The 243,763-nt window shown below is 43.0% G+C and overlaps 1 protein-coding gene across 1 annotated transcript; it reads left to right on the top strand.

Annotated features, from left to right (window-relative positions):
• Positions 1 to 16,436: 16,436 nt before the first annotated feature.
• Positions 16,437 to 227,760, top strand: dvl1a (dishevelled segment polarity protein 1a). Its single transcript, XM_060938375.1, has 15 exons — positions 16,437 to 16,976; positions 90,708 to 90,777; positions 120,665 to 120,786; positions 166,856 to 166,971; positions 196,454 to 196,592; positions 203,259 to 203,352; positions 203,479 to 203,548; positions 203,672 to 203,811; positions 214,802 to 214,878; positions 218,410 to 218,477; positions 218,684 to 218,761; positions 218,862 to 218,996; positions 220,530 to 220,697; positions 220,822 to 221,040; positions 225,988 to 227,760. The coding sequence occupies exons 1-15, from the start codon at positions 16,807 to 16,809 to the stop codon at positions 226,512 to 226,514; spliced, it is 2,193 nt and encodes a 730-aa protein (XP_060794358.1). The 5' UTR covers positions 16,437 to 16,806; the 3' UTR covers positions 226,515 to 227,760.
• Positions 227,761 to 243,763: the final 16,003 nt, after the last annotated feature.

Here is a 243,763-nt window from a genome sequence, read left to right as displayed (position 1 = left end):
ATAGGCTAATTAGTTGAATAGAGTTCACAAATTAGTTTTAAAAATGGCAAGAAGATGGCACAACCACAACTCTGCCTAGAGGAGGCCATCAACCAAAAGTCAGTGACCGGATTAGGAAGGCGTTAATCAGGGAAACAACTATGTTATACACTACCGTTCAAAAGTTTGGGGTCACCCAGACAATTTTGTGTTTTCCATGAAAAGTCACACTTTTATTCACCACCATAAGTTGTAAAACGAATAGAAAATATAGTCAAGACATTTTTCTGGCCATTTTGAGCATTTAATCGACCCCACAAATGTGATGCTCCAGAAACTCAATCTGCTCAAAGGAAGGTCAGTTTTATAGCTTCTCTAAAGAGCTCAACTGTTTTCAGCTGTGCTAACATGATTGTACAAGGGTTTTCTAATCATCCATTAGCCTTCTGAGGCAATGAGCAAACACATTGTACCATTAGAACACTGGAGTGATAGTTGCTGGAAATGGGCCTCTATACACCTATGGAGATATTGCACCAAAAACCAGACATTTGCAGCTAGAATAGTCATTTACCACATTAGCAATGTATAGAGTGGATTTCTGATTAGTTTAAAGTGATCTTCATTGAAAAGAACAGTGCTTTTCTTTCAAAAATAAGGACATTTCAAAGTGACCCCAAACTTTTGAACAGTAGTGTAAACTCATTAATGCGGCTTTCACGGTTCTGCCATCATTCGTCAGTACAGCGCAGAGGTGAACAAAGTACCCAACTTCATTATTTAAGTCAAAGTACAGATCCCGCTGGTCAAATGTTACTCCGATACAAGTGAAAGTTGTCCAGTCAAATTTTTACTTAAGTCAAAGTACTAAAGTACTTGCTTTTAAAAGTACGTTTTCTGTCAACGCATTGTTGTATTATTGCCACAACGCTGACAAAACCTAATGCCGCTACCAAAGACAGAAATGTGAATTCACAAACTGAACACATGCTGTGCCATCATGGTGGTTTAGCATTAAGCTAGCTAGTCAGTGATGCGCCACCTGACATGCTAGCAAACTTTTTTTTTCAAACTCAAAATCATATTGGGTAGCTAACGCTACTAGAAAAGAAAGATTTCTACATTCTGTTTATTTGGCAAGATTATGCTAAAACATATTTCTGAAAGCACTTCAGATAAGTTAACGTTATTCATGTTAGCGTAACTCCGTTTTTACATGCTAACTAAGAGTGTCCAAGTTAACTAGCTATGTGTAAACGTTAGCCATGGACAAAGCGATGGCAACTTGGTGGGCAAATCCATAGAAAGTCATGTGATTAACCAGACTGCATAGCTACGTTTGCAATGTTATTGCTAGCTCTAAAAGCACAGACAGCTTCATTACAAGCTTTCTCTTGGAATAAAACATTTACATCCCTCAATATTCTTCCGCAGGTCGGACGGCGAGTTTTTGTAGGCCGTGATGTGGTTCGTTTTCGGCAAACAAAGCGAACATTTAAAACAAAACGAGTCTTTAATCTTTTCAGAAAACTGAAACATGGGTTCATGGGCCATCAGTGTGTGCATTCCGCAGAAGAACCGCCTCCTTCCATTCTTCCTTCAACTGGTTGTGTTCAAATAACGTTGCTGAGAAATCATTGAACTTGATTTTATACAGTCTATGGACGTGACGTGACCCTAGTGATTACTGATAGACTGTCTCAGTGTCACCTGGGAAAAAACCAATCACGTTTTAGAAAAGAAAACAAAAAACATCCACTTTCAAAGCTGTTTCATAGTAACGAGTAACGAGGACCTTGATAGAAATGTAGTGGAGTGAAAAGTACGATATTTGTCTTTCAAATGTAGTGAAGTTAAAGTCAGAAGTTTCCAAAAAAATAATACTCAAGTAAAGTACAGATACTCAAAAAGTGTACTTAAGTACAGTACTCAAGTAAATGTACTTCGTTACTGTCCACCTCTGGTACAGTGAGACAGCAATTTATCCTTCATGTCTCTCTAAATATTATTCCTACATTCATATAAGTTGTTTATACAGTACTGTGTGAAAGTCTTTGGCCCCCTATTTTTCCCCCATACAAACTTTGTTATAGATTTCTATTTTATTTCTATTTCTACATTATCGAGTCAACAACACAAAAACATTTTAGAGTTCCAAACATTCGCATTTTTTCCAGCACAAAATTAAATGTTACAGAAAATTTTTTTGTATCTGAGCAGCATATTACATAAGGGAGCACTTTTCAGATTAAAAAAGAAAAAAAAACATAATGAAGGCTGCTGGGTTTTGGTGCAAAATGAAGAAGCGAGTGTGACCGTCAAAGTGTCCAGAAGAACTGTGGCTGGTTCTGTAAGACGCTCAGTAAAACCTACAGCTCATTTCTGCATAAAACTGCACTCATTGTACCTGAGACTACTATTTATTTCTCATCTCATTATCTCTAGCCGCTTTATCCTGGTCTGCAGGGTCGCAGGAGCCTATCCCAGCTGACTACGGGCGAAAGGCGGGGTACACCCTGGACAAGTTGCCAGGTCATCACAGAGCTGACACATAGGCCAAGTTTACATTAGACCGTATCTGTCTCGTTTTCTTCGCGGATGCACTGTCCGTTTACATTAAAACGCCTGGAAACACCGGGAAACGGGAATCCGCCAGGGTCCACGTATTCAATCCAGATCGTGTCTGGTCCGGTGCTGTGTAAACATTGAGAATACGCGGATATGCTGTGCTGAGCTCTAGCTGGCGTCGTCATTGGACAACGTCACTGTGACATCCACCTTCCTGATTCGCTGGCGTTGGTCATGTGACGCGACTGCTGAAAAACGGCGCGGACTTCCGCCTTGTATCACCTTTCATTAAAGAGTATAAAAGTATGAAAATACTGCAAATACTGATGCAAATACTGCCCATTGTGTAGTTATGATTGTCTTTAGGCTTGCCATCCTTCCACTTGCAAGTGGTAAGTGACGCGCATGCCCGATATGCACTGAGATCACACACACAGCGGCTCAGTCCCAAATCACTGCTTGTGGGCTATACTCGCGTGCTCTGTGAGCTGCGCAGGGCCGGAGTGCGCACCCTCCAGAGGGCACTCGCTGTTCAGGGCGGAGTGATTTGGAGCGCAGGATGCCTGCGGAGCCGAGCGTATCCGTGTATTGGCGTTGCTATGTGCACGCGAATCGTGTACTGGCGTTGCTGTGTGCACACTAATCGTTTTAAAAACGTTAATCTGATGATACGGTCTAATGTAAACCCCACCATAGACACAGACAACCATTCACACTCACATTCACACCTACGGTCAATTTAGAGTCACCAGTTAACCTAACCTGCATGTCTTTGGACTGTGGGGGAAACCGGAGCACCCGGAGGAAACCCACGCGGACACAGGGAGAACATGCAAACTCCGCACAGAAAGGCCCTCGCCGGCCACGGGGCTCGAACCCGGACCTTCTTGCTGTGAGGCAACAGCGCTAACCACTACACCACCGTGCCACCCTACTATTTATTTTTAAAATTTTTTAAGGAAAGGGTCGTCTCACACCAAATATTGACTTTGTTTCATTTATTATGGCTTACTGATTATTGTTTATAGTATTTTTTAATGTTGAACATTTCATTTCATTATTTTTTGTCATTTTTTTGTCTACAGCGTTTCTTTACATACGTGCTGAAGACTTTTGCACAGTACTGTGTACAGTGGCATGCAAAAGTTTGGGCACCCTTGCTGAAAATGTCTGTTACTGTGAATAGTTAAGTGAGCAGAAGATGAACTGATCACCAAAAAGGCATAAAGGTAAAGACGGCACATTTCTTTTCAGCGTTTTCTGCGAGATTTGTGTATTATTTTTGTTCTGTACAATTAGAGAGTGAAAAAAGAAAAGGAACACCATGTGAAAGTTTGGGCACCCCAATACATTTGAGTTCTCAGGTAACTTTTACCAAGGTTCCAGACCTTAATTAGCTTGTTGAGCTGTGGCTTGTTCAAATTCTTCGCTAGGAAAGGTCAGATGATGCAGATTTCAAAGCTGTATAAATTCTCTGACTCCTCAAACTTGTCCCTAAAATCAACAGCCATGGGCTCCTCTAAGCAACTCCCTCACATCCTGAATAATAAAATAATTGATGCTCACAAAGCAGGAGAAGGCTACAAGAACGTAGCAAAGTGTTTTCAGGTAGCTGTTTCCTCAGATTGTAATGTTATTAAGAAATGGCAGTTAACAGAAACAGTGGAGATCAAGGTGAGGTCTGGAAGATGAAGAAAACTTTCGAGAAGACCTGCTCGTTGGATTGCTAGAAAGGCAAATAAAACCCGCTGTTTGACTGCAAAAGACGTCCAGAAAGATTTAGCAGACCCTGGAGTGGTGGTGCACTGTTCTACTATGCAGCGACACCTGAACAAATATGACCTTCATGGGAGAGTCATCAGAAGAAAACCTTTCCTGCGTCCTAGCCACAAAATTCAGCTTCTGAAGTTTGCAAATGAACATCTAAATAAGCCTGATGCATTTTGGAAACAAGTCCTGTGGACTGATGAAATCAAAATAGAACTTTTTGGCCACAATGTGCAAAGGTATGTTTGGAGAAAAAAGGGTGCCAAATTCCAGGAAAAGAACACCTCTCCAACTCTGAAGCATGGGTGTGGATCGATCATGCTTTGGGGTTGTGTTGCAGCCAGTGGCACAGGGCACATTTCATTGGTTGAGGGACGCATGGATTCAAATAAATACCAGCAAACTCTGGAAGCAAACATCACACCATCTGTAAAAAAGTTGAAGTTAAAAAGAGAATGGGTCCTACAATAAGACGATGATCCAAAACACACCTCAAAATCTACAATGGAATACCTCAAGAGGCACAAGCTGAAGGTTTTGCCCTGGCCCTCACAGTCCGCTGACCTAAACATCATTGAAAATCCGTGGATAGATCTCAAAAGAGCAGTGCATGCAAGACAGCCCAAGAAACTTGTAGAACTGGAAGCCTTTTGCAAGCACGAATGTGTGAAAATCCCCCAGGTAAGAACCGAAAGATTATTAGCTGGCTACAAAAAGTGTTTACAAGCTGTGATACTTGCCAAAGGGGGTGTTACTAAGTACTGACCATGTCAGGTGCCCAAACTTTTGCTTCAGGTCCTTTTCATTTTTTGGTATTTTATGCCTGTAAATGATGGAAATAAAAATGTAATCTTGCGGAAGATATTAAAGAAATGTGCCGTCTTTACCTTTATGCCTTTTGGTGATCAGTTCATCTTCTGCTCACTTAACTATTCACAGTAACAGACATTTTCAGCAAGGGTGCCCAAACTTTTGCATGCCACTGTATGCGTATATCATATATGAAGGTCACTGACATTCATCTTTTGGAGTTCTTTCAGGGACCGAATGTAAAATACTGCCACTGCGAGTGTAGTGAAAGTACCGGAAATGCAGGAAGAGTATTAATAACAACATGGAAGTGTTTGTGTATTGAGCCCATTAAATCCATCTCAGTTCCAGTTTGTAACTACAAACTGTGGAAACTTTCAATAATGTGTATATTCATAAGACACCATAGACATGCAACAAGAATTGTCCTGTGATGACTATTAACTAGATTTTTAAATGAAGTGCCAGAAAAAAAATCTCTATTTTGTTTGCAATCAGGTCTCACCTGTCAACCTGCAACAGATAATATTACACATGGCTGAGTGTGTAGAACTGACAATTAAGAGATCATCTTGAGAGACTGACTAACACACATCCTGGTTACAATGAAATATCCTCCTAGAGGATTTAAAAAAAAAAAAATAAATCAGTTGGTCAGTCAGGTTCAATGCCCAAACTGATAATCACATCATCAGTTTTTCATTGGCTAATCAGACACAAGGTAAGCCACTCTTGCCAGAGCAGTTGGGTGCCTTGCTTAAGGGCACTTAAGCCAGTCTTGCTGGTCCAGGGAATCAAACCAGCAACCTTTGGGTCCCAAAGCTGTTTCTCTAACCATTAGGCCATGGCTTCCCCTTTTTAACCCTTTGATGCAAAACATGGGTCAAAAGTGACCCGGCTGAGTTTTTATCTTCTATCTTTGCAATAAATTAATTCCATCATTCAGTATTCAAGGTATTCCTCAATTAACTTGGTTTTGATCATCATACATCCTTATTTTATTTTTTCCTTTCTTACTTGTTGAATAAAAACCCTTTTTGTATCACTACCCTTCTAATGCACAACATGGGTCAAAAACGACCTGCGTTCATTTTCCAGGTTATTTCATGTATGGCTGAGTGTTTCTATGCTATACTTTTGAAATAAATTCATTTTGTCATTTACTTTTCCAAATATGCAGTCAATATCTTGTTTTTGTTTAGCACAAATCATCATTTTTATTTTTCCTTTCTTAAGTTATGAACAAGCACAGCTTTTGTAATTCTACATCAAGTTTACACACATGGGTCAGAACCGACCCGCATGCATTTACTCCAGCGTTTGGTGGGAACTGTGAATTGTGCTTGTGTCAGACATTTCACAGCTCAGCACAGCGCCCTTTGCCCATCTAATACATGGAAGTAATGTTTTTGAATTGTTCTAACATTACCTTAGAAAAAAATTGATTATGTTTAGGTTACCTTGAGAGTGAGTAGATTACTTGTCAGAAAGTTACAAGTAATTACTATTAGCTACCGAGCTGTTGACATATTCTACTTTAGTTAGCTAATTTTATTGTAGTTGGCTTAGCTAACTACATAGTTAATAAATAAATAAATAAATAAATAACTGGCCCCATTCACTGCTAAAGTAATTACTTGAAACAAATTATTATTATAGTATTAAGACATTTAATTTTAAATCACACTTGGATGACCCATGTGTAGTAATATAAAAAGTATTTTTGTTCATAAAGTAGGAAAGAAAAAATTAAATTAATGATTTGTGGTAATTAAAAACAAGATATTTAAAGAATACTTGGAATATTCAATCATAACATAAATTGATTTCAAAAGATAGAGCAAAGAAAAACTCAGTCAGCATGAAATAACCTGGAAAATGAATGCGGTCATTTTTGACCCATGTTGTGCATTAGAAGGGGTGTGCATATGTTTTGCATCAAAGGGTTAAAAAAACATTTTAATAAAATAACATATACTCAGTAAGACTTCACTCAAACAAAAAATTTTTAAGGACGATGTCGTAATGTAAATTCATGAATAAACAGTGAAACCCTCAAATGGCTTTGTCTGTTAAACAAAGCCCTGTGCTCTGTGCTACCTACTTTAAAATAGAAGTAAAATTGCATTTTAAACTGTATCTGTTACCACCACATTCTGTTTGGGAAGCTGTCATGGAATAAGCTAATTTTACACTTGGAATGGAAAATAATCTAAAAGGAATGTCGCTTAGAGAATCACTCATGACATCCATGAGGTTATTTAATGTTGTGATGTTAAACACAAAATACCATTAAATATCATTACAAAATATAGTAACCCTTAATGGTTACCATGATTTTTTTTTAACCTCCTAAGGCCCAAGCTGTTTTTTTACATGCATTTTTTATTTCTCTTTGCTATTTGGGCTTATTAGAACCTGATTAGAATAAAAACTAAGCATCATCTTTTGATAAGATGTACTCATCTCATCTCATTATCTCTAGCCGCTTTATCCTTCTACAGGGTCGCAGGCAAGCTGGAGCCTATCCCAGCTGACTACGGGTGAAAGGCGGGGTACACCCTGGACAAGTCGCCAGGTTATCACAGGGCTGACACATAGACACAGACAACCATTCATACTCACATTCACACCTATGGTCAATTTAGAGTCACCAGTTAACCTAACCTGCATGTCTTTGGACTGTGGGGGAAACCGGAGCACCCGGAGGAAACCCACGCGGACACGGGGAGAACATGCAAACTCCACACAGAAAGGCCCTCGCCGGCCCCGGGGCTCGAACCCAGGACCTTCTTGCTGTGAGGCGACAGCGCTAACCACTACACCACCGTGCCGCCCCTGATAAGATGTACTTTTAGAGAAAAAGTATATCCACATATGTGGATTCTTGTTCCGAATTTCTAAAAAGTGCTGTCCACGCATGTGACCGCTAAGCCCTAGGAGGTTAAACTTACTTACTTATTTAGAAGGCTGGGTAATAATCAAAATACTGTACATTTCTGCCTGAGGTCAGATTGGGGTCGATGATTTTTTTTCTTCCACAGCCCACTATTATATTTATTATTAAGTTATCATTCTGTTTGACTGGTCACCTAAAACACACACACACACACACACTGACATCCAAAGAGCTAGAATATTATTACGCACATAACAAAAATAACCTTAATGGTTAAATATTAAAATAAAATAAATAATTACTGATGAATTCCATGAAATTTATTTTAATCAAATGGATCCCTGGCTGCAACATGTCTGAGAACACCAGAATTAGACAGTAAAATCTAAAACCTGTTCAACAACAACAATACTCTGACTAGATTTACTAGAATAATTCTCTATTCACAGAACAGTAATATTCAATATTCTGTGATTCAGGGTGCTGTGATGGCATTTTACGTCATTTCCTGAGAACGTCAGTTTGAACGTGTCCAAAGTGTAATGTGGGTCGGTGCTGCTCTCTGCTGTTTAAACATAGTTGCAGACATTAAACCCCTCCTGTTTCACACAGGTCCTATTTCACTAAAGTTTTACCCATAAATTTGCATCGCCAGTAATAGAAATGCAGTTAAACATCCATCCATCCATCATCTGTAGCCGCTTATCCTGTTCTACAGGGTCACGGGGAAGCTGGAGCCTATCCCAGCTGACTATGGGCGAGAGGCGGGGTACACCCTGGACAAGTCGTCAGGTTATCACAGGGCTCACACATAGACAAACAACCATTCACACTCATATTCACAACTACGGTCAATTTAGAGCCACCAATTAACCTAACCTGCATGTCTTTGGACTGTGGGGGAAACCAGAGCACCTGGAGGAAACCCACACAGACACGGGGAGAACATGCAAAGTCCACACAGAAAGGCCCTCACCAGCCACTGGGTTTGAACCCAGGACCTTCACCACCATGCCGCCCTATGCAGTTAAACATACAAGGACATATCAAACCGTTGAGGTGTATACATGCATAGGGCTTGTTTCATACACATACACTCACCAACCACTGAAACAGGCACCTGGAGAACTTATTCATGCCATTATCCAATCAGCCGATCATGCAGCAGCAGTGCAGTGCATAAACTCATGTAGATACAGGTCAACAGCTTCAGTTCATGTTCACATCAAACATCACAATGATGGAGAATGTGATGTTTGTGATTTTTTACTTTGGCATGGTTGTTGGTGCCAGACTATAACCACTGTAGCTTCAGATTCTTTAGATGCTTTTCTGATGCCCGTAGTTTTAAAAAGAGGTTATTTGTGTTACTGTGGCCTGTCTTACCTGTCTGACCTCTCTCATCAACAAAACATTCCTAAGCATTTTGGCCGAGATTTTCTTACCCAAGAGTTCCTGAAACTATATATTCATTTCAAAGTTCACCACACGTTCTCTATTGGGGACAGAAGGGACAGGCATCCTGTTCTTCGACAGCCATGCCTTTGTAATGTGTGCAGAATGTGGTTTTGTACTGTCTTGTTGAAATATCCCTGGAAAAGATGTCATCTTGGAGGCAGCATGTTGCTCCAAAATCAGCACTGTATATACAGTTAGCACTGTCGCCTCACAGCAAGAAGGTTCTGGGTTTGAGCCCAGTGGCTGATGGGGACCGTTCTGTGTGGAGTTTGCATGTTCTCCCTGTGTCTGTGTGGGTTTCCTCTGGGTGCTCTGGTTTCCCCCAAAGACATGCAGGTTAGGCTAATTGGTGGCTCTAAATTGACCGTAGGCGTGAATGTTTGTTTGTTTCTCTGGGTCAACCCTATGATGATTTGGCAACTTGTCCAGGGTGTACCCCTCCTCTTGCTCATAGTCAGCTGGGATAGGCTCCATCTTGCCCGTGACCCTGCACAGGATAAGTGGTAACAGATAATGGATGGATATATAAAGTGTGTGTGTGTACAATTAAAAAAAAAAAAGGCAGAATTTTTCTAACCCTTTTTACTAATCTTTACAAGGGGCGCCGATAATTGTAGAGGGCACTAATATATAAATATAATGTGTGTGTAATAGACACACAGAACCCCAATTCAGAAAAACTTGGGTCATTATGTTCATCTCATCTCATTATCTCTAGCTGCTTTATCCTGTTCTACAGGGTCGCAGGCAAGCTGGAGCCTATCCCAGCTGACTACGGGCGAAAGGCGGGGTACACCCTGGACAAGTCGCCAGGTCATCACAGGGCTGACACATAGACACAGACAACCATTCACACTCACATTCACACCTACGGTCAATTTAGAGTCACCAGTTAACCTAACCTGCATGTCTTTGGACTGTGGGGGAAACCGGAGCACCCGGAGGAAACCCACGCGGACACAGGGAGAACATGCAAACTCCACACAGAAAGGCCCTCGCCGGCCACGGGGCTCGAACCTGGACCTTCTTGCTGTGAGGTGACAGCGCTAACCACTACACCACCGTGCCGCCCCTGTCATTATGTTGAAATTGAAATTAAAGCTGAAAAAACAATGATTTATAAATAATCACTGACCTGTATTGCACTCAAAACAATACAACAGCACATTATTTGATGTTTTACTTCATGATTTTTTTTCAAAATAAACACATTTCAATTCCGATTCTTGTAATGCATTTCAAAAAGAGTTGGGACGGTAAAGCTTTTACCATTTTATAATGTTCCCATTCCTTCTCACAACACTTAAAAGATGTTTAGGGACTGAAGACACCAAGTGATGAAGCGTTTCAGATGTTATTTTGTCCCAATGTTCCTGCAAACAGATCTTAACATGTGCAACGGTACGGGGTTGTTGTCGTCATATTTTTCATTTCAAAGCTCGCCATGGGCGGCACGGTGGTGTAGTGGTTAGCGCTGTCGCCTCACAGCAAGAAGGTCCGGGTTTGAGCCCCGTGGCCGGCGAGGGCCTTTCTGTGTGGAGTTTGCATGTTGTCCGCGTGGGTTTCCTCCGGGTGCTCCGGTTTCCCCCAAAGACATGTAGGTTAGGTTAACTGGTGACTCTAAATTGACTGTAGGTGTGAATGGTTGTCTATGTGTCAGCCCTGTGATGACCTGGTGACTTGTCCAGGGTGTACCCTGCCTTTTGCCCGTAGTCAGCTGGGATGTCGTCTTGAAGGCAGCATGTTGCTCCAAAATCTCAGTGTACACACACACACATCAGTCGTCTGGTTGGGGAGACAGCTCCAGTTCTTCACTCTCTCCCTCCTTATATAGGGCGCGGTCACTGGGGAAGACACACAAACACAGGTTAATTGACATCAGGTGCAGTGATTCTGCCACTTACCTTCCCTGACTCCGCCCTCCAGTCCCAGACCGACGCTTGACCACGCCCCCGCTGCCACAGTAAGTTACCTTTGCCAAGGGCACTGACACAATCCCATACCATGACAGACCCTGGCTTTTGGACTTGTCACTAGTAACAGTCTGTATGGTCTTTTTTTCATCTTTGGTCCTGAGCACACGGTATCCATTTCTTAAAAAAAATAAAATAAAATAAAAAAAGACCTGGAATACTGATTTGTCTGACCATAGTACGTTTCCACTGCATGATGGTCCATCCCAGATGCCTTCGAGCCCAGAGAAGTCGACAGTGCTTCTGTGTACCGTTAATATAAGGCTTCCTTTTTGCACAATAAAATTTCAACTGAGATCACGGGTGTTCAGCTTAGGCTTGTGCCCTTGCCCTTTACACACCAAAATTCCTCCAAATTCCTTGAATCGTTGAATGATATTATGCACCATAGAGGGTGAAATATCCAAACCCTTTAGTCTTCTTCTTTGAGGAACATTGTTTTTATACATTTCGATAATTTTCTCACGCATTTGTTGACAAACTGGAGATCCTTGGCCCATCTTTGCTCCTCAAATTTGAGGCCTTTCCTGGATGTTGATTTTGTACCAGATCATGATTACAATCACTTGTTGACATCACCTGTTTCAAATCACGTAATTATTTAATTGTTTACCTCATTACTAGCCTTAATTTGCCCCGTCCCAACTTTTTTGGAAGGTATTCTTCTTTCTTTTATCTTCTGCTGGTAGTTTGAGGTGTCGTAGGGAGTTGGAGACACCGGTCAAGGGCTTGGTGGGCAGCTTCTGTGGCAGACAGGTTGTAGGTTCTGAAGGTTTCCCTAACACCTCAATCCAGCATGGACCGATTTTGTGCCCACTATTCTCCTTATTTCTTCCTTTCTTATTCTATCACACCTGGTCTTGTTAGCTGCTTTTCTTAGACATCTCATTTCACAGGTTGTTATTGTTCTTTCTAAGGTTTTGGTCAGAGCCCATGTTCGGCACTGATATGTCAGGGTTGGCACAAATATGGTATTGTGGAGTTGTGCCTTGATGTTCATGGGAATGTGAGGGTGTTTCAACAGGGGTACCAGTTGGTAACTAACATTGTTGGCTTTTTGCATTCGTACTTCAATCTCCCTGTCCATTTTTCCATTTTCAGTAAATATGCTGCCCAGATATTTAAATTCTGGGACTTGTTTCAGGGGCGTATCATTGACGGTTATAAGCAAAGGTGATGGTGACCTGCTTACTGACATGACTTCTGATTTGTCGGTTGAAATTTTCATATCATGGTCTTCACATGCATCATTTAAATTTGTCGTATGGGTCTGTCGCTCTTGTGGACACTCATTTACTAAACCCTGATCATCAGCAAAGAGGAGCTCATTTAAGCTCTCCAGGTTGGGGTTTGCTTGTTTGGTGATCACATCCATGTATACTATTCTTGGGTTTCACATGACATCGCATCCGCCTCATTAGTTATTCAAAACTTTAGCTGGTGGTCTACCAAAGCTCAGTTGACAAAGAGTTTGTACGGAGAAGGTGCATTGCTCGCATGAAAAATGCCTTACGCTTGCGTTGTTTTAGGTTGTTCTAATCAATCAAACTGTGAAACTGATAAAAGTTTCTTCAGGGTTCGCCGTGAACTAATAAAAAAGGGTGAACAAACACAGGATTTCACAAAAAGACGTCGAGAAAGGTGGCTTTTGAACCTCTTACTGAAATCGAAGGGAGCCGAGTCGAAGTATGCTCGAGTTTGCAGTGATCACTTCGTGAAAGGTTTGTATCTCCCTCTCAGCTATGGCCTTAGTGTTTTCCAAGTACTTTTCTTGGTACGTGTCATTATTTTACGGTACTTTTTTAGTCATGAAGTGCTAAAGTCCCCAACTATTTCTTTGTTTACTCCTCACTCGATGGCCGCCATATTGAAAACAATGCATGTCTCGCTTTCTTTAACAGGGTGTCCGAGTGGTCTTTTCAATGAGTCTTTCAGCAAGTGCATGCGATCAAAACAACCACGAATAATAAAGTGCATGAAGGTCGTGACAAAATTCTTACCCAGCCGTACAGTTACAATATGCCGTGATCACTTTTCTGTCTTGTTTAACTAAGATCCAGGTCTTTAAAGGGGTTTCTGATGATCTTTGTGAATGATTTAGCTGAGAGATAAGAGCCAACACAAGTGAGAATCAAGCCAACTGTTGTTTGTTTACACTTCAACTTGCAGCGCTTCATTGGAAAGGCACAAACGAAAAGCTTAAAAAAAACTTGCACGGGCAAAAACAATACAGGATTCATTCGGTAGCGACTTGATACCGAGGTCCTTTACCCAGCCACATACAAAAAAGTTGTAAGCCTCCATACTCTTCCACACTTTCATCTGTTTTGCGGTGTAGAAGGACGTCTGCAACACCAGATAGTTCGAGATGTCGGGGAACTCGACTGAAGGGTAGTTTTCGAGATCGTATGGCAAATCCTTCTTTCCCAGACTGTAGGGGTCGATTCCATTGCACATAGCAATCTTCTGAATATATCTAAAGCGAGCAGTGGCTTCTAGGTGACGAGCGTACTCTGATAAGTTATCGCTAGTTGTTTGCACTATGGCGGCTGTTTTGGTTTGCTAGACCACCAGCAGTTTTACCAGAAATGAAATCGCTAAGAAAAATCATGTGACTGAAACCCCAAAATAAATAATAACGGGGACAGCGTACAACCTTGCCTAACCCCTGATTTTACTGAGAACCACTCAGTCAGCCCACTGGAGGTTCTAACTGCGCTCGTACCATTAGCATACTCTGCTCTGGTGTTGTTGAGCAGTTGACCTGGCTTTAACCCCATACCTTTCTAGAATTTTCCATCTCGACTGACTGTCAAAGGTCTTTTCCTGGTCAATAAAGACGATGTTGTATTCAATGGCCTTCTGAATGTGTTTTGCCAGCCTGAAATGCAGGAATGGATGTATATTAACAAATAAAATGAAGGCTGTATATGTACCCCAATGGCCTGGATACTGTGTCGTCTCCCGCTTTTTGTAACTGTAAACAACATTACAGACACTTTTCATGGAAATGTCACAGAGTTTAGAAGCACGTTTCTGTTAGTTTTATCTGTAACTGCTTATCCCGTGCGGGGTCGCGGGGGGCAAGCTGGAGCCTATCCCAGCTGACCATGGGCGAGAGGCAGGGTACACCCTGGACAAGTCGCCAGTTCATCACAGGGCTGACACACAAACAACCATTCACACTCACGATCAATTTAGAGCCACCAATTAACCTAACCTGCATGTCTTTGGACTGTGGGAGGAAACATGCAAACTCAACACAGAAAGGCCTCGTCAGCTGCCAGGTTCGAACCCAGAACCTTTAGAAGCGTGTCCATCCATCCATCGTCTGTAGCCGCTTTATCCTGTCCTACAGGGTTGCAGACAAGCTGGAGCCCATCCCAGCTAACTATTGGTGAGAGGTGGGGTACACCCTGGACAAGTCACCAAGTTATCACAAGGCTGACACAGAGCCAAACAACCATTCACACCTACAGACACGGTCAGAACATGCAAACTCAACACAGAAAGGCCTCGTCGGCTGTCGGGTTCGAACCCAGAACCTTTAGAATCACGTCCATCCATCCAGCCATTATCTCTAGCCATTTTATCCTGTCCTACAGGGTCGCAGACAAGCTGGATCCTATCCCAGCTAACTATTGGTGAGAGGCGGGGTACACCCTGGACAAGTCACCAGGTTATCACAAGGCTGACACAGACAGAGCCAAACAACCATTCACACGCAGACACGGTCAGAACATGCAAACTCAACACAGAAAGGCCTCGTCAGCCGCCAGGTTCGAACCCAGAACCTTTAGAAGCACGTTCATCCATCCATCATCTCTAGCCACTTTATCCTGTCCTACAGGGTCGCAGGCAAGCTGGATCCTAGCCCAGCTAACTATTGGTGAGAGGCAGGGTACACCCTGGACAAGTCACCCGGTTATTGCAAGGCTGACACAGACAGAGCCAAACAACCATTCACGGTCAGAACATGCAAACTCAACACAGAAAGGCCTTGTCGGTCACCAGGTTCGAACCCAGAACCTTTAGAAGCACATCCATCCATTATCTCTAGCCATTTTATCCTGTCCTACAAGGTCACAGGCAAGCTGGATCCTCATCTCATCTCATTATCTGTAGCCGCTTTATCCTGTTCTACAGGGTCGCAGGCAAGCTGGATCCTACCCAGCTGACTACGGGCGAAAGGCGGGGTACACCCTGGACAAGTCGCCAGGTCATCACAGGGCTGACACATAGACACAGACAACCATTCACACTCACATTCACACCTACGGTCAATTTAGAGTCACCAGTTAACCTAACCTGCATGTCTTTGGACTGTGGGGGAAACCGGAGCACCCGGAGGAAACCCACGCGGACACGGAGAGAACATGCAAACTCCGCACAGAAAGGCCCTCGCCGGCCATGGGGCTCGAACCCGGACCTTCTTGCTGTGAGGCGACAGCGCTAACCACTACACCACCGTGCCACCCCGCAAGCTCAAGTCGCCAAGTTATCGCAAGGCTGACACAGACAGAGCCAAACAACCATTCACGGTCAGAACATACAAACTCAACACAGAAAGGCCGCCGGGTTCGAACCTTTCGAAGCACGTACTTTCCATAAATCAAAAACAATCATAATGCCTAAATTCACTGTGTGGAAAGTGTGTGGTTATGGGGATTTTTTCCTAGTTCAGACACAGGGGAAAAAAAAAAAGAAAGACCTTTCAGGATTGCTGTTGTGGAAAATCCCCTGATTGTGGTTTGAATTCTGCAGACCAAACCAGATGCGATGCACGTCACAAACTCAACCACTAGAGGGCAACACGTCCTTTCTGTTTCTTCATAATGCGGCTGCGTCCAAAACCGCACAGTGCACTACTAAATAGTATGTCAAAAAAGAAAAAAGGGGGTAACTATGGTAACCCGTGGTGGCGTTGCGTGCTGAGGTTGTAGGGTAGGGGTGGGTGCGGATTGGGACGCGGCCGCGGTGTGAAGCAGGCAGCGGCCCTTCCTGTTTGACGGCGCTCGCGCTGCCGGATACACACTGACGACGACGACGACGCTGCCGCCGCCGCACGCGCAGCGCTCGCGCTATGTCTGCGCCTGTCCGACTCGCTCGCGACCTTATTTACTTTCCTACATGATCCCGACACGTGTCGCCATTATTATTATTATTATTGTTATTATTATTATAGTGCCGGATTGTTTGTTGTTATGTTTTCTTTAAAATGAATTATTAGTCGTAGCCGTCGTAGTCGTAGTCGTCGTCGAGTCGTAACGCTCTTTTTCCGTCTCGGTGTGTTTTTTTTTTCTTTCGCAGTCGCGAGCCTGTCAATGGTTAGTGTCGCAGGCGCGCGCGCTCATGGCGGAGACTAAAATCATCTATCACATCGATGAGGAGGAAACTCCTTATTTAGTCAAACTCGCCGTTTCTCCGGACAAAGTCACGCTGTCCGACTTCAAAAATGTGCTCAGCAACCGGCCCGTCAATAGCTACAAATTCTTCTTCAAGTCCATGGACCAGGATTTCGGGTGAGTGAGTGAGTGATGCATGCATGCATGCATTTGTTCAGCTTGTGAGTAGTTTTTTCTTGCACAACAAAACAATCACACCCATTTCACCATCTTCAAAATCCCTGCAAACATGGACTCTGGCACTCACCGACAGCTGTTTTGAAACCTGTAAAGCCTATATTTGCGGTTGGGTTTTGTTGGGTTGGCCACATGGACCACACCACTCATTTTGACATTCCAGTCACACTACAAGTTGACACAAATATGGTGGCTGTGTCCTAATTATTAAACCTTTTCTGGGGCGGCACGGAGCAAGAAGGTCCTGGGTTCGAGCCACACTTCTGTATGGAGTTCTCGCCGTGTCTGCGTGGGTTTCCTCCAGGTGCTCCGGTTTCCCTGACGGTCCAGAGACATACGGTACAGGTTCGGCTAATCGGTGGCTCTAAATAAATTGACCGTAGGTGTGAATGTGAAGGTGTGTCTCTATCACCACTTTTCCACCAAATCAGTTCCAGGGCTGGTTCGGCACTGGTGCTGGTGCTGGTTCACAATTCGTTCAACTTGCGAGCCAGCTGAGAAGCAGTTTGCTTTTCCATAGCTCAGGGTGCTAAGGGGAGCCATGTCATTATGTCACTGTATACGTCAGTTACGTCGCTGCGTTTGCAACAACAACAACTGCATCCATGATATCTCGTCGCTTATTTAAAAATGGCGATCTTTCGCGGTCTTGCTATTGTTGTTGGTCTTAACAACTCCGCCCCCCCTCCCCACTGACATAAGTAGTGCTTTCCAGAGCTGGTGCTAGCCTGGAACCGGTTTTTCTGGCCCCAGAGCCAGTTCTTTGTCAGTGGAAACAGAAAACCTGGTTCCAAACTAAGCACTGGCCCCGAACCAGCCCTGGAACTGATTTGGTGGAAAAGGGGTATATGTGTCAGCCCTGTGATGACCTGGCGACTTGTCCATGGTGTACCCCGGCTCTCGCCCGTAGTCAGCTGGGATAGGCTCAGGCTTGCCTGCGATCCTGATAAACGTGTAGTGGTTAGCGCTGTCGCCTCACAGCAAGAAGGTCCTGGGTTTGAGCCCAGTGGCCGACGGGGGCCTTTCTGCGTGGAGTTAGTTTGCATGTTCTTGCCGTGTCTGCATGGGTTTCCTCTACAGTCATGAAGGTTAGGCTAATTGGTGGCTCTAAATTGACCGTAGGTGCAAATGTGAAGGTGTGTGAATGGTTGTCTGTGACTTGTCCAGGGTGTACCCCGCCTCTCACCCATAGTCAGCTGGGGTAGGATAAATGGCTAAAGATAATGGATGGATGGATGGATGGATGGATGGATGGATAAACCTTCTCTGGGGCGGCACGGTGGTGTAGTGGTTAGCGCTGTAGCCTCACAGCAAGAAGGTCCCGGGTTTGAGCCCAGTGGCTGACGGGAGCCTTTCTGTGTGGAGTTAGTTTGCATGTTCTTGCCGTGTCTGTATGGGTTTCCTCTACAGTCATGAAGGTTAGGCTAATTGGTGGCTCTAAATTGACCGTAGGTGCAAATGTGAAGGTGTGTGAATGGTTGTCTGTGATTTGTCCAGGGTGTACCCCGCCTCTCACCCATAGTCAGCTGGGGTAGGATAAGTGGCTAAAGATAATGGATGGATGGATGGATGGATAAACCTTCTCTGGGGCGGCACGGTGGTGTAGTGGTTAGCACTGTCACCTCACAGCAAGAAGGTCCTGGGTTCGAGCCCAGCGACCGACAAAGGGCTTTCTATGTGAAGGTAGTTTCCATGTTCTTGCCGTGGGTGTGTTCCGGTTTCCCCCACAGTCCAAAGACATGCAGGTTAGGTTAACTGGTGACTCTAAATTGAGCGTAGGTGTGAATGTGAGTGTGAATGGTTGTCTGTGTCTATGTGTCAGCCCTGTGATGACCTGGCGACTTGTCCAGGGTGTACCCCGCCTTTCGCCCGTAGTCAGCTGGGATAGGCTTCAGCTTTCCTGCGACCCTGTAGAACAGGATAAAGCGGCTGTGGATAATGGATGGATGGATGGATAAACCTTCTCTCTCTCAATCACCTCTTTCTTTTATGCTTCCTAAACCCTAATTAGATCTAACACACTTCTCCTACCTGATTCATTTTTACCCTCAAACCTTTCTATATGGGTTCATATATATATATATATATATATATATATATATATATATATATATATATATTTTTTTTTATCACAATGGTAGATACCGTCACGTGATCCTTCTTCACCTCAGGTGGCTTTATCCAAACCCTAAGCCTGGATTTCACACCTCAAGCTCAGTTCCTCTGTTTTTATTTTTGTTTTTTGTGGTCCCTCTCCCCCACCATGATCTAACTTGCTTTATTACAATATTACACACTAACCTACAGTTTATTCAACGTAACACACACTATTCTAACCTTCACCCAGGCGTTAATTAGCTCAAGTTCATGAAAATGTCACATTGATGAAATCGAATGCAAGCTGAAGACCTGAAATGGCTTTGTTCCAAACCGCCCTATTAATGTAGCACACTTGCAGCGAGCTGTAGGGAGCCTGTTAAGAGGGACTCGTGCTAGCTGCCGTGTCCTCCGCCATCCTGTTAGACAAATTAGACTGGTGTTCAATTCCATGAAAGCAAACGAAAACCCACCAACCCCAAATGTTAAATAAACACCTGCAGGGAAAGCTATAATCAGGTTATCGTATCTTTTTTATGACGCGTAACGTGTTTTGGCATTTTGGTTTGCTTATAATAGATTGTAGTAGCACCACGTCTCGTCTCGTCTCGTCTCGTCTTCATCCGCTTATCCGGGGCTGGGTCGCGGAGGCAGCAGTCTGAGCATGGAAGCCCAAACTTCCCTCTCACCAGACACCTCAGCCAGCTCCTCGGGAAGAACACCGAGGCGTTCCAAAATAGTAATTTTGCGTCATTTTAAATGTAAAGAAGAATGAAACATCTGGACAAAAATACATTTTACAACCCAGTCCATGACTGTGATGATTGAGACATTTGCTAATTTTTAGCGGCAGCCTCATACTTAAGATAAACGCATCGACCTGATTTTTGATGGCTTTGACCGTACGACATCCACTACAGAGAACCTGATCGTAAGTTCATGGCAACGTATCTCATAAACGCTTGACCACCGGAGAACAAACTTTGTCTCTTCATTTACATAAGATAGATGGGTTTTTATCCAGCGCTTATTTTTAATTTGCTTAAAAAAAATAACGTCGGATTATTTACGAACATATTTTACGGAAAATATTCATGACGGTTTCATTATAAAACTAGTTAAAACGGTTTTATTAGTCCGCTAGCTTGTTGGACAGTTGACAGTTTCTGTCATGTAAGGCCGATAGACGGATGTAATCGCAGGAAGAGTTTTATTGAAAGCACGCTAGCAAGCAGATCCAAAATGGCGACAAAGGCAGAGTTGAAAAATAGGCAGTGAGGCACAGACAGGATATACAATACTCAAAGTACAAAAACACAAACAGGGGCAAAACCAGAAAAGCGATACAAAATAAAAGGCTTTTACAAAGTCTTTGTGTTACTGAGATTCCAGATATATGGCGGCACGGTGGTGTAGTGGTTAGCGCTGTCGCCTCACAGCAAGAAGGTCCGGGTTCGAGCCCCGTGGCCGGCGAGGGCCTTTCTGTGCGGAGTTTGCATGTTGTGTCCGCGTGGGTTTCCTCTGGGTGCTCCGGTTTCCCCCACAGTCCAAAGACATGCAGGTTAGGTTAACTGGTGACTCTAAATTGACCGTAGGTGTGAATGTGGGTGTGAATGGTTGTCTGTGTCTATGTGTCAGCCCTGTGATGACCTGGCGACTTGTCCAGGGTGTACCCCGCCTTTCGCCCGTAGTCAGCTGGGATAGGCTCCAGCTTGCCTGCGACCCTGTAGAACAGGATAAAGCGGCTAGAGATAATGAGATGATATATATGCGCTGTGATTGAGCTCTGATCAGGAACAGGTGCATGGTAATTAGTCCTAATGGTGTGTGTGTGGTTTACAGTCTGCAACTGCACACACCAAGCTCCAACGCATGTGGATGTGAGAGATGTAACCAGACAACTGTTTGACATATCAAGTATGATATTCGGTCGTATAGTAATGATGTAACGTGAAAATGCTGGTTCGCTGCTGAACACCAGCCACCCAGCAGAGTCACACCATGGTGTTGTTTCTGGTGCGTGGCATGCGGTGTCAAAGAAAGGAACAAATGTATCGTAACTGCGATGCGTATCTCATTATTTGTGTCACAGTAATGTCACAAGACAATACAGCAGTTTATCAACGAGAACTACACGACACTGCACACTTCAATGGTGTATATCTTATGCTCTAATATTATTATTCTCTTCAGGTTGGTTTTGTGCCCTTGCAAATATTTTGCTCAAACACTCATCAGGAGCTCCGCTTTCAGGCACTGACTAAACATACAGTATATTATGTCGTTATTACATGGCTTTGCTGAATCCTCGATTCTGATTGGGCAGTATAACAGACCGTTGCTATGGATCCTGCATCACCCAGTCGAGGTTTACTTCATAAGAATGACCAGCTCGCTGTACGTTATCCTTTTACCTGTTACCGTATATTGTCGTATCAGCCAGCTCTAGTCTTCAGTGCTGAATTAATGCACGATGAATTGAATTGCTCACAGAGTACGGCTTTAAAGGAACAGTCCACCGTACTTCCATAATGAAATATGCTCTTATCTGGATTGAGACGAGCTGCTCCGTACCTCTCCGAGCTTTGCGCGACCTCCCAGTCAGTCAGACGCGCTGTCACTCCTGTTAGCAATGTAGCTAGGCTCAGCATGGCCAATGGTATTTTTTGGGGCTGTAGTTAGATGCGACCAAACTCTTCCGCGTTTTTCCTGTTTACATAGGTTTATATGACCAGTGATATGAAACAAGTTCAGTTACACAAATTGAAACGTAGCGATTTTCTATGCTATGGAAAGTCCGCACTATAATGACAGGCGTACTAACACCTTCTGCGCGCTTCGGCAGCGCATTGATACGGAGCTCAGATATCAATGCGCTGCCGAAGCGCGCAGAAGGTGTTAGTACGCCTGTCATTATAGTGCGGACTTTCCATAGCATAGAAAATCGCCACGTTTCAATTTGTGTAACTGAACTTGTTTCATATCACTGGTCATATAAACCTATGTAAACAGGAAAAACGTGGAAGAGTTTGGTCGCATCTAACTACAGCCCCAAAAAATACCATTGGCCATGCTGAGCCTAGCTACATTGCTAACAGGAGTGACAGCGCGTCTGACTGACTGGGAGGTCGCGCAAAGCTCGGAGAGGTACGGAGCAGCTCGTCTCAATTCAGATAAGAGCATATTTCATTATGGAAGTATGGTGGACTGTTCCTTTAAAGCCTTGTTTTTTCCACACTCGTGACTTCCTTTTTGTTTTCTAGCAATGTGTACAATTCAAATAATTCACTTCCAGGATACATTTTGAATCGATTTCTTTTTTACGCTCCATCAGATGGATTTAAAGCTTGGTTGGACGGTTAGAGAGGCTGTTTTTTTAACCTTGAAATTAAAAAAAAAGATCCAGCCGCACCTGTAGGCACGTATCCTTCAACGAGATGCACAGTACACATGCAAATTTCACGACAGAGAGCTGAGCAACCGGCTCGCTTCACACGCTATCGACTAGTGATGAGTCATTCAGGAGCGAGTCGACTCTTTGAGCCGGTTCTCTCAGGTGAAAGCCTAAAGCTGATTTGTAATGCCATCACGCTTGAAGCGTAAATCACTCAAAACGCTTCCCTGTAAACCTCGTTTCATCGTCTGAGCTGGTAGACGGTGAGACGGAGATTGACTCTCGGTTGCGTGTATGAAGCAGCATGACAGGAAGGAGTCACTGCGCTGCTGCTTGTTGAGGCTGTGGGTTACTGGACGTGATCGAGCGTATTAAGGGAGATGATTGGTTATGCGGAAAAGTGGAAATAAGTCTCGTTGATGAGACACAGCAGACAGAATAACAGACGCTTTCTGCTTTGTTTACTGATTAGTCAGGGCGCATACTGTATGTAGTGCAAATGCAACATGATCTTATTTTGTTAATTAGAATATGGATCACGATTTCATGAAATAGTTTAAGTCACAGGGCTCGACGTTAACTTTTTAATCCACTGTCCAGTCGGACAAGCAGCAAGACTTTTCGCTTGTCCTGACCATAATCTTTTTGTGGCTACTGCCTCAGAGAGATTATAGCCACTACGTCAACATGTTATAAGAATGAGTGTAACAATCGCGCACTACGCATACGCGTACAGGTGTTCCTGTTAAAATGGCCGGCGAGTGTATACAATTCGGTTCACCATTCGAAATAAACGGACTAGACTAAAGAAATCGTTTTCAGACGTGTTTATGCTTATTACTGAGGGAAAGCGCGTTCCTATTTTAAAATATACTCCAGGTCGTCCTCCTTTCCTCGCCTTCTTCGGCCAGTGGTCCCATGTGTGATGTCGATGTGACGCACTTTCGAGTTGTTACGGGAAGTTGTCGACAAGAGTATGGAGACCACTGAGCTCTAGCGCCGGGCCATTTCCGGGAAATAAGAGTTTGGGTCATGGCGACAGCGCGTGTATGTCAGCCTCGGTTCGGAGGTTTCAGTTTCGAAAACTGTAAAAGGTAAGAGTAGAATAATATAAAGTACAGACACTTGGTATATTTTACTTCTGTGATTTTTAAATTGTTCATTTTTGGATTACGCTTCATTTTTGTGGCTGCCGCGTCATTTAGGAAATCTGTCTGTCTAGTCCCATCCTCATTGTTGAGGGTCGGGGACCATGGACACAGCATGCACCACCGCTCTCCGTCGTACATTCCCCCACTGGTCTTCCCGTCCAGTCTCTAATATTGGTGCCGTGAATCCATAGTACTCTTCGGGTTGTCGTGGGTGGGTCCCGAATCCTCTACCGACCAAGGGCAGTTTGTTGGGACAGGACCTGTCCCTTCACTGGCTAGGAAATCTGACCGGCTAGCCTCATCTGGTTTGGCCCCCTGACCGAGAGGGTGTACCGGGGTGTGGCCGCTGGAGCCCATCCCAGCTACTTGGAGCCACAGGTGAGAGCTGGGTGCCAGTGTGAGGACCAAAGCTTTCCGGCAGTCCCCCGAAGGAAACTCAGTCGTCGTTCCGCAAAGGCGCTACCCCCATTGAAACACCCCAAACACCCCATTGAGGAAATATATATGCTATATTTACTGTATGTACATGGTGTCAGAAGACAATTATCTATAAGCAGCAGTCGCATGTACCCATAGAGTACCTATTTTTATTACTATGTATTTACTAGTTAATTGAAAGGAAAGTGGTTAACAAAGTTTACCAAAAAACAGGTATAGGTATCATAATCATTATGTTCTAATGATATAATTTTTCAGTAAAACTCGAACAATAAACAGAAACTGTCCAATACCCCTTTATGGTTGTTATAAACTGGCATAACGGTGGTGTAGTGGTTAGCACTGTCGCCTCACAGCAAGAAGGTTCTGGGTTTGAGCCCAGCGACCGACGAGGACCTTTCTGTGTGGAGTTTGCATGTTCTCCCCATGTCTGCGTGGGTTTCCTCCGGGTGCTCCGGTTTCCCCCACAGTCCAAAGACATGCAGGTTAGGTTAACTGGTGACTCTAAATTGACCGTAGGTGTGAAGGTGAATGGTTGTTTGTGTCTATGTGTCAGCCCTGTGATGACCTGGCGACTTGTCCAGGGTGTACCCCGCCTTTCGCCCGTAGTCAGCCGGGATAGGCTCCAGCGACCCCGCACTGGATAAGCGGTTACGGATAATGGATGGATGGATGTTGTTATAACCCATTACCTGATCTGCAGTTTTAAGAGTTAGACTCACCCAACTTCAAAGCTTCTGGAGGAAGTAAAGTTAAATCTTGATTAATCCAGTAAAACCTGAAGTATAAATTAATCTAATGAAATGAAACCGAAAGAAAACGAGTTGGACATGATAAGCGTGACAGAATCACATTGTGCATGAAAGCAAACCATAAGTGAGTTTGGCCCTGTCGTAAAATTCATGCAAAATGTTTTATGACATTTATAATGGTTAACGTGTACCATACAAAAGAAAAATACAGTCTGAACAAAATGAAGATTCACCACGGATGTATATGGTACTGTGCAGAAGTCTTAGGCACATGTAAAGAAATGCTGTAGACCGAAAATGGCTTAAAAATAATGAAATGAAATGTTTCAAGATTAAATACTATAAACAGGAAGCGGTACGCCATAATAAATCAGCATAAAGTCAGTATTTGGTGTGAGACGACCTTTTGCTTTAAGAAAAAAAAATAGTCTCTGGTCCAATGAGTGCAGTTTTATGCGGAAACGAGCTGTAGGTTTTACTGAGCGTCTTACAGAACCAGCCACAGTTCTTCTGGACACTTTGATTGTCACACTCGCGTCTTCATTTTGCTCCAAAACCCAGCAGCCTTCATTATGTTTTCTTTTTTAATCTGAAAAGTGCTCTCTTATGTAATATGCTGCTCAGATACCAAAATTTTTTTTTCTGTAACATTTAATTTTGTGCTGGAAAAAATACAAATGTTTGGAACTCGAAAATGTTTTTGTACCGACTCGATAATGTAGAAGTCATAAAATAGAAATCAGTAATAAAGTTTGTATGGAAAAAAAAAGTAGGGGGTCTAAGACTTTTGCACAGTACTGTAGTTTATTGAGGTATTTGATCACCATTTGTCCAATTTAGATGAATTCAAAGTCTAATAATCTGTAATTAGTTATTACAATGTGGTTATTTTCCTTCCTTCCTTCCTTCCTTCCTTCCTTCCTTCCTTCCTTCCTTCCTTCCTTCCTTCCTTCCTTCCTTCCAATAAATATAAATAGAAACTTGTCCTACTGGACAGGCAGATGCGGATTTGATTGTCTGGACCAAACATTTAACTACCGTTAATGTCAAGCCCTGGGTTATATCATATTAGAAAAAAAGAAAGGTTTGGAGCTGAGAGTAAGCACTTACTGAGCCAACTACAACCCCAATTCCAAAAAAGTTGGGACAAAGTACAAACTGTAAATAAAAATGGAATGCAATGATGTGGAAGTTTCAAAATTCCATATTTTATTCAGAATAGAACATAGATGACATATCAAATGTTTAAACTGAGAAAATGTATCATTTAAAGAGAAAAATTAGGTGATTTTTAAATTTCATGACGAAAACAACACATCTCAAAAAAGTTGGGACAAGGCCATGTTTCCCACTGTGAGACATCCCCTTTTCTCTTTACAACAGTCTGTAAACGTCTGGGGACTGAGGAGACAAGTTGCTCAAGTTTAGGGATAGGAATGTTAACCCATTCTTGTCTAATGTAGGATTTTAGTTGCTCAACTGTCTTAGGTCTTTTTTGTCGTATCTTCCGTTTTATGATGCGCCAAATGTTTTCTATGGGTGAAAGATCTGGACTGCAGGCTGGCCAATTCAGTACCCGGACCCTTCTTCTACGCAGCCATGATGCTGTAATTGATGCAGTATGTGGTTTGGCATTGTCATGTTGGAAAATGCAAGGTCTTCCCTGAAAGAGACGTCGTCTGGATGGGAGCATATGTTGCTCTAGAACCTGGATATACCTTTCAGCATTGATGGTGTCTTTCCAGATGTGTAAGCTGCCCATGCCACACGCACTAATGCAACCCCATACCATCAGAGATGCAGGCTTCTGAACTGAGCGCTGATAACAACTTGGGTTGTCCTTCTCCTCTTTAGTCCGAATGACACGGCGTCCCTGATTTCCATAAAGAACTTCACATTTTGATTCGTCTGACCACAGAACAGTTTTCCACTTTGCCACAGTCCATTTTAAATGAGCTTTGGCCCAGAGAAGACGTCTGCGCTTCTGGATCATGTTTAGATACGGCTTCTTCTTTGAACTATAGAGTTTTAGCTGGCAACAGCGGCTGGCATGGTGAATTGTGTTCACAGATAATGTTCTCTGGAAATATTCCTGAGCCCATTTTGTGATTTCCAATACAGAAGCGTGCCTGTATGTGATGCAGTGCCGTCTAAGGGCCCGAAGATCACGGGCACCCAGTATGGTTTTCCGGCCTTGACCCTTACGCACAGAGATTCTTTCAGATTCTCTGAATCTTTTGATGATATTATGCACTGTAGATGATGATATGTTCAAACTCTTTGCAATTTTACACTGTCGAACTCCTTTCTGATATTGCTCCACTATTTGTCGGTGCAGAATTAGGGGGATTGGTGATCCTCTTCCCATCTTTACTTCTGAGAGCCGCTGCCACTCCAAGATGCTCTTTTTATACCCAGTCATGTTAATGACCTATTGCCAATTGACCTAATGAGTTGCAATTTGGTCCTCCAGCTGTTCCTTTTTTGTACCTTTAACTTTTCCAGCCTCTTATTGCCCCTGTCCCAACTTTTTTGAGATGTGTTGCTGTCATGAAATTTCAAATGAGCCAATATTTGGCATGAAATTTCAAAACGTCTCACTTTCGACATTTGATATGTTGTCTATGTTCTATTGTGAATACAATATCAGTTTTTGAGATTTGTAAATTATTACATTCCGTTTTTATTTACAATTTGTACTTTGTCCCAACTTTTTTGGAATCGGGGTTGTAATTTGACTCACTGAAAAGAGTCAGTCTCAATCGTTCACGCGCCAGCTACATTTCAAATGTTTTCAGATCTGCAGCCAGTGGGCAAACAATAGGCCTCTCTTTGTACCTTCTTTCCAGTCTTTTTGTTTCAGCAATATAAGTGTAACTCTACATGGCTCAGGGCATCTGTTGTTGCTTAGCAGTTGTTTTTCTGTATACTGTCAAGGTTCTAATGGAACGGTGGTTTAGAAACGTGCTTAAGAAGTCACAGTTGGGGATTAAATTTGGGCTGGAGCTGTGGGCTGGCACGTTTGCATTACATAAATGGCAACTCAAATACTATCATTTGACACGTGAGTGGGTGGACTGGCGATTCTAAAATTGTCCTTAGGTGTGAAAGAGGACAATTGTGACTGTGTGTGCATATGTTCTCGAAATCCAGTCAAAGTGGTTACTTAAGATGAATGAATTAATGTACTGTATTTGTAATCCATGCATGCCCCAAACATGCCACGCCTCACCCCCAGAAAGTGTGAACACTTTCTTGATAAGGATATTAAAGCTAGACGGCCTTTCGATTTCATAAAATCGGTGAAATTTAGTTTCCTCTGAAATTTGGTCATTGTGATATATGTTTATTTCTGTAATATCTCAAAAAACCCAGGCCATTCTGTGGCTGGGAAGTTATTTAATTTGAGGGAATTAAAGCAAATAATGTGCATGAAATCGCTCGCTTTGCGCAGTCAAGCAGACAGAGGAAGTCCGTGTGCGCATGCGCAGGTTTACTTTCTTCTTCTTTTGGGTTTTTTAAAAGATTTTTTTTGTGGCTTTTTTCACCTTTATTGGATAGGACAGTGTAGAGACAGGAAATGAGCGGGGAGGGATCGGGAAATGACCTCGGGCCAGAATCGAACCCGGGTCCCCGGATTTATGGTATGGCGCCTTGTCCACCTGAGCCACAACGCCCCCTTCTTTTGGGTTTTACAGCAGCTGGCATCCACAGTGTCGCATTACTGCCATCTACAGGTTTACCTTTGAGCGTGCACTGACAGTTCCATCATTCTGTCTCTAAACAAACAGCTGATCACACCGAGGTGCTCGCTGACCGCCTATATTTATTAGTTTGGTCCTGCGTTTCCTTTCCTTCGTATATAACATAACGTCTTTTCTTCTCGCTTTTTTCCGTTACTGTAGTCGGTCTTTCACGTTTCATTCACACGCTCACGTCCTCCCTTTTTCTCTCCTGTTTCAAATTTGTATCCCACAATGCCTTGCGCGAACAGAGAAAGCGCACCCACCACGTCATGCATGACGTCGTATCTTGAATTGGGTCATGGCGAAGCAGGAAAAAATGGCGGAGAATTTAGGGCCACGTGGCTCTAAATTCATTAATTGTTCTATTTAAATAAATAAATAAATAAAATTGGAAGTCTGTGATTTGAATTCAGTAGCTTTCGGTCCATTAAACAAAAATAATTGGGTGTCGGGGAAAATAATTTTTATGACCTACGCTTGAAAAATCTGAAAGGCAGTCCACCTTTAAAGTTTGTGATTTAGTACTAGTCCTGGTTTACTGACCCCCTTTTCAACCAACAGGGAATTGTCAGCGGGTGCAGGCATTTACAGACGTAACTGCAGGGAGAACAAGTGCGTCGCTAACTAGCAGCCAAATCCAAAACGTGAAACAGGAAGCAGAGTCAGGGACAGGCAGAGGGTCGATCGATCAGCAAACAGAATGTCAGAGGCGAATAACTAACTCAGAGTCTGAGTATAAACAAAAGCAGGGTCAATATCACGGAAGTCAGAACGGCTTGTTATGGTCAGGTACAGAGACACGGAATGATACTTCACACTGAGGGCGAGTGGTTGTGGTCCTTAAATAGCGTGACCGCTTAAACGTGATGAGGAACAGATGTGGCGATAATCAAAACTCAGGAGAGGCAGGGCGCTGTGGCGCTTGGGAATTGTAGTCCGTGGTGGCCATGTTTGAAGGCTACCACGAACTAGCGCTATTCGTGACAGGAATGGGTTCTGTTCTGGTTCGTGCACCAAATTTTGAACTGTTCAGCGCTGAGTTTCCCAAAAGCATCGCAGCACAAATATCATCCTTAAACGATAGAGTGAACAGCACGATAAACGCTGTCTCTCTTAGTTAAGACGTTCTTAGTGTTAAGAGGCTTTGGGGGAACTCGGCACCGAGCATTTCGATCAAGAATAAATTGGTTCAGAACATGAAAAGTTGGTTCCCAGAGGGGACCAAAACATAGCTGGTTTTTCCAGCACGAACCGTGGCGACATCAGTGGGCGTGTCATTAGTTTTGGGAGGAAGCAGAGCACAGCGATGGAGAAAAGCAATGGGAAAGGATACAACTTCAGAAAAGATGGAATGAAAACAAGTATCTGCAAAAACAGGAAAAAAGTTCGGAGGTGCCCTGTGCCATCTTGCTACGACTGTTTACTCCCATTGTGCGATGCCATCCATTCATGCCACATCGTTGATTACAACGGTTCTGCTCAAAACTGGTGAAAAGGTTCAACGAATCCTGAACAGAACCAGTTCAAGAACCCGTTCCCTGTTGGTTGAAAAGGAGTAGGATTGGATGATTGTGAGTTCATCTCCGAGCACTTCCCTTAACCCTCTCTGCTCCAGGAGTGCTATATCATGACACACCCCATCTAACTAGCTCTTTCTAATCTAGGATACCCATCCATCCATCCATCCATCCATCCATCCATCCATCCATCCATCCATCCATCCATCCATCCATCCATCCATCCATTATCCGTAACTGCTTATTCTGTACAGGGTCACAGGAAAGCTGGAGTCCCAGCTGACTATGGGGTCATCCTTAAAAAAAAATCCATTTCCTGTCCACCGGGTGAGCAAAAAAATTTTCAGTCGGGAGGGAGGGATTTTTTTTTTTTTTATATATATGGGTTTGCTTTTTCTTTCAGTACTTTTTTTATTACAAAAGCAGACACATTTAATAAAATGACAGTTTAATCAACTGAAACTTGTACAAAAACTTTAAGTTAGCATTTTAAATGCTGACTGCAACATTTGCAAAACTTTTACAAAGGTACTTAAAATGTCCGGCACACGGACTTTTTGTAGTTCTAAATCGAGCGTTAGGCCTAGTTCGGATGAAATTACACTATTAAAATGATCACTGAATGATTTGTTTTTCTGAATCTTTACTATTTTGTTGTTCGCTAGAATACCATTTTGCGATTTCACACTTAAGCAAAATTTAAAACTCCGGATTTCCTTCCTTCCTTCATTTTGTCTCCGGTAAACCAGTCTTCTCTCGTTCAATTACGTGCTGGCATTAGCCTAGTAAACTAGACCCACCTGCCTAGCGGCCAAAAATATTTTTTGCCTAGCGAATGGGTCTAGCCTCGCACTATATAAACAAAAACACCCCGGGCATCAAATCGTGCCCGCCAATCACAACGCAAGGTTTTTGTTTGGATTCTTTGGGCGGGCTTTTGCAGGAGTGACGACAAGGCTGCGCGACGCTGGAGAAAGCACAGCAGGAAAGATGGCTACCGCTAGTGAACAGCGCGCGTTCGACTCCGCTTTGGAATCAGTTTTAGAAGAATTAGACTTGGAGTTTTCGTTGAAACATGAGCAGGAAGAGGCTCTCCGCTCATTCCTTTTCAAGAAGGACGTTTTCGCTGTTTTGCCGACCGGCTATGGCAAAAGTCTGATCTACCAGCTGGCTCCGCTCGTAGCCAAAAGGATGGGGCTAGTTTGTGCAGTACGAAGAATTAATAAACAGCTTTGAACCATTACTTTTTGATTGTTTCTTATTTTCCCGTTATTTTAAATTTAAGGGAAATTATTTCACCAAACACCACTAAATAAAAACTCTCAAAAATAGTTTAAGCAAACCCTTGAAAAACACTTGGAAAAAAATGTGTATGTGGTACAGACTCCAAACTTGTGGTCATTATCTCCAAACTTCTTAATATCTAGAACCTGTTTATTAATTAATACGCATTTTGAAAAATTATTTATTTCAAGGCGTCCCCCACTGCTTTCTGTCGCTCTGACTACGTCACAGTCACTGTTGCGCTGATTGGTCAGAGCGTTGGCCTATACGCACAGAGACAGTTTGAAAGACAGCGGTTTGTTCCTCCTACCCGCTTCGGAAATGTCTACGGATCGAGGCCAGACTAAATATTCACATTTAGTCTGGCTTGCCAGGCTATGCTGGCATCAAAAGACACCGTTGGTTGTAAATGAAACCAAACTGAGTGGTTGGAGTGTATTTTCATACACAAATGGAGAAATGTTCGCTGAGTGTTTAATTGTGTAGCCCCACTGCAGACCGTTGTCGTTGTTAATTCATAGCATGCTCAGCTGCGTGAATGTATCATGCACCAAAAATAAGAGATTTACAAGCCAGGAACGCCTCATGATGCAATACGCAAGAAAAGAAAGAAGATTTACTGCCATTTTACTTTGCATTTGAGTAAAGTGAATAAATAAATGGTCTGTGGAAAATACATTTAATCCTGGGAACTGCGTGCACAGGAGTTTATTTTGTGTTTACTCCCCCCCGGCTGGCTACTTATTTGTCATGACTGGCTAGTATGAGCCTTAAGGCCAATTTATGCTGACAACGCAGTCCTCGCAGATGGCGTCTGCATAGCCCCCCCCTTCGCAGACGCTCTGCGTGCACCTCCCAAAAATTGTGACCACCGCAGAAGCCTCGCAGACAGCGTCGCAGACAAGAGGGCTCTGATTGGTCCACTCTACATCCGCTGTACACGCACTTCCGCTTCCCTACTTTCCCGGTTTGGTTTGTTTTCACTACTGCCATTTTTAAAAACACGAGCGAAGATGGAGCAGCACGAAGAGCGGTTGATCGAGGAAGTGAGGAAGTACGTACATCTATACGATTCCAGTTCTAGTCATTATAAGTAACTGGAGGATAAACACTCCACTAACCACACCCACCAACTACTCCTAGCGACTTCGCGCCCCCTTGCGTTGTGGCGGTGAATAACATCGCGCACGCCTATTACTCCCCGCTCAACGATAAATTACAACTGTCTGCGAAAAGCTATCTGCGAAAGCCTTGTCGCAAGAGCATGCAGAGGCCCTTAGTGGAAAGCCCTGGGAATGCGTAAATGTCAAGTTTGATTTTAGATTTACGAACCCGGAAAAAAATGTCGAAAAACCGGCGTTAAAAAAAAATTTCAACCGCACTCACCCGGCCGGTGGACCGGAAACAGAACATTTTTTAATAATGGCCCGGGCGAGAGGTGGGGTACACCCTGGACAAGTCACCAGATCATTGCAGGGCTGATACGCTACATAGAGACAAACAACCATTCGCACTTGCGGTCAATTTCGAGCCACCAATTAGCCTAATCTGCATGTCTTTGGACTGTGGGGGAAACCGGAGGAAACCCATTCAGACACGGGAAGAACATGCAAACTCTGTCAGCCACTGGGCTCCAACCCAGAACCTTCTTGCTGTGAGGTGACCGTGCTACCCACTACACCACCGTGCCCCCTGACCTAGGATATGCTATGAAAGTAATTGTATTGTACTCTACACATTTCTATACTTTATGTGACAGTTGAGGGGTCCAACTGCAGGTTCCAGGGTTGGGATTTGAACTGACAACCTTGTGATTGAAAGCAGTGAGCTTCATTTGTAGTACCAGCCATTCGTTTGTAGCCTCATAACTGCTTGGTGAAGTTGAGTTATGGCCTTGTTGGGTTTTAGCACGCAGTGTTTGAGTCTTTAATGAAATCGAAACGTCCCTAACATCATACCGGTAAAGCAGCCTTGGATTAAATCTAACCACGCGAAACCCAGCTCTCGAATGTAAATTCTTCACGTCCCAGGATTTTGTGAAAGTATTTCGACTAGGAATGTTCTAAATTTCTTAGAGGAGCTCTTAAACAGGAGTGTTTCCAGTCAGTGCATGTCCATTCAACCTGTACAGGAAATAGTCTTCATAGCGCCAAGCCTCGTGCATCGTCCCTCAAGTTTCCATTATAGCTCCTTCTGTTTTTCATAGAAATGTCTCGCACTTTTTTTTTTTTTCTGGTTCAGTAAGTGGAAACCTGGTCTTGTATCAGTGTCAGCTTCTTTAACGGTTTTGTACTTGGAGCAGATTTTTCCTAAAAATCCCCAAATGAATTAAAGAGAGTAAAAAGGAAACATGAACTGTTGTATTTCTGTCTGCTTGTCTCACATGTATTAAACTCTCACCCGTATCGGTGTGTAGCTGTTTCAGCCTTTTTTTGAGCGTCGGATATGGAGAGGGTGTTAAACTCACGCTGCGCTTCATGAGAGAGAATGTACATGGCAGTATAATCAGTAGCAGGTTTCTCACGTTATATGTAAAGGGGAACTGAAGTCATTTTTAACTCGGTTCATTTCTTAATTAACGTGTTATTCACTGAAAAAAGTAACCTATAGAATTTACCCAATAAATCTGAGGTAACAATTTGCATTGCCTTGTTTGGGGTAGATTTAATTCCATATATTGAGCATAAAATAACTGAAATAAAAAGCTATGAAATACTTAAATAAATTGGGTAAAATTTACCTCACATTTATGTATCTATTCAACAGCTACTTTCTCATTGAAATTGGGTAAAATTATCTCTTGTTTGCTAGTAGGTAATACCTGATAATTACTAATCAAAGGTAATTAATATCACTTAGTAACCATTACTTATTCGGAGAAGGTAAGATGTACCCCCCCCCCAAAAAAAAAAAGACTTTCACGCTACGTTCACACTGCAAGGCTTAATGCTCAATTCCGATTTTTTTGTGAAATCCGATTTTTTTGTGAGGTCGTTCACATTAACAAATATATGCGACTTGTATGTGATCCTCAGTATGAACGAAAAGCGACCTAAAAGTGTTCCGCATGCGCATTGCAGGATACGACGACGTCACACGCAGTGAGCATGGCCAGTGTTTACGGAAGTAAAACCGCCCGGTTGCGGTATGACTCATCCAATCTAGCTTGAATAGCTGCATCCCCCCAAATGGAAATCAGCTCCCTAACCTCTGCGTCCTTCCATTGAGAAGATTCAGAACCTTCACAGCCCGAAGCGTCCCTCGCATTGATGTCATGCGCAGGGGCGCAGATACGTTTTTTGAACTGGGGGGGGACAAAAAACTGGGGGGGGGGACAAAACTGCCAGCAAACCAACCCCAACCCCGATATGCCTGTCAAACTTGTGGGTTACTATAGCAACCAAGCTCGAGCTCGCAACCTGTGCAGTCTGCGCAGCTCAACCAACCGAATATCAGTCTTTGTTTTGTTTTATGTGAATTGTTGCAACTATGTATACACTGCTGTGCACCTCAATAAACCGAATGGTAATTAGTCTTTTGATTTTTCCGTGAGGTTTGCCTTATGCAAAGTGGGGGGGACCGAACGAAGTGAATTTAAATCTGGGTGGGACGAATCCCACCCGTCCCACCCTCTATCTGCGCCCGTGATTATGCGCCATGTTGTTGTAACTTTTTTTGAGAGACCCGCCGCCTACTTCAGCGCAGAATAGTGACGTTTGTGGCTTGTTGATGACGTATAAGTCGGATGAATGCGACCTGGCGGTTCAGACTGAAGTTGCATATGAAAAGAGCGGATAGGAATCGGAATTAGCACCACATATCCAAACGGCCTGGGTCGGATTTGAAAAAATCGGATCTGTGTCGTTCATATTGTCAATAAAAGATCGGATACAGGTCACATATGGGCGAAAAGATCGGATTTGAGTCACTTCAGCCTGCAGTGTGAACGTAGCCTCAGATGGTTCATCATCTCAATGTTTTTAATCCATAAAATCATTTAAAAAAAACCACAGAATAAAGTGCAGTACAACAGCTTCACACAACATTTCAAGTAATGAACCTGTTTCATAACTCACTAACAGCTTCAAATGTTGTTTCTGGACTGACCAAATCTGCAGTCCAGGTGCATTTATACAACAAATAACTGAACCGCCTTGTTTACATGCAGCAATGATGCACCAAATGATCAAAAAACACAAAATAAAGTGCAGTACAACAGCGTCACACAACATTTCAAGTAATGAACCTGTTTTATAACTCACTAACTAACAGCCGGAGAGAGGAAGATGGCAGTCCGAGAGTTCCCTGTCCCGTTCACTCAAACGCACGGTCGGACTCATGCGCAATTTGGAGCACAGGACTCACGGCTTTGGGGTATATTTTACCGTATTTTTCCATGTAACGGTTGTTACTGTTAACGACTAGGTAGCATAGGTATAATTTACCCATTCCTTTATAATTCCTTGGCTGACTGCAATAATCGAGTAAATTTTATCTGGTTTGCATAGATCATATTTACCACTCTCCAAAATCACTTTTTACAGTGTTCAATTACGTTTTCGGTTTTAGTAACCTTATATCGTGACTCGTATTGGCAACTAATTGCAATTAAATATTATACTTATCGGCCTATTCGGTTTTTAGCCGTGTTGAATTTAGTTCGTTTGGTCCACGGGAGGCGTCGCTTATCCGTGTGATCTTCATGAGACTTATACGAGACTTCGAAATGTGAAGCGTCAGCCAGGTGTCAGTGCCGCCATTTTGAGAACTCTTTTCCAACCGAAGTATTGCACAAAAACGAGTTTAAATGACGATTACCGCCTACATTTTTCAAACTTTCCTGATTGCTATCAAAACAAACAAAACTTCCGTTTTGATTACGTCAGCATTCGAAAGAGAGCGCGCGTCTTTTGACAACACTGGTACTGTAGATGTCGGTCACTTTGATTTCCGCTGTACGTTTTACTTGCGTCCTACGATGTCTCGCACAGGTCTCGACGAATCTCGTTTACGGCCATCGCTTTGACATACGGACTGATATATTACAGAGCATATTTCAGACACTCATAACTTGTTATAGCAGCGACAAAATAGCGATCAAAAATGTGTTCCTATATTTAATAAAATGAGAAATAGAATTTTGATAATAAATTTGCCTTCAGTTCTCCTTTAACTCTGATTGCACTAATAAATAAATAAGTAATAATTCTAAATAATAAAAAATGTTAGCATGAATGAAGGGCAGTACGGTGGTGTAATGGTTAGCGCTGTCGCCTCACAGCAAGAAGGTCCGGGTTCGAGCCCCGTGGCCGGCGAGGGCCTTTCTGTGCGGAGTTTGCATGTTCTCCCCGTGTCCGCGTGGGTTTCCTCCGGGTGCTCCGGTTTCCCCCACAGTCCAAAGACATGCAGGTTAGGTTAACTGGTGACTCTAAATTGACCGTAGGTGTGAATGTGAGTGTGAATGGTTGTCTGTGTCTATGTGTCAGCCCTGTGATGACCTGGCGACTTGTCCAGGGTGTACCCCGCCTTTCGCCCGTAGTCAGCTGGGATAGGCTCCGGCTTGCCTGCGACCCTGTAGAACAGGATGAAGCGGCTACAGATGATGAGATGAGACAATAAATTCCTCTAAAATGTATTAAGATATCATTATTACACATGTTTTGCTGTTGTGTTGATGCCATATTAGTCATTAGATGTTCATTATATTGCAGACTTATTAACTCATCTGGTCATAAGGCTGATGAGCTGTTGCCATGGCGTGGCGTCCGTCGTCCGTCCGTCGTCCACAGTTCAGTGCAACCATATCTCCTCCGTCAGTTCTCCAAGGATTTCCATTCCAATTGTTTTGTTTGAAAGAAATCATTACTCCGCTCAAAACTTGGTCATTGTTTTGTCAAATTTTTGGATAAGTTAGTAATTCGGCCAAATTAATGAATTTTCCAGGCCTCTCACTAGAATCGTATCTCTTCTCGGATTTCTCATTCGATTCCAGTTCTGATTGATGTTTTGGGTCGACCTTTTCTTGAGGAACAAAACTTGTTTGTTTGTTTGATTTTCCTGTTTACAACTTTGTTTATTTTCAGTTAAATCGTATCTCCTCCTTCGCTCAGTTCTCAGTGGATTTCACTTCTGATTGTTTCATTTGAAAGAACTAGTCATCTGGACAACACTTGATCGTTGTATTGTCAACTTTTGCTAACAAACTGCTAATTAAGTCAGCTTAACGAGTTGTTGGACTTCTTATTAGAATTGTATCTCCTCTCGCAGTTCTCACCCGATTCCGGTTGGGATCAATCGAGCTTCACTCAGGGGAACAAAACTTGGTCATTCGTTTGTTGCTTTTCTTGTAAACAATTTGTTTACAACTTTGTTTATTTTCAGTTAAATCATGTCTCCTCCCTCGCTCAGTTCTCAGTGGACTTCAGTTCTGATTGTTTTATTTGAAAGAACTAGAACTTGTGCACAAAACTTGGTCGTCGTATTGTTAATTTTTGCTAAGAAATGAGTAATTAGGCCAACTTAACACATTTTCTTCTAACTAGAATTGTATCCGCTCTCATTTACCATGCGAATTCCGTTCTGATTGATGTTTTGGCTCGAGCTTCCCTTCCTTGGGGAGCAAAATTCAGTCCTTTGTTGATTTTCCTGTTGTGGACAATTTGTCGTGGAGGTCGGTCCTCTCTCACATCGTCACATTTCAGTTTTGTTTGATGTTCTTGTCGTGGTGGTGGTTTTGATGGCCGGCCACATGAGCGACTACGCCCTTGACGTTCTGGTTTATATCACAGTGCTGCTGAGTTCTCAAGGTCAGAATGCGTTGATTAGTTTTCTGTAAGAGCAGCTCTGTCAGCTACAAGACAAATCACAGATTCACATCAACGTGACATGAATCATATTTATAATAATTCTCGTTTCTGTATTAACAAATTACACAGGGGTTTGTACAGTGAGTGCTGCACGTACACTGATTAAAAAAGGTGTGCAGTTTTGCTATGGCAGCGCTTTCTGTGAGGAGCTGTTTGTTTGTTTGTTTGTTTGTTTGTTTGTTTGTTTGTTTGTTTGTTTGTTTGTTTGGCATTACTGGAAGGAGTCTCTAGTGTCAGCGCTTTAACAGTCAGAAAAAAAGTTGTAATTTTATTTTCCGATACGGATGAAAATCTGCTAATGGGTAATAATATGTAACAAATCATGTCAAAATTCATATTCTTTTATTGAAAAATTAAACTACATCATATTAAACTTTTATTATTTTTTTAAACATATTAACAATTGAAAAGATAGTAATCACACTGGATTTTCAAAAAAATCATCTGCGAAGTTATCAAATCTACGCTTATGCATGTTATTTTTTGACGGAAAAAAATGAAGTATTTTTAGTTTTTTTTCTCCTTATTTTACAAAACTCCATGCATATAAGAATGAAATAATCAGGTTTTTACAATACTTAATGGAAAATATCAAAGATCTTTCCAGAAAATGAGAATATAATTATTCAAGAAACAGGTGAAAAGATTCACGACCAAGAGCCAAGGTGATAACTTTTCTGTTATCACTTATGAACCGACATAACACAAGAATTCATTGTGAAGAAATCCTCATAACATAACAGTAGTAACTTGCTATTAACATTAAGGATTGGAAACAGGACTCTGTGGAACAATACAATATTAAGACACATGTGGGTTAGTATACTTATGCATGTTACTTTTGACGGACATAAATTACTAAAGATGAATTCATTGAAATGTACTCTAACACTACGTTCACACTGCAGGCTGAAGTGACTCAAATCCGATCTTTTCGCCCATATGTGACCTGTATCCGATCTTTTATTGACAATATGAACGACACAGATCCGATTTTTTCAAATCCGACCCAGGCCGTTTGGATATGTGGTCCTAATTCCGATCCCTATCCGCTCTTTTCATATGCGACTTCAGTCTGAACCGCCAGGTCACATTCATCCGACTTACACGTCATCAACAAGCCACAAACGTCACTATTCTGCGCTGAAGTAGGCGGCGGGTCTCTCAAAAAAAGTTACAACAACATGGCGCATAATCACGGGCGCAGATAGGGGGTGGGACTCGTCCCACCCAGATTTAAATTCACCTCGCTCGGTCCCCCCCACTTATAGGGAGGAAAAAATGTCTATGCTGTCTTTCTTTGCATAAGGCAAACCTCACGGAAAAATCAAAAGACTAATTACCATTCGGTTTATTGAGGTGCACAGCAGTGTATACATAGTTGCAACAACTCACATAAAACAAAGACTGATATTCGGTTGGTTGAGCTGCGCAGACTGCACAGGTTGCGAGCTCGAGCTTGGTTGCTATGGTTACTAACAACAAGTCTGACAGGCATATCGGGGTTGGGGTTGGTTTGCTGGCAGCTTTGTCCCCCCCAGTTCAAAAAACGTATCTGCGCCCCTGCGCATGACATCAATGCGAGGGACGCTTCGGGCTGTGAAGGTTCTGAATCTTCTCAATGGAAGGACGCAGAGGTTAGGGAGCTGATTTCCATTTGGGGGGATGCAGCTATTCAAGCTAGATTGGATGAGTCATACCGCAACCGGGCGGTTTTACTTCCGTAAACACTGGCCATGCTCACTGCGTGTGACATCGTCGTATCCTGCAATGCGCATGCGGAACACTTTTAGGTCGCTTTTCGTTCATACTGAGGATCACATACAAGTCGCATATATTTGTTAATGTGAACGACCTCACAAAAAAATCGGATTTCACAAAAAAATCGGAATTGAGCATTAAGCCTTGCAGTGTGAACGTAGCGTAATTGCACTATAAGATCTGACTAGGGAAAGGGGAATATGAATATTTAAGTAACAGGAGAAATCTAAGACTAAAATTATATAGTAAAATTCATAAATGAAAACTTCAACATGAGTATTGCACACAGCCGGAACTGTCTGATAGTAATATGCATGCACCATAAAGTAATAAATGAGACTTAAAATTTGGATTACAGCCATGGAAACACATTTCTGGGCCATCAATCTCTTCCTTTTTCCAACAAGTCCACTTAAAGCTCTCTGACTCCAGAAGGAGACCTGTCTGACATGGTGACAAGTACACCCAAAACAAATTTTATTTATCTTCAATTGGGGGACGTCAAAATATAACGTGCATAAGAAATGTCCGTCAGATTGTGCGACTTCCTGCTTCCATCAGGGACCAACACATTCCACACGATCATTCACCCTCCCGACAAATTCTTTCAGTTGCACTGGCGTCAATTTTTGTTTACATCCATTATGAAGTATTTCAGCCAGTTCCCCGATCGCTACGGTTCATTTTTAGTGAGTGAAGAACAAATCTATACTTACGTGCGTTACGTATTATGCACGTTAGCTTTCTTGGCGGACTGCAAACACGCTGCTCAGGCGGCCAGTTTCTCCATCTACTCGGAAAGCGATGATGTCATCAAAACTTGTGGTAGTGTGGATTTCCTGGAGGTTTGTGTATCATGCGGTGCTATGCCGGTCGGAGATATACGATACAGTCTTGCGTACGTTATTTTCTGACAGACAGCGATCCTTTGATTTTACCATCGATGTATTTTGAAAACAGGCAGATTCCAAGGCGAGAATTAATTATAAATCAATTGGTGCTTTTATATAAAAGTGATTGATTACATATATTAATGTTTTTAGTTGGAATATTCTTATTCACAAGTTGATGTTGACTTCTGACGGACACAGTAACGTGCATAAGGGTCTTTTTTTTAAAATGATTTTTTCGTGTTTAGAAAATGTGCAGGCCCATTGTATGTGGTTTTTTAAACACTTCAGTAAACCTGTTTTATGGAGTGTAGTTGATTTAATTCCGACAATAAGTTGTATAGCAATCAAACCTTGTCGAAGTTGGTTAGTCAGAACTGTTACGGTCAGGTGTCTAAAATTCACCAACTTCAAAAAATTAATTCATGATTTTATTGGGAAAATATAGCTTGTGATATCTGAAGTTGTCAACATTATTTCTTAGAGCAATATTATTTTATTTAAACCAAAAAATATCCAATTTATGTTTAAAATAGTGGATGGAGATGATTTTTTTATACGTGTCTCACCATTATTACCCATTAGCAAATTTTGACTCATACTGGATGAGGGCTTTGTGGTTTCTGGTCTCTCTGTAACATGCCCAACTGCATTTTTTTTAAAAAGAGAGAACTGGTGAGGGAACAGCTTTATAGGTACTGTCATATAAAAGATCATTATATTAATGGCATCTAGCAGACGCTTTTATCCAGAACTAGGGATGTCCCGATCAGGTTTTTTTGCCCTCCGATCCGATACCGATCATTTGATTTTGAGTATCTGCCGATACCGAGTCCCGATCCGATACTCCTTATAATCCATAAAAAATAAAGACGAGGAAAGAAACGGATCCAGGATGTTCCTCGTTTTTTATTTAACACCTTATTTTAACATCCAACAACTCCGTTAGCAAACAGAGCACTTACGTGAGGCAGTTTGAACAATAAATAACAAATAAAAAAAAAAACCTTAAAATACCTGGCAGGAATGTAAACAAATAAAAAAAATAAATAAAGTGCCACAGTGCCGGTAATTTGCTTTTAAGAACGCATCTCACAGTGGTGTATAGTAATTTCAATTAAGGAAATGAACGTTTTTCTTGATGAAAACAAGCATTTCTACCCTTTCAGGTTTGAGCCCGTTTCTTTTGTCATCCAACAAAAAAAAAAAAAAAGATCTCATGCTTTGCTTTCCGCTTCGAACTGCTTCCGTGTTCAACTTTGCCGGCAACAGGCAGCCAATAACCAATAGCGTCTCCGCTACAAAGTGATGTCATGCTGCACGCGTTGATGTTGCTGTGTTGAGACAAGAGGTCTGGTCTCACTCTGTGCCAACGCATAGCTATTGATGTGTTAAAAATGAGAATATATTTTATATATATATATATATATATATATCTCCGATCCCTGATCGGGAGGCAATGCCCGATTCCGATCGAGTCTGAAACCATGTGATCGGGCCCGATTTCCGATCACGTGATCGGATCGGGACATCCCTATCCAGAACGACACACAACATACCTAGAGCAGCCTGGGGAGCAGGTGCCTTGCTCAAGGACACTTCAGCCATGGAGTTTCCTGCCTGTCCAGGTAATCAAACTGGCAACCTTTTGGTCCCAGAGCTGCTTCTCGAACCATTAGGCCATGGCTTCCCATGCAAGCGTAGGAACAGGGATCGAAACGGGAATTTGGGAGCACTGGTCCGTATTTATAATTACAAATTTCAAGCCGATTTTATATATTTATACATATAATACAACCATATTATACACGAGTGATCGATTTCAACTGTCTATAAACTTCGTCCTCAGTCATCTCATTATCATCACAATCTTCGAAACCCTCATCCAGATCATCATCATCATCTATCGGGTCATACACCACATCATGCTGCGCCTCCTCGTCATCTTCATCTTCCACCTCCTCATTCTGTCTCTCCTGGGGCTCGACATCTCCTGCCACATGAGGGGTGTTCACACGGCACGTATTTGCATCGATGCTGCACCGATGTATTTTGTTGCGATATATCTTACACCGGTGTAAATTTTGTGGAGCGTTCACACGTCACAAACCTGCTTACTAGAGAGAAGCGTGTTAGCACCGGTGCAGCCCCACTTGCGTTCACACGGCAGTTTTTGCGAACGTGCTATACGATAGTAATAATGCGGAAATGAAATATGCGCATGCGTGAAAATGTACTTCCTTTTCCCGGTTGTCATGGCATCACCAAGTGCCGGGAAAACAACGTGGATGAAGACACCAGTGTTGCCAGATACTGCTGACGTTTTCCAGCCCAAACTATGTTCAAATCCGCCAAAATGCACTTAAAGCCGCCCAATCTGGCAACACTGGAAGACTGTTGTTGTTGAAGACTGAAGTTCTGTTGTTGTTGATATTCGCCATTTTGGAAGCGCAAAATACCAGGATGCAAATTATGCAATGCCCGTATGTAATCAACTCTCCTCACGCGTAGCGAGTCTACCCGTGTAGCGTTCAGACGTCCCATTTTATATCGGTGCTGCCCCGCAAACTAGCATTTACTCCGGAGTAAATTTCTTAAACCACCACCGGAGCAGGGTTAGATTTGCACCGGTTTAAGCAGCTTTCAGGGGCGACACCGGTATAACTTTGTACCGTGTGAACGCTCTACCGGGGCAGCCCCGGTGCTACACCGGAGTAAAAGTTGCCGTGTGAACACCCCTTCTGTAACATGCCCAACTACATTTTTTTTTTAAAAAGAGAGAACTGGTGAGGGAACAGCTTTATAGGTACTGTCATATAAAAGATCATTATATTAATGGCATCTAGCAGACGCTTTTATCCAGAACGACACACAACATACCTAGAGCAGCCTGGGGAGCAGGTGCCTTGCTCAAGGACACTTCAGCCATGGAGTTTCCTGCCTGTCCAGGGAATCAAACTGGCAACCTTTTGGTCCCAGAGCTGCTTCTCGAACCATTAGGCCATGGCTTCCCATGCAAGCGTAGGAACAGGGATCGAAACGGGAATTTGGGAGCACTGGTCCATTTGGACTCTCAGAGGTACTGGTCCGAATGGAGTAGCACTGGTCCGTATTTATAATTACAAATTTCAAGCCGATTTTATATATTTATTCATATAATACAACCATATTATACATGAGTGATCGATTTCAACTGTCTATAAACTTCTTCTTCAGTCATCTCATTATCATCACAATCTTCGAAACCCTCATCCAGATCATCATCATCATCTATCAGGTCATACACCACATCATGCTGCGCCTCCTCGTCATCTTCATCTTCCACCTCCTCATTCTGTCTCTCCTGGGGCTCGACATCTCCTGCCACATACTCCCTCTCATCACCTGCAGGCACTTGAATAAGGGCCACATACTTGTTGAGCGATATCCGTTTGTTTTGATAGCTGTCAGAAATGTCAAGCCAAGGACTTTTAAACTTCGCGGGGGTCTAATCTATCTGACCAATAGCGGTTCAAGTTACATTTGTCTTCACGGGCAGCAACGAAAATGAACGGGAAGAAACGAAACTTCGCGCAGCCATGCTGCATGTAGCGGTGTATACTGCGTACGTAAACAATATGGCGGCACCCGCGTCTATGCCAACTTGACAAATGTCTTACAAAAATCTATTGAAATTATCATAAAAAACGGTAAAATAGACCAAGTTCTGCTTAAAATGGGCGAGAATCATTGATAGAAACCATCGAGACAGTGAGTAGTTTGATATATATAGCGTGGCGTGCCAGTTGCCCACTCGGTCAAGTACATGTTAGGGGTGTTCACACGGCAACTTTTACTCCGGTGTAGCACCGGGGCTGCCCCGGTAGAGCGTTCACACGGTACAAAGTTATACCGGTGTAGCCCCTGAAAGTTGCTTAAACCGGTGCAAATCTAACCCTGCTCGGGAGGCGGTTTAAGAAATTTACTCCGGAGTAAATGCTAGTTTGTGGGGCAGCACCGATATAAAATGGGACGTCTGAACGCTACAGGGGTAGACTCGCTACGCGTGAGGAAAGTTGATTACATACGGGCATTGCATAATTTGCATCCTGGTATTTTGCGCTTCCAAAATGGCGAATATCAACAACAACAGAACTGCGTGTCTTCCAGTGTTGCCAGATTGGGCGGTTTTAAGTGCATTTTGGCGGATTTGAACATATTTTGGGCTGAAAAACGTCAGCAGTATCTGGCAACACTGGTGTCTTCATCCACGTTGTTTTCCCGGCGCTTGGTGATGCCATGACAACCGGGAAAAGGAAGTACGTTTTCACGCATGCGCATATTTCATTTCCGCATTATTACTATCGTATAGCACGTTCGCAAAAACTGCCGTGTGAACGCAAGTGGGGCTGCACCGGTGCTAACACGCTTCTCTCTAGTAAGCAGGTTTGTGACGTGTGAACGCGCCACAAAATTTACACCGGTGTAAGATATATCGCAACAAAATACATCGGTGCAGCATCGATGCAAATATGTGCCGTGTGAACACCCCTGTTGTCACTAGTCGCCCGTACCCTTTCCAACTCGCATTGGCAAGTGGGCGACCGCCCGTTTCGATCCCTGAGGAACTTAGTTGTTTCACAAGCGTTCCACAACATTAAAAGTAACTATAAATGGATAAAAAATGTCACGTGTTGCACTTTAACAAATAAAAACCGTCAGCGCTGGCGACTTGCTGTAGTATAAGAGGAATGAATTATTTATCCGGCTGTTTGTTTTTGCTTCCTCTTCATGCATGTTGTCAATGCAAATCTGAATATTTATAGACGATATTATGGAAACGATGAGGTCTGTGTGCACGGCGAGGATGCCGAAATGAAACGACATATGGAGCTGTGTGCGTTTATGTGGCCGGAAATGCGTTTAAGTACCAGACGTGATTTTGTGTTTTGACACCTCTTCGTTCCTGCTCATGTTTTATGGTTTTCATTTCACGCCTGTGATCTTAGACTTTCATCAGGGCCTTTTAAACATCAGAGGCATGGCACACACGCACACACGTCACACACTCGCATCCCAGCATGACCTTGCAAGCGGAACTGGCTTGTCCTGGTTACACAACGCAGTTGACTCGCACCGTTTACGACACTGTCCTTCGCAGTCCTGGCTGCACCTTGAGGCCCAGAGAGCGCAAGGCTGATTGCATGAACAAACACTGTATTTGTCCTTCAAAGTCCAACGCTCAGGGTTCACTCAGGTGGTAGATGTTTGGTTTTGCTGAAATGCTTCCTTGGATATTTGTAAAATGGACAAACCGTGCATAAATGAAACGGCTAATTTTAATGAGAGCCATCTTAGAATAATTCCGATATCTTTATTATGACTTTGACAGATTTTGTTGGACGATATATTGTCTCGGAAATGACTGCGATAAACGATATTATCGTTGACGTCTTCAAGACAATTTTACGCCACTAGTAAAGTGATAACGATCGCGCAAATACACCCTTTCAAAGAACAGTAAACTTTAATTAAGTCAACATATTCAATTCGACAGTGGAACGTCAAAAATATATAAATAACTAACCTAAAGAAATAAAACAACAATCAAACAAAACCAGTCGCAATAAATAAAATACAATCTATGGCTCTTAAAAATTGCACTTAAGTAAATATTAACTTGGCACAGGGTAATAAAGACATTCTTTTCTTCACAGGCAACATTCTGCCAATCCAGTTTCTCAAAGATTAGTACCCAGATAAACAAAGTGCAAAGTAAGAACACGCTGCCAGCTGTGATTTGGATAAAAGTAACAACAATTAGAAGGAGATAACGTGTACAACGGAGCAACGTGGTGTTGTCTTTTCCCCATTCTGTGGATACCGTGGCTGGATAACTGTTGCGTGCTGGGAGGCCCCGCCTCTGATAGAGAGCCGCGTGAGACGACAGAAAACAGCGCGGTGTTTTATTCAGTCAGTGGGTCAAGCTAATACTCTGGCGACTTCCCGATGTAGATGTACAGCGCGTAAATGCCAAAATCGCAGTAAAAAAACGACCGAGTTCATTTTCATTTACCGTACGATAAGTCGTATATCGAATATCGCGACAGGCCTAATTACAGATTGCCAATATAACTAGACTGCATTTCCGCAGAGAAAATGCAAAGTGTGCTTGCTGAGCTGTAGCAGAACAGCTATCATGCTAGCATGCTAAAAGCTAGCATGCCAACATGCTAATGCTAACAGCTAGCATACGAACATGCTAACAGCTGGCATTATTATTATTTTTTTTATTGCAATAAAACAACAACAATGACATTGACATGTGACAATAAGGTAAAACAAGAACAAATGACTAAAAAAAACAAGTACATAAAGACTAGTGCTGTCAAGCGATTAAAATATTTAATCGCGATTAATGTTGCGACTGTCATAGTTAACTCGCGATTAATCGCAATTTAATTGCACATTTTTGTCACATGAAAAAACATTGTAATTCTCTTACCAGCATAAAAAAGTGAATGGGCTTGCTTTGTACCAATGTTTTTTATTTATTTTTTTATTGCAGAGCATAACACGTCTTGTCACAGCCACTGACATCCATAACTTCCATATTATGGCCCTTTTCCACTACCCTTTTTCAGCTCACTTCAGCTTCGACTACCTCAGAGCAGCACGACTCAGCTCGCTTCAGCCCTACTCAGCACCCAAAACTCGCACGGTTTTGGAGTGGGGCTGAAGCGAGCCAAACCGAGCTGAGTGAGGCTGGGGGCGTGAGGAGACACTCCCCTGTGCACTGATTGGTGAAGAGGAGTGTCCTCACACGCCCACACACACCCCGCGAGCACGCTGGGATCTGTAAACACCGTAAACCCGGAAGAAGAAGAATTACGAATTACGAGAATTTCTGAAGCCTTATGCGCCTCGCCTCATCTATACGCTCTTGCCAGTATCTGTTGGCGTTGTCGGTGACAACAAGCCACAGCACCAAGACCAGCAACACTAACGACTCCATGTCCTCCATGTTTATTGTTTACTATCCGGGTCGTGAGACTACCGCTTAAAAGGTCACCGATGTCACTGTTTGCGCCGCCTAACGACATCACGTGACGTCCACCCACTTTCGCTAACTCCACCCAATGTGTCCACCCACTTCCAGCCAGCACGGTTCAGCACGGTTGTAGTCGAAATGCAACTCCAACAGCCCCACTCAGCTCGACTCAGCCCGGCACGGCTCAGCCCGACTCAGCCGCGTTGGTAGTGGAAAAGCGGCATTAGATGAGAAAACCAAGGGATGAAAAATAAAGTGCATATCACTGTGAAAATAAAAAAAATGTTGTATTTTACTCTTCATTAGTTTCTTTTGAAGAGAAGTATTTGCCATAAAAGAAGAAAAAAACAGATAACAAAAATAAAAACATTCATCATACGTTCAAAAACGTTCATCATAGTGTGGCACTGTATTATCTAATGCTCACTGCTTATAACGCTACACCTCCCCGGTGGAGATGAGCTGGGAAACTGAAGACTGAAGGAACAGTATTGAAAAGTATTTTTCCAGTCTCACCTGTGAAAGGTAATCCCATGTGATCTCGTTTGGACGGTAAACCTGTTGGTACAGTTAAACGCAGCACATGAATGAGGCATCTTTATTCTCGGCTACCGTCTAGACGCTATACCAGAGACGGTTGAAGAATCTCCACTTTGCCCCATCCAATATGGCGGTGAGGATGTTTATATGTCTATGCCTTTCTCCATCACTCACACGTACTCTTATTGAGGTATTTCACCCACGTGACCAAGTCACGTGACGCAGCCATTTTGGACGGCCCGCTTAAGTCCTTCAGTGCAAGGCGGTATGAGATGGTGGAGACCTTTGCACATTTTAACAAGAAAGTAAGCTGTGATTCGTGTTAAATTGGATCTGTCTTTTATCACAAACACTGTACCCAGCCTTGGTACGGAGCCCTGTTTATTTATTTATTTCTGTGTCCCCTTTCTTTCTAGCCTCTGTTATTGCGTTTTATGTCTGATGTCTGCTACATGCAACCCTAGACAAATTAACACTGCCTTGTTTCACTGCTCAGATGGGTTAACAAACACTGACCCATTTACTTTTTGCTATATTCATTCATTCATTCATTCATTCATTCATTATCTGTAGCCGCTTTATCCTGTTCTACAGGGTCGCAGGCAAGCTGGAGCCTATCCCAGCTGACTACGGGTGAAAGGCGGGGTACACCCTGGACAAGTCGCCAGGTCATCACAGGGCTGACACATAGACACAGACAACCATTCACACTCACATTCACACCTACGGTCAATTTAGAGTCACCAGTTAACCTAACCTGCATGTCTTTGGACTGTGGGGGAAACCGGAGCACCCGGAGGAAACCCACGCGGACACGGGGAGAACATGCAAACTCCGCACAGAAAGGCCCTCGCCGGCCACGGGGCTCGAACCCAGAACCTTCTTGCTGTGAGGCGACAGCGCTAACCACTACACCACCGTGCCGCCCTTTTTGCTATATATTTTATCAAAATTGCGTTAACTGATAAACTAACCTGAAATGAAATGATCACTGCAAAGTCTGGAGTACTCTGTTGGCTCCCAATCCTGTCTTTTCACAGCTGCAATCCATTTGGCCCTCTTGTCTGGGTCAGTAGGAAACCGGTAGTGATGTGTCGGTCGCGAACGATCCGGTTCAAAGAGCCGGCTCTTTGAAGTGAACGACGGGAGCCGAGTTGGGGAGCCGAATTATTTTTTTGTCCTTAGGTGCCTCAGAGAGAGAGAGAGAGACTTTTACAAAAAAAAGTTGCTGTCCGATTGCGTCTTTGTGTTGTCTATTACCATTCAAAGGAAAAAAAGTAGCATGGTGTACGCCTACTTTTTTTGGTTGGGGGGGTTGTCATTCACAGCTTCGAAAATACGAAAATTGGCGTAATGCTTAAAGCTGTGGAGCGCAGGGGAGAGGAGTCTGTGAGGCACCTGAGGAGGGGAAAATCAGCTGCGTATTTTATATTGGTAATATAACACAGTTTTGCATTATGTTTGTGAGAAAATAATTTATTAATTGATAAGTAAGTTTTATTTCTATAGCTAGAACATTGTTACACTGCTATACTTTACAAAGCTTTACAATGGCTACAAAAACTAAAAAATAAAATGGAAAACATCCTGTTGATAAAATATAAATAATAATGTAATTAACTAGTTAATTGCAGCAATTAAATCAAAAATAAAATCTCAGGAGCCGTTTGGGAGCCGAAAGAGCCGGCTCCCGAAAAAGAGCCGAAATTCCCATCACTAGAAACCGGTAAAAGGAGCGTCCTGCACGCTGTCCCTGTCTGTTGTGGCAGCCCACAGCACAACAAGCAAACACCATGGTTATTTATAGAGTGCTTACTGACAAAGTAATCTATTCTAGGTGTCTGTAACACGTTTTTTTTCAAGCCGGTTCTCCCTCTCTGTCTGCAGCGTTAGTATGTAGCTTGACGTTCAAAATGGCGGACACCGGGGCGTCACGTGACCCTGTGACGTCAGGTGAAATACCTCAATAGAAGCAGCGCGCGACAAGCCTCAACAGGAACTACGGGTGACTCGCAGGGCCAAATTAGAATTTGCGTTAACGGCACTATTTTTTTTTTAATCGCGTTAAATTGAGATCGCGTTAACGTGTTATTATTGCGTTAACTTTGACAGCACTAATAAAGACATAAAGTAAATTACATTAATCAACTAAAAGGAAAAAAAGAGGAATATGTATTAGAGAACGTTCAGAAGTCTTGTATTTTTCTTATTACGTACAAACTTAAGAGAGTTGAGAAGAGAGGTCATTTCTAGAATAAAAATATTAAAGAGAGGCTGATTCTTTTGCCATTTCTGTTAATGACATAAACAGTTCAGTAATAGTTAACCATAACACTACCCAAAGATTTAATGTTGAGCGTGGAATAAGGCAAGGGTGTCCTCTTTCTCCCTTTTTATTTCTTCTAGTGACAGAGCTTCTTGCTTTAAATATAGTTAAGGCCAAGAAAAAATAATTGTTTGTTTCCGGTTACCCGACCGACCGTTTAGAAAATGCCCCGACCCTAGACTTTTTTGTTAAATGTTTAAAAAAAAAATTTATTTTCGCCGACCAACAATAAATTTTGAAAAAAAAAAAATCTGCATTACAATTTGCATAATATTGTTGATCTGACAAGTGACTAATTCTAAAACGCATATATCGGACAAGAAACACTCATTGATTTCTCACGGCCTCAATCTGACGTCATGACCTCTTTCCGGGAAACTCCGGCTTGTGTTGTACACAACGCTAGGCATCATGGCGGCCAACGAAGTGTTCTCGATTACCGTGATCGGTTGCGACCACACGGAAGATTGTAAGACAGTAAGTTCATTTTATAAGTTTTCAACTGTAAAAGAACTCTACGAACATTATCATCCTCCGCTGGACGAGTCATGCAAACAGTATACACACAGCGCCCAGGCTAACAGCGGTATCGATATCACGATGGAAGTCACGTTGGAAAGCCTGCTCAGCGATTTTGGCTTGCGGGCGGGCACTGACATTTGAATGTAAACGGAAGCCGGAGTTTCAAAAAATGTTAGCTATCAAAACAAAAATACTAAAAGTACACGAGGACGCAAAAGTAGAGGCAACAAAGGTGACAAATAATGCCACACCTAAAATTTATTTCAAAAAAAAAAAACCCTACCTACCCGGTATTTTGTGTGATTAAAAAAAATAAAATAAAAAGACCTACCTACCTACCCTATTTTTTTTCAAGATGTAATAGGAAACAAACAATTATTTTTTCTTGGCCTAATGACCCTGATTTAAAGGGTCTATCTATTTTTCAGAGGGTAATCAAAATATCGCAACTGGCAGATGACACGATTTTATTTTTGCAAGATGAAGAACAACTTCCCCATGCGCTGGCTCTCATCTCATCTCATTATCTCAAGCCGCTTTATCCTTCTACAGGGTCACAGGCAAGCTGGAGCCTATCCCAGCTGACTACGGGCAAAAGGCGGGGTACACCCTGGACAAGTCGCCAGGTCATCACAGGGCTGACACATAGACACAGACAACCATTCACACTCACACCTACGGTCAATTTAGAGTCACCAGTTAACCTAACCTGCATGTCTTTGGACTGTGGGGGAAACCGGAGCACCCGGAGGAAACCCACGCGGACACGGGGAGAACATGCAAACTCCGCACAGAAAGGCCCTCGCCAGCCACGGGGCTCGAACCCAGGACCTTCTTGCTGTGAGGCGACAGCGCTAACCACTACACCACCGTGCCGCCCCTGCGCTGGCTCTTGTAGAGCAATTTTCTAATGCATCAGGTCTCAAGTTGAATATTTCAAAATGTGAAATATTACCCCTACATGACTGCAACGACACCATAATGAATAACATCCCAGTAAAGCAAACAGACAGTTAAATATTTAGGAATACAAATAACTAAGGACCCTAAGAATAGAGAGGAGTTGAATTTTGCAGGAAAAATAATTAAAGCCAAGAACATCTTTAACTCCTGGTTACAACGAGATCTAACAGCTGGCATACTAGAGTGGAGGAGCTCCTTATGACATCATCACTCCAAAGTTCTACCCATTCATTTCAATAGCACGGAATTTTGCCGAAAAACGGGAATACCGAACGAACGACAAGGGGTAGTGCAACCATTTTAACAAGCACACCATTCCAGATCGGGCCCTACGTTTCAGCATTGGAACGGTGTCTCTATCTCGAAAGCCCAAGGAGGAGAAGTGGATCCAAAAAACGGGTGAAATGGAATAATAATAATAAAAATAAAACTTAAGAAGAACAATAGTGTGCTTTTGCAAGCACACTAATAATAAATACAGCATTTTTTTTGTCTGATAGAGCTGCATGGTTTTACAGTATCATCTCCAATCCAAGCTGATTATTGTCCGTAGAGTTTTACTGATGTCTTTATAATTCTTAAATAAGATTGTGTTCATATTCATTAATAGTTAAAAGCAGGGCTTTGAACCGGTTCAAGGAACGAAAACGAACACCGGGAACTTTTTCTATTTCACATGGAACAGAAACGAAACCAGAAACTTTATTATTTTTTATGTTCCGGAACAGAAACGCTTATTAAAAATAATGGTAACCGGTTAATACCGGTTTTTATTTCGTTCCTCAAAGTTTCCGTAGTCTACAAATAAAGTCATTCTTCTCCTGTGCAAGTTTCTATGACCCGCTGGGGTTCACTTCCTGTGTGACGTTCGCTGACTGAATGGAGAGAGCGGGAGGGTGGACTACTATCACGTCTCCACATCTTAAATAAGAGGTAAATATTGCAGTCTATCGTTATTCAAAAACGTCAATTTCAAACACAATATCAATATATTTGTCCACGTTAATGAGAGGCTCGCGAACATTAAATGACGTTAACCTCTGTTAGCCTATCAATGCATAGGGCCTGACTAGCCTTTGGTAACACACTAAACGAATTATCTTTCATTTTTGGCACTTTCTGTTTGTGTAGATGGGAAGACATACTGAGAATCCAAATCGCCAACATTTGAAATAATAATTGTTTTGAATTATTTCTTGTCTTATTTAATGAAGGTTGTAATAGAATTAGCCTACATTTGGCTTAAGCTGGATGAGACAGAGACAGGGTGGCACGGTGGTGTAGTGGTTAGCGCTGTCGCCTCACAGCAAGAAGGTCCAGGTTTGAGCCCCGTGGCCGGCGAGGGCCTTTCTGTGCGGAGTTTGCATGTTCTCCCCGTGTCCGCGTGGGTTTCCTCCGGGTGCTCCGGTTTCCCCCACAGTCCAAAGACATGCAGGTTAGGTTAACTGGTGACTCTAAATTGACCGTAGGTGTGAATGTGAGTGTGAATGGTTGTCTGTGTCTATGTGTCAGCCCTGTGATGACCTGGCGACTTGTCCAGGGTGTACCCCGCCTTTCGCCCGTAGTCAGCTGGGATAGGCTCCGGCTTGCCTGCGACCCTGTAGAAGGATAAAGCGGCTAGAGATAATGAGATGAGATGAGATGAGACAGAGACATAATTTTATAGCTATTTGTTAAACAGCTGACAGGGAACGTAATTAACCGTTCCGGGAACGAAATTTTTTTGTTCTAACCGGTTCGGGAACGTCTATTTAATGGTGGAACCCAAAACCGGAAACATTAAAATTCCGTTTCTGTTCGGAACGAACCAATAGGAAAAAAATTCTGGTTCAAAGCCCTGGTTAAAAGGGATTCTTTTTTTTTTTGTTCCAGTTTGCTAAACTCAGTAGGTACACAGTGTTCTGTGTGTTTGTCATCAGGTGTTTGGTGATAAGGTGTGACACCAGTCTACAGTGTTAGAGTTTACATGTAGGAATGAATCAAACATGTGTCTTCTCCAACATTAAAAAAAAAAACGTGTTCAAGTAAGTATCAGATAAAAATTTTAATGTGATTTAGTCAGAGTGTGCACAATCAGTGTAGTATCTGTGGGATGCACATACTGTATTTTTAGCTCATCTGGCCATAAGGCCGAAAAGCTGTTGCCATGGCGTGGCGTCCGGCATCCATCCGTCATCCACAACTCAGTGAAATTGTATCTCGTCCGTCAGTTCTCCACGGATTTCCATTCCGATTGTTTTGTTTGAAAGAACTCATCACTCCACAAAACTTGGTCGTTGTTTTTGTTTTGTCAATTTTTTTGCTGAGTTAATAATTAGGCCAAATTAACAAATTTTCCAGGCCTCTCACTAGAATGACCCTAATCCATAACTGCGTCATGGCTTGTTTAGCGCAATGCGTTATGGGCGATCCCTGAGGTCAGCACCGCCGTATTGTTTACTTTCGCCTTTGTTAAACACTGCATTGTTCTGTCTAACCGGTTTAAACCATGCCGCCTAAAGTGCATTGCTGTGTGCCTTACTGTGTCTCCACAACAAAGAAGAACATCTAGTTTGAGCTTTTATCAGCTGCCAGTCGAGAAGAAGAGAAGAAAGAAATGGATAAGTTTAATCTGCAACGAAACCCTTCGAACTGAATCGAAATGGACGAGTGATTGTAGCTTACATTTCTACTTAAACTGTGACCCAGCGATATTTCCACGGTCTGCGGAACGGCCTTCGGTTATAGAAGATTATAACAATCGGCACTGTTCATCGTCTGAAACTAGCAATATTCCAAAGCCTGTAAAACAAATGCCGCTTTTCCACTACAAACGCGGCTGAGTCGGGCTGAGCCGTGCCGTGCTGAGTCGAGCTGAGTGGGGCTGTTGGAGTTGCATTTCGACTACAACCGCGCTGAACCGTGCTGGCTGGAAGTGGGTGGACACATTGGGTGGAGTTAGCGAAAGTGGGTGGACGTCATGTGATGTCGTTAAGCAGCGCAAACAGTGACATCAGTGAGCTTTTAAGCGGTAGTCTCACGACCCGAATAGTAAACAATAAACATGGAGGACATGGAGTCGTTAGTGTTGCTGGTCTTGGTTCTGTGGCTTGTTGTCACCGACAACGCCAACAGATACTGGCAAGAGCGTATAGATGAGGCGAGGCGCATAAGGCTTCAGAAATTCTCGTAATTCGTAATTCTTCTCCTTCTGGGTTTGCGGTGTTGACAGATCCCAGCGTGCTCGCGGGGCGTGTGTGGGCATGTGAGGACACTCCTCCTCACCAATCAGTGCACAGGGGAGTGTCTCCTCACGCCCCTAGCCCCGCTCGGCTCGCTTCGGCTCGCTTCAGCCCCACTCCAAAACGGTGTGAGTTTTAGGGGCTAAGCAGGGCTGAAGCAAGCTGAGTCGTGCTGTTTTTTGGTAGTCGAAACGCGAGCCGTGTCGGGCTGAAGTGAGCTGAAGCGAGCTGAAGTGAGCTGAAAAAGGGTAGTGGAAAAGGGCCATATGAAGCGTTCTTCGGCCTTTGCTTCTCAACGTACCGAAGCACTCGGCAGCCGCACGAGCCTGTCGGACCGATAAAACTCCCAAACCACGAAGGGTTCTCTTTCGGGTGTGGATAACATTCAGTGTACCTCACTAGCAGCATTTATTGAAGGAAATACATTTATACTGAACATGACATGGCAGATCAGTGGGTTTCCAAAGATTTTTTTTTTTTGTAATGTTTTATTTAATGAATCACTCATTATTTATAAATGTTTTGGTGCTGTTCATCTGGGCCTGAGATCACGAAGCAATCTTAGACTTAAGTCAACAGTTGATTTTTCATAATAGTTTCCCTTACCGCATCTGTAACTTTCATTGTGCTGGATCAAGATTAAGTACAAGGCGAAGATTTCGTTACCGCGAGTTGGCCTAGTGGCTAGCGTGTCCGCCGGGAGATCGTGAGGTCTATTCACGGCCGGGTCATACCAAAGACCATCATAAAAATGGTACCTACTGCCTTCTGGCAAGGCACGCTGCAATACAGACGCAAGTGGGGAGTCAAACTCTCGCGGTTACCAGAGGACTAGTCCCCCCCCGTAACCCTAGCTATGTAATCATCGAGAGGCCGAGGGCTACGGAAACAGAGATCGGCGCCGCCCTGTGCACCAAATGGCGTGGGAAGGGACTTTGACTTTTGAAGATTTCATTAGAACAGAGCTTCTTAGAAAATGGTAAGGAATAACTGAAGATTAAAAGAAACAAATTCAGACTTACACTACCGTTCAAAAGTTTGGGGTCACTTTGAAATGTCCTTATTTTTGAAAGAAAAGCACTGTTCTTTTCAATGAAGATCACTTTAAACTAATCAGAAATCCACTCTATACATTGCTAATGTGGTAAATGACTATTCTAGCTGCAAATGTCTGGTTTTTGGTGCAATATCTCCATAGGTGTATAGAGGCCCATTTCCAGCAACTCTCACTCCAGTGTTCTAATGGTACAATGTGTTTGCTCATTGCCTCAGAAGGCTAATGGATGATTAGAAAACCCTTGTACAATCATGTTAGCACAGCTGAAAACAGTTGAGCTCTTTAGAGAAGCTATAAAACTGACCTTCCTTTGAGCAGATTGAGTTTCTGGAGCATCACATTTGTGGGGTCGATTAAATGCTCAAAATGGCCAGAAAAATGTCTTGACTATATTTTCTATTCATTTTACAACTTATGGTGGTAAATAAAAGTGTGACTTTTCATGGAAAACACAAAATTGTCTGGGTGACCCCAGACTTTTGAACGGTAGTGTAAGGGCCTCTGCATGCTCTTGCGACAAGGCTTTCGCAGATAGCTTTTCGCAGACAGTTGTAATTTATCGTTGAGCGGGGAGTAATAGGCGTGCGCGATGTTATTCACCGCTACAACGCAAGGGGGCGCGAAGTCGCGAAATCGCTAGGAGTAGTTGGTGGGTGTGGTTAGTGTAGTGTTTATCCTCCGGTTACTTATAATGACTAGAACTGGAGTCGTATAGGTGTATGTACTTCCTCACTTCCTCGATCAACCGCTCTTCGTGCTGCTCCATCTTCGCTCGTGTTTTTAAAAATGGCGGTCGTGAAAACAAAACAAACCGGGAAAGTAGGGAAACGGAAGTGCGTGTACAGCGGATGTAGAGTGGACCAATCAGAGCCCTCTTGTCTGCGACGCTGTCTGCGAGGCTTCTGCGGTGGTCACAATTTTTGGGAAGTGCGCGCAGAGCGTCTGCGAAGTTGGGGGGCTACGCAGACGCTATCTGCGACACTATCTGCGAGGACTGGGTTGTCAGCATAAATTGGCCTTAAGTCTAAGATTGCTTCGTGATCCAATATACGTACTCAGAAATAAGATATTCTGAGATTTGATGATGATGTTGTTGTTGTACAGTGTGGTAGACTCGGTCTAGACTCGTACCGTCTTGATTTGGATTCAGATTTTCCTCCTGTAAACCTTTGACACGTTATCCACCTCTTTAAATCACCAATTTCATTGTCTTCCATGACCGAGCACGGCAAAATCGCTCCTCTCACATCACCCTGGCGTAAAATTAATCTGATATCTGTCATATCGCTCGACTACTGACCCCGGCTATCCCCCACAATGCATTGCGGTAAACAAGTGACGACGTAGTTATGCTTGGGGGCTGTTTGTATCTCCTCTCTCATTTCTCATCCGATTTCAGTTCTGATTTGATGTTTTGGGTAGATCTTCACATGAGGAACGAAACTTGCTCGTTTGTTTGTTGATTCTCAGTTAAATCGTGTCTCCTCCCTCCGTCAGTTCTCAATGGATTTCAGTTCTGTTTGTTTTATTTGCAAGAACTCGACCTTCTGCACAAAACTTGGTTATTTTATTGTCATATTTTTTGCTGGCAAAGTAGTAATTAGGTCAAATTAACACATTGACTTCTGACTAGAATTGTATCTTCTCTCTGATTATCATGCGAACTCAGTTCTGATCGACATTTTGGGTCGCTCTTTCTTCGGGGAACAAAATTTAACCATTTATTGCTTTTCCTGTTGTAAAGAATTTGTCGTGGAGGTTGGTCCACTCTCACATTGTCATATTTCAGTTCTGTTTGATGTTTTGGTCGTCATGGCTGTTTTGATGGTGGGCCAGATGAGCGACTACGTCCTTGACATTCTGGTCAGGGCTTTGAAACGGAATTTTTTTCCTATTGGTTCGTTCCGAACAGAAACGGAATTTTAACGTTTCCGGTTTTGGGTTCCACCATTAAATAGATGTTCCCGAACCAGTTAGAACAAAAAAATTTAGTTCCCGGAACGGTTAATTACGTTCCCTGTCAGCTGTTTAACAATGGCTATAAAATTATGTCTCTGTCTCATCCAGCTTAAGCCAAATGTAGGCTAATTCTATTACAACCTTCATTAAATAAGACAAGAAATAATTCAAAACAATTATTATTTCAAATGTTGGCGATTTGGATTCTCAGTATGTCTTCCCATCTACACAAACAGAAAAAGTGCCAAAAATGAAAGATAATTCGTTTAGTGTGTTACCAAAGGCTAGTCAGGCCCTATGCATTGATAGGCTAACAGAGGTTAACGTCATTTAATGTTCGCGAGCCTCTCATTAACGTGGACAAATATATTGATATCGTGTTTGAAATTGACGTTTTTGAATAACGATAGACTGCAATATTTACCTCTTATTTAAGATGTGGAGACGTGATAGTAGTCCACCCTCCCGCTCTCTCCATTCAGTCAGCGAACGTCACACAGGAAGTGAACCCCAGCGGGTCATAGAAACTTGCGCAGGAGAAGAATGACTTTATTTGTAGGCTACGGAAACTTTGAGGAACGAAATAAAAACCGGTATTAACCGGTTACCATTATTTTTAATAAGCGTTTCTGTTCCGGAACATAAAAAATAATAAAGTTTCTGGTTTCGTTTCTGTTCCACGTGAAATAGAAAAAGTTCCCGGTTTTCGTTTTTGTTCCTTGAACCGGTTCAAAGCCCTGATTCTGGTCTCCTTTAACAAATACACTAATGTAGATCTGTCCGACTATATCAAGCTGGATTTTGTAGTCCTGTATAAAGAAACATATTGCTATAAGTTTCAGCTTTGCTTGAATAAACCACCGTCTCTTATGCATCTGTAATTTTTCACTGAACTGCATTAATCCCCTTTATGTAATAAATTAATCTTTATGTATATAGTGTACAGGCAGAGGTCAAACTCAGGAAGGACACGGATCTAGGACATGAGTAACCAAGGCTCGGATGTAATGAAATAAAGTACGATAAGATTTCGCAAAGTTTCACAAACAAAATCTAATCAAGACGGAGTACGAAACAGGTGCACGCAGTCAGGTACGATGCCAGTGACGAGACAAGGGTAGAGACGGGATCTAAACAGACACGAACACAAATATGAGCACCATGACGCGAAGGAGGAATCCGTGACAAATGGCTGAGGGATCAGCAAGATTATCAGTAGGTCTGTATCAGTCTCTGGGATCAGATTTCTCACAATGATGAAGTAATGCAGTAGGAGTGTCATGATAATGTGAGTCGCAGTTCACTTCAGTGCACGATACAGCCTTCACGATTCGATTCGATTCTCAGAATATTTTGACCAAAATCTTAATGGCGAAAAATGATAAAAGACTCCGTTTGTATTTTTGAAGTGATTTGGAGGAAGCCATGGCCTAATGGTTAGAGAAGCAGCTATGGGACCAAAAGGTTGCCAGTTTGAGTCCCTGAACCAGCAGGAATGGCTAAAGTGCCCTTGAGCAAGGCATGTAAAGGGCATATTCTGGACCAATTTCGTTTTTTTTAATATGAAAGTATGTCCCTTTACACACTCATCCAGAAGGGTAATTTTGCACAAGGCCATCTGTCTCCAGCAGAAAAAAATAAAATAACAAAACGCGTCTGGAAAAATCCCGAGGGAGTCTGGAGCCAGATTCGTGACGTCACGTGCGGAAGCGCCAGCAGACTGCGCGAGCTCTGCACGGTTTCAGTGCACAGCCTGTGTAGACCAAGCGCTCCCATTTCTCTCTCATTGTCCGGTCTTTTGGGAAACGATGAGTACTAATCCCATCAAGATTGGTGTTGCTACACCCTCCTACGCTACATCTGTTAACCATTTTAATAATTACGTGATAACGTTGAAGAAATTTGCAGAAAACCACCAGGTCGTTTTCTCATAAACAAACCAGCGCTGATGTAGGATTCGGAGGGAGGCGTCCCACACGCGACGTCACGAAAATCAGTGTTTGCCGGGAAATCCAAATGCCAAGTTTTTTCAGAGGCGGACCAATTCGCCTCAAATGGCTCGATTTCAACTGAATTTTTCTGGTATTGCGCAAGGTAAAAAAAATTGCACAAAATGCAAAATGTGACAGATATTTGACCAAAGTTTAATATAAAATAGGAGAATTACATTGATCTCGCTCCTGAATTTACCCGTGATATGCACTTTAAGAGTGTGTGTTAAATGCCTGTAATGTATTTCTGAATTATAGCCAATGTGGATTTTTGTCTGTATACAACTAAATTTAAGCTAGTTTGTATATGTGTGCATATTTAACAGTTATTCCACGAACTCGAGTCATACATGAGCTGATAGCCAATGAGGCACATTGTGCCGTGTTGACTATAAGCCATGTACGACAAGATTGAGTGGAATAACTGTTTTATTCTATCCACATTCACTGGATTTTGAGAAACAGAGCATTTTTATTTTTTGCAAATTTGATAAATAAAAACTTTATACAAAATCTCCAACTAAAATAATTTCCACTTAGAATGTCAACAAAATGGCGAAAATGCGATAATAATTCTTGAAAAAAAAAGATACGTTCTTACCATCAAAGACTTATTCCATATTTTTTTTTTTTTGGTATTTTTGGGGTTTTTGTTTTCGAGTAGTTTTTAGTTCATCCTCGGTTGGTTCATTAACATGTTCCACCATTTTCTTCTTCTCGAGGGTTTTTTGGCAGTTGGCAAACCAACTTAAAGGTGCATTACCGCCACCGGCTGGGCTGGAGTGTGGAACAGGAGATACTGGGGGGGAAATACTATATTCTTTTAGCTATTTCTGTTTCTTTGAAATACTTGATAGTGATATATCTGACTTGATGCGCTCCGCCATTTTGTTTTTCTCTACTTATGGTATATGAGCTGATATCCTAGTAGTAGAGTAGCCAATTAGAGAACGCGATTGCTCTTATCCAGTGCATGCGGATAGAATAAATAGAGATTACACGGTGGCACAAAGATATGAAGTTTTTATTTTTTTCGTGGTCCGGCTTCCATCAAATCATGCGCTCTGATTGGCTCGTGAGCGGTCCGGAATCCTACGATCCGGACCCCGGTTACGGACCTTTTGGCGACTCGCTCGTTCACAACAACAACAAACGTAGTAGCAACGTTTTGTCAACATTCATTTTCACATTTCTCAGTATAATAGCATTAATTTTACAGCATGGATAGCGATAACGACAGTGTTCACAGCGAAAGCGAGTTTTATTTTTGGAAAATTCCAAGCTGATGTAGCTTGTCAAACAGGTTTTTGACGAGCTTGTAGCAGGTTTGTTCTAAATATGGTTTCCTTTTCGGGCGCTCTCATTTTCTGTTAGAATTTGGTTAAGAAAAAAATTACCATTAATTAAGGTCGGTCCGTATCATGAAATACCGTGACCTCGGCCTTGAAAATACTGACCGAGGCCCAGAGGCCTCGGTCAGTATTTTCAAGACCTTGGTCACGTTATTTCACGATACGGACCTCCCAGCTGATAAATAACATATATTTATTTTTTTCGCGGTCCGGTTTCCATCAAATCCTGCGCTCTGATTGGCTGGCAAGCGGGTCCGTATCCTACAATACAGACCCCGGTTATGGACCTCTGGTGACTCGCTCGTTCACAACAAAAACAAACATGGTAGCATTTTTTGTCAACATTGATCTTTTTTTATAAGATTTATTTATAAGATTATCAAAAATCTTATAAATTTTTGCCAGCATTTCTCAGGAGAATAGCATTAATTTTACAGCATGGATAGCGATAACGACAGTGTTCACAGCGAAAGCGAGTTTTACTACCCTGAGGAAGAAGAAATAAAAGAAAACATTTCAGGAGAAAGCTAAAAACCTCTAACTGTTGCTAACGCCGAGCAAAAACATGGCTGAATCCTGAATGACTCAATTTTGTATAAATAGGGGACTACATAGGCGGCAAAATGTAGTTTTTATTTCCTGCCATGGAAGTGCACTTGTATACCGAGGAGGAAGCCATTTGCATTACAGCCGTGAATGAGGATTCAAAATGGCGGCTCGGCTCGGTTTTCCCTTTCGGGCGCTCTCGTTTTCTGTTAGAATTTGGTAAAGAAAAAAATAAATATATTATTTACCAGCTTAAGGTCGGTCCGTATGGTGAAATACCATGACCTCGGCCTTGAATACTGACCTCGGCCCAGAGGACCTCGGTCAGTACTTTCAAGACCTCGGTCACGGTATTTCACGATACGGACCTCCCAGCTGGTAAATAACATATATATCTTCGAGTAGTGAATGTATATTTCACAAGTGAGCGAAGCAAACAAAATTCATATTTTCAAGCCAACGTGTAATAATCTTTTTATTATATAGCTACATCCACAAAAAATACACAACACGCATCTAGTCAGCGGGAAAACACTGCGAGTGACATCATCGATCTCCTCGACCAAACCTACAATATCATATTGTAATCATTTGTCCTTGGCAATGGTTTTAATCTCTAAGCTATTTATAACTAGGTTGTGTTCTGCAACACAGTAATATTTAATGGTGTTGTAACGACGATCACAAAACCATGTTGTACGGTAGATAACAAGCTGGCTTTCTTTTGCCATCGCCTTTGCTGTAGTACGTATGCTTTGTCTTGCAATTTATTTTCACAATTAACCAGAAATTGAATTTATTTAACCTCCTAGGGCTTAGCGGTCACATGCGTGGACAGCACTTTTTAGAAATTCGAAACAAGAATCCACATATGTGGACATAGTTTTTCTCTAAAAGTACATCTTATCAAAAGATGATGCTTAGTTTTTATTCTAATCAGGTTCTAATAAGCCCAAATAGCAAAGAGAAATAAAAAATGCATGTAAAAAAACCCAGCTTGGGCCTTAGGAGGTTAATGTTTAGTGTTGATGGATACCGTTTCTACATAAAATATATGCATGTTATATCCCATAGTTGCAATTAATCATCAGCCAAAATTGTGACATGCCACGTGATATTGACACGACGTGACTTTCTCAGGATGTTACTTCAGAAGCTCAGCGATATCTGCCTGAGCGAAAGCTTTTAGATCTTTCAACATCATGTGCAAGACTTCAAAGTTAATACAGAGCTTAATAGGCATTAATGATAATTGGAATAATTAGGCAGTGATTTTTCTGGTAAGGACACGATTACAGCGCTCGAAACTAACGGAAGCTTAATTAAAACGAAAAGAAAAAAAACAAACCTGCAGCATTTGTGCAGATTATAAATAGTCCTGAGCACAAGACATGGGTGTTTAATCTGTCTCACTGTCCTCACAGAAAAACCGAACCCTGTAAAGTCACAGATTCGTTCATTTATTTACCTTGAAGATGTACTGCTTTATTAAATAACTACAGTGAAACTAAAAGGTAGCAATGAGAGAGAGAGAGGAGAATACGCCTGCCAAGGGGTCCTTGAAGTTTCGGAAGTTAAAATATGTCTAATATTTAACTGAGTGGAGGAGAAAGTATGTGACCATTAAAGGAGAACTGAAGTCATTTTTAAACTTGCTTTATTTCTTAATTAACGTGTTATTCAATTACTTTTTAGTAACCTTATATCGTGACTCGTATTGGCATATTATATTACACTTATCGGCCTTTTCGGTTTTTAGCCATGCTGAATGTAGTCCGTTTGGTCCACGGCAGGCGTCACTTATCCGCGCGATCTTCACGAGACTTGTGCGAGACTTCAAACGTAAAGTATCAGCACCGCCATTTTGAAAACTGTTTACACAGTGGCCAGATCGTCATATCGTTCCAATTTAGATTAATTTCAAGATTTGCCAGCTTCATCAGTGATGGAGATTATTCCATACGACTTCGAACCAACGTGGAGTAGAGAAGAGTTGGAAAGACGACAGGATAAGGACTCGTCCGTCACGCTGGTATTTACGCCATTACTGTTGCACAATTAAAATGTGCCAGATTAGGTGGCTGGTGGGTTTTCAAAATAATAAATACATGCATGTATTTTTGTGATAGACATTATATATGTTATTTACCAGCTGGGAGGTCCGTATCGTGAAATACCGTGACCGAGGTCTTGAAAGTACTGAGCGAGGCCCTCTGGGCTGAGGTCAGCATTCAAGGCCGAGGTCACGGTATTTCACCATACGGACCGACCTTAAGCTGGTAATTAATATATTTATTTTTTTCTTTACCAAATTCTAACAGAAAATGAGAGCGCCCGAAAGGGAAAACCGAGCCGAGCCGCCATTTTGAATCCTCATTCACGGCTGTAATGCAAATGGCTTCCTCCTCGGTATACAAGTGCACTTCCATGGCAGGAAAAAAACTACATTTTGCCGCCTATGTAGTCCCCTATTTATACAAAATTGAGTCATTCAGGATTCAGCCATGTTTTTGCTCGGCGTTAGCAACAGTTAGAGGTTTTTAGCTTTCTCCTGAAATGTTTTCTTTTATTTCTTCTTCCTCAGGGTAGTAAAACTCGCTTTTGCTGTGAACACTGTCATTATCACTATCCATGATGTAAAATTAATACTGTTATACTGAGAAATGCGAAAATAAATGTTGACAAAACTACTACTACTACGTTTGTTGTTGTTGTGAACGAGCAAGTCGTCAAAGGTCCGTAACCGGGGTCTGTATCGTAGGATTCCGGACCGCTCGCAAGCCAATCAGAGCGTATGATTTGATGGAAACCGGACCACGAAAAAAACAAACTGAGCGTATTTCCAACATAATCCTCACTGAGGTTTCGGACAGCACTACAAAATGGCGTCTCCACTATATAGTGAGTACGGAGCGATTTCGGACACAGGAAAAACTTCCGGCTTGATTACATCAGCATTCGAAAGAGGGCGTGTGTGTCTTTTGACAACGTTGGCAGATGTCGGTCACTTTGAATTCCGCTGTATGTTTTACTTCCGTCCTACGATGTCTCGCACAGGTCTCAACGAATCTCGTTTACGGCCTTTGCTCTGGCATATGGACTGATATACACTACCGTTCAAAAGTTTGGGGTCACCCAGACAATTTTGTGTTTTCCATGAAAAGTCACACTTTTTACCACCATAAGTTGTAAAATAAATAGAAAATATAGTCAAGACATTTTTCTGGCCATTTTGAGCATTTAATCGACCCCACAAATGTGATGCTCCAGAAACTCAATCTGCTCAAAGGAAGGTCAGTTTTATAGCTTCTCTAAAGAGCTCAACTGTTTTCAGCTGTGCTAACATGATTGTACAAGGGTTTTCTAATCATCCATTAGCCTTCTGAGGCAATGAGCAAACACATTGTACCATTAGAACACTGGAGTGAGAGTTGCTGGAAATGGGCCTCTATACACCTATGGAGATATTGCACCAAAAACCAGACATTTGCAGCTAGAATAGTCATTTACCACATTAGCAATGTATAGAGTGGATTTCTGATTAGTTTAAAGTGATCTTCATTGAAAAGAACAGTGCTTTTCTTTCAAAAATAAGGACATTTCAAAGTGACCCCAAACTTTTGAACGGTAGTGTATTACATAGCATATTTCAAACACTGGCGGCACGGTGGTGTAGTGGTTAGCGCTGTTGCCTCACAGCAAGAAGGTCCGGGTTCGAGCCCCGTGGCCAGCAAGGGCCTTTCTGTGTGGAGTTTGCATGTTCTCCCCGTGTCCGTGTGGGTTTCCTCCGGGTGCTCCGGTTTCCCCCACAGTCCAAAGACATGCAGGTTAGGTTAACTGGTGACTCTAAATTGACCGTAGGTGTGAATGTGAGTGTGAATGGTTGTCTGTGTCTATGGCCAAGTTTACATTAGACCATATCTGTCTCGTTTTCTTCGCGGATGCACTGTCCGTTTACATTAAAACGCCAGGAAACGCCGGGAAACGGGAATCCGCCAGGGTCCACGTATTCAATCCAGATCGTGTCTGGTCCGGTGCTGTGTAAACATTGAGAATACGTGGATACGCTGTGCTGAGCTCTAGCTGGCGTCGTCATTGGACAACGTCACTGTGACATCCACCTTCCTGATTCGCTGGCGTTAGTCATGTGACGCGACTGCTGAAAAACGGCGCGGACTTCCGCCTTGTATCACCTTTCATTAAAGAGTATAAAAGTATGAAAATACTGCAAATACTGATGCAAATACTGCCCATTGTGTAGTTATGATTGTCTTTAGGCTTGCCATCCTTCCACTTGCAAGTGGTAAGTGACGCGCATGCCCGATATGCACTGAGATCACACACACAGCGGCTCAGTCCCGAATCACTGCTCGTGCGCTTCACTCGCGCGCTCTGTGAGCTGCGCAGGGCCGGAGTGCGCACCCTCCAGAGGGCACTCGCTGTTCAGGGCGGAGTGATTTGGAGCGCAGGATGCCTGCGGAGCCGAGCGTATCCGTGTATTGGCGTTGCTGTGTGCACGCTAATCATTTTAAAAACGTTAATCTGATGATCCGCTGATACGGTCTAATGTAAACCCCACCTTAGTGTCAGCCCTGTGATGACCTGGCGACTTGTCCAGGGTGTACCCCGCCTTTCGCCCGTAGTCAGCTGGGATAGGCTCCAGCTTGCCTGCGACCCTGTAGAACAGGATAAAGCGGCTAGAGATAATGAGATGAGATTTCAAACACTCATAACTTGCTATAGCAGTGACAAAATAGCGATCAAAAATGCATTCCTATGTTTAATAAAATGAGATAAATAGAATTTTGATAATTAAAAATTTGCCTTCGGTTCTCCTTTAAGGACAGATGAGGAAGTGTTTCCTTCTCTCGGCTCAGGGACAGATTGAGTCAGTAAGATGTGAGTTAAGCTGCAGTTGTGCGCAGTGTGAAGAGGAGGCAGAAAGCTGCTCTCCATCACTGCGCTATTCATCTGGCCTGGTGTGTTGTGTGATTGTTTTGATTGCTGACAGGATTTCACGTGGGTTGTTTAGCATCTGGGTTAGTTCTGACTTGCAGCTGGAGCATTCCATATCACAGGAAATCTCTGAAACAGATAAGCAGAAACATTCAGCAGGGCAGCCGTGTCAACGTGGAGTAGCAACGCCTCTGATTAACACCTCGGTGTGCTTCCAAGGTGCATGCGATTATTTGCGAAAATACATGCTGCATATTTGTCAGTGTTGATTTCTCAGGGTATATAAGTGTGTACTGCAGAGATGTTCACACGCGCCAGCGACCGGCAGTTTTCTCCGCCTACACAGACGGACTGCGCCGGCTACTCGATCCCAGAAAAAAATAAAAACTTGTCTTTCAATGTTCAAGCGATTTTATATAATCTCCGCTGCCTGTAATTTGCTGCAAATCCCATTATTTAATTTATTTTTAAAGATATTTTTTGGGGGCTTTTTTTCACCTTTATTGGATAGGACGGTGTAGAGACAGGACAGGAAATGAGCGGGAGAGAGAGACGGGGAGGGATCGGGAAATGACCTCGGGTCGGAATCGAACCCGGGTCCCCGGATTTATGGTATGGCGCCTTAGCCACCTGAGCCATGATGCCCCCACAAATCCCGTTATTAATTACCTCGCCCGGGATGGAGTCCACCATGGTGCGAGGTATTGTTTTCAGTGGGGTTTCTTTGTTTTTTTTTTTTTTTTTTGTTAGCAACATTACGGGAAAACAGCTGGACCAATCTTCATGAAACTTTCAGGATAGATGGGCACTGGTCTCAAATAGAACCTCCAACATTTTGAGGGTCATCCAGTCAAGGTCACCAAAACGTCAAAATTGTTTGGGTTTTTTTTCGCGATATCTTCCTTCATATTCACCATATTTACTTCAAACCAGTTCCAAAATGTTCATCTTTTAATTCTGCTTCCATTGATATGCTACACGATGGGGTCTCTCTCATAAAGGGTGTTCACACGGCACATATTTGCATCGATGCTGCACCGATGTATTTTGTTGCGATATATCTTACACCGGTGTAAATTTTGTGGAGCGTTCACACGTCACAAACCTGCTTACTAGAGAGAAGCGTGTTAGCACCGGTGCAGCCCCACTTGCGTTCACACGGCAGTTTTTGCGACCGTGCTATACGATAGTAATAATGTGGAAATGAAATATGCGCATGCGTGAAAATGTACTTCCTTTTCCCGGTTGTCATGGCATGGCATCACCAAGCGCCGGTAAAACAACGTGGATGAAGACACCAGTGTTGCCAGATACTGCTGACATTTTCCAGCCCAAAATATGTTCAAATCCGCCAAAATGCACTTAAAACGACCCAATCTGGCAACACTGGAAGACACGCAGTTCTGTTGTTGTTGATATTCGCCATTTTGGAAGCGCAAAATACCAGGATGCAAATTATGCAATGCCCGTATGTAATCAACTCTCCTCACGCGTAGCGAGTCTACCCGTGTAGCGTTCAGACGTCCCATTTTATATCGGTGCTGCCCCGCAAACTAGCATTTACTCCGGAGTAAATTTCTTAAACCGCCTCCCGAGCAGGGTTAGATTTGCACCGGTTTAAGCAGCTTTCAGGGGCTACACCGGTATAACTTTGTACCGTGTGAACGCTCTACCGGGGCAGCCCCGGTGCTACACCGGAGTAAAAGTTGCCGTGTGAACACCTCTATAGTTTTCTTTCAAACTTTTGTTTGTTTGTGTGTCTGTCTGTTAACAATCTAGCGTCTAGACGGTTGCACCGATCAACTTCAAATTTCAGAGTAGGTGGGCAATGGTCCGTAGATTACCTGATTACATTTTGGGAGTAATCAGGTCAAGGTGAAGGTCAAGGTCACCAGAAAGGTCAACCTTTTGATCAAAATAACATCTCATCTCATCATCTCTAGCCGCTTTATCCTTCTACAGGGTCGCAGGCGAGCTGGAGCCTATCCCAGCTGACTACGGGCGAAAGGCGGGGTACACCCTGGACAAGTCGCCAGGTCATCACAGGGCTGACACATAGACACAGACAACCATTCACACCTACGGTCAATTTAGAGTCACCAGTTAACCTAACCTGCATGTCTTTGGCCTGTGGGGGAAACCGGAGCACCCGGAGGAAACCCACGCGGACACGGGGAGAACATGCAAACTCCACACAGAAAGGCCCTCGCCGGCCACGGGGCTCGAACCCAGGACCTTCTTGCTGTGAGGTGACAGCGCTAACCACTACACCACCGTGCCGCCCCTCAAAATAACATGTTTTTATATTTACAGTATAACTCAAAAATGGTTGACGATGGACAAATGTTTACTATTATGTGCATATAGGAACTCCCATATGGCCTTTCATTTGGCACCATGATCTTTGACCTTGAGTGCCCTTGAAAGGTCAAACTCAAGACGGATTTTCAGAAGGCTGTAACTTGAAAACGGTTGATAATAGAGAGATATTGCTGGGTTTCCCGTGACGTCACATCTGCCTAATTAGTTATTCAAAACTTTAGCTGGTGGTCTACCAAAGCTCAGTTGACAAAGCGTTTGTATGGAGAAGGTGCATTGCTCGCATGAAAAATGCCTTACGCTTGCGTTGTTTTAGGTTGTTCGAATCGATCAAACCGTGAAACTGATAAAAGTTTCTTCAGGGTTCCCTGTGAACTAATAAAAAAGGGTGATCGAACACAGGATTTCACAAAAAGACGTCGAGAAAGGTGGCTTTTGAACCTCTCACTGAAATCGAAGGGAGCCGAGTCGAAGCATGCTCGAGTTTGCAGTGATCACTTGGTGAAAGGTTTGTATTTCCCTCTCAGCTATGGCCTTAGTGTTTTCCAAGTACTTTTCTTGCTATGTGTCGTTATTTTATGGTACTTTTTTAGTCACGAAGCGCTAAAGTCCCCAGCTGTTTCTTTGTTTACTCCTCACAAAGTCCATATGCATGAAGGTCGCGACAAAATTCTTCCCCAGCCGTACAGTTACAATGCGCCGTGATCACTTCTCCGTCTTGTTTAACTAAGATCCAGGTCTTTAAAGAGGTTTCTGATGATCTTTGTGAATGATTTAGCTGAGAGATAAGCGCCAACACAAGTGAGAATCAAGCCAACTGTTGTTTGTTTACACTTCAACTTGCAGCGCTTCGTTGTAAAGACGCGAACGAAAAGCTTAAAAAAGAACATACTTACACGAAAACAATCCAGGATTCATTGGGCAGCGACTTGATAGCGAGGTCCTTTACCCAGCCACATACAGAAAAGTTGTAAGCCTCCGTACTCTTCCATGGTTTCATCGGTTTTGCGGTGTAGAAGGACGTCTGCAACACCAGATAGTTCGAGATGTCGGGGAACTCGACTGAAGGGTCGTTTTCGAGATCGTATGACAAATCCTTCTTTCCCAGACTGTAGGGGTCGATTCCATTGCACATAGCAATCTTCTGAATATATCTAGAGCCAGCAGCGGCTTCTAGATCACGAGCATACTCTGATAAGTTAGACCACCAGCTATTTCACTTCCGGTAAAACCGCTAAGAAAAGTCACGTGACTGAAACCCAGCAATTTACCATTATCAACTCATAGGAAGTGCCATATGGGCTTTCATTTGGCACTATGACCTTTGACCTTGAATGACTTTAAAATGCCAAACTCAAGGTCATGGATTTTCGTAGGATGATAACCTGACAGCTGATGATTTGAGAAATATTACCATTGTCAACATATAGGTATAAAATAAGTGCTGCCGGGCGAGGTTTGCTTTGCCTGGCAACGCTTGTTTCACCATGAAATTGTCTTCGATTCCTGGAAGCGACGCCATATTTGTTGATCAATTCTCGCGCTCTGATTGGCTGAGCTGGACCACGTGATCATGCCGTAGCGTATGTAGTTATGTTACAGAGCCAGGCAGCGTACTACAGAGGGTAACTCAGAAAACCAAGCACACACACATCTGGAGGGAAATTTCATACGTATTTTGCAAGTATTTTACAGGGAAATGGTTAGTAATTTATTAGCAGAGAAGCCACCAGAAGACATGTAAATTTCAAAATTTTCTGGGGGGGCATACCCCCAGACCCCTTTAACATTAGCGTGGTGGCTACTACCTTTTTTTTTTTTTTTAGCTGGCTACTTCAGATTTTCTGGAGAACCCTGGTACTGTAAAAATAAATCAAAAAGAGTTATTTTATGTAACGTGTGTGTCAAACACAAAGCTCGCAGATCAAATCTGGTTTAACTAAAACGGCAACTGTTTCTACTTTTTAAAATATCTGAAGGGTAGTTACTGAAAACTGACGTTTTATATAATACGTGTACTCTGGTTTCTACTGCTCCCGGCTTGACCTGAAGTGGCCCGGGCAGAATTTGAGTTTGACGCTCCTGTTTTATACCGCGAGCTAGCCTAGTGGTTAGCGTGACCGGGAGATCGCGAGTTCTGCTCACGGTCAGGTCATACTAAAGACCATTGTAGAAATGGTACCTACTGCCATCTGGTAAGTCAGGGGTGGGCAATTATTTTTTCCATGGGGCCACATGAGAAACAGAAAATTTTGTGGAGGGCCGGACCAAAAGGCTGAACTAAATTCTGCATAATATTAATTGTATTTCTTTATATAAAGCAAAAACTAACATTATTTTTTACAAGCTGCTAAGACTGGTAAGAGTATGGAAAAAACGAGGTTGCCTTACAAAAAATGTCATTTATTCAATCAAATTTCCCAAAACAATGGTTAACAAAATGTGAACGTTTGTACCATTTTTTTTTTTTTTTTTTTTTTTTTTTCGGTCACATTCACCCCAAAACACAATAAAGACATCACAATATTGTCTTTCTACTCCAAATATCAAGCAAGATACATCATATTATAATAATGATGCCCACATTTGTAGTTTAATCACCTCATTTGGTGTTTTTCAGTTTTTCGGATCTGCTCTCCGCAAACTAAACACACGGCTTTATCTCTGACTTCAGTAAATACATATTTAGCAGTCCATGTTTTGTTGAAAGCCCTGCATTCGGCATCTACCTTTCTTCTTTTTGCGGACATTTTGGGGGCTAAAGTCTTCTTGTGACCTGCTCGCAACAACGTCGATTCGGTGTAGGTATCAGATCAACAGATCGGCTCGGGCGCCTGCTGGTGACGTCACACTATGTGATTGGCTGGACTGTTTGAAGGATGACGTACAAGTTTGTGGTTGGTCTGGACAAATTACGGAAGTAGTTATCGTAGGGTTGGGCGGTATCCAAATTTTGATACCTTTAAACCGTCTCTGTGTTTTCCCGGGGTATACGGTATTACCGAGAAAAAAATATTTTGTTTCGGCCTACTGTGTAACGTGCGCCTATGCCTCAAATGTACTATTTAAAAGCAGCATAGCGAATTGTGTGCATTGTGGTATGGATTAAGCAGCAAAGCGAATTTTGTGCATTGAGGAATGGATTAAGAGATATTTCAAAGCATCATGCAACTCTTCCTTCATCTTGAAAATAGCATTCAACTGTCGTTTACACATGTCTGCGTTGAAATGCATTTGCAGCACTATTTCACCTACTCCATCAAAAAAAAGTACACGATGAGCAGGATCATACCCTTTCAAGCATGGGAAATAAAAAAAAGAAAAAGAATCAACCAATACCCAAGTCCGTTTAGACTGCGCGATAAACCATATTCTTCAGCGCAAATGAGGCGAACCTAATTCAAATGCGTGATAGCTGCACAAGGCAAAATCATATGGGCCCACGTCATGCCATGGCGGGGAAATTAATAATCAAATGGCCTTACCTTGCTTAAAACGTTGTCTTGATCACATAACTCCTTACAATTATTCCACTTAAATCCATACGGTTTAACACACCCAACAAAGATAGTAAGCGCATTGCTAATTCCCACCAGAAACCTAACAGTTTACGCTACGATGTTTTCTTCCGTTTCTTCAGTAGATGACATTTCAAACGTTTATTACCCACATCCCAAATGTCATACGTTATATTATTTTACCTTGTTGTTACTCATGTAACCTACTCAAAACACAACTCATTGGAGAGATCTCGTGGAAGTGGAGTACCCCAGGCTATGGTGTGCCTTAGGGGACATATTAGATTTTTCGTTTGGTTTGAAACCAAAATACTGCCACACTGCCGATGTTGTATTTTTTTTTTGCCACTAACTCGTTATCTTGACTTGCCATCTTTCAACCGCGGTCTCAGTCTCTTTTTTTTTTTTTAGATAGGACAGTATAGAGAGACAGGAAATGAGCGGGGGAGAGAGAGACGGGAAATGACCTCGGGTCGGAATCGAACCCGGGTCCCCGGATTTATGGTACGGTGCCTTAGCCATCTGAGCCATGACACTCCCGGGCTCGGTCTCTTGCGAAGCTTTCTGTCAGACTCCAAAATGTCACGCAGGGTTGCCATGGTAACGACATAAACAACCCTGCACGCGATGAAAACTTCTTTAGGAAATTGATAGAATTAGTGAAAATACGATCACACAGTTATTCGGAATGATCTTCAATTTATTATTTTATATTATGACCTCATGTACTCCATATTTATTTAGATATTATATATTTTTTTAAAATGACGGTAATGAGACCGATACCGTTGGTACTTTTGGATACCTCGGGATACCTTCTTACCGTAATACCGCCCAACCCTAAGTTATCGCGGGATTAGGTTTCGTGGGATTTCATGTCATGTTCATGTCGCGCGCATTGCGTTTTTGTTGAACACAACTTCAAAATAAAAGCAATGCACATTCAGTCCATGCATGAGGTAAAATTAGAAAATACGTTTATTATGTAATTTCTAATTAACCTTACGCGGGCCGGTCAGAATGAACCAAAGGGCCGGATGCGGCCCGCGGGCCGTAAAATGCCCAGGTCTGTGGTAAGGCATGCTGCAATACAGATGCAAGTAGGGAGTCACCCTCTCGCGGTTACCAGAGGACCAGCCCCCCACTGTAACCCTAGCTATGTTTAGGCGAGAGGCAGAGGGCTACGGAAACGGAGATCAGTGCTGCACCCATGCGCCTCAAAGAGCTGGGACGGGAGACTGCCTGGGAAGACCAGGTCCTGGCATGGGAGGGACTTTGATGTGTTTTTTTTTTTTTTTGACCCCTGTTTGGTACTTTTAAGCCATTCCCATAAAGGTCAAGGCTACGTCCACACTAACATGTCTTAGTTTTGAAACGCATCACTTTTGCGATGTTTACGCCTGGCGTCCACACTGCTCCAGAATTTTTGAGCCCCAAAAACGGAGACTTTTGTCCGCATGTATTCGCGCACGTGTCTAACTTTCACTCGCACATGTTTGGAGCAGCGCTAAATACTCACACTTGTCCCAGATTAAAGCGCAATCAGCACGTGCTTAAAAGGACACTGAGAACTCGCGCATGGTGCGAAGTATTGCATTGACTGTCACCATTACCGAGCCGTGTTACTGAGCCGCATCGTCTTCCTGGTTTTCGTCTCGCGTTTCATATTTCTGGTTTCTGCTTTGTCTCTTGCCTAGCATACGCTGTGTCTCACTCGAGCCTTTGCCTGGTTACCGTTGATGATTTCTGCCTGCCGTATTGGACTGTATGCCTGATTGCGTTTTTCTTAAATAAACATACTTTTCCGCCCTTCCATCCGTCTCTCCACTCCAGCGTTTACTGAGAGAAACGCTGCGGGCCCCATTTTAATTTGAAAACTCCAGGGTAGCGTTTTAATGTAGACTGGGGGAAAAACGGAGACGTTTGGAAAGGATGACGTAGACACCCACGTTCACTTCCTGATCTGGTCTTTTCAGTCACAACATATCCTTCCTTGATTCATCACACCCCTATCACATGAGCCCGAAGAAAACAATCAGAATCAGCTGTCCATACCAGCACGCACATGCCGAGTGTACATAAATTATCATGTGAAATGCATTTTCAGTTGTGTTAATGTGGATGGAGATTATTTGTGATACGGAGCTAAAATGTTCATCTGGACGAAAATCATTTCCGTTTTAAAAATAAAACGTATTAATGTGGACGTAGCTGAAATCACAGAAAACCTTTCCAGATGTTGTATGATTCTTTAAAAAAAAATGTACAAGATTACTACTTAAAAGAAAAAAAATCTGAATAATTTCTGTACTTATATACATTGTTTTGATAAACTACGGAAGGCACGGTGTGGTCATGTTAACCGGTCTGATTTACAGCGTATTCGAGGAGGTTCGGTGAGTTCTCTGTCTCTGATGCTAAATTGCGACGAGAAAGGAGGACTGTTGAAGTGTCAGTTCGAAACACGCCGTGTTAGCCTGCAGCACAATATGTCACCTGCTGTCTTCGTTCTTGCAAACGATACACAACATCAGAGCGAAGCCTGTAATTCCATTGAAAGACACAATAAGCGAATGAATTGGTGCGGTTTAATTGCACATGCACACCTCGCACCATCGCACCTTTGTTCAGCGTTCTTCCTGCAGTCTGAAAAACATTCTCCACTTTTTTCCTTGAAAAATCAAGTCAAAGAAGTATTTTTCACTTTTTCTTATTTTTTTTTTCCTTCACTTAGTCTGTTTTTTTTTTTTTTTTTCTTCACGACCGACTTATCAAAGTGGACTTATTACAGGTTTATACCAACCAGACTGGCACAATTCAAGTATTTGTACAGATACAGCTCGGCCTCTCCATTACATATAAAATTTGGGCTCCGCTCCAGCCTCTAATCAGAAAGACCTGATTTTGGGCGCCGTGCGCACCATCAAGCTCGAATAAACCTCTTTAGTTTGAGCTTACTGAAGGTTATTTTAGCATGGAATTATTCAAACAAGGTATTAGGACTCCCTTTAGCATTTAAATTCAACACAAAACTTGATTTACAATTGAACAGAGTCAGGAAGAATCTTGGACCAACCAACAGTGAAGGAATCTGAATTTCCTGCTGATTTACAAACCGAAGACAGAATGACACATCTTGCTTTAGCCACAGGGACTCAACACGCCACGCTGCCCAAAACAGAGCTCCCTTCAGTCGCTTGCTGGCTGACAGCACTTTAACTTTAGTGTTTTTAATTGACCCCTGTGTTACGGACACTATCCGATGTGCTCGGAGACGGTCGGGCTCTGAGTTTTTTTTTACCGACCCCTGTGTTACTGACACTATCCGATGTGCTCGGAGACGGTAGGGGCTCTGAGTGTTTTTTACCGACCCCTGTGTTACTGACACTATCCGATGTGCTCAGAGACGGTCGGGGCTCCGAGTGTTTTTTACCGACCCCTGTGTTACTGACACTATCCGATGTGCTCGGAGACGGTAGGGGCTCCGAGTGTTTTTACTGACCCCTGTATTACTGACACTATCCGATGTGCTCGGAGTGTTTTTTACTGACCCCTGTATTACTGACACTATCCGATGTGCTCGGAGACGGTAGGGGCTCTGAGTGTTTTTTACTGACCCCTGTATTACTGACACTATCCGATGTGCTCGGGGACGGTAGGGGCTCCGAGTGTTTTTTACTGACCCCTGTATTACTGACACTGTCCGATGTGCTCGGGGACGGTAGGGGCTCGGAGTGTTTTTTACTGACCCCTGTATTACTGACACTGTCCGATGTGCTCGGAGACAGTAGGGGCTCGGAGTGTTTTTTACTGACCCCTGTATTACTGACACTATCCGATGTGCTCGGAGACGGTAGGGGCTCCGAGTGTTTTTTACTGACCCCTGTATTACTGACACTATCCGATGTGCTCGGGGACGGTAGGGGCTCCGAGTGTTTTTTACTGACCCCTGTATTACTGACACTGTCCGATGTGCTCGGAGACGGTCGGGGCTCGGAGTGTTTTTTATCGACTCCTGTTTTACTGACACTATCCGATGTGCTCAGAGACGGTCGGGGCTCCGAGTGTTTTTTACCGACCCCTGTATTACTGACACTATCCGATGTGCTCGGAGATGGTAGGGGCTCCGAGTGTTTTTTACTGACCCCTGTGTTACTGACACTATCCGATGTGCTCGGAGACGGTAGGGGCTCCAGTGTTTTTTACTGACCCCTGTATTACTGACACTATCCGATGTGCTCGGGGACGGTAGGGGCTCCGAGTGTTTTTTACTGACCCCTGTATTACTGACACTGTCCGATGTGCTCGGGGACGGTAGGGGCTCGGAGTGTTTTTTACTGACCCCTGTATTACTGACACTGTCCGATGTGCTCGGAGACAGTAGGGGCTCCGAGTGTTTTTTACTGACCCCCGTATTACTGACACTATCCGATGTGCTCGGAGACGGTAGGGGCTCCGAGTGTTTTTTACTGACCCCTGTATTACTGACTATCCGATGTGCTCGGGGACGGTAGGGGCTCCGAGTGTTTTTTACTGACCCCTGTATTACTGACACTGTCCGATGTGCTCGGAGACAGTAGGGGCTCCGAGTGTTTTTTACTGACCCCTGTATTACTGACACTATCCGATGTGCTCGGAGACGGTAGGGGCTCCGAGTGTTTTTTACTGACCCCTGTATTACTGACACTGTCCGATGTGCTCGGAGATGGTCGGGGCTCGGAGTGTTTTTTATCGACTCCTGTGTTACTGACACTATCCGATGTGCTCAGAGACGGTCGGGGCTCCGAGTGTTTTTTACCGACCCCTGTATTACTGACACTATCCGATGTGCTCGGAGATGGTAGGGGCTCCGAGTGTTTTTTACTGACCCCTGTGTTACTGACACTATCCGATGTGCTCGGAGACGGTAGGGGCTCCAGTGTTTTTTACTGACCCCTGTGTTACTGACACTATCCGATGTGCTCGGAGACGGTAGGGGCTCCGAGTGTTTTTACTGACCCCTGTATTACTGACACTATCCGATGTGCTCGGAGTGTTTTTTACCGACCCCTGTGTTACTGACACTATCCGATGTGCTCAGAGACGGTCGGGGCTCCGAGTGTTTTTTACCGACCCCTGTGTTACTGACACTATCCGATGTGCTCGGAGACGGTAGGGGCTCCGAGTGTTTTTACTGACCCCTGTATTACTGACACTATCCGATGTGCTCGGAGTGTTTTTTACTGACCCCTGTATTACTGACACTATCCGATGTGCTCGGAGACGGTAGGGGCTCAGAGTGTTTTTTACTGACCCCTGTATTACTGACACTATCCGATGTGCTCGGGGACGGTAGGGGCTCCGAGTGTTTTTTACTGACCCCTGTATTACTGACACTGTCCGATGTGCTCGGGGACGGTAGGGGCTCGGAGTGTTTTTTACTGACCCCTGTATTACTGACACTGTCCGATGTGCTCGGAGACAGTAGGGGCTCGGAGTGTTTTTTACTGACCCCTGTATTACTGACACTATCCGATGTGCTCAGAGACGGTAGGGGCTCCGAGTGTTTTTTACTGACCCCTGTATTACTGACACTATCCGATGTGCTCGGGGACGGTAGGGGCTCCGAGTGTTTTTTACTGACCCCTGTATTACTGACACTGTCCGATGTGCTCGGAGACGGTCGGGGCTCGGAGTGTTTTTTATCGACTCCTGTGTTACTGACACTATCCGATGTGCTCAGAGACGGTCGGGGCTCCGAGTGTTTTTTACCGACCCCTGTATTACTGACACTATCCGATGTGCTCGGAGATGGTAGGGGCTCCGAGTGTTTTTTACTGACCCCTGTGTTACTGACACTATCCGATGTGCTCGGAGACGGTAGGGGCTCCGAGTGTTTTTTACCGACCCCTGTATTACTGACACTATCCGATGTGCTCGGAGATGGTAGGGGCTCCGAGTGTTTTTTACTGACCCCTGTGTTACTGACACTATCCGATGTGCTCGGAGACGGTAGGGGCTCCAGTGTTTTTTACTGACCCCTGTATTACTGACACTATCCGATGTGCTCGGGGACGGTAGGGGCTCCGAGTGTTTTTTACTGACCCCTGTATTACTGACACTGTCCGATGTGCTCGGGGACGGTAGGGGCTCGGAGTGTTTTTTACTGACCCCTGTATTACTGACACTGTCCGATGTGCTCGGAGACAGTAGGGGCTCCGAGTGTTTTTTACTGACCCCCGTATTACTGACACTATCCGATGTGCTCGGAGACGGTAGGGGCTCCGAGTGTTTTTTACTGACCCCTGTATTACTGACTATCCGATGTGCTCGGGGACGGTAGGGGCTCCGAGTGTTTTTTACTGACCCCTGTATTACTGACACTGTCCGATGTGCTCGGAGACAGTAGGGGCTCCGAGTGTTTTTTACTGACCCCTGTATTACTGACACTATCCGATGTGCTCGGAGACGGTAGGGGCTCCGAGTGTTTTTTACTGACCCCTGTATTACTGACACTGTCCGATGTGCTCGGAGATGGTCGGGGCTCGGAGTGTTTTTTATCGACTCCTGTGTTACTGACACTATCCGATGTGCTCAGAGACGGTCGGGGCTCCGAGTGTTTTTTACCGACCCCTGTATTACTGACACTATCCGATGTGCTCGGAGATGGTAGGGGCTCCGAGTGTTTTTTACTGACCCCTGTGTTACTGACACTATCCGATGTGCTCGGAGACGGTAGGGGCTCCAGTGTTTTTTACTGACCCCTGTGTTACTGACACTATCCGATGTGCTCGGAGACGGTAGGGGCTCCGAGTGTTTTTACTGACCCCTGTATTACTGACACTATCCGATGTGCTCGGAGTGTTTTTTACCGACCCCTGTGTTACTGACACTATCCGATGTGCTCAGAGACGGTCGGGGCTCCGAGTGTTTTTTACCGACCCCTGTGTTACTGACACTATCCGATGTGCTCGGAGACGGTAGGGGCTCCGAGTGTTTTTACTGACCCCTGTATTACTGACACTATCCGATGTGCTCGGAGTGTTTTTTACTGACCCCTGTATTACTGACACTATCCGATGTGCTCGGAGACGGTAGGGGCTCAGAGTGTTTTTTACTGACCCCTGTATTACTGACACTATCCGATGTGCTCGGGGACGGTAGGGGCTCCGAGTGTTTTTTACTGACCCCTGTATTACTGACACTGTCCGATGTGCTCGGGGACGGTAGGGGCTCGGAGTGTTTTTTACTGACCCCTGTATTACTGACACTGTCCGATGTGCTCGGAGACAGTAGGGGCTCGGAGTGTTTTTTACTGACCCCTGTATTACTGACACTATCCGATGTGCTCAGAGACGGTAGGGGCTCCGAGTGTTTTTTACTGACCCCTGTATTACTGACACTATCCGATGTGCTCGGGGACGGTAGGGGCTCCGAGTGTTTTTTACTGACCCCTGTATTACTGACACTGTCCGATGTGCTCGGAGACGGTCGGGGCTCGGAGTGTTTTTTATCGACTCCTGTGTTACTGACACTATCCGATGTGCTCAGAGACGGTCGGGGCTCCGAGTGTTTTTTACCGACCCCTGTATTACTGACACTATCCGATGTGCTCGGAGATGGTAGGGGCTCCGAGTGTTTTTTACTGACCCCTGTGTTACTGACACTATCCGATGTGCTCGGAGACGGTAGGGGCTCCAGTGTTTTTTACTGACCCCTGTGTTACTGACACTATCCGATGTGCTCGGAGACGGTAGGGGCTCCGAGTGTTTTTACTGACCCCTGTATTACTGACACTATCCGATGTGCTCGGAGTGTTTTTTACTGACCCCTGTATTACTGACACTATCCGATGTGCTCGGAGACGGTAGGGGCTCTGAGTGTTTTTTACTGACCCCTGTATTACTGACACTGTCCGATGTGCTCGGGGACGGTAGGGGCTCGAAGTGTTTTTTACTGACCCCTGTATTACTGACACTGTCCGATGTGCTCGGAGACGGTAGGGGCTCTGAGTGTTTTCTACTGACCCCTGTATTACTGACACTATCCGATGTGCTCGGGGACAGTAGGGGCTCCGAGTGTTTTTTACTGACCCCTGTATTACTGACACTGTCCGATGTGCTCGGGGACGGTAGGGGCTCGGAGTGTTTTTTACTGACCCCTGTATTACTGACACTATCCGATGTGCTCGGGGACGGTAGGGGCTCGGAGTGTTTTTTACTGACCCCTGTATTACTGACACTGTCCGATGTGCTCGGAGACGGTAGGGGCTCTGAGTGTTTTTTACTGACCCCTGTATTACTGACAGTATCCGATGTGCTCGGGGACGGTAGGGGCTCCGAGTGTTTTTTACTGACCCCTGTATTACTGACACTATCCGATGTGCTCGGAGACGGTAGGGGCTCTGAGTGTTTTTTACTGACCCCTGTATTACTGACACTATCCGATGTGCTCGGGGACGGTAGGGGCTCCGAGTGTTTTTTACTGACCCCTGTATTACTGACACTCTCCGATGTGCTCGGGGACGGTAGGGGCTCGGAGTGTTTTTTACTGACCCCTGTATTACTGACACTGTCCGATGTGCTCGGAGACAGTAGGGGCTCGGAGTGTTTTTTACTGACCCCTGTATTACTGACACTATCCGATGTGCTCGGAGACGGTAGGGGCTCCGAGTGTTTTTTACTGACCCCTGTATTACTGACACTATCCGATGTGCTCGGGGACGGTAGGGGCTCCGAGTGTTTTTTACTGACCCCTGTATTACTGACACTGTCCGATGTGCTCGGAGACGGTCGGGGCTCGGAGTGTTTTTTATCGACTCCTGTGTTACTGACACTATCCGATGTGCTCAGAGACGGTCAGGGCTCCGAGTGTTTTTTACCGACCCCTGTATTACTGACACTATCCGATGTGCTCGGAGATGGTAGGGGCTCCGAGTGTTTTTTTACTGACCCCTGTGTTACTGACACTATCCGATGTGCTCGGAGACGGTAGGGGCTCCAGTGTTTTTTACTGACCCCTGTGTTACTGACACTATCCGATGTGCTCGGAGACGGTAGGGGCTCCGAGTGTTTTTACTGACCCCTGTATTACTGACACTATCCGATGTGCTCGGAGTGTTTTTTACTGACCCCTGTATTACTGACACTATCCGATGTGCTCGGAGACGGTAGGGGCTCTGATTGTTTTTTACTGACCCCTGTATTACTGACACTGTCCGATGTGCTCGGGGACGGTAGGGGCTCGAAGTGTTTTTTACTGACCCCTGTATTACTGACACTGTCCGATGTGCTCGGAGACGGTAGGGGCTCTGAGTGTTTTCTACTGACCCCTGTATTACTGACACTATCCGATGTGCTCGGGGACAGTAGGGGCTCCGAGTGTTTTTTACTGACCCCTGTATTACTGACACTGTCCGATGTGCTCGGGGACGGTAGGGGCTCGGAGTGTTTTTTACTGACCCCTGTATTACTGACACTATCCGATGTGCTCGGGGACGGTAGGGGCTCGGAGTGTTTTTTACTGACCCCTGTATTACTGACACTATCCGATGTGCTCGGAGACGGTAGGGGCTCTGATTGTTTTTTACTGACCCCTGTATTACTGACACTGTCCGATGTGCTCGGGGACGGTAGGGGCTCGAAGTGTTTTTTACTGACCCCTGTATTACTGACACTGTCCGATGTGCTCGGAGACGGTAGGGGCTCTGAGTGTTTTCTACTGACCCCTGTATTACTGACACTATCCGATGTGCTCGGGGACAGTAGGGGCTCCGAGTGTTTTTTACTGACCCCTGTATTACTGACACTGTCCGATGTGCTCGGGGACGGTAGGGGCTCGGAGTGTTTTTTACTGACCCCTGTATTACTGACACTGTCCGATGTGCTCGGAGACGGTAGGGGCTCTGAGTGTTTTTTACTGACCCCTGTATTACTGACACTGTCCGATGTGCTCGGGGACGGTAGGGGGTCCGAGTGTTTTTTACTGACCCCTGTATTACTGACACTGTCCGATGTGCTCGGAGACGGTCGGGGCTCGGAGTGTTTTTTATCGACTCCTGTGTTACTGACACTATCCGATGTGCTCAGAGACGGTCGGGGCTCCGAGTGTTTTTTACCGACCCCTGTATTACTGACACTATCCGATGTGCTCGGAGACGGTAGGGGCTCCGAGTGTTTTTTACTGACCCCTGTGTTACTGACACTCTCCGATGTGCTCGGAGACAGTAGGGGCTCCAGTGTTTTTTACTGACCCCTGTGTTACTGACACTATCCGATGTGCTCGGAGACGGTAGGGGCTCTGAGTGTTTTTTACTGACCCCTGTATTACTGACACTATCCGATGTGCTCGGAGTGTTTTTTACTGACCCCTGTATTACTGACACTGTCCGATGTGCTCGGAGACGGTAGGGGCTCCGAGTGTTTTTTACTGACCCCTGTATTACTGACACTGTCTGATGTGCTCGGAGATGGTAGGGGCTCTGAGTGTTTTTTACTGACCCCTGTATTACTGACACTATCCGATGTGCTCGGAGACGGTCGGGGCTCGGAGTGTTTTTTATCGACTCCTGTGTTACTGACACTGTCCAATGTGCTCAGGGACGGTCGGGGCTCGGAGAGTTTTTTACCAACCCCTGTATTACTGACAATATCTGATGTGCTCGGAGACGGTAGGGGCTCTGAGTGTGTCTCCTTGTGGCTGTTTTGGCCCTTAAATCCTCTTCAGTGCTTGAAGAAGCCCGTGCAAAAAACTTCGTCAGCTTAGACTGCGCCATTGTTTGGTTCACGCAAAGATAATCACACCACCACACCAGACGGATTAAGACGCACCGTGATTGGTCAAAAGCTCGGCGCTCATTTGGTCATTATGTGTAGTCAACTTTTATTGGTCACAAGCATGTGCTCATTGTTGACACTCTGGCTTTTCTAGAAAGGGTTTTCTATAAAAGATGACTTATGATAATAAATACGTTCATCACTGTGACGACTGCTAGTAATTTTCCCTTCATCACTGATGGATTATGTTCATCAGTGATGAGCACCAGCAGGAACCCTGATTACTCACCGCTTGAAGGTCACTCTTTTTAGCCATGCAGTCTTTTTATGGAAATATTTGACATTAATTCCAAGCAGTTTGCCTCCTGACTCCTGATTGTAGTGGCATATCAACCGTGTCTGATTGAACATGTGGTGAAACAGGCACATTTTAAAAGTAAACGGCCTTTCGATTTCATAAAACCGGTGAAATTTAGTTCCCTGTGAAATTTAGTCAGTGTGATATATGTATGTTTCTGTAATATCTCACAAATATCAGGCCATTCTGTGGCTGGGAAGTTATTTAATTTAAGGGGATTAAAGCAAATAACGTGCATGAAATCGCTCGCTTCATGCGGTCAAGCAGACAGAGGAAGTCCGTGTGCGCATGCGCAGGTTCTTCTTCTTTTGGGTTTTACGGCAGCTGGCATCCACAGTGTTGCATTACTGCCATCTACAGGTTTCCCTTTGAGCGTGCACTGACAGTTCCATCATTCTGTCGCTAAACGAACAGCTGATCACACCGAGGTGCTCGCTGAGCGCCGATATTTATTAGTTTGGTCCTGCGTTTCCTTTCCTTCGTATATAACATAACGTCTTTTCTTCTCGCTTTCTTTCCGTTACTGTAGTCGGTCTTTCACGTTTCATTCGCACACTCACGTCCTCCATTTTTCTCTCCTGTTTCAAATTTGTCTCCCACAATGCCTTGTGCGAACAGAGAAAGCCCACCACGTCATGCATGACGTAGTATCTTGAATTGGGTCATGGTGAAGCAGGAAAAAATGGCGGAGAATTTAGGGCCATGTGGCCTTAAATTCATTAATTGTTCTATTAAAAAAAATTGGAAGTCTGTGATTCGAATTCGGTAGCTTTCGGTCCATTTAAACAAAAATAATTGGGTGTCGGGTAAAATTCTTTTTATGGCCTAAACCTGAAAAATCCGAAAGTCAGTCTACCTTTAAAGTGCCATTCCACCATTGGATGTATTCTTTGGCATAAAATACGACAACATATATAAACGGTATCACTAGACAGAGAAATCTTTTCGCTTCAAAATGATATATCAAACATAATTTTTTGACAACGACAAGTATATTAATTTTACGACCAAAGTCACCTACCCTTTTAATTTCCGTGCGGTAGTGAAACGTGATGTCATCGGCAGGTTCCCCTTCTTGTGTACCACGTGTCGGTGTTCTGTAAAGTTATCCCACCTCTTGGATTTGTCCTACCAAGCCTACTGCGCATGCGCGAAGCCTACTGTGCATGCGCAGAACACATGACGCCATTACAATCAGCAAGTTCTCATGCAGACCGTTTCATTATTCACAACAAGTCATTACAAATTATTTGACTCGGCCAAAGACTCGACCAATACGCACAAAACATAAAAATCGGCAAATGCGTGAAATACTCACCGATTTTCTATCAGCCCAGCTGATCGGTAGGACAAAACTACTGAATTTTCCTACCCTCCTGGATTTCGCGCATGCGCAGTAGGCGATTTCGCGCATGCGCAGTAGGCTTGGTAGGATAAATCCAAGAGGTAGGATACGTCACGTGGTACACAAGAAGGGGAACCTGCCGATGACATTACGTTTCACTACCGCGCGGAAATTAAAAGGGTAGGTGACTTTGGTCGCAAAATTAATATACTTGTCGTTGTCAAAAAATTATGTTTGATATATCATTTTGAAGGGCGGCACGGTGGTGTCGCGGTTAGCGCTGTCGCCTCACAGCAAGAAGGTCCGGGTTCGAGCCCCGTGGCCGGCCAGGGCCTTTCTGTGCGGAGTTTGCATGTTCTCCCCGTGTCCGCGTGGGTTTCCTCCGGGTGCTCCGGTTTCCCCCACAGTCCAAAGACATGCAGGTTAGGTTAACTGGTGACTCTAAATTGACCGTAGGTGTGAATGTGAGTGTGAATGGTTGTCTGTGTCTATGTGTCAGCCCTGTGATGACCTGGCGACTTGTCCAGGGTGTACCCCGCCTTTCGCCCGTAGTCAGCTGGGATAGGCTCCAGCTTGCCTGCGACCCTGTAGAACAGAATAAAGCGGCTAGAGATAATGAGATGAGATGAGATATCGTTTTGAAGCTATAAGATTTCTCTATCTAGTGATACCGTTTATATATGTTGTCGTATTTTATGCCAAAGAATACATCCAATGGTGGAATGGCACTTTAAGAGATAACAGATAAAACACCATAAAAGAGATATTTGAGTTTTTCCTTGGAACGTGTTCATTCTGGTGCTTTGACAACCACAAGCGAACCCTATACGGCCTGTCGAGCACCTTTTAATCCGATCACGAATTCCTCCCCGTCTGTGTGTGGCACACTCATCTTTTATTTTGATCTCCTTCAGTGCGCTTCTTTGTTTACACCTACATGTGGGTTTGGCTGTGATTTGAGTCTCGTCATTGGCCGTTCTCCCCATTGTGTCCTGACGTTCCCACCTGCTTCCTGTTTAGTTCCTGAATAGTTTGTCTCCTTACGCCCTCCTGTGTCTTTGTTTCGGTGCAAAGCCTCATCATTGTTATACACGTTTCCGAGCTGTGCTCACGTGTCTTTTCTTGTTCCTTTGCTTTTATAATTCCAGTTCGACTTCCTGGTTTTGACTTGTGCTTGTTGTTTGACTTTATGGTTACGGATTGTCCTTGCGTCACGTTGTCTGCCTGTTCTCTGACCCCTGCCTGGAATACGGACAGGGATTCATTCATTCTCACAAATAAACCGCACACTGATTTTACGCTCTCTTGTGTCCTGCTTCCAGTCCAATACTCGCCTAATGATACAAATATGTATTGGGCGTATGAAGGTTACGGGACGGGTTGCCAAGTTTCTGAAAAATACCCCCATCAAGGACAATTAATAACCTGTCCAGAAAAGCTCGAATCTAGCCGAGAAAGTTGGACAAAGAAGACACCATTTTCTTCCTTTTCTTGGTCTCAGTAACCGTGTGCACACATTTCTGATTTATTTATAGCACCACTGCTCCATATAGCACATGCAGACGGCATGCTGTGCACAGAGACGCATAACTGTGCTGGGGGCGCAAAAAAAGTCATAAAATTTTAAAATATTTACTTGTGCGTGCATTTTTACTTGGAGCGTTAAACAAATACAGCTACAAATAGTGGCAGTATACAAATTACACCCCTACTGCACAACGGACGAAGTGACAGCGCCACTGCGTCTTTAGAGCTCAGAAGTCATCTTTTGTGTCAAAATGTCATTTTCTTCTGTAATATTCTTCCTGTTTAAGCGTGCTGTGTGGTTTTTTTTTTTTTTTTTTTTCAAGCAAGAAAAAGCTTGTTTCTGTTTCATTTTATTTCTTTTTATTGTCAGGGTTCAGTTCATTTTCATTTTACCCCCAAATCCATGATGTGTTTAAAACAAACAACTTTATATGCAAAGTAGTTTGTTTCTCCTTGTATGTTTCTCTGGCTTCCACGCTAACGTGGATATTACAGAGGACACAAACACTTCCTTTGCTTGACTAGTTCCTGCTGAGTTTCCTCTGTTGGCCTTGGAGCTGTAAAGCAAGCAACAGCTTTTTTTTTTTTTTTTAAACCATTAATTATCCCATGGGCAGCACGGTGATGTAGTGGTTAGCACTGTCGCCTCACGGCAAGAAGGTCCTGGGTTCGAGCCCAGCGGGCCTTTCGAGGGCCTTTCTGTGTGGAGTTAGTTTGCATGTTCTCCCCGTGTCTGCGTGGGTTTCCTCTGGGTGCTCCAGTTTGCCCCAAAGACATGCAGGTTAGGTTAATTGGTGGTAGGTGTGAATGGTTGTTTGTCTCTGGTTCCCCTTTTCCACCAAAGCAGTTCCAGGGCTGGTTCGGGGCCAGTGCTTAGTTTGGAACCGGGTTTTCTGTTTCCACTGACAAAGAACTGGCTCTGGGGCCAGAAAAACCGGTCCCAGGCTAGCACCAACTCTTTGCTGGGCCAGAGGAAAGAACCGCTTACGTCGGGGGCGGAGTTGTTAAGACCAACAACAATAGCAAGACCGCAAAAGGCCGCCATTTTTAAGCGACGAGAAGCAGCAGCTGTACAAACGTGAAGTCATCCATTATTGTTGTTGTTGCTGCTTCTTCTTCTCTGTGTTGTTGTTGCTTCGATGTTCGCGCCAAAGTTTATGCAAACGCAGCGACGTAACTGACGTATACAGCGATGTAATGACGTGGCTCCCCTTAGCACCACGAGCTATGGAAAAGCAAACTGGTTCTCAGCTGGCTCGCAAGTTGAACGAGTTGTGAACCAGCACCAGCACTGGCCCCGAACCAGCCCTGGAACTGATTTGGTGGAAAAGGGGTATGTGTCAGCCCTGCGATGATCTGGCGACTTGTCCAGGGTGTACCCCGCCTCTCACCCGTAGTCAGCTGGGATAGGCTGCAGCTTGCCTGCAACCCTGTAGAACAGGATAAGCGGTTACAGATAATGGATGGGTGGATGGAGGGATAGTTACCTCATGTTTACATTTAACAGTTATTCCACGAAATTGAGTCGTACATGATGAGGCACGTAGCACCGAGTTGTCTACAAGCCATGTTCGATGAGATTGAGTGGAATAACTGTTTTGTTCTATCCACGTTCACTGGATTTTGAGAAACAGAGCATTTTTATTTTTATTTTGTGCAAATTCGATAAATAAAATCTTTATACAAAACGTCCGACAAAATCATTTCTACTTAGAATGTAAACAAACCGGCAAAATGACAGAAGCAATTTGTGAAAAATGCTATAATAATAATAATAATAATAATAATAATTCTTGGAAAATAAAAAAGATACGTTCTTACCATCAAATACTTTTATTCCATATTTTGTTGCTTTTTTTGTATTTTTTTTGGGGGGGTTCTTCTTCTTTAGGGTTTTTTGGCGGTTGGCAAACCAACTTAAAAGTGCATTACTGCCACCAACTGGGCTGGAGTGTGGAACAGGCGATACTGGGGGGGAACCAACTATGTTCTTTTAGGTATTTCCATCCATCATCTGTAGCTGCTTATCCTGTCCTACAGGGTCGCAGGAGCCTATCCCAGCTGACTACTGGCGAAAGGCGGGGTACACCCTGGACAAGTCGCCAGGTCATCACAGGGCTGACACATAGACACAGACAACCATTCACACTCACATTCACACCTACGGTCAATTTAGAGTCACCAGTTAACCTAACCTGCATGTCTTTGGACTGTGGGGGAAACCGGAGCACCCGGAGGAAACCCACGCGGACACGGGGAGAACATGCAAACTCCACACAGAAAGGCCCTCGCCAGCCGATGGGCTCGAACCCAGACCTTCTTGCCGTGAGGCGACAGTGCTAACCACTACACCACCGTGCCGCCTTTAGCTATTTCTGTTTCTTTTAAATACTTGATAGCAATTTTCGTGGTTTTGTTTTCGAGTAGAGTTTTTATTTCGTCCTCGGTTGGTTCAGCAACACGCTCCACCATTTTGTTTTTCTATACTCACCATATATGAGCTGATATCCTTGTCGTAGAGTAGCCAATCAGAGTGCGCGATTGCTCATGTCCAGTGAATGTGGATAGAATAAAAACATATGTAACATTTTAATATAAAACTTTATATTATATTAGAAATGTTTAGCATTATTCTATTCTTCTATAACTTTTTTTGTTTTGTTTTGTTTTTAGTTTTATCGATAGTAACATTTGGATGTGTGATTTCATCTTGTGCAATACATACATGTTAACTTTTTCTAGTTCCTACTGTAGGTCACTTGACCTGGAAGTTCTGCATAAGCTCAAAGGAAACGGGGAATTTCTGAGGGGAATTTTTCATGACATGGCATATGGATTGTATTATATACTCTGTGTGTGTGTGTGTGTGTGTGTGTGTGTGTGTGTGTGTGTGTGTGTGTGTGTGTGGATCTGATGTGATGGGAGACCAGCAGGTGTGTGAGCGCTGAACTGTGTCACAGAGGGTTAAAGGCTAACTGCAGGGTATTTCTGTCGTGAATTTACAGCCTGGGAGGAACACCAAAACCAAAAGCTCCCATGCTAACATACTTGATCATCCTATTAATAACCCATGCTGTGCCCTGACACCCTTGCTACACATTCTCTCATACATACACACACACACACACACACACACACACACACACACACGTATTCTGTCTTGCATAATCTCTGCTTGTTTTTTTTTTTTTTGTGGTACAACACTTGTGGCCATCAGCAACTGGAGTTTTATGTAAACTGAAACATGCATTAAACAGTACTGAAGTCTGACTGCAAGATGGAGTAGATTTCAGTGACTCGGTCAACAGGGCCGTCCAGCATTCCCATGATGGGTCGCTAGCAGTTAGGAGCTAAATGGAAAATTCCACTGTTTGAGCATGACTTGGTTTCAGTATGATTCAGATTTTGCAAATAGATGAGAGCATGAGCTCAGAGTTCTCAGAGTTCCTAACTGTGCCGTGTGTGTGTGTGTGTGTGTGTGTTGTTGTCAGGGTGGTCAAAGAGGAGATATCTGACGATAATGCCAAGCTGCCCTGCTTCAATGGACGAGTGGTGTCCTGGGTAAGTTGTAAGTGAGACGGACGTCCTGTGTCCCACCCTCTTTGTGACAGACTTATGAGCTTCATATAGCACAGTGTAATGTTACAGTGTTAATCTGCATCATCATCCCAGTTCACACCCTCACACACCGGCACTTGGCGCATGTAAAAACACTGTGAAGTTTGCTGCAAAGAAGAACACACACTCAGTGCGTTTACATGCACATAGAGAAAATCGAATTCCTGCCGTTGCTCGACTGAAATCGAAGTTCTAAATGCCATGGAACCACCTTAGCTCGGCTGAAATCGAACCGAACTTGATTTCTCGTAATCGAGCTACGCGACCTAGATTATGCGATTTTAGCCGAGCTACTTAGCGCATGTAAACCCTATCGAGCTACGTAGTCAAGCTACTTACTTCAGCACTGCCCCTTCCGGAAGTGACGAGTGACGAGACCACAAGCGGGAAACACAACAGCCTCGATCGGCATGACAACGAATCATGACAATGGCATGAATCTTTTCTTTTTGTGGCATTGTTTGCACTGTTAAAATTTAGCTCACTTACTGTATCACCAAATACATCTGTACAGCTGTTGCATAGCTGTGAATTGTGTACATAAACAAGTCATTGTATTTGTAGGTGTGTGTGTGTGTGTATGTATATATATATATATATATATATATATATATATATATATAGTATGTATATGTGTGTGTGTGTGTCCAACATCTGAAGAATGTCAATAAAAACAAAACAATTGAATTTTTGTGTGTTTATTAAAGGAACAGTCCACCGTATTTCCATAATGAAATATGCTCTTAACTGAATTGAGACGAGCTGCTCCGTACCTGTCTGAGCTTTGCGCGACCTCCCAGTCAGTCAGACGCAGTCAGACGCGCTGTCACTCCTGTTAGCAATGTAGCTAGGCTCAGTATGGCCAATGGTATTTTTTGGGGCTGTAGTTAGATGCGACCAAACTCTTCCGCGTTTTTCCTGTTTACATAGGTTTATATGACCAGTGATACGAAACAAGTTCAGTTACACAAATTGAAACATAGCGATTTTCTATGCTATGGAAAGTCCGCACTATAACGACAGGCGTACTAACACCTTCTGCGCGCTTCGGCAGCGCATTGATACGGAGCTCAGATATCAATGCGCTGCCGAAGCGCGCAGAAGGTGTTAGTACGCCTGTCATTATAGTGCGGACTTTTGAATTCAGCTTTCAAGATTTATCCCGCGCTGCACTGCTTTGCGTCGGGTCCCGCGGGACTCCCGCGGGAGTGCAGAGCTCTAATCTACACCGACATCCTGGGCTCCATGACACATGCCACCTATAAAAATATTTCACAACCCATTCAAAAGACTGACGAAAGACCCAGTATGTACCAGTGACGTGTCCAGGACAGTTTCTACCCAAGCCCCACTGGCATTTTTGTGTCGCATCAAGCAGGCGTAAACTATACTGCTTCTTTCACACCTTTTGTCGTTTATTGTTTTAATGCATCGCTTACTACATCAACATCAATAATCTGGGCAAAACAAGGGTTAATGTATCGCCTGTTCAATTACTTATTAGGTCATAAAATCTATTATGCTGATTCAGCTTCTTAAAGCTAGACTGCCTTTCAGATTTTTCAAGCGTAGGTCATAAAAAGAATTTCCCCTGACACCCAATTATTTTTGTTTAGTGGAACGAAAGCTACTGAATTCGAATCACAGACTTCCAATTTTATTTACTTTTTTAATAGAACAATTAATGAATTTAAGGCCACATGGCCCTAAATTCTCTGCCATTTTTTCCTGCTTCACCATGACCCGATTCAAGATACTACATCGTGCGTCACATGGTGGGCTTTCCCCGTTCACGCAAGGCATTGTGGGAGACAAATTTGAAACAGGAGAGAAGAACGGAGGACGTGAGTGTGCAAATGAAACGTGAAAGACCGACTACAGTAACGGAAAGAAAGCGAGAAGAAAAGACGTTATGTTATATACGAAGGAAAGGAAACGCAGGACCAAACTAATAAATACCGGGGGTCAGCGAGCACCTCGGTGTGATCAGCTGTTCGTTTAGTGACAGAATGATGGAACTGTCAGTGCATGGTCAAAGGTAAACCTGCACGCGCGCACACACACACACACACACACACACACACATGGACTTCCTCTGTCTGCTTGACTATGCGAAGCGAGTGATTTCATGCACGTTATTTGCCTTAATCCCCTCAAATTAAATAACTTCCCAGCCACAGAATGGTCTTTTTTGTGAGATATTACAGCAATAAACATATCACAATGACCAAATTTCAGAGAGAACTAAATTTCACCGATTTTTATGAAATGGAAAGGCCGTCTAGCTTTAAAGCCGTGGCATATTATTCCGATATTCATCCTAAAGCTTATTACTCAGTTGTTACGATGCATTATCTACGATAGTAACTACAGTGAAACTAATCAAAACAGCATGTGGTTTACAATAGTAAGGAATGTAGACCTGGACCTGCTGCTCAGTTCCTTCAAGTTTAAAGCGTTTAAAACATCTTCAAGTTAAAGGAGATACGCAGAGCCTTTATTTTTAAATAAATTTCTGAGTGGATAGTATCTCCACCCTTGACTCTTGTATGCTGCATAAACGGGAATTAAAAACTATATATTTTTGAGAGTTAAAATCGACCGCAAAGTTAGCATTTGAGCTGCCCCACTGAGCCAGCCAGCCCTGAGTGCGTGAGGTCACAGCGGTAACCGGTTTTAATGCCGAGGCCTTTTACAGCTATAGACCAAAGTCATATAAATAAAAATGTATGGTGAAAGTAAGAAATTAGCCTGGGCCCGCCCATCCTAAGTGTGATGCAACACGAGGGCCTGTTGCGAGCTTAGTCTGGCAAGGCAAGCTATCTACAGCTCTTCCAAGCTCCCGAAAAATCGGGAGCCAATCAACTTTGAGCATCTCCAACGGCCCTGGGTAGAGGCGTGTTCAAGGCAGTGACGTAGTAGAACTGTGACCGGAAGCCATAGATTGTTTACAGAATCTATGCCGGAAGCGCTTCATTCACTAGAAACATTACAAACATGGAGCAAGTTCTCATTGAAAACAGAGCAAAGAGCAGCCCTGGAGGTATTTATTGAAAGGAAGGACGTTTTCGCCTTGCTCCCGACCGGCTTCGGTAAGAGTTTAATCTACCAGTTAGCCCCGTCGCGTCACATACGTCAGAGGAAAGAGTGATGTGATTGGTTTAAGCTTCGTCACAGCCTTTTCTGGCTTCGACCAGTAGCAAACTGAGGCATTTCAGGGAGGCGGGTCAACCACGCACTTTGGGGAAACAGTTGGGCTTAATATCTTTGCCAGACCAAATGCTCGCAGAGCTTTGAAGTCGCGTTAGCCAGACTAGTAAGAAATAGCGTTACCGACTTGCTCAACTAAGACTGATTTGACTTCATTGATTGTGGGTTGACTCTCATTAAAACAGGATAGGTGTTATAACTTATGCAACATACATGTACATGCATGCATTTTCACTGATAAAACGTAAAAGGCGAATTAAATAATCAGATGAACTGAGACGATCACATTCTGAAGCAAATTAAATCATCATATACCGCTAACTTAAACACACAATACAAGTTACATGGATTAATCTAAATGCAGGTAAACAATGTGTTGTTTTTGTTGTTTTTTTTTATCCAAATGAGAGTCAGAGCTTACCCGTCTGTGTTCTCGCTTCTTGAAGGCCGATCTTGTGGCTGATTGTTTTGAAACAATCTGACTTTCAGTCGTTCGTTCGATTCTCCGTTCATTCGCTTCTTCCACGTAAGGGTGAGATATTGCTGCTGAGGCGAGCATATCCAGCGGAGAAATCAGACGGCTGGTCCACTCATTCTCCATTTTCTCCATACTGAGTACTCCGCCATTACTGCTCGGCTCAGGCAATTACTAAAACCCGGGATGGAACGGGACGCCACTGGTTTTAGCAACAACCGCGGGGAGGTCACTGCCCGAGCGATATGTCACGTCCTGTTCCGTCCCGGGTTTTACCAACAACTTTCGGCTCACACTCCGGGAGAACTGGTGCAACCGAACTTACTTTCTTTAAAAAAAAAAAATCAAATAAAATAAATGATTTCCTTTTCTTGTAGTTTTATTTAATTGTTGGTACTGCACCCTCTTTCAATACAGGCTTCTAGCCAATGCTCCTCAACAGATCAGAGGTCTCGTACGAGTCTTCAGTAAAATGTGCAGAGCAGAGGAGAGACCACTTCGTAGGCGCCCAATTTGCCCGTGAACTTCTCGCAAAACGCGTCCAAATCTTTGCAGTTTGAACATTCTCGGGCCATGAATGCAACGTAAATCCACCTTCTGTCGTGTTGCTGCACCCGCCAGCAACACATCTACGTGGCATGGTGATAAATTAGCTCAAAATGGAGGATCGGAGTTGCAGTCAGCTCTGTGTTTTAGTATAGCGGAAATGGCGATGAGACCGATAGACTTCCTGCTGTGACGTTACGGACATCAAGGTCATTCACTCAGACCGCTACCTATATGAATCACTTTAATCGTAAAAATTATTCTATTAGATTTATTGTTAACGCTTAAAACTATTCCTGTGCCATTCTTGAGGTCTCAAGGCATTTATAAACGAAAGTGAGGCCATGGCTCTGCGTATATGCTTTAAGATAATGTCAGTAGTGTTCAAAGCGTCATCAAGGTAAACGCTGGCTACTTTGAAGAATCTAAAATATTAAACATTTTGGTTTTTTTTAAATGCTTTTTTGTTTACCACATAATCCCGTATGTTATTTCATAGTATTGCTGTCTTCAGTATTGTTCTACAATGTAGAAAATAATCACAATACAGAAAAAGTTATGAATGAGTAGGGGTGTATAAACTTTTGACTGGTACTGTATACTGGATTTACTGTAGTTAGTAGGTAAATCATAATAAGTTTTAGGGTGAATAACTGAATAACAAGCCAATGTTTATGTGGTTAATTCAGTGTAATGGATTTTAGCACCTAAGCGGTTTCCTGTTAAAGGACACCCTGCTGTGTGCACACACCGTTTTTAATTAGACTTTTTTTTTTTTTACTGCTGTGTCTCATTGCGACTCACTAAATTACTCTGCCTGGCCAAAAAAAAAAAGAAAAAAGTCGCCCACGCTAATATTTCCTTGCACCTCCTTTAGCGTTGATTTTGGTGCACATTCACTGTGGCATTGTTTCAACGACTTTATACAATGTCACAACGTTTATTTCCGTCCAGAGTTTCATAAATATTTCGCAGAGATCTTGTATTGATGACCGGAGAGTCGAACCACTCGGTAAAGTCTTCTCCAGCACATTGGTAGGGTTAAGGTCAGGACCCTGTGGTGGCCAAATCATGTATGAAAGTGATTCTTCATTAGCCTGGGCCCGCCCATCCTAAGTGTGATGCAACACGAGGGCCTGTTGCGAGCTTAGTCTGGCAAGGCAAGCTATCTACAGCTCTTCCAAGCTCCCGAAAAATCGGGAGCCAGTCAACTTTGAGCATCTCCAACGGCCCTGGGTAGAGGCGTGTTCAAGGCAGTGACGTAGTAGAACTGCGACCGGAAGCCATAGATTGTTTACAGAATCTATGCCGGAAGCGCTTCATTCACTAGAAACATTACGAACATGGAGCAAGTTCTCATTGAAAACGGAGCAAAGAGCAGCCCTGGAGGTATTTATTGAAAGGAAGGACGTTTTCGCCTTGCTCCCGACCGGCTTCGGTAAGAGTTTAATCTACCAGTTAGCCCCGTCGCGTCACATACGTCAGAGGAAAGAGTGATGTGATTGGTTTAAGCTTCGTCACAGCCTTTTCTGGCTTCGACCAGTAGCAAACTGAGGCATTTCAGGGAGGCGGGTCAACCACGCACTTTGGGAAACAGTTGGGCTTAATATCTTTGCCAGACCAAATGCTCGCAGAGCTTTGAAGTCGCGTTAGCCAGACTAATTCTTCATGCTTCCTGAAGCACTCTCACAATTTGAGCTCTACTTTTATGCCTGTGACGACAGGGAAGAAAAAATCCATAGATGTGATAACCTGGTCATTCAGTACATTCAGGTCGTCAGCTGACTTCATTTTATCGCCCCGTGACGTTGCTGAGCCTCGAACTGATCAACCGAATCAACTCCAGATCATAACACGGCCTCCAGAGGCTTGTACAGTGCATGATGTGTTCATCGATTTATACGCTTTCCTTCTTACCCTGATGCACCCATCGCTCTGGAATAGAGCAAATCTGGACTCATCAGACCACATGACCCTTTCCGTTCATCATCGTCCTTCGGCCTTGGCCGAGATGTTGCATACAGCAGTTCTCTACACCTCTCGGTCGGCCATTGCGGATGGAAGATCCGGTAAAGGTATTCCCGAGTCCCTTGCGATGGTGGCAGGGAATGTTAGCTTTCGTGACCGCACAGGGAGCCGGCTTGGGCTCCACAGTATCAGGCGGGAGATCGCTTCATCCTTGGCGCGGTAGCAGTGCCCAGCGAACTTCAGCCTCCTTTGCCTAACCCGAGTAGAAATTGGGGACAGGTCTCTGTAAATCTCCTGTAGCATAGCATGCGTTGACCAGTGGATATTCTGAACTCGGCGTAGCAAGTTGGTATAGTTACCGTCCAGTCTCTGCTGTTGTTGTATTGTGAGGGTCCAGGTCTCGGCTCCATAGAGGAGGATGGGCTCCACGACAGATCTCCGTTGCTCTCGAGTCCAGTCTTTATGCTCCCTAGCAAATTGAAGGCTTTTTCTTCCAACTAGTCTAACTAAAGCCTAGGTCACAACCGGACGTACGATTTTTTGCCCGTGCGATTTTTGGCGTTTCCCAAATCGCTGCGGTTTTTTTTTGTTCATGGAGAAAGACGTACGTTGGCCGTAAGTTTGTCTTACAACCTGAAAAAAACGTAAGCGCCCGTAGAGTTTGTTTGACATGACAAAGAACCTCTGCGGCCAGTCTACGGCTCGAAAATCAGCACGTTTCACGCGCGCCCTCCGTGCATTTCTTGCGTTTTTTGCACGTAGACCGGCCGTAGGAGCACGTACGGCTTAACAAGTGGTTTTCTTATGGCCACACAGCTTTAGTTCCAATCCAGTGAGTTCTTGTCGCATTGTGTGTGTAGAAATGCTCTTACTTTCACTGTTAAACATAGCTGTGAGTTCTACTGTCTTTTTTTTTTTTTTATAATTAGACTTCACCAAGCATTTAAGTGATCTCTGATCATGCTCAGTCAAGACTTTTTTTTTCTGACCACATTTCTTCCATGAAGTTGACAGTTCACCGCTATCCGTCCAGGTTTTAATAACACGTTGGACAGTTCTTAACCCAGTTCCAGTAATTTCAGCAATCTCCTCAGTTGTTTTCTTTGCTTGATGCAGGCCAATAATTTGACCCTTCTGAAACACTTCCATGACCATGGGCTACGTCTTCTGTCATGATTGTTTGTTTAAAGGAGAACTGAAGGCAAATTTTTTTTATCAAAATTCTATTTCTCTCATTTTATTAAATACAGGAATGCATTTTTGATCGCTATTTTGTCACTGCTATAGCAAGTTATGAGTGTTTGAAATATGCTCTGTAATATTTCAGTCCATCTGTCAAAGCAATGGCCGTAAACGAGATTCGTTGAGACCTGTGCGAGACATCGTAGGACGGAAGTAAAACGTACAGCGGGAATCAAAGTCACCGACATCTGCCAACGTTGTCAAAAGACGCGCGCGCCCTCTTTCGAATGCTGACGTAATCAAGTCGGAAGTTTCGTTTGTTTTGATAGCAATCAGGAAAGTTTGAAAAAGTAGGCAGTAATCGTCATTTAAACTCGTTTTTGTGCAATATTTCATTTGGAAAACAGTTTTCAAAATGGCGGCACTGACACCTGGCTGACACTTCACGTTTCGAAGTCTCACACAAGTCTCGTGACGATCGCGCGGATAAGCGACGCCTGCCGTGGACCAAACGAACTAAATTCAACACGGCTAAAAACCAAAAAGGCCGATAAGTATCATATTTAATTGCAATTAGTTGCCAGTACGAGTCACGATATAAGGTTACTAAAACCGAAAACGTAATTGAATAACACGTTAATTAAGAAATAAAGCAAGTTTAAAAATCCCTTCAGTTCTCCTTTAAGAAATGAGGAGCTGCTCATGGCATCAGTTGGGGTTAAAATTTTGGAATTGCTTCCAGCTGAAAGACATTAATCACTGCAGCAATCATCCAATCAAACGCTCTTAAGTATTTGTTTATTTAAATCCGAATATCGACTTTTTTTGGCCAGGCAGTACAGTGGTGCTTGAAAGTTTGTGAACCCTTTAGAATTTTCTGTATTTCTGCATAAATATGACCTAAAACATCATCAGATTTTCACACAAGTCCTAAAAGTAGATGAAGAAAACCCAGTTAAACAAATGAGACAAAAATATTCTACTTGGTCATTTATTTGTTGAGGAAAATGATCCAATATTACATATCTGTGAGTGGCAAAAGTATGTGAACCTTTGCTTTCAGTATCTGGTGTGACCCCCTTGTGCAGCAATAACTGCAACTAAACGTTTCCAGTAACTGTTGATCAGTCCTGCACACCGGCTTGGAGGAATTTTAGCCCATTCCTCCATACAGAACAGCTTCAACTCTGGGATGTTGGTGGGTTTCCTCACATAAACTGCTCGCTTCAGGTCCTTCCACAACATTTTGATTGGATTAAGGTCAGGACTTTGACTTGGCCATTCCAAAACATTAACTTTATTCTTCTTTAACCATTCTTTGGTAGAACGACTTGTGTGCTTAGGGTCGTTGTCTTGCTGCATGACCCACCTTCTCTTGAGATTCAGTTCATGGACAGATGTCCTGACATTTTCCTTTAGAATTTGCTGGTATAATTCAGAATTCATTGTTCCATCAATGATGGCAAGCCGTCCTGGCCCAGATGCAGCAAAACAGGCCCAAACCATGATACTACCGCCACCATGTTTCACAGATGGAATAAGGTTCTTATGCTGGAATGCAATGTTTTCCTTTCTCCAAACATAACGCTTCTCATTTAAACCAAAAAGTTCTATTTTGGTCTCATCCATCCACAAACCATTTTTCCAATAGCATTCTGGCTTGTCCATGTGATCTTTAGCAAACTGCAGACAAGCAGCAATGTTCTTTTTGGAGAGCAGTGGCTTTCTCCTTGCAGCCCTGCCATGCACACCATTGTTGTTCAGTGTTCTCCTGATGGTGGACTCATGAACATTAACATTAGCCAATGTGAGAGAGGCCTTCAGTTGCTTAGAAGTTACCCTGGGGTCCTTTGTGGCCTCGCCGACTATTACACGCCTTGCTCTTGGAGTGATCTTTGTTGGTCGACCACTCCTGGGGAGGGTAACAATGGTCTTGAATTTCCTCCATTTGTACACAATCTGTCTGACTGTGGATTGCTGGAGTCCAAACTCTTTAGAGACGGTTTTGTAACCTTTTCCAGCCTGATGAGCATCAACAGCGCTTTTTCTGAGGTCCTCAGAAATCTCCTTTGTTCGTGCCATGATACACTTCCACAAACATGTGTTGTGAAGATCAGACTTTGATGATCCCTGTTCTTTAAATAAAACAGGGTGCCCACTCACACCTGATTGTCATCCCATTGATTGGAAACACCTGACTCTAATTTCACCTTCAAATTAACTGCTAATCCTAGAGGTTCACATACTTTTGCCACTCACAGATATGTAATATTGGATCATTTTCCTCAATAAATAAATGACCAAGTATAATATTTTTGTCTCATTTGTTTAACTGGGTTCTGTTTATCTACTTTTAGGACTTGTGTGAAAATCTGACGATGTTTTAGGTCATATTTATGCAGAAATATAGAAAATTCTAAAGGGTTCACAAACTTTCAAGCACCACTGTATGTGTTCTTTCATGACAGCTTGTGTACAAAGAAATCAGACTGGTGAATCAGTGTAAACAACAAATATGTCCTCACGACTATTAAAATCGTCTTTGCGCTCCATCAGCTCAATTTTCGATATGGATAACAGAGCCCTGGGTGTTTTTACATGATGAGGTGGGTAACAATACTGACGTTAGTCCTGTTCAGATGTGTCAGCTCAGGTATTTTATGGACGATGCATTCCGTCTCTGGAAAGACTACGATATCCTGCTACAAACATCTTTAGAAGTAACCCCAGGTAGTTTGTATACACTTTAAAAAAAAAAAAACTTTTGACTGGTACTCGGGATTCTTTAGAAAATCTGAAGTAGCTACCTAAAAAAAAAAAAAGTAGTAGGCAGCTCTAATGCTAGGGGGGTTGGGGGTATGCCCTCCAGAAAATTTTGAAATTTGCTAATAAATTATTAACCATTTCCCTGTAAAATAGTTGCAAAATATGTATGAAATTTCCCTCCAGATGTGTGTGTGTGTGTGTGTGCTTGGCTTTCTCAGTTCCCCTCTGTAGTACGCTGCCTGGCTCTGTAACATAACTACTGTACATATGCTATGGCCAGAGGTGTCAAAAGTATTACCATTTATTACTCAAGTAGACGTATAGATACTATGGTTTAGAAATGCTTTTCATGAACTAAAAGTATCAACTGAAGCTTTTTACTCAAGTAAAAGTAAAAAGTATACTGATTTCTAAACTACTTTAAAGTACAAAAGTAAAAGTAATGAAAGAGGAAAAAATGCTATTAAAGGGATAGTTTGGGATTTTTGACATGAATCTGTATGGCATCCCCATCAATAGTGTCGTGCAAACACACTGACTTACCCCTGACAGCATCCTGTGAGTCCAGTTCTTGTCCAGTTTTGGTCCAGACGAAAGTAGTCCGGCAAGTTTGTTGGGGTCACGAAAGTAAAACGTTTTTCATCTCAAAACAGTACGTGTTCAAAAGAGTGATATATTTGCATCACAAAACCGTTGCCAAATAAAAAGTCAGACCTCGAAATCGCTTGGCACTATTTTCTCTCCCTTCTTATCACTGCGCGCTGCCGCCAGGTGACAGCCACGGCTGTTTCTTTCATTGTTTACTAGTGATGGGAATTTCGGCTCTTTTGGCTCTTCTTACTATAAGGAGCCGGCTCTTTCGGAAGAGTTTTTATAATTATTTCTCATGACTTGTACATTCACATCGAGTACACATATCAATGCAAATTAACACGAAGGGATTTACTAGACCAATTTATATCTGGAACTATTTTCAGCCACAGCACAGGCAAAGCACCGCTGCAGGCGCAAAGACACCGCGCGGCGCCTGAAAACGGGTGCACAGCGCCTGAAAACCCGTTTTCAGGCGCTGCGCTGTGTCTTTGCGCCTTCCTTTTCCTACCTATTCCTTTAATTGCTGCAGTTAACTAGTTAATTCTGATTCTATTTCTCCTCTGTTATAATCTGTCCTGCTTTTGAAAAGATCCTCTCTGGGGGGACAGATGCTGCCACTATACACATCCTCCGTGCCATCACGTGTGTAAGCCGTGGATAGAGTGCAGCCTTGGTCTCCCACCAGCTTAGTGGGTCTGCGTTTCGCTGTCACCTGGCGGCAGCGCGCAGTGATAAGAAGGGAGAGAAAATAGTGCCAAGCGATTTCGAGGTCTGACTTTTTATTTGGCAACGGTTTTGTGATGCAAATATATCACTCTTTTGAACACATACTGTTTTGAGACGAAAAACGTTTTACTTTCGTGACCCCAACAAACTTGCCGGACTACTTTCGTCTGGACCAAAACTGGACATAGTGTGTTTGCACGACACTATTGATGGGGATGCCATACAGATTCATGTCAAAAATCCCGAACTATCCCTTTAAGGACAAAGGCGCAGCCTAGAAGTCCACATACAGTCCATTCTCCTCCTGACCCATTAAAATGTGTTTCATGGAGCACAAGTAATAATGACTTGTTGTCTGTAAGTGTTGTAATGGTGTAAAACTTCATACCTCAGACGTAAGTTATCAATAAATTTTGATTGAAAATGTATATATTAAAAAAAAACATTGTAATGTCCAAAATATTGTATAACGCAATATTTTTGCAGTATGCTGGCAATCATTTTGTGTCCAAAGTTGCATTGCATTCACTGTCTAAACGGCAGTAATAATACAGTATTTGAATGCTATGAATGAATGAATGAATGAATGAATACTACACTAACACTACTGTAAAATTGCAGTTTTTTTCTTTTTCATATGGGACATGCAGTAGAGGCAGCAGGTTCCAGTTAAAATGCAAGAAAAACACTCTCATCCCTACTAGTTACTGGCTCACCGAGAGAAGTCAACAGAATGTTTGTGTCCCAGCAATGCGAGGCTGAACACAGGCGAGGAGAGAAAGGGCGGCCGCTGGAATGCCGACACACTACAAGCTAATATGACGTTTACTAAGCTAAGACTTGTCACTTTACTCACTAACACCCACCAAGATACCATAACTGCGTTTGTAAACTGAACCTGACTCAGAAAAGAGAATGCCGCATATGGTTCGTGGGGGGGGATTCCACTCCTGACAAACGAACGAGAGCCCGCAATTTACTAATGGTGTCGAAGTCAGAGCTCTGATTGCTGTGTGCTTGGAGCGCCCTGAGCAGTGTTGCCAGATACTGCTGACGTTTTCCAGCCCAAAATATGTTCAAAACCCGTCAAAATGCACTTTAAACCCCACAACTGGGTGGGAAACCGCCCAATCTGGCAACACTGGCCCTGAGTGGCAGTTTGTTAGGTGGACAAAGTAATATAAAGTAATATAAAGAGTGGCGCAATGAAATGCAAGTAACGAGACTATTATAAACGTAATGAAGTAAAAGTAAATGCTTGAAAATGTAACGAGTAGAGATAAAAAGTAGGTTGAAAAATTATTACTCCAGTAAAGTAGAAAGTACCAAAATTTCTACTTAAGTAAAGTAACGAAGTATTTCTACTTCGTTACTTGACACCTCTGGCTATGGCGTGGTCACATGGTCTGGCTCAGCCAATCAGAGCCCAAGAATCGATCAACAGGCATGGCATCGCTTCCAGTCATGCTAGACCTGAATCGAAGACAATTTCATGGTGGAACAATTGGATTTGCAGCAAATTATGGGCAGCGGAGACGATATAAATCACTTGAACACTGAAAGGCGAGGTTTTTTTTTGTTTGTTTGTTTGCTTGTTTTTTCCTGAGATCGAGTAGCCAGCGCAGACCGTCTGTGTAGGCGGAGAAAACCGCCGTTCGCCAGCACTTGTGGACATCTCTGGGTACTGTACGTAGCCATGTTTTCTTATTCATAAAGAAACTGGGCTTGTTATTCATTTGAAATGTGTTAAATTGGAGACGTTTTAAACTCTTTAAACTTGAAGGAACTGAGCAGCAGGTCCAGGTCTACATTCCTTACTCGTAAACTACATGCTGTTTTGATTAGTTTCACCGTAGTTACTAGATAATGCATCGTAACAACTGAGTAATAAGCTTTAGGTTGAACAACGGAATAATGTGCCACGGCTTTAAGTAGTCGAATCAGCCTAATCCATTTTCTCACCGAATAAGTAATTAAATAGGTGATACATTAACCCTTGTTTTGCCCAGATTATTGATGTTTAAGAAGCGATGCATTAAAACAATAAACGACAAAGATGTCAAAGAAGGTGTATAGTTTATGCCTGCTTGACGCCACAGAAAAATGCCAGTGTGGCTTGGGTAGAAACTGTCCTGGACACGTCATTGGTACATATTGCTTTTGAATGGGTTGTGGAATATTTTCTCTAGTGGCATGTGTCATGGAGCCCAGGATGTCAGTGGTTTCCATTGCAGCGATTTTCAGCCTGACCGCACTTTGCACGCTTGAGATTTATTTGACTGGTCAGGATTTTGGCAGCATTTGCTTTGATGGGCATTTGTTCATGGTTCTCATTAAGGGTTAATGTTCCTCTGCTGGCCATGCACATGCAAGCGCATTTTTATTAGAGTAAAGACAGAACACGATAAATGTTACACTTTAAACTGGGAGTCAACATTTATAGTATTCTACAGTACCAGTCAAAGTTTGTACCCCCCTACTCATTCATCGGTTTTTCTGTATTTTGGCCATTTTCTACATTGTAGAACAATACTGAAGACACCAACATCTGGAACATAGAAGGGATTGTGTGTTAAAAAAACAAAACTTCATATTTTAGGTACTTCAAAGTAGCCAGCGTTTACCTTGATGACACTTTGCACACTATTAGCATTATCTTAAAGTGCCATTCCACCATTGGATGTATTCTTTGGCATAAAATACAATATATTTTGACAACATATATAAACGGTATCACTAGACAGAGAAATCTTTTAGCTTCAAAATGATATATCAAACATAATTTTTTGACAAGTATATTAATTTTGTGACCAAAGTCACCTACCCTTTTAATTTCCGCGCGTGATGTCATCGGCAGGTTCCCCTTCTTGTGTACCACGTGACGTGTGACGTGGCACATATTATCAGCAATGGCGGATAGAACGCGATAAAAATAATACCAATAAATCTAGCTAATACCAATAAATCTAGCTAACTGAAAGATTAACTCAAAATTTTTCGCAATTTTTTTTTGGCCCCCATATACGAGGAGAAATGACTCTCTCACTTTGGGGGTTTCCTGGGGAAACCTGGGGAACCTGCCGATGACATCACGTTTCACTACCGCGCGGAAATTAAAAGGGTAGGTGACTTTGGTCGCAAAATTAATATACTTGTCGTTGTCAAAAAATTATGTTTGATATATCATTTTGAAGCTAAAAGATTTCTCTGTCTAGTCTTGTCATAAAATATATTGTATTTTATGCCAAAGAATACATCCACGGCACGGTGGTGTAGTGGTTAGCGCTGTCGCCTCACAGCAAGAAGGTCCGGGTTCGAGCCCCGTGGCCGGCGAGGGCCTTTCTGTGCGGAGTTTGCATGTTCTCCCCGTGTCCGCGTGGGTTTCCTCCGGGTGCTCCGGTTTCCCCCACAGTCCAAAGACATGCAGGTTAGGTTAACTGGTGACTCTAAATTGACCGTAGGTGTGAATGTGAGTGTGAATGGTTGTCTGTGTCTGTGTGTCAGCCCTGTGATGACCTGGCGACTTGTCCAGGGTGTACCCCGCCTCTCGCCCGTAGTCAGCTGGGATAGGCTCCAGCTTGCCTGTGACCCTGTAGAACAGGATAAAGCGGCTAGAGATAATGAGATGAGAATGAGATGAGAATACATCCAATGGTGGAATGGCACTTTAACCAGCTTCATGAGGGAGTCACCTGGAACGCTTTTCAATTAATAGGTGCCTCGTCAAAAGTTAATTAGCGCAATTTCTTGCCGCCTTGATGTGTTTGAGATCAAACAGTAAATAGTAATCAAATATACCCTGCACTGAGAGGCACCGGTTGAAATTATGGATTCTATGAGCCAGTGTTGTAGTCGAGTTACTAAACCTCGAGTCCGAGTCCAGTCTCGAGTCCCCAGTGTTCAAGTCCAAGTCATTAAAAAAAAAAAATCGAGTCGAATTCACGACTGATCCGAGTAGAGTCCGAGAACAAGACTCCAACCGCACCATTTCACGGCGGCTGTTTTAGCGCCGTTAACGTTAGTTTGTTCCTGAACATGACGTATGAACAGGTGAATGTGCTTCTCTCTGTCAGGGAGTGTGAAGTATTCTGTCAGAGACGGTTGGGAGACGGATGTAAGTGTAGAAGGTGTGTTTATTAATCCAAGTGAAGACGGTAAGCAATCCAGAACGGCAGGCAAGATCGTAAAACGGTGAAACCAGCAATAGGTCGAGCGAGGCACAAACAGGCTATCGTAGACTCGGCAGAATCAAAGACGAGAAACAGGAAATCAGGAAACCAAACAAGGAAATACGGCTCGGTAATGTGTCAGCAACGCAACTCAATACTTCGCAAAGTAAGTGTGTTTTCACAGTTTTTATATCGGCGCGCTGATTACGCCTTTATCCTGTGCAGGTGCGAGTCGTTTAAGCCTCGGTCACAACCGGTTGTACGTGCTCCTACGGCCGGTCTACATGCAAAAAACGCAAGAAACGCACGGAGGGCACGCGTGTGACATGCTGATTTTCGAGCCGTAGACTGGCCGCAGACTGGCCGCAGAGGTTCTTTGTCATGTCAAACAAACTCTACGGGCGCTTACGTTTTTCTCAGGTTGCAAGACAAACTTACTTAATGTGCGTCTTTCTCCACGAACAAAAAAACCGCAGCGATTTGGGAAATGCCAAAAATCGCACGGCCAAAAAATCGTACGTCTGGTTGTGACCTAGGCTTTACAGCGCAAGTGCGAGAGAGTCCGCTTGGTGCGCGCGCTGTCCGGAGCACGCTCGAGAGTCTATCTGATGCACATGCCAAGGCGCGCAGGTGTGACAGTCTTGCACGAAATGAGTATTGTTAGGGGTAGTGGTTTCTTCCTCATGTCGTCTGAGGGAGTTTTTCCTTGCCACCGTCGCCACAGGCTTGCTCATTGGGGATAGATTAGGGATAAAATTAGCTCGTGTTTTAAGTCGTTCAAATTCTGTAAAGCTGCTTTGCGACAATGTTTATTGTTAAAAGCGCGATACAAATAAACTTGATTTGATTTGATTTGAATGTGGTGAGATAGGATCCAAAAGCAGAACACGACACCGACAGTAATCAGGGGGTTTAATCCAGGGAAAAAGGGCGTGGCAAAAAGGTAAACAAATAAGATGAAAAAAAAGTAGCAAAATACTCCAGGTGAAAAAGGAAACAAAAACATTGACAAAAAACGAGGCAGACAGGGACAAGAAAAACGCTAGTGCAAAAAACCGTGAACGAGAAAAAATGCTAGAGGGAAAAAACCATGAAAAGCAGAAACGGCTAGAGTAACAAACTAGACGTTCTGGCAAAGTCTGAGAACAGCGTTTAAATAGGCAGAGGTGAAAACCAGGAAGTGAATTCAGGTGAGCGCTCGCTGAACGGGGAAGCAGGCAGGATGGAATTCCCGTCCTGGATCCGGATCGGTGCTGACGTGGGAGATCCGTAATCTCCGGAGTGGATGTCCGGGGCGGAGCATGACAAGTACAAAAATTTATGTAGATATAAATATCTCATCTCATCTCATTATCTGTAGCCGCTTTATCCTTCTACAGGGTCACAGGCAAGCTGGAGCCTATCCCAGCTGACTACGGGCGAAAGGCGGGGTACACCCTGGACAAGTCGCCAGGTCATCACAGGGCTGACACATAGACACAGACAACCATTCACACTCACATTCACACCTACGGTCAATTTAGAGTCACCAGTTAACCTAACCTGCATGTCTTTGGACTGTGGGGAAAACCAGAGCACCCGGAGGAAACCCACGCGGACACGGGGAGAACATGCAAACTCCACACAGAAAGGCCCTCGCCGGCCACGGGGCTCGAACCCAGGACCTTCTTGCTGTGAGGCGACAGCGCTAACCACTACACCACCGTGCCGCCCTAGATATAAATATCTTATGGCAAATTATTATGGCATGTTACAAAAAATAAAGAAAAATCTGAATCCTCGTCTCCAATTTACGAGTCAGAATGCAGTTAATGCACGAGTCTGAGTCATCAGTGCTCAAGTCCACGTCAAGTCACGAGTCCTTAAAATTCGGGCACAAGTCAGACTCAAGTCTAAGTCCTGGACTCGAGTACTATAAGCCTGCTTTGAGGTGACTGGCATAGTACTATTTTGTGAGGGGTGCAGTCCCGTTGAAAGTAGTACTATGCCAGTTACTGAAGAGAATCCATAATTACTGGAGCCTCTCAGTGCATGGTGTATTTGATTTATAGCCCTCATCAAAAATTTCCAAACTAAAAGTGTTAAGATTGAATCTCAGTATAAACTCACTGGAGGCAGCCATGTTTGTTGTTTACGTCAGAGTGACCTGCGACCCGCATATGTGCAATGTACCATGTTATCGCCTGCCTCGCTAGGCATGATCATGATATGTAGATCTACACACACAGAAACGCTCGCGGAGCCACAGCTGTGACTCGAGTCGGCCGTATAGCTTGAAATTGTGATGTCAGTTTATGGTATATCCAGGATATACCATGACTGACTCACACTATAATCAGGGTTTTTTTTTTCTGACATCTGAATGGTGCAACTATTTTATGTCATAATTTTTTGATGAGGGATATCATAAATAATATCCATCCATTATCCGTAACCGCTTACCCTGTGCAGGGTCGCCTGCAAGCTGGAGCCGATCCCAACTGACTATGGGCGAGAGGCGGGGTACACCCTGGACAAATCGCCAGGTCATAATAAATAATAAGAATACAGTAAATAGCCCTATTCCACAACTGTAGTCATCCATATTATGTCAAGAACCGCTCAACAAAGTAACTTTAAGACCTAAAGTAACTTTTAATTAATAAAAATAAAGAAGCACCATTGAATTAGAAGGTGTTTCCAAACTTTTGACTGGTGTTGTACAGTATATTGAACATACAGTATTTTTTAAGAACATCTTGATTTATTTGAAATTTGATTCTTAGTCATGTATCTAAATTGTTTTATTATATGTAAACAAGTCGTTCTTACAATTGAAGTCTTGTCTCATTATCTGTAGCCGCTTTATCCTGTTCTACAGGGTCGCAGGCAAGCTGGAGCCTATCCCAGCTGACTACGGGCGAAAGGCGGGGTACACCCTGGACAAGTCGCCAGGTCATCACAGGGCTGACACATAGACACAGACACCCATTCACACTCACATTCACACCTACGGTCAATTTCGAGTCACCAGTTAACCTAACCTGCATGTCTTTGGACTGTGGGGGAAACCAGAGCACCCGGAGGAAACCCACGCGGAGAACATGCAAACTCCGCACAGAAAGGCCCTCGCCGGCCACGGGGCTCGAACCCAGAACCTTCTTGCTGTGAGGCGACAGCGCTAACCACTACACCACCGTGCTGCCACAATTGAAGTCGCTAACAGTTAAATTGTTTGCTATTTAAAATAGAGCTTTAAAACACATATGTTATTTACCAGCTGGGAGGTCCGTATCGTGAAATACCGTGACCGAGGTCTTGAAAGTACTGAGCGAGGTCCTCTGGGCCGAGGTCAGTATTTAAGGCCGAGGTCACGGTATTTCACCATACGGACCGACCTTAAGCTGGTAAATAATATATTTATTTTTTCCTTTACCAAATTCTAACCGAAAACGAGAGCGCCCGAAAGGGAAAACCGAGCCGAGCCGCCATTTTGAATCCTCATTCACAGCTGTAAAGTAAATGGCTTCCTCCTTGGTATACAAGTGCACTTCCATGGCAGGAAAAAAAACCTACATTTTGCCACCTATGGAGTCCCCTATTTATACAAAATTGAGTCATTCAGGATTCAGCCATGTTTTTGCTTGGCGTTAGCAACAGTTACAGATTTTTAGCTTTCTCCTGAAATGTTTTCTTTTATTTCTTCTTCCTCAGGGTAGTAAAACTCGCTTTCGCTGTGAACACTGCCATTATCGCTATCCATGCTGTAAAATTAATACTATTTTCCTGAGAAATGCTTGCAAAAATGTATAAGATTTTTGATAATCTTATAAATAAATCTTATAAAAAAAGATAAATGTTGACAAAAAATGCTACTATGTTTGCTGTTGTTGTGAACGAGCGAGTCGCCAGAGGTCCGTAACTGGGGTCCCCGCTCGCCAGCCAATCAGAGCGCAGAATTTGGGCCGCAAAAAAAAAAACTAGTTATGATTTGTGTTGCTCTTTTCTTGGTAACTGCATGATTCCATATTAATACATAGTGTTTATGTTTGCATTATTATTCTAAAACAATATAAAATTGTAGAATTGAAGGAAAATCTTCCATGAGATGGTTAACGGGTTGGTAAGGATTTATTCTGTGGGAAAAGCATTTTTGGAGACACTCCAAGAAAGATGTTTTTGTAATATTGTCTCCTGCCTATCCCAAGTACAGGCAAAAGTTTTAAATAATGAGCAACAAAATTGTTAAATGGAAAACCTCAAATGGAGTTTGCACACACGAAGTGCTTCTCGTATAGATATCGCTTGTTGCATACGTGTTACAGGAACGCAGCTGAATAATTATGAAGGCCAGCTTGCGCAGAAATAGTCTCTGCAACAGGCCAAACCGATCAGTTTTCAAGATTACAGAAGTGTGTATTATTCACAGATGCTTTTTGTATGGACGCAGCTGCCTCTGTAATTTATATCCTGCAATTTCTTAACCCATATCAATCTGTTATAACCATTACAGATATCCTCTTCCGTCTCATATCATTTCAGGGAGATTTTGTTCTTTCACTTCTTCAGTATCTGGGTCAAAACTCTGTAAGCTGCAGTTACTAAATTATGTGAAACGTCAGTGGCTAAATATGTGCTTCAGTGTGTGTCCTGTGCAAGATTTGCGTTGTCAGCGATCATGATCACTGCGTATAAAATACACCACTGGATCAGAGAAAAAAAAACAACAACAATAAAAACAACAACCAAACAAGTGTTGCCAGGCAAAACAAACCTCGCCCGGTAGCACTTATGATGAATATTAAGGAAGATATCGCGAAAAAACGATTTTGATCTTTTTGGTGACCTTGACCTTGAGTTTGACCTTGTGTGTGAACATACTTGGCCAATAAACATGGTTCTGATTCTCATTCGCACACCATACTGCTCTCAGCCAATCAGAACGCGCCGTACTGCTCTCAGCCGGTCGGAACGCGCCGTACTGCTCTTAGCCAATCGGAACGCGCCGTACTGCTCTCAGCCGGTCGGAACGCGCCGTACTGCTCTCAGCCGGTCGGAACGCGCCGTACTGCTCTTAGCCGGTCGGAACGCGCCGTACTGCTCTTAGCCAATCGGAACGCGCCGTACTGCTCTCAGCCGGTCGGAACGCGCGGTACTGCTCTCAGCCAATCGGAACGCGCCGTACTGCTCTTAGCCAATCAGAACGCGCCGTACTGCTCTCAGCCGGTCGGAACGCGCCGTACTGCTCTCAGCCAATCAGAACGCGCCGTACTGCTCTCAGCCAATCAGAACGCGCCGTACTGCTCTCAGCCGGTCGGAACGCGCCGTACTGCTCTCAGCCAATCAGAACGCGCCGTACTGCTCTTAGCCAATCAGAACGCGCCGTACTGCTCTCAGCCGGTCGGAACGCGCCGTACTGCTCTCAGCCGGTCGGAACGCGCCGTACTGCTCTCAGCCGGTCGGAACGCGCCGTGCTGCTCTCAGCCGGTCGGAACGCGCCGTGCTGCTCTCAGCCGGTCGGAACGCGCCGTGCTGCTCTCAGCCGGTTGGAACGCGTCTGAATGAATATGAAGGAAGATATTGAAAAAAAAAAAGATTTTGACCTTTTTGGTGACCTTGACTGGATGACCCTCAAAATGTTGGAGGTTCTATTTGAGACCAATGCCCATCTATCCTGAAAGTTTCATGAAGATTGGTCCAGTAACACAGAAACAAACAAACCCCATCGAAAACAATCCCTCGCCCCCTGGTGGACTCCATCCCAGGCGAAGTAAAAAGCATTTCAGAACACTAGCAGCCCCAACAAGTATGCATAGTACCTGATTCATGCATACTTTTGACATACTTGTGAGTAGGAAAATATGAAAATAATTAAGTTATTCCATGAATTCAAGTCGCGCGTGAGCTGATAGCCGAAGGGGCGCGTGGCACCGAGTTGTCTATAAGCCGTGTACGACGAGATTGAGTGGAATAACTGTTTTATTCTATCCACATTCACTGGATTTTGAGAAACAGAGCAGTTTTATTTTTACTTTTTGCAAATTTGATAAATAAAATCTTTATACAAAACATCTGACAAAATCATTTCCTCTTAGAATGTAAACAAACCGGTGAAATGACAGAAGCAATTTGTGAAAAATGCTATAATAATAATTCTTGAAAAAAAAATTTTCTTACTATGAAATAGTTTCATTCCGTATTTTGTTGCCTTTTTTTTGTATTTTTGGGGGTTTTGTGTTCAAGCAGTTTTTATTTCATCCTCTGTGGGTTCAGCAACACGCTCCGCCATTTTTTTTTTCTTTAGGGCTTTTTTGGCGGTTGGCAAACCAACTTAAATGTGCATTACCGCCACCGACTGGGCTGGAGTGTGGAACAGGAGATACTGGGGGGAGCTGTATTCTTTTAGCTATTTCTGTTTCTTTTAAATACTTGACAACAAAGTGATATATCTGACTTGATGCGCGCCGCCATTTTGTTTTTCTCTACTCACGGTATATGAGCTGATATCCTAGTAGTAGAGTAGCCTATCAGAGCACGCCATTGCTCATATCCAGCGAATGTGGATAGAATAAAATGAATTATACATACATCTCTGTAACCAATAGAACTGAAGATGCATTTTAACTCTTTACCCCTTAATGACGACATATGACGACCCCGTGTATATCCCATAATGACGACATATGATGCCTTGTCTAAAACCTTGTCTTTAGACTTTTTTTCTTGTAAATATGTTCTCAGGGTGAACAGTATATACATATACAAGGGTGGCTGTAGCAACTGCTTTAAGGGGTAAAGAGTTAAGATAAGATAAAACTTTATTAATCCTGAGGGAAATTCTTGTGCCAGAAGTCGCTCTGTAAAAATACAGTATAAGTTAAACTATAACAGTACAAGCTGGAGGGGGGGGGATAAACGGGTACGTAATAAGAACTGTGCAAGAAATAAATGCCTAAAAAACAGTGCTTAATAGAACAATAGAAATACTGTAAGTTACATAAGGGGAATAGAAAAAGCAAAAACCAGTGCCTCGATGGTTAGCATTCTAACAGTACGTATCTCCCATAACCCGGTACGGAACAGTACCGTCACGTATTTTAATGTGGTGTCACATGTACAGTATATATATGTGTTTTTTATATATATATATATATATATATATATATATATATATGAGTGATTCCACGCTTATGGGTACTGAAATGGGGACATGAACTTATTCACCTAAAACCATTTCTTTTTTTACCATCAGGTCACAAAACATGTAATCTTTAATGAATGATATGTTAAAAGATAACTTTAATTTTCTGAGATGTAATAAAAACATATTTATATGCCAAAGTCAAGCCTATGAGTTCCAAAATGATGTCTGTTACATTACTTCTGTTACGATTGTCCATCTCGCGTCTGTTACAAATTAATTACAATCTAGCTATATACCATGTTCATCTTATTGAAAGAATGTGTATGTTTATTCTACTACACATGTTTATTAAGGCGGCACGGTGGTGTAGTGGTTAGCGCTGTCGCCTTACAGCAAGAAGGTCCTGGGTTCGAGCCCTGGGGCCGGCGAGGGCCTTTCTGTGCGGAGTTTGCATGTTCTCCCCGTGTCCGCATGGGTTTCCTCCGGGTGCTCCGGTTTCCCCCACAGTCCAAAGACATGCAGGTTAGGTTAACTGGTGACTCTAAATTGACCGTAGGTGTGAATGTGAGTGTGAATGGTTGTCTGTGTCTATGTGTCAGCCCTGTGATGACCTGGCGACTTGTCCAGGGTGTACCCCGCCTTTCGCCCGTAGTCAGCTGGGATAGGCTCCAGCTTGCCTGCGACCCTGTAGAACAGGATAAAGCGGCTAGAGATAATGAGATGAGATGAGACATGTTTATTAATTATATTTGCTAAAACATCACCTTCCTATGTTTCAAAAAGTAATTCTACATTGTTAAAATTGAGAATATATATGTCCACAACACTTCTGTTACGTTCTGACTTTGGCATATAAATATGTTTTTATTACATCTCAGAAAATTAAAGTTATCTTTTAACATATCATTCATTAAAGATTACATGTTTTGTGACCTGATGGTAAAAAAAGAAATGGTTTTAGGTGAATTTTTAAAAATAAGTTCATGTCCCCATTTCAGTACCCATAAGCGTGGAATCACTCATATATATATATATATATATATATATATATATATATATATATATATATATATATATATATATATACACACCAGCTGGGAGGTCCGTATCGTGAAATACCGTGACCGAGGTCTTGAAAGTACTGAGTGAGGCCCTCTGGGCCGAGGTCAGTATTTAAGGCCGAGGTCATGGTATTTCACCATACGGACCGACCTTAAGCTGGTAAATAATATATTTATTTTTTTCTTTACCAAATTCTAACAGAAAACGAGAGCGCCCGAAAGGGAAAACCGAGCCGAGCCGCCATTTTGAATCCTCATTCACGGTTGTAATGCAAATGGCTTCCTCCTCGGTATACAAGTGCACTTCCATGGCAGGGGAAAAAACTACATTTTGCCGCCTATGTAGTCCCCTATTTATACAAATAGGAGTCATTCAGGATTCAGCCATGTTTTTGCTCGGCGTTAGCAACAGTTAGAGGTTTTTAGCTTTCTCCTGAAATGTTTTCTTTTATTTCTTCTTCCTCAGGGTAGTAAAACTCGCTTCCGCTGTGAACACTGTCGTTATCGCTATCCATGCTGTAAAATTAATGCTATTCTCCTGAGAAATGCTGGCAAAAATTTATAAGATTTTTGATAATCTTATAAATAAATCTTATAAAAAAAGATAAATGTTGACAAAAAATGCCACTATGTTTGTTTGTTGTTGTGAACGAGCGAGTTGCCAGAGGTCCATAACCGGGGTCCGTAACTGGGGTCCATACCGTAGGATACGGACCCGCTCGCCAGTCAATCAGAGCGCAGGATTTGATGGAAACCTCACCGCGAAAAAAATTATTTCTTATATTTGCCTTCCGGGGTTTTATATGCTGTTCCGTCCCGTGTATAGCAAGTGTTCCGTCCCGCAATACCATTTTTGTGACATTTATTTACATAATGTATAATATTACCTTTTTTGCTCCAGTTTCTCAGAGACATCCGTCACGTCTACCATTGTATTAATCGGTACTTGCATCAGTCATCTCGCCTTTATAGATGAACCCGTTCCGTCACGTATGATAAAGTTAGAAGAAAAACAAAATATATTGTTTAGTTGTTTTATTGTCAAAACATATAACTTAACTACTATTTATTCATCTATTTTACAATTTCTTGCCTCTTCCCCTACCGCTACCTTTTCGTTTCTTCAGCTGACATTTCAAGTTCTTATCTTTTTTTGATCTGTGCTTCTGTTTTATGACCCACGTTTTCACAATCAGATTTGTTCAGCTTCTTGAGTGCTTATAGGTGTTTCTCTATTTAAAAAAATTGGAGTTTTATGCGCATTTCTGAATGCAAGCATCGCATTCGCCATTGCTGTAAAGTGTATTATGGGATTGATCTACCCATTGTCTGGTTGCTAGGGACCCTTATGCCGCTTTTCCACTACCAACGCGGCTGAGTTGGGCTGAGCCGTGCCGTGCTGAGTCGAGCTGAGTGGGGCTGTTGGAGTTGCATTTCGACTACAACCGCGCTGAACCGTGCTGGCTGGAAGTGGGTGGACACATTGGGTGGAGTTAGCGAAAGTGGGTGGACGTCACGTGATGTCGTTAGGCGGCGCAAACAGTGACATCAGTGACCTTTTAAGCGGTAGTGTCACGACCTGGATAGTAAACAATAAACATGGAGGACATGGAGTCGTTAGTGTTGCTGGTCTTGGTGCTGTGGCTTGTTGTCACCGACAACGCCAACAGATACTGGCAAGAGCGTATAGATGAGGCGAGGCGCATAAGGCTTCAGAAATTCTCGTAATTCGTAATTCTTCTTCTTCTGGGTTTACGGTGTTTACAGATCCCAGCGTGCTCGCGGGGCGTGTGTGGGCATGTGAGGACACTCCTCCTCACCAATCAGTGCACAGGGGAGTGTCTCCTCACGCCCCTAGCCCCACTCGGCTCGGTTTGGCTCGCTTCAGCCCCACTCCAAAACCGTGCGAGTTTTGGGGGCTGAGTAGGGCTGAAGCGAGCTGAGTCGTGCTGCTCTGAGGTAGTCGAAACGCGAGCCGTGTCGGGCTGAAGTGAGCTGAAAAAGGGTAGTGGAAAAGGGCCATTAGTTACCGTCCCGTCACGTGTAATTTACTGTTCCGCCTCGAGATGGCGCTCGTTCTGCCACACGGGATTTCTTTGTGACGTCACGCCGAGGTATATTCCGTAATTGGAGTTCCGGGCTTTTAGATCAATTTCGATTGAAAATATCGTGAATATAACGTTAATACAATGTGACGGGATATAATAATACTGGATAATCAAAGGATACATGACAGTGATGCGTGTGAGTACAAGATGAAACCCCGGAATATTTAGAAAACCTAACGTTATTGTAATGTACCGTCCCATTCCGGTTCATACTTTCCGTACCGGGTTATGGGAGACACCTTACAGTAGAAATAAGGTAAGTTATTTAAGAAATTAACCTAATGGTGAAATTAAATATTGCACATACAGTGGCATGCAAAAGTTTGGGCACCCTTGCTGAAAATGTCTGTTACTGTGAATAGTGAAGTGAGCAGAAGATGAACTGATCAGCAAAAGGCATAAAGGTAAAGACGGCACATTTCTTTAATATTTTCCACAATATTAGATTTTTATTACCGTCATTTACAGGCGTAAAATACCAAAAAATGAAAAGGACCTGAAGCAAAAGTTTGGGCACCTGACATGGTCAGTACTTAGTAACACCCCCTTTGGCAAGTATCACAGCTTGTAAACACTTTTTGTAGCCAGCTAATAATCTTTCGGTTCTTACCTGGGGGATTTTCACACATTCGGGCTTGCAAAAGGCTTCCAGTTCTACAAGTTTCTTGAGCTGTCTTGCATGCACTGCTCTTTTGAGATCTATCCACGGATTTTCAATGATGTTTAGGTCAGGGGACTGTGAGGGCCAGGGCAAAACCTTCAGCTTGGGCCTCTTGAGGTATTCCATTGTAGATTTTGAGGTGTGTTTTGGATCATCGTCTTATTGTAGGACCCATCCTCTTTTTAACTTCAACTTTTTTACAGATGGTGTGATGTTTGCTTCCAGAGTTTGCTGGTATTTATTCGAATCCATGCTTCCCTCGACCAATGAAATGTGCCCTGTGCCACTGGCTGCAACACAACCCCAAAGCATGATCGATCCACACCCATGCTTCAGAGTTGGAGAGGTGTTCTTTTCCTGGAATTTGGCACCCTTTTTTCTCCAAACATACCTTTGCACATTGTGGCCAAAAAGTTCTATTTTGATTTCATCAGTCCACAGGACTTGTTTCCAAATTGCATCAGGCTTATTTAGATGTTCATTTGCAAACTTCAGACGCTGAATTTTGTGGTTAGGATGCAGGAAAGGTTTTCTTCTGATGACTCTCCCATGAAGGTCATATTTGTTCAGGTGTCGCTGCATAGTAGAACAGTGTACCACCACTCCAGGGTCTGCTAAATCTTTCTGAAGGTCTTTTTGCAGTCAAACAGGGGTTTTTATTTGCCTTTCTAGCAATCCAACGAGCAGTTCTTTCAGAAAGTTTTCTTCATCTTCCAGACCTCACCTTGATCTCCACTGTTTCTGTTAACTGCCATTTCTTAATAACATTACAATCTGAGGAAACGGCTACCTGAAAACACTTTGCTACGTTCTTGTAGCCTTCTCCTGCTTTGTTAGCATCAATTATTTTATTATTCAGAATGTGAGGGAGTTGCTTAGAGGAGCCCATGGCTGTTGATTTTAGGGACAAGTTTGAGGAGTCAGAGAATTTATACAGCTTTGAAGTCTGCATCATCTGACCTTTCCTAACAAAGAATTTGAACAAGCCACAGCTCAATAAGCTAATTAAGGTCTGGAACCTTGGTAAAAGTTACCTGAGAACTCAAATGTATTGGGGCGGCCAAACTTTCACATGGTGTTCCTTTTCTTTTTTTGAAAAATAATACACACATCTTGCATAAAACGCTGAAAAGAAATGTTGTCTTTACCTTTATGCCTTTTGGTGATCAGTTCATCTTCTGCTCACTTAACTATTCACAGTAACAGACATTTTCAGCAAGGGTGCCCAAGCTTTTGCATGCCACTGTATATTTGTATGTTTGGGGGGAAAAAAAGATCACACACGGTGTTGTGAAAAACATTATTGAACACGATTGAACACAGAATATTGCACACGATTTCGGTATTATTGTCTCGATTGATCATTTTAGATTTTGGAGTCTTTCGTTATCACGCGTTAATCCTGGTTTAATACACATGGGGCAGATAACGTTATCCAGGGACACATGTCGGCCCAGGGGAATTTTGAGTTATTGACAGATTCAGAAAGTACAGTTTCTAAGCTTTCCAATGATGCCTTCCATGTGGAGATCTGACAATATTTGAAGAATGTGTGGCCTTTTGAAAGTGTATACTTCTTAAAACAGAAAAGGGAGAAAATCGCCCTCAAAGTTTTCCATCTCAGCTACTCTGGGTGTAGGGCGGGCACATAATGGTGCTCATTTGCATGACATTAAGGAAAGCCCTACCCCCTACGAGCTAGCACGATACTACTTTCATGTAAACAAAGATCACCACGTCAATTTTCCTTCCATGCAAAGTATGCCCCAAACAATTATGAAGTACAAAAATAAGTCCTAAAGTATACTTTAACATTTTGTGGTTGAAAAATTACTCACACCGTAAGAAAGAAAGAGAGCACGATGATGACACAACTAACACAACGCTAGTCATGTAAAGCCTCGGTCACAACCGGCCGTACCGTGCTCCTACGGCCGGTCTACATGCAAGAAACGCACGGAGAGCGCGCATGAAACGCACGAGAGCGCGCGTGTGATGTGCTGATTTTCGAGCCGCAGACCGGCCGCAGAGGTTCTTTGTCATGTCAAACAAACTCTACGGGCGCTTACGTTTTTTTCAGGTTGCAAGACAAACTTACGGCCAACGCGCGTCTTTCTCCACGAACAAAAAAAACGCAGTGATTTGGGAAACGCCAAAAATCGCACGGCCAAAAAATCGTACGTCCGGTTGTGACCTAGGCTTAACCAAACCACAACACACTCCGTTACATGCAAAAATAACCACACAGCCTTAGATTAATAAACTCACCCCATCAGAAAGAGAAACGGCGCCTTGCACACACCAATGCCTCCGATGGAATGTAGTCCTAGAACGGTCCGTGTGTCATCCGATCATTCAAGTATTCCATTCAATCTGGAAAACGAGGTTGCGTTTTTTTTGCTAGAAATGGTGATCTCCGATGTAAATACCGTGTGTCTGTTTGCTTCGCGGTGTTTCAGCTCCTCTGTGCTCTGTTTAGTAACTCATTCCATAGTGAAATCACACGCCTGTATGCAGTTAAGTAGCCATGTGCTCAGCCCGTATCATACAGCTGATTCGCGAAAAAAAAAACCAAAAGACTTAAATCATCATGTGAATGGCCCATATGGTAATTTACCCACACCCCCCAGCAGGCTACAGTCCTGACAAAAACGAGACAATTTGCAACAAAAAATGTATGCTTTTCCAACAAAACAATCTATTATCTGAAATACTGATTGCATTCTTCAAGACCTCAACTTGCACATGATGGAAAAAAACAAAAATCACAAATTTCGAAAAAAAAAAAATGCTTCTTTTGCGATTATCTCGGATTCGTTTCGGCCGACATGCGTCCCTGGATTCGGTGAGGGGTCACATATGTAATGCTGGGCTTGAGTTTAACCCCTGTGGTTTAACAACTCGCCACACCATCCTACTGTTGTAAAGTGTTTTTCATGGATTTGGCCGTGTGCATTGGTTTTAGCTGGACATGAGCTGCCCACTTAACTCTGATTATTTAGCTTATGAAAGCGCATAACGGTGCCTGTGTCCGTAGGCCGGTTTGCATAATCCTTTAGGGTCCGTGCTTTTCCCAGCTCACTAAATGCATTCTGTTGTAGTCTCTCTTCCTGCTTTGCTTATTTATGCAAGACCACTAGTCGCTGTGGAGAGGCTCTTCCTGAGATCTTTGTTTTTGTGTGTGTGTGTGTGTGTGTGTGTGTGTGTGTGTGTGTGTGTGTGTGTGTGTGTTTGGCTGTAGTTGGTGCTGACTGAAAGCACACACTCAGATGGCGGATCTCAGTGCCCAGAGAGTCACGCCGAGCTGCCGCCCCCGCTGGAGCGGACAGGAGGAATCGGAGACTCGAGACCCCCCTCTTTTCAGTAAGTATTTGATATAAGCACAGCTAATTAACTTTTATTACAGAGTTAGTCCATGTGTAGTGCAAATATTGTTGCATAGCAATAAACTCGAATGACACTATAAACACAGCAGGAGACTAAGGCTTAATGGAGTTGTAATTAAAACAATAACCTTAGAAAGCCAGACCAGGACCGGGCGTAATGGCTCCATAGTGGTGTTTTTAGGGGTGCTGGGTTGTGACTTTATGGAAATATTCCAGTAATACAGCATAAAATACTGTACACATAACCAACTACAGGCATGGACTCGTACATAGACATCAGACTTCAAGGTTTTTAGAAAGTGTTCCTTACAAGAAATATCTTGCAAATAAGCAAATTGAGCTAAAAGTCAGTCTTTATGTCTGTCCTTCATCAAAAATCTGCGTGTTGAATCTGTTCTTAACGATATAACCACTAAAGATAGGTAGATTCCGTTTCCATTTCCGGTTGAGAGAACGTCGGGCGCATTCTGGCTGCCGCTTCTCACCGGAGCTTTTTATTTTATTTTCTCTCCTTTTTTGTGTGTTTTTGTGTAGTTTGATGTTTTAGAGTGTTTTGCCCGCCGGTTGTGGTGTTTCTCCGGACCCAGTTTTGGGCGTCGGTTCCCTCCAGGCCTTGGTTCGCCGTGGGTGATGCCTGTGCTCCTTGCTATGGACTGCAGTGAACTCGTTGCTCATTTTAACATCGTGGTTGGCCAGCACTCTGTGCAGCAGTGCTTTTAAAGTGCATATCACGGGTAAATTCAGGAGCAAGATCAATGTAATTCTCCTATTTTATATTAAACTTTGGTCAAATATCTGTCACATTTTGCATTTTGTGCAATTTTTTTTTACCTTGCGCAATACCAGAAAAATTCAGTTGAAATCAAGACATTTGAGGCGAATTGGTCCGCCTCTGAAAAAACTTGGCATTTGGATTTCCCGGCAAATGTTGATTTTCGTGACGTCGCGTGCGGGACGCCTCCCTCTGAATCCTACGTCAGTGCTGGTTTATTTATGAGAAAACGACCTGGTGGTTTTCTGCAAATTTCTTCAACGTTATCGCGTAATTATTAAAATGGTTAACAGATGTATCGTAGGAGGGTGTAGCAACACCAATCTTGATGGGATTAGTACTCATCGTTTCCCAAAAAACCGGACAATGAGAGAGAAATGGGAGCGCTTGGTCTACACAGGCTGTGCACTGAAACCGTGCAAAGCTCGCGCAGCCTGCTGGCGCTTCCGCAGGTAACGTCACGAATCTGGCTCCAGACTCCCTTGGGATTTTTCCAGACGTGTTTTGTTATTTTATTTTTTTCTGCTGGAGACAGATGGCCTTGTGCAAAATTACCCTTCTGGATGAGTGTGTAAAGGGACATACTTTCATATAAAAAAACCCCGAAATTGGTCCAGAATATGCACTTTAATGTGACGTTCCGAGCGATGTTGCTCGGTAGCGTCGCAGCAGCTGTGCAGACGGTTTGGAACATACCAACGCTCTGCGTGGCGGTGCGGCTGTGCTCGCTTTGTGAATCCATGGCGTGGTGTTCTGAGTGATGTTGCCCCGCAGCGTTGCGGCGGCTGTGCTGGCGGTGTGGGACTTGTTTTCGTGCACCTTTTGGTGGGACTGTGGCTGCTACGCCATTGGAATGACATCCTGACCTCTGTTTGGTGGCCTTTTTTTCTCTATAATTGTAACGCGACCTTGGGTTTTGAGAAGGGCACTATATAAATTGAACTTATTATTATTAAAGCGATGAAAATAGACGAGGCTGTTTTTTGTCAGGGAGGCCGCCATAACTCCATCGTGCGTGATGTCATTTTCCGCGAGCCTAGCGGAGGTGTACAAAAATATGTGCAACCGTAAACTGGCTGTCCTTGACCCTGCTCCCACCTTACCATGTGATTCTGCTTCTGTTCCATCTGTTTGATGCGTGACACCGGATGCTGTCGTGCTGCCCGTGTCGGTGTTTTGTGGTAAAACAAAGTCTGGATCTCGTCTGGATTCAGTTATCGTTTCTACCTCCTGTCTCGCGTCTTCCCAGTGATTTTTTCATACAAGTCCTCCACAAAACAATCTTCTGTAAAATGCTCACTGCACACTTTTTTTCCAGGAGTAAAGTTTTCTCGCTTTACTTGATGAAGCCACTCAGCCAAACGTCCAGGTTCCTTCAAAGGATAGCCATGCCATGACAGTCCCGGTGTTTTCTTGGGTCCTGAAGCATGGTTTTCACACTTGTAGGCAGTGCATTTACCCGTCTTTGAGAAGATATAGATGAAGACGCTACTCCTTCACAAACTACTAGAATTATACTACTTAAAGGTAGAAGTCTAGGCCATAAAAATAATTTTCCCCGACACCCAATTATTTTTGTTTAGTGGCGTGAAAGCTACTGAATTTGAATCACGGACTTCCAAATTTATTATTTTTTTAAAAATAGAACAATTAACGAATTTAAGGCCACACGGCCCTAAATCGTCCGCCATTTTTTCCTGCTTCACCATGACCCAATTCAAGATACTATGTCATGCATGACGTGGTGGGCTTTCCCCGTTCGCACAAGGCATTGTGGGAGACAAATTTGAAACAGGAGAGAAAAATAGAGGACGCGAGTGTGCGAATGAAACGTGAAAGACCGACTACAGTAACGGAAAGAAAGCGAGAAGAAAAGACGTTATGTTATATACGAAGGAAAGGAAACGCAGGACCAAACTAATAAATATCGGGGGTCAGCGAGCACCTCGGTGTGATCAGCTGTTCGTTTAGCGACAGAATGATGGAACTGTCAGTGCACGCTCAAAGGTAAACCTGTAGATGGCAGTAATGCAACACTGTGGATGCCAGCTGCCGTAAAACCCAAAAGAAGAAGAAGAAGAAGAAGGTAAACCTGCGCATGCGCACACGGACTTCCTCTGTCTGCTTGACTGCGCGAAGCGAGCGATTTCATGCACGTTATTTGCTTTAATCCCTTCAAATTAAATAACTTCCCAGCCACAGAATGGCCTGATATTTGTGAGAGATTACAGAAATAAACATATATCACAATGACCAAATATCACAGGGAACTAAATTTCACCAGTTTTATGAAATTGAAAGGCTGTCTAGCTTTAAAATGTAATGCACAAACAAAATAATGCTTGAAAAAAATGGATGGTGATGATAGTTTTGGCTGCACGCAATGGCGGATCCAGGACGGAATGAAGACGTGCGGAATCCCGCGCCACGCTCGTTTCCGTCTCCTAATACATCCATGTATCTGGCTAATCCAGTATGGCGGCGCCTGGGGAAATGGCCTAACGGACTTTAACACATTTTTTTAAGCTAAAATCCATGCAATTTTTTTTCATCTGGAACATCTTGTATTAATCTACAGGGTGTTTCAAAAAATGCGATATTATTTGAGATGTAAATATTGCAAAAACTACATAGTCTCGGCAAATGAAACTGAACAGGCTCAATGTTGAGCGGTATAAGATTTCTTCCTCAAAATTTGAACGAGAAATTCAAAAGGTATGTGGATTCCATGAACGATTTCACAAATTTTCAATATTCGCGAACCCACTCGCTCGACCGTCCCTTCCGATGCTGATGGTCGTCCAGATCGTTTTGTCCTGCACAGACGGCCTTCCTTCATACATGTCAACCTTTGGTCAATCAAACCTGTATAACCAACCTCCAAAATCCGTATTTCCCTTATAAAATCCGTATAAGATGCAAATTAAAATAATTTACCTAAAATTTGAATGATAATTATCAATGATATATCCCAGTTACTTTTTATTCAATATTAATAACAATAAACCTTCAGAATGAATACAAAGCTCCAGTGTTTGACAAAAACACAAAGTGTTATCAGCGTAGTTACGAAGGAAATACTTCGTTGTTTGGAGACAGGTTTCACCGAGCGGCTATTATGCACGAGACTTCATATTAGCCACAAAGTCAGGAAAATCTGTTCGTAAAATTACGTTATAATGACCAAATACAATGAAAAGTATTTTTCCAGTCTCACCTGTGAAAGGTAATCCCATGTGACCTCGTTTGGACGGTAAACCTGTTGGTACAGTTAAACGCAGCACATGAATGAGGCATCTTTATTCTCGGCTACTGTCTAGACGCTATACCAGAGACGGCTGAAGAATCTCCACTTTGCCACATCCAATATGGCGGCGAGGATGATGTATGATTCTACGCAGAAGGCGGTGTCTATGTTTATATGTCTATGACGTCACGGTTGGCGGGATTCTCACAATGCGGTGTGCGCATAATCAATAGTGGAACGAAGTCTCGCTACCACAAGATAACGCGCGATTTCATAAGACTCTTTACTGGCTGTCTGTGGCGTACAGTACGTTTGTAAATGTTATGCGCTCTTTTATCATCGTGGGAATTGATTATAGCTCTAAATAAATATTGAAGTTTTTTTAAAGAATCCGTATAACTTTATTTATACGCCCGTATACTACGTTTATTGAATCAAATCCGTATAAAATACGGACATTCCGTATAGGTTGACATGTATGTTCCTTTTTGAACTTTTTCCAAATGTCCGTGTCCAAATCTGCATTGCGGTTGGTGCGTTTTTAGAGAATTCTCTCTCTCATAAATGCACGCTGCGCAGTCTTGTTCGACTGTGTTCGAGCGTACTCTGACGCATTTCTTTTCCAGTGAAGTGGCATTTCTATACCTAAAAAGATAAAAACATTACATATCAAATTTTGACCTGTTTCTACACCTGCTGTTAAAATTTCAGGTCAATTGAACGAGAATTGGTAAAGTTATTAGATATCAAATTTTTTTTTGAAACACCCTGTATAATGATGGCTTTTCATAACCCCGTAATCTCATCTCATCTCATCTCATTATCTGTAGCCGCTTTATCCTTCTACAGGGTCGCAGGCAAGCTGGAGCCTATCCCAGCTGACTACGGGCGAAAGGCGGGGTACACCCTGGACAAGTCGCCAGGTCATCACAGGGCTGACACATAGACACAGACAACCATTCACACTCACATTCACACCTACGGTCAATTTAGAGTCACCAGTTAACCTAACCTGCATGTCTTTGGACTGTGGGGGAAACCGGAGCACCCGGAGGAAACCCACGCGGACACGGGGAGAACATGCAAACTCCGCACAGAAAGGCCCTCGCCGGCCCCGGGGCTCGAACCCAGGACCTTCTTGCTGTGAGGCGACAGCACTAACCACTACACCACCGTGCCGCCCCTAACCCCGTAATTTCCTTTAAATATTGGGGAAAATTTTGCACGCTGAGGTCTAAAAGGTGAAAAGTAATCTGGAAAAAAAAAAAAGGAAAGATGACCGCTGACATGTGTCTTCTAGTCTGTCTGTGATTATCAAGAATGTTCCGGACAGATGCCGATAAAAAGACACAATGATTTGCATTCCGGTTTGATGACGTTTCACAGAATCAGTTCAAATTTGCAGCTCATTTGGATAGAAATATATCCGTCACAAAACAGCTGATTCGTCTCGGTCAGTCTGGCGTCCTGACGGCAGCAGCGACTGCAGTAGCAGATGTCTCCTGCCCAGCTGGAGACGAGGTCTGGTTATCATCCAGCCGGGACTCATATTTATGAAACGCTGCTGTCGTTTTAGGGTTAGACACTAGAGTCTGTGTGTGTCTGTTTCTGCTAGCGGTCACGTCCTCATCTGCCCAAACATGACAGTTCACGCATTCATGCAGTCCAAACAGACATTAAGCTTTCTTTGTATATTTAAAAAATAATAATAATAATAAAAAGTCATCTCAGATAAATCCGAATCAGATGTTGGTGTGTATCAGCAGTGTGTTTATTACTCCAGAGGCCACACCGAGTCCATGCAATCTGTTCCATCCTGCTGTCTCTTTATTTTAAATTTAACTTTGTCTCATTTTTGCCCCCTGTGGGCCAGTTAGTGGTTTCACTTCCTCACCCACACACAGAAATGGAGACGGTTCGGTGACCATTTCCTGTGGTTTTGACTGCCATCTAGTGGTGTGACCTCCAGGCCTTGTCCCAGACAGCTCTCCTTCTTTTTTTTTTTTTTTACCCCCCTCCTTTTGTTGCCATGTCACTTGGCTCTCACCACCATCATCATCATCATCATCATCCAACAAGCTCCTGGCCAATTTTCCTGCAGATTAATTCGGCCAATTCCCGCTTGTCTGTTTCTCCGACAGCAAGTCTGATTTATTTCCATTACAAAAGCTGCACTGCAGCATCGGTAAATAACCAAATGTTATCTCCGGTCTGTTCCCTTTGTGCTTTTGTAGCGTGTATTATTCAGCAGTCATGGTGAATACATTTGCAGGGATGAGGAGAGCACATGGTAGCCAGTTCCTGAGTGGCTAAACCGGATTAGCAGACATTAAAAGAGCCTGTCTCCATTACCCCAAGGACGTGGCAGGGTGCTACATCTGCCTTAATCCTCTCAAGGCTTGAGCACCCCCCCTTTACTTTAATGGGGCCCAGCGGCTTTGGAAGCACAATAACATGAACACAAGTCTGTGTATACACTGTATAAGCAAAGAAGGGAGGATTAGGTTGCAGGCTTATGTATGTAAAACTTGGGTTTCTCATTACGCTCTGTTGGATTAAAAAAAAAAAAAAAAACATCTCTGCAGATTTAACGAGATGGGTAGATATCTATGAATAGATTCTAATAACCAAACTATATTATATTATTATTGTATATCTGTGAGGTGAACAAATCAATGTGCAGCCGTTATGCTTGATAATTAACTAGCCTAAAGCCTAAGTCACAACCGGACGTATGATTTTTTTGGCCGTGCGATTTTCCCAAATCGCTGCATTTTTTTTTTTTTTTTGTTCGTGGAGAAAGACGCACGTTGGCCGTAAGTTTGTCTTGCAACCTGAAAAAAACGTAAGCGCCCGTAGAGTTTGTTTGACATGACAAAGAACCTCTGCGGCCAGTCTGCGGCTCGAAAATCAGCACGTCACGCGCGTCCTCCGTGCGTTTCTTGCATTTTTTGCACGTAGACCGGCCGTAGGAGCACGTACGGCCGGTTGTGACCGAGGCTTAAAAAGCAGCAACTAATATAACTCGACTCAACAAGCTGTTTATTTGCTTTAATTAATACAGACTATGGAGAATAAATGAGTACTTGAATCCGTGGTAGTGGTGACTTTATGTAGCCATGGTCGTTATCCTCACTTCATTAGAGCCTCTAATGAGTCTACGGTCATGTCTTTGGCGATGGTGGCTCAGTGGTTAAGGCACTGAGCGATCGAACAGTAGATTGTGAGTCTCAAATCCGCTCTTGCCAATCTAACACTGTGGAGTCCGTGAGAAGGAGATACGCAGAACCCTTATTTTTAAACATATTTCTGAGTGGATAGTATCTCCACCCTTGACTCTTGTATGCTGTATAAACGGGAATTAAAAACTATATATTTTTGAGAGTTAAAATTGACCGCAAAGTTGGCATTTGAGCTGCCCCACTGAGCCAGCCAGCCCTGAGTGCGTGACGTCACTGCGGTAATCGGTTTTAAGGCCGAGGCCTTTGACAGCTATAGACCAAAGTCATGTAAATAAAAATGTATGGTGAAAGTAAGAAATCCCATTACCAACTTGCTCAACTAAGACTGATTTGACTTCATTGATTGTGGGTTGACTCTCATTAAAACAGGATGGGTGTCATAACTTATGCAACATACATGTACATGCATGCATTTTCACTGATAAAACGTAAAAGGCGAATTAAATAATCAGATGAACTGAGACAATCACATTCTGAAGCAAATTAAATAATCTTATACCGGTAACTTAAACACACAATACAAGTTACATGTATTCATCTAAATGCAGGTAAACAATGTGTTGTTTTTGTTGGTTTTGATCCAAATGAGAGTCGGAGCTTACCCGTCTGTGTTCTCGCTTCTTGAAGGCCGATCTTGTGGCCGATTGTTTTGAAACAATTTGACTTTCAGTTGCTCGTTCAGTTCTCCGTTCATTCACGTCTTCCACGTAAGGGCAGCAATATCCAGTTTAGAAATCAGACGGCTGGTCCACTCATTCTCCATTCTCTCCATACTGAGTACTCCGCCATTACTGCTCGGCTCAGGCAATTACTAAAACCCGGGACGGAACGGAACGTCACCGGTTTTAGCAATAACCGTGGGGAGGTCACTGCCCGAGCAATATGTCCCGTCCCATTCCGTCCCGGGTTTTACCAACAACCCTCGGCTCACGCTCCGGGACAACTGGTGCAACTGAACTTATTTTCCTTTAAAAAAAATAAATAAAATAAATGCTTTCCTTTTCTTGTAGTTTTCTTTAATTGTTGGTACTGCACCCTCTTTAAATATGGGCTTCTAGCCAACGCTCCTCAACAGATCAGAGGTCTCGCACGAGTCTTCAGTAAAATGTGCAGAGCAGAGGAGAGACCACTTTGTAGGCGCCCAATGTGCCCATGAACTTCTCGCAAAACACATCCAAATCTTTGCAGTTTGAACATTCTTGGGCCATGAATGCAACGTAAATCCACCTTCTGTCGTACGTGGCATGGCAATAAATTAGCTCAAAATGGAGGATCGGAGTTGTAGTCAGCTCTGTGTTTTAGTATAGCGGAAATGGCGATGAGACCGGTAGACTTCCTGCTGTGACGTTACGGACGTCAAGGTCATTCACTCAGACCGCTACCTATATGAATCACTTTAATCGTAAAGATTACTATATTAGATTTATTGTTAACGCTTAAAACTATTCCTATGCCATTCTTGAGGTCTCAAGGCATTTATAAACGAAAAAATGCCTGGCCATGGTTCTGCGTATATGCTTTAACTCTCTACGGGCTCAGTTAGTGTTCTGTCTAAATCGTAAGTTGCTCTAGATAAAGGTGTCAAATGAGCAAAATGATAGTCTCATCTCATTATCTGTAGCCGCTTTATCCTGTTCTACAGGGTCGCAGGCAAGCTGGAGCCTATCCCAGCTGGCTACGGACGAAAGGCGGGGTACACCCTGGACAAGTCGCCAGGTCATCACAGGGCTGACACATAGACACAGACAACCATTCACACTCACATTCACACCTACGGTCAATTTAGAGTCACCAGTTAACCTAACCTGCATGTCTTTGGACTGTGGGGGAAACCGGAGCACCTGGAGGAAACCCATGCGGACACGGGGAGAACATGCAAACTCCGCACAGAAAGGCCCTCGCCGGCCACGGGGCTCGAACCCGAACCTTCTTGCTGTGAGGCGACAGCGCTAACCACTACACCACCGTGCCGCCCCGATTCTGAAAATATTAAGGAAATAGTATCCAGTGTTGTAGCCGAGTCACTAAACCTCAAGTCCGAGTCCAGTCTCGAGTCCCCAGTGTTCAAGTCCGAGTCATTAAAGAAAATATCGAGTCAAATCCACGACTGATCCGAGTCGAGTCCGACACAAATGACACAGCTGTCACACATACACATGCACGCACTCTCTAAACCACATTGATTGCTTTGAGTAGTGGTAAGATGTATGTCCCATACCATAGCCTACAATAAATTCACACAACAGCACGGTGGTGTAGTGGTTAGCACTGTCGCCTCACAGCAAGAAGGTTCTGGGTTCGAACCTCGCGGCCGACAGGGGCCTTTCTGTGTGGAGTTTGCATGTTGTCCGCGTGGGTTTCCTCCGGGTGCTCCAGTTTTCCCCACAGTTTAAAGACATGCAAATTCGGTACAATGGGGCCACTGTAATTGGCACAAGCTGTTGTGGTTTCCCATGTCATGATGTGTATATATATATATATATATATATATAGATCTTCCTATGGCAAAAGCTAAATAAATAAATTGAAGATGTATGTCCCATACCATAGCCTACAATAAATTCACGCACACAAAACAAAAATGATGTCTTCTATCAGGAATATTTAGGAAAAGGCTGGTGGCACTAATGTTAACATATAAATATCTTATGCCAAATTATTATGGCATGTTGCAAAAAATAAAGAAAAAAATCCGAGTCCTCATCTCCAATTTACGAGTCCGAGTCATCAGTGCTCAAGTCCAAGTCAAGTCACGAGGCCTTAAAATTAGGGCACGAGTCGGACTCGGAGTACTACAAGCCTGATCGTATCTCTACTCCACCGAGCCAATTGGAGTCTGTTATATTCAAACAAACGTGTATTACATTTTTTTTGTTGTTGTTGCTAAAGACAATAGGTAATGGAGTTTCTTCTCTGGTCTTTGGATGAGTGAAGAAATAGATTTGTGAAAAATAAAGCCGAGCCTGCTTGTCCGCTGGGGAACAAAAGAAGAAGAAAAAAAGCCCTGCATGTAATCTGCTGTGCCTGGACTATTGATTTGTCCACCTCCACCCAGTGATTATACAACTGTAGTTTTGTATCTAGAAATGCACAGTTTATATTCAGGTGTATAATGCGTCATATTTTTTATTTAAATGCCTTGTACATAGTTAGGGTTGCCACCCGTCCCGTATAATACCGTATCATCCCGTATTTGAACATTAAAATAGTGTGTCCCGTATTGATTGAACACGGGGCGTAATTTGTCCCGTATTTTCAGACACATCGTTTCATAGCCTATTCTCAGTCTTCAGAGTGCTGAAAACAACATACTATCAAGTAAAATCAGACCTACAGTGGTGCTTGAAAGTTTGTGAACCCTTTAGAATTTTCTATATTTCTGCATAAATATGACCTAAAACATCATCGGATTTTCACACAAGTCCTAAAAGTAGAGAAAGAGAACCCAGTTAAACAAATGAAACAAAAATATTATACTTGGTCATTTATTTATTGAGGAAAATGATCCAATATTACATATCTGTGAGTGGTAAAAGTATGCGAACCTTTGCTTTCAGTATCTGGTGTGACCCCCTTGTGCAGCAATAACTGCAACTAAACGTTTCCGGTAACTGTTGATCAGTCCTGCACACCGGCTTGGAGGAATTTTAGCCCATTCCTCCGTACAGAACAGCTTCAACTCTGGGATGTTGGTGGGTTTCCTCACATGAACTGCTCGCTTCAGGTCCTTCAACAACATTTCGATTGGATTAAGGTCAGGACTTTGACTTGGCCATTCCAAAACATTAACTTTATTCTTCTTTAACCATTCTTTGGTAGAATGACTTGTGTGCTTAGGGTCATTGTCTTGCTGCATGACCCACCTTCTCTTGAGATTCAGTTCATGGACAGATGTCCTGACATTTTCCTTTAGAATTCGCTGGCATAATTCAGAATTCATTGTTCCATCAATGATGGCAAGCCGTCCTGGCCCAGATGCAGCAAAACAGTCCCAAACCATGATACTACCACCACCATGTTTCACAGATGGGATAAGGTTCTTATGCTGCAATGCAGTGTTTTCCTTTCTCCAAACATAACGCTTCTCATTTAAACCAAAAAGTTCTATTTTGGTCTCATCCGTCCACAAAACATTTTTCCAATAGCCTTCTGGCTTGTGCACGTGATCTTTAGCAGACTGTAGACAAGCAGCAATGTTCTTTTTGGAGAGCGGTGGCTTTCTTCTTGCAGCCTTGCCATGCACACCATTGTTGTTCAGTGTTCTTCTGATGGTGGACTCATGAACATTAACATTAACCAATGTGAGAGAGGCCTACAGTTGCTTAGAAGTTACCCTGGGGTCCTTTGTGACCTCGCCGACTATTACATGCCTTGCTCTTGGAGTGATCTTTGTTGGTCGACCACTCCTGGGGAGGGTAATAATGGTCTTGAATTTCCTCCATTTGTACACAATCTGTCTGACTGTTGATTGGTGGAGTCCAAACTCTTTAGCGATGGTTTTGTAACCTTTTCCAGCCTGATGAGCATCAGTAACACTTTTTCTGAGGTCCTCAGAAATTTCCTTTGTTCGTACCATGATACACTTCCACAAACATGTGTTGTGAAGATCAGTCTTTGATAGATCCCTGTTCTTTAAATAAAACAGGGTGCCCATTCACACCTGATTGTCATCCCATTGATTGAAAACACCTGACTCTAATTTCACCTTCAAATTAACTGCTAATCCTAGAGGTTCACATACTTTTGCCACTCACAGATATGTAATATTGGATCATTTTCCTCAATAAATAAATGACCAAGTATAATATTTTTGTGTCATTTGTTTAACTGGGTTCTCTTTCTCTACTTTTAGGACTTGTGTGAAAATCCGATGATGTTTTAGGTCATATTTATGCAAAAATATAGAAAATTCTAAAGGGTTCACAAACTTTCAAGCGCCACTGTACAAGTGAAGTGAAGGTGTTTAATTTCAGTGGTGAGCTCCTGACCGACAAGCTCTGCGTGCTCTGTGAAATTGCACGTCACGTGAGGTCAGCATCAGCGCTTGCCTTGTACAGTTAAACATCGCAGTAGTGCCTCGGTTGCCGTTTTAAATTTATGCCTGCAAGTCCGCCCATGAAACACAAGAGGCTATTAAGCTATCGGGCTGAATGGGAGGCAGAATACCAGTGGGTCAGCTCTGTCCCTGGCGATGAGTGAGAACAAGGCAAACTACAGTTCACCGCTGAGCTTTTTCATTTGCACATGGAGGGGTGTGTGACCTTAATGCCCAGGTCAGATGGCAGGCTGCAACTAGTTTTCAACTACTTGCGTCTACCGTACCTGCGATAACCAAATCGCAGGTAGACGCAAAGCTGGTCTCTTCTCCGTGCTCTCACGGAAGGCGGTCGCATTTCTCTGCTCTCCTCTCCTTTTTTTCCCTGCTTGTGCTCTTTGTTTTGTCTCGTCTGCCTATACTTTTTTTTTGAGAGACTCTCTCCGCATTGAATTTCTAAACTAAAAAAGCATGGATTTGATAAACTGGTCTCCTAACGAAATTGACACAGTTTCTGGGTTCGGGGGAACCCACCTGTCCTGCCGGAACGTCTGTGGAGGACATTGGAGATATCTACCTATTCAGAACCATGATTACCAGACTTTTGCTGATTGGATTTGGCATTGCCCTGGTATATCGAGGAAATCAGACAACGGTGACAGCTGTTCAAAGCCCCACAAAGCTGCCCGATATGATTGGAGTGGTGGGCAAAGCTGTCGGCACTCAGACTGTGGGAGAACTTGAACCACAACATGGTTGTCATCTTGGAGACGCTTTCGGCTTTGCAAGGAATAAGTATTTCGGAGACCAAATGGAATTGAATTGAACAGAAATGGACAGATATGGACGAGTGGTGTGGACGTGTAAAGACTGCGTCTGTTCGAAAGACCAAACAATCTCTATCTTATCAACATTCGGCTCCCTGAACAGCACCGGCCTCGATCAAGGCCGTTGCTGGGGCAACATTTCCCCCAGAAGGTCACTGCTGGGAGACACTCTCGCATTCTTCGCATTCCTTCCCCAATTTTCTGCGGTCGCCGTTTTTCACCCCCAGTGTGACAAGCGGGTGCGTGACCAGCGCCGCTTGCATGGCTGCAGGAGCGGACGGCTGCTTGCTTGCGCTGGGTTACCTCTACCTCCTCCCCTCCCCTCCTATCCCCTTCCCCCTTCCCCCCCACCCCTGATTGCCCCCTCCTTCCCCCCTTCCCCCCCTCAAGTCCCATGTTTTAAAGTGTACTTGTGTTATTGTGTGCTTGTGCGGAGGTTTTTAAATGCTCCCACACTGTACTCCTGATAGGAGCATAGTGGGGGGGGTGTTCTTTTTTTCCCTCATCTTTCCTCATGTTACTACTGTGTTTTCTTTTTCTTTTATCCCTGTCTTCCTGTCCTGTTCCCCCTCTGTAAGGACAGGTTGATGGTCAATTTCACTGGTAACAGTGACAATAAAGGGTTCATTCATTCATAATGGCAGAGTGTTGCAGAGGGTCTTTAGTCGAGGCAGGTTGATGCAAGTGGATCGCAATCTGTTCGCATTTCAGCTGTGATTCACTTCCAGTCGGTGCAAATAGCAGGTTGACGCACGTAGAAGGCAGGTCTTAATCCGGATGGCGGAGGAGAGGAGTGGAGGGGAGGAGCCGATAGGAGAAATACAGGAACGGGTAATTAGGGGAAAAATGGAGATTAGAGATCAACTCCCAAACGAGCGCAAAAGGAAAAAAGCATGATAGAGTCCAGAAACGCAGCCCCGCAACGGGAAAGAGCTCGCAGTTCAAAGAACACAGTTCAGAAGTTCAAAGCGCTTCCGCGTCGGGAAAACGACGCGTTCAGTCCCAATAAAAGATATCCACAGAAGAGTGAAATACTCCACAGCGCACAGCAAAGTAACAAAATTAAAGAATACAAAACCGGGGGGGGGCAAAAAAACCATATCCTGAGGCGAAGACAATCCCGCGGCGAATGAATATCCGAGCGCGGGCAAAAACAGGGAAAGGGGTGAAATATCAGATAAGGATCTAGATGTTCCCGGCTGGCTCATGACAAGATTCAGCTTAAAAACTCTGCGTCTTGGAATACGTCTGACTACAACGAAGGATTTGACGCAAAACGCCTGCGTCCACCTGCGATCAGTCGCCACCTGACCGATCGCAGGTCGCAGCATGCGTCTTTCTGCCATCTGACCTGGGCATAAGCAGCAGGTGCTACTCATGTTTGAGCAGCTAAAGAGCAGACTACACAGAGTGGAATCGCCCAATACCTCACACTTCCCCTGAAATCAACATGGTGTATGTTTCATAAGTATATTGCTAACTGTAGCCTATATTTTTACCTACGTTACTCAGTCTTCTACATTATCCAACAGCTTTGCAATAATCAGCAAATTGCTCACGTCCCCATTCCATGTGTTCTTATAAGGCTAGGGTAGTGATTTTATAATTAATACAGTTGTGGTCAGAAGTTTACATACAGTGACATGAATGTCATGGCAATATTTGGGCTTTCAGTCATTTCTCTGAACTGTTCTTTTTCTGTGGCAGAATGACTGTACAGCATATATCTTTAATTAAAAAAAACACTAGAATTTGGTGCACAAGTTTTAATTTTCTTTGGGTTTTCTGAAATCAACACAGGGTCAAAAATATACATACAGCACATCTAATATTTGGGTAAAATGTCTCTTCGGAAGATTCACCTTGACCAAACATTTTTGTTGACCATGAACAAGCTTCTGGCAGAATTCTGGTTGGATATTTCACAACTCTTCATGGTAGAATTGGTAGAGTTCAATTAAATTTGTTTTTTTCCTTGGCATGAACTCGATTTATAAGCACGGTCCATATATTTTCAATAGAGTTGAAGTCAGGATTTGTTTTAAGCTTAATGTTAGCCTGCTTTATCCTCCACAACCAGCTATGATGTGTGTTTGGGTTCATTGTCCTGTTGTAACTCCCAAGTCATGTTCAAGTTTCTGATGGTTTATGATGAAGAATTCTGAGGTAGTCCTCCTTCTTCATTATTCCATCCACTTTGTGCAATGAACTAGTTCCACTGGCAGTAAAACAGCCCCAGAGCATGATGATCCTTCCACCACCACCAGCTGGTACAGTGTCCCTCTGTACATGGTGGTCATTGTGGCCAAACGACTCCATCTTTGTCTCATCTGACCATACAGCTATCCTCCAGAAGGCTTTTTCTTTGTCCGTGTGGTCAGCTTCAAACTTTAGTTACGCTTGAAGGTGTCAATTTTGGAGCAGGGGGTTATTTCCTGGATAGCAGCCTCTTAGTCCATGGTGATCTGAACTGTAGACAATGATCCATCAGCTTCCAGTTCATGGCAGGGCTGTGCCAGGGTGGTTCCCAGATTGTTCCTGACCATCCAAACCAATTTCCTTTCAGCTGAGGGTGACAGTTTGGGTTTTCTTGAAGCAAAGTGGCTTGGCAAAGTGACTACTCCTCACAGTAACTTGAATACAATTGTTTGAACTAATCTCGGAATTTGCAGTTGTTTAGAAATGGCTCCAAGAGACATTCCGGAGTTGTGTATATCTGTGATCCTCTTTCTCGGATCTGCACTGAGCTCCTTGGACTTTCCTATTTTACTGTGTGTTGGTCAATCCAGTGAGTGCTATAAACAAACCCTTTTTATATGAAGGCACAGAGAAGCTGCCAGCTGTAGTCAATCATGATCACTAACAGGAAGTTAAGAGACCTCGGCCTTGGCAAGATAAGAGACATTTTGGAAGTTTCAGCACCATTGAATTAATCTAAGTGAGCGTATGTAAATTTTTGACCCTGTATATATAATTTTGACCCTGTGTTGATTTTGGAAAACCCAAAGAAAATTAGTTTGTTCACCAAATTCTTGTGTTTTTTTTTTTTTAATTAAAGATGTATGCTGTACAATCATTCTGCCACAGAAAAAGAACAGTTCAAAGAAATGACTGAAAGCCCAAATATTGCCATGACATTCATATCCAAGATGACATTCATGTCACTGTACGTAAACTTCTGACCACAACTGTAAATATATATATGTTATTTACCAGCTGGGAGGTCCGTATCATGAAATACCGTGACCTCGGCCTTGAATACTGACCTTGGCCCAGAGGGCCTCGGCCAGTATTCAAGTCTGAGGTCACGGTATTTCACCATACGGACCGACCTTAAGCTGGTAAATAATATATTTATTTTTTTCTTTACCAAATTCTAACAGAAAACGAGAGCGCCTGAAAGGGAAAACTGAGCCGAGCCGCCATTTTGAATCCTCATTCACGGCTGTAATGCAAATTGCTTCCTCCTCGGTATACGAGTGCACTTCCATGGCAGGAAAAAAACTACATTTTGCTGCCTATGTAGTCCCCTATTTATACAAAATTGAGTCATTCAGGATTCAGCCATGTTTTTGCTCGGCGTTAGCAACAGTTACAGGTTTTGAGTTTTCTCCTGAAATGTTTTCTTTTATTTCTTCTTCCTCAGGGTAGTAAAACTCACTTTTGCTGTGAACACTGTCGTTATCGCTATCCATGCTGTAAAATTAATGCTATTCTTCTGAGAAATGCTGGCAAAAATTTATAAGATTTTTGATAATCTTATAAAAAAAGATAAATGTTGACAAAAAATGCTACTATATTTGTTGCTGTGAACGAGCGAGTTGCCAGAGGTCCGTAACTGGGGTCCGTACCGTAGGATACGGACCCGCTCACCAGCCAATCAGAGCGCAGGATTTGGACCGCGAAAAAAATAAGATACAGTATGTGTCAGTCCGGCGCACTTTGGTGCGCTCACCTGGAGAACTCTCTGGCGCATTCCAGACTGCACACGCGTCGAGCGACCTCTCGCACGCGCGCCGTTAACGACACACACCTGCACCTGATTAAGGAGCAACACGTGCACCTATATAAGGACTGCTTAGACGCACACACCTAGTGCAAAGTATTACAGGATGTCAGTACGTATTACCGAGCCTTAGATTACCCGTGTCTGATTTCCTGGTTTCCTGATTTCTGTGCCTGTCCCTCGTTCCTGTTTTCTTGCCACCTGTGATATCCTGTTTGCGCCTCGCCCGACCTTTTGCTGGTCTTAACGTTTCTGAGTTTGCCTGCCGACTTGGGTTGTTTGCCTGTGCGTGTTTGCCCTTTATTAATAAACATAACCCTGCACTTACATCCGTCGTACCTGACAGTATAACAGTGTACAATTTAAAACATCTAAACCTTCGTCTACTCTGTATCATCCATAATCATGATACACATACATTTTTTTTCTAGCTCAGGAAAAAGGATCAAACTATCTTGTAGTGTGTGTGTATATATATACTGCATATAATAGCGCAATTCATACATATCCATCCATTAGGGCTGTAACGATATGCAAATCGAAATCGCGATACGCAGAGCCACGATCCGTATCGCGATACAAGAAGGCAGAATCGCGGTACACCCTTTCAAACTTCTCCTCAGCCCAAAAACAGAGGCGCTTCCAAACTTCAATTTATGAATACTTTACTTTTTATTTAAATTACATTTTAAACTTACTTAAATTACTTTTATTTTTATATCTATTAGTAAGTCGTTTTTTCGCCGACCTGCGACAATCTTCTGCGAGTCACGCAACGTCCACACTCGCCACTGGCAGAGCATTCATTTCTTTTAAGCGGTCGCCATTCTGGTTGCGACGCGGGGAGCGAATCTGTAAACAAGCAACTCATTGGCTGGCTAGGTGTGCCACAAGCCAATCACAATCACTTGACCGGAAAGGCATGCAGTGTTGCCAGATTGGGCAGGTTTAGGTGCTTTTTGGCTGGTTTTGAACATATTTTGGGGTGGAAAACGTTAGCAATATCTGGCAACACTGAAGGCATGTCTGCTTGGGCGGAAGCCTTCTGCGGCAGTTACATTTTGACACGCGAGCAATGTTTCACCATAAAAATTCCGTAATTTCCATCTGTTTTCCGCGATCACAGAAAATCATTGGCCCTATGAGAGTGACACAGTGAGAGAGCCCCCCCCCCCCCCCCCCCCCCCCAAAAAAAAATCTTAACGGATTTACAAGATTTGGAAAAATGACTTTTTCAGAACCGAAAAAAAAACCAGAGCTTCCGGCTCAACAGTATTATTTTGAGAAATAAAACAATCTTTGGATATACATTTGTTCATTTTTGCATACATATTACTCATTCTCTGCAGTGGTCTGAATTATTTGTTATTAAATAGTTAATGTAAGTAAGTAAATGTTAATAAGTCAAATTTACTACTTTAAAAAAACATTTTTAAAAAAATCGTGGGCGTATCGAATCGTGGGTCAAAAATCGCGATACGAATCGAATCGTGAGTTGGGTGTATCGTTACAGCCCTACCATCCATCCATTATCTGTAGCCGCTTTATCCTGTTCTACAGGGTCACAGGCAAGCTGGAGCCTATCCCAGCTGACTATTGGGGCGAGAGGCGGGGTACACCCTGGACAAGTCGCCAGATCATCACACGCCTTCACATTCACACCTACGGTCAATTTAGAGCTACAGTTAACCTAACCTGCATGTCTTTGGACTGTGGGGGAAACCGGAGCACCCGGAGGAAACCCATGCAGACACGGGGAGAACATGCAAACTCTGCACAGAAAGGCCCTCGCTGGCTGCAGGGCTCGAACCCAGGACCTTCTTGCTGTGAGGTGACAGCGCTAACCACTACACCACCGTGCCGCCCCCGGGCCATACATATTTTTAATCTAATTAATGACTCTTCTTTAGGTAACTGCTGCAGAGTTGACACATGTATACGCCACTGTTAAGCACAACTTGAGTTTTAACAGTGCTGATTGTGCACAGAAGCTGAACCAGAAAATCTTTTAAGCCTCTAAAACTTGCCAAGAAAATTTCTTGTGGGAGAACAAAATCAGAGGCATTAGCAAAATATGTCCTTGCACCAAAGGCAGTGGAGGATGTGGTGAAAATTTTGACATCAGAAAGACCTCCCTTTTTCTTTTTTTTTTCCGAGGGGGGGGTTGTTGCTTTGGGACGTCCCTTATTTCTCCACACAGAAGGAAGCAACCCGATACACTGTACTTGTAAGAACCAGAAAAGTCTGCAGTTGGACTGTAGTTTATCATCCAGCTGGTGAAATGACAGCTTTAATCCACCAGAGAGAGACATCAGCTCAGCTCAGCTCACCTCACTGTAGAGGAGTAAATGAGTCATAGCGAGAAGACCAACATTTACATTTTACTCGGTGTTCATTTTCCCACAGCTGTTTTTTTTTTTTTTTTCAGTTCGCCATATTCATTTCATGGTAATAGGGATTTGCATGCTAGGGATACACTGATCCAAGACTGATGTCAGATATCGGTCTGATGCTGACTAAAATACACTACCATTCAAAAGTTTGGGGTCACTTTGAAATGTCCTTATTTTTGAAAGAAAAGCACTGTTCTTTTCAATGAAGATCACTTTAAACTAATCAGAAATCCACTCTATACATTGCTAATGTGGTAAATGACTATTCTAGCTGCAAATGTCTGGTTTTTGGTGCAATATCTCCATAGGTGTATAGAGGTAGCCTAGTAAACTAGACCCACCCGCCTAGCGGCCAAAAATATTTTTTGCCTAGCGAATGGGTCTAGCCTCGCACCATATAAACAAAAACACCCCGGGCATCAAATCGTGCCCGCCAATCACAACGCAAGGTTTTTGTTTGGATTCTTTGGGCGGGCTTTTGCAGGAGTGACGACAAGGCTGAGCGACGCTGGAGAAAGCGCAACAGGAAAGATGGCTACGGCTAGCGAACAGCGCGCGTTCGACTCCGCTTTGGAATCAGTTTTAGAAGAATTAGACTTGGAGTTTTCGTTGAAACATGAGCAGGAAGAGGCTCTCCGCTCATTCCTTTTCAAGAAGGACGTTTTCGCTGTTTTGCCGACCGGCTATGGCAAAAGTCTGATCTACCAGCTGGCTCCGCTCGTAGCCAAAAGGATGGGGCTAGTTTGTGCAGTACGAAGAATTAATAAACAGCTTTGAAACATTACTTTTTGATTGTTTCTTATTTTCCCGTTATTTTAAATTTAAGGGAAATTATTTCACCAAACACCACTAAATAAAATCTCAAAAACAGTTTAAGCAAACCCTTGAAAAACACTTGGAAAAAATGTGTATGTGGTACAGACTCCAAACTTGTGGTCATTATCTCCAAACTTCTTAATATCTAGAACCTGTTTATTAATTAATATGCATTTTGAAAAATTATTTAATTTCAAGGCCTCCCCCACTGCTTTCTGTCGCTCTGACTACGTCACAGTCACTGTTGCGCTGATTGGTCAGAGCGTTGGCCTACAGTATACACACAGAGACAGTTTGAAAGACAGTGGTTTGTTCCTACCCACACCCTTCGGAAATGTCTACGACCGAGGCCAGACTAAATATTCACATTTAGTCTGGCTTGCCAGGCTAGTATAGAGGCCCATTTCCAGCAACTCTCACTCCAGTGTTCTAATGGTACAATGTGTTTGCTCATTGCCTCAGAAGGCTAATGGATGATTAGAAAACCCTTGTACAATCATGTTAGCACAGCTGAAAACAGTTGAGCTCTTTAGAGAAGCTATAAAACTGACCTTCCTTTGAGCAGATTGAGTTTCTGGAGCATCACATTTGTGGGGTCGATTAAATGCTCAAAATGGCCAGAAAAATGTCTTGACTATATTTTCTATTCATTTTACAACTTATGGTGGGAAATAAAAGTGTGACTTTTCATGGAAAACACAAAATTGTCTGGGTGACCCCAAACTTTTGAACGGTAGTGTATCTAGATCAGGTATTGGAGACAGCGGGGCCGATCTACGGGGCCAATTTATTCAAGTTCAATTCTGTGTCATCTGTGTGCTGGTAGAGCCCATACATTTTGTTAGAAGCAGAGCTAATCGAACATGGAGGGAGTTAACAATAAAAGATCAGCAGTTTGGAAGTACTGTATTTCACACTTGCTACGCCAAGAAGTTCTGCAGCTACTTGGAGCATCTACAAAGCTCTCGTTTCGAAAGGTGGCGGCCCACTTACACAAAGCTTCGTTTTTCTTCATTTGTTTAAGATTCTGTTTTTTCTCATCAACTGCATCCTTTTTTTTCCGTTTCCGGTTGAGAGTACGTCGTACGGTACGCGTTCTGGCTGCCGCTTCTCACCAGAGCTTTTTATTTATTTATTTATTTATTTAGTTAGTTAGTTAGTTTATTTTTATTTATTTTCTTTCTTTCTTTTTTTAATTTTCATTTTATTTATTTATTTATTTAATTTTTTTCTGTGTTTTTGTGTAGTTTGATGTTTGTTTGAGTGTTTTGTCCGCCAGTGGTGGTGTAGCTCCGGACCTAGTTTTGGGCGTCAGTTCCCTCCAGGCCTTGGTTCGCCGTGGGTGATGCCTGTGCTCCCAGCTATGGACTGCAGTGAGCTCATTGCTCATTTTACATCGTGGTTGTCCAGCGCTCTGTGCTTTAATGCTTGGCGTGATGTTCCGAGCGATGTTGCTCGGTGGTGTCGCAGCGGCTGTGTGGGCGGTTTGGGACACACCAGTGCTCTGCATGGCGGTGCTTCTATGCTCGCTTTGTGGATCCATGGCGTGGTGTTCGAGTGATGTTGCTGACGGCGTCACGGTGGCAGTGCTGGAGATGTGGGACTCATTTTCGTGCACCTTTTGGTGGGACTGTGGCTGCTACACCACTGGAATTACATCCTGACCCCTACTTGGTGGACTTTTTACTTTTGATTTTTTTTAAATTTTTTATTTATTAATTTTTTTCCTTGTCTATAATTGTAAAGCGTCCTTGGGTTTCTTGAAAGGCGCTATATAAATTTAACTTATTATTATTATTATTATTATTATTATTATTATCCTTTTACTCTTCTTTTTCTCGTAGCAAGGAAAGCTGTATAAAGCATGTTTAATCATTTCATTCAGTAGAATGAAATGATTGCCTGGCCTACCCACCTACTTGCCTAACTGCACGTACTCTGCCTGTGCACTTATTGCACAAGTCTTCCACAAGGCTAGGCACTTCTACTAACAAGCAGACATAATGTTCAAGCTACTGTAGCGAGTTCGTCACACGAGTGGCAGAGAAAGGGCAGCCGAAATTCCCAGTTCCACCTAATGATTACACTTATAACTGCTTGCACTGCTAAACAAAACAAGAAAAGGAAGACTGAAGTAGAAAAGGGTATGGTGAAAAAGAAGTTGGATAAATGCTGCCTTCACGTCAGAGATGGACAAAGAACCCAATTTCATGACTTAAGTCAAAGTACAGATCCCACCGGTCAAATGAAGTACTTGCTTTTAAAAATACTTCAGTATTAAAAGTACAATTTCTGTCACCGCATTGTTGTATTATTCCCACAACGCTTACAAAACCTAATGCCGCTACCAAAGACAGAAATGTGAATTCACAAAATGAACGCATGCTGTGCCATCATGCTGGTTTAACGTTAAGGTAGCTAGTCAGTGAAACTCCACCTGAAGCTAGCAAACTCTCTTCAAACTCGAAATCATATTGGGTAGCTAACGCTACTAGAAAAGAAAGATTTCTACATTCTGTTTATTTGGTAAGATTGTGCTAAAACATATTTCTGAAAGGCCTTCAGATAAGTTAACGTTATTCATGTTAGCGTAACTGTTTTTACATGCTAACTAACAGTGTCCAAGTTAACTGGCTATGTGTTAACGTTAGCCGTGGACAAGGCAACAGCAACTTTGCGGGCAAATCCATAGAAAGTCATTTGACTAACCAGACTGCATAGCTACGTTTGCAATGTTATCGCTAGCTCTAAAAGCACAGACAACTTCATTACAAGCTTTCTCTTGGAATAAAACGTTTATATACCTCAATATGCTTCTGCAGGTTGGACGGCGAGTTTTTGTAGGCCGTGATGTGGTTCATTTTTGGCAAACGAAGCAAACATTTAAAACGAAACGAATCTTTATTCCTTTCAGAAAACTGAAGCATGGGTTCTAGGTATGGCCGTAGGTGTGTGCATTCTCCAGAAGAACCGCCTCCTTCCATTCTGCCTTCAACTGATCGTGTTCAAATAACGCTGCTGAGAAATCACTGAACTTGATTTTATAGTCGACGCATGTGACGTGACCCGAGTGATTATTGATTGGCTGTCTCAGTGTCACCTGCGAAAAAAAACAATCACGTTTTAGAAAAGAAAAACATCTACTTTCAAAGGCGCTTCATAGTAACGAGGACCTTGATAGAAATGTAGTGGAGTGAAAAGTACGATATTTGTCTTTCAAATGTAGTGAAGTTAAAGTCAGAAGTTTCCAAAAAAAATACTCAAGTAAAGTACAGATACTCAAAAAGTGTACTTAAGTACAGTACTCAAGTAAATGTACTTCGTTACTGTCCACCTCTGCTTCACGTGCTACAGGAATTATGGTAAATATGAGTTGCACATGAACGCCTCCTCAACTCGTAATTTCAAGTGGGAACTTTGGAAATAATTTGATACCGGAGTTCCTGAGTTGGGATGACCTTCATTGACCATCATTTCAACATGGCACAGAAGAGGACAGTTTCAGTCGTCGATAGGACCCAATTGGTTATTTTTTAATCAGTACAACTATCGTTAGTGTGCATAATCTAATCTGTGTACACTTCACTTGCTATGGAGCACTTGCATGTGACGTCACAGCCGATCCAGATTGTGACAGACGCCATCTTGTCGGTCAAACGCCATATTCCGCCTTCTACTTCTGGTTCTACTTCTGCTTTTACTTCTACCTTTTCTTCTGGAAAACCCTACTATATACAATTCTACTACAACGGCTGCGGCTACAAGCTCTCCCTACCTGTACACGTTTTTTATGTTTTTTGTGTGTATTTTTGCGTGTTGTTCGTCTGTACCGGACTTCAATATCCACTACAACCGTATGGACTTACTGGACATTGGTTTCCAGCAGAAAATGACGGTTTGTAGCGATTTCCATCGCATGCACAACATTCTGGACGAGAAAAAAAAAACATTCCGGACGAGATAACGAGACCAGCGAGGTCTCCGTGGATTGTTATCGGAAGCAAAGCGAAGGAGGCGGCGCCGGGAGCCGAAGCAAAAGTGAGGCTGCAGAGCCGGCCTGTTGACTAAGCTCAGAAAACAACCACTCAAATCTCCACTGCCAAGCCTCTACCTCTCCAATGCCAGATCCATGTAAACAAGACGGACGATTTGGAATTACAGCTGGAATTACCTTATTCTATTCTATAATCAGCTGGTCAGTGCTATACTCAATACTTAAGTGACTTACAAAAAAAAAAACTTAAGTGACTTACCCATCCAATGAGGATTCTTGTTTACAAGAAGCCACATCTGAGTCGCTGACACATCCTGAATTTCTGTAAAGATAACTGTCCAGATATTTATAAGCACGCAGTGCTTCACCACTGAACAGCGAGGGAAAGTTAATGAGGTAATTATACACGTCCGGGTATTCCGCTGGCAGTTCAAAAGCCGGTCGTGAAAACTCCGTCCGGTAAGCCATAAGGGTCACAAATCTGTAGCTCGTTTATTTTAGACATATATCTAGTTATCTGTTCATTAGAAAAATGAGCCGTGTAGTCCGTCGGTTGAAATTGATCCATTCTGTACACGAGTGCAGCAGTATTCAGCGGTGTTTTTTACCGACAAGATGGCGGTTGTGTACTTTCCGGTCACGTGACTGCAAGATCTCTATAGAGCAATGCTATCTAACATGTGCATTACGAAATCAAGATAGGATCAGATTTCCCCAAGAAACAAGCGAGAAGGAATCTGGCATTCTCTATTTTTCATTTTTCTCAAACGACTAAGCACTTGAACATGATTTCCTTGTAATCTGAACTTCACAACCCTGCAATTATCTGGTGATTTGTCCAGGGTGTGCCCCGCTTCTCGCCCGTAGTAGTCAGCTGGGATAGGCTCTAGCTTGCCCTGAACAGGATAAGCGGTTATAGTGGATGGATGGATGGATGGATGGATGAACTTCACAAGTGGGAAGGAGGTAGGATTTTACGAATAGCATGTGAAGGCAGCAAAAGCACAAGGTCAAACCAGAGTGAACATCTGCATGGCTTTTCAGCGATGGAGACAACTGAAGGAGTTATCTGGTTGTTTTGTTTTTTGGCGGAAATTTCGTTAGTTGTCGGTTAGTATGACGACGATGTGCTACGCGCCTCTCCCCCAACGCTCTCTCTCAGGGACTCGTTCAGCAGTAATCAGTAAGCGTTCGTGTGTTTTTTTAAGGAGTGGCTTTAGAGGGCACGCTGGGGGGGAAGGACTTTCAAAAATTAATCTTACTCTTGCTGGTTTCTGAAAATCACCTTTAGTTAGTAATTAAACAGTCCTACAAAGATCTCCAGCATTCTCCAGATATTTTTTTGACTCCCAGAATTCTATGAGTTGCACATACAGATGGAGTCCTGGACCTTTTATAGTGTTGCCAGATGTATGATCCATCCATCCATTATCCATAGCCGCTTATCCTGTGCAGGGTCGTGGGCAAGCTGGAGCCTATCCCAGCTGACTACGGGCAAGAGGCGGGGTACACCCTGGACAAGTCGCCAGGTCATCGCAGGGCTGACACATAGACACAGACAACCATTCACACTCACATTCACACCTACGGTCAATTTAGAGTCACCAGTTAACCTAACCTGCATGTCTTTGGACTGTAGAGGAAACCGGAGCACCCGGAGGAAACCCACGCGGACACGGGGAGAACATGCAAACTCCACACAGAAAGGCCCCCGTCAGCCACTGGGCTCGAACCCAGGACCTTCTTGTTGTGAGGCGACAGCGCTAACCACTACACCACCGTGCCGCCCCAGATGTATGATAATTATTGTATTTGTAAAAAGTAGTTTTTCTTATTAAATACATGTTTTCCGAAATTACGCATTTCCATCTGTTTGTTCTATTGGTTATGACTTGTATATGATTAACTCATCCGGTCATGAGGCTGATGAACTGTTGCCATGGCGTGGCGTCCATCGTCCTTCCGTCATCCACAATTCAGTTAAATCGTATCTCCTCTGTCAGTTCTCCACGAATTTCCATTCCAAATGTTTTGTTTGATAGAACTCGTCACTCCGCACAAAACTTGGTCGTTTTGTCCAATTTTTTGCTAACATGTTCCTAATTAGGCCAAATTAACAAATTTTCCAGGCCTCTCACTAGAATTCTATTTCCTCTCTGATTTCTCATCCAGTTCCGGTTCTGGCCTGAGTTTCCCAAACGCATCGTAGCATAAAGATCATTGTTAAATGGTAGAGCAAGCAGCACAATGAACGCTCTCTCTCCTAGTTAAGACGCTCTTTTTTTTTTTTAAAGATTTTTTTTGGGGGCTTTTTTAACATTTTATTGGATAGGACAGTGCAGGAAATGAGTGGGAGAGAGAGACGGGGAGGGATCGGGAAATGACCTCAGGTCGGAATCAAACCCGGGTCCCCGGATCTACGGCACGGCGCCGTAGCCACCTGAGCCACGACGCCTCCAGTTAAGATGCTTATTTTCAGTTAAATCGTATCTCCTCCCTCGCTCAGTTCTCAATGGATTTCAGTTCTGATTGTCTCATCTCATCTCATTATCTGTAGCCGCTTTATCCTTCTACAGGGTCGCAGGCAAGCTGGAGCCTATCCCAGCTGACTACGGGCGAAAGGCGGGGTACACCCTGGACAAGTCGCCAGGTCATCACAGGGCTGACACATAGACACAGACAACCATTCACACTCACATTCACACCTACGGTCAATTTAGAGTCACCAGTTAACCTAACCTGCATGTCTTTGGACTGTGGGGGAAACCGGAGCACCCGGAGGAAACCCACGCGGACACGGGGAGAACATGCAAACTCCGCACAGAAAGGCCCTCGCCGGCCACGGGGCTCGAACCCAGGACCTTCTTGCTGTGAGGCGACAGCGCTAACCACTACACCACCGTGCCGCCAGTTCTGATTGTTTCGTTTGAAAGAACTAGTCATTCTGGACAACACTTGGTCGTTGTATTGTCAATTTTTTGCTAACGAACTGCTAATTAGGTCACCTTAACAAGTTTTGGGACTTCTCATTAGAATTTTGTCTCCGCTCGCAGTTCTCACCCGATTTCAGTTATGATCGATGTTTTGGGTCGAGCTTCACTCAGGGAACAAAACGTGGTCATTTGTTTGTTGATTTTCTTGTTGTAAAGAGTTTGTTTACAACTTTGTTTATTTTCACTTAAATCGTGTCTCCTCCCTCGTTCAGTTCTCAATAGATTTCAGTTCTGATTGTTTTATTTGAAAGAACTCGACCTTCTGCACAAAACCTGGACACTGTATTGTCAATTTTTCACTAAGAAATTAGTAATTAGTTCAATTTAAAACATTTTCTTCTGACTAGAATTGTATCTCCTCTCTCATTATCGTGCGAATTCAGTTCTGATCGATGTTTTGGGTCGATCTTCCCTCGGGGAACAAAATTTAGTCCTTTTGTTGTTTTTCCTGTTGTCAACAATTTGTTGTGGAGGTTGGTCCTGTCTTACATCGTCGCATTTCAGTTCTGTTTGATGTTTTGGTCGTCATGGTTATTTTGATGGCAGGCCAGATGAGCGACTACGCCCTTGACGGTCTGGTCCAGTGTTGCCAGATATATGATAATTATTGAATTTGTAAAAAAGCATGTTTTCCGAAATTACACATTTCACCTATTTATTCTCTTGGTTACAGAGATGCCTACCCCAAATTTTGAATTTCAGTATTCTTGAAAACATTTTTCAGTATTTTGGAATGACTTTCAGTAACATTAATTTATGCGCATTTCCATTATAAAGAGGTGTATATACCAATATGTTTAAGATTTAAATTATTAAAAAGTACTGTTTTGTGTGAATTGAATAAACAAAACACGAGCAGCCATCTCAACTGAATTTCCACTCAACAAATTTCTAGAGCATACAATATATCACATTTTAATAAATACAATAGTGTTCCCTGTTTGCAGACATTACGGTTGACTACCAATCATTGGTATTGAATGTAACTCCTCAAAAGTATTATATTATATTGCCTGGCAAAATGTTCTACCTGTTAACGGATTCTAATAAAATTTAAAAAAAATTTCTTATTTCATGCCAAAGAGAGTCCGACATTATCTTAATGTCCCAATATATAAATACTTCAGCATAATGCTTCAGAAGAGACACTGAATAAAATGACATTTATAATTGTATTTAAAACAGTGGAATGATCAATTTTTTGCCACAATCCCAACAACACATCATAAAATTCTGTTTTTGATCATACTACATGTACATTTGCACTTGCAACACTGAAAAGACTTTGAATTAAAGAAGTCCAGCCAGTGTTTGATATTTCAGTGAATAAAAATCAGACATGTAAAAAGAAACTGAATAAGTTTAACTCACATTTCATGGCACTAATTGGCAAGTTCAACGCCAAGCATAGGTCAACCATCACCGCTTCAGCACGCGTCACGTTCCGTGTCTTTTCATCCACAGATTTCGTAAAAAACTGCTGGATGCCCCCAGATTTACTTTCCGCCTGACTCGCCATTTCAGCATACTCCATATGTTTTTTTTTTTTTTTTTTTTTTGTAGTTGACATGCCGCGTGCAGTCATCGCGACCACCATGAGTGATGTTAATGTCAGTTCTACACAGTTTGCAGTGCGCGTATCCAATGCCCTTTTGACTGGGTGTAATGCACGGCCATTCTACCGTATATCGTGGGAGGAACACCTGAGACCTGTGTTTCACTTGTCCCGATACTGAGCGTTTCATTTCCACCATTGAGAAGCAGCACCATGCGTGTGTGATGCCGAGCGAAAATAGCGTGAACAAATGTGCGGAATCTGCGCATGTCACACACACAGCACGTGCGGTTGTCGTAAAAATAAATAGCCGTGAATCGCGCATGGATTGAAAAAGTCGCTTGGACATTTAAAAACAACTCACTGGAATTTATTAAGACTTTATAATAATTCCGTACAGAATAACACTGTTTGCCGTAACATCGTATTTACGTAACTTTTCCGTACAAAATACGGCCAATCCGTACTAGTAGGCATCTCTGTGGTTATGACTCGTGTACGATAATTTTCCCCCAAATACAATCATTTTAAGCCTCCGATATGATATTTCGCAGACCGTTACTGTGCACCTGAGTAGTTGATCATGCATATCGAATTAAGATTCAGATATAAAGATGTTACGGAAGTGCAGTTTGTTTGCACAGACGTGAACACAGCAATCACACTTGGGCACATGCAAGAATGGGTGCTGGGCTATTTTCACATCCCGTCTTTGTGACACTGTTTCTTTTTCGTTTGCTTCAAAAGATTTCACATTATAATAATTTTGAAATGCACCAATCCGTTTGCACCCTTGAGTGTTAATTGGTTGGTCAGGAATTTGGCAGTGACATTTCTTAGTGGTTCTCATAAAAATTGTTTAACTTTTGTAGGTTAATCAAGGGGGCGGCACGGTGGTGTAGTGGTTAGCGCTGTCGCCTCGCAGCAAGAAAGTCCTGGATTCGAGTCTCGGGGTCGGTGAGGGCCTTTCTGTGTGGAGTTTGCATGTTCTCCCCGTGTCCACGTGGGTTTCCTCCGGGTGCTCCGGTTTCCCCCACAGTCCAAAGACATGCAGGTTAGGTTAACTGGTGACTCTAAATTGACCGTAGGTGTGAATGTGAGTGTGAATGGTTGTCTGTGTCTATGTGTCAGCCCTGTGATGACCTGGCGACTTGTCCAGGGTGTACCCCGCCTTTCGCCCGTAGTCAGCTGGGATAGGCTCCAGCTTGCCTGTGACCCTGTAGAAGGATAAAGCGGCTAGAGATAATGAGATGAGGTTAATCAAGTGCATTTTATTTGAGAAAAGTTGTTTACTACGAGGTACGAGCATTTTATTACAATATTACGCTTTTTTTTTTTTTTAATTCACTAACCATTTCTGTTATTTCTGTTTTCATTATACATTTCTGGTGTTTATTGAGATGGTTAATTTTTTTATTATCTATATCATTTTAATTTCTGTTTCAGCATTAAAAATCCAAACAAATGCGTTTACATTTATTTGCATGTTCTCTAGAAATTAAAACGATTTTTATTATTCAGCTTTAACACAGTCGTATGCTGACCGCAGAGCAGTTTCTGTGCATCCTGTTGCTTTGGAAATGAAACAGCAGTGATCGTTTCCGTTTATACCATAACTGATGCAGACCGTTGTAAAACTGCGCTTCGTGTTACTTCGATAAGGACCGAGACCTCATGTGTAAGGCAGACCAGGGTTCAGTTGTTTGGTTCACACTTGTGTGTGGGTAAAGTGTTTAGATCCGTCAGAGAACGAACATCACTGTTGCACAGTAATCACACCAAGATGTGTGAGATGCTTCGTGTGCTTGCAAGTGAACCTTCGCGCGTTTCAGTAGCATCAGAGGTGGGTAGAGTAAGCAAGAAAGGGTACTCAAGTAAAAGCATTGTTAGTTTATAATAGTATAATAGTGCTTGTCTAATAAATCTGCTCATTCAAAATAATAATAGGAAATAAATTGTATATTTACCAAATAATAAATAAACCTTCCAAACTAGCTTAAAGTGCATATTCTGGACCAGTTTCATTTTTTTTATATATGAAAGTATGTCCCTTTACACACTCATCTATTTTGCACAAGGCCATCTGTCTCCAGCAGAAAAAAATAAAATAACAAAACACGTCTGGAAAAATCCCAAGCAAGTCTGGAGCCAGATTCGTGACGTCACTTGCGGAAGCGCCAGCAGGCTGTGAGAGCTTTGCACGGTTTCAGTGCACAGCCTGTGTAGACCAAGTGCTCCCATTTCTCTCTCATTGTCCGGTCTTTTGGGAAACGATGAGTACTAATCCCATCAAGATTGGTGTTGCTACACCCTCCTACGATCAGCGATGGGAATAACGGCATTAGAAATAAATGGCGTTACTAACAGCGTTACTTTTTTTAGTAACGAGTAATCTAACTAATTACTTTTTACATCGTTATAACGCCGTTCCCGTTACTTACAATAAAATACTATGCGTTACTTTATTAAAGCTGTTCTCATCTGGCACGCTGCTCGTTCAGCCTTTCTTTACTCTGCTTTCGTGTGGGGCGGGGAGACAACGGCACAGTAAGCCAATCAGAGTAGATTTGGACAACATACGTAGGTAGGCCACGCCTACTGCACTACTGAGCACTCTTTCAATCGGAAGACACAGCGATGGCGAGCGGTCAGCCCAGCACTGCGCTTTCAAACTGGAAATACAGCCATTGCTTTTCATTACTTGAAATAAAAGGCAAGAATGTCTACGTGCAATGCACATTATGTCGAGGAACAAAGCGTTTGTCCTCGTCAGTGGCCAGTAATTAGTAACAATTTTAATAACTACAAAAATATATTACATTTGATAGATGTCTTCTCACATTGTCCCACAAAAATATTAATATAGTGTAGATAATGTTACTGATTGGTTCTGTTAAGTGTCCATTTCAGTCATTAAACACATTTAACATTCACTTTTTTTATGATTACACTAATTGAATTTGATTTTTTTTTGGGGGGGGGTAACAAAACGTAACGGAATAATTACTTTCCCTGGTAATTAGTTACTTTAATGACAAAGTAACTCCGTTACTAACTCAGTGTAGAGACAGGACAGGAAATGAGTGGGAGAGAGACAGGGAGGGATCAGGAAATGACCTTGGGTTGGAATCGAACCCAGGTCCCCGGATTTATGGTATGGCACCATTTTTAGGTTGGGCGTGGAGTTCTGGAGCGCTGAAATTTCCACCGTTTTTGCCTGATAAAGCAAACAGCGCATGATGTAATTATCATTCTTAGTCATTTGGAAAGAGAATAACGTCTGAATGCGGGGCGGCACGGTGGTGTAGTGGTTAGCGCTGTCGCCTCACAGCAAGAAGGTCCGGGTTCGAGCCCCGTGGCCGGCGAGGGCCTTTCTGTGCGGAGTTTGCATGTTCTCCCCGTGTCCGCGTGGGTTTCCTCCGGGTGCTCCGGTTTCCCCCACAGTCCAAAGACATGCAGGTTAGGTTAACTGGTGACTCTAAATTGAGCGTAGGTGTGAATGTGAGTGTGAATGGTTGTCTGTGTCTATGTGTCAGCCCTGTGATGACCTGGCGACTTGTCCAGGGTGTACCCCGCCTTTCGCCCGTAGTCAGCTGGGATAGGCTCCAGCTTGCCTGCGACCCTGTAGAACAGGATAAAGCGGCTACAGATAATGAGATGAGATGAGATAACGTCTGAATGCGAGGCCAGGGATGTTGGCTTACTTCAGTGTCTGACTCAGCCATCTTGTCAGGAAGAGTCCTGGAAGGTTGTGGTTTGGGGAAATCAGTGAGCCAGACTTAAGTCATAGTAATGTGTATATGACAAAGCAGTCGACCTCATCGGAGCTGTGCACGCGTGAATAAAAAAATCTAATCACTTAAAATAGTAAGAAGTGTGTAGTCTAATATAATAGATTAAAAGTCATTTTTTAAATCATAAATGTACTTGATTAAGAATGAAAGGTATTGTGTGTTAAAACTACTCTTATAAGTACAGCATATTGGAAAAAGTTACTTAAGTACATTACCAGTCACAAGTTTGAACACATTATGAATGTGTTCAAACTTTTGACTGGAACTGTACATGTAACATTTTTCGACATGTGTACAGAGGTGGACAAAAAACCCAACTTCATTACTTAAGTCAAAGTACGGATCCCACCAGTCAAATGTCCCTCCGATACAAGTGAAAGTTATCTAGTCAAATTTTTTACTCAAGTTAAAGTACTGAAGTACTTGCTTTTAAAAATACTTAAGTATTAAAAGTACAATTTCTGTCACCGCATTGTTGTATTATTGCCACAATGCTTACAAAACCTAATGCCGCGACCAAAGACAGAAATGTGAATTCACAAAATGAACGCATGCCGTGCCATCATGGTGGTTTAACGTTAAGCTAGCTAGTCAGTGACACGCCACCTGACATGCTAGCAAACTCTTTTCAAACTCGAAATCATATTGGGTAGCTAACGCTACTAGAAAAGAGAGATTTCTACATTCTGTTTATTTGGCAAGATTATGCGAAAACATATTTCTGAAAGGACTTCAGATACGTTAACGTTATTCATGTTAGCGTAACTCCGTTTTTACATGCTAACTAAGAGTGTCCAAGTTAACTAGCTATGTGTTAACGTTAGCCGTGGACAAGGCTACGGCAACTTGGCGGGCAAATCCATAGAAAGTCATTTGACTAACCAGACTGTGTCGCTATTGCAACGTTATCGCTAGCTCTAAAAGCACAGACAACTTCATTGCAAGCTTTCTCTTGGAATAAAACGTTTATATACCTCAATATGCTCCTGCAGGTTGGACGGCGAGTTTTTATAGGCCGTGATGTGGTTCGTTTTTGGCAAACAAAGCAAACATTTAAAACGAAACGTATCTTTATTCCTTTCAGAAAACTGAAGCATGAGTTCTAGGTATGGCCGTAGGTGTGTGCATTCCCCAGAAGAATCGCCTCCTTCCATTCTGCCTTCAACTGATCGTGTTCAAATAACGCTGCTGAGAAATCACTGAACTTGATTTTATACAGTCTATAGACGTGACGTGAACCGAGTGATTACTGATCGGCTGTCTCAGTGTCACCTCTGAAAAAGACCCATCAAGTTTTAGAAAAGAAAAGAAAAACATCTACTTTCAAAGCTGCTTCATAGTAACGAGTAACGAGGACCTTGATAGAAATGTAGTGGAGTGAAAAGTACGATATTTGTCTTTCAAATGTAGTGAAGTTAAAGTCAGAAGTTTCCAAAAATAATACTCAAGTAAAGTACAGATACTCAAAGTGTACTTAAGTACAGTACTCAAGTAAATGTACTTCGTTACTGTCCACCTCTGTGTGTGTATATACGGTATATATATATAAAAGTCTAAAGTCCTTCCCACACCATATGGCACATTAGGTGGCGCTGATCTCCGTTCCCGTAGCCCTCAGCCTCTCACCGATTACATAGCTAGGGTTACAGTTGACTCCCCCCTCAGATCTGTATTGCAGCGTGCCTTGCCATATGGCAGTAGGTACCATTTTTATGATGGTCTTTGGTATGACCCAACCACAACTAGAACTTGCGATCTCCTGATCGAGAGGCGGACACGCTAACCACTAGGCCAACTATATATATATTTTTCACATTCACTGGATATGAGCAATCGCACGCTCTGATTGGCTACTCTACTACTAGGCTATCAGCTCATATATCGTGAGTAGAGAAAACAAAATGGCGGAAGGTGTTGCTGAACCGACCGAGGACGAACTAAAAACTCTATTCGAAAACAAAACCCCCAAAAATACAAAAAAAAGCAGCAAAATATAGAAAGTGTTTGATGGTAAGAACGTATCTTTTTTAATTTTTCAAGAATTATTCTTTTAGCATTTTTCACAAATTGCTCCTGTCATTTCGCCGGTTTGTTGACATTCTAAGCGGAAATTATTTTGTCGGACGTTTTGTATAAAGCCTTTATTTATCGAATTTGCAAAAAACAAAAATAAAAATGCTCTGTTTCTCAAAATCCAGTGAATGTGGATAGAATAAAACAGTTATTCCACTCAATCTCGTCGTACAATGCTTATAGACAACTCGGAGCTACGCGCCTCGTCGGCTATCAGCTCATGTACGACTCGATTCCGTGGAATAACTGTTAAATATATAGCGTGTATGTTGGGATGGATGTAGAATTTTTTCTGCGATGTTTCATGCCTGAGGACAGCGCTGATATGCAACAGCATTATTGTATCTGGATATCTGAATGTATACTGTAAATGATAATGACCGGCTCAGTGCACATTATCCTGCTTTATTACATGTCTAAAGAAAGAAAGAAAGAAAGAGAATTTGACACCAATATTGATTTAAAACTGATTTTATTGCTTCTGCTAATGATGTGGTCCATAGCAATGATCTGTTATACAGAAATAACAGACCATCGAATGCTGTAATTGACCAGTCAGAATCAAGTAATCAGCAAAGCCGTGCATTAAGCATTTTTATCATATGGCACGAGCTACTTGCAGTAAAATCGTGCGCTCTGATTGGTTTCTCGGCGGGCAGAATTTAAATGCCCATGCACAATTAGTATAGGTAATCGTATGGGGCCGAGTAAAATTAAGGAGTGATTTCGCAACGAGGGTAATTTCAAAACTTTGAAATCACGAGTGAAATTGATCCTTAATTTTACGAGGAACCGTACGATTACTTGTTTATAATATATAGGGCCAAATTCATACTTCGGAAGCCATTCAAGTTCACAACATTTGTGCCCAAATCCAGAATCCAGGGACACATGTCTGCCCGGGGGCATTTTGAGTTATTGACAGATTCAGAAAGTACAGTTTCTAAGCTTTCCAATGATGCCTTCCATGTGGAGATCTGACAATATTTGAAGAATGTGTGGCCTTTTGAAAGTGTATACCTCTTAAAACAGAAAAGGGAGAAAATCGCCCTCAAAGTTTTCCATCTCAGCTACTCTGGGTGCAGGGCGGGCACATAATGCTGCTCATTTGCATGACATTAAGGAAAGCCCTACCCCCTACTAGCTAGCACGATGCTACTTTCATGTAAACAAAGATCACCACGTCAGTTTTCCTTCCATGCAAAGTATGCCCCAAACAATTATGAAGTACAAAAATAAGTCCTAAAGTATACTTTAACGTTTTGTGGTTGAAAAATTACTCACACTGTAAGAAAGAAAGATAGCACAATGATAACACAACTAACACAACACTAGTTTCATGTAAAGCCTCGGTCACAACCGGCCGTACCGTGCTCCTACAGCCGGTCTACATGCAAAAAACGCAAGAAACGCACGGAGGGCGCGAGTGAAACGCACGAGCGCGCGTGTGTGATGTGCTGATTTTCGAGCCGCAGACCGGCCGCAGAGGTTCTTTGTCATGTCAAACAAACTCTACGGGCGCTTATGTTTTTTTCAGGTTGCAAGACAAACTTACGGCCAACGCGCGTCTTTCTCCGTGAACAAAAAAAAAAACGCAGCGATTTGGGGAAACGCCAAAAATCGCATGGCCAAAAAATTGTACGTCCGGTTGTGACCTAGGCTTAACCAAACCACAACACTCTCCGTTACATGCAAAAATAACCACACAGCCTTAGATTAATAAACTTACCCCATCAGAAAGAGAAACGGCGCCTTGCACACACCAATGCCTCCGATGGACTGTAGTCCTAGCTTCCTTTTGGTTGCATTTTTTTTGTTGCTAGAAATGGTTATCTCTGATGTAACTACCGTGCGTCTGTTTGCTTCGCGGTGTTTCAGCTCCTCTGCGCTCTGTTTAGCTTGCTCATTCCATAGTGAAATTACACGCCTGTATGCAGCTTAAGTAGCCACGAGCTCAGCTCGTATCATACAGCTGATTCGCGGAAAAAAAAAAAAAAGACTTAAATCATCATGTGAATGGCCCATATGGTAATTTACCCACACCCCCCAGCAGGCTACAGTCCTGACAAAAACGAGACAATTTGCAACAAAAAATGTATGCTTTTCCAACAAAACAATCTATTATCTGAAATACTGATTGCATTCTTCAAGATCTCAACTTGCACATGATGGAAAAAAACAAAAATCACAAATTTCGAAAAAAAAATGCTTCTTTTGCGATTATCTCGGATTCGTTTCGGCCGACATGCGTCCCTGGATTCAGTGAGGTGTCACATTTGTCATTCATGTTTTCTGAACCAATCAGGGCGCAAGACTATCTTGCACGTTTGAATCAGTTTCTAAAGCGTCTTTCATCATGACATGGCGACACGACACGAGGACCGCATTTCCACAGAATATCATCATCTTGTTTCGTCAGGCTTTTGGACTTGTTTGGCTTTTTACCCATTCCAACGAACTAGCCAATAGCATTTCAGAAATACAGCCCCGTGTTAAGGAAAAAAGCCCTCCTTGATTGACCAATCAGAATTGAGTAATTTGGCCCTATGTATTATAGCAGACTTTCTTTCCAAGGCGCTGGCTTTCAATGTTGCAAAAAAAAAAAAGATTAATTGGAAATCAAAATGGAATCGAAAACGGCCGAAACACAAAAGACAAACAAGAGTCACTGAGTTATTCAAGAAATGAGCACTGAAGAGCATTCATAAACCACTAACCACTAACAGAAATTCAGTTTTGAAACCGTTTATTCCGTGTGTGACTCAATTATGTTACAAATATGACGTGACTGAAAGCAGCGTCACGCCTCATTATAACGGCCGTCTATTTTAATTGTAGAAATAAAAAAGCCATATAATAAACTACTTATTAAACTCGCTTGCTCGGTCTTTACAGGAAAATATCAGACCGCTGTCTTCGTACGGACCGAGCATCCTTCGGGATGCATAAAGTATCTATCTATCTGTCTGTCTAAACCTTGGTCTGATATCTTCTCGTAAAGATCTCGCGCTCAGTTAATAAGTAGCTAATAATATGCCAGTACTTCAGGTCAGTAGCAATCTCAATAAACTATGTGTCTGCACAGACTTATTGAGCTGTAGGCTCATTGAGATGTTGTACATAGAGATGATTCATTTAAGCCCTGTAAAGGAAGTGAAAACATCCATCCGTTATCCGTAGCCGCTTATCCTGTGCAGAGTCGCAGGCAAGCTGGAGCCTATCCCAGCTGACTACGGGCGAGAGGCGGGGTACACCCTGGACAAGTCGCCAGATCATTGCAGGGCTGACACACAGAGACAAACCATTCACACACCTTCACATTCACACCTACGGTCAATTTAGAGCCACTAATTAGCCGAACCTGCATGTCTTTGGACTGTGGGGGAAACCGGAGCACCCGGAGGAAACCCACGCGGACATGGGGAGAACATGCAAACTCCGCACAGAAAGGTCCGCATTAGCCACTGGGCTCGAACCCAGAACCTTCTTGCTGTGAGGCAACAGCGCTAACCACTACAACACAAATGAGTGTGTTTTGTTCTGCTGTGATAAGGTCTCTCTCTCTCTCTCTCTCTCTCTCTCTCTCTCTCTCTCTCTCTCTCTCTCTCTCTCTCTGTCTCGTGTGTCAGGGGGTGCAGATCAAGTATCCACAGCCTCTACAGTCCTTGCAAAAGTGAACATTTAACTTTACCTTGGCAGTACAAGTGCTTACCGTATTGGCCCGAATATAAGACGACCCTGAATGTAAGACGACCCCCCCTTTTCCAAGTTCATCTTTGGGGAAAAAGTTTTTTGAAGACCAAATGTTCATTCATATAAAGCGTATTTATTTCAAAATTCTGTTTAAAATTAGAGGCTTTTGTTTTTCACATTTAAATAGAGGTCATTTCAGTCTCATTTCCGTGAACACTTTTCATAGAAGTAAAAAAAGAGGCTAAACTGCAGGCTACTAGACAAGCCAAATTAAAACATTTAAATTGCATTAATTCAACAAATTTGTCAGGTTTAGATTGAAAGTTCATAAACTTCAGAATGTCAATGCATTAACTTCCCATAGCCTACGGGTATATGGAATAAATTTGCAGAACAGTGCAAATGCTTTAAACAATGCATTAAACAATACATTAAGGTTTACAATAATAAACAACTGAAACAATGGAAAGGGTAGTTTGCTAAATTACAGCTACTCAGCACAGAGATCCTCAGCCTCACTTTGCTCACTCTCACTGTCCTCACTTTCACTTTCGTTTTTGGCGGCATTTTGTCTAGTCCGCGAATTTAAGATGACCCCCTTTTTAAGAGCTATTTTTTTACAACAAAAACACCGTCTTATATTCGAGCCAATACGGTATTTTCTTTTAGATCATTCAGTGCAGACCTTTATAAAACTGTTTCGAATGCAGATGAAGATCTTCAGGTTTTGGCCGGTTGGGAGTGAGCTGTTTGGTGCAGACCCGAGTACAGGTGTATTCCTCAAACCTGTCTAAACAAGTCAAGTCAACTTTATTGTCAAATATGCTATACATGCTCGACATACAGCACAGATGAAATTACAGTCCTCTCTGACCCACGGTGCAAACAGGCAATGCAATAAATAAAAATAGAATAATTGAAATAAACAATACAAACAATATAAACGCTCTAGATAAGAACTAGACATAGACTAAACACTCATATATACTATATATACACACGCGCGCGCACACACACATTGAAGCAAATAAACATTCAAGGGCACTTGAGGTATAGCAGGTAAACATGAGATAAGCAGAATAAACAAACTGATAGCTATTAAGATGAGGTAGTGCGGAATAGTGCAAATGAGCGAGGTAAAGTGAAATGTGCAGTCCCTGAGTTCAGTGTGTTAATGAACGTTGAGAGTGTGTGTATATATATATATATATATATATATATATATATATATATATATATATATATACACAGTGGTGCTTGAAAGTTTGTGAACCCTTTAGAATTTTCTATATTTCTGCATAAATATGACCTAAAACATCATCAGATTTTCACACAAGTCCTAAAAGTAGATAAAGAGAACCCAGTTAAACAAATGAGACAAAAATATTATACTTGGTCATTTATTTATTGAGGAAAATGATCCAATATTACATATCTGTGAGGGGCAAAAGTATGTGAACCTTTGCTTTCAGTATCTGGTGTGACCCCCTTGTGCAGCAATAACTGCAACTAAACATTTCCGGTAACTGTTGATCAGTCCTGCACACCGGCTTGGAGGAATTTTAGCCCATTCCTCCATAGTACAGAACAGCTTCAACTCTGGGATGTTGGTGGGTTTCCTCACATGAACTGCTCGCTTCAGGTCCTTCCACAACATTTCGATTGGATTAAGGTTAGGACTTTGACTTGGCCATTCCAAAACATTAACTTTATTCTTCTTTAACCATTCTTTGGTAGAACAACTTCTGTGCTTCGGGTCGTTGTCTTGCTGCATGACCCACCTTCTCTTGAGATTCAGTTCATGGACAGATGTCCTGATATTTTCCTTTAGAATTCGCTGGTATAATTCAGAATTCATTGTTCCATCAATGATGGCAAGCCGTCCTGGCCCAGATGCAGCAAAACAGGTCCAAACCATGATACTACCACCAGCATGTTTCACAGACGGGATAAGGTTCTTATGCTGGAATGCAGCGTTTTTCTTTCTCCAAACATAACGCTTCTCATTTAAACCAAAAAGTTCTATTTTGGTCTCATCCGTCCACAAAACATTTTTCCAATAGCCTTCTGGCTTGTCCACGTGATCTTTAGCAAACTGCAGACGAGCAGCAATGTCCTTTTTGGAGAGCAGTGGCTTTCTCCTTGCAACCCTGCCATGCACACCATTATTGTTCAGTGTTCTCCTGATGGTGGACTCATGAACATTAACATTAGCCAATGTGAGAGAGGCCTACAGTTGCTTAAAAGTTACCCTGGGGTCCTTTGTGACCTCGCCGACTATTACACGCCTTGCCCTTGGAGTGATCTTTGTTGGTCGACCACTCCTGGGGAGGGTAACAATGGTCTTGAATTTCCTCCATTTGTACACAATCTGTCTGACTGTGGATTGGTGGAGTCCAAACTCTTTAGAGATGGTTTTGTAACCTTTTCCAGCCTGATAAGCATCAACAACGCTTTTTCTGAGGTCCTCAGAAATCTCCTTTGTTCGTGCCATGATACACTTCCACAAACATGTGTTGTGAAGATCAGACTTTGATAGATCCCTGTTCTTTAAATAAAACAGGGTGCCCACTCACACCTGATTGTCATCCCACTGATTGAAAACACCTGACTCTAATTTCACCTTCAAATTAACTGCTAATCCTAGAGGTTCACATACTTTTGCCGCTCACAGATATGTAATATTGGATCATTTTCCTCAATAAATAAATGACCAAGTATAATATTTTTGTCTCATTTGTTTAACTGGGTTCTCTTTATCTACTTTTAAGACTTGTGTGAAAATCTGATGATGTTTTAGGTCATATTTATGCAGAAATATAGAAAATTCTAAAGGGTTCACAAACTTTCAAGCACCACTGTATATATAGAGGGCGGCACGGTGGTGTAGTGGTTAGCGCTGTCGCCTCACAGCAAGAAGGTCCTGGGTTCGAGCCCCGGGGCCGGCGAGGGCCTTTCTGTGCGGAGTTTGCATGTTCTCCCCGTGTCCGCGTGGGTTTCCTCCGGGTGCTCCGGTTTCCCCCACAGTCCAAAGACATGCAGGTTAGGTTAACTGGTGACTCTAAATTGACCGTAGGTGTGAATGTGAGTGTGACTGGTTGTCTGTGTCTATGTGTCAGCCCTGTGATGACCTGGCGACTTGTCCAGGGTGTACCCCGCCTTTCACCCGTAGTCAGCTGGGATAGGCTCCAGCTCGCCTGCGACCCTGTAGAACAGGATAAAGCGGCTAGAGATAATGAGATGAGATGTGTGTGTGTGTATATATATATATATATATATATATATATATATATATATATATATATGAGTGATTCCACGCTTATGGGTACTGAAATGGGGACATGAACTTATTCACCTAAAACCATTTCTTTTTTTACCATCAGGTCACAAAACATGTAATCTTTAATGAATGATATGTTAAAAGATAACTTTAATTTTCTGAGATGTAATAAAAACATATTTATATGCCAAAGTCAAGCCTATGAGTTCCAAAATGATGTCTGTTACATTACTTCTGTTACGATTGTCCATCTCGCGTCTGTTACAAATTAATTACAATCTAGCTATATACCATGTTCATCTTATTGAAAGAATGTGTATGTTTATTCTACTACACATGTTTATTAATTATATTTGCTAAAACATCACCTTCCTATGTTTCAAAAAGTAATTCTACATTGCTAAAATTGAGAATATATATGTCCACAACACTTCTGTTACGTTCTGACTTTGGCATATAAATATGTTTTTATTACATCTCAGAAAATTAAAGTTATCTTTTAACATATCATTCATTAAAGATTACATGTTTTGTGACCTGATGGTAAAAAAAGAAATGGTTTTAGGTGAATTTTTAAAAATAAGTTCATGTCCCCATTTCAGTACCCATAAGCGTGGAATCACTCTCTCTCTATATATATATATGTGTGTGTGTTGGGGGGGTGGGAACTGTGAGGGTGACATGTCAGATGCTGAAGGGGGGGCAGGGGGGTGTGAGAACAGAATCTGTGGCAGGGGGCAGAGGGGGGCGGAGGGGCAGAACAGGGAGGAGTTGAGCCTCCTGACCGCCTGGTGGAAGAAACTGTCCTTGAGCCTGCTGGTTTTGGCCCGGAGACTCCGCAGTCTCCTCCCTGACGGCAGCAGGCTGAAGAGGCTGTGAGATGGGTGGGTGGGGTCACCTGCAATCCTGATGGCTTTGCGGGTGAGGCGGGAGTTATAGATATCCATTAGAGAAGGGAGAGAGACACCAATGATCCTCTCAGCTGCTCCCACGATGCGCTGCAGAGTCTTGCAGCAGGACACGGTGCAGGCGCCGTACCACACGGTGATGCAGCTGGTCAGGATGTTCTCGATGGTGCCTCTGTAGAATGTGTGCATGATGGGGGTCGGGGCTCTTGTTCTCCTCAGTTTGCAAAGGAAGTACAGACGCTGTTGGGCTTTTTTGGCCAGCGATGCAGTGTTGTTGTTCCAGGACAGGTCTTCAGAGATGTGCACACCCAGAAACTTGGTGCTGCTCACCCTTCCACTGCAGCACCGTCGATAGATGGTGGAGCATGCTGGGTGTGCGCTCTCCTGAAGTCCACAACAATCTCCTTCGTCTTCTCCATGTTCAGGCGGAGATTGTTGTCCTTGTACCACATGGCCAGGCGGCTCACCTCACTCCTGTAGATTGTCTCATCGCCATTGTTGATGAGACGCACTACAGTCGTGTCATCCGCAAACTTGATGAAGAGAGTTGAGCTGGATGTTAGTGTGCAGTCGTGGGTCAGCAGAGTGAAGAGGTGGGGGCCCCCGTGTTCAACGTGATGATGCTGGAGGAGTTGCTGCCGACCCGTACAGCCTGTGGTCTCCCCGTCAGGAAGCCAGTTGTGCAGCCAGTTGCACAGGGAGGTGTTGAGTCCCAGCTGGTCCAGTTTATGAATGAGCTGCTGCGGAATGATTGTGTTGAATGCTGAGCTGAAGTCTATGAACAGCATTCTGACATACGAGTCTTTTTTTTTTTCTCCAGGTGGGTGAGGGCTGAAGAAAAAGAAAATACTCTGCAAAGAAATACTCTGCAACACATGAGGTGCTGCAGGTGTTAAAATGCTGTAATAGTAATAAATAAGGAAGCAGCTTATTTATTTATTTCCTGACTCTTCTTGGGTTTATGTGCAGAGACTCGGACGGAGTTCTCACCAGCCTCAGGTTTCTCTCCAGCCCTGAGCAGCATTCCACAAGCTTTGATAGAATAATCATCCCTGCGGCACATCCTCCCTCTCTCTCCCTCTCTCTCTCCTCTCCCCCTCTCCCTTTCTGTCTCTGTTCTCTCTATCTCTCCTCTCCCCCCTCTCTCTCTGTCCCCCCTCTCTCTCCTCTCCCCCCTTCTCTGTCTCTGTTCTCTCTCTCTCTCCCCATCCTCTCTCTCCTCTCCCCTCTCCCTTTCTGTCTCTGTTCTCTCTCTCCCCATTCTCTCTCTCTCTGTCCCCCCTTTCTCCTCTCCCCCCTTCTCTGTCTCTGTTCTCTCTCTCCCCATCCTCTCTCTCCTCTCCCCTTCTCCCTTTCTGTCTCTGTTCTCTCTCCCCATCTCTCTCTCTCTGTCCCCCCTCTCTCTCCTCTCCCCTTCTCCCTTTCTGTCTCTGTTCTCTCTCTCCCCATTCTCTCTCTCTCTGTCCCCCCTTTCTCCTCTCCCCCCTTCTCTGTCTCTGTTCTCTCTCTCCCCATCTCTCTCTGTCCCCCCTTTCTCCTCTCCCCCCTTCTCTGTCTCTGTTCTCTCTCCCCATCTCTCTCTCTCTCCCCCCTCTCTCTCCTCTCCCCCCTTCTCTGTCTCTGTTCTCTCTCCCCATCCTCTCCCCCCCTCTGTCCCCCCCTCTCTTCTCTCCCCCTTCTCTGTCTCTGTTCTCTCTCTCCCCATTCTCTCTCTCTCTGTCCCCCCTTTCTCCTCTCCCCCCTTCTGTGTCTCTGTTCTCTCTCCCCATTCTCTCCCCATCTCTCTCTCTCTCCCCCCTTCTCTGTCTCTGTTCTCTCTCCCCATTCTCTCCCCCTCTCTCTTCTCTCCCCCTTCTCTGTCTCTGTTCTCTCTCTCTCATACATGTCAACCTTTGGTCAATCAAACCTGTATAGCCAACCTCCAAAATCCGTATTTCCCTTATAAAATCCGTATAAGATGCAAATTAAAATAATTTACCTAAAATTTGAATGATAATTAACAATGATATATCCAAGTTACTTTTTATTCAATATTAATAACAATAAACCTTCAGAATGAATGCAAAGTATTTTTCCAGTCTCACCTGTGAAAGGTAATCCCATGTGATCTCGTTTGGACGGTAAACCTGTTGGTACAGTTAAACGCAGCACATGAATGAGGCATCTTTATTCTCGGCTACTGTCTAGACGCTATACCAGAGACGGTTGAAGAATCTCCACTTTGCCACATCCAATATGGCGGCGAGGATGACGTATGATTCTACGCAGAAGGCGGCGTCTATGTTTATATGTCTATGACTTCCCGGTTGGCGGGATTCTCGCAATGCGGTGTGCGCATGATCAAAAGTGGAACGAAGTCTCGCTACCACAAGATAACGCGCGATTTCATAAGACTCTTTACTGGCTGTCTGTGCTGTACAGTACGTTTATCATCGTGGGAATTGATTATAGCTCTAAATAAATATTGAAGTTTTTTTAAAGAATCTGTATAACTTTATTTATACGCCCGTATACTACGTTTATTGAATCAAACCCATATAAAATACGGACATTCCGTATAGGTTGACATGCATGCTCTCTCCCCATCCTCTGTCCCCCCTCTCTCTTCTCTCCCCCTTCTCTGTCTCTGTTCTCTCTCTCTCCATCGCCTCTCTCTCTTCTCCCCTGCTCTCTCTCCTCCCCCCTTTGTCCCCCTCTGTCTCCTCTCTCTCCTTCCCCTGTCCTCTCTCTCCCCATCTCTGTTTTCTCTCTCTCTCCATCCCCTCTCTCTCTCCTCCCCCCCTTTGTCCCCGTCCCTTCTCTCCTTCCCCGTCCCCTCTCTCTCTCTCTGTCTTCCCCCTCTGTCTCTGTTCTCTCTCTCCTCTCTCTCCATCTCTCTCCTTCCCCCGTCCTCTCTCTCTCCTTCCCCCTGTCCTCTCTCTCTCGCCCCTCTGTCTCTGTTCTCTCTCTCCTCTCTCCCCCATCCCCGTCCCCTCTCTCTCTCCTTCCCCGTCCTCCCTCTCTCCTCCCCCCTCTCTCTGTCTGTCCTCCCCCTCTCTCTCTCCTTCCCCCTGTCCTCTCTTCCCCTCTCTCTGTGTCTGTTCTCTCTCCCTTCCCCTGTCCCTTCTCTCTCTCTCTCTCTCTCTCTCTCTCTCTCTCTCTCTCTCTCTCTCTCTCACACACACACACACACACACACACACACACACACACACACACACACACTGCATTTCTGTACTGTGTTGATTGCTGCACAACCTAAGGCCAAGTTACTTCTCCCCATGAACAGTTATAATCTCAGACTCTCACCTGGACGAGAAATACACAAGACTAACTGTATTCACATGACTTTTAACACTCAGACAATGCACATTGAGAACTATTATCACATTTCTCCTTATGGTTTTTTAGCTTCATTTAAACTTGTGTGTGTGTTTAGTGCCAATGCGGTGAGCAGTCGGGATGGACTGGACACGGAGACGGGCACGGAGTCTCTTGTGAGCCAGCGAAGGGAGAGGGAGCGCGAGAGGAGCCGCAGGGCACGGGACAACAAGCGTAAGTCATTCTGACTGTGAAATATCTGTGAACAATATACTACATATCACATATCATCTCCCAGCAGTCCATACATACCACAGAGTTCATGAACGTGTTGCAGCTAAGGACAGGTATATTTCGAAAAGGACAGTAACCACAGGTGCAGGATTGTGTTTTTCCTTATCACAGTGAATTTGAGAACTTCAGAAGTCAAGGTGAGAACAAAGTTTGCCTTCTTTAGAGCTGGCAGCTGTTAGTCAAAACTGCACTGGGATATGAGACCTCGACGTAAGGCTTCTCTTACAGTATTTCCTGTTTACGACTGTTGATTTCTAAAACCTTGAATTGTGATGGAAAACACTGGACTTTCTTCAAAAGCGTGAGCCAAATGATCTTGTGTTTTGTATTCAGTTTTCAGCAATTTGAGAGGAACTGGACGACTCACAGTGACGACCGTAAAATCATTTGTGTCATTAGTGACACCGGTGTTGGAAGGAGTGATCATTCATATTGTTCCTTTATTAGATCAGCTTGTTTGGTTAACCAGCTCATATCAGCTGCAACCAAATTACCGATGAAAGACTGAACCATGAATCTAGACTCCTGACACGGAGCTAGAAACAACAACTCTGTTCTTTAGTACTGTGTCGGCATGTTTATGGTGTTGTGCATTGTTTAATCCGCATCTAACAGTACTGTTCGCCCCACCCGCTGAGTACCATAAGGTTCTGTTGAAGCTAATCCTGGTAATCTTGATCAGGTGCCAAAAACCATATAGCGAAAAAGCTTAGTGACAAGTGAAAGAAACAGTGCTCCGATTTTCTGGTTCTGAAAAAAAAAGGCCCCTTGAGGGTGGATAAGAGGTGGTGATATGAATAAAAATATAGTATAACGATTCTGAAAGGTGTTTCTATGATACACAGTATACGGTATAAGCTTGCGCACAAACTGCCAGCAAAACAGCAGTATTGTATGAAAAAAAAACCCAGTTCAATTATCTCATCTCATCTCGTTATCTCTAGCTGCTTTATCCTGTTCTGCAGGGTCGCAGGCAAGCTGGAGCCTATCCCAGCTGACTACGGGCGAAAGGCGGGGTACACCCTGGACAAGTCGCCAGGTCATCACAGGGCTGACACATAGACACAGACAACCATTCACACTCACATTCACACCTACGGTCAATTTAGAGTCACCAGTTAACCTAACCTGCATGTCTTTGGACTGTGGGGGAAACCGGAGCACCCGGAGGAAACCCACGCGGACACGGGGAGAACATGCAAACTCCGCACAGAAAGGCCCTCGCCGGCCACGGGGCTCGAACCCGGACCTTCTTGCTGTGAGACGACAGCGCTAACCACCACACCACCGTGCCGCCTTTGCAGAAAATAACCTTTTTATTTTTAAAAAGTAATAAAAAATGAATTCAAAAATTCTGTTTCATGAATTTTAATTTTACATAGAGTGGCACGGTGGTGTAGTGGTTAGCACTGTCGCCTCACAGCAAGAAGGTCCAGGTTCGAGCCCCGTGGCCGGTGAGGGCCTTTCTGTGCGGAGTTTGCATGTTCTCCCCGTGTCCGCGTGGGTTTCCTCCGGGTGCTCCGGTTTCCCCCACAGTCCAAAGACATGCAGGTTAGGTTAACTGGTGACTCTAAATTGAGCGTAGGTGTGAATGTGAGTGTGAATGGTTGTCTGTGTCTATGTGTCAGCCCTGTGATGACCTGGCGACTTGTCCAGGGTATACCCCACCTCGCACCCATAGTCAGCTGGGATAGACTCCAGCTTGCCTGCGACACTGCACAGGATAAGCGGCTACAGATAATGGAGATATAAAACAGAAAAAACATACAGCCTACAGCTGCTGGACACCCCCCTCATCAGCCGCTGACCAGGGATGAATACATAGTTTTGGTGGCTAAGACGGTACTGCCATCCTTGGCGCCACCAGCAGCAAAAAGCCATCAGGGGGTGTCTTATAATTTGACAAGTTATGTGCTTTGAGCCAGATCCACCTTGATGATTTTTCAGCTACTACACAAAGTTGCTTGGAAGCAGATGTTATGGCTCGTGTGCCAAGTCCAAGTTTGGAGAGGAAGGCTGTCATGGAACTCCCCAGGAATCCATGACAGCCAAACTCATTCATCTCATCTCATTATCTCTAGCCGCTTTATCCTGTTCTACAGGGTCGCAGGCAAGCTGGAGCCTATCCCAGCTGACTACGGGCGAAAGGCGGGGTACACCCTGGACAAGTCGCCAGGTCATCACAGGGCTGACACATAGACACAGACAACCATTCACACTCACGTTCACACCTACGGTCAATTTAGAGTCACCAGTTAACCTAACCTGCATGTCTTTGGCCTGTGGGGGAAACCGGAGCACCCGGAGGAAACCCACGCGGACACGGGGAGAACATGCAAACTCCACACAGAAAGGCCCTCGCCAGCCACGGGGCTCGAACCCGGACCTTCTTGCTGTGAGGCGACAGCGCTAACCACTACACTACCGTGCCACCCTTACAGCCAACCTCAACTGGCCATACCGACCACACCCACCCATTGTCCTCACAACTAATACACAACTGCTGATACTGTGTTCTGTTATGTTCAAATGCCTCCTTCATATTGTCCTCCCAAGGGACAGTCAGTTCTGTGAGATGTACACGTCTAATATATATACTGTATATTAGACGTGTACATCTCACAGAACTGACTGTAATGGGTTCCACTCAATTAGATGAGAGTGAGGGCCAACACATGCTTCCTCTGAGACATGTGAAGTGCCCACAATTGGCTAATGTCACTATGATTGCTGGGGAGACCACGGGCAATTTTGATTTCTTGGACTCCTGGCCACGGATTGCTGTGGCATTCATGGGATTTGAACTTAAGATCTTCAGATGGTAAGGTAAAAGCTTTTGTGTTGTGCCACTTGGTGGCCTCACCATTTGGGACCTCAAAAAATTGTAACATCAAATCAGCTGTTTCCCAACAGTTTGTAATTATAGAAACAAAAGTTCAATCAAAAGATATCACAATATCTGAGAAAGGTATATTATGACAACATTCATCATAATATACAGTATATAGAGGATATTACACAGTCGCACGAAGATATTAACTTTATCTTCGAGTGGTGAATGTATATATCACGAGTGAGCGAAGTGAACAAGTGAAATATTTTTCAACACGAGCAGATAAACTTCATATCTTCACGCAACTTTGTAATGCTCTTTATATTATATAGACACACACATAAAACAAGTTAATCAAAAGAATTTTAATTTTGAATCGGTTCACTATTTTGACAACGCACATTTGGTCAGTGAAAAAATACTGGGAGTGACGTCAACAAGTGAAATATCAGGAATTATTCTATCCACATTCACTGGATATGAGCAATCGCACACTCTGATTGGCCACTCTACTACGAGGATATCAGCTCATATACCGTGAGGAGAGAAAAACAAAATGGCGGCGCGTGTTGCTGAAACAACCGAGGATGAAATAAAAACTCTACTCAAAAACAAAACCCCAAAAAATAGAAAAAAAGCAACAAAATATGGAATAAAAGTATGTGCAGTAAGAATTTTTTTTTCAAGAATGATTATTATTACATTTTTCACAAGTTGCTACTGTCATTTTGCTGGTTTGTTAAGCGGAAATGATTTTGTTGAACGCTTTGTATAAAGTTTTTATTTATCGAATTTGCAAAAAATAAAAATGCTCTGTTTCTCAAAATCCAGTGAATGTGGATAGACTAAAACAGTTATTCCACTCAATCTCGTCGTACATGGTTTATAGACAACTCGGAGCTACGCGCCTTGTCGGCTATCAGCTCATGTATGATTCGATTTCGTGGAATAGCTGTTAATTATTTTTTTTGCGGTCCGGTTTCCATCAAATCCTGCGCTCTGATTGGCGACTCGCTCGTTCACTATAACAACAAACATCGTAGCAATTTTTGTCAACATTTATTTTCACATTTCTCAGGAGAATAGCGTTAATTTTACAGCATGGATAGCGATAACGACAGTCTTCACTAAAATAAATAAAATAAAACATTTAAAATAAATGTTTTAAAATAAAACATTTCAGGAGAATAAAATAAAACATTTCAGGAGAAAGCTAAAAACCTGTAACTTGCTAACGCCAAGCAAAAACATGGCTGAATCCTGAATGACTCCTATTTGTATACAACCCCGATTCCAAAAAAGTTGGGACAAAGTACAAATTGTAAATAAAAACGGAATGCAATGATGTGGAAGTTTCAAAATTGCATATTTTATTCAGAATAGAACATAGATGACATATCAAATGTTTAAACTGAGAAAATGTATCATTTAAAAGAGAAAAATTAGGTGATTTTAAATTTCATGACAACAACACATCTCAAAGTTGGGACAAGGCCATGCTTACTACTGTGAGACATCCCCTTTTCTCTTTACAACAGTCTGTAAATGTCTGGGGACTGAGGAGACAAGTTGCTCAAGTTTAGGGATAGGAATGTTAACCCATTCTTGTCTAATGTAGGATTCTAGTTGCTCAACTGTCTTAGGTCTTTTTTGTCGTATCTTCCGTTTTATGATGCGCCAAATGTTTTCTATGGGTGAAAGATCTGGACTGCAGGCTGGCCAGTTCAGTACCCGGACCCTTCTTCTACACAGCCATGATGCTGTAATTGATGCAGTATGTGGTTTGGCATTGTCATGTTGGAAAATGCAAGGTCTTTCCTGAAAGAGGCGTCGTCTGGATGGGAGCATATGTTGCTCTAGAACCTGGATATACCTTTCAGCATTGATGGTGTCTTTCCAGATGTGTAAGCTGCCCATGCCACACGCACTAATGCAACCCCATACCATCAGAGATGCAGGCTTCTGAACTGAGCGCTGATAACAACTTGGGTCGTCCTTCTCCTCTTTAGTCCGAATGACACGGCGTCCCTGATTTCCATAAAGAACTTCAAATTTTGATTCGTCTGACCACAGAACAGTTTTCCACTTTGCCACAGTCCATTTTAAATGAGCCTTGGCCCAGAGAAGACGTCTGCGCTTCTGGATCATGTTTAGATACGGCTCCTTCTTTGAACTATAGAGTTTTAGCTGGCAACGGTGGATGGCACGGTGAATTGTGTTCACAGATAATGTTCTCTGGAAATATTCCTGAGCCCATTTTGTGATTTCCAATACAGAAACATGCCTGTATGTGATGCAGTGCCGCCTAAGGGCCCGAAGATCACGGGCACCCAGTATGGTTTTCCGGCCTTGACCCTTATGCACAGAGATTCTTCCAGATTCTCTGAATCTTTTGATGATATTATGCACTGTAGATGATGATATGTTCAAACTCTTTGCAATTTTACACTGTTGAACTCCTTTCTGATATTGCTCCACTGTTTGTCGGCGCAGAATTAGGGGGATTGGTGATCCTCTTCCCATCTTTACTTCTGAGAGCCGCTGCCACTCCAAGATGCTCTTTTTATACCCAGTCATGTTAATGACCTATTGCCAATTGACCTAATGAGTTGCAATTTGGTCCTCCAGCTGTTCCTTTTTTGTACCTTTAACTTTTCCAGCCTCTTATTGCCCCTGTCCCAACTTTTTTGAGATGTGTTGCTGTCATGAAATTTCAAATGAGCCAATATTTGGCATGAAATTTCAAAATGTCTCACTTTCGACATTTGATATGTTGTCTATGTTCTATTGTGAATACAATATCAGTTTTTGAGATTTGTAAATTCTTGCATTCTGTTTTTATTTACAATTTGTACTTTGTCCCAACTTTTTTGGAATCGGGGTTGTAAATAGGGGACTACATAGGCGGCAAAATGTAGTCTTTTTTTCCTGCCATGGAAGTGCACTTGTATACCGAGGAGGAAGCAATTTGCATTACAGCCGTGAATGAGGATTCAAAATGGCGGCTCGGCTCGGTTTTCCCTTTCGGGCGTTCTCGTTTTCTGTTAGAATTTGGTAAAGAAAAAAATAAATATATTACTTGCCAGCTTAAGGTCGGTCCGTATGGTGAAATACCGTGACCGAGGTCTTGAAAGTACTGGCCGAGGCCCTCTGGGCTATTTCTTGTGTGATGTTCTTTTTATTATATCGACACATTCACGAACAAAAGTTCTCAGGTTTATCGAAATAATTAATCAGTTTCCTCATGAGTGACATATAGAGATTTATGTCATTGGTTTTAGTTCTCAATGTCCCAGATATAGCACATATGAAAAATACGAGTGGCGTATTTTCCAGTAAAACACTCGTGTCTGTGTAATATTATATTATATTGTCGTGTTGCTGAGCCCTTTGGTGAATTCCAGTCACACTGATGACGAGTAACATTGTAGGCTACATGATCAGTGAAGTCATGTAAAGTTCAGGTATTTTCCAGTCAGACCTTGGAAAGATTTTGTGTTTATTTCCTGAAGTCTTGTATTTGTTTTCAGTTGAGCAGTTTATGACGGGTTTGTTTCCTTTGCCTCGTACATCCGGAGTTTGGTTTAAACAGAGGTCAAGATAAAAGCGTATTCATCCCTGCCGTGAGAAGCTTCTCCAGCACGTCCTGGCTTTTTTTTTTTTAATCGTCTCTTCTCTTGTGAATAGACAGTTTTTGTTATTACCAGCAAAATCAAGATACAAGTCACAGCTACGACTGAGTTCAAAAGTTTGCACACCCTTTCTTAAATATATAAGATAATGAAACCAAGCAAATTGAAGGGAATAAGGTTTTACAGTTATATTATTATCTTTATTATTTCATGTAACAAAACTTGTCAGGATGCAGGCGCAGGAGAGAGCAGAATTCGCAAACTGCAGACGAAGCCAAAACAGTAAACTAGAGTTGTGGTCAAAGAGACAGGCGATGATCGGTCGATCAGCAAACGGAATGTCGGAGGCGAGACTAAGAGACAAGGTCAGGGAAAACGTAAACAAAGGTCAAATAGCGAACTGGCAGGCAGAAAGTAAATGGCTCAGTACGACATGAGATAAACACTTTGCATTGAATGTGAGTGAGAGTAAAGTTTTAGGAGCGGAACTGATTAAGGCGGAAATGAGTGACAGGTGTACTTAATAGGCTGGAGACAGAGGGCGCTGAGGTTTGTGGGAAGTGTACCATAGGTCATGGTGGCCATGTTCACGAGGCTGTTTCGAGCTTACGCTCTCAATGCTGTTACTGACAAAACTGATTAAGAGGAGGATATTGAGATAATAATAAGTTCAATTTATATAGCCCCTTTCTCACACCCAAGGTCACTTTACAGTTGGGGGGTTAAAAAAAAAAAGTCGACCAAAAGAGGGTCAGGATGTAATTCCAATGGTGTAGCTACCATAGTCCCACCAAAAGGAGCACGAAGATAAATCCCACAGCCGCCGTAATGCCACCAGGCAACATCACCCAGAACACCGCGCCATGCGAGCACAAAGCGAGCACAGAAGTACTGTCATACAGAGCGCTGGTACGTCCCAAACCACCTGCACAGCCACCGGGCAACATTGCTCAGAACACCGCACCAAGCACAGAAGCACTGCCGCACAGAGCGCTGAACAACCACGATGTTAAAAGAACAGCGAGCTCACTGCAGTCCATAGCGAGGAGCACAGGCATCACCCACGGCACACCAAGGCCTGAAGGGAACAGACACCCAAAACTGGGTCCGGAGCTTCACCACAACTGGCGGACAAACCACTCAAACAAAAAACAAACATCAAACTATACAAGCACAAAAAAGAAAAACAAAAGTAAAATATGCATATTTTTTATATTTAAGCCCTTCAGTGCCCTTGGACGAGTCACGTACGTCATGGAATCTTTTACCGCTGTGCCTTATGACGTACGCTACTCATCATAAACACCTCCTTTTATGTACCTTACATGGCACATTATTTTTACTTCAGAGTGGAATGTTACCGCAAGTTGGCCTAGTGGCTAGCGTGTCTGCCTCTCGCTTGGGCGATTGCGAGTTCTATTCACGGTCGGGTCATGCCAAAGACCATCATAAAAATGGTACCCAGTTACTTGGTGTACATTGTGTTTTCATGTACTAGTAATTCATGTTCATGGACAGGTTCTCATTGACAAGACCCATTGCCTTGTGTTTTTTTTTTTAATAATAATAATAAGTTAAATTTATATAGTGCCTTTCAAGAAACCCAAGGACGCTTTACAATTATAGACAAAGAAAAAAATAAATAAAAATAATAATAAATAATAATAAAAAGTAAAAAGTCCACCGAGTAGGGGTCAGGATGTAATTCCCGTGGTGTAGCAGCCACAGTCCCACCAAAAGGCACACGAAAACCAGTCCCACATCTCCAGCACCGCCGCCGTGACGCCGTCAACAACATCGCTTGAACACCACGCCATGGATCCACAAAGCGAGCAGAGAAGCTCCGCCATGCAGAGCGCTGGTGTGTCCCAAACCGACTGCACATCCGCTGCGACGCCACTGAGCAACATCGCTCGGAACATCATGCCAAGCACTAAAGCACAGAGCGCTGGACAACCACGATGCAAAATGAGCAACAGGCTCACTGCAGTCCACAGCTGGGAGCACAGGCATCACCCACGGCGAACCAAGACCTGGAGGGAACCGACGCCCAAAACTGGGTCTGGAGCTACACCACAACCTGCGGACAAAACACTCAAACAAACATCAAACTAAACAAAACACACAGAAAAAAATAAATTAAAAAATGAAAATAGAAAAAGAAATAAAATAAAAATAAAATAAAAAAAGCTCCGGTGAGAAGCGGCAGCCAGAATGCGCACGACATACTCTCAACCGGAAACGGACACGAAAAAAATTTTTTTTTTTTGATGTTTTTGAAGTTGTTTTTGATTACTAAAGTTATTTTTACTCTACAACAGTGTCTTTTGTGATTTTTCTATACAAATATAAAAATATAAAGTTCTGAACAAGATTATCAAAATATCCCAGTTTTGACATATTTTTGTCCTATATGCCCGGCACATTACAATTAATTATAGGTGGCAGCCAAGGGGTTAAATATAAAATATAGATAATAATTATATTTTGAATTTAATGTAGGCCTTAATTCTAGTTGGTAATACATTCCTAAACGTCGATATATTTTCTTCAGTTCTGTGAAAGGTCAGTTTTGCCGTTTGATATTTTGAGCTGGTTTGAACGTTTTATTCCTTATATATGACTTACCAGAGTAAATCGGTGTTGACTCTTTGAGGTTCTTAGATGCTTTATTGAAACACCTTCAAATATACAGTATGAACTAGAGATGCTAATTAGTCTGAAAACTTTTGAGATCATTAACGAGGAGAACAACTGTCTTAGATAACTGGCTGCTGACACTGGACTCCTTACCATCCTCATCCTCCTCGACTTGAGTGCGGCCTTTGACACAATCTCTTACACCATCCTCACTGACAGTTTAGCCGCTATTTGACTATCAGACACGCCCCTGGACTGGTTTAAATCATATCTCTCTGGCCGCACTCAGTTGGTCCAACTGAAGAAGAAAGTAGAAGAAGAAACCTTTATTTGTCACATGCACACTTCAAACACCTGTGCATTTAACCCATCTGAAGCAGTGAACACACGTGCACACACCCAGAGCAGTGGGCAGCCACACTACAGCACTCAGGGAGCAGTCAGGGGTTAAGTACCTTGCTCAAGGGCACTTCAGCCCAAGGCCGCCCCACGTTAACCTAACTGCATGTCTTTGGACTGTGGGGGAAACCAGAGCACCCGGAGGAAACCCACGCAGACACAGGGAGAACATGCAAACTCCACACAGAAAGGCCCTCGCCAGCCGCTGGGTTCGAATCCAGAACCTTCTTGCTGTGAGGTGACCATGCTGACCACTACACCACCGTGCCGCCCAAACATTCACATCCCAACCATTCCCCCTCTCTTCTGGTGTACCCCAAGGTTCTGTGCTTGGACCTCTCTTATTCATTATCTACCTCCTCCCTCTTGGCAGTATTTTCCGTAAATTTAACATCCAGTTCCATTGCTATGTGGATGACACCCAGCTCTACCTGTCTATCAAGCCCACCTCCTCTCTCCTGCCCACCTCCCTCTCCGATTGTCTACAGGAACTCAGATCCTGGTTCTCCCATAACTTCCTTAAACTTAACAGTGATAAAACTGGGATCCTTCTCATTGGCACTAAATCCACCCTTTCAAAAATAAACAGTTTCTCCATTTCCTTTGACAACTCCTCAGTTTCCCCCTCCCCCCAGGTTAAGAGTCTGGGTGTCATCCTTGACAGCACTCTATCATTCCAGTCCCATATAAATAATGTCACTCGGTCAGCTTGCTTTCATCTACGTAATATCTCACGCCTGCGCCCATCCCTCACACCCAACAGTACTGCTATCCTGGTTCAATGGCCGTAGCCAGCTATGAGGCCACCGAGGTCCGGACCTTGGCCATTTTTAAGAGCTGAAAATACATTTGTACACTAAATATTTAACTGGATAAAAAAATAAAGAATAACATTAAAACGTCTCCGTAAAAAGTGCATTGTTAATTATGTTAAACGTTGATTCTGTCTTCTGTGTCTGTTTGGTGAGCGCGGCTCTGAGACCAAGAACACAAAACCGAATGAGCACGTGACTCGGGGGAGGAACGCAGTGCAGTAGACACGTTTTTTTCATGGTAACCATCAGCGCACTTTCATGAAGCTGTTAAATTTACATTTTCGAAGCAGCGCAGTTGTAGCCTACCTTGTTTGTGATTTTAAAAATAAATCATTCGATAAGCCAAAGCAAAAGAGTAGAAAGTTTCAACTTATGTTTGCCTTGGATAACTTTGCCTTGTGATATTAGAGAGGGTAAGAGGATCTTGGTGGGATTGGGTCGTCTGCGTCTGTATCTTGCGTGCGTGGGAAAGCAAGAACAGGAAAAAAAAATCAACAAGATAGGGCAGGCTATGAGTGTGCGCGAGTGCGACCCCCAAAAGAACGCAGTTCTAGACACTGCGAGCACTCATTCTAGAGTGTGTGCATGGTAACCATCAGCGCACTTCCATAAATCTGTTAAAATTTAGCCTACAGGTTTTCGAAGCAGTCCAGCTTTGTTTGTGAACTTTAATAAATCATTCGGTAAGTCAAAGCAATATTTGTAAGAAGGGTTCTGACTTGATTTTGCTGTGGTGACTCCTCATTGCTTGGGCCAGATCAAACCATTAAACAAGCTTAAATTATTCTTACTCTTGCCACATACATTAATTTTTTTTTTTCAAAACTGATGATATTCAGGGCGGCATGGTGGTGTAGTGGTTTTATATCTCCATTATCTGTAGCCGCTTATCCTGTGCAGTGTCGCAGGCAAGCTGGAGCCTATCCCAGCTGACTACGGGCGAAAGGCGGGGTACACCCTGGACAAGTCGCCAGGTCATCACAGGGCTGACACATAGACACAGACAACCATTCACACTCACATTCACACCTACGGTCAATTTAGAGTCACCAGTTAACCTAACCTGCATGTCTTTGAACTGTGGGGGAAACCGGAGCACCCGGAGGAAACCCACGCGGACACGGGGAGAACATGCAAACTCCACACAGAAAGGCCCTCACCGGCCGCTGGGCTCGAACCCAGGACCTTCTTGCTGTGAGGCAACAGTGCTAACCACTACACCACCGTGCCACTCTATGTAAAATTAAAATTCATGAAATAGAATTTTTGCATTCATTTTTTATTACTTTTTAAAAATAAAAAGGTTATTTTCTGCAAAGGCGACACGGTGGTGTGGTGGTTAGCGCTGTTGTCTCACAGCAAGAAGGTCCGGGTTCGAGCCCCGTGGCCGGTGAGGGCCTTTCTGTGCGGAGTTTGCATGTTCTCCCCGTGTCCGCGTGGGTTTCCTCCGGGTGCTCCGGTTTCCCCCACAGTCCAAAGACATGCAGGTTAGGTTAACTGGTGACTCTAAATTGACCGTAGGTGTGAATGTGAGTGTGAATGGTTGTCTGTGTCTATGTGTCAGCCCTGTGATGACCTGGCGACTTGTCCAGGGTGTACCCCGCCTTTCGCCCGTAGTCAGCTGGGATAGGCTCCAGCTTGCCTGCGACCCTGTAGAACAGGATAAAGCGGCTACAGATAATGAGATGAGATGATGATATTCAGTTCAAACACCATTAAAAGTAATTTCAGGAATAGATCTCTTGTGTGACATGTAATTCACCCCTCTCATTTAAATATGTCGAAAATTCTTCGGCGCGCGCTTTTCGCATCATGGACCTCGGTGATTTTAAAATGCTGGCTACTGCCCTGCCTGGTTCACACCCTGGTTACATCCCGCCTTGACTATTGTAACTCTCTCCTTTTTGGTTTACCTGACAAGTCCATCCATAAACTGCAACTGGTTCAAAACCCTGGCGCCAGAATTATTTCCAGAACCCCCTCCTTCAGTCATATCACGCCTATCCTGCAGCAACTCCTGCATCATCTATAAAATCCTACTTTTCACCTTCAAGGCCATCAACACCCTCGCCCCGCAGTACCTTACTGAGCTCCTCCACACCAACATACCCAGCCGTACTCTCAGGTCTTCCTCTTCCATCCAGCTCACCCTCCCACCTGCTCGCTTGTCCACCATGGGGTCGAGAGCCTTCAGCCGCTCGGCCCCCCGCCTTTGGAACTCCGTGCCACAGGACATTCAACACTCTGATTCCATCATCTCCTTCAAATCTCGCCTCAAAATTCACCTTTTCCGACAAGCATATTCCCTTTAATCTGGGTCTGGAATGTTTTTCATTTTATCGATTGCTTTTATTATTGTCTTTGTACGGTGACCTTGAGTGTCCTGAAAGGCGCCTATAAATAAAATGTATTATTATTATTATTAGATACAATTGTCATCATATACAAGTTGTGTTATAGCAATCTTTCAATAGCAATCTAAATAACAGTCTGAATATTACAGATAAACCGTAAAATAGTGTCTTAGATCACACTTTAATATATCAGTCATCTCCTGGCCTTTTATGTTTGAATGCACTCTTGTGATGAGAGACCTGTGTGCCGTTTCACTCATTAAAGAACTCCTGTACTCTTCGGGATCCATAATGATTTGGGTTCTTTTCCTCATGCTGTTAGAAAGCTCATTAGTGAGAGACTCATTAGTGTGACTTCGTTAGCAGCAGCACTGATAAATGATTCAAGCAGGGGAGACAGATGAAAGGAGTGAGAGAGAGAGAGAGAGAGAGAGATTATTTGCAAACTCTTGAGGACATCGTGCGAGTGCCTGCCTCAATACTTCGAAGCAGCACGAACATGTCCACTAGGGGGCAGAATATAAAACACTAAATGACGGTCTTGCATTTCACTGCAGAATAAAGATGCGAGGATCACGACTTACTTCCATGTTCAAGGTGTTATTTGACCCAACGGGGAAGATTTTTTCATGATTTCCTCGCCATAAAAAAATGAAACAAAGATCAGTGTGGATATCGCATACTAAACTGTGAGGGGTGGTGAGTGAATGAACAGCACTTTCCCCTCCTTCTGTATCATGGCTGAAGTGCCCTTGAGCAAGGCATCGAACCCCCAACTGCTCCCCGGGTGCTGTGGCATAGCTGCCCACTGCTCTGGGTATATGTGTGTGTGCTCATTGCTCACTTGTGTGTTCACTGCTTCAGATGGGTTAAATGCAGAGGAGGAATTTCACTGTGCTTGAGAGTACGTGATAAATAAAGGCTTCTTCGACTACGTTCAGACTGCACCCTGAAACGACCCATATCCGATTTTTTTGCCCATATGCGACCTGTATCCGATTTGTTATTGACAATCTGAACGACACAGATCCGATTTTTTTCACATGCGACCCAGGCCGCTTGGATATGTGGTCCTAATTCCGATGCATATCTGTTATTTTCACATGCGACTGCAGTCTGACCAGACAGGTCGCATTCATGCGACCTACACGTCATCAACAAGAGACAAACGTCACTATTCTGCGTTGGCTAATCCCGCCTCTTTGGTGGAAAACAACAACATTTGTACGGTTTTCAGAATTTAAATAGACTTTTAGAGAATTGATCAAGCTAATGGTGGATTTGGTAGGGACCTGGATGTTGATCTGTTAGCCTGATTAAATAAAACAGTTTCTATAACTGATTTATAACTTAAACCATCCTGTATTACAAGATTATAAGATTGTTCTGGAAATTTCCAGTAATTTGACACCTTCGGTCTCATTAGTCTGCTGCCCACATTAATCAGATTATTGTGTGAGTTCCGCCACCGCCACAAAAACCACATCGCCAGGTCTCGCCTCATCTCCATGCTTTACTTGCAAACTTGATGAGTGCGCTTTTTTTTTTGTTTACGTATTACGTAGATGTGCTTATTACGTGTCAATTTGCGCATGCGGGACACTTTTGGGTCATTTTCCGTTCATATTGGAGATCGCATACAAGTCTCATATAATTGGTAATGTGAACGGCCTAACAAAAAAATCGGATTTCACAACAAATCGGATATGGGTCGTTTCAGGTTGCAGTCTGAACGTAGTGTTCTTCTTCTCCTTCATTATAATAGACACCCACTACATGCTGTCGATTAAATCTTTCAGAAAATCAAAGTCCTTCCCACGCCATGTGGCACAGATCTCCGTTTCCGTAGCCCTCGGCCTCTCGCCTATTACATAGCTAGGGTTACAGTGGGGGGGCTGGTCCTCTGGTAACCGCGAGAGTTTGACTCCCCACTCACATCTGTATTGCAGCGTGCCTTGCCAGACGGCAGTAGGTACCATTTTTATGATGGTCTTTGGTACGACCCGATCGAGAGGCAGACACGCTAACCACTAGGCCACTAGCCGGTCAAGTTAATCTTTACTAACCAAATACTCATGTTACATACCAAAGCAGTTTAACTAGCTAATTAGTGAAAACTTTTTTTTTTTTGCTTTGCTTGTTTGTTACTCTCTACCTGTGTCCGAAATCGCTCCCTACTCACTATATAGTGAGGACGCCATTTTGTAGTGCTGTCCGAAAACCTTAGGATTATATATATAGTGCACTCAAAGTATCCCACAATTCATCACAAAAAGTAGTGTACAACGATGGTCACTAACCAAAGCAGTATATCCCATCATGCATTGCGGTTGCACTGAAAGAAATCAAATTAAAAGTCTCAAATTTGATTTAATAAAAGGCAGCGGCAAAGAAGAAAGTATTCAACCTTGATTTAAAAGAACTGAAAGATGCCGGGGGTGACATGGTGGTGTAGTGGTTAGCGCTGTCGCCTCACAGCAAGAAGGTCCGGGTTCGAGCCCCGTGGCCGGCGAGGGCCTTTCTGTGCGGAGTTTGCACGTTCTCCCCGTGTCCGCGTGGGTTTCCTCCGGGTGCTCCGGTTTCCCCCACAGTCCAAAGACATGCAGGTTAGGTTAACTGGTGACTCTAAATTGACCGTAGGTGTGAATGTGAGTGTGGATGGTTGTCTGTGTCTATGTGTCAGCCCTGTGATGACCTGGCGACTTGTCCAGGGTGTACCCCGCCTTTCGCCCGTAGTCAGCTGGGATAGGCTCCAGCTTGCCTGCGACCCTGTAGAACAGGATAAAGCGGCTAGAGATAATGAGATGAGATGAAATGAAAGATGCAGGTACTTTGTATTGATTAATGTAGGAAATGCACTCAGTATAATATAGATGATGAAGAAGAAACCTTTATTTGTCACATGCACACTGTGAGGTTCATCCTCTGCATTTAACCCATCTGAAGCAATGGGCAACCACACTACAGCACCCGGGGAACAGTCAGGGGTTAGGTACCTTGCTCAAGGGCACTTCAGCCCAAGGCCGCCGCATGTTAACCTAATTATGTCTTTGAACTATGGGGGAAACCGGAGCCCCCGGAGGAAACCCACGCTGACAACATGCAAACTCCACACGGAAAGGCCCCCAGAACCTTCTTGCTGTGGGGCGACAGTGCTAACCACGTACACCACCGTGCCGTATGGATTTATCACAAAAATACATGCATGTATTTATTATTTTGAAAACCCACCAGCCGACTGATCTGGTATGTTTAAATTGTGCGACAGTAATGATGTAAATGCCAGCACTACGGACTAGTGTCTGAAAGCGTTTTTATTTTTTTTTATTTTTTATTTTTATCAGCCCTGTGATGACCTGGCGACTTGTCCAGGATGTACCCCGCCTTTCACCCGTAGTCAGCTGGGATAGGCTCCAGCTTGCCTGCGACCCTGCAGAACAGGATAAAGCAGCTAGAGATAATGAGATGAGATTTCTTTTTACCAATGAGCTCACTTTTTTGTCCTCTGTATAGTAATTCCCTATATAGGGAGTAGTGAACGAGTGAGCGATTTCGGACACAGGGTCTATAAATAAAAAACAGTTGCGTGAATATATGTATTTCATGCCCACAGTGACTATTTTCATCTCTTCCTTGTGCTCTCTCCATTATCTTACTGTACATGAGCACTTTCCAGATGCGCTCATTATTGTGCTGCGTCAGAGTAAAGAATTATATTGGCAGTATAACTCTGTAACCGTATGCAGTCGATGTCTAGGGCCGAGTGTGACTGCAGCCTTTTAGGATTCTTTCCTGGAATGATGAGTAGCTCGTGCAAAACTTTTCGCAATCTACGATTGAAATTAGTAAAGACAACAATCGTAAATCGATTTAAAGAAAGGACAGAGTGTATTTATTGTGTGTAAAAAAAAAAAATGCTTTAATATTTTAAATTGATGTGTGATTTGCCCTTAAGTTTAAATAAAAGACACTTAAAATAATCCGTCTCTACATCATCATCATCATCATCATTTCACGAATTAACAGTAAGCCAACCCCAGATTCGGAACAAAGTTGTTCACATATCGATTGAAGGCGACTAAAGTGAACTGTATTGTATCAGCTTCGGTGTTATCAATTATTATACATACAGGACACTTTTTCGATGGAATAAAAACGTGTTCTAATCCCTTTGAGCAGGTTTCATTCATTTGGTTTGACAGCATGCAATATTGTTAGCATGTCGCGTATCTTACATGTATTACATCACTCTACCCAATGGAGAACGAGTGTTGAATATGGTTTACGATATTGCATGGTTATCAAGACAGCATGATGTCATACGTCGGAGCTGATTACGAATATTCAATGAGAACGTTTTCTTCTGCGCATGCACAGAAGCATTTGTTTGTTCGCCGAGAAAGACAAAGACGCATTGAACACCCAAAAGGCTACCAAAACTTCATTAGATATCCCTCATGCATATTTACAAGAGAAAAACATACCAACAGCAGTGTTTCCCACAGACCAGGTAGCAATTTGTGGTGCTCCACTGTGCCGATGAGGGAATCATGCGTCGTGGCAGTCGGTGGAGTCGGTCATTGGGGTGTATGCAAAGTGTTTACAGCGGGCGGTGTTCAAACACACAGTATTTTTCTTCAGAGTCACCTGCTGGGACTATTTTAAAGCTACAAGAAGTATTTGAGATTATTCAGTTCAATCTAAATTCTTTCAAGTTCTTTAAGAGAAGACAGCTAAAACAATTTTTACCAGATCCCTGCCTGGTTTATTCCTCAACCCAACTTTACATTACAGGGCAGGCCATTAGTTTGCTGGGCTTGATGTTGGTGGAAAACCTGTCTTTTAAATTTATGAAAATTACTCACCAAAATTGAAGTTAAAGTTTAGTTTTTACTAGAGATGCACCGATTGCAATTTTTTGGGCCGATTCCGATTTCCGATGGAGTGTGACCTGCCGATACCGATTTTGGCCGATTCCGATTTCATTTTTTCAAACCACTTCACAGCACACACAAAGACTATTTTCTTTTTATCTTTTCTTTAATAGAACCTTCTGCCAGATTTTCAGTAATAAATTTTCAACACCTCAAAGGTTGAAAACAAACAAACAGACATTGCTCTTTGTAAAATCTTTCTTCATGTTTGGTATTTACTAGGGCTGTCAAAAGATTAATTTTCTTGATCGCAACTAATCTCAGGAATTTCATAGTTAATCGCGATTAATCTTGATTTACTTTGCATGTGTAAAATTGATATTTTGCAGTAAGACCGTTCGAATCTAAAGTTAAACCCACAATGCAAAGTATTTCTGACCATTGTGTCTTAAATTGGAATAAAATGAAGACAGAGACAAAAGCAGAATTTATCTTTTGGCCTTTTTTATTTCAAAAAGAGTGTAGAGAAAGGAAAACAAGTATTAAGAATGAATGACTGGCTACTGCTTGACACAGGGTGCATTTTACTCTCGTCTTGTCGACTTGTCCGTCTGGATGTTTTTTAAATTCAAACAAACCATTCAGAGGTCCAGAAAACCGTTGCTTATCCATCACAAAAGAGGACTAAACTGAAGACAACAGCGTGTCCTTCCATGCCAATGCCAACGACTCGATGGAAACCACACGCTTCCGCTCGAGCTGCCTACGGATGCGTAGAAGGAACAAAAGATTAGCAAACTCGAAATAGCGCGTTTAACCGAAAATGAGTTTAATTAATACAACCAGAGGAGCTGCATGTGGATGGTAGAAGTGCGGAAAATGCTGGTAAACTCTGATCGCGATTAAAAAAAATATTCGCGATCACAATTTACATTAATCTAATCGCGATTAACGCGTTAATATTCCCAGCCCTAGTATTAACATATTAATTCCTGAAATAGGAAATTCACACAAACATATTTTTTCTTTTCCCATCCAATATCTGGTACAAAAACAACTTCCCCCTCATATATTATTTCCCTACTGCTGTGGAACACACTTTCATAAGCCTATTTAGATCTGAAAACTTATGCCTTATAGAACAACCCATTTCTTCATTCAGTATCAAAATACAAAAATAATTTCCAGTCATACTTATACCACAGCCATTCTATCATCTTTGTCAAATGTGTATTTGTAGAGTAATTTCCAATGGAATCAAGTGCAACCAAGGTCGTAAAACAAACAAAAAGAAATTTTTTTCTTTCTTTCTTTGTACAAATCTAACCAGATGTTTGGTAATAGGCTAACATATTAATTCCTGTAATGGGAAATTCACACAACCACAAACGTTTTCTTCTTTTCACATCCAATATATGGCACAAAAAAAAATTCACTATATTTGGATATCCAAATATAGTGAATTTTTTTTTTTTTTGTTTTGTTAACGGCGCGCGTGCTGGAGCTCGTTAGGTGCATAGGGCTGATGCTGTTCTGCGCAAGCGCAACACAATCGCACTAGAAAGCATGTTCAAGCTGCCAGTGTAGCTGCAGTCTTTTTAGTTGTGAATTACGAGTATTTCCACTTTCATCTCTGTGATGCACAAGCTTTGATCAGCAGAAAATCGGCATATTTTAATTTTGACCGGCCGGTCGCCGGTCATGGCCGATCACGTGAAAATCGGCCGATTCCGATCGGCAGCCGGTCAATCGGTGCATCTCTGGTTTTGACCTTAGTTTTTTGCCTTTTTGGTGGCAATCTTTCAGTCATTCTTTAGTTGACATTCAAGGAATAAATTGCAAAAAACAAGCTGGAGGTTTTTATTTTAAATATTGAACTCAACACTTGCCTCAACCAATACTAAAATGAAATAAATAGTATAATGTAACAACAAAATAATAATAAAATATCATAATTAGATGTAAGAAACCACTTAAGGTAACACCAAGGCAACTAACAATAATGAAAAAGCATTACCCTGATTGGTGCAAAGCCTGCATGCCCTATCAGAACATTTAATTCTGCATGGCTTCCTGAAAAAAACCTCCAGTGCCCTATCGTAAGGGAAGTCATTGCTGAAGCGGGATAAACGGGATAATGCAATAAGGCCGGTTCCTCGCGTCAAGCTGCTGCTGTATGCATCAAAATTGGTTTATAGCCTGACTCAGGAATGTCCGTTTCCTGTAAGCCAAGAAGGCTATGATAAAGCTCATCACGAGCACGACGTAGGCTGCCTTTTAAAATAAGGGGTCGGAGGCGAATCGGGAAGGCTGCGTTATTTTTAATTAGCCTAACAGGCCGACTTGCAGTCCGGGTATATGCGCACCGGCAGGCCTGTGGACACGCCCCTCCGTCTCTCTCTCTCTCTGTGTGTGCGCGTGTGAACGAGAAGAAAGAGCACTATGAATGAACGGAACAATACGCAACGGATTTTTTTTTTTTTTTCAAAATCGCGAGTCTGATTGTGTGGCGCTAGGAATCCATTGTGTGGCGCTGCGCCACACAATGGTCTATGTATGGGAAACCCTGAACAGACATCGAAAAACTGGAAAAGAGAATGTGTACGTATAATAATAATAATATTGGCTGGCTTTTTTTCATGGTATATGAGATATATTCCATTCACCTATTCATCTTCAACTCGTTGTTCAGTGTCATGCTAGCTGAATGGAATATATCTGATATACCGCTCAGCGCCAGCCAATATTATTTAAATATACAGCAGTACAGTCGCCTAATGAATATTGAAATCATATCACATCATGTGGAAGTTTTCATCCCTGACTATATATATATATATATATATATATTTTTTTTTTTTTTTTGTTGCAATTTGTTCAATGTAATGCCAAGCATTAAAATATTGATGTTTCATCTGGGAATTGTTTTAGAAATCCTGGCTCTGTGTGTGTGTGTATTTGAGCATGCTTCTTAATATATTGATGAGATGTGAAATTTGTCCCCACAGGGTCATTCCGTGCCAACTCACCTAAGGGTCCCCACATCACCATCTCAGATTTTGCTCAAAAAATTCTATAATCAAGAATCATATGTTTGTACCACACATGCAAAATATTAGCTCCCAATTCATTGTAGTTTTGGAACTACAGGCCTTTGAAATTTTGATGTCAAAATACCACATGACGAAATGGCTCTTTCCCCAACTTCAGAGACCCATAACTTTTTATTGCAGCTATCTAGACAGTTGTGTTTGCAGATTCTTACTGAATGATACCCACTCTTTTCAAATCTGTTGCCACAAAGCCTCTGAAGGACATATGTTTTGCATAATGGGAAGCCAAAAATGACGTTTTGGCCAAAATCACTTAAAATTCATTAAAACTCTAGGGGGCATAGTAGAAATATGAAGCTAGTTAGATTTTTTTCCTCACTACATAGTAATTGTAGGGTTGTTATCTGTTCACAGAAACATATTTTGCCATGAAATTTCAATTCCTGAATTTAAAAAAAAAAATTTAACATCTTACGTCCTTTCCGAGGGGGCTAAAATAGGGCATTTTTGCCATCTTATTTGGTCATGTGGCTAGGGGTTTAGGATCTTCTAATTTTTTGTGAAGATGCTCTCATATAAGATGTAACTACTCCCTGATTTTTTTTAACAAACGCCCCTTGCTTCATATTTTAATAATTTGTTTTGTACATGGACAGTCATCATTTTTCACTTTTTTCCACATTCAGAACTCTGTAACTCTAAATTGGAAGATTCCTACTAGCAGCTATTTCAGATTTACATACACTGACACACAAATTTTCATATTTTAGTAGTAGTATGCCCAAGAAATTCATATTTTTCTTTCTATTGGGACCTAAAAACAGCTATTTGGCCAAAAATGACAAAAACGCTGGGCAGCTTTTAATAAACAAGGGAATAATGAAGGGGTGTTTTGCACACAAATTAAGGCTTATAAGAACCTAATCTAGGCATACACATTTCCTGAACAACTTTTACTGTATTGTATAGTATTTTTTGCAATTAGAAAATTTTAGGTATAATTGCAATTTTTGTTGAATATCCTTGGAAAATATAGAAAAATAACAACAAAATTCTGGAGTAGTATTTTTAATATACTTCAAGGTTGTGTAAGCACAAAACATTTAGCAATGAGGTTTTATTTACATATTAACACATTCAATGATCCATGATCATGATGTTGAAAAACATCACAAGATTTGTACATAATTTAAAGTCAAATATGGGCATCCGTGATAATGGGTAATTCATTCACAGGCAGTACAGTTTCATGTGATGTGCTAAGACACTCATAAACTGTCATCTAGTAGTACATAAGTTAAAACTTAAGTCTTTCACAAGTTTGAAGTCATCCTCTGTTAGTTGGTATTGGCGTCCCCCACTTTTTATGTTTGGGGCCTCTACCACACAAAGGACATGAAACAAAGGCACCCAACATTCATCTTTCCTGCTTTGTGGTGGCCATGAGAATGTGTTGCCTCATCCTTGTCTCATGAAATTGACATACACATCATTTTCTTCTTCATTTCTGGTGACAATATTTCCAATGTACCATTTTCTGTCATAAACACAGGCAATATATTTGCCCGGCTGGTACATATTTGGTGCAGATTGGGACATTTGGCTTGGGGCCTGTAACTGGGACTGTAAAACTGGTGTGGTTTCAGGTCCTATGTCCACTACCGATGATGGTACCACATCAGAAGAAACCCTTCTCATCTCCAGCTGAGTGGGTGCAATTGGGCTAAGGATATCATTGCTAATATATATATATATATATATATATATATATATATATATATATATATATATATATGGATAGAAAAAGTCACCACATCTTTAATTTATGAGGAAAATAGCCCATTCCCTCCAGAACTTGAAAAATATCAAGTCAACATTTTTGTCATTTTTGGCCAAATAGCTGTTTTTAGGTCCCAATAGAAAGAAAAATATGAATTTCTTGGGCATACTACTACTAAAATATGAAAATTTGTATGTCAGTGTATGTAAATCTGAAATAGCTGCTAGTAGGAATTTTCCAATGTAGAGTTACAGAGTTCTGAATGTGGAAAAAAGTGAAAAATGATGAAACTGTCCATGTACAAAACAAATTATTAAAATATGAAGCAAGGGGCATTTGTTAAAAAAAATCAGGGAGTAGTTACATCTTATATGAGAGCATCTTCACAAAAAATTAGAAGATCCTAAACCCCTAGCCACATGACCAAATAAGATGGCAAAAATGCCCTATTTTAGCCCCCTCGGAAAGGACGTAAGATGTTAAAAAAAAATTTAAAAATTCAGGAATATAATTTTCATCGCAAAATATGTTTCTGTGAACAGATAACAACCCTACAATTACTATGTAATGAGGAAAAAAATCTAACTAGCTTCATATTTCTACTAGGCCCCTTAGAGTTTTAATGAATTTTAAGCGATTTTGGCCAAAATGCCATTTTTGGCTTCCTATTATGCAAAAAGTATGTCCTTCAGAGGCTTTCTGGCAACAGATTTGAAAAGAGTGGGTATCATTCAGTAAGAATCTGCACACACAACTTTCTAGATAGCTGCAATAAAAAGTTATGGGTCTCTGAAGTTGGGGAAAGAGCCAATTTCGACATGTGGTGTTTTGACATCAATATTTCAAAGGCCTGTAGTTCCAAAACTACAACATAATTGGGGGCTAATATTTTGCATGTGTGGTACAAACATATGATTCTTGATTAGAGAATTTTTTGAGTAAAATCTGAGACGGTGATGTGGGGGAGTTCCTGAAATTTAGGTGAGTTGGCACGGAATGACCCCACAAGGACAGGAATATCTGTCAGTTTTGATCTTGTGGGGACATTTGACTGGTGGCCATGAGCAAAACAGATTTTTAAAAAATGTATTAAAAACAAGCAGAACTTAATGCAAGCAGCGTCGACCAGGATGCCTCCACCAACAAGCCTAGATCTAGGCAAGGCAAATAGAAAATAAAATTACATAAAATAAATGGGGAAGAAGAGAGAAAAAAATAATAAGAATTAAACAGTAGTAGAAATAAAATAATAAAATGAAGTAAAAGTTCAGTAAAAAACAGCAGAATAAAAGTTAAGTAAAGTTTAAAACATCTCATCTCATCATCTCTAGCCGCTTTATCCTGTTCTACAGGGTCGCAGGCAAGCTGGAGCCTATCCCAGCTGACTACGGGCGAAAGGCGGGGTACACCCTGGACAAGTCGCCAGGTCATCACAGGGCTGACACATAGACAACCATTCACACTCACGTTCACACCTACGGTCAATTTAGAGTCACCAGTTAACCTAACCTGCATGTCTTTGGACTGTGGGGGAAACCGGAGCACCCGGAGGAAACCCACGCGGACACGGGGAGAACATGCAAACTCCGCACAGAAAGGCCCTCGCCGGCCACGGGGCTCGAACCCGGACCTTCTTGCTGTGAGGCGACAGCGCTAACCACTACACCACCGTGCCGCCCAGTTTAAAACATGTAAAGATGACGGTATTTATCAGTTAGCAGAAAGCATCTGAAAACAGCTTGGTCTTTAGTCTAGATTTGAAGCTGCCAACAGCAGGAGCATTTTTGATGTCCTCTGGCAGTTGGTTCCATAGCTGTACTGCATAGTAGCTAAAAGCTGCTTCACCACACTTTGTTTTAACAACTGGTTTTACCAGTAAATTTTGCTGCTGCGATCTGGTAGATCTGATTGGGTTAGGCCGCCGCAACATATCAGAGAGGTAATTGGGCCCTGTACCATTTAGAGATTTGTACACCAGCAGCAATACCGTACTTTAAAGTCAATTCTGTAGCTTACTGGAAGCCAGTGAAGGGACCTTAGAATTGGAGTAATGTGCTCTGTTCTTTTTGTTCGTGTGAGAACCCTAGCCGCTGCATTTTGAACCACCTGAAGTCGATTCTTCTCTTCAGATACTTCTGAAGTCGAATAGATCTACTTGTTACTGACTGTCATGTCATGTCAATACGCTGTCATCACTTTGCGATGGTAGGCTACATGGATGAGTTAATGCTCTCCAACGCCTTCGATCTCTTTTTGACACATCATCTGCCATTCAGCTGGTGTTCTCTTGATGACCCAGTAGCACAACACCCGCCCTGTCATTCTCAATATTACTCATTCATGTTCTTTAGGGAGATAGACTGAAACTGAGACTGAATAACCAACCGATAAGATAATGAGAACTCCGATTGTTTTGCAGATGACTGGGTAGACTATTTTGACCTGACCTGTACAGCTCTTGAACATCTGTACCTTTTTGTCGAAAAGACATAAGGCTTCGGGGACTTTTTGAAACAGAAGTAAGCACGAATTCACCGTTTTCCCTCTGGGATGGAAGTCGAGTTGTAATCAGGACAGGTGGGAAATATGAAAGGACGTTAATTTCTTTTGTTATAGCGTAGTTATTTACCGCAGGCGAACCTCAGTTTGTAAATCACCAGTTGCACAGCACACCTGCCCGAGGTCAGACTGGATGTCATGTGCTTCCATCCCTGCTCTGGGCGGTGCATCGGACTGGCATCTTAATTACTTCATCTGCTCTGGTTTATACGGTATAGACAGTGCGAGCTGGGTGCTGAGCAAGATCAGAAACTTAACCGCTTACTCTGGGCTACATTTCAGAGAGTTAGAGGTGTGCCGTTCAGTGCAGCTGGAGAGGTAAGGCTTCTATAACTGTTGTTCGTAGAAATTATATTAATTGTCAGATTGAATTCTGGCTAATTGGCTTTAATTTTCAATGACCTTTGGATAATATATTTTTATTTCTGATGTGCTGGTTTATTTGAATAATAACACAGTATTTAATAATAAATAGTTGTGCTAATTCTTAAAGGAGAATTGATTGTGACGAGCTTCTAACCGTCTCTGTTAGGGTTGGGCAGTATCGTAATGTAATATAGGATCGATATTGTCATAAATTACATCACCGAATACTGTGTTATTACTCATCGTAAAAGTAGTGGATATGTACTTGTAGCCGTTGTAGTAGTGGGCATATTCGTATCATGAACATGTTCACCTTTTTCATGATGCTTTTTGGACATACAGTTAACTCGAATCATTAAACATGAACATGACGGAACAGTCATGATGCTGAGCCTTTAGTACAGGGTCTATTGTGGATTTGACTGTTGCAAGAAATATAATACCAATAATTTCGGCAGCAAGCCAAGCAAGATGCAAGCTAAAGCTGTGAAAGCCATGCTTAGGACAGATATCGACGTATAATTTCCAGGCAGCCATTTGTTTCTCCAAGCCTACAGGGGGCTATGATTACATTTGATTACATCTCCTCCTTCCCCGTATCTGTCTCTTTTTCTCAGCACCTCCACTGCAGATAAGAAGTAGAGCTAACTGGTGAAAGCAGGCCATGGAGGATGAATAAGGCCAGTGATAATGAATGGACTTCCCAGAAGACTTGAGAGTAATCCTTTTATTGTAGACGTAAAGGTTAGACTTATTCACACACAGCTGTAGGCATACTTTACTGTGTTTTTTTAAGGCCCACGGACTGTGCAACATGGATTATTTTCTTCAAACTGAGGGCGTTTAAGCAGTGGACAGTGACGCACTGAAATGTGAAAGTGGTTAGATCAGCCGTGCTTCAGCCCTCAAAGTGCGTTTGGGGTGTGGTGAGAGTGTGCTATGCAGCTAGAGAAACTCAAGGAAGTAATGGACATGACGACAGTGTTGGAGTGTTTTGGTCGAATGCAGCGTCCTTGCCATCTGCTCAGACCCTTCCAGCGTGTACGATGCCACCCTGCGCCACAGCCACGAGCCTGTCTCTGTATGTATGCTTTTACTGAGATGGGTTAAGAGCATTTAAAGATTGCACATCCTTTCATGCCCCATTAGTAGATGAGTGATTAACTGCTTGTGAGATTTAATACATATCTCAGTGATTAGATGTTTGAAAGCTACAATAATGCAGGAAGATTTAGTGCAATATGGTGTTTTATACAAACAAATAATTTTCAATAGAGAAAACTGCCATGCCTCCTTCACTGGTATTGGTATTGACGCACACATAGATCACATTTTCTTCACTAGGGCTGACAGGTACAGAGGCCACGCCTCCTTTATTGGCACTGACAGGCACAGAGGCCACGCCTCCTTGATTGGTACCGATAAGTACAGAGGCCATGCCTCCTTGATTGGTACTGACAAGCACAGAGACCGCACCTCCTTTATTATTACTGATGGGCACAGAGGCCACGCCTCCTTTATTGGTACTGACAGGCACAGAAGTCATGCCTCCTTGATTGGTACTGACAGGCACATAGGCCACACCTTCTTTATTATTACTGATGGGCACAGAGGCCACGCCTCCTTTATTGGTACTGACAGGCACAGAAGTCATGCCTCCTTGATTGGTACTGACAGGCACATAGGCCACACCTTCTTTATTATTACTGATGGGCACAGAGGCCACGCCTCCTTTATTGGTACTGACAGGCTCAGAAGTCATGCCTCCTTGATTGGTACTGACAGGCACATAGGCCACACCTTCTTTATTATTACTGATGGACACAGAGGCCATGTCTCCTTTATTGGTACTGACAGGCACAGAATTCACGCCTCCTTGATTGGTACTGACAGGCACATAGGCCACACCTTCTTTATTATTACTGATGGGCACAGAGGCCACGCCTCCTTGATTGGTACTGACGGGCACAGAATTCATACCTCCTTGATTGGTACTGACAGGCACAGAGACCGCACCTCCTTTATTGGTACTAACAGGCACAGAAGTCACGCCTCCTTGATTAGGACTGACAGGCAGAGAGGCCACACCTTCTTTATTATTACTGATAGGTACAGAGGCCATGCTTCCTTTATTTATACTGATAGGCACAGAGGCCACGCCTCCTTTATTGGTACTGACAGGCACAGAATTCACGCCTCCTTGACTGGTACTGACAGGCACATAGGCCACACCTTCTTTATTATTACTGACAGGCACAGAGGTCACACCTCCTTTATTGGTACTGACAGGCACAGAATTCACACCTCCTTGATTGGTACTGACAGGCACATAGGCCACACCTTCTTTATTATTACTGATGGACACAGAGGCCATGTCTCCTTGATTGGTACTGACAGGCACAGAATTCACGCCTCCTTGATTGGTACTGACAGGCACATAGGCCACACCTTCTTTATTATTACTGATGGGCACAGAGGCCACGCCTCCTTGATTGGTACTGACGGGCACAGAATTCATACCTCCTTGATTGGTACTGACAGGCACAGAGACCGCACCTCCTTTATTGGTACTAACAGGCACAGAAGTCATGCCTCCTTGATTAGGACTGACAGGCAGAGAGGCCACACCTTCTTTATTATTACTGATAGGTACAGAGGCCATGCTTCCTTTATTTATACTGATAGGCACAGAGGCCACGCCTCCTTTATTGGTACTGACAGGCACAGAATTCACGCCTCCTTGACTGGTACTGACAGGCACATAGGCCACACCTTCTTTATTATTACTGACAGGCACAGAGGTCACACCTCCTTTATTGGTACTGACAGGCACAGAATTCACACCTCCTTGATTGGTACTGACAGCCACATAGGCCACACCTTCTTTATTATTACTGATGGGCACAGAGGTCACGCCTCCTTTATTGGTACTGACAGGCACAGAATTCACACCTCCTTGATTGGTACTGACAGCCACATAGGCCACACCTTCTTTATTATTACTGATGGGCACAGAGGTCACGCCTCCTTTATTGGTACTGACAGGCACAGAATTCACACCTCCTTGATTGGTACTGACAGCCACATAGGCCACACCTTCTTTATTATTACTGATGGGCACAGATGCCACGCCTCCTTTATTGGTACTGATGGGCACAGAATTCACGCCTTTTTGATTGGTACTGACAGGCACAGAGACCGCACCTCCTTTATTGGTACTGACAGGCACAGAAATCACCCCTCCTTGATTGGTACTGACAGGCACATAGGCCACACCTTCTTTATTATTACTGATGGGCACAGAGGCCACGCTTCCTTTATTTATACTGACAGGCACAGAGGCCACACCTCCTTTATTGGTCCTGACCGGCTCAGAGGCCATGTGTCCTTTATGAGTACTGATGGTCACAGAGGCCACGCCTCCTTCGCTAGGACTGACAGACACAGAAATCACTTATAGTAGACAGTTGAATAACAGCAAAATTTCTTTTTCGACCATTTAAAAAAATGTTCTACTCCTTTTTTCTAAATGATGCATGTTTGTGTGCATCAAATAAAAATACTATTTTTATAAAAACACAATTTTTCTGCTTTTTTAAAATGCAGGCCTGTTTCTGTAGTACTTTGTTCATCCATCTAAATATCGTAATACATGTCATGTATCTTGAAATTGTTAAGTATTGAGATTCACGTGCCATTGTTCATCATCTGATGCCTGCTATACAACGGTTTGAATCACTACAGCTGTGTTCTGTTGAATAAATATATAAATACTGAGACCAGTGTGCTTATGAAAATAAATTGTTCATACGAAAAGTACGGAGTTGAAACTGTTACAATTACAGATTTTAGTAAGACTATATTACGAAGCTTCTGTTTAAGTCTAAAACTTAGAGATCTTTTTAAAGGAATCCATAAGCATAATTTGTCCGTTTTACAGTATGTCTGTCCTTAGTTGCCAGCGTTATTGCCCTCAGTCACAAGTTTCATCACGACTGATTTGTTTGCGTTTCTTTTGTGAATACTTTCTGTGAATCTCCAAGTCCTGCTGTTCCTGTGTTTTGTGTGTGGTTGCACTATCTGCTGTGAGAATAAACGCTGTGTGTGTTTCTCGCAGTCCCGCGTTTAAATGGCCACTCGAAGGCCGAGCGTGTTAATCGAGACTCAGCCATGGGCTATGACAGTACCTCCATGATGAGCAGCGAGCTGGAGTCCAGCTCCTTCATCGACAGTGAGGAAGATGAGGATGCCAGCAGGTCAGTCTTTCCCAGCACTTATTTACTCAAGAGCTGTAGATTATCATTATGTAATATCTGTAATTAAATTATACCCGAATACACCATATGTATTACGTAAGGAATATGTGCTAGTGTAGGAAAATAATAATTGATGAGATGATGTGTTGCAACCCAACATAAAGCAGAGTTACTTCGACCACTCTGAAGTTGATTATTTTCCAGTAACAGCAAGCACAGCAAGGGTTTTATTCCACTTATACTACAGTAATTTGCCAGTACTGTTTAAATAACATGGATATGACACATCACACTTATGCTATCATAATTTTATTCATTTATAGTAACATTTAATGTTAGTCAAGTGTCTGCAAAACAAGTTACAGTGCAAAACCTCAGTCCTATTGGCCAGTCAGAATCAAGAATTCAGCAGCGCAGTTGTACAGATTAGAGCCCTGCACTCCCGCGGGAGTCCCGCGGGACCCGCCGCAAAGCAGTGCGGCGCGGGACAAATTTTGAAAGCTCATTGCGGGCGCGGGCGGGACCGGAAGTGCACATATGTGGCGCGGGCGGGAGCCGTGATAAGCTGCAGTCCCGCTAACTAAAAATGTGTTTGAAATAAAATGTATAAATTATTAATTTATGTCTATCATATATAATTTGCGCTGGATATTTTATTTGGCATTAATAAAAACATTTTAAGATGTCTAAATTTGCAGAGAGAGTTAGATTGCCAGAAGAATAGCATCTTAAATTTGCCATTGATCACTCTAACGGGAAATCCTTTGAACACTCTAATGACTCGCAGTTCACACCCAGCTAGCAAGAGAACTATGAGTGAAGTGATTTACGGCTTGCGTTAGTCTACAACTTTAGTCAGAGAGACATGTTACACAGTGACGGTAGGCTTGACTCAATGCTATCCCAGAAATCCTTCCTGTAATATGCAAATTTGGCTGTCCAATCAGAGGCGGCCAAATTTGTATATTACAGGAAGGATTTCTGGGATAGCATTGAGTCAAGCCTACCGTCACTGTGTAACATGTCTCTCTGATTAAAGTTGTAGACTAACTCAACCGGTAAATCAATTCACTTCTCTTACTAGATCTGCTTTGCAATTAAGAAAAAAAAAAAAAAAAACACACCATTGGTACAAAGCAAGCCCATTCACTTTTTTATGCTGATCAGAGAATTACAATGGTTTCTCATATGATAAAAATGTGTAATTCGTGATTAAGTATTTTAATCGTTTGACAGCACTAATTATTATTATTAGAGACACTACATGCTGAATTCAGAAACAAGGTAAATAATAACAACATGAGCTGTAGATATTTATGCTGAAATCCACTCAAAGTAGGGGACGAGGCACCATCACGCTGTGTCAAGACAAGAACTTTCCTGAGAAATAACGCGAACATCTGCATCATGCGGGATTTGCGGGCGGGAGCGGGACAAAATATGGCAGGCACGGGCGGGAGCGGGACTGAAAATCATCATTTTTTTGTGGGCGCGGGCGGGAGCGGGACTGAAAATCATAATTCTTTGCGGGCGCGGGCGGGAGTGGGACTGCACAATGCGGGCGGGAGCGGGACTGAAAAATCCGACCCGCGCAGACCTCTAGTACAGATGACTTGCAACCACGTGATCAAAATGTGCTCCGTCATGAGCGTCCGCCATGATGGTGGATATACAAAGCAACTAGGATGGCAGCCTCTGAAAGCGTTTCTGTAAACAATGCTGAGTTTTCTCAGTATTACCACGATTTGAACGCTCGAGCAAAGATTCGATACAAAGAGAAGATAGATATGTGTAGTTTTGACCCATATTATTTTAAAAAGTCAGATTTTTTCTGAGGATAAGACGCTTATACCAACCATCGAGTACCCAGATATCGCGTTCTGTCTGGTTTGGCAGACTTCATGGGCCAACAAATCTCAAATGAAGGCTTGGTAGTCCATGGAAATCTATAACTTCTTTGTCTCTGGATGAGTGTCTGTGAAGATTCTCAGTCATCCAGGTCATAGTAAACTGTGGGTGGTAAAAGAGAGCAACTGGACTTGCTTGCACAGAAGAGCCAGTTCCTCAGGCCAGGACTCTGCTGTCTAGCTTCATCTTAACAACAAAGGACACTCATTTCAGGATTGCAACGTACACATTTTAGCCAGAGAGGATCGTTGGTATGAGCGAGGAGTTAAAGAAGCCATTTTTGTCAACCTGGAACGGCCTTCACTGAACAGAGGTGGTGGTCTAAGACACCATTTATCAGCCACCTACAATGCAGTCCTAGGCACACTTCCCAGACAACTGAATGCACACCAAAACCCAGCTGTTTTCAGTGACTCACAGGAGGACGGAGAGAACCAACAACCCAGTGATCACCCCAACGACTCTCTAGGCCGTTCACACCCAGCCCCCAGTGACCCACACACCAACAGGATGGCTCAACGACACTTTAGGATCGCTTTTCATCCATGAGAGGATAAATACCTGATACTCCCTATTATGCTGTGTTCACACTTATACCGGTACGAAAGTGGTATAACTGTATCGATACAAAGTATACCGGTACAGTTTAGTGCATCTGTCCACACTAGCGAGAAATGTTTGCGGTTTTCTTTCACGGTAGTTGAAGTGCACGCAATGTTTCCGTAGTTACCGAGTAACTTCCTTCCGAGAATATGGCTGTTACGGCGTCTCCTAAGGTCCAAAGGACCAGAGCGCCAACATTTATACAACAGACTTGGCGCTCTGGTCCTTTGGACCCTAGGGGGCGCCGTAACAATGGCGGATGAAACAACGTGTGTGTGCTTTTTGTTGTCAATGTACAGTCTGTATTTCTGGTGGTCATTTATTCAGTCGAATTGTATAAAACGCACGAAGCAGTTGAGAAAGCAACAAAGAAAACGCATCTCCCTTTCTCCCTCGTCCCTTCTCTTCCCCTCCCTTTCTCTCCCTTTTCCCCTCTTCCTCCCTCCTTTTTCCCCCCTTTCTTTGCTCCATGTAGCTCCACGGTCATTTTGAGCCATTTTGACGTTTTATTTACAGCTGGAAAGCACGTGCGTATTGCCGGAAGACGTAGGAATGGTTCATTGCGCATGCGCATTATATTTGTATCGATACAGAACCGCTTCATCTGTCCACACTACAGCGAAGCGCTTCAGTACCAATACTGTACCGGTACGAAACCCATACATTTGTGGGTTTCGTACCGATACAGTTATACCGCTACAGTACCGGTATAGTTGCTAGTGTGGACAGGTGTTGCGGTACGAAAGTAGTTTCGTATCGGTACAAAATCCCTAGTGTGGACAGGGTATTAGTCAGACAGAACTGAAGAAGCCTTTCGGATGAGAGGTGAAACGTCTTCAGGAATCTTCAAGCAAGTCCAGCTGCTCTCTTTTACCACCCACAGTTCTCTGGATGAGTAAATACCTTACTAATTAAACCAGTCAGCAATGACAAAGCAGTTGTATTTGCAAGGGTAAGTTAAAGTGCATATCACGGGTAAATTCAGGAGCAAGATCGATGTAATTCTCCTATTTTATATTAAACTTCGGTCAAATATCTGTAACATTCTGCATTCTCTGCAATTTTCTTTACCTTTACCAGAAAAATTCAGTTGAAATCAAGCCATTTGAGGCGAATTGGTCTGCCTCTGAAAAAAACTTGGCATTTGGATTTCCTGGCAAACATTGATTTTCGTGATGTTGCGTGCGGGACGCTTCCTACTGAATCCTACGTCAGCGCTGGTTTGTTGATGAGAAAACGACCTGGTGATTTTCTGCAAATTTCTTCAACGTTATCGCGTAATTATTAAAATGGTTAACAGATGTATCGTAGGAGGGTTGGGCAAAACCAATCTTGGGAGCGTCGTGGCTCAGGTGGCTAAGGTGCCATACCATAAATCCGGGGACCCGGGTTCGGTTCCGACCCGAGGTCATTTCCCGGTCCCTCCCCGTCTCTCTCTCCCGCTCATTTCCTGTCTCTACACTGTCCTATCCAATAAAGGTGAAAAAAGCCCAAAAAATATCTTTAAAAAAAAAAAAAACACCAATCTTGATGGGATTAGTACTCATCGTTTCCCAAAAGACCGGACAATGGGAGAGAAATGGGAGCGCTTGGTCTACACAGGCTGTGCACTGAAACCGTGCAAAGCTCGCGCAGCCTGCTGGCGCTTCCGCACGTGACGTCACGAATCTGGCTCCAGACTCCCTTGGGATTTTTCCAGACGCGTTTTGTTATTTTTTTTTTTCTGCTGTAGACAGATGGCCTTGTGCAAAATTACCCTTCTGGATGAGTGTGTAAAGAGACATACTTTCATATAAAACACCCCGAAATTGATCCAGAATATGCACTTTAAGGCTTCTTTTGCATTTCGTTTACTTCTATGCGTAAACAACAGACAAAGTGTGAAATTTTGACAAGTTTCTAGCTTTATGGCTCACAAATCACATTTCAATTTATTTCAGGTCAACCGCTCGAAAATTATAACAATTTTATAGTTATAAAATTATAACAACGACCGAGTGAACCACGACAAGAGAACGTTCATTTTATAGCAAGATTCTAGCAACACGAAATAAAATTCTTCCATGATATTATCGAGAGAGCTTTTGAATCTCACTTGAGATAAAATGATCACTACAAACACGAGCTGTTTTGGTTTTAGCCTCTGTTAGATCAGCCCTGATGATGTTCAGTCATGCTCATCTCCTCTCCGTACTAAGCCTCAGAGTTTCCTCGCCCTCTTTCCGAATCATGGACGCAATTCTAAAAAATCGGAACATGCCACGGTCACGAGTACTGTTGTGACCACAACCATGTACAGCACAAAGATATGGCAGAGCTAAAAGAACGCTTAAAGCAGCGGAAAAACAGAGAGAGTTGTGCATGCGTGACTACAGTGGTGCTTGTGAACCCTTTAGAATTTTCTATATTTCTGCATAAATATGACCTAAAACATCATCAGATTTTCACACAAGTCCTAAAAGTAGATAAAGAGAATCCAGTTAAACAAATGAGACAAAAATATCATACTTGGTCATTTATTTATTGAGGAAAATGATCGAATATTATATATCTGTGAGTGGCAAAAGTATGTGAACCTTTGCTTTCAGTATCTGGTGTGACCCCCTTGTGCAGCAATAACTGCAACTAAACGTTAGCGGTAACTGTTGATCAGTCCTGCACACCGGCTTGGAGGAATTTTAGCCCGTTCCTCCATACAGAACAGCTTCAACTCTGGGATGTTGGTGGGTTTCCTCACATGAACTGCTCGCTTCAGGTCCTTCCACAACATTTCGATTGGATTAAGGTCAGGACTTTGACTTGGCCATTCCAAAACATTAACTTTATTCTTCTTTAACCATTCTTTGGTAGAACGACTTGTGTGTTTCGGGTCGTTGTCTTGCTGCGTGACTCACCTTCTCTTGAGATTCAGTTCATGGACAGATGTCCTGACATTTTCCTTTAGAATTCGCTGGTATAATTCAGAATTCATTGTTCCATCAATGATGGCAAGCCGTCCTGGCCCAGATGCAGCAAAACAGGCCCAAACCATGATACTACCACCACCATGTTTCACAGATGGGATAAGGTTCTTATGCTGGAATGCAGTGTTTTTCTTTCTCCAAACATAACGCTTCTCATTTGAACCAAAAAGTTCTATTTTGGTCTCAGCCATCCACAAACATTTTTCCAATAACCTTCTGGCTTGTCCACATGATCTTAATCAAACTGCAGACGAGCAGCAGTGTTCTTTTTGGAGAGCAGTGGCTTTCTCCTTGCAACCCTGCCATCTACACCATCGTTGTTCAGTGTTCTCCTGATGGTGGACTCATGAACATTAACATTAGCCAATGTGAGAGAGGCCTTCAGTTGCTTAGAAGTTACCCTGGGGTCCTTTGTGACCTCACTGACTATTACACGCCTTGCTCTTGGAGTGATCTTTGTTGGTCGACCACTCCTGGGGAGGGTAACAAGGTCTTGAATTTCCTTCATATGTACACAATCTGTCTGATTGTGGATTGGTGGAGTCCAAACTCTTTAGAGTTGGTTTTGTAACCTTTTCCAGCCTGATGAGCATCAACAACACTTTTTCTGAGGTCCTCACAAATCTTCTTTGTCCGTGCCATGATACACTTCCACAAAACACGTGTTGTGAAGATCAGACTTTGATAGATCCCTGTTCTTTAAATAAAACAGGGTGCCCACTCACACCTGATTGTCATCCCACTGATTGAAAACACCTGACTCTAATTTCACCTTCAAATTAACTGCTAATCCTAGAGGTTCACATCCTTTTGCCACTCACAGATATGTAATATTGGATCATTTTCCTCAATAAATAAATGACCAAGTGTAATATTTTGTTTCATTTGTTTAACTGGGTTCTCTTTATCTACTTTTAGGACTTGTGTGAAAGTCTGATGATGTTTTCGGTCATATTTATGCAGAAATATAGAAAATTCTAAAGGGTCCACAAACTTTCAAGCACCACTGTACGGTGTGTCTTGTATGGAATGACGCTTGACCCTGCATTTGTATATCCACCAACATGGCCGACATCTGGGGATTCTATTTCGCTTTGACGTCACTTGCAAGTCAAGGATAAAAATACTTCTTAGTCATTTGTACCTGTATTGCGGAGGGATAACTGTATCTCTCCTTCGCATTGTTGTTCAGGTTGAGCAGCTCCACGGAGCAGAGTACTTCTACTCAACTCATGCGCAGGCACAAGCGCCGACGACGGAGACAGAAAGTGGCTAAAATGGACAGGGTGAGTTTCTCAAACAGACTGAAGCAGAGTTAGTGTAGCCGAACAGGAGTGACACATCATGAGCATTCCAGAAAGGAATCGTTAAAGGGTTTTTTTTGTGTGTGTGTGTGTGTCTTCTTATGACAGTCCTCATCCTTCAGCAGCATAACCGATTCCACCATGAGCCTCAACATCATCACAGTTACGCTCAACATGGGTAAGATCTTATGTCTCCTTGTTTTTGACTCATCATCTGAATCAGAGCCTTTTCACAGTCACACTGATGAAAGTCACCGTGTGTGCGTGCTATGGGTGAACTTTCCATTCTTCTTTCATACAGAGAAGTATAATTTCCTGGGAATCAGCATAGTGGGGCAGAGTAATGACCGAGGAGATGGAGGGATATACATCGGTTCCATCATGAAAGGTGGCGCCGTAGCAGCTGACGGCCGAATTGAGCCTGGAGACATGTTGCTGCAGGTATAACATAGCTTTCAACCTCTAGGGATCTCAATCTGTATAAGCAACCGTTAAAATCCTTATAAACCACACAAAATCCTTATAACTAACAACGAATTTCGCAAAGGTTTATTCACATAATATACAATGCTACAAATTATATACATTCAAGAGCCAAACATAAGTAACACTGTCTAATGACTCTTGGAGCTAATTAATGTTGGTCATTGTACTCAGTTGCAGCTTTTTTTGCCAATTCCAAATGTTTCTGATTTGGCACCATTATGGCGCCAGTATGCGTATTCTTCGTTTTTGGAGGCTGCCGGTTGGATTATGCCATTGAAAAGGTCCTTCCATTCAGGGAGAAACCTACCGCTGTATTGCGTTTTGAATTTCTTTGCCGGAGTGCCCATTCAGAATCTTTTCAGTCGCTATTGAAAGTCGCTCAGGTGGAAATACGCTTTTCAAACAAAATGTTACTTCCCGGTTGGCGGGATTCTCACAATGCGGTGTGCGCATGATCAAAAGTGGAACGAAGTCTCGCTACCACAAGATAACGCGCGATTTCATAAGACTTTACTGGCTGTCTGTGCTTTCTGTGATGTACAGTACGTTTGTAAATGTTATGCGCTCTTTTATCATCGTGGGAATTGATTATAGCTCTAAATAAATATTGAAGTTTTTTTAAAGAATCCGTATAACTTTATTTGTACGCCCGTGTACTACATTTATTGAATCAAATCCATATAAAATACGGACGTTCCGTATAGGTTGACACGTATGGGATAACATCACTTATATTGTCATTACCGTGCATAAAATACTCACCTCACTCACTCACTATCCGTTTTGAGTCAGTTGACACGTCAGGCGTGTGTATGACTAGCAGACTTCAGCAGAGCTCTCCATCCAGCACGGTAAATTATTCACCTTTAAAGAATAATTCATTCATAAATTACATTTATTCAATTTCCACTTTATCTCAAATGTAATCTATCAGTCAAGACATGGCTGGATCCTAATATTATGCACTGGAACTATAAGGCTAATGTTGCAACCAAATAACAGAAATGGTCTGGATATGACACCCAGTTATCCATAAAAAATAGACAAAAGACATCACGGCGCTAAAGAAAACACAGCTGTGCTGATGCCAAAGTAAGTTCTACCCGAACACATTGTTTAGTATCAATCTGCATCCGCTTCAGACTTGAGTTAGAGCTTTTGAGTTAAAACATTTTAAGATGGACTTGTGTATTAGAACTGATTCCGATTATAATGGAGTTCAAATCTTATATATTAAACAGTATGGATTTTTAAGAATGCACCCACCACTACCTTACCACCTCCTCCCCTTTTGGAGGGTAATAAAGATATTTCACAGTTATTCCACGAAATGTAGGCGTACATGAGGTGATAGCCGACGAGGCGCGTAGCACCGAGTTGTCTATTGAGGTTTTTCACCTGACGTCACAGGGTCACGTGACGCCCCGGTGTCCGCCATTTTGAAGGTCAAGCTACATACTAACGCTGCAGACAGAGAGGGAGAACCAGCTTGAAAAAAAAAAAACGTGTTACAGACACCGGATCCAGTGTAAATAGCTGCCGGAGCGCGCTCCGGCTTGCTCCCCCTCAAATTAAGCAGCGCGCTCCGGCTTGCTCCCCCTCAAATTAAGCAGCACGCTCCGGCTTGTTCCCGGAGTGCTCCGGCCGAGGTTCCGGAGCGCGCTCCAGCTTGCTCCCCCTCAAATTAAGCAGTGCGCTCCGGCTTGCTCCCGGAGTGCTCCGGGAGCAAGCCGGAGCGCGCTGGTTAATTTGAGGGGGAGCAAGCCGGAGCGCGCTCCGGCAGCTATTTACACTGGATCTGGTGTAAATAGCTGCCGGATCATAATTACAGTAAACTAGTAAATACAGTAAAGGAAAAACTTGAGACTGAAAGGTTTTAACAGTCATCCAAATGACTGAATGTAAACATTGCTACAGTAACATACTAGCTATGTTGTTGACATTAGCTAGTGCTAACAGCTAGCTGCTAGTACACTGCTACAACACAGACACCGACCCTAATAATACAGTTCTTGGTCATTGCCTGGTAACAGCAAATTTATAACGGGCCATGTCTCAACAGACTAAGAAGTTATTTCAATGACATTTAATAACATTTTGTTTATCCTGAGGACCGAAAGTAAATGAAAATGTGAACAAACCTTAGCTGTAATAAGATGGCGACCACCGGCTCCAGGGACGACCCGCTGATGTAGGCATGTTACCCAGCCTGACACAAAATATTTGTAGGTATCCAAACTCTTATACGCTTTCAGATCAATACCTGTGTATGGCGATGGGTTTTTAACGACATAGGTCTACAGATCATGTGGGCCGAAGTCAGGTAAAGATGAGGGCTTCGTGTACTTCCGTACGTCAGTGAGCAATCCTGGTGGAAGCAGGTAAACGTCGTTCTCTAAGCCTGCTAACCTCAATTTTTGCAAATACCTCTCCCTCTGCTCGCCCTGTAAATGCCCTACGTCGCTGGATAGTGAAGGTGTTTTCTGCATCTCGCTCCTTTTTCTTTTATGTTTTTCATTTGTCGCCTTCCTCGCATTCAAACTGATTCGAGCCGTGACGTCCAAAATGGCAGCCTAACGATGCATCACATGACTTGGTCACGTGGGTGAAAAACCTCAATAAGCCATGTACGACGAGATTGAGTGGAATAACTGTTTTATTCTATCCACATTCACTGGATTTTGAGAAACAGGGCATTTTTATTTTTTGCAAATTCGATAAATAAAAACTTTGTACAAAATGTCCGACAAAATCAGTTCCGCTTAGGATGTAAACAAACCGGCGAAATGACCGGAGCAATTTGTGAAAAACGCGATAATAATAATTATTGAAAAATAAAAAAGATACGTTCTTACCATCAAGTACTTTTATTCCATATTTTGTTGCTTTTTTATTGTATTTTTTACGGTTTTGTTTTCGAGTAGAGTTTTTATTTCGTCCTCGGTTGGTTCAGGAACACGCTCTGCCATTTTTTTGTTCTTCTTCTTTAGGTTTTTTTTTTTGGCGGTTGGCAAACCAACTTATAGCTGCATTACCGCCACCGACTTGGCTGGAATGTGGAACAGGAGATGTTGGGGGGGGGGCTATATTCTGTTAGCTATTTCTGTTTCTTTTAAATACTTGATAACAGAGTGATGTATCTGACTTGATGCGCTCCGCCACTTTGTTTTTCTCTACTCACGGTACATGAGCTGATAGCCTAGTAGTAGCGTAGCCAATCAGAGTGCACGATTGCTCATATCCGGTGAATGTGGATAGAATACTGTTAGTTATGTATAAAGTTATGTGTAAAATTACAACGTCATGGACTTTTAAAACCTCTCATGAAAATTCTCATCTCATCTCATTATCTCTAGCCGCTTTATCCTTCTACAGGGTCGCAGGCAAGCTGGAGCCTATCCCAGCTGACTACGGGCGAAAGGCGGGGTACACCCTGGACAAGTCGCCAGGTCATCACAGGGCTGACACATAGACACAGACAACCATTCACACTCACATTCACACCTACGGTCAATTTAGAGTCACCAGTTAACCTAACCTGCATGTCTTTGGACTGTGGGGGAAACCGGAGCACCCGGAGGAAACCCACGCAGACACGGGGAGAACATGCAAACTCCACACAGAAAGGCCCTCGCCGGCCCCGGGGCTCGAACCCAGGACCTTCTTGCTGTGAGGCGACAGCGCTAACCACTACACCACCGTGCCGCCCCCTCATGAAAATTAATATAGGAAAAGCAGAAGAAAAAATAGGGCCATAACACTCTATCTTCGTAACGTGGACTTATTTTGTTATTTTATGACCGAGCTAGACAATGACGTGTGGGTGGGGGGCGAGATGCGTGATGTCTTTTTCGCATGTGTGATGTGTTTTTCACATGGCTAAACTGGTATCTAGATTAGATTAGATCCAACTTTATTATCATTGTGCAGAGTACAGGTACAAAGCCAATGAAATGCAGTATAAGCGTCTATCAGCTTTCCTGACTTGTTCGCAACAATAACCTCGCAACTAAAGCTAATGAAGCAAACCTCGGGCATAAAACATCTCAAAGTTTTCATCCACAAGTCTTCATACTGTAATCACACAATGTAAACTGTATTGCATAATTTAAACTCTAAACGATCAGAAAAATCCCTGTCTTGTATAGGGGCTGTAATATCACACTTTGTAAGAAGAAAATGTGAAGGTTTTCATGTGTCGATGTTTTCAAGCTGCTTTATATCGTGTCTAGGGCTGCGTACCTAAACGTAACATCAGGTACAGGTACCGGTACAGAGGTTTAGGTACAGGTCCGGACCTGTACCTGTACCTGAACAATTTGACAAATTCTTCTGAACTTCTTTAATAATGACAGAAACATTAATAAACTGTTGACAACTTGTCAGTATCTTTATTCAAAGAAAACCGAACATAACTAGGTTTCCTACCTCACTTCTCAGTCACCCTCTCAGTCTCACACTATAGTTAACTTGGGACAAAAAGTCATAAGTTGTCTCACAGCGAGAAGTAACTACACTAGAGTACTACAGACTACGCGCAGTCCGCGGCCTTTAACTTACGCGGCAAAATTACACAAAGCAGCAAAGACTGCCAATGCCAGCAAAGGAAAAATGGCTGACCTGCTTTTGAGTCTTTTTGACCAATCAGAACGCTGGATCAGCCAAGCTCTCGCAATGTCTCGTGAGACTGTGGCGAGAGGATCTCAAATCAAAGATGGCTCTGATTTCAAGTTTCAGCGCGGCATTTTACGTCTTTTCCAGTGCTAAATTTTCATCTTTGTGGTAGGATTTACGCATCTTCAGTCACAAAATAAGCAGATACTTGGTGTAAATTTATATCTGTACAGTACCGGTACTTCATGATCCGGTATTTTGGACCTGTACCGAATCGATTTTCACGGTACAGTACCGGTACACAGTACCGGCACGCAGCCCTAATCGTGTCATTTTGACCAGATCTCAGAGAGGACAGTAAAACACAGAACAAAGCTAATAAGTGAAACCTTACTAGCATTAAACATGGCTTCAGAGAAGAAACTTGAAATTTAAAACTTATCTCAAACTCAGCTGCTCAGCCAAGATAGACTGTTAGGCTACGTTCACACTGCAGGCTGAAGTGACTCAAATCCGATCTTTTCGCCCATATGTGACCTGTATCCGATCTTTTATTGACAATATGAACGACACAGATCCGATTTTTTCAAATCCGACCCAGGCCGTTTGGATATGTGGTCCTAATTCCGATTCCTATCCGCTCTTTTCATATGCGACTTCAGTCTGAACCGCCAGGTCGCATTCATCCGACTTACACGTCATCAACAAGCCACAAATGTCACTATTCTGCGCTGAAGTAGGCGGCGGGTCTCTCAAAAAAAGTTACAACAACATGGCGCATAATCACGGGCGCAGATAGAGGGGGGGACGGGTGGGATTCGTCCCACCCAGATTTAAATTCACTTCGTTCGTTCCCCCCCACTTATAGGGAGGAAAAAACGTCTATGCTGTCTTTCTTTGCATAAGGCAAACCTCACGGAAAATCAAAAGACTAATTACCATTCGGTTTATTGAGGTGCACAGCAGTGTATACATAGTTGCAACAACTCACATAAAGCAAAACAAAGACTGATATTCGGTTGGTTGAGCTGCGCAGACTGCACAGGTTGTGAGCTCGAGCTTGGTTGCTATGGTAACCCACAACAAGTTTGACAGGCATATCGGGGTTGGGGTTGGTTTGCTGGCAGCTTTGTCCCCCCCAGTTTTTTGTCCCCCCCAGTTCAAAAAACGTATCTGCGCCCCTGCGCATGACATCAATGCGAGGGACGCTTCGGGCTGTGAAGGTTCTGAATCTTCTCAATGGAAGGACGCAGAGGTTAGGGAGCTGATTTCCATTTGGGGGGATGCAGCTATTCAAGCTAGATTGGATGGGTCATACCGCAACCGAGCGGTTTTACTTCCGTAAACACTGGCCATGCTCACTGCGTGTGACGTCGTCGTATCCTGCAATGCGCATGCGGAACACTTTTAGGTCGCTTTTCGTTCATACTGAGGATCACATACAAGTCGCATATATTTGTTAATGTGAACGACCTCACAAAAAATCGGATTTCACAAAAAAATCCGAATTGAGCATTAAGCCTTGCAGTGTGAACGTAGCGTTAGATTTGGTGTTGACTGGAAGTGTGTCACTTTTGTATAAATGATGTTTTTCAAAAGTGTGTAAATGTCAGCTATTTGAGTAGGTTTTAGACAGTAAGAGCAATGAGTAATGCTCTGCGGCAAGTGGCAGTTTCTTTATGCGAAGCAGATTCTCCAGATAGTTTGACACTGGTTTATTTAATGAAGGCAAAAAAGTACACACACACAGAACTGAGAGTCATATACAGAGTAATCTAGACATTGTGCTCAACAGTTTTGCATTTTAGACATTTAGATTATATCTGTGTCAGTACTCAGAACGAAAGTCAGTCAGGGCAGATATCACATGGCGTTCCAGGATGAAGCTTTTTGGTTCGAGTGAAATTACAGGGAATCTACACACAGTGAGTCTTGTTTCCTGGACCTCTCACTGTTTGTGTACATCTCACCAGTATCCGGCTCTGTGCTGAACAGCTGGTTCGGTCCTCCCTTTTTCCTTCCTGTGGCATAACCTTCTGATCTTGCTGTGCTCAGCAAGATCAGTCATGACCCTCAGACGTGACCCTGGGTCCTGGTCAGCTGTACACAATAGACTGTTAAGCATCAGATATCCGGAGTCATCGAGAAACAGTCAAAGAATTGTATAAAGTGGAGCCACGTTGCGGGTTTGATTATTATTTAACAATTGTTTGCCGAAGGCGAGGGGAATATCAGTGAATAATAACGAAACAAAGTCGAGGACAAGAGCTAAAGTCAAGTTTATTTGTATAGCGCTTTTAACAATAAACATTGTCGCAAAGCAGCTTTACAGAATTCGAATGACTGAAAACATGAGCTAATTTTATCTCTAATCTATCCCCGACGAGGAAGCCTGTGGCGACGGGGGCAAGGAAAAAAACTCCCTCAGACGACATGAGAAAGAAACCTCGAGAGGAACCAGACTCAAAAGGGAACCCATCCTCATTCGGGCAACAACAGACAACATGATTATAACATTAACAGTTTTAACATGAAGTCAGTTTTGTTGATGTTATAAACTCTTCGTTGATGGAAACTTGAGTGCAAAACTGTTCATGACAACTGCAGTCCTAAAGTTAGCAAGTCAACTGTAGTCCTCAGCCATAAAAGCATTACTGTAAGTGTCCAGAGCATCTTCCAAGTGTAACTTTCAACTGTCCATATGGGGCCGTCCTCTACAGGAGTGATGTGATGAGACTCCAACCAGACGTAGGGCATCAGGATGGATCAGGCAGGTCCGAGGAGCAGAAGAGGTCAGGATCTCGATCTCAGGATCGACATGTAACTCAGAGGGACAGATGGGGGGGGGAGAGAGAGAGAGAGAGAAAACATAGGTTGTTAGGTATACCCAATGTCACCTGAATAAGTAGGAACAATATACATATTGCACCGAGTACAAGCAGGGACTCCGGCAAAACTAACTATGACAGCATAACTATAAAAGGGGAGAGCCAGAAGGTAACACAGGCATGAAGGAGCCCCGGGACATAAAGCAGCAGCCACTACACCATCAACAAACTCGAGTGAGCAAGCGAGTGGAGGACTGACAGCATCCATACGTCCCAGTTTACCAAAACACTCTGTCTGAGGACCCTCCGGATCTACTCCTTTACCTCATAAACACCTAAATCACTAAAGCTGAGTGAGCACTGTTCCTAGGCATCTGGAAAATAGGGACAATGAGTAACATAAGTTAGCTTGTTCTGAAGGTGATGATACACGGCGCACCTTTTGGGGCAGTGTTGCCAGTAATGGGCAACCAAGTGAGACACAGGGCAACTAATTAGGGCAACAGACAATTGGCAACAACCAATTAGATAAGCGCAGATCTGTTGCCAGGAAGACAGACACCGCAAAGATGGACATGGAAACATTTCCAGCTGTCACTTTTGTCACTTTTAGATCAGAGGATAAGTTAGGCAATCTATATTACAACTCATAAAAAAAAAAAAAACCATGAGCTGCCCATCACTTTTAACTTGACGCAAGATAGCGAACATTATCCCTACATAGCTAGCGATAACTTTCAGTTAACTATGTTAGCAAAAAAAACCATTAGTTCAGAGATTCAGATTGTTGGCGCGCCCGCGTCTAAGACGCACTATTTTGAATAATGAACGCATTGTCAAGAGGGGCAGGGGCCAATATGGACGCGAGCATTTTATACCATATTTGGAACGTTTCGTGACGTACTTGACTTCATGGTCTCAATATTGAAAATCTTGCACAAATATACAACTTCTAACATAATTATCTGGATATTCAACAGATTTCAGCATTGGATGAATTTATTTTGACCGCCGCCATATTGAATATACGTCGGACCCGTTCGTGTATTTACGCCACCCTGTTTGTAGCGTCCCAAGCGAGTAAAACCTGATCCAAGTCTTTCGCTAGGTGGCGTCTTACGGTCTATGTACGAATATTCGAAAGAGACAAGAAAACATGGATAAGAAAAAAAAAGAAAAATACATCTATTTTGTCATTCTTCGGCAGAAAGAGAGTACATTCACCTGAAAAAACTGATACCCCTGATACCCAAGGTAATTAGTCTTACTAGATTTACTACAACAACAACTACTACTGCAACATCAACTACTACAACAGCAACCACTTCTACTACTCAGCGATGGGAATAACGGCGTTAGAAATAAACGGCGTTACTTTTTTTAGTAACGAGTAATCTAACTAATTACTTTTTACATCGTTATAACGCCGTTCCCGTTACTTACAATAAAATACTATGCGTTACTTTATTAAAGCTGTTTTCATCTGGCACGCTGCTCGTTCAGCCTTTCTTTACTCTGCTTTCGTGTGGGGCGGGGAGACAACGGCACAGTAAGCCAATCAGAGTAGATTTGGACAACATACGTAGTTAGGCCACGCCTACTGCACTACTGCGCAGTCTTTCAATCAGAAGACACAGCGATGGCGAGCGGTCAGCCCAGCACTGCGCTTTCACACTGGAAATACAGCCATTGCTTTTCATTACTTGAAATAAAAGGCAAGAATGTGTACGTGCAATGCACATTATGTCGAGGAACAAAGCGTTTGTCCTCGTCAGTGGCCAGTAATTAGTAACAATTTTAATAACTACAAAAATATATTGCATTTGATAGATGTCTTCTCACATTGTCCCACAAAAATATTAATATAGTGTAGATAATGTTACTGATTGGTTCTGTTAAGTGTCCATTTCAGTCATTAAACACATTTAACATTCACTTTCATTATGATTACACTAATTGAATTTGATTTATTCTTTTTTTTTGGGGGGGGGGGGTAACAAAATGTAACAGAATAATTACTTTCCCTGGTAATTAGTTACTTTAATGACAAAGTAACTCCGTTACTAACTCAGTTACTTTTTGGGAAAAGTAACTATAACTAATTACTTTTTGAAAGTAACGTGCCCAACACTGCTACTACTACTACTACTACTACTACTATCACTGGTGACTACTACTACTACTATAGACCTACACCAAACTGAAAACAAGTTAATGAAATAAATTATAATTTACAAGGAGGAGATCATATAGATGTGATATATAGTGGCCTGTGGTTGAATTCCAAAATATTGCCACTGATTAAACAATATCTCAATACATTTGGTTGAAGCATTGATTTTTGTCATCTACATTGCTTCATATGGCTTCTAATACAAAAAAAAAAAACAGAATTGAGAAAAAAAAAAACAGCCCCTGGGCTGCCCCAGCTGTTCATTGGGCTCACTAGGTTCGCTTCAACTGAAGGATCATCACTGGGCCCCCCATTGTAGAAATGGGCCCCTGTTTTTTTCCCAAGAGGGGCCCTGTGGGCCCCTTGACCTGCAAAACAATCTGAGTCTCTGTTAGTTAGCTAAATCCCATTCAGTCTCTATGGAGTGGTGGTTAGCTAACGTCAGTTTGCACTTCGCTGAAAAAAAATCGATGTCTTAATTACAACCTGAGCAGATAAAAATTGGTTGGTTCAGCATTTGATGAGGTAAATTCACCACTTTGGGTTTACACAGAACAATTTACCGGCATAAAAAGATACAAGTCGTCTCTCTTTTTCTTCGCTCCACTGCCGTAGACGCCGCCGTCTTTGTTGAAAATTTCAGACGCTCTAAGGGTCACGTGATTCACTGCTAGCACTCTGATTGGATGATTTTAAAAAGCGCAATTGTCTGGTAACTTTGCATAAAAAGTTGCCCCGTGTATCATCACCTTGAGGCTAACTATGTAACTGGTTAGGACTTGTCCATTGAGACACTCTAAAGACATATAGTAGATAATAGAGGCAACAACTAAACTGGCAGAAATATCAGTGTTTCTCGCAGATGTGTTGGTGAATTCCTAAAACTCTGTCTGACTAAAATCACATTGTAGTTGCGTTTCGCTTACGTGATATTGAGAAACATCAAAATTGCATGACAACTTCCAGTTCTTAGAAAATTTTAACCACAAGAATGGGCCAGTCATATGAAATTGTCTTATAAACACGGTAATGGCGCCCCCGTAAAACCATGGCATATGAATGAAATCACTTTCAGGCTGTGTGTTGCTTTTTTGTTCTAAAATCAGCATGAATGGCAGTGTTTGCAAACGCTTATGAATGAGACTTTTGATTTGTCATAAGTTTCGTGGGATTTCCTGTTTCTTGTGAAGCCTCAAAAACAATCTGGCATGCGAGAGAGCTGTCGGACTGCTCCATTTCCGACACATTGGCGCTTATTTGAAACACGTTTTGTTGTAGCAGCTTTGAACCTCATGAAGCTTATTACTGAAACAAAGTGCCTTTTGTGCAGGTGAATGATGTGAACTTTGAGAACATGAGTAATGATGATGCTGTACGGATTCTGCGGGAAATCGTCTCCAAGCCTGGGTGAGCTGTATTACTGCATCTGTTCATCATCACTCTGACTGCACTTACACTTGTGGCCCTTTTCCACCGCATGGCACCAGCTCAACTCGACTCACCTTTTTTGGTTTTCCATCGGGACAAAATTATGGATAGTACCTGGTACCCGGTACTTTTTTTTTTTTGGCATCACCTTCGTTGAGGTTCCGAGCGAATTGAGGCGATACCAAAAGGTGACGTGAAAACACTGATTGGTCTGAAAGAATTGTATCACTGCGTCATCATTATGCGAGACAGGACGTCCTGAACAAACCCTCCATTTTTAAACAGCATTTACTTCTTATACTTCACTGATTACCTCACCCATGACGGAGTAAGCGGGGCGAGGTATTGTGATCAGTGCGGTTTGTCTGTTTGTTTGTTACTTGCGAAAATCGGAGATTTTTGCAAGTATGTTGATTTGTCAGTTTGTTTGTTTGTTTGTTTGTTTGTTTGTTTGTTTGTTTGTTTGTTTGTTTGTTTGTTGGTGCTCTAGCGTCGTAATTTCTTGACCAATTTTCACCAAAATGCACAGGACAACGCATCAGGGTCACACAAAGACATCATTCGTTTTTGGTGGGTCAAGGTCACCAAGGTCAAATCTTGTAAAAACACCTAATCGGCCATAACTTCCGTTTCTTTGTGATTTTCACAAGTATCATGCTTTGCACGACTTTTCATTTGTCTGTTTGTTTGTGTGTCTGTCTGTTAACAATCTAGTGTCTAGACGGTTGCACCGATTGACTGACTTCAAATTTTCAGGGTAGGTGGGCAGTGGGCCGTAGATTACCTGATTACATTTTGGGGGTAATCAGGTCAAGGTCACCGGGAAAGGTCAACCTTTCGGTCAAAATAACATATATTTTCGATCATAACTCAAAAACGGTTGCCGATAGACAGATGTTTACTATTATGAGCATATGGCCTTTCATTTGGCACCATGATCTTTGACCGTGAGTCACCTTGAAAGGTCAAACTCAAGGTCATGGATTTTCAGAGGGCTGTAACTTGCAAACAATTAATGGTAGACAGATATTTACGGTTATCAACTCATAGGAAGTGCCATATGGGCTTTCATTTGGCACCATGATCTTTGACCTTGCGTGAGCTTGAAAGGTCAAACTCAAGGTCATGGATTTTCAAAGGGCTATAACTTTAAAATGGTTCATGATAGCTAGATGTTTACCATTATCAACATAGAACAAGTCCCATACGGGCTTTCAGTTGCCGCCATGACCTTTGACCTTGAATGACTTTGAAACGTCAAACTCAAGGTCTCGGATTTTCATAGGACTATAACCTGACAGCTGATGATTGAGAAATATTGCCATTATCAACATATAGGTACCATGCTCAGCGTAAATGAGTCCACCCCCTTTGAAAAGTAACATCTCATTCATCTCATCTCGTTATCTCTAGCCGCTTTAAACAATATCTCAGTGAACACAAACAATTTCCAAAATGTTGACAAGACAAAGTTTAATATAACATCTGTTTAACTTATAACGTGAAAGTAAGGTTAATAATATAAACTTAGATTACACATTTTTCAGTTTTACTCAAATTAGGGTGGTGCAAAAATGAGTACACCCCACAACAAAAACTACTACATCTAGTACTTTGTATGGCCTCCATGATTTTTAATGGCAGCACCAAGTCTTCTAGGCATGGAATGAACAAGTTGGCGACATTTTGCAACATCAATCTTTTTCCATTCTTCAACAATGACCTCTTTTAGTGACTGGATGGAGAGTGATGCTCAACTTGTCTCTTCAGAATTCCCCAAAGAAAATAATTTCTTTACACCACAAAGGTGAAGGCTACAAGAAGATCAGCAAAGCTTTACTTATCAGTCAGAATACTGTAGCAAAAGTGGTACAAAAATTTAAGAAAGATGGAACTGCAACCATCTCACAGAGACGTCCAGGTCATCCACGGAAGTTAATGACTCCTTGACAGGAACGTCTTCTGATGAGAAGGACTGAAGAAAATCGGCATGCAAGTTCACTGCAGTTATCTAAAGAAGTAGAAAGCCAAACTGGGGTGACTATTTCCCGTGACACAATATGGCGTACGCTGCAAAGGAATGGCATGCATGGATGCCGTCCACAAAAGAAGCCTCTCCTGAAGCCCAGGCGCAAAAAAGCCTGCCTAGAGTTTGCCAGGGCCCATGCTGACAAAGATGAAGACTACTGGGACTCTATACTCTGGAGTGATGAGACCAAGATAAATGTTTTTTGGAACTGATGGCTTCAAAACTGTTTGGCGTCACAAAGGTGAGGAATAGAAAGAAAAATGCCTGGTGCCTACAGTGAAACATGGTGGTGGCAGTGTCCTTATGTGGGGCTGCATGAGTGCTGCTGGTGTCAGGGAGCTGCATTTCATTGATGGCATCATGAATTCACAGACGTATTGGTGTGTACTGAAAGAGAAGATGCTACCATCATTCCGTGTCCTTGGTCGTCGTGCACTTTTCCAACATGGCTAAACACACATCTAAGGCCACTGTTGGATTTCTGAAGAAGAACAGGGTGAAAGTGATTCAATGGCCAAGTATGTCTCCTGATCTGAACCCAATCGAACACCTATGGGGAATTCTGAAGAGATAAGTTGAGCATCACTCTCCATCCAGTCACTAAAAGAGGTCGTTGTTGAAGAATGGAAAAAGATTGATGTTGCAAAATGTCGCCAACTTGTTCATTCCATGCCTAGAAGACTTGGTGCTGTCATTAAAAATCATGGAGGCCATACAAAGTACTAGATGTAGTAGTTTTTGTTGTGGGGTGTACTCATTTTTGCGCCACCCGAATTTGAGTAAAACTGAAAAATGTGTAATCTAAGTTATATTATTAACCTTACTTTCACGTTATAAGTTAAACAGATGTTATATTAAACTCTCCACACCTTATATGGTGTAATGGTGAAGGCACTGGGCTTTCAGTCCGAGAATGTGGGTTTGTGTCCCTGCTCAGCATATTTGATTCGGGGAAAGTTTTGCTGCATGGAACTTGGGATGCCATGGCTTAATAGTTATAGAAGCAGCTTTGGGACCAGAAGGTTGCTGGTTCAATTCCCTGGATCAGCAGAAGGGCTGAAATGCCCCTGAGCAAGGCACCTAACCCTCAGCTGCTCCCCAGGCTTCTCTGGGTGTGTTGTATGTCGCTCTGGATAAGAGCATCTGCTAAATGCCATTAATGTAATGTAACTTATTTGATATTTTGCCTCACCTGCTGTTGCTGAAACCGATGAGTATACATGCACTCTGATTTTGGTCTCTCGAATCACTAAAGCAAGCTTCAGACCAAAGGCTCCTGCCTTCATAAGAAACCATGCAAGACCCTAACTTTTAATAAGATAGATCAAATCCTGCTTCGGTCCGAGTAATGCTACGCCATGATGTTTGATTTGTTACAAAACCTCAGTCAAGTCAATCCATAACATTACGAGTCGAACCGGTACCGTACCATGCCGTGGAAAAGGGCCTTTACTGACTTCTACTGAATGCTTCTTCCTCAGACCGATAAGTCTGACAGTGGCGAAGTGCTGGGACCCCTCTCCTCGCAGTTATTTCACCATCCCTAGAGGTACAGCTTATCACATTTTCATGATATAATATCCGCATTAAACAGCATCATTACCAGCAGGAGTCATTTTCTGCTCAATTGTTCCACTGGGAAACGTTATGTCGTTATCTTTTAATGCACAGGTTAAGATGCATTGTTATTGGATCTCGTAAGTCCAGTTAAATCCCAAATCATGTTTAAAGACCATTTTCTTGGCTTTTTTCCAGCGGAGCCCGTAAGACCAATCGATCCTGCTGCCTGGATCTCTCACACTACAGCACTGACTGGAACTTATCCACACTACGGTATACTGGGAAAGCACCCAGTGATTGTGAGCAGCTCATGATTGTTTATCCTTGAATCACTTTTTTTTTAATACTGTTGTTTTTGACTCTTATTTCTTAGAGCTGGATGACTTGCCGCTCTCAGCGAGTAAAACTGAAATGGCCACAATAGTGAAAGTGATGCAGCTACCTGACTCAGGGCTTGAGATCAGAGACCGGATGTGGCTTAAGATCACCATAACAAATGCTGTCATCGGTGAGTGCTGGAACACGTAGATGGAAATTAGACTCATGAGGAACAATTAGATGAACATTAGAAGTGAAATCCAGCAACATCCATGAACAGAAGTGCAGCCGAGGGATGTTTTTACTCGCATGCAAGTGGGGTGCCAGGATGTAATGTAATGTAGATCCTGGGACAAGAAGAGATCCATAATTTGATTGCTTCTTAATCATGTTGAGTTGCACTGTATTGAGGAACTGCAGACCAACTTCTTATTATTTTCTATTTTTAAATCACTCTGATGGTCATCGCTGAGAAAGCTCTGCATGCATTTAGCTTCATTTCCATTAGAGGGAGTGGTTTGACTGTCTTAATGATTAGCCCATCCGGCCAACAGGCAATGAGCTTATGCCATCATGTGCGGGCTGTCATCTGTCCGGCGTCGTCCACATTTCACGAAAATCGCTTCTTCTCTCTGAATTCTTCACCGATTTTTATTCCTTTTGGCAGGAAGGTAGGTCTGCCTGGAGTGCATATATGGCCCTTTTCCACTACCCTTTTTCAGCTCACTTCAGCCCGACACGGCTCGCGTTTCGACTACCAAAAACCAGCACGGCTCAGCTCATTTCAGCCCTGCTTAGCCCCTAAAACTCGCACCGTTTTGGAGTGGGGCTGAAGCGAGCCAAGCCGTGCCGAGTGAGGCTGGGGGCGTGAGCAGACACTCCCCTGTGCACTGATTGGTGAGGAGGAGTGTCCTCACATGCCCACACACGCCCCGCGAGCGCGCTGGGATCTGTAAACACTGCAAACCCGGAAGGAGAATAATTATGAATTACGAGAATTTCTGAAGCCTTATGCGCCTCGCCTCATCTATACGCTCTTGCCAGTATCTGTCCGCGTTGTCGGTGACAACAAGCCACAGCACCAAGACCAGCAACACTAACGACTCCATGTCCTCCATGTTTATTGTTTACTATTCGGGTCGTGAGACTACCGCTTAAAAGCTCACTGATGTCACTGTTTGCGCTGCTTAACGACATCACCTGACGTCCACCCACTTTCGCTAACTCCACCCAATGTGTCCACCCACTTCCAGCCAGCACGGTTCAGCGCGGTTGTAGTCGAAATGCAACCCCAACAGCCCCGCTCAGCCCGACTCAGCACGGCACGGCTCAGCCCGACTCAGCCACGTTTGTAGTGGAAAAGCGGCAATAGCTTCTACCCAAATTTGCATAAACGCAATTAATAAGATTCAGGATTCAAGAATGAACCTAGGGTGCATATAACTTCTACCCAGGTTTAATTAATAATGAAGATATGGAGTAATTAAGCCCTAACGAGCAGTTTCCACACAAATCGCTTCTTCTCCCTCAATTCTTCATCGATTTTGATTCTTTCTGGCATGAACCTAGGGTGCATATAACTTCTATCCGGGTTTGATTTCTCACGGGTCTGGAGTGAGCTACGCCGTCACTGACGTTCTCGTTCTTAAGAGTATACTGTAAAAAGTGCTCACGTTTTAAGATAAATCACTTGTGTAAACGTCTTGGTGTTTGTGTTTGTTAGGTGCTGATGTGGTGGACTGGCTGTATTCACGGGTGGAAGGCTTCAAGGACCGGCGCGACGCCCGAAAATACGCCAGCAGTTTGTTGAAACACGGCTACCTGAGACACACCGTCAATAAAATCACCTTCTCTGAACAATGCTATTATACATTTGGAGATCTGTGCCAAAGTACTTCTGTGTTTCTGTCTCGTGTAACTTTAGGACTTATTTGCACTAGGGTACCTCATCAATCACTCAGTAACATGGATAATTAGAATAGTATTAAACCTTTTTTTTTTTTTTTGGCTTCCAGATATGGCCTCTCTGAACCTGAATGATGGATCTAGTGGTGGTGGTTCAGAGCAAGACACCCTTGCCCCGCTCCCTCCACCGGGTCCAAACCCATGGCCTGCAGGTGGGCAGCCATACCCGTATCCAGGTTACCCGAACCAACCGCCCGGCTACCCGCCTGGATACTCGGAGCCCTGCCACAGTTTCCACAGCGGCAGTGCCGGCAGCCAGCAGAGTGAAGGTAGGACTCTGTGTGTGTACTAGGAAGGGGAAAATGAAAGAGAAAAGGAAGTCAGTCATTTCTCAGGAAGTGTTCGGGGGAAGGTCTGTCTGTTTAGAAAATGTGAGTGTAGTGCAGTCGGGGGAGCCCCCATTATCTGTCCTGCTCCTCTCCTGGTTTTACTTTCGAATTGTAAATATGAATATGAAATAAAGGAAGTGATTATTCGGATTTTGTGTACATTTCCAGTATGCTGCAGTTTCCTTGTTATTTCAGCAAGAAGGGAAATCATTAAACAGTGAAACGGAAATTTCTGGATTGTACTAGACCGGGAACTTTTACGTATAGTGTAAACAACTATAAATGAGTGTGTTTTTATAGGACAGCTGAAATGTACATTACCCACAGCTTTGAATGTCAGGTCGTCATCTGCTTTTTGTCATTTTATTTGTTCGGTGTCAGCGTGTCACCTTCAATCCAGTCAGTTTGGGTATTCCATATGCAGTCAGTTTTACAATCTCGCGTCGTCAGGTGGAGTTTCCAAGTTGAGAATCAGTTCTGAGTTTCTGCCTTTTTTAATGTCTAACTGATCATTATCTATTTAAGTGCATATGTTTATATGTAAGAAACTTCCTTGTCTTGTCCGAAGGCCTTTTTTATGTTACTCATTTGTTATAAACTATGCAGCATTAAAAAAAAATAATCATAATGTACCCCGCCTTTCGCCTGTAGTCAGCTGGGATAGGCTCCAGCTTGCCTGCGACCCTGTAGAACAGGATAAAGCGGCTACAGATAATGAGATGAGAATAATAATAATAATAATAATAATAATAAATCTTTGACAGACTTGTTCTACAAATAAGATCTGGCAAGATTAATTTTAGCTCCTGGCTTTTTATTTATTTATTTATTTATTTATTTATTGAATGTCCTTGGAGAGTTTTTACAATGGAGCGTAAACCTATACCCTGACCACACTAGGGATTTTGTACCGATACGAAACTACTTTCGTACCGCAACACCTGTCCACACTAGCAACTATACCGGTACTGTAGCGGTATAACTGTATCGGTACGAAACCCACAAATGTATGGGTTTCATACCGGTACAGTATCGGTACTGTAGCGCGTCGCTGTAGTGTGGACAGATGAAGCGGCTCTGTATCGATACAAATATAACGCGCATGCGCAAAGTCACACACCTCAATCGATGTCTTCGCTGAATAAAATAGTGAAGAACGGAGATTCGTTTGTTTCTTTCTCAACTGCCTCGCGCGTTTTATACGATTCGACTGAATAAATGACCACCAGAAATACAGACTGTACATTGACAACAAAAAGCGCACACACGTCGTTTCATCCGTACGGAAGCCGAGAGAGGCCCTTCATATAATCCCTTTTTTTTAATTCACCTTGTTATCCCGAGATAACGACATAATTAATTCAGGATCTCGAGAAAACAACACAACTAATTCGAGATCTCGAGAAAACAAAACAATTATTTCATGATCTCGAGTAAACAGCTGAGAAATGGTTCATTCAGGTGCGCCAAGAGACTTGTGATATGCTGACTTTGGGGCTATTTCTCATTCTGTATAGACACAACTTTGGTCATTAGAATGTCTGGAATAATCGATCACCTAATAAGGCAATATTTTGATCAGGGGTTGACACAGGGAGAGATTGCATTAAAGGAACAGTCCACCGTACTTCCATAATGAAATATGCTCTTATCTGAATTGAGACGAGCTGCTCCGTACCTCTCCGAGCTTTGCGCGACCTCCCAGTCAGTCAGACGCGCTGTCACTCCTGTTAGCAATGTAGCTAGGCTCAGCATGGCCAATGGTATTTTTTGTGGCTGTAGTTAGATGCGACCAAACTCTTCCGCGTTTTTCCTGTTTACATAGGTTTATATGACCAGTGATATGAAACAAGTTCAGTTACACAAATTGAAACGTAGCGATTTTCTATGCTGTGGAAAGTCCGCACTATAATGACAGGCGTACTAACACCTTCTGCGGACTTTCCATAGCATAGAAAATCGCTACGTTTCAATTTGTGTAACTGAACTTGTTTCATATCACTGGTCATATAAACCTATGTAAACAGGAAAAACGCGGAAGAGTTTGGTCGCATCTAACTACAGCCCCAAAAAATACCATTGGCCATGCTGAGCCTAGCTACATTGCTAACAGGAGTGACAGCGCGTCTGATTGCGTCTGACTGACTGGGAGGTCGCGCAAAGCTCGGAGAGGTACGGAGCAGCTCGTCTCAATTCAGATAAGAGCATATTTCATTATGGAAGTACGGTGGACTGTTCCTTTAAGTCTTTTAATAAGGGATAATTTCAAAATTAGTCCGCGGCACCTCCGCAGAAGACTGGCCCGGCTTCGTCTCTACCGACGGAGATACAGTGATCCAGCTGAGATCATGAAATAATCGTTTTGTTTTCTCGAGATCTCGAAATAACGGATGCCATATATTCTCAGAAGGAAGTTACTCGGTAACCACGGAAACATTTCGCGCACGCGCATTTCAACTGCCGTGAAAGAAAACCGCAAACATTTCTCGCTAGTGTGGACAGATGCACTAAACTGTACCGGTATACTTTGTATCGATACAGTTATACCACTTTCGTACCGGTATAAGTGTGAACACAGCACTACATGCACATGAATGATTGATTGTTAAGCTTGCCATGAGTATGAGTAGTGAAAATGTACTCCTCATAATGTTTTGTGCATTTGTATGTGGCTGTGTGTACGTTGTGTGTATTAGAGTTTGTGGATTTGCAGTGCAGGAACAGTTTTGGCCCAGGATGTGTAGGGTGAGTGAGTGGGTGTGGGTGTAAAGTGGGCTTGTGACTTGGCTGCATGGCAGGCGTGCGTATGGTAACACTGTTGTTCCCTTTGTTTCTGCTGGGCAATGATAGACTGAAGGAGGATTGCTAACAGGACTGGGGGGATCTGGTAAGCCTGCCATCCACCCATCAACCCTGCTCGCTGTCTGCTTTCCTCTCCGTGTGCCTCCACTCCCTGTTCATCCTTTTGCCACTCAGTCACGGTGCCATAGTGCGATCGGCTCATCAGTCCATCTGACTTGGGGTTACAGCTAATCACGTTTTTCCTGTGTGCTGCTCTGCTTTATTCTCATTGTGGTGTCTCTCATGGTATGCATGACCAGTGGAACTGAGAAATACTTGAAATTTCATTAGAAGATCATTTTCACTGTGGGTTGACCTTTTTGCCAAAGAGGAAGCTTTGGGAGACTGTTGGTAGGGGAGTGATCGAAAGAAATAAAATGCTTCATCACTGTCATGTGTTATTTGTTACACACGAGCGTTCTGGGGAAAAGGTACTGCTACCATGAACAAGCAAAAAAATAGATGAGTGATTTGATGACTTTTAACCCTTATGTTCTGTTCTTTAGTTAGTAATCAGTGTATCATCGATGTCATTTATTATAGCAATTAATTATAACAATACATTTTTAAAATAAAATAAAATGCTTCCAATTAAAAAATGCCCTATATAGATGACCAGTTATTAAAGGAGAACTGAAGGCACATTTTTTTTATTATCGAAATTCTATTTATCGCATTTTATTAAATATAGGAATGCATTTTTGATCGCTATTTTGTCACTGCGATAGCAAGTTATGAGTGTTTGAAATATGCTCTGTAATATATCAGTCCATATGTCAAAGCGATGGCTGTAAACGAGATTCGTCGAGACCTGTGTGAGACATCGTAGGACGGAAGTAAAATGTACAATGGAAATCAAAGTGACCGACATCTACAGTACCAACCATGTCAAAAGACGCACGCGCCCTCTTTCGAATGCTGACGTAATCAAGCCGGAAGTTTTGTTTGTTTTGATAGCAATCAGGAAAGTTTGAAAAAAGTAGGCAGTAATCGTCATTTAAACTCGTTTTTGTGCAATACTTTGTTTGGAAAACAGTTTTCAAAATGGCGGCACTGACACCTGGCTGACACGTTACGTTTCGATGTCTCATGAAGATCGCGCTGATAAGCGACGCCTGCCTTATCTCATCTCATCTCATCTCATTATCTCTAGCCGCTTTATCCTGTTCTACAGGGTCGCAGGCAAGCTGGAGCCTATCCCAGCTGACTACGGGCGAAAGGCGGGGTACACCCTGGACAAGTCGCCAGGTCATCACAGGGCTGACACATAGACACAGACAACCATTCACACTCACATTCACACCTACGCTCAATTTAGAGTCACCAGTTAACCTAACCTGCATGTCTTTGGACTGTGGGGGAAACCGGAGCACCCGGAGGAAACCCACGCGGACACGGGGAGAACATGCAAACTCCATACAGAAAGGCCCTCGCCGGTCACGATATAAGGTTACTAAAACCGAAAACGTCATTGAATAACACGCTAATTAAGAAATAAAGCAAGTTTAAAAAAGACTTCAGTTCTCCTTTAAATGCAAATAATATTTATGGAAAGAAGCACGAACATGGCACGTGCTTGGTGATCATTTCAGTGGCATTCCAGTTTGTGTGTGTGTGTGTGTGTGTGTGTGTTTATATACTACTGAGGACCAAATGTCCCCACAAGGATAGTAAAATCTGACAATTTTGACCTTGTGGGGATATTTGGATGATCCCTACAACGAAATTGCTGTTGTGTTTTTCAAATAACCAAAAAATAATAATAAATAAAAGAGACAAAAAGTTTCCTTTTCATTACTAAGGTTAGAGTTTTGGTGCAGGCAGAGCATTAATTAACTGCAATAATAATTGTCAATGGAAGGTACTCACAAGGATAGTGAGACAAACGTGTGTGTGTGTGCGCGCAAAGATGAGAATTTAAATAAGAAACGGCCTTGAGTCATTTGACCTGAACAGAGCACAAGGTATAAATCCTGAAACTGACATGAGAAAATGGTCTGTATTTCATGCTCTTTACTTCAAGTTTTTGTTCTCTTTTCTCATCAGGCAGTAGAAGTAGCGGCTCTAACCCCAGCGCAGGTAAAGGAAGAAGGCCCTCTCCTCGAGAGAAGGAGCACAGGTCGACGTGCTGCGTGGGAACAGACTCCGAACCAGTCCCATGGCCTGGCCTTCAGGGCCAGAGAGCGCCCAGCCAGCTGAGCCATCACAGCCACACCCGCTCCTGCACCAGTCACACCTGCTCCGGGCACAGCCATGCTGCATCCCAGCGGAGCCACAGTGTGTCCCAGCACAGCCACACCTCTTTCTCCTATAGCCACGCCCCCTTCACTCAGCTCGGCCACGCGTCCTGTGCACACAGCGAGAGGAGCCACGCGTCCTCGTACGGCCCCCCAGGCCTGCCTCCTCCGTACTGCCTGGCACGGCTGGCTCCTAGAGCTACTGTGAGCAGCGGTCCTCCTGGAGCTCCGCCCGTGCGCGAGTTAGCAAACGTCCCTCCGGAGCTCACAGCTAGTCGGCAGTCCTTTCAGCACGCTATGGGTAACCCTTGTGAGTTCTTTGTTGATATTATGTGACAGGAACAGTGCCTTTCACTTTTAAAGAGCACAAATCCTCCATACTCCCCTTTACTCCTTTAAATTCTTGCTACTGACTATCCCAGCACTGAGAATGTACCCACATCATCCCTCAGTGGAGGACACTTAAAAAAAACACAGCATTCTGCACTGGCAAAGCAAATGACATGATGATAGATGGTAAAACGACTGCTGTAGAAGTGTTCTCGGCCCACGCAGAGCTCCACACCTGTATACTGAGTGTATATACTCTTTATCAGAGATGAACCGGAAGCCAAAGGTCCGAACCTTTGTAGCTAATCTGCATTTGGGCGACCCAGCACGTGATGTATTCAGATGCCAAGCCAAGTCAATCTAACAAATACATAATTGCCAAAAAGCGGGACATGCTGTGTCTGCATTATACAAACATCCTCAATGGGTTTGGCACTTACTGTAAAAGTTAGCACATGATGTGAAATTCCTTTGAAAAGTCATGAGTTGTGAATGTTGTCTAGAATTCATGATGCATTTGACCAAGATTCCTTGTTATTTGAAATTCATAGCGTATTCATGATGTCCCAGTGGAGTCATGCACAGAGACGGACTCAGAATGACAATCAGTCATGCACATGGACTGACCTACAAAATATAAGCTGTGGAGTCGAATGACTTCAGCGTAAGTGTCCCAAATTGCTCAAACACGATCCTACAGGAATATCATTTGCCTCCTCAGTCCAATGAACGAAAGTCAGAATAATTCCCCGAATTGCACTGCCATGTGTTTCCAATAAAGCATCCATCGGACACTTTGTCACATCCTGTAATGATCTGAGGCATGGCCAAGACAAATGAAAATAACCATCACGGCCAGGTTTAATGATACTTTTACCAAATGCTTTTGGCAGACATTAAACTGTGTTTCACTTTTCGTTTTACAAAACTAAGCTTGTTTTGACTTGAATGAAAAGACTTGTTTTGTGGTGAAGTTTTCTTGTAACGTGGTGAACTCTAAAATTCATTTTAAAACGTTCCCCTGCGTAACCCGTTCACCCAGGTCTCAGCAGGAAACAGCAACAGCATCATTTTAACTCTTGAAGCACTTTTAAAAACGTACCTGTTTGGCCCTTTAGTATAAAACACTGTTCGTAACGGAAGCTATTGACTTTATTTCTTCAAGTAAAGAGGAATAACAAATTGTACATAATGGAAAAATTATATATTATATATAATTGAAAAAATAATAAATAAAATATATGAGTTAAAATGTGGTCTGAGATTGATTTCAGTGTACGAAAGTCATTGAAGCTCTGAAAAAAAAAAGGATAAAATAAAAAGACCTGGAAAAATCAGACAGCATTTTTTTTTGGGGGGGTAGTTAACAGTTATTCCACGAAATCGAGTCGGACGTGAGCTGATAGGATATGGAATCAATTTTGTGCCAAAATGTTCATACAATACTTTTGAAATATCAAACAAAAACGACAAATCAAAATACAAAAAAAAGAAAAAAAAGTCAATTTTTTTTAGACTGGCAAACAAATTATTCATGTAATCGTGCAAAATATCAGTCTATTACTCTTCAGAAACCTTTTATTTTTGTCCCGCGTCTTTCTCAGTTTTGTTTGACGTAATTTATTTTGGTTGCGATTCCAGCTTTCTCGTTTGCGCTCCCTGACTTTTTGCTTGCAGTTTTGGCACAAACTTCACGTGTGGGCGGGCTGTCCAGGAATGCATTCCCATTGGATAACTTGTGTTTGACTGACAGCTCCGCTCAGCCATTCCCTACTCGGATTCTGGTGGACTGTTTGACGAGTGACCGATCCATTGACGGTAAACAAGGATCGAGTGGACTTCAGTGGCGACTATGATATTGAATTAATCCAACAAAGTGTAAATTCAATATCATAGTCGCCACTGAAGTCCACTCGATCCTTGTTTACCGTCAATGGATCGGTCACTCGTCAAACAGTCCACCAGAATCCGAGTAGGGAATGGCTGAGCGGAGCTGTCAGTCAAACACAAGTTATCCAATGGAAATGCATTCCTGGACAGCCCGCCCACACGTGAAGTTTGTGCCAAAACTGCAAGCAAAAAGTCAGGGAGCGCAAACGAGAAAGCTGGAATCGCAACCAAAATAAATTACGTCAAACAAAACTGAGAAAAACGCGGAACAAAAATAAAAGGTTTCTGAAGAGTAATAGACTGATATTTTGCACGATTACACGAATAATTTGTTTGCCAGTCTAAAAAAAATGCCTTTTTTGTTTTTTTTGTATTTTGATTTGTTGTTTTTGTTTGATATTTCAAAAGTATTGTATGAACATTTTGGCACAAAATTGATTCCATAATAGGCGATGAGGTGCGTAGCATCGAATTGGCTATACGCCGTGTACGACGAGATTGAGTGGAGTAACTGTTTTATTCGATCCACATTCACTGGATTTTGATAAATTTTTATTTTTTGCAAATTTGATAAATACAAATTTTATGCAAAACGTCCGACAAAATCATTTCCGCTTAGATTGTGCACAAACCGGCGAAACGACAGGAGCAATTTGTGAAAAATGCGATAATAATAATTTCTTGAAAAATAAAACAAGATATGTTCTTCCCATGAAATACTTTAATTCCATATTTTATTGCTTTTTTTTGTATTTTTGTGGTTTTGTTTTCAAGTAGTTTTTATTTCGTCCTCAGTTGTTTCAGCAACACGCTCCGCCATTTTGTTTTTCTCTACTCACGGTATATGAGCCGACATCTTAGTAGTAGAGCAGCCAATCAGAGCATGCGATTTCTCATATCCAGTGAATATGGATAGTAAAATATTCTTCTGTCTTATTTTAGTTTCTTATTCCTTCCACTAACAGCCTTTATAATGTTCTGTGATGCTCTGACCATGCCAACGTTGATTGTTTTCCTATAACAACACATCCTAAAGGTTTTTATTTTTGTTCCACAGCGATTTTCGAACGCTATTTTTTTCTTCATTAAAGAATGACACTTCTAATGATGAAGAATATCAGTAAAACATGTTAGTTACATTATACACAGTTGTTTCCTGGCCAGGTATCACGTTACCGAAAAACGTCCTCTGTCCCTTATCGAAAAAATAAAATGGACAGCTTTATTTCTGACTCTCACAAAACAGTTACACTACAGACTCCTTTATCCTTACAGAAAGATTCACTAGATCAATAATTACCCCTTTTTAAATCTATTTATATGGAGTTTCCACTATGCTGGTCCTTGTGTAAATTGTCACGATAGAAATAAACCGTCAGAGCTAATCAACACCTTCTAACTGATCAGGTTTGAGAATTCAACAGCAATGTGGTACATTGATGTTTAAAATATAGCAAGGAAACATAGCAAGTTGGGAAAGTTTAAAAAAAAAAAAACTTTTAAAGTCTTTTTCTCGTAATAGGGCAGTCACACTAGAGGCGGAATGAGCCGGAATGCCGTCGGAATGAAAATTCTTCGTATATTCCGGGATATTCAAAGTGCATTCTAAAAATTCCGAGTGCATTCCAAACATTCGGGCCCATTCTTATGGCCTTCCCGAGTGTTTTGCTCATGCTCAAAACATTCGAGGTGCATTCAAAGAGGAGAAATATCAATGGCATTCGAAGTGTATTCTAACTGCATTCTGACTGCATTCTAAATATTCTTACGACATTCCAACAGCATTCAAAACATTGTGATCGCGTTCAAGGGAAAAATCGAAATGGCAAGCCACTTCAAATCCTGCCAGAATGTGCCTCGAATGAGCCGGAATACCGTCGGAATGAAAATTCTTCGTATATTCCGGGATATTCGAAGGACATTCTAAGTATTCGAGCTACATTCTCTTTGAATTCTTAGACGTTCGAAACATATTCGGCGGCTATTCCGGGAGCGTTCGGACTGCATTTGAGGTGAATTCGTAAAGCATTCGAGGCACCTTCCGACCAGACTTCGGGTGGTATTCGGGCAGCAATCGAATCGCACTCGTACGGCATTCGAAGTGCATTCTTAATATTCTTACTGCATTCTAACAGCATTCTGGGTATTCCTACTGTGTTCCAACTACATTTGAACTGCATTCGAAAGCTAATACACCCGGAATGTGCAAGAATCATTCGAGGCGGGTTCGAAGTGCATTCAAAGCTGTAAGAATGTTGGTCAGTTTGAAATTCCCGCCCGAATATGGCACGAATTTTGAAAAATTTTTCATTCCGGCTGGTTCTGCTTGATTCCTGCTAATTCCGAATAAGTGTGACGGGGGCCTAAGGAAAGCAAGAATTCAGTAAAGGGTATAATATAATTAAATAATACTGGCTGGCGTTGAGTAGTACTCGTTCAGTATCATGCTAGCTGAACGGAATATATTTGATATAACACCAAAAAAAAGCCATTATTATTATTAATATTATTATACATACATATACATACCTTTCAGGTGTAAACAAACCTGACGGCCATGTTCATTTACAAATTGTCACAGTCGCTCGCTAGCGTGGAAGTTTTACATCTCCGACGTGTGACGTCATGCTGTCTTGACAACCATGCAATATCGTAAACCATATTCAACACTCATTCTCCACTGAGTAGAGTGATGTAATACACACAGGATACGCGATATGCTAACAATATTGCATCCTGTCAAAACAAATCAACGAAACCCGCTCGAAGGGAACAGAACACGTTTTTATTCCATGGAAAAAGTGTCCTGTGTATATAATAATACAACCCCGATTCCAAAAAAGTTGGGACAAAGTACAAATTTTAAATAAAAACGGAATGCAATAATTTACAAATCTCAAAAACTGATATGGTATTCACAATAGAACATAGACAACATATCAAATGTCGAAAGTGAGACATTTTGAAATTTCATGACAGCAACACATCTCAAAAAAGTTGGGACAGGGGCAATAAGAGGCTGGAAAAGTTAAAGGTACAAAAAAGGAACAGCTGGAGGACCAAATTGCAACTCATTAGGTCAATTGCCAGTAGGTCATTAACATGACTGGGTATAAAAAGAGCATCTTGGAGTGGCAGCGGCTCTCAGAAGTAAAGATGGGAAGAGGATCACCAATCCCCCTAATTCTGCACCGACAAATAGTGGAGCAATATCAGAAAGGAGTTCGACAGTGTAAAATTGCAAAGAGTTTGAACATATCATCATCTACAGTGCATAATATCATCAAAAGATTCAGAGAATCTGGAAGAATCTCTGTGCGTAAGGGTCAAGGCCGGAAAACCATACTGGGTGCCCGTGATCTTCGGGCCCTTAGACGGCACTGCATCACATACAGGCATGCTTCTGTATTGGAAATCACAAAATGGGCTCAGGAATATTTCCAGAGAACATTATCTGTGAACACAATTCACCGTGCCATCCGCCGTTGCCAGCTAAAACTCTATAGTTCAAAGAAGAAGCCGTATCTAAACACGATCCAGAAGCGCAGACGTCTTCTCGGGGCCAAGGCTCATTTAAAATGGACTGTGGCAAAGTGGAAAACTGTTCTGTGGTCAGACGAATCAAAATGTGAAGTTCTTTATGGAAATCAGGGACGCCGTGTCATTCGGACTAAAGAGGAGAAGGACGACCCAAGTTGTTATCAGCGCTCAGTTCAGAAGCCTGCATCTCTGATGGTATGGGGTTGCATTAGTGCGTGTGGCATGGGCAGCTTACACATCTGGAAAGACACCATCAATGCTGAAAGGTATATCCAGGTTCTAGAGCAACATATGCTCCCATCCAGACGACGTCTCTTTCAGGGAAGACCTTGCATGTTCCAACATGACAATGCCAAACCACATACTGCATCAATTACAGCATCATGGCTGCGTAGAAGAAGGGTCCGGGTACTGAACTGGCCAGCCTGCAGTCCAGATCTTTCACCCATAGAAAACATTTGGCGCATCATAAAACGGAAGATACGACAAAAAAGGACCTAAGACAGTTGAGCAACTAGAATCCTACATTAGACAAGAATGGGTTAACATTCTTGAACACAAACTTGAGCAACTTGTCTCCTCAGTCCCCAGACGTTTACAGACTGTTGTAAAGAGAAAAGGGGATGTCTCACAGTGGTAAACATGACCTTGTCCCAACTTTTTTGAGATGTGTTGTTGTCATGAAATTTAAAATCACCTAATTTTTCTCTTTAAATGATACATTTTCTCAGTTTAAACATTTGATATGTCATCCATGTTCTATTCTGAATAAAATATGGAATTTTGAAACTTCCACGTCATTGCATTCCGTTTTTATTTACAATTTGTACTTTGTCCCAACTTTTTTGGAATCGGAGTTGTAGATAATGGTGCAAAGTTTTTCAATCTATCGCACACTAATATTAGTTTTGGGCATCTTCCCAGAAATTCAGTGTAAGAATATGAATCAACATTTAATTATCCTTTCATTACTTTTTTAATGCCAAGTCTGCCCCATTGTACTTTCTGAAATGTGTGGGCGAGTGTGTGTGTCTGTGTGGGTGCGCGTGTGTGTGAGAGTCGCGTACGCTGGTGTGGACCTTGAACCTCTGCCACAAATCTGAGGAAGAAGGAAGTGAGCTGTCACAGTTGTAATGCTTGCATTTTCTCAGCCAGTCTGTCAAGGTATGACTATGTTTTGCGTATAAAATATTAACCAGTACTGAGAAACTGAAAAGAAGTGCAGGTAAATGTGTGCAAAGTGTAGCTTTATTATGATGTATGACGTGTCAACACTCAAATATCAAAAGGCAACGTAAAAGTGTGACTCCGTTAAATGACTTATTACACACCTACTGATGATGCAGAGTGGCGTGGGCTTATGATGTCATTACTTGATCATCTTGCACTTGATCTGAATGTCAGGGTGGGTGTCGCTGTGTAGGTTTGTGTGCGAAGGCGGCAGTCAGAGCTGCATGTATGGTCTTTCACATGACATGGTAGTGAATTAAAAACCACATTACACAGCAGATTCTGGATCATACACACATTTATTATGAAAAGCTCAAGAGCAAATCATTTGGAAACTTATGGCACAATAACCCATATCTTATTTAATAATCTTCAGATGAAAAGTGTGTGTGTGTGTATAACCTTTACTATTTCATATTTAAGGTCATAAAGATAAAATGGTAGCTTGGAAACAAAACAAAAAAAAAACCCTGAAAGATCTAAGGGATATATTAGCTAACATTCAGGTAATAATTATATTGGATAAACCAACTGGTTTACCCAATATAATTTTGAGTAATTATAGAGTATTATGAAACGCTCTTGAGTGTTTATGAAACATATTACACACATTATTATGAATTAAGTGTGTGTAACCTACTATTGGTTAAGGTCACCTCTATTCTAGGTTCGTAAAGGAGCTATGGACATAGACCATAATAACCATAGAGGCTTGATTGTGTACTCTGACAGGTAATTATGGTAGAACGACTGAGAGACAATTGTAGCCTGTGAGCCTGTATCAAGCAAACAGTTGCACCCAACTCCACCTACTCTGATATTAGCAGTACTTTTCTGCCCAACAAGTCCCTTTGGGATGTTTCTGGCGTGTTCCACCCTCTGTTCTTTTTGGTTTTAGTGTTCAGCTTTTGGTGGGGACTTTACTGTTCATCAGTTCCCATCCGTCCCTCCGTAGGAACCACGCCTAATTTAAAGTTGAGGGGTCACGAAGGGCATTTTTTTAATCCCAAGCCTGTTGCTTTTCTTTCAGCTCTTTTCATTTGGCATCAACCAGTGTAGGATTTGAAGGGTTGCTACAACTGGTGACGATGTGACCATCCTCCCCACACTTAAAACAATACCAGGACCTGGGCCTCCTGGTGATTGTGGTTTGGGTTGGTGACGGGTTCTGTGAAACAGGCTGGGTTTCTTTTGGTTTAGCTTTTTGAATTTTAGATGCTTTAGGCTTCACAGGCTTCTCTCCTTTAGAAACTGTGAGAGCTGCAATCTGAGCTTGTACGTCTGCTATTCGTTTCTTAATCTGCTCCATAGCTGGAGGCATACTATTATCTTGAATTTGCACCTCATAATCGGTTGTCTCGTTGACACACATAGCTCTGGACTCTTACAGTAATGCTTTTATGGCTGAGGACTGCAGCTGACTTGCTAACTTTAGGACTGCAGCTGTCATGAACAGTTTTACACTCAAGTTTCCATCAATGAAGAGTTTACATCATCAACGAAACTGACTTCATGTTAAAACTGTTAATGTTATAGTCATGCTGTCTGTTGTTGCCCAAATGAGGATGGGTTCCCTTTTGAGTCTGGGTCCTCTCGAGGTTTCTTCCTCATGCCGTCTGAGGGAGTTTTTCCTTGCCGCCGTCGCCACAGGCTTGCTCATTGGGGATAGATTAGGGACAAAATTAGCTCATGTTTTAAGTCGTTCAAATTCTGTAAAGCTGCTTTGCGACAATTTTATTGTTAAAAGCGCTATACAAATAAACTTGACTTGTGTGTTAGCCTGAACTTTTGCTTTTGTAAGTCCTAGGTGCTGCTTCATTCGACTAGCCTTAGCTGCTTTTTTTATCCTCCTCAGTCCGTAACAACAGCAAAAGCTCTGAGAAGGTTGGTGGATTGCTTTGTCTCTGCTCAAGCTGGAGAGTTGCAATTAATGTGTTGTCCCAGCAGCCCCTACAGAATTGTTTGAGTAGCTGCTTGTCCGAGTCACTAGCTAACACTGCTTTCTTTTTCACAACTGCACTCAAGGATGATCGCAGCCTATGAAGATAGCTTGATGGCTTCTCTCCGGAGTTCTGATGAGTATTTAGGAATTTTGCGAACAACTCATCTCCATCTTCAACAGTTGCATATGCCGAGCCAAGCAAATTCTGGTAATCACGTGGGGTAGCCTGGGGACCTAAAGGTTTCACCACATTAGCTGCGGGGGGTAAGAGGCTGTCAACAATCCTTCTCACCAACTGTGAGTAGGAAACAGTGGGGTCTGTCAAATAGAAACCAACACTGGTCCGCCAGTTGTCGTAGTCAACCTCATAGTTAGGACAAGGGACTCTTCCCGAGAAAGACCTCAGTTTAGCAGGTGAATGAAGTTGGGATGCCATTTCTGTACTTTTCACAATGTGTTCAACTACCACTCGCTGTACTTCCGGTGTGCAGAAATGATCAGGAGGCAAGTTAAAATTATGCATGGACTCTCCTCTTACACCAGTTGAAGCTAGTGCAGCCGCAGGTCGAGTATGGGACTGCGATTCAACAGAGGTTGGGTTCAATTCACCGGGGTGCAGACTTGGCTGAGTTCCAGTGGTTTGAGAGGGCGTCACCATTTTCCCGCTTGGTGGTGGGATAGAAGATGGTTCCTCAACTGCCTCACCTTGTTCCACTAGGGTCTGTTCTGCCATAGTTTCAGTTATTCTGGTCAACTCTTCATGTAAAATGTCCTCAAATGTCCTACCACTCAATTTGGCTATGCCTTTAAGCTTTGACAGGAATGCTTGGGTGCTTTCAGTGCCTGCCTTACTGCTGTAAACACTAGCCAGGGTTTTCACATGGTGAATGATCTTGGGATCTTCATCACTTGGCTTGTCTAATGGTAAGATCTCTTCAAGTGCCTGTATTGCTTCATCTGATTCAAACTCAACAATAGCCTGTTCGTAGAATTCAGAGCCATATTGCTTTACGTAATCAAAAATCTCTTCATCTGCGGGTGTGTAAGACAACCCACTAATTATGAGCGAGTTTGGCACTTTAATGTTTTCTGTCTCAACAATCTCCGTTTTCTACGTCTAACACTCAGACCCCTTTTTTTTAACCTTTAGTGTTTTAAATTTCAACAAGACAAGCATCAAAAATACAAAACTCATCTCATTATCTCTAGCCGCTTTATCCTGTCCTACAGGGTCGCAGGCAAGCTGGAGCCTATCCCAGCTGACTACGGGCGAAAGGCGGGGTACACCCTGGACAAGTCGCCAGGTCATCACAGGGCCGACACATAGACACAGACAACCATTCACACTCACGGTCAATTTAGAGTCACCAGTTAACCTAACCTGCATGTCTTTGGGGGAAACCGGAGCACCCGGAGGAAACCCACGCGGACAACATGCAAACTCCGCACAGAAAGGCCCTCGCCGGCCCCGGGGCTCGAACCCAGACCTTCTTGCTGTGAGGCAACAGCGCTAACCACTACACCACTGTGCCGCCCAAATACAAAACTACAATGCAAAATATTGTTCTTTAGATGGTTCTACAAATGACATTCATGTATGGCTATGGTCCATTCACAAAGCTCCTGGCTGGCTCGCCAAGTTTTTTTTTTTTTTTGTCCTTGTAACCTACTGTTGGTTAAGGTCACCTCTATTCTAGGTTCGTAAAGGAGCTATGGACATAGACCATAATAACCATAGATGAAAATACACAAACAAGAAGATGAGTTGCAATGTATAAATTTAGTAACTTAAATTTGCAGGTAATAACTCACAACATTGAAATACAAGATGAAAGAAAATTAAAAATGGGCCCTTTAAATAAACTATCTTTGTCGATAGTTGTTAAAGTCTGTGTAGTCTGTGATCGCTTTTGATGTCTAATCTGTCAATCCGCTGTCTGTTCCTTTAATGTCTGTGGCTGTTCTTGTGACAGTTCCTTGTGATAGAGTACAGTCTTTGTCAGTGTACGTTGTAGTCCTGGTGACTAGCACCACCCTACCACCAGGTGCCAAAATCGATGGTTCACTTCTGAGTTCCAGGCAGGATCACACTGGGAGGCTCGCCATCAATAGGAATGGGTCTTCATAAGTAGTTCTCACTCTGTCCATAAGACCTGACCTGTTTTTTGCAACAGGAATTTAAGATTTTGTTTTATCTATTTGTTGCACAACTTTTATACTAAAGCATAATAACTTTTTATTTTATTTATAATAGCTTTTTATTTATTTTAGAAGGTCCGGGACCTTCTTGCTGTGAGGCGACAGCGCTAACCACCACACCGCCCATATAACGTAAATCAAAAATAACAATTACAATGTAGCAACAATGAACCAAAGCATAGTCTTCTAACATCCTTCTATTCACATATCTTCTTCTTCTTTTGGCTGCTCCCGATTAGGGGTCGCCACAGCGGATCTTTCATCTCCATTGCTCCCTGTCTTCTGCATCCTTCTCTACCACACCTGCCACTTTCATGTCCTCTCTCACCACATCCATGTATCTTCTCTTTGGCCTTCCTCGTTTTCGTTTGCCTGGCAGCTCCATCCTCAACATTCTCCTTCCAACATGCTCTGCATCTCTTCTCAGGATGTGCCCATACCATCTCAGTCTCATCTCTCTTAGCTTAATTCCCAAGCTCGCCACATGTGCTGTCCGTCTGATGTGCTCGTTCCTTATCCTGTCCAACCTCCCATCGCAAACCTTAACATCCTCAACTCCACCACCTCCAACTTTGCCTCCTGTCTCTTCGTTAAGGGACAGGATATGTGAATCCTTCTGTTCACATATCATACTGCACAATTCACTGAAATATCCTTCATAACAAGGAAAATTTGTCTCATCTCATCATCTCTAGCCGCTTTATCCTTCTACAGGGTCGCAGGCAAGCTGGAGCCTATCCCAGCTGACTACGGGCAAAAGGCGGGGTACACCCTGGACAAGTCGCCAGGTCATCACAGGGCTGACACATAGACACAGACAACCATTCACACTCACATTCACACCTACGGTCAATTTAGAGTCACCAGTTAACCTAACCTGCATGTCTTTGGACTGTGGGGGAAACCGGAGCACCCGGAGGAAACCCACGCGGACATGGGGAGAACATGCAAACTCCACACAGAAAGGCCCTCGCCGGCCCCGGGGCTCGAACCCAGGACCTTCTTGCTGTGAGGCGACAGCGCTAACCACTACACCACCGTGCCGCCCCAGGAAAATATGTACAATAGAAAATAAAATAAGCTGTAAGCTGTACAGTACCTAGCTGACTTGTGTGTTAAATTGTTACTGTCTCAATGATAGCAGTATCAACTATGCCACAGCATTTCCACAACTCTCAATAAACACAGAAGTAGCACAGCACCGCACACACATCAGCTACATCAGCATCACGCTGTAGCTTACTGAGGTAGATGGAAGAAGAAAACCGTAACTTCCCAAGTTCCCGGTTGTTTCTTTGGATATCCTTTCTTTGGATATCCTTGGGCTGAGGTGCCCTTGAGCGAGACACCTGACTCCCAACTGCTCCGTAGGCGCTGTTAGCATGGCTGCCCACTGCTCTGGGTATGTGTGTGTGTGTGCCCCAGATGGGTTAAATGCAGAGAGGAAATTTCACAAGTGTGTGATGAATAAAGTTGTGTTTGCTTTCTTTGCTAATCTGTTAGCTGTGGATCAACTAGTTTTTCCAAATCTGTCAACTTTTTTTTGGTGCTTCTCATCTGTTTTTCTCTGCTCTGGTCGCTGTTATATGTGCATGTCTCCTCTCTCTCCTCACACATGCAGCCGATCTCCCAGGTATATCATGACCTGTCAATCAAGTGAGCTAGGGCGGGACTTAACCAGACAATCAGTCCTGTGTGGCTGATCATTCTTTACTTGGTTCAATAGGAACAGTAACATTAACGTATTATTTAACCCCTTATTGTCACTGGGTTACATGTGTATGATCCAGAATCTGCTGTGTAATTTGGTTTTTAATTCACTATCGTTAATCAACCAAAGGTGAACTAACATGATGATGATGATACCCTTTATTGTCACTAGTCACAAGTACCAGCGAAATTAGCCGTCAACCTGCCCGTACATATACAACATACAGTTGACATAGGGTAGACAGGACAGGAAGACAGGGATAAAGATAAAAAGGAAACACAGCATGAGGAGAGATAAGGAAAAAAAAGAACACCACCCCCCCACACACACTATGCTCCTGTCAGGAGTACAGTGTGGGAACATTAAAAAAAAAAAACTTTGCATAAGCACACAACAGCACAGGTACACTTTAAACACGGGACTTGAGGGGGGGAATCAGGGGGGAAGGGGGGAGGGGAGGAGGTAATCCAGCGCAAGCAAGCAGCCGTCCGCACCTGCAGCCATGAAGGCGCTGGTCATGCACCTGCTTGTCACACTGGGGGTAAAAATGGCAACCGCGGAGAGTTAGAGAGGAATGCGAGGAATGAGAGTGTCTCCCGGCAGTGACCTTCAGGGGGAAATGTTGCCTCAGCAACGGCCTGACCAAGGTCGGTGTTGTCTCAGGGCGCCGAATGTCGATAAGATTTGAATTGTTTGGTCTTTCCAGACGCAGTCTTTGCACGTCCACACCGCTCGTCCAAATTCTATTCAAATTGATCTCTGAAAAACATATTCCTTGCAAAGCTGAAAGCTGCTCTGAGATAGCAACCATTTTGTGGTTAAAGTTCTGAATGTCCACAGTCTGAGTGCCAACAGCTTTGCCCACCACTCCAATCATATCGGGCAGCTTTGTGGGGCTTTGAACAGCTGTCACCGTTGTCTGATTTCCTCGATATACCAGGGCAATGCCTAATCCAATCAGCAAAAGTCCTGTAATCATGGTTCCAAATAGGTAGATATCTTCAGTGTCCTCCACAGAAAGAATCGCCAGGCACACGACCCGCCACCGCTCCCACGCGTCCATTGTGTAACCAGCTGCAAATGTTCCGGCAGGACAGACAGACCGACCCAAAACTGTGTCAATTTCGTTAGGAGACCAGTTTATCAATTCCATGCTTTTTTAGTTTAGAAAGTAATGCAGGAAGATTCTCTTCAAAAAGTACAGCCGACGAGACAAGACACAGAAGCACAAGCAGGGAAAAAAAGGATGGAGAGGGAGAGCAGAAAAATGCAACCGCCTTCCGTGGAAGCACGGAGAGAAAAAAGAAATTGCTAGTAGCTAATGTCAGTAGCAAGTTAGTAGCTAATGTCAGTTTGGTTGGTTAACTATTGAGTAATTAAAATAAATAGTCACTCGCTAAGTCCGCTAACCATTACACGGTGTATAGCAGTAGCCACTTTTGCTAACTAAAGTCCGTCCTTATAAACTCCTAAATTAGTAGCGATTGTGTAACAGAGAGAGCTACAAAGAGTGAACTGCTGTGTCTAAATTGGGGGCAAATAGTATGCATTTTTTTCAGCCAAATGCAAATAGTGTCTTTCTTTTACTTTCATTTTCAACAATGAGCACACTTGCGTAGCATGGATAAGTCCCTGTTGGTTTGAAAAGAAAAGCTTTGACTCATTCTCAGCTGACCTTTCTAACCTTAGAAAATGGACACTGGTAATTACCTACGAATTGCTGGCTCGGGTTTGAAAATAAAAGGAAGGATGGACAGCATGATACAGCTAAATCATGCTTGTTTTGAAATAAATTCCTTATCAACATTGAGAAAATTCCCTTTATGAGCCATGACTAGATCATGTGTATACGAAAAACAGTGATGAATTTTAAACAGTTAACTCGAGGCACATGCCAAAACACTGATCTTCGAAAGTCTTGGGCAAGTTTCTCAACTCCGATAAACCACTATGATGATATTTCAAAGGAAACTACAGCACATCTTAGAATTAGTGTACATGCCAGACTGTCAGATAGCGGACATGTTCAAACATGCCAGAGTTTTTTTTTTTTTTATAAGTGACATGTTAGAGTAAGGAATTTGCATATACTGTATATCGCTGTCCATCGAGTGTAGTCTTGTAGTATTTCCTGTTACTATTTCGAGGAGGTGAATATATATAAGAACAATGCACTGTTGTACTTTCCTACTTTACTTCTACGGTACTTTCTCATTCTCGTATCTTCATATTTTCATATTTTAAGTCAAGTCAAGTTTATTTGCATAGTGCTTTTAACAATAAACATTGTCGCAAAGCAGCTTTACAGAATTTGAACGACTTAAAACATGAGCTCATTTTATCCCTAATCTATCCCCAATGAGCAAGCCTGTGGCGACGGTGGCAAGGAAAAACTCCCTCAGACGACATGAGGAAGAAACCTCGAGATAGCCTGTGACACTACCCTGACTGGTTAGATTAATAATAATATGCCATTGTCAAGTTATAAACCCAGCAAGGGTACTTTTTTGTAAGAAGATATAGTTTATGACCAAAGAAGAACCTACAAAATACTTCAGTCGTGATAGCGGATGTATGCCATTTCCAGAGAAACAGAGTGTTTCTGGGAAAAGTCAAAATAAGCATTTACTTCAAATTCCATTCGGCTCAGAAACTGGTTAATAAGTCACACAAGTATTTAGCTTTTACTTCTTTAACTGCTAATCATTTTGTTGGGTCTGTGCCAATAATAGTAATTCAGCTGGAATAACACTTGAACTTTTTGTCTACAGTGGGTGCAAGTCCACTGAAACTGGACAGTTGATGTTTTTCCAATTTGGGTGATCCTGTACCCACTGTCGCCTCAGATTCCCGTTCTTGGTTGGCAGGAGTGGATATTGATATACGGTAAATGGCTGCTGTTGTAGCTCATTTCCCCTTAAGATACCGTGTAACTTGACTTGGGTGGTGCAGTGGTTAGCAATGTTGCCTCACAGTAAGAAGGTTCCGGGTTTGAACCCTATACCCGACAGGGACCTTTCTGTGTAGAGTCTGTCTGTCTCTGGGAGATTTCTTCCCATGGTCCAAGGACATTTAAAAGGGAAGGATGGACAGCATGATCCATGACAGCTAAATCACGTTTGTTCCATAATAAATTCCTGAAAAAGCTTGGAAAATTCCCGTTATGAGACATGGCTAGATCAAGCATATACTGCAGTAAAAACAACTATGAATTTTAAACACTCAACTCAAAGCATGTGTCAAACTTCATCTGGAAAGTCTTGGGCAAGTTTCCCAACTCCGATAAACCACTATGATGATATTTCCAAGGAAAATGCATGTTTAGAATTAATGCACATGCCAGAATGTCATAAAACTGACACGTCCAAATGTGCTTGAACTTTTTATAAGTTGCATCCCTGTCATGGTTCAAAGGTGACTGTTTTAAATTGCTCATAAATGTTTATTTCTGACGAAGCCATGACTGCGCTAGCATGTGGAGCAGTCCGCAGGTGGATAATGCGTGCTCAAGATAGACATGCCATTTAGCCTGCAGGCATCAGGGTGAGTCTATGAATTTGACTGAACTGTTGTAAACCGTGACCTTCCTGTTTCCACTCGCAAAACTGCTTCTCTGTATACGTTTGATTTACGCACTATTCTGTGTAACCTCTATAGAAAATTACAACACAGAGCTTTAAATATTTAATGTCACTGAGTTCATGTGAACTTCAACCCTAAAAAGAACACGTCAGAAGAACGGATTTGCGTCCCTGTTGATTAAAAAAATGAAAAAGTTGCCAACTGTAGTAGGTTTAAGGAAGTAATATGAGAATCAGAATTACTGTTTTCTTTCATTTGTTGTTCAGGAGGGCGGCACGGTGGTGTAGTGGTTAGCGCTGTCGCCTCACAGCAAGAAGGTCCTGGGTTCGAGCCCCGGGGCTGGCGAGGGCCTTTCTGTGTGGAGTTTGCATGTTCTCTGCGTGGGTTTCCTCCGGGTGCTCCGGTTTCCCCCACAGTCCAAAGACATGCAGGTTAGGTTAACTGGTGACTCTAAATTGACCGTAGGTGTGAATGTGAGTGTGAATGGTTGTCTGTGTCTATGTGTTAGCCCTGTGATGACCTGGCGACTTGTCCAGGGTGTACCCCGCCTTTCGCCCGTAGTCAGCTGGGATAGGCTCCAGCTTGCCTGCGACCCTGTAGAACAGGATAAAGCGGCTAGAGATAATGAGATGAGATGAGATGTTGTTCAGGATCCAGATGTGTGGAAACCTCACAAGTCCCTGATATACTACTGTGTTCCCCAACAACCGGAGCAGGCGAATGTCCCTGAAAAGACACCGAATCAAAGAAAAGTGGACACACACAGTCATCTTCTAAATGTTATTAACTAATGAACTCAGGAGCTTGTCATTACAAGGAGACTTAAAGTTTTTATATTAACGGGGGCGTCGTGGCTCAGGTGGATAAGGCGCCATACCATAAATCCGGGGACCCGGGTTCGATTCCGACCCTAGGTCATTTCCCGATCCCTCCCCGTCTCTCTCTCCCACTCATTTCCTGTCTCTACACTGTCCTATCCAATAAAGGTGAAAAAAGCCCCCCCCAAAAAAAGTTTTTATATTAACTATGCATTGGTCTAAAAAAATGCCTAGTACTGCTATCGTATATGGTTTAAAATGTCATTAGTACTCTAATGATCTATTTGTTCAGAGACTGCTGAGGCGTGTAGCATTTTTGTGCTCCTGAGATAAAGTCTGTCCC

The sequence above is a fragment of the Neoarius graeffei genome, chromosome 13 (assembly GCF_027579695.1).
Source record: "Neoarius graeffei isolate fNeoGra1 chromosome 13, fNeoGra1.pri, whole genome shotgun sequence".
NCBI lineage: Eukaryota > Metazoa > Chordata > Actinopteri > Siluriformes > Ariidae > Neoarius > Neoarius graeffei.
The sequence above is the reverse complement of the archived record's forward strand: the minus strand, read 5'-3'. Positions and strand labels throughout refer to the sequence as shown.

What these genes read in the sequence shown, in the direction of transcription:
- dvl1a (XM_060938375.1), top strand. Translation starts at nt 16,807, where the DNA reads ATGGCGGAGACTAAAATCATCTATCACATCGATGAGGAGGAAACTCCT. An exon ending in CAGGGCACGGGACAACAAGC is followed by an intron (nt 166,972 to 196,453) that starts GTAAGTCATTCT and finishes TGTTTCTCGCAG; the next exon opens with TCCCGCGTTTAAATGGCCAC. An exon ending in GAAATCGTCTCCAAGCCTGG is followed by an intron (nt 214,879 to 218,409) that starts GTGAGCTGTATT and finishes CTTCTTCCTCAG; the next exon opens with ACCGATAAGTCTGACAGTGG.